The sequence below is a fragment of the Heterocephalus glaber genome, unplaced genomic scaffold (genome assembly GCF_053883595.1).
Source record: "Heterocephalus glaber isolate CG9 unplaced genomic scaffold, H.glaber_assembly_v1.0 deba00001613, whole genome shotgun sequence".
In the NCBI taxonomy this organism is placed as follows: Eukaryota; Metazoa; Chordata; class Mammalia; order Rodentia; family Bathyergidae; genus Heterocephalus; species Heterocephalus glaber.
Genome location: NW_028258384.1, coordinates 37,514,664 through 37,803,021, shown reverse-complemented (window position 1 = coordinate 37,803,021; position 288,358 = coordinate 37,514,664). Strand labels below are relative to the sequence as shown.

The 288,358-nt window shown below is 37.5% G+C and overlaps 1 protein-coding gene and 5 pseudogenes across 7 annotated transcripts; 3 read left to right on the top strand and 3 right to left on the bottom strand.

Annotated features, from left to right (window-relative positions):
• Positions 1 to 40,153: 40,153 nt before the first annotated feature.
• Positions 40,154 to 40,280, top strand: LOC147822558 (U2 spliceosomal RNA; annotated as a pseudogene).
• A 39,713-nt stretch (positions 40,281 to 79,993) lies between these two features.
• Chrdl1 (chordin like 1) lies at positions 79,994 to 214,120 on the top strand. 7 transcript variants are annotated; one of them, XM_087196760.1, is made up of 12 exons: positions 79,994 to 80,422; positions 83,873 to 84,021; positions 104,989 to 105,101; positions 110,965 to 111,058; positions 167,838 to 167,983; positions 169,450 to 169,543; positions 191,393 to 191,460; positions 197,929 to 198,097; positions 201,710 to 201,904; positions 207,081 to 207,248; positions 209,340 to 209,429; positions 211,740 to 214,120. In XM_087196760.1, the coding sequence occupies exons 2-12, from the start codon at positions 83,925 to 83,927 to the stop codon at positions 211,868 to 211,870; spliced, it is 1,365 nt and encodes a 454-aa protein (XP_087052886.1). In that variant the 5' UTR covers positions 79,994 to 80,422; positions 83,873 to 83,924; the 3' UTR covers positions 211,871 to 214,120. The 7 variants fall into 7 exon arrangements, with proteins under 7 accessions (XP_087052886.1, XP_004861491.1, XP_004861490.1 ...); XM_004861434.3 differs by having other exon boundaries at positions 80,247 to 80,422; positions 167,841 to 167,983; positions 201,710 to 201,919; XM_004861433.3 differs by having other exon boundaries at positions 80,247 to 80,422; positions 201,710 to 201,919.
• Positions 155,461 to 157,145, bottom strand: LOC106010757 (inositol-pentakisphosphate 2-kinase pseudogene; annotated as a pseudogene).
• Positions 169,637 to 174,929, bottom strand: LOC106010758 (protein SGT1 homolog pseudogene; annotated as a pseudogene).
• Positions 214,121 to 244,611: 30,491 nt separating the features above from the next.
• On the bottom strand, positions 244,612 to 246,671 carry LOC147822557 (protein SPT2 homolog pseudogene; annotated as a pseudogene).
• A 37,527-nt stretch (positions 246,672 to 284,198) lies between these two features.
• LOC101714808 (heterochromatin protein 1-binding protein 3 pseudogene) lies at positions 284,199 to 285,854 on the top strand (annotated as a pseudogene).
• Positions 285,855 to 288,358: the final 2,504 nt, after the last annotated feature.

Below are 288,358 nucleotides of genomic sequence, written 5' to 3'. Positions count from 1 at the left end.
ATAATTATGAACAAAACCTCAGTCATATGTGAACTAGCACTAAGAATGAACAACTGGAAACTCATCTTATTATCTGGTACTATTAGTTTTCTTTAATTTTCAATAGGATACTTTATCTCAATTTTCTCTCTTCCTTTTCATATCCTAATGACATTTTTCAAATTTTACTTATTTCATTCTCTAGTTCTGCACCCCCTCTATCTTTATTAGTATAAAGACTAAGCTTTACGAATTTTTAATTAATGAATTGTATGCTATTACTGTTGAATACTGTTCTATTATTGATGGAAGTATAGTTGTTGCATTTAATAGACATGTACTGTATGTAAATACTTGGTTTGTCTTAGTGTTTATACTATAATTACAAATTATTTTCTATGGTTAAGTATGGTACATTATTGGTTCTTATGGTTTGTCAATATCCAGTTTGTCTTTGATGCTATTATTGTTGTTGATTTTTTTGTTATTGCCAAGTGGGCATAGTCATTGGTATTAATTGGTTTTCTCTGTATGGATTTATCTGAATTCCTTTTTTTTTTTTTAACAATACTGGTGTCCATTCATGGGGAACTGGATAATGAGTCAATTACACTGAACCATCCTCTCTCAGATTAATAGAATAAGTTGAATTTTGGGATAGAGTGAAGCCCTTTACTTAGCCACATCAAGAGTGCATCACTGAAAGGCAGACACTAAATAAAGAGGTATCCATATTAGCAAAAACGTCTTCCACTATGATCAACCTGCAAATCTCAGACCAAACACTAAACAAAAATTAGACATATGAGAAGATAAGTCAACAAAATACATCCAAAAACTTCCAACTCCCTCAAAGCTGATCCATGGGGCATCAAGAACATGGAATGAAAAGCCACATAGCAGAATTATTTGAAAGGATAATAGAGGAAATTTTTAAAAATCAATAAAGTACTTGACTAGCTGAAATATATTACTTATCAGATAATGGACATAATAAACATAACAATGAGTGAGTTAATGGAAGATACTAATAAAAAGCTAGTTGAGCTAAACAAAAGATAGAAAACATGAATTAGCAGCTTAAAAAAGAATTAGACTCCATGACAAGGCAGCAGAAAAAAATCTTGGGAATAAAAAATTCTATTGAAAGCATAGGCAGCAGAAACAAGCAATATGAGGACAGCATGTCAGAACTAAAAGACATGGATGATTTTAGTGACAAATTATTTATTGATACCTGAAAAACAACAAGAGAGCATGAACAATGGATGAAACAGCTTCTAGATGACACAAAAGAGACTATTCTAAGATTAATGAGAATTAGTAAAAAATCAGAAGATATCACAAATGGCATAGAAAACCTGTTTACAGAAATAATTTTTCCAAATATGGGGAAATAATTTAATATACAGATAACTGAGGCATAAAGAAACCCAAAAAATCATGATCTCAAAAGAACCTCTCCACAAAATATCACATTCAAAATCCAAGTCCAACTGAAGGAGTGAAGGATAAAACCTGATAGAGAAAAACAATGAATCATTTATAAAGGTGAACCAATTGATGGATTTTTTTTGGTACTAGGGATCGAACTCAAGACCTTGCATTTGCAAGGTAGGCAACACCACTAAGCTAAATCCCCAGCCCTAAGGTGAACCAATTGAATTGCAGCAGACTTTTCAACACAAACCATGAAGGTCAAAAGAGTTTGGAGTGAAGGGTTTCAAACCCTTAAAGAAAACAACTTCCAACCCAGACTGATGTATCCTGCAAAATTTTCAAAATTGACAGAGAAATAAAATATTTTCATTAAAAAGAGCACCGTAAGACATTCGTAAACATCAAAAAAACAGCACTCCAAAAATTTTCCAAGGATATCCTCAAAAGACACTGTAGAGTTTGCAATGCCAAAAGGACTAATACATTGGACATTCCAGGCAGTGTGAGCAGTTAAATAAAAGGGGGAAAAAGGGAAATCACCAAGAGGAAAATAATACAATGGCAGAAATAAATCAATAATTTTCAGTAATGACTCTTAATGTGAATGGTCTCAATTCACAAATCAAAAACCACAGGCTGGCAGAATGGATCAAAAAACAAAATAAAACAATATGCTGTGTACAAGAAACATACTTAATCCAGAAATAAATGCACAGACTAAAAATCAAAGCATGAAAAACAATATTTCATGCAATGGAAGCCCCAAACAAGGAAGAGTAGCCGTTGCATTTTTGGAAAAAATGGACCTTAAGCCAAAACTGGTCAGAAGAGGCAAGGAAGGTCACTACAGATGTGTTAAATGAACAATTCAATGGAAAGTAAAACAATTATAAATATATATGCACCAAACAACAGCCCATGCAACTTCATGAAGCAAACAGAATTTGGCATAACATATGAGGTTAACAACAACACAATTATCATAAAGGACCTCAATATCATCTAGAAAAAAATCAACAAAGAAATACCAGCTTTGAATCACACCTTGGAACAAATGGACTTAATAGATATATACAGAACATTCCATCCAACACAGCAGAACACACATTCTTTTCAGCAGCACATTGAACCTTCTCCAAAATAGACCACATACTAGCCCTTAAAGCATTCTTAAGTGAATGCAAAAGAACTTAAATTATCCTAGGCATATTACCAGATCATAGTGCAATAAAACTAGAAGTCAATGGCAAAATGAACCACAGAACATATGGAAGCTCTTCAAAATTTAACAGTATTCTCTTGAATAATGAACAGGTCACAGAAGAAATTAAACAGTTTCTAGAATCAAATGATAATGTAAATACAACATACCACAACCTGTGGGTACAAAAAAAAGCGGTGGTAAAAGGAAAGTTTATATCTATGAATGCCCACATGAGAAAAAGAGAGTGAGCTGAAATAAATAACCTAATGATGCACCTGAAGGTCATAGAATAACAAGAAGCTTCCAAATCAAAAACTAGTTCAATGAAGGAAATTATGAAGAACAGAGCAGAAATTAGTGAAATTGAGACAAAAAATTCAATGAATCAAAGAGCTAGTTCATCAAAAGAATAAACAAAATAGACATACCCTTAAAAAGTGAAATCATAATGGACACTGCTTAAATGAAGAACATGATTAGTAATGATATTGAATACCTGTACTCCAATGAAATGGAGCACCCAGGAAAAATGAACAGATTCCTAGATACAAATTAATAACCAAAACTGGACCAAGAAGAAGTAAATACTATGAATAATCCAATGAAATTGAAGCAGTAATTTAAAAAATATCTACCCACCAAGAAAAGCCCAGTACTCACTTGATTCACAGTTGAATTGTACAAGAACTTCATGGAAGACCTAATCCAGTAATCCTCAGATTCTTTAATGAAATTCAAAATGGAAGAAATACTAGAAATGTCATTCCTGGAAGCTAAAATTATTCTGATTCAAAAACCAAACAAAGATCAAACCACAAAAGAGAACTACAGGTCAATCTCTTTCATAAACATAGATGCAAAAATTCTCAACAAGATATCCTTAAACAATGCAACAAATCATCAAAAAAATTATAAAATGATAAAAGCAATTTATGACAGAACAATGGCCAATGAAATGTTACATAAGGAAAGGTTGAATGATTTTTCTCTAAAATCAAGAGCAAGGCAAGAATGTCCACTCTCATCACTCTTGTACAATATAGTACCAGAAACGTTAACCAAAACAATCAGGCAAGAGAAAGAAATAAAAGGGATATATATAGGAAAAAAGAAATTCAAATTATCATTATTTGCAGATGACATGATACTTTACATGGAAGATTCAAAAATTTCAACAAAAGAGTCATAAAATTAGTAACAAAATTCAGCTATGTAGAAGGATACAAAATCAACACACAAAAATCAATAGCATTCCTGCATATGAATAATGAATTCAGTGGGAAAGAAATTAGGAAAACAATACCACTCATAATAGCATCAACAAAAATTACTTAGGAATTAACCTAACCAAGGAAGTTATAGACCTCTACAATGAAAACTATAATACTCGAAAAGAGGACATAGAAGAGTACATCAGAAAATGCCTATTCCTTGATAGGCAGAAAAAACATAGTCAAAATGGCCATACTTCCAAAACTGATATACAGATACAATGCAAATCTAAATCATAATACCAACAATAACAATACCAACCACAGCACTAGAGAAAGCAATCCAAAAATTAATATGGAACCTGAAGAAACTCAGAACAGCAAATGCAATTCTGGGTAACAAGACAGTATTAAGATGGTATCACAATCCTGAATTACAAGTTATGTTAGAAAGGTGTAGTAATAAAAACATGATGCTGTCAAAAAAAATACACATGAATATCAATGGAACAAAATAGATGAACAGGAACAACCACACTTATGCTCGGCTACCTGATCTTTGACAAATAGGCCAACAACATATACTGGAGGCAAGATAGCATTTTAAATAAATGATGCTGTGAAAACTGGCTATCCACATGCAGAGAATTGAATCTCAATTCATATTTCTTACCATGTACTAAACTAGAATCAAAATTGATAAATGTTAAAGCAGAAACTCATAATCTGCTGGAAGATAAAATAGGTAAATCTTTTGAAGACATGGGTGTAGGCAAGGATTTTCTTCTGAACAGAACCCCAATGACACACAAAATAACATCAAAAATCAACAAATAAGATTATATCAAATTTAAAATATTCTCAACAGTAAAGAAAACAACTAGCAGAGTGAAGAGACCACCTACAGAATGGAAGAAACATTTTTCCAGCTGCACCTCAGACAGAGGACTAATATTTAGAACACATAAAGAACTACAAAAAAAGAAAGAAAGCTAGACCTCCCAAGAATAAAAGACCTAATCAAAAAGTGGGCAACTTTTCTCTTCTCAAAAGAGAAAGTACAAATGGCCAATAAATACATGAAAAAATGTTTAACAGCACTGGTCTTTAGAGAAATTCAAATTAAAACATTGAGATTCCATCTTACTCCAGAAAGAATGGATGTAATCAATAAATCAAATAATAATGTATGTTGGCATGGTTGTGAGGGGAAAAGAAACCAGTCCACATTGTTGGTGGGAATACATAATAGTACAGCCACTATTGAAATCATTATAGAGATTTCTCAAAAAAAATCCCTAAAACTAAAAATTTCATTCAATCCAGTTATTTTCCTTCTAAGTGTCTTACTGAAAGATTGAAAGACATCACATTGCAGTGATACATGCATACATATGTTTATATGTAGCACAAATCATTATAGTTAAATCTTGGAAGAAGCCTATATGTCCATTAACAGAAGAATGGATAAAAAATATGGTATTTATACACCATGGAGTACTATTTTGCCTTAAAGAAGAATGAACTTGTCATTTGTAATGGATGCACCTTGAGATCATAACATTAAGTGAAATAATTCAGACACACAAGCTTAAATATCGCTTGATTTTGCTTATTATATGAAAAACCTAAAATATAAATAAAGAGCAAAAATAAGATACATACTAGGACATAGGCAGACAAATCTTTTGTAAATGAGAATGGGATCACAAGATGGATGGAGAGTGGAGGGATTGGAGAGGGAGGGGATGAAAAAAGGATTAAGATGTTATGTGCTCATATCTACTCCCAATGAGAAAGTAATCAGTAGGTACTTCAAAAGTGTACTAATAAAAATAAAAGTATTGAAAGATAACATTCCATTTAAAATGAATAAATAAAGTGAAGCCAAGTACTTTGGATCAGGACAATTGGGAAAAAAATCTTAACTGCATGTCATGAATCAGCAAGGCCCCTGCCTATGCAGGCTGAAGTTTGCAAATTTAAAGACTTTGCTTGGAGAAGAGAGACCCTGAGTACCCTGCTGGAGAAGGGTCACCTTGGCAATTAGTTCCTCATGATTTGTTTCACAGTGCTGAGTCATCCAGCCTCTCTTGAGGCTGGTGCAGCCACAATTCAAGGGAGCCTGGCTACTACTCAAGCTGGCAGCAGACCTTGGCATCGTCCACATTGTTCTTGTTTTATAGGCATGCAGAACGTAATACCAGTATTTGTGGTGTCAGGGAGGCTTCCATCCAATTTTCAGCAGAAGGCCTTAGAGGCCAGGCAGTGAAGCTGTAAGAGTGAAGCTGAAAGTACAGTAGTGACCCCAGAATGTAGGAGATGCCAGAATGTAGAAAGTCTGAGCAAAACCACGAGGCGTTAGCAAAGCCAACCCAAGACAGAAGCCATGAGAGCTACAACCACTGGCATTGCCTAGTGGCTTGACCATCCAAGCCATTTGGAGCTTACATCTTTCCACATCTTGCCCTGGGTACTGGATATGGAATTACGGGATTTAATTTTTGCCCTGCTGGGTTTAGATCTTGTTTTAGTTCCATTGGTTGCTATTCTCCCAATCCTTCCTTTTTAGAATGAGAAGGTTTATCCTGTGCCATTGTATGTTGGCAGTGTTTAACTTTCTTTTTGATTTTTATAGGGGCTCACAGCTAAAAGTTTGCCTTGAGTCTCAGAGGACACTTTGGAATTGGATTTCTCAGCCATGCTGAAACTATCAGGACTTTGACAACTCTTATAGATGGACTAAATGCATTTTGCATAAAGAGATCCACATGAGTCTTTTGGGAGCTGGAACAAAATGTTATGGTTTATACCTAGATGTCACCCAAAAGCCTCTTCTACTCATAGGTGGTCCTTTTGGAAAGTGATTGCAGAGCTTATAGCTGACTGATTGTTTGGGAGATGAGGTCTGATTTACAAGAGGCAGGTCACTGTGAGTGTGGCCTAGAAGAATCTATCTTCCTTGCTTCTCCTTGATATCCCCCCCACTTTCCTTTCTTCTATGCTACTAACAGCTTTTCTTCTGCCATGACACCCCATGCCCTGCCATCCTTCCTTGGAGGCAGTTGACTATAAACTAAAAATGAACCAAAATAAACCTCTAATTCTTTAATTTACCCATGTTAGATATTGTGTCCCTGCAACAAGGAAGGTGACTAAGGCATGAGTGAACTTCAGAATTGAGATGATTCCAGCTCCTAGCCATCAAGTCACCCCTAGGGTTCAAGTTTTCCCAACAGAGGTACCAGACATTATGTAGCAGAGACAGTTTTCCTCATCAAGCACCTTCAAAATTCCTAACCTGATGAATCATGAACATAATGAAATTATAGTTGCTATAAGCAGCTCAATTTATTTGGTTATTTGTAACAATATGTTGAATTTGTAACAATATGTTAAAATATTTTATTATTTAAAAGAAAGATTATTCAAAAGATCAGACCCTCCCCTACTATCACCTCCAACTGAGGTTTGGACCATTTAGGCAACATCTACAATGTGTCTCAAAATTAAAGAGCCACATCATTTGAAAGGCACTGAATCTCCAAATCACTTTATTCCCTTCTAAGGACTAAAATGCATCAAATCAAGATTTATTTGAAAGATTTCACTGCTGAGAGTCTGCTAATATGAAATAAATAATTTCCTATAAGACAAAAAATTTAGAGATGGAAGTTGGTCATTTGACCTGGAAAACATGTTCAGAAAAGACTTCAAATTTAGCCTTGTGAAGTTAATTACCAAATGAGTTTCTAGATATACAGTGTATAATGAAGCAACAGAAATAAGCTATTCATCATATAACTTTAAACTTCTGTCTCATCACCAGATCCACTACTACCTTCCTGCACTATGAATTATTTCTTTTGATAAATCTTCCAATTATCTTGTAATTAGCAGAATTATGTTGTTGAATATTGCCATCTGTAGTGGAATATTTAACTTGGAATTAGTTTATAGATTATGATTTATTTGTGTTCATCCCTTAATTAGCAAAATAGTTTCTGTAATATCAAAATCCTATGACATTATTTAGCTGCAACAATTCCAAACTTTTGCATCAGTTAAAAACATACTAATCATTAACTCTTTGTGGACAAATAGAAACAAATAAATGTATTGTCTTTTTAAAGTTAAAAATGTGTTTTTCCTTCACAAAAATTGAAAATATAGCATAATTAAAATAACATGTTGAGTAGTTTATATATGTACAGAGAGTTTTAATACCCAGAAGTGTTCCCTGGGCTTTCTGAGAAACCCCAGTTAACACTAAACGTTATTAATTTGGAATGGTATAAAGGATGGAGTTTAGTGATGGAATTTCATGCAAGAAATATCTTTGAAACCTTTTCTAATTTTGAGATCTAGTGAGTGTTTGGTAAACAAAAAGGCCTCTGGGAGAGAAATGTGGGGCCCAGGAATGGGAAGAACTAGAGATTGGGGAATCTCTTATGTCAACTATTCCCCATTCCAAGTTCTGCCTGGACTTCCAGAGGAGGGGAGCTAGGGCCAACCATATCAGCCTTTTTTGAATGTGGATGTTCTAACAAAACATTGAACTCCCTTCTGTGAATTCAAACAGGGTAGCAGCACACAGAGTTGCCATGGCCACTGCTTTATTGCACAAGCTCCTGAAAGGGTGTATGCCAGACTGTGGCTGACCTATTCCCTAGAACACTAACCCTGCCTCAAATGCTCCCTAATTGATTAGGTGGGCATTGCCAAAGAGCAGAGAGCAGTGAATAGCCTGCTATTGGGACCTTAGAGACTGCTCAGCAGCTGCTGCTGCTGCCACCTTGTGTCCTGTAAGGAGGAAAAGCAATTACATCCTGAGAAAAAAATTCTTTGAATGGGCAAGAGCTCTCCTGAGACATGAGTTTGCTTCTTCCTAGCCACCAACCTGGCCCAGGGCCCCCTAAGGATTCCCAAGTAGGGGCTAAACTCTTCTACATGCCATCCTTTTATAAACATTCATGCTCTTCTTTCTGTCACTTCTCTTCCCCACATCACTTTTATTTTCTTTTTTTCTTGCAGTACTGTGATTATGGGGCCTTTATATGGAGTTACACCCTCAGACCTTTTTGAAATTTAAAAAATTTAAGACAGGGTTTTGTAAGTTGCTGGGTGGCCCGAATTTGTGATCTTCTTGCCCCAACCTCCCATAATGATAGCATTATAGGCATGTTCCACCACCCAGATCACCACATCTTCTTCCCTTCTTCTCATCTTTCTTCTTATCACTGATGTCTTCTCTTCTTTTCTTCCAGCTTACTGCTTCCCCATTACCTCTTAAACTTTCCATAGACCTTTCCTCATTTTCCTCTTATAATTGCTCTTTAACTCTTCTCATTAAAAAATCTTTTTCTTGATTTGTTTTTCCCCTTTCTTGTCTCTGATAATGTACTTATTTCTTCTTTCTTTTGGATCTCCTAATTTAGCTGATCCACATTTTTTATCCAAAGGTTACAAACTGGTGAATTGTGAGGCAAATGTAGGAAATAGTTGGGTTTTGTTTGGCTCACAGTTTCAACCAAACTGACTGGGCCTGAATTCCAATGTTGTAGTGTCTGTTTATGTGTTTAGAATATTCCTGACACATAGTAAATGCTCTATAAGTGGAAGTATTTTGTTAGTAATAGTGAAGGGGACTTGATAGATAATGAAGGTGGAAGCCTTCTTACTATGGCTTCAACAAATAGAGATTTCAACTAGGGAATAGTAGCCTCAGGGACACCAAATGGAAAGACAAATTTCGGAGATCTGGGTGAAACAGACTCAGAATAAAAATAGTTGGAGGCCTACCAAGATATATCATGTAAAGGTACAAATTCCTAATGATGAATGTCATCATATTATATACCTAAAATGTACCAATAAACTTAGTTTAAAAAAAAGAATAGTTGGAGGCCTACTGTACTATACTGATTAATGCTTGACTCTTGTGACAGAAATTTCACAGACTCCTTCAATTTTGTTTTCAAGATCACATTTCTGATAAGAGCTTGGAGATTGTGCAGTAAAAAAGGATGCTATGATAGTGTCGTGCTGTGACCTTTAATTTCTAAGGTAGAGAGACTGAGAGACCAAGAGACACCAGCTATAATGAACAACAAAAAGAGCAAAAATGAAAACAATGGATTCATTCTAATTTTTTACTGTCAAATTTAGGGATTGATTCTGAGATCCTACAATTATGGTTTTGCCAATGATATAATAAAGTCAATGCAGGGAAGTATTTCAGAGTGGAAAAGACTAAGCTTAGACTCATTGAACTGAAAATAGTGGGGGATTATATAAATGGAAATGGTCTTTAAGAGCCACTATAAAGCAGGAAGGGAAATACTCCATTTGCTAATTGAGCAAATAAAGCAAATAAATAGCAAGGTTCGTCAATTTTAAATCTTTTTAATTGGCCTTTATATGGAGTAGAAATTTTTATTTTATAGTATTTCAAGTGAGTCAGCTATAGATGGTCTTTGTACAGAGACCACTTGGAAAATTTTGATCTATGCTGGCAGGAAGGGAGTTTCAAGTATAGAAGATAGTAGAGTAGCAGTCTTACTGTGTTTGGTAGTGCTAGAATATCCTTCTAGAAGTGGTTCCTAGGTTCTTTCTGTCCTGAGCAAAGAATTGGTTGAGACAAGCACAAACAGTAAAAAGATTTTACATTTATTAAAGGTAGGAAAAAACAGACTCTACAGAGCAAGTTTGGGCCAAATAAAAGTAGGAAAATAAGTGCACTCTACAGGATGAGGAGAGCAAGCTACTGTGAGAGAACATAGTAGCAAAAAGCTCAATGACCACTATCCTTTAATATTTTCCCCTCCTCAGACTGGCATCAGGTTTAGGCAGTCCTACAGAAAAACTGCTGGAGTTCTTTCTTGAAGTCCCTGTGCAGGGATTTGGGAACTGTTCTGTGCATGTGTCCTGGGATTTTGTAATTAACAGGTCACACCCACTTCCCCAGCCAATTTGCCACACCCTAGACTCCTGTCTCAGGAGGATGATGCAAAGGGAAGGAGATCAAAAAAGCAATTTGGCCTGCCCTTCACAAATCTTTTCTGAGCAATCCTGCCCAGCCAGGAATTTGGTTGATAAGTGAGAACAGTTCCTTCCTTCCATTTCAATGCTGTTCTCTCTTTCCTGACTGGGTAGCAAATAATATATTTCATCGAACTGTTATATTATCATCTCATATTTGGTTGTTGGCACCTGGCTTGGAGGACATGGAGGAGAATCAGTCCTGCAACACAGACATAGTCTAGTATTTTGAGAGAGGGCAAATAAATTGGAGATGGAAGTGAGGGATATGAGATTTGCATCAAAGTTTTACAGAAAAATTTGAGTTGATCATCCTACCTTAAGACGTCAATCTAGGACATGAGATGAGAGGCTAATGATACACAATTCAGAGTTATTAACATGTGATAAGTTATATCTGCACTATGAGAAATGAAATGATTTGACAACTGTTTTGTTTGTCAGTATAGACAAGTAATCTGGATGATTCAGTTTGTTCATTAATGATTGCATGGACTGCATAATTGTCAACTCCTCATTTCATTTCAGGCTATTGTAAACATGGGTCTAGTTATTACTTGAGAACATTGTCTTGGGAAAGATCAAGTGTGAAATGAAGTGATCCAGATAAAGCAATCTGTGCTTGAAGAGTCATGGAATTGAGGATTGCTGTGAGATTGTAAAATTTTAAAAAAAATCATTTGGCCAAGAAAGGCATGGAATGAAGGAAGACAGCCTGAAGCTGTTTACATTTCTAGAGGGATCAATAAAAAACAACGGACTCCTCCTCTTTTCTATAATCCACAAACAAGAGTTTATTGAATAAAACCAACGGCAAATAAACATGAAACAAAGCTAAGTGAGTAATAAAAGGGAGGAGGGATTGCAAGTTTGAGGCCAGCCTAGGCAACCTACTGAGACTCTGTCTCAAAAAAAACCAAAAAACTGAGGAGTAGCTCAACACTTCTTGGATCCAATCTGCAGTACTGAAACAGTGAAACAACAACAGAAAAGATGAAACAAATAAAATGAATTACATTTGTATGTCACCCCTCTACAGAAATCACTACTGTATGAAGCTGTAAACACAAACAATTGGAACATGCATTAAAAGTGGTTACGCTACATTCAACTATAACAGCATTTGTATCTTTGGTCCAAGTGAAGGACAATTCATCTTCGTGCTTTAAGTTCCAAGCCCATAACTTGACTTGGGGGAAGAAAGAGATTTGAGCAAGAATATTGGCTCCTAAGTAGAGCAAAATATGACTAACATACACAGAAGATTTTCTTTAGCTGTTTTGGGTCAGTCTGTGCACAGGAGATCTATTTTACACTCAATTCTTTTTTTTTTTTTTACTTAAATTCTTTTATTGGTACATTTTAGGTATACAACACATTTACATTTCTCATTGGGAACTTGTACCTTTACATGATGCATCTTGGTTCTTATTTTTTCCCCATTCCTAGTCCTCCCTTCACCCCATTCACCCTTCCCTATTTACAAAGATTTTATTTCCATTTTTTCCATTTCTCATCATTTTTCACTTCCCTTCTTTCCTTTCCCCTGCTCCTCTCACTATCCCTACCCGTTTGGACCTTTTCTTTCAATTTTGCATTATTGATTATACATTCTAATCATTGGTACATTTTAGGTATACAATATAATGACATTCATCATTGGAAATTTGCACCTTTACATAATCTCTCTTGGTTATTTTTCACCCACACCCAGCCCTCCCTTCGACCCCTCCATTCCTCCCTATTTACAAAGATATTATTTCCATTTTTCCACTTTCTCATATTAATTCCATTCCCTTCTTTCCTTCCCCTACCCTTCCCACTTCCCCTTCCCCTTTGCCTTTTTTCTTCCTATTTCACATTATCTATTATACATTTTAGTCCTTATTTACACTTTCAGTTTCTCACACCAGAGAAACTATTCAGTAATTATACATGTGTGCCCTATTTATTTCACTTAAGAGTATCACCTCAATTTGCATCCATTTAGCAATAAATGTCTCTAATTTGTCATTTTTTATGGCTGAGTAGTACTTCATTTTATGAAAAACCCCACACTTTCTTGATCCAGTCTCCAGTTGATGGGCATTTGGGCTGTTTCCAAGTTTTACCTATTACAAATTGTGATGCTATGAACAGGGTGCACATATATCACTGTGGTATGATTCTTTTAATTCTTTGGGGAAGATCCCCAGCAGAGGAATAGCAGGGTCAAATGGGACTTCCAGTCCTAGTTCTTTGAGGTATCTCCATACTGATTTCCACAGTGGTTGCATCAGTCTACAGTCCCACCAGCAGTGGAGCAGGGTTCCTCTTTCCCCACAGCCCCGCCAGCATTTGTAATTGGTTGATTTCATGATAGCAGCCATTCTTTCTGGAGTGAGGTGGAAACTCAGGATTGTTTTCATTTGCATCTCTCCAATCACCAGTGATATTGAACATTTTTTCATGTATTTATTTGCTATTTCTACTTCTTTGTCTGAGAAATGTCTGTTCATTTCAGATGACTATGTTTGGATTGGATCTTTAAATTCGGGAGGTCTGATCTTTTTAAGTTCTTTATAGATTCAAGATAGCAGACATTTGTCTGAGGAAAAGCAGGTGAAGATTTCATTCCTCCGGATTGTGGGTTGTCTCTCCACACTGCTGGTGGTTTCTCTTCCTGTGCAGAAGCTTTTTAATACGAACAGATCCCACTTGTTGATTATTTGTGCTAGTTCATGGGCAACTGAGATTTTGTTCATAAAATCTTTTCCTACACCAATGTCTTCAAGAGATCTACCTAACCTCTGTTGCAGCCAGTTCAGCATTTCTATTTTAATATTTAGATCTTTAATCCATTTTGATTTTAGTTTAATGCATGGCAAGAGACATAGCTCGTTTTAATCTTTGGCAAGCTGAAACCCAATGTTTCCAGCACCATTTATTAAAGAGGCTATCTTTCCTCCAGTGAGGGTGTTTGGCTCCTTTGTTGATGAGATAGATCAGTGTGTCTGGCATTGTTTCTGCATCTTTTAATCTGTTGTTCCACTGGTCCTCAGGTCTGTTCCTTTGCCAGTACCATGCTGTTTTGATCACAGTAGCTTTGTAGTATAGTTGCAGGTTGGGGATTGTGATACCCCCTGCCATGTCTCTGTTACCTAGAATTGCTTTTGCTATTCTGGGTCTCTTCTTGTTCCAAATGAATTTTTGGATTGTTTTCTCAAGGTCCATGAATTAGGCTCCTGGGATCTCAATTGGAATTCCATTGAATCTATATAACAGTTTTGGAAGTATGGCCATTTTCACTATATTAATCCTTCCTCCCCAGGAGCAGGCGATGTCTGTCCATTTTCTGATATCATCTTCAATCTCTCTTTTCAAAGTGCTATAGATTTCAGAGAAGAGGTCTTTGATAACTTTCGTTAGGTTGATTCCTAGGTATTTCAGTTTTTTTAATGCTATTGTGAAAGGAATTATTTGCCCTATTTCTGTCTCAATGAGTCTGTTGTTTGTGTAGAGGAAAGCTATTGATTTTTGTGTGTTGACTTTGACACTAGCTACTTGACTGCATTTGGTTATTAAGTCTAGAAGTCTTTTGGTGGAGTTCTTGGGGTCTTCTATATAGAGTATCACGTCATCTGCAAATAATGACAATTTGACTTCTTCATTTCCTATCTTTATTCCTTTTATTTCTTTCTCTTGTCTAATTGCTGTGGCTAATGTTTCCAAAACTATATTGAACAAGAGTGGTGATAGTGGACATCCTTGTCTTGTTCCTGACTTTAGTGTGAAGGATTTCAGTTTTTGACCATTTAGTATGATATTGGCTGTGGTCTTTCATAGATGGCTTTTAATAGTTTGAGGTAGAGACCATCTATTCCAATTTTTTGTAGGGTTGTAATCATAAATGCATGTTGGATTTTGTCAAATCCTTTTCCTGCGTCTATGGAGATAATCATATGGTTTTTGTCCTTGGCTCTATTGATATAGTGTATTACATTGATTGATTTGCATATATTGAACCATCCCTGCATCCCTGGGATGAATCCCACTTGGTCAGGGTGTATGATCTTCTTGATGATCTTCTGCATTCTATTTGCCAGTATCTTATTAAGGATTTTTGCAACTATGTTCATTAGTGAGATTGGCCTATAGTTCTCTTTTTCATTTGGGTCTTTCTCTGCTTTGGGGATTAAGGTGATGCTTGCATCCAGGAATGAATTTGGGAGTATTGCTTCCCTTTCAATTTCATTGAAGAGTTTAAACAGTAGTGGCAGTAGTTCCTCTCTAAATGTCTTGTAGAATTCAGCAGTGAAGCCATCAGGGCCCTGGCTTTTCTTAGTTGGTAAGTTTTTAATTCCATTTTCAATTTCATTGGTTGATATTGGGTTGTTTAGAACTTTTAGGTCTTCATTCAACTTTGGTAATTCATATGTATCTAGGAATCTGTCCATTTCTTCTGTGTTTTCCATCATATTGGAGTATAGGTTCTGGAAGTAGGTATTGATGATCCTCTGGATTTCTGCTGGGTCTATTGTAATTTCATCCTTTTCATGCCTAATTGCATGGATTTGGGCCTTTTCTTTCCTTTTTCTGATAAGATGGTCTAAGGGTTTTTCAATTTTGTTGATTCTTTCAAAGAACCAACTCTTAGCTTCATTGATTTTTTGTATTGTTCTCTTAGTCTCCATTGCATTGATTTTTGCTTTGATCTTTATAATTTCCTGCCTTCTTTGAGTTTTGCATTTCTCCTGCTCTTCTTTTTCTAGAAGCTTGAGGTTCAGCATCATGTTCTTTAATTATTCTTGTTCTGTTTTCCTAATATGCATATTCACTGCTATGAATTTCCCTCGTAAGACTGCTTTCTTTGTGTCCCATAGATTCCGATATGTTGTATTGTCATTGTCATTTAATTGAAGGAAGTGTCTGATTTCTTCTTTAATTTCCTCTGTGACCCATTGGTTATTCAGAAGTGTGTTGTTCAATTTCCATGTGTTTATGAAAATTTTTGTGTTTCTTTTGCTATGGATCTCCAATTTTATTGCACTATGGTCTGATAATATACAGGGGATAACTTCAATTCCTTTGCACTTACTTAAACATATTCTATGTGTGAGTATGTGGTCTATTTGGGAGAATGACCCATGTGCAGCTGAGAATAATGTGTATTCTGATTTTGTGGGGTGGAAGTCTTTGTAAGCCTCTGTGAAGTTCATTTGTTCCAGAGTTTGATTGAGTTCTAGTATTTCATTACTTATTTTTTGTCTATTTGATGTATCTATTTGTGACAGTGCGGTCTTGAGGTCCCCCTCTACAATTGTATTAGTGCATATATGACTTTTCATGTCCTTTGGTATTTGTTTTATATAGTTGGGTACAGTAGTGTTTGTTGCATAGATATTTATGATTGTCATCTCTTCCTGTTGGATTGTTCCCTTTACAAGTATGTAGTGTCCTTCTTTGTCTCTCTTAATTAGTGTTGGTTTGAAATCTACTTGATCTGCAAAGAGGATAGCTACTCCTGCTTTTTTTCGGGTTCTCATTGCATAGAGTACTGTTTTCCACCGTTTAACTTTCAGTCTATGAGTTTCCTTTTGAATGAAGTGTGTTTCTTGTATGCACCATATTGTTGGATTTTGCTTCTTGACCCATTCTGCCAGTCTATTTCTTTGGATTGATGAATTGAGACCATTAATGTTGATGGTTATAACTGAAACATATTGACTTATCATTGCCATGACTTTTTCTTTTTGTTGGGTTCTCCCCCTTTACATTTAATTTCTTGTCATTCCAGATGGGTTCATTCTGCTTTGCTTCCTGGGGTTGTGATTCTCAGTGTCTGTTCCTAGGATTTTGTGTAAAATTCTTTGGAGTGCTGGTTTGGTATTCATGAAGTTCCTAAGGTGCTCTTTTTCATGAAAGTATCTTATTTCTCCATCCATTTTGAAAGATAGTTTTGCAGGGTACATCAATCTGGGTTGGAGGCCATTTTCCTTTAGGGCTTGGAATATGTCACTCCTAGCTCTTCTTGCCTTGATGGTTTGTGTTGAGAAGTCTGCTGTGATTTTGATGGGCTTTCCTTTGCATGTGGTTTGTTTCTTTTCTCTGACTGCTTGTAGAACTTTGTTCTTCTGTTGTGTTTCTGGAATTTTAACAATTATATGTCTATATGTAGATTTTTTTTGATCAAGGCTTTTTGGAGTCCTATATCCCTCACTTATCTGTATGTTAAATTATTTTCCACTTCTTGGGAAGTTTTCTGCCATCACTTTGGTGAACAGTTTTTTTTACGTTGCCTGCACTCTCTCCTGTTTCTTCTCTGACTCCAGTCAGTCTTATGCTATTCTTCTTTGCATCATCTAGCAGCTGCTGGATTGATTTCTCATGTCCCCTTATAATTTTGAAGCAATTTTTCTTTTCCTGGTCACTAATTGCAATCTTATCTTCTATATCTGAAATTCTGTCCTCACATTGGCTCATTCTGCTGTGTAGACTTTCAATGGAGTTTTTCATGTCCTGGAAATCTATTTGCATCTGTTTTATGGATTCCATTTGTTTCCTATATTGGGATTCCATCATGTTCCTCAGCTCCTCTCTAGATTTATTAATCATGTCTTGCACTAGGAGCACAATCTCTCCTGTTATCTGAGAAATTATTTCTGATTTCCTTTTTTCCAGATCCCCTTTTGTTGCCAGTTCAGTGGGTCTCCGTGGTTGTGTATCATAGTGTTCTATCTCATTTCCCTTTGTAGTTGCTGTAGGTGATCTGGAAGTCTGGTTTTGAGACTTATTTACTTGTCTTCTCATTTCGACCTGGGGGTGGGGGTGGTGTGGTTGGCGCCTATGCGGCTCACCTCCTCTGAACTGGGAGAGGTGGGACAACACCTCAGAAGCCCCTTCCTCTGTGCCATTAGTGGAGGGAAAGAGGGTGGCAAAAGCCATCTGGGCTGGGAGTGGCTGGGCTGGTAGGTGGCCCAGAAGCCCCTTCCTCTGGGCCAGGAGCAGTGGAACAGTGGCTCAGAAGCCCCTACCTCTGGGCCGGGAGCAGCAGGATGGACGGTGGCTGAGAACCCCTTTCCTCTGGACCAGGAGTGGTAGGACAGCCTACACTCAATTTTTTGAAGCTTATTTTAGCTCTGTCAAGTTTATGATATACAGAAGCATTTTCCCACACAATTCAGATATGAAAGTATCCTTAAAAAGGGCCAAATTTAACTCTGTCATTTTTCAGATGGGGTTCAGAGCCCAGAGATAAGTTCCTTAAGGTTTGAAACCTAGTTATGTATGTGAACAAAGTTAGAAATATACAGATGCTTCTCCACTTACTTTAGAGTTATGTCCTGATAAGCCATTCATAAGTTGGTAGGTAATACTGTGAGGTGAAACTACACTGATACTCTTAACTTACCAAATCGTAGCTAAGCAACATAATACATTTCACAGTCTCACATTTTTCCCCTTATTGATTATGCTGCTAGCGGGGAGCTGTGGTTGCTGCTTATTGTTGGGCAAGTTGCTAGTCTGGGAAAAGACTGAAATTGACATTTTTGAGATATACTTTCTACTGAAGGCATATTCACACTATCATGAAGCTGAAAAATTACTAAAGCCATTATAAGTCACACATCATCTGTGGTCAGGCTGGTTATTAAGATACAACAGATAAAATGCTCAAATGCTAGCATGAATTGATTAGATCAGTGGTTGCCAACAGTAGTTGCAAGAGTGGTATTCAAAATATTTAATAATGGGTACACTACTGGGCACTGATTAATTAGAAAGGAATCTGGCTAAATGCTGAAGCAGCATCCTGGAGGATACTTGCTAGGCCAGGCGTTAACCCTTTAGTTACTGATTATGCAGAGGTCTGGGGGCTGTGAGCTGGAAAAGACAAGGAGTCCAGGACACTAGAGTCTCAGGGCATTTATCAGCTTCATCAAATGTATCTCTTGGGCTGGGGATTTAGCTCAGTGATTCCGGTGCCTGCCTCACAAGTGCAAGGTCCCGAGTTCAATCCCCGGTACCAAAAAAAAAATAAATAAATAACAATCTATCTCTCAATATTTTCATGCCTGATATGGTTATTCAAATACATCTTGCCTGAATGATCTACCATAATTAGCTTATAAAATAGAATCACTTAAAAAGTCTTTAAAAGAATTAGTGTCTTGTTAATCTTATTTTAAGGTAATTTTACTGGTACATTTTAAGTATGCAATATAATAACGTTCATCACTGGAAATTTGCACCTTTACATAATCTCTCTTGGTTCTTATTGTTTCCCCATTCCCCTGCCCTCCCTTCAACACCTCCCCTTCCCTATTTACAAAGACTTTGTTTTTATTTTTTCAATTTCTCTTATTAATTCCATTCCATTTTTTCCCTTCTCCTACCCCCCGACTTACTCTTCCCCTTTGCCCCCTTTCTTCGTATTTCACATTGTCTATTAAACCTTATAGTCCTGAGTTAAACTTTCATTTTCTCACACCAGAAAACTATTCAGTATCTACATATGTGTATACTATTTATTTCACATAACAGTATCACCTTAATGTGCATCCATTTAGCTATAAATGTCTCTAATTTCTCACTTTTTTTGACTGAGTAGTACTCCACTATATCATAAAAAAAATAATTTTCTTTATCCAGTCTCCAGTTGATGGACAATTTGGTTGTCTCCAAGATTTAGCTACTACAAATTGTGCTGCTATGAACATGGGTGCTCATATATCACTGTGGTATGATTCTTTTAATTCTTTGGGGAAGATCCCCAGCAGGGGAATAGCTGGGTCAAATGGGACTTCCAATCCTAGTTCTTTGAGGTATCTCCAAATTGATTTCCACAGTGGTTGTACCAGTCTACACTCCCACTAGCAGTGGAGCAGGGTTCCTCTTTGCCCACAAGCCCACCACCATTTGTTATTGGTTCATTTCATGATAACAGCCATTCTTTTTGGAGTGAGGTGGAATCTTAGTGTTGTTTTCATTTGCATCTCTCAAATGACCAGGGGTATTGAACATTTTTTCATATGTTTATTTGCTATTTCTACTTCTTTGTCTGAGAACTGTCTGTTCATTTCAGATACCCATTTTTGGATTGGGTCTTTAAATTTGGGAGATCTGATTTTTTTACAGTTCTTTATATGTTCTAGATAGTAGACATTTGGCTGAGGAACAGCTGGTTAAAATTTTTTCCCACATTGTGGGTTGTCTCTTCTCACTGTTGGTGGTTTCTCTTGTTGTGGAGAAGCTTTTTAGTAAGATGAGATCCCGCTTGTTTATTCTTTGTGCTAGTTCATGTGCAACTGAGGTTTTGTTCATGAAATATTTTCCTACACCAATGTCTTCAAGAGTTCTACCTCACCTCTCTTCTAGCCACTTTAGTGTTTCTGTTTTAATATTTAGATCTTTAATTCATTTCGATTTTAGCATAGTGCATGGTGAGAGATACAGATCTAGTTTTAGTCTTTGGAAAGTTGAAACCAAGTTTTTCCAGCACTATTTATTAAAGAGGTTATTTTTCCTCCACTGAGGGTGTTTGGCTCCTTTGTTGAAGATGTGGTGGCTGAGTGTGTCTGGAGTTGTTTCTGCATCTTCTAATCTGTTCCACTGGTCCTCGGGTCTGTTTCTTTGCCAATACTATGCTGTTTTTATTACAGTAGCTTTGTAGTATAGTTTCAAGTTGGGGATTTTGATACCCCTTACCTTGTCTTTATTGCCTAGAATTGCTTTTGCTACACTAGGTCTCTTCTTGTTCCAAATGAATTTTTACATTGTTTTCTCAAGTTCTGTGAAGTATGCTGCTGGAATTTCAATTGGAGTGGTATTGAATCTATATAGCAGTTTTGGAAGTATGGCCATTTTCACTATGTTGGTTCTTCCTAGCCAGGAACAAGGGATGTCTTTCCATTTTCTGATATCATCTTGAATCTCTTTTTTCAGAGTGCTATAGTTTTCAGAGTAGAGGTCTTTGATTTCTTTCATTAGGTTGATTCCTATGTATTTCAATTTTTTGGATGGTATTGTGAAAAGAATTTTTTTCCCCATTTCTCAATCAGTGAGTCTGTTGTTCATGTACAGGAAAGCTATTGATTTTTCTGTGTTGAGCTTGTATCCAGCTACATTACTGAATTTGGTTATTAAGTCTCGATGACTTTTCATGGATTTCTTGGGGTCTTCTATATAGAGTATCATGTCATCTGCAAATAATGACAATTTGACTCCGTTTCCAATCTTTATTCCTTTTTATTTCTTTCTCTTGTCTAATTGCTGTGGCTAATGTTTCCAAAACTATATTGAACAGGAGTTTTGATAGTGGACATCCTTGTCTTGTTCCTGATTTTAGTGTGAAGGATTTCAGTTTTTGACCATTTAGTATGATATTGACTGTTGGTTTTTCATAGATGGATTTATCAGATTGAGGTAAAGAATATCTATTCCGATTTTTTGTATGGTTTTTTATCATAAATGCATGTTGGATTTTGTCAAATGCTTTTTCTGCATCTATGGAGATAATCATGTGGTTTTTGTCCTTGGCTCTATTAATATAGTGTATTACATTTACTGATTTGTGTATGTCAAACCATCCCTGTATATCTGGGATGAATCCCACATGGTCAGGGTGTATGATCTTCTTGATCTTCTGCAATCTACTTGACAGTATCTTATTAAGAATTTTTACATCTATGTTTGTTAGTGAGATTGGCCTATAATTCTCTTTTTCAGTTGGGTCTTTCTCCGTTATGGGAATCAAGGTGTTGCTTGCTTCCAGGATTGAATTCAGGAGTATTGCTTCCCTTTCAATTTCCTTGAAGTGTTTAAGCAGTAGGGGCTTTAGTTCTTCTCTAAAAGTCTTATAGAATTCAGCAGTGAAAGAATCAGGACCCAGGCTTTTCATACTTGTTAAGTTTTTAAATACATTTTCAATTCACTGATTGATATTGGGTTGTTCAGAATTTTTAGAATTTTTAGGTCTTCTTCATTGAACTTTAGTAATTCCTATGTATCTAGGAATCTGTCCATTTTTTCTGTTTTCCATCTTATAAGAATGTAGGTTCTCAATGTAGGTATCTAGATTTCTGCTGGGTCTGTTATAATTTCACCCTTTTCATTCTTAATTGCTTGGATTTGGGGCTTTTCTTTCCTTTTTTTTTAGATAAGTTAGGTTAAGGATTTGTCAATTTTGTTTAGTCTTTGAAAGAACCAAGTCTTTGCTCCATTGATTTTTTTGCATCGTTCTCTTAGTCTCCATTGCATTGATTTCTGCTCTGATCTTTATAATTTGCTCCCTTATATGAGCTCTGGGTTTGCCCTGCTCTTCTTTTTCTAGAAAGTTGATGTTCAGCATCAGGTTGTTTAATTGAGCTCACTCTGCTTTCCTAATATGAGTATTCACTGCTATAAATTTCCCTCCTAATAGTACTTTAATTGTTTTCCCATAGATTGTCATATGTTGCATTGCCAGTGACATTTAATCGTGAAAACTGTATTATTTCTTCTTTAATTTCCTCTGTGACCCATTGGTTATTCAGAAGTGTGTTGTTGTTCAGTATCCATGTGTTCATGAAATTGTTGTGGTTTCTTTTGTTATTGATCTCCAATTTCATTGCACTATGGTCTGATAATATACAGGGGATATCTTCAATTCCTTTGCACTTACTTAAACTTGTTCCATGAGTGAGTATGTGGTCTATTTTGGAGAATGACCCATGTGCAGCTGACAAGAATATCTATTCTGATTTTGTGGAGTGGAACACTCTTCAAACATCTGTAAGTACATTTGTTCAAGAGTTTGATTTACTTCTAGTATATTGTTGTGGGTTTTTTTCTAGTTGATCTATCTATTTGTGACAATGGGGTATTGAAGCCTCCCCACTACTATTGTATTAGTGCTTATTTGATTTTTCATGTCCATTAGTATTTTTTTATATCATTAGGCATACTAATGTTTGGTCCACATCTATTTATGATTGTCATCTCTTCATCTTGGATTATTCATTTTACAAGTATGTAGTGTCTTTGTCTCTCTTAATCAGTGTTGGTTTGAAATCCATTTGACCTGCAAGGAGGATAGCTACTCCTGATTTTTGGGGGGGTTCCTGTCACATGGAGTATTGTTTTCCACCCTTTAATTTTCTGTCTATAAGTTTCTTTTTGAATTAAGTGTGTTTCTTGTATGCAGCATATTGTTGGATTTTGCTTCTTGACCCATTCTGCCAGTCTATTTCTTTTGATTGGTGAATTGAGACCATTAACATTGATAGTTATAACTGATATGCATTCACTTATCCTTGTCATGACTTTTTGTTTTTGTTGGATTCTCCCCTTTTGCATTTAATTTCTTGTCATGCCTGATGGATTCATTCTGCTGGGCTTTCTGCCATTGTGATGCTCATTGTCATTTCCTAGGATATTGTTTAAAATTTTTTGGAATGCTGGTTTGGTGTTCATGAATTTCCTCAGGTGCTCTTTGTCATGAAAGTATCTTATTTCTCCATCCATTCTGAAAGATAGTTTTGCAGGGTACATCAATCTGGGTTGGAGGTTGTTTTTCTTTAGGGCTTGAAAATTGTCACTCCCAGCTCTTCCGGCCTTGAGGATTTGTTCTGAGAAGTCTGCTGTGATTCTGACGGGCTTTCCTTTGTATGTCATTTGTTTCTATTCTCTAATTGCTTGTAGAATTTTGTTCTTCTGTTGGGTTTCTGAAATCTTAACTAATATATACCTATGTGTAGATTTTTGTTTTGATCATCGCTACTTTTAGTCCTGTATGCATCACTTATCTGTATGTCACGTTCTTTTCCCCTGCCTTGGAAGTTTTCTGCCATTATTTCTGTGAACAGATTTTTTTATGTCATCTGCACTCTCTCCTGTTTCTTCATTGACTCCAATCAGTCTTACGTTGTCCTTCTTTGCATCATCCAGCAGCTGCTGGATTGATTTCTCATGTTTCCTTATAATTTTGAAGCAATTTTTCTTTTCCTGGTCACTAATTGCAATCCTATCTTCTATACCTGAAATTCTGTCCTCACATTGGCTCATTCTGCTGTGTAAACTTTCAATGGAGTTTTTAATCTCCTGGAAATCTTTTTGCTTCTATTTTATGAATACCATTTGTTTCCTATGTTCGGATTCCATCATGTTCCTCAGCTCCTCTATTTTTTTTTATCTGTGTCTGCTCTAGATTTATTAATCATGTCTTGCACTATGAACACAATCTCTGTTGGTATCCAAAAAATTATTTCTGATTTAATTTTTTTTTTTGGTACTGGGTATCTAAATCAGGACCTTGTGCTTTCGAGGTAAGTGATGGCTGATTTCATTTTTTCCAGATCCTCTTTCCTTTCCAGTTGAGGGAGTCCAGGTTGTTAATTATCAGATTGTTCCATCTTTTTGCCCTTTGGCGTTGCCTTAGATGATATGGAAGTTTTATTTTGGGACTTGTTTAAGTGTCTTCTCATTTCAAAAGCTGCAGCCTGCTGTGCCTTTGTTGAGGCAAATTTTTGCTCACCCGGTGGTCTTCAATTTTCAGCAAGCCACTGAGCAGTCTTTTCTCTGCTGCTCACCAGTGCACCAATTCCTGTGTTCTGTGTGGTGACCTTCTGGATCCCTGAGCTGACCTGTTGTCTGGGTGGGCTTCTGGCTGGGGTCTGTGTATACTAGGGTTGGTATCTAGGCATGCCTATGGCTAGGGACTGCCCACCTATGTAGCTGTTGTGTGGGAGGGCCTTTGTCTGGGGGCTGTGCACCCCAGTCACTGGTGTCTGAGCAGGCTTCTGGTGAGGGTCTCCATGTACTTACTGTTAGTCTTGGGGCAAGCTACTGGCTTTTCAAGATGTAGAACATTACCATAACATCAGAGTTCCTCGTGCCCTTTTTCAGACTTTTTTCTAAAGCATTTATACCATTTTATACTCCCAGCAAAAGTGTGTGCAAATCTGTGTTCCTCAACATCTTCAATAACATTTTGTTTAATGGTAGCGTGTTTAGTGATTATGTAGCGTTATCTCACAAGGTTTTTAATTTGCAGTTTTCTGAAGTTTAATGATGTTAGGGAGTCATGTGCTTTTTGGTCATTCAAATATATATGTGTATGTATAGATGCACATATATGTACAGATAGATGATAGATAGATAGAGATATGCAGTTCTTGAGATCAAACTCAGTGCCTCACACATGTTAGGCAACTGATTTACCACTGAACCATACCCTAAGCTCCCATTCATTTTAAGACCCTGTTCAAATAGATTGTCTATTTTTATTAGGATATATATTTTATATATCCTGAATATCAATTATCAGATATAGTATATGTTTTACAGATACTTTCTTCTAGCGTATACATATATATATATTTTTTTGTTTGTTTGTTTGTTTTGTTTTGTTTTGTTTTTTGAGGCAGGTTCTCCCTTTGTAGTTCAGGCTGGCCCTGAACTCACTATGTACCCCAGGCTGGCCTTGAACTTTTGGTGATCCTCCTGCCTCAGCCTCCTGAGTGCTGGGATTACAGGCATGTGCCACCACACCCAGCTTTCTTCTTGTGTATTTTAATTTTATTAATTGCTTGTCTATTTTCTTAATGGGGCCTTTAGATAAAGAGAAATTTTAATGTTTATGAAGTTTAATATATCAATTTTTATTACATGTTATTGGTCTCTATGTCTTGTCTAAGAAAATTTTGTATACCTCTAGGCCATAGAGATTGGTTACTGCACTTTTCTAAAATTTTTATTGCTTATGTTTTACTATTAGATATGTGATCCTAAACAAAATTTTTTATGGTGCTATGATTTGAATATTTGTGTACACTCACAATTCACATCTTGAAATCCTAATTCCCAAGGGGATAGTATTAGGAGGTGGAGGCTTTTTACAGGTGATTAGGTCTTGAAATTGGAATTCTTTTGAATGGAATTATTGTTCATGTAAAAGAGTTCCAAAAATACTTGTTCATCTTTTCCAGCATGAGAGGACACAACCAAAAGATGCCTACTATAAAGCAAAGAAGCCTCATATAATTGCCTGGTGCTTTGATTTTGGACATTTTAGCCTCTAGAATTTTGAGAAATAAATTTCTGCTGTTAATAAACCATCTAGGTTATGATATTTTGTTATAACTGCCCAAATGAATTAAGACTTTGTTGTTTGTACTGGGCATCAAACTTGGATCCTTGCACTTGCAGGGCAGGTGGTGAAATCACTGACCTTAATCCCTGGCCCAGACATGTGGTTTTAAATAGGAATTGATGTGCATTTACCTGTTCTATTTGTACATCAAGTTTTTCAGCACCATTCATTAAAGAGTATTTACTTTCCCAATTGGATTGTATTAGCATATTTATAAAAACAACAAATGATTATATATGTATGTATATATTTCTGGTTTCTATATTTTGTTCTATCATTTTACTTGTCAGTATGATGTAGCCTTGAGCACTCCTTTTACAGTAAATATCAAATTCAAGTTAGGTAAGATTTCTGACTTTTCTTTTAAAGAGTGCTTTGAATATCTAGATCCTTTGTACTTTCAAATAAATTTTAGAATTAGTTTGTATTTTTCTACAAATTTACCAGATAGGATTATGCTTGCATGTTGTTGGACCCCTAGACCAATTTGGTGAAACAGACATCTTAACAAGACAAGCCTTTTAATATATGAACATAGCAACAGTATTCATTTATTTTGATCTTTAGTTTTACTTAACACAGCCTCGTGCTTTTTAGTTTAGAAGTCTTGGCAAATCTTTTGTTAAATTTATTTCTAAGTAGTTTGTTTTTTGTTATTCCAAATGGATTTGATTTTTAAGTATCTTCTAATTGCTAGTATAGGACTGAAATTGATTTTTATACTAACAATATAAAATGTGACTTTGTCAAATCCATTTATTACAGTAGTTATTTATATTCCTCATGTAAACAAACATATCATCTGTATATACAGGTTATTTTAATTCTTCTTTTCTGATATTTATGCCTTTAATTTCCTTTGCTTGTTTTATTGCATTGGTGAGGACCTCAAAACAATGTTGAATAAAGTGATCAAAACATACAATATTTTAACATTAAATATGGTTTAGATGTACATTTTTCTTAGGTAATTTTATCCAAATAAGGAAATTTCCTTCTATTACTGGTTTTCTCAGAATTTTAATCATGAGGGCCAGGGATTCAGCTCAGTGGTGCCGTGCCTCCCTCACAAGCACAAGGTCCTGAGTTTGATCCCCAGTTCAAAATAATAATAATTTTAATCATGAATGAGTACTAATTATGTCAAATGTTTCTTCTGCATATTTTAATGTGATTATATGATTTTTTCCTCTTTATCAGGAAAAGATCACATGATGAATTACATTTATTGACTTTCAACTATCATACAAACCTTATAGTCTTCAAATAAATTGTTCTTTGTCCTACTATATTATACTTTTTATGTGTTGCTAAGATTCTACTTGCTAATATTGTGTTAAAGATATTTGCACTTGTATTACTGAGAGACCTTGGTTTATAATATTCTTTATAAAAATATCTTTGTCAGATTTTGGTGTTGGAGTTATGCTGGCTTTATAAATGAACTGAAATTTGTTTTCCTTTTCTTTATTTTCCATCTTACTGAATTTCTTGATTTAAAGCTCATAATAGTTGCTTGTTAACATACTTGTAATTCTTGTAAATTGTTAGGTGGTGCAACTGATTTGTGGTTTAATATGAAGATTAAGAACATAGATTCAAATGTCAAACTATCTGAATTTAAATTCCCATTTTAGCACTTACCATGCCCTATGTAACTTTAAAGAGAATTTTCTTAAATGTTCTGTACCTCAGTTTTCTCATATTTAAAATGGGGATAATGATACTCTCAACCTCATAGCTAGGGTTATAGTGATGATAACAATAAATACAAAAGAAGGAACTGGGGTAATGTCTGGCACACATCAATTCCTCAATAAATGCTAGAAATTATTATTATTCTACAACTCACTTTTACTCCTTAGTAATCTATCTATATAAATTTTATCCTGCTTTTTAGTATTGCATACTATAGATGCATCAATTTTCCCTTAAACCACTGACACCTACATTGTTTTCACTTTTTTCCCTCTTTTATGAATAAGACCATAATGATGGTCCTATTTCTTTATGTGTACAGAGGAGCATTCCTCCAGTAATAAATACCTGAGAGTAGAATCTCTGGGACAAAATATATGTACATTTCAGTATTTATATGTAATGTGGAGTAAAATAAATGAAAAGTTGAATGATATTTTGATTTTACCAATACTTCTACCCTTAAGAACAAGGATTCTCAGGAAAATATAGATGTAAGGTAGAACAAAATTCTACGTTTATTGAGTATGAATTGGAATGATCTGTACAAACTACTGTGTCTAAAGACACAATAACTAATCCAATGGGCCGGGGATTTAGCTCAGTGGGTTCACCACCTGCTGCGCAAGAGCAAGGACCCGAGTTCGATCCCCGGTACCAAAAAAAAAATAACTAATCCAATAATAATCGTTTTTAGTTTCCAGATAGTGGTCTTGAGATAACATTTAATGTGAAATATTTGATCAAAGTCATCTTTTCAATGGCCTGCAATGTCCAGCATGACCTGCCTCATGCTATATTTATTCCTTGCTAATTTCTCAACACCTCACTCCACTCTTGTCAAACTGAAATCATTGACTTCAGCACTAGTAATCTCTTTTACATTTCTATTTTTCCCTATAGCACTTAGCATCTTCTAACGTATATATGCAACTGTGTATATATCTTATCTATTTATAAATCCTATACAACTATGTACCTACTAATCTATTTTATTGTTTAGGGCAAGTTTTCCACAATAGTTCTGTGTTAATATACCATTCCAATTCTCAGTGGCTAAAATAAGCATTTGTTAAGACTTGCATATCTTTAGTTTGACTGGTAGTTGCTGTAAGCTGTGATTTGAATCTAACCTGCCTCTACTTATTTCTCATTTTCTTTGGACCATCAACAGGAGAGGGAAATATACTTCTCAAGTTCATGGCAGAAGCACCAGAAAGCAAGCCCAACTACGTAAGCATAATTTATGTTTTGTTTCTATCACCTCAACCAATACTCCACTGGTTAAAGCAAGTCTAATGGCCAACACAAATATTAATAGGATAATGTACAATAATAATATACTCTTTCTCTAGTGAGGGAAACTATAGAGTCACACAGCAAAAAAATAGTGAATATTCTAAGACAAATATACTACTCTTATTGTTGATTTTCTGTCTTGCTTAACTAGAATATGATTTTACAAAGTCATATTTCATTCACTGACATAATTTCAAGTGCCCAGAACAGTAGAGACACCTAATAGAACCTTAGTAACTATTTCTTGAATTAATATGTGAATGAAGTAATCTTGCTGGAATTAATTGTTCCTTCATCCTTGCTTCCATAGCACCTGGTAATGATCTCACAGGTGACTGTCAGTGAGTTGAGCCTTGTATGTGGTTTTCTGTATAGGACTGTGTGCCTACTAGGATCCACATTCTCACCAGCAAGGGAGAATGAGCATAGAACTCAAGCTTCAACCTCCTGCTCTGTGTCCTAAGAAATCCTTGTAGTATGGAATGGCATGGCCTGCTGCTCTGCCATGTAAGCAATATTCTGCTTTCTGTGCCATGTGAAAAACAAAGCCCATGACAGGTGGGCTACTAGGCACTCCTGACTCAAAAGTAAAACCTCTTTGCATGACATGGACTCAAAGGAATGAGAAATGCAGAATTGTTCTTTCTACCCCCAAGCATCTCTCATCTCTGCCAAATCTTTATTAAGCTAGCAGTCACATTGGCAAGGGCCTACAACAATTTCTTCTAAGATGTAAATAATTGATAGTGGGATATTATTTTATCTCAAACTGGATTTCAACCTGCCAAAGATTAAAACTAGAACCTATCTTTCACTATGCACTAAACTAAAACCAAAATGGATTAAAAATTTAAATATTCAAAACAGAAACACTAAACTAGCTGGAAGATAAGTTAGGCAGAACTCTCAAAGACATTGGCATAGGAAAAGATTTTATGAACAAAAGCTCAGTAGCATGGGAACTAGCACAAAAAAAATCAACAAGTGGGATCTCATCTTACTAAAAAGCTTCTGCACTGCAAGAGAATCCACCAACAGTGTGAAGAGACAACCTACAATGTGAGAAAATTTTTTTAGCAGCTGTACCTTGGACAAAGGACTGCTATCTAGAATATATAAAGAACTGAAAAAAATCAGACCCCCCAAATTCAAAGACCCAATTCAAAAATGGGCATCTGAAATGAACAGACATTTCTCAGACAAAGAAGTAAAAACAGCAAATAAACATATGAAAAAATGGTCAACATCACTGGTCATTCGAGAGATGCAGATGAAAACAACACTGAGATTCCACCTCACCCCAGAAAGAATGGCTGCTATCAAGAAATTAACCAATAACAAATTCTGGCAGGGTTGTGGGGAGAAAGGAACCCTTCTCTATTGTTGGTGGGAGTGCAGACTGGTGCAACCACTGTGGAAAAAAATGTGGAGAGACCTCAAATAACTAGGATTAGAAGTCCTATTTGACCCAGCTATTCCCCTGCTGTGTATCTTGCCAAAGAATTTAAAGGATCATACCACAGTGATATATGTGCACCCATATTTATAGTGGCACAGTTTGTAACAGCTAAAACTTGGAAACAGCCCAATTGCCCATCAACTGGAGGCTGGATAAAGAAGATGTGGTTTTCCTTATAGAATGGAGTACTACTCATCCATAAAGAATGAGAATCTAGAGACATTTATAGCTAAATGGATGCACATTGAGGCCATACTCTTAAGTAAAATAAATAGGACACACATGTGTAAATACCGAATAGATTCTCAGGTGTGAAAAACTAAAGTGTAAAGAAGGACCAAAATGTATAATTGGTACTGTGTAATAGAAAGAAAAGGTCTATGGGAATAGGGGAAGTGGGAGGGGTAGAGGAATGGAAAGAAGGGAAAAGAAAAAAATATGAGGAAAGGAAAAAAATGGAAACAATGTCTTTGTAAATAGGGAGAGGTGGAGGGGATGAAGGGAGGTCAGGGGAAGGGACAAAAAATAAGAACCAAGATACATCATGCAAAGGGACAAGGTACCAATGATGAATGTAACTGTATTATATACCTAAAATGTACCAATAAACTTAATTTTCTTAAAAAATGAAAGAATGAACAAAAGTACAAGATATGTTATATATTGGTAGTAATTCTTCATTTCATTTAACTTTACTGAGCCTGCTCCTGATGGGACAGGACAAATCAGACAAGTGATCAGCTTATATGCAAAGTAGGTCAAAGCCTGTGTAGTAAAAATGAAGAAACAAAATAATCAAGATAATTCAATAACCATAGACCTTAGACCTTAACTTAGATGTCCAGGTTGAGTGAATTTCTACCCTAACTAGAAGTAGCTATGCCAACTGATTCATCAAAAGCCTTCTTTGAGTTCTTTGAGCTCATATGTGAAATGATTAACCATGAAAGAACTTTAGTTGAGACCTGGATTCAAAACTTATCTTCATCGTTATATGACTTTGAAATGAGTTATTGCTTAATCTCTTTGAGAACTACTTTCTTCCTCTGGAAAATTGGAATAAAAGAGGTCCCTAGTAAGAATGTTATGAGAAAAAAAAAAGAATGTTATGAGAAATAAATAAGATAAAACATACTTAGCTCAATGCTTGCCACATATCAATACTATTGTTATTTCAATAACCTTAATTCTAGCATATTATTTATTGGGGCTTCAGGAACACTAATTCTTAAAAAATCCTAGATGCTGCATAACTATTTGTTTAATGTATGAGGGACCGCAAGTTTGTGCAAGGTTGATCTGCTCATTAGCACATACCTGTGACTAACAGATTTTTTTCTTTTGCGCTTATGGACCTTAACATTGACATTCAATGTACTTTACAAGAGTATGAGGAAACAGGAAATTAGTGAGAATAATAGAGTCAACATTTTAATTTATGTTTCTGAAGCAGCTGAAAAACAGATTCAAACTAACTTTTCAGGAAGAGACATGATCAATAATGTAGTACAGAGAATCAAATGCTTTTCCATAATTAGGATATTTTCAATTAAACTGAAATCTTAAAAAAAATTCTTGAAATCTACCTGACATCAATATATGTTTAGAAGAGGGAGGTGGAGTTTGTTCTCAATGGGAATTTCTAGTGGCCTTCCTTGAAGTGTTAACATCTAACTGGTACACAAATACAGAACTTGAATTAAAGTTACTTCAGAGACATCCCTATGATGCCCAAACAAAGTGAAGATCTACTCAATACAAGGAAAAAATAGCTTTGAACTTTTCTTGGTTACACATATCAAAACATCTAGTTAATTTAATTTTTCAGTTCTCAGCCATTTCCTTGGGTGACAGGCAGACACAGCCCAAATTCCTTGGGTGTCAGGCAGCAGACATAAAAATCTGATGCCTTGCTTTTGGAAATGGAAATATCTAAGCCTCAAGTGGTCACAACCAACTTATTATTGAAGTACAAAGAACATTAAAAAGCTAGAAACAAACCAGATGTAGTGGCCTGTGCCTGTAGTCCAGCACTTGAGTAGCTGTGGCAGGAAGATCATCTAAGTCCAGAAGCTTGAGACCAATCTGAGAAACAGAAAGACCCCATATCTTAAAAAAAGACATTTTCAGTGAAATTGATAATGTCAATCTTAAGCTTTTTCTCATACACTAGTTTTGAGAGATAACTGAAAAATAAAAATTGTGTATATTTAAAATATACAATGTGATGTTTTCATATAACTATATATTGTGAAATGCTCACCACAAACTATCCATCACTTCATATACTGTAGTTACCATTTTTTGTTAAGAAGACTTAAAATCTCCATTCATAGGAAATTTCAAGTACACTGAAAATTTCAGCTGGGCATAGTGGCACATGCCTGTAATTGCAGTGCTCTGGTATGCTGAGGCAGGAGGGTGCAAGTTCAAACCCAACCTGGACAACTTAGTAATGCAGTGAAACATTGTCTCAAAAGACATAAAAAGGGCTGGGGATGTAGCCCAATGCAAAGGCCCTGGGTTCAGTACTCCCAGTACCACCCACACACACACAAACCCTGAAATCTTATCCCTTTGACCACAATCCTCCACCTGTCATTTGTGACAATGAAAATGAACCTAGCAAATAGTTCTTGAAGAAGAATCGCCCACTTTGTTTTGAACATAATCACATTCTTATTTTTGTAAGTATACCATGCATATGAGTACATTTTTCTGCCGTTCACCTTTTATTCATGCATTTCATATACATTATTTTATTTGCTCCCTAAGACATGTTTTTGTGATGAATAAAATAAGTAAAACTCTGCTTCAATTTTATAGATGAGGAAACTAGCAGAGAACTGTTTAGTGAATTCTAGAAGTTCATATAGATATCTAGTGTTGGAGTTTAGACTACAGCCAAAGTTTCCCAAATGCCAATGCAAAACTTTTTCTACTAAACCATGTTACCTCCTTTTGCTGTGACTGCTTTATACATATTCATGAACCTTTCTCTCATGGTGATCCTCATGAGGAGAAAATGTTTCTCAGATAAATTTATCCAATATTATTTTATTCTTTCAAAAACCTTTTTTTTTCTTTTTTTTAAAAATTAATTTTATTGGTACATTTTAGGTATACAATATAATGATATTCATCATTGGAAATTTGCACCTTTACATAATCTCTCTTGGTTCTTATTTTTTCCCCATTCCCCTTCCCTCCCTTCAGCGCCTCCATCCCTCCCTATTTACAAAGACTTTGTTTGCATTTTTTAAAAATTAAATTCTTTTATTGGTACATTGTAGGTATACAACACAATTACATTTCTCATTGGGAATTGTACCTTTACACAATGCATCTTGGTTCTTATTTTTTCCCCATTCCTAGCCCTCCCTTCACGCCCTCCACCCTTCCCTATTTACAAAGACTTTATTTCCATTTTTTCCATTTCTCATCATTTTTCCTTTCCCTTCTTTCCTTTCCCCTGCCCCTCCCACTACCCCTACCCCTTTGGACCTTTTCTTCTTATTTTACATTATCGATTATTCATTCTAATCATGGGTACATTTTTGGTATACAATATAATGACATTCATCATGGAAAAACCTTCTTAAATTAAAGTTTACTGTTCTTCTTAGCTTCCCACTACCTTTCTCTATACCAATACCTTCAGTCACTCACAAAGAAACGGCAAAATCTGAATTAATATTATTAAAAATGGCTGTTATCAAAAGTGATCCACATATTCAATGTAGTCCCCATAAAAATTCCAATGGTATTCTGCACAAAACTAGACAAATCAATCCTAAAGTTCATATAGAAACACAAGAGGCCCAGAAGAATGAAACAAATTTTAAACATTCTAAAAGAGAAAGGCTGAAGAAATCACAATACCTGATTTGAAATTATACTACATAGCCATAGTAACAAAAACAGCATGATACTGGCACAAAAATACACATAGTAATCGGTGGAACAGACTAGCAAATGCAGAAACAAACCCACACAACTACAGCCATCTGATTCTTGACAAAGGAGCCAAAAAAACATGTTGGAGAAAAGATAACCTCCTTTAAAAAAATGGTACTGGGAGCACCAACTACCCATATATATAAGACTTAAACTAGATCCCTATCTCTCACCCTGTAAAAAAAATCACTTCAAAATCAGTCAAGCCCTAGATATAAGACCTGAAATTTTGAAACTGCTAAAAGAAAACATGAGGCAAATACTTGAAATCATAAGCACAGGCAAAGATGTCCTGAATAAGTTTCCAATAGCGCAGAAATAATAGCAAGAATCAACAAAAGGGACTACATGAAATGAAAATGTTTCTGTACACCAAGGGAAACAAGCAAGTGAAGAGACAGGCTTCAGAATGGGAGAAAATCTTTGCCAGCCACTCTTTCAACAGAAGGTTAATATCTAAAAATATATAAAGAATGAAAAACTTAGCATCAAAAATCAAATCGCCCAATAAATGAATGGGCAAATGAATTAAACAGGCACTATTCAAAGAAAGAACTGCAAATGTCAAATAAATACAATGTTCAACATCTTTAGCCATTAATGAAATGTAAATAAAACATACATTGTTTCCATCTTTCCCAGTCAAAATGGCCATCATCAAGATCACAAATAAACAATAAATGTTGGCAAAAATGCAGGGGAAAAGGAATCCTTCTATATTGCTTGTGGGAAACTAATATAGCCACTATAGAAATCAATATGAAGGTTCCGCAAAAAACCAAGAATAGAGCTACAATTTGACCCAGAAATACCACTCCTTGGTATCTGAAGGAATTAAAGTCAGTACGCTATAGGAATACCTATGTTTATTGCAGCACAATTCACAATAGCCACGATATAGAACAAGCCTAGGTTGGGCCAGGGATTTAGCTCAGTGGTTCCGCTGCCTGCCTCGCAAGCACAAGGTCCAGAGTTCGATTCCCGGTACCAAAAACAAACAAACAAACAAGCCTAGGTGCTCATCAACACCATCAATATCTGATTTGCTCCACTTAATATTATTATCTCATAATACATCCATTTTCCTACAAATGACTCAGATTTATCCTTCTATATGGCCGAGTAATACTCTGTTGTATACATAGCACATTTTCTTTATCTATTCATCTCCTAAAGGGCATCTAGGCTGTTTCCATAATTTAACTACTATGAATTGGTCTGATAAAATCATAAGTATGCATGTATCACTGTATGATGAATTTAACTCTTTCAGGAAGAGACCCAGGAGAGGTATAGCTGAATCAAATGAAATTTCTATTTATTTTCAGTTTTTTGAGGAATTTCCACACTAGTTTTCATAGTATTTGCAAGTGTACATTCCCACCAATATAGAAGAGTTTCTTTTTCTCCAAATCCTGACCAGCATTTGCTGTTGAGTCATTGATGATAGCCATTCTTATTAAAGTGAGATGGAATTTCAGTGTTGTTTTGACTTGTATTTCTCTAATAGCTAGAGATGTTGAACATTTTTTCATGTATTTATTGGTCATTTGTACTTCTCTGGAGAGGTGTCTATTTATTCCAATGGTCCATTTATTGATTATTTGATTTTTGGTCTAATCAAAAATTAATTTTAAATTTTTTAGTTCATCGTATATTCTAGATATTAATCCTCTCTCAGAGGAGTAGCAGTCAAAATATTTTCAGCTCTGTAGGTTTTCTTTTCATTCTGTTGATTGTTTCCTTTGCTATGCAGAATCTTTTTTATTTGATATAATCTCATTTGTACATCCCTGATACTGTTTCTAGTGCAATTTAATTTCTATTCAGAAAGTCTTTACCAGTGGTTATGTTTTCAAGAGTTTTACCCATTCTATATTGTAGCAGATTTAGTGCTTCTACTTTTATATCTAGGTCTTTGATCCATTTTAATTTGATTTTAATACTGGGTGAGAGATATGGGTCTAGATTCATCCTTCTGCACCAATTTTTCTAGCACTGTTACTTAAAGAGGCTGTCTTTTCTCCAGCATTTGGTTTTAGACACTTTGAGAAGCACCATATGGCTAAAGGTACATGGGGCTGTTTCTGTGTCTTATATTCTATTCCATTGGTCTATGTGTCTATTTTTGTGCCAGTACCATGCTGTTTTTATTACTGTGGCTTCATAGTACACCTTGATATCTGGAATTGTAGTACTTCCAGCTTTGCTCTTTTTTTCTCAGGGTTGTTTTAGCTATTCTGGGTCTTTTCTGGTTCCATATACATTTGAGGATTGTTTTTTCTAGTTCTGTGAAGAATGCTGTTGGTATTGTGATTGAAATTGCATTAAATCTATCTATCTATCATCTATCAATAGATAGATGATAGCTAGCTAGCTAGCTAGCTAGATAGATAGATAGATAGATAGATTTTTTTTGTATTAGGGATCAAACTCAGGACCTTGAGCTTGCCAGGCAGGTGTGGCACCACTGAACCATATCCCCAGCCCCTCTATATCATTTTTGGTAATGTAGTCATTTTGACAATATTGACTCTGCCAATCCAGGAACAAGAGATTTCTTCCCACTTTCTAATGACCTCTTCAATTTCTTTCTTTAGAGTACTATTCTTTTCTTTAGAGAAGACCTTCACCTCCTAAGTTTGGTTGATTTATAGATATGTAATTTCTAGAGCGACTGTAAAAGGGATTGTTTTCCTAAGTTATTTCTTGGTAGGTTTATTTTTGTGTACAAGAATACTATAGATTTTTGTGCTTTGATATTGTATCCTACCACTTTGCTGACTTTTTAAAAATTCTAACAGTTTTCTTATAGAGTTCTTTTTGTTTTCTATGTCTAGGATAATATCATCTGCAAATTAGGATAGTTTGATCTCTTCCTTTCCTATTCATATCCCTTTTATTTCTTCCTTTTGTCTGATTGTTCTGGCTAAAGTTTCAGCTACTATATTGGGCAGGACTGGTGAAAGTGAACATCTTTGTCTTGTTCCTGATTTTAGAGGGAATGCTTTTAGTTTTTCACCACTTGGTGTAATTTGCCAATGGTTTTGTCATAAATGCATTTATCAGTATGAAGTGAGGTACTCCTATACTTATTTTTATTTTATCAGGGTCTTTATTAAGAATGGATATTAGATTATGCCAAAGGGTTTTTCTGCATCTATTGAGATGGTCATGTGATTTTTGTATTTTTTATGTAGTGTATTATGTTTGTTTATTTACATATATTATACCATCCTTACATCTCTGGAATAAAACCAACTTGGCTATGACTTATGATCTTCTTTTTTTTCCCATTAACTTTATGGGTACATTTTTGACATACAATACAGTTACATTCATCACTGGGATCTTGTACCTTTACATGATGTATCTTGGTTCTTATTTTTTCCCCATTCCCTTGCCCTCCCTTCACCCACTCCCCCCTTCTCTATTTACAAAGAGTTTGTTTCCATTTTTCTCTTTTCTTGTATTTTTTCTTTTCCCTTCTTTCCATTCCCCTACCCCTCCCGACTCCCCTACTCCTATAGACCTTTTCTTTCTATTACACAATATCAATTATACATTTTGTTCCTTATTTACACTTTTAGTTTTTCCCATCAGAGAAACTATTTGGTATTTACACATGTGTGCCCTATTTATTTTACTTAAGAGTATGGCCTCAATGTGCATCCATTTAGCTATAAATGTCTCTAGATTCTCATACTTTATGGCTGTCTAGTACTCCATCCTATAAGGAAAACCACATCTTCTTTATCCAGTCTCCAGTTGATGGACAATTTGGCTGTTTCCAGGTTTTAGCTATTACAAACTGTGCCACTATAAATATGGGTGAGCATATATCACTGTGGTATGATTTTTAAAATTCTTTTGGAAAGATACCCAGCAGGGGAATACCTGGATCAAATGAGACTTCTTTTTTTTTTTAATTTCAATTTGGGTTTTATTACATTTCTGAATATTTCAAATGAGACTTCTAATCCTAGTTATTTGAGGTCTCTCTATATTGATTTTCACAGTGATTGCACCAGTCTGCACTCCCACCAACAATAGAGAAGGGTTCCTTTCTCTGCACAACCCCACCAGCATTTGTTATTGGTTGATTTCTTGATAGCAGCCGTTCTTTCTGGGGTGAGGTGGAATCTCAGTGTTGTTTTCATCTGCATCTCTCGAATGACCAGTGATGTTGAACATTTTTTCATATGTTTATTTGCTGTTTTTACTTCTTTGTCTGAGAAATGTCTGTTCATTTCAGATGCCCACTTTTGAATTGGGTCTTTATATTTCAGGGGATCTCATTTTTTCAAGTTTTTTATATATTCTAGATAGTAGTCCTTTTTCTGAGGAACAGCTGGTAAAATTTTTTTCCCAAATTGTAGGTTGTGTCTTAGCTCTGTTGGTGGTTTCTCTTGCAGAGCAGAAGCGTTTTAATAAGATGAGATCTCACTTGTTGATTTTTGTGCTAGTTCCCATGCTACTGAGGTTTTGTTCATAAAGTCTTTTCCTATGCCAATGTCTTCCAGACTTCTACCCAATTTATCTTCCAGTGAGTTTAGTGATTCTGTTTTAATATTTATATCTTTAATCCACTTTGATTTTAGTTTAGTGCACGGTGAAAGATAGGTTCTAGTTTTAATCTTTTTCAAGTTGAAATCCAGTTTTTCCAACACTATTTATTAAAGAGACTATCTTTCCTCTAGTGAGGGTGAGTTGGCTCCTTTGTCAAAGATGAGGTAGCTGAGTATGTCTGGAGTTGTTTCTGCACCTTTTAATCTATTCCACTGATCCTCATATCTGCTTCTTTGCCAGTACCATACTGTTTTTATCACAGTGGCTTTGTAGTATAGTTTCAAGTTGGGGTTTGTGATACCCCCTGGCATGTCTCTGTTGCCTAGAATTGCTTTTGCTATTCTAGGTCGTTTCTGGTTCCAAATGAATTTTGGATTGTTTTCTTTACTTTTGTTAAATACACTGTTGGGATTTCAATCGGGATTGCATTGAATCTGTATAGCAGTTTCTGATGTATGGCTATTTTCACTATATTGGTTCTTCCTACCCAAGAGCAAGGGGTGTCTTTCCATATTCTTATATCCTCTTCGATCTCTTTTTTCAGAGTGTTGTAGTTTTCAGTGTAAAGGTCTTTTGCTTCCTTCATTAGCTTGATTCCTAGATATATCATTTTTTGGATGCTATTGTGAAAGAGATTGTTTCCCTAATTTCTCTCTCAGTGAGTCTGTTATTTGTATACAAGAAGGCTATTGATTTTTGCGTGTTGACCTTGTATCCAGCAACTCTACTGAATCTGTCAATTAATTAATGATCTTCTTAATGATTTGTTTAATTATTATTAAGTCCTCATGTGGTTTTTGTATCAGAGTAATGCTGACTTCAAGGGATTGTTTTGTCAGTGTCTCTTCCCTTTAAATTTCATGGAGGAATTTGAGAAAAACTGGGCTTTTTTTCTTCTCTGAAGCTCTGGAAATTTTTAGTGCTGAATCCTTTGTCTCCTGGCCTATTCTTGGCTGGTAAATTTTTTATTATTACTGTCTCAACTTCATTGTCTGTTATTGATCTATTCATGGTTTTTATGTCTTTCTGCTTCAATTTTAATATGTCATGTGCCTAGGAATGTATCCGTTTCATTAAGATTCCTAAAATTATTAGAATATAAGTTTACAAAATACCTTCTTATAATCCTTTGGATTTCAGCAGTGTTCATTGTGATTTCACCTTTTTATTTCTAATTGCAGTTATATATCGCTTCTTGGCCTTTTGGCTAAGATCAAGTGTAGTATCTAATTGCAGTTATATGGGTCTTGTCTTTCCTTTTGCTAAGTTTGCCTAAGGGTTTACTTGTTGTATTTATTCTTTCAAAGAACCAACTCTTTCCCACCTCAGCCAATGCCAAAACCCATGCAGGCCAACCCAGGAGCCAAGCCAGGACTCTGATACCATGCAACCCACCCACAGGTGATGCTGCCCTTCTTCTGGTATCTCTACAACACAAAACAACAGAGTGACAACCAACAGATTGACCTTATCAAAGAAGAGACCCAGGAAGTGAGTTTCACTTCAGGACTGAAGTGTTACCCTACTGCAGAATGCATTCAAGAGTCAGGCTTGAGGGGGCTGGGGATTTAGTTCAGTGGCACCGTGCCTGCCTTGCAAGTGCAAGGTCCTGAGTTCGATCCCCAGTACCAAAAAAAAAAGAGTCAGGCTTGAGAGATAGGCTTGGAGAGGCTGAGAGCTAAACAGGGATCTTCTGGAACCCCCCTTGGAGGCCCAGACTCAGACCAGGAAGATTCCAGGGCCTCTATTCTGTTGTGGGAGGCCAGGTTTGGAGGATGTAATCATCATAAGGGATGATCCTGAAGAAGAAGACATTTAGTCTAGTGGCATGTTGAGCTCTGGAACTATTGCCCACCTCCAGCAGAAATTAGTGGTTTGAAGTACTACAGGTCAATATATGGGTGGCCTAACTTTTTTCACTAAAACTGTAGTCCTCTTTGTTCTATTTTAGCATTATTCATGAGTGGTTCCAAAGGTCTGTCAATATCCAGTTGATTTTTGATACCATTGTTGCCACTGAATTTACTACTATAGCCAAGGTAGCATAGTAGTGGCTGACAATTGGTTTTCTCTCTATTCCAATATGTGGTTCACCTGGAGGTCTTAAACAATTAAAAAATGTATATCCATACACACAGGATCACAGAAACCAAGGCAAGAGAAGACCCCCCCCCCCAAAAAATCTTCCAACTCTCTCTTAAGGCAGAAATGGAGAGGAAAGCAAATACCAGACGTTGGAACTGTATCAAAAGGTTATAGAAAAAAATGAAGAAACTGGATGAGTTCAAACAGGAACTGATTCAAAAGTTCTTCAAATTGTCTTTCAAAATGCCCAATGTGGACTCATGGTTAAAAAGTAAAAATTGGAAGAGCTGGCCAAAATGGTTCAAAACATGAATGACAAATTCACCAAAGATATAGAATCCTGGAAAAGACATCAGACAGAAATACAGATGTCATTCATTTAAAAACAGAGTTCCATTCCTGTGATTAGGTCATTGAATGAATTGGTCACTAAATGAGGACTTGTATATAGTATGTACATTACAGTATTCAGTACAATGAAATGGTCAAAGGAAACTCCAACTTCATGACTTTATTTTTATTTGCATAACTCTTATATACCATACTGTAATATATAATAGAATATAAAGCTACAGTACTGCAATATACAGTACAATCAATAAAAATCACAGTACTGCATAAACAAGGTGTAATGCAGAAAAAAAGACTTGAGGCTCCATAAACAAGATGTATAGAATGATACAAGAAAAGATGGGTCATAAGTCCAAGTGGGGGGTTGTAAGTCCAAAGAGTCATTAAACATGTAGGTCATTAAATGAGGAATGTCTGTACCTGAAATTAAAAAAAGAAACTGAATAGAATTCATAAATTGGAGGAATGACCAATGTGAAGACAGAGTTCTGAAATTGAGAACACAATGGTAGATTATGAAGAAGCACTCAAAGCCACAAAAAAACTAAGAGAACAAGACTATCCAGTAGTTACTACAAGACACTAAAATGACCAAACTAAGCCTAATTGGAGTTAGAGAAAAACTAGAAAATAGAACAGATGAAATTCTTAATATGTTTACAGAAATCATAGCAGAAAAATTCTCAAATATTAGAAAAGAGTTCAACATACCAGTAAGTGGGCCTGCCAGGATTGCAACAAAGTATGATGAAAAATACCAAATAGTATGCTTATTAAATTGTCAGATATCTAGCAAACAGAATTTTAAAAGTGGCTAGGAAAATACAAAATAATACAAATAAAACTTATAAAGGTAAGCTCATTAGAATTATAGCAGACTTCTGAACACAAACCTTAAAGGCCAGAAGAGCTTGGCATGAAGTATTTCAAGCAGTGAGAGTAAACAAATTCCAACTTACATTAACATATCAAGCAAAGCATTCCTTCTAAGTGGATGAAGAAATACATTTAATGAAAAAGACCAATTCAAGAGATATATGAAACCAGCACTGCAGAAGATACTCAAGAATATTCTAGAGAAAAATGACAAAACCAATAAAGTTAAAACCCCAGATGAAAAGAAAACACCAAGCAAGTTCAGTGGATAAACAATGACAAAAAAGGACAGGAAAAGAAAAACAAAGGTGTCTCCAATAAAGATAGCAAATAATCAACAAGTCTCAGTAATATCTCTTGCATTAATGCTTCATCTTTCCAATTAAAAGACACAAATTGGCAGACTCTATCAAAAAACAGAATTCAAGAGTCTGTAGGATTCAAGAAACTCATCTAATCCAAAAAGATATTCCTAGACTAAAAATCAAAGGCTAGAAAACAATATTTTATGTAACAGAACCCTGAAAACAAGCACTGTTAGCAATTTTAATCTCATACATGGTAAATTTAAAGCTAAAGCTGATGAGAAGCAACAAAGAAGGCTACTACATACTAGTTAAGGGAACAATCCAACAGGAAGAGCTAATGTTAACATTTATCTACCAAATACTGGAGAAACTATCTTCATAAAACAAATACTGCTGAACATAAAAAATTAAATAAATGCTACCACAATCATAGTGGGTGATCTTAATACCCCACTTTTGCAAAGAGATAGGTCAAGTAAAAAAATCAATAAAAGAAATATCAGAGCTAAAACACACACTTGAATATATGTACTTAATAGATAACTGTAGAATATTCCTCCCCACTACAAAAGAGTATTTATTCTTTTCTGTAGCACACAGTACTTTTCATGAAATAGATCATGCCACAAAGCCTGCTAAAATAAATATAAAAGTTTAAATCACCCCATGTGCACTCTAAGACCACTGTGCAATGAAAATGGACATCAATGACGGAAGAAATCACAGAAAATGTAGCAGCACCTAGAAAAATAATAATGTACTCCTAAACAACAAGTGAGTCACAGAAGAAATCAAGGAAGAAATTTAAAAATTTCTGGAAAGTAACGAAAATGTCTGTACAATTCACTGGATACTATGAAAGCACTTCTAACAGGAAATTCATGGCAATTAATGCTCACATTAGGAAAACAGAGTGAGCTCAAATAAAAAAACCTTATGAGGAATCTTAAGACACTTGAGAAACAACAATCAAGGCATGATCTAAAATTAAGGAGGGAAATCATAAATATTAGATTGGAAGTCAACGAAATTGAGACTAGAGAAACAATACAAAGAATCAATGAAGAGCTGGTTCTTTGAAAGAATAAACAAAGTAGATAAACCTTTAGCCAAACTTGGCAAAAGAAAAAGAGAAAAAACATCAATGCAATTAGAAATGAAAAAGATGAAATCACAACAGACCCCACTGAAATACAGAATAGTAACTATTATGAAAAATTGTATTCCAAAAAATTGGAAAATTTTGAAGAAATGGACATATTTCTAGCCTCATACAAATTACAAAACCTCACCCAAATAAGACACAAAAATGTTGAACTACTCAATAAAAGGAAATGAAGTTGAGACTATACTACAAAGCAACAGTGATAAAAATAGCATGGTACTGAAACAAAAACAAACATGTGGTTCAGTGGAATAGAGGATACAGAAACCTCCTCAGACATATTCATCTCTTTGTTCTTTGACAAAAGTCTCAAAAGTATATGTTGGGGGAAAGATAGCTTGTTCAACAAATGGTAGTGGGAAAACTAGATATCTGTTTGCAGAAGATTGAAACTGGTCCCGCATCTCTCACCATGTGCTAAACTAAAGTCAAAGTGGATCAAAGATCTAAACATTAAAACAGAAACTTTGAACCTACTATAAGATAGATAGGTAAAGCATTTGAAGTAATAGATTTAAGAAATTATTTATTAAACAGAACCACAATGGCACAATAAAAACAGAAAAAAATGGGATTATTTCAAATTGAAAATATTCTGCACAGTAAAGGAATCAATCAGTAGAGTGAAGAGGCAATCTACAAAATGGGAAAATATTTTGCCAGCTATTCCTCAGACAGAGGACTAATATCTTAAATAAATATAGAACTAAAAAAATTAGACCACCTAAAATAAAAGTTCCAATCAAGAAATGGTCAATTGAAATGAACAGACACTTCTCAGAGGAAGAAGTACAAATGGCCAAAAAATATATGAAAAAATATTCAACATCTCTGGCCACTAGAAAAATGCAAATTATAACACTAAGATTCCACTTTATACCAGAAAGAATGGTAATCATAAAGAAGACAAAAAAATAACAAATGTTGATGGCTGTGGTGAAAAAAGCATCCTCCTACATGATAGTAGAAATGTCAACAACTAGTACAACCATTTTGGAAATCAGTGAGTCCTCAAAGAACCAAAATTAGAAATTCCATATGACCCAGCTATACCCCTTCTAGATATCTTCCCCAAAGAGCTAAAGACATCATACTAGAGTGATACATGCATACCAATGTTTATAACAGCACAATTCATAATCCTAAATCCTAGAAGCAGCCTGTTTATTCATCAGTAGACAATTAGATAAAGAAAATGTGGCATCTATACATAATGGAATACTACTCAACCATAAAGAAAGACAAATTCGAGATATCTGTAGGAAAATGGATGAACATGGAAAATATAATATTGAGTGAAATAAACCAGACCCAGAAGCTTAAATACCATATAGTATCTCTCATTTGAATAAGACAAAATAAAAAGAACACAATAAAAAGTAAATAGAAGGAGTCAAAGGAATAGAACTCTTGCAAATGGGATGGGGTCCTGGAGACTGAGGGTGAGAGGAGAGGGAGAGGGAAAGGGGAAATAAGTAGATTAAAGATATGCCATGTACAGGGACCTAATAACCTTAATGAAGGTAAACCTTGTGTGTCATAAGTATGAGATAAGATTAATAATAACAATAAGAAAGAAAATGTTGAAAGGGGATTTAGAAAAGGAGAAAGGGAGGTGTGAGGGAAGGGGAAGGGGAAGGGGATTATAAATAGAATCAAGCTGTATTACGTACTTGTACTCACTCTCCAAGATGATTGTAAATTGCATGTATTGGAAACATAGACTATAAAAAAAATTAAAAGTACCAACTCTTTGATTCATTGATCCTTTGTATTGTTCTTTAGTCTCAATTTCTTTGACTTTCCCTCGGATCTTTATAATTTCTTCCCTTCTACAAGTTTTGGGTTTCTAGTTTTTAGTAGGACTTTGAGATCCATCATTCAGTTATTTATTTAGCCTTCTTCTGTTTTTCTAATGTAGGCATTAATAGCTATAAACTTCCTTCTTAAAACTGCTTTTATCACACATGTCTCTGTATATTGTACTGCCATTACCATTCAAGTGTATGGACTTTTAAAATTTTCCCTGATTTCTTCTGGAATGTATTATTAATTTCCATGTGTTTTTATAGTTTCTGCGGTTTCTTTCCCCAATGATTTCTAGTTTCAATCCATTGTAATCTGATGGCATTAAAGGTATTATTTCAATTTTTTGTATTTATTTAAACATGTTTTGTGACCTAAGATATGGTCTATTTTTGACAAAGTTCTAAGGACTGCTGAGAAGAATGTGTTTTCTTCTGTCTTCTTCTGAAACACTCTGTAGATATCTGTTAGGTCCATGTGTTCAATGGTGTGGTTCAACTCTGATATTTCTTTGTTGAATTTTTACTTGATTGACATGACTATTTGTGAGAATAGGCTATTAAAGTCCCCGACTAAAATGACATTGGTATCTATCTGTGTCTTTATGTCCAGAAGCTTTTGTTTTATGAAACTGTGTATGTTGACATTGTATATATATTTCCAATTGTCATATCGTCCTGTTGAATTGTTCACTTTACCAATATGTCTTCACTTTCTTTATCTCTTCTGATCAGTTTTGGCTTGAAGTTCACTTTGTCTGATTTTAAGATAGCTACTCTTGCTTGCTTTTGGGCTCTGGCTGCATGGAGTATAGTTTTCCAGACTTTTACTTCCAGTGTATGTGTTTCTTTGTGGAATGAGATGTGCGTCTTGCAAGTGACATATGGTTGGGTTTTGGTTTTTTATCCAATCCGCCAGTTGGCAAAGAGAAAATTAATGTGAGTTGTTAACATGATGTATTATTTAAGTTAATTTTAATAGTTTGTTATAAAAGAGAGGAATAAATAGAAAAGAAAGAGAAGAAATAAAAATAAATTAAAATGTATAAGAGAGAGGTGCCAAGAGATAAGAGATGGTATGAGGAGAAATAAGTTAAAGAATGGATGAGATTTTAGATTGTAGATGGGAGATTAGAGACAAGGCGGAGAGATTGTTTCCAACTGTTGAACTAACAGTCAAGCGAGGTTAGATAAAAATCAAGAAACAACATTTAAAGTGGCCATATGTGATTTAACCACATGGAATGTTTTAGAAGCAAAAGTAGAAAATTTATACACTTACATACAACAATACACATATATAAAGGTTTTCCACTCAAAAAATCAAACAAGTAAAAGAAAACTAATAAAAGAAACACACACACACACACACACACACACACTAAAAATCATACCAAGGGCACAGGAGCCTCTTGTGTTCTCAGAAAGCTAGAGAATTGCTGATGCTCTTCCTATTGACAGGTAGCAACCTCAAGTTTTCTTTGAGTTTTTTCAACAGGCTGTGCTATTTGCTCCACCTAGTTCACCCCTCATAACCTCCTACACTCTCCTTTTGCAGTTATGTCCTAGTACAGCTCAGCCTTTCTCTGTCCGACATCTTCAGTGATCCACTGTGTTAAGGCACCACTGCATGCTACTCTGATATTCCCTTTCTGGCCCAACATTTACTCCTGGATCAAAGCAACACTACTACCTCCTGAGTCACAATCTGATCTTGGATTTCCATAGTTTCTGGGGGCTAGAAAGAAGTAGCCTCTACTGGCACTGATCTGTATGTTTTTCTCCACTTCCAGTGGTCCAGAATCCCAGTCGCTCAGCTTCACAAAGGGTGTCATTCCAGTCTACAAATTCTGCACTGGTTAGGGCTTAGTGGAAAAGAACCCTTCTACATAGAATTCAGCAATGTCTGGGAGAGTGCTCACCTGCTCCAGTGTCTTTTCTTCACCCCTAGGTCTCACTGGTCTCAGCCACTGAAATCTCCTCCAATTCTGTCTCACAGATCCCTCTGTGCCTAGTTCTGAGCCCTTAAGCAGGATTGTGCACTTTGATCTGCTCTGCCCCTAGGGTTTATGGGTCCTAACTCAGTCTCTTTCTTCTGAGTGATTCTCTGGCTTGTGCTTTCCTTAGTGTCCCAATCAAGGAGGCCCTCTCTTGTGAACCTCACTCACTGGGTTCCATCTCCCAGTAGCAGGGGAGTGAGGACAGGTGAGTACTGGGTTGTGGATGCTAGGCTGCTAACCCCGTATTTTGGGTAACTCTTACGCTAGAGGCAATAGGCTGGTATTGAATCAAGAAAAAAAACTTTATCAGAATAATTTTCAATCCTTTTTCTCCTTTGAAACAAATGCTTTAGCTGCCAGTAAATATTTCTTAGAGCTGTAAGCATGTAGAATCAATGGACATAATACACTTTGCATTGATCTTGAAATATAATAGTTTACTTTAAAAAGTAGGAAACAGCAGATTTGTGTGCACTGGCTGAAAAAGTTTTAACAGTGAGTATCACATACCTAACCCCTGACCTCAATACATTGCCTGATATTTTCTCTAAATCAATGTTAATAAGCCATAAAGTGAGGAATTATAAGAAGATCCTCAGAGGAAACTATTTTTTAAAAACTTTGTAAACCATAGAAACCACTTTTCTACCTCTTTTGAACATAGTTCATACCCAGAATCTCCAGTAAATTTTATCTGCAATAAAATGATATAAAAAAGAAAGCAAGACAGTGATACACATGGGATTTACAATAAAAGTTATATCAGATATTTCATGGTAGGAAAAGCAGGGATATGATCAAGAATGGAACACATGGTTAGGTGTAGGTTATTGTTAAAGTTCTAACTTTCTAGCTTTTGTCTTGAATGGAAAGTTTTAAGTATCTGTTACTATTATTAAAAATAAGTGATTAAACCAAAGAAGGGCACATATGTAACAATGATAGAGGTATATCTTCAAAAAAGGATTATTTTAACTAACTTGTGTATGTCTAAGGACCAATTTTAAAACACTGAATAACCACAGACAAGCTCATAGCAAGGATAACTACTTGAGTGCAATAGGTTTTGAGTTTCTTTTTCCTTTATTCTGGCCATAAGCAGTGGATGTGGAAGATGAGTCTTCCTTGCCCTCACAACAATATAAAGACCTTTCAAATGGAAGAAGTAGGTAGTGAGTAGACATAGTTATCTATGAGCAGGAATCCTTTGCTTGACTCTGCACTGAGAGGAGTCTTAGGGGCAGGAAAAGCTATGGATTTAGGAAGTTTAGGAAAGTGGTTTAGGAAATCCAAGAAGATACTGATCCTGTATGCTTGAAAAGGACACAGAAGTAGTTATCTATAGCCCAGAGTTATGTGGGATGCAAAAAATGACTGTAGATGGACCTGATATGGATGAACCTCATTCAGCCACACATAATTTTCTGCAAAATTCAGAGCCAAAGGGAAAGTCTGGTGTCCCATTTCTTGTGGGATATAGAATTGGCTGAGAGCGAATTTGACCTGCAGAAGACCTTTAATTGTGAACAAAGGACAATGCAACAGTGACCTGCTTGAATTATTTATAGCTAAGGACCAGACTAGATGTGGTACATCCAAGCAGATGTCAGCATCTCTCTCCCTTATCACCTCAACGCCATTATAGAAAAATTCTGAGAAATGTCCAGAATATGGATACAACTCTGGAGAAAAGGAGGGGACCAGAAATGACCAAACAATCTACTACTGGCCTGAAGGATGATATAACATAGGTCATAGAATCAATCAATCAATCTATCTATCTATCTATCTATCTATCTATCTATCTATCTATCATCTATCTTATATATATCGTAGGTTTAGATATGGAAGTTTTAAGTTATATTTCTTTTTCTTTTCTTTTCTTTTCTTTTCTTTTTGTACTGGGGATCGAACTTAGGACCTTACGAGGCAGGTGGTGGCACCACTGAGCTAAATCCCTGGCCCTAAGTTATATTTCTGACACAAGAGAGATATGAAACCCCCGCATGAATAAGCTGCCCAGTCAAGCCCTTTAGTTATTGGGAATATGGAAATAATGGAGGCAAAACAGTCAGATTAGCCTTGCCTTTTCCTCATAACTGGCTGTGTGAACAGCATATCTGTGAGCCTTGGTCTTATTTGTATAAAATAAGGGTGGTAACTAGAACCCAAGTGAAGTCCTGACCCTGACAGGAACTGACTATGTGACCTTGGGCACATTTCTTTGCTTCTTTGGGTCTCCATCTCCTCATCTGTAATGCCAGGGAATCAAATTCGCATGCACTGCAGTCCCTGATGACTTATGTCCTGCACATAGCCATCTAGAGGGGTCACCACAGGGTGCTGGTTCGTGTCTCTTCTCAACAGGGTATGAGCCTCCTTCCAAAGCCATCTAGGACTCTGTCTGCTCAGAGCTCTATCATCATAAGTCAAGCTTCAGGACATTCTGCTGCATGGAAAGATGATGGGACAGCAAAGGGCAGTGCAGGCCTATGGACACCACTTTGAACACTATTTCAACTACTTCATCTTCCCCTTGACCTGGATATGGAGCCTCTGAACCAAGGCCCCTCAGGATCTCACTATAGTTCAGAGTTGCCTTGAACTCACTATGAAGACCAGGCTGACCTCTATCTCACAGAAATCTCACTGCCTCAGCCTCTTAAGAGAAATTTATCTCTCTTTATGAGAAAAGATTCTAAACTACTTTTTTGGAACACCTGTGGGCATGTTTAATAGAGACACTATGATGGCAGTACTGAAAATCCAATGAAAGACTTTACCTGCCAGGGTGAAAACACCATCTCTTCCCCATTTATCAATGGTTGCATTTGAATTTGTTGAAGGAGCATCTTGTGGAAGGCATGGGCCACAGCATTATATATATTGTAACCCCCACCAGTCATGGTTATGTCAAAACGATTCAAAGGCAACCATGCTAAAAAAAGATGCATTGGGTGTATAGTTCTTCAATACAGTCAGAATCAGATAATAAGCAATGAAAATTTTTGTACCAATACAGAGCAATTAAAGTGTCTTCTGGGTATTTGGAAAGGTTAGTTATCTGGATAAAATTTTTGAAACCAGAAATCTCCTCATGGCGGTTTGAAAAAATGAGAGTCCTATGGAATGAGTCAAGTATAAAATTTCTCCCAGCCACATCAGCATGCCACTGTGAGTTTGTGATCCAGACTCTTCACTTCACTAATGATTGCCCCACATAATAGTTTACATAATTGACACTCTCAATATCATAGTAAATGATAACCACACTTACTAGTGATGTTTCTCTGATGAAGAAATCATGTTCCAGTGGATGTGAGAGATATGACATAATAATATTTGCGATCATTTTCACAAATGTTACACAAATTCTGTTCCTGTCAATTTCTTCTTTCACATCAGAGAGAAACTGAAGACCTTTCTGACCTTTTGTGTTGACCAGTTCCACCATGTCCATCTAAAGTAAAGCATTAAAGATACCATGCCAAGAGCCAAAGATATATCATTGTGAGCCATCTGATAGAAGGAAAGTGGCTATTATCATTCAGCATAGGCTCAAAAGAGCCAAAGGAAAGCTAAAAAGAGAAGAAAACTGAAGGCAATATAAGGAAGAGAGAGGACATAAAGCACAATTTCAGATTTGATTTGTAGTAAGCAACATCTGGAACTGACAGGAGAGATTTGTTCATTTCACCCTCGTAAACATCTCACTCAAAAATAGCTTTTGAGAAAATAACTGATGACTCAGACTTACAAAAACTGCTTTGTCTCCTTTTCATTTTCCCTCTCTCTGTTGCCCGCAAACAAAACATGGGTAAAAGGAAGCTCTCCACCTCTATCCCAGGCTCCTAGGGCAGAGAAGCCCAGCCGGTCCTAACACCTGGAAGGAAGCTCCCCACCTCCATCCCAGGCTCCTAGGGCAGAGAAGCTCAGCTGGTCCCAGCACCAGGAAGGAAGCTTCCCTGCTGCCATCCCAGGCTCCTAGGGCACAGAAGATGAACTGTGTGGGCCCCAGAAGAACACCCCCGCCCCCATGGAAATGAGAAAACACATAAACAAGCCTCAAAAACAGAGTTCTAGATCACCTAGAGCAACCCCAAAGGGATACGAGATGGAACAATCTGATACTCAACCACCTGGACTCTCTGAACTGGCAACAAAAGAGGATCTGGGAAGAATGAAATCAGAAATAATTACTCAGATAACAGCAAAGATTTTGCTCATGGTGCAAGACATGATTAATAAATCTAGAGAGGACACAGATAAAAAATAGAGGAGCTGAGGAATATGATGGAATCCCAACATAGGAAACAAATGGAATCCATAAAACACATACAAACAGATTTCCAAGAGATTAAAAACTCCATCAAAAGTCTGTGCAGCAGAATGAACCAATGTGAGGATAGAATTTCACATATAGAAGATAAGATTGCAATTAGTGACCAGGAAAAGAAAAATTGCTTTAAAATTTTAAGGGAACACGAGAAATCAATCCAGCAGCTGCTAGATGATGCAAAGAAGAATAACATAAGACTGATTGGAGTCAATGAAGATGCAGGAGAGAGTGCAGATGATATAAAAAACGCTTCACAGAAGTGATGGAAGAAAAATTCCCAAGCAGGGGAAAAGAACTTGACATACAGATAAGTGAGGCATATAGGACTCCAACTAGCTTTAATAAAAAAAAATCTACACATAGGCATATAATAGTTAGGATTCCAGAAATCCAACAGAAGAACAAAATTCTACAACAGTGAGAGAAAAGAAACAAATCACATACAAAGGAAAGTCCATCAGAATCACAGCAGACTTCTCAATGCAAACCCTCAAGGCAAGAAGAGCTTGGAGTGATGTATTTCAAGCCCTAAAGGAAAGCAGCCTCCAACCCAGATTGATGTACCCTGCAAAACTGTCTTTCAAAATTGATGGAGAAATAAGATACTTTCATGATAAAGAACACCTCAGGAACTTCATAAATACCAAACCAGCATTCCAAAAAATTTTAGACAATATCCTAGGAAAAGACAATGAGGATCACAACTCCAGTTAACCCACCAGAATGAATCCATTGGGCATGACAAATTAAACTCAAAGGGGGAGAATCCAACAAAACGAAAAAGTCATGAAAAGGCTTTTAAAACTTTGAACTTCATCTCCCTAATGAGTGTATAATTCAATCTTTTTATTGTACTGATTAGTATTTTTCTGATTCTAGAGTTGCACACCATTCCTTGTGCTATACTGGCTATTTATCATCTTCTTATGTCTACATTTTAATTGGGTTGTCTATTAATGAGCTGTAAGAGTTCTTTATATATTCTGCTCATAGGTTATATGCATTGGAAATATGGTCTGTTTAAGGACTACTTTTCATTTTAATGATGTCATTTAAAGTTCTAAATTTTGATGGAATCTCATTTATCAATTTTTTTCTTTTATACATCATGTTTTTTGTATCCTAGGTAGTTCTTGCCAACCCTGAATTCATAAATATTTTCCCTTACAATTTTTTCTTAAAGTTTCATACTTTTAGGCTTTCTTATTTAGGTTCATAGACCCCTGCAAGTTATTTTCATGTATGGAAAAAAAGGGTTGAGGTTAATTTTTTATATACAGATACCAGGTGTTCTAGTGCTGTTTGCTGAAAACACTATGTCTTCCTCAGCTCTTGAATTGAGTTTATATTCTATAAAATGCTAATGTTAAATAACCTTTCAAAGCTCAGTGGACCATATATGTGTGGTTCTATTTCTAGATTCTCTGTTTTCTTCCAATGATCTATATGTCTTTCCTTACATCAACACTGCCTTGATTACTGTAGCTTTAGAAGAAGTCTTTAAATTAGGTACTAAATGTTTTCCAACACTTTTTTTGTTTTTGTTTTTAACTTTTCTAGGTCCTTTGTACTCCTACATAACATTTAAATTTCAATATCCAATTCTTCATTTATAGCAAGTATACACAGACCTGAATTTTTATATATACCTTGTGTTTTCTAATCCTGATAAATTCAAGCATAAGTTCTAGGGGCTCCTAGAGATTTCTTAGTATTTTCTCTGCAGATGATCATTTCATCTACATATAAAGATTTTGCTTCTGCCGTGCTAATCCTATCCTAGTTATGTCATTTTATTGCCAGACTATTTTGGTGGGGCCTAGCTTTCAAGGTTTAATGGACAGGTAAAGTGTATGCATATCTGCCCTTGTTCCCCACCTTAAGGAGAAAGCATTGTATCTTCTCCATTCATATAAGGTGTTCCCGCTGGAAGTATGGAGTATATGTCTTTAATCTGTTGAGAAGTTTCTGTTCTTCTTCTAGTCTCCTGATAGCTTTTACCATGAACAGCTGTAGAATTTGGTCCAATACTTTTTCTCCAACTAGTGACAGGATCATATGGCTTTTTCCTTTCCTCTGTTAAAATGATGACTTTTTGGGGTGGATCTTCCAATGCTGAACCAACACTGCCATCCCTATTACAAAACCACTTTCTGCATACTGCCAGATCTGACTTCTAATAGTTTGTTTTGTTAAACAAATTTCTATCTATGTTCATACTTCTTTCTCCTATTATCTTTATCCAGTTTTAGGATTAGCACAATGTTGAGTTCCTAAAATGAGGGGAGAAATGTTCCTTCTTTTTTCTGCTTTAATTGTTTGATATAATTTATCAGTTAAAATGTTTATGAGCCTGCTGTTGTCATATAGGTAGGTTTTCTTTTTTCTTTTCTTTTCTTTTCTTTTTTTTTTTTTTTTTTTTTGGGTACCAGGGATCGAGTTTGGTACCTTGCACTTGCGAGGCAGGCTGTGGCACCACTGAGCTAAATCCCCAGCCAAATAGAAAATTCCTAAAAACATATTTTTCTTTTTCTTTCTTTCTTTCTTTCTTTCTTTTTTTTTTTTTTTTTTTTGGTACTGGGGATCGAACTTGGGACCTTGCGCTTGTGAGGCAGGCAGCGGAACCACTCAGCTAAATCTCCAGTCCAAGGTAGGTTTTCAAGCTAGGAATGTACTTTCTTTAATAGGTGCTATTCAAATTTTATATTTCCTCCAGAGTTAGTTTCATTAATTTGTCTTCCAAGGTACTTCTTAGCAGTTGTCAAATTTATTTCAAAAAAGATTTTTGTAACATGCTTTCTATATCCTTTTAAATTCTGTAAAATCTGTGGTAATGTCTCCTAGATCTTAATATTGTAATTTAAAACATGTATAACTGATATTGTGTAACAGGAAGAAGAGGTCTAAAGGAGCAGGGTAATTTGGAGGGGTAGGGGAAGGGAAAAAAGGGAAAGGAAAAAATAAGAGAAGAGAAAAAAATGGAAACAAGTTCTTTGCAAATAAGGAAGGGTGGAGGGGGTGAAGGGAGGGCAAGGGAAGGGGAAAAAAATAAGAACCAAGAGACTCATGTAATGGTACAAGATCCCAATGATGAATGTAACTGTATTTTATACCTAAAATGTACCGGTTTCTTTGGAGGAGCTCTAGTCTTCACCTTCACCTTTGGACATTGTCTCCTGTCTTTCAGCGCAGACCCTTCAGCTTCCATCACTGACCCTTCAGCCGTCTAGTGCAGACCCTTCGACCTGGCCCCTGATACAGACTGGCAGGGGCACCATAGTGAGTTCCAGGCCTTCAGCCTTTCACTGGCTCCTTTGGATCTCCAGTGCACTGACAGCACTTTGCTCTCTTCCACACCGGACTGTGTGGGCAGCCATTGTAAACCATTCTTGTAAATTCTTATATATTCATATATCTTGCATTAAATTTGTTTCTCCAGTGGGCACTGACTGATACAGCAAAAAATAAAAAATAAAAAATAAATAAAAAAAAATAAAATGTACCAGTAAAGTTAATGGGGGGAAAAAAACATGGGTAATCCACCAAGTTTATGTGTAAAAACCATTTTGGATTCTACATATTGGGAGATGTATAAACTTAGTCTCCTCCTTCTACCATATTTAGAGACCTCAGATTGCCACCAACAGAGTCATGATTTTATTTCTTCTGATCATATTTACTGTCACCTGTGGAAATTTGTAGAGTTCCAGCAATGTTTCAATTTGAGATGCAATTGCCCAAAATTTTCCTATTAGTACTGCTAAACACTTACTCTTTTCTGCAGTGGTAATTTGGAATCTCATCCTGCCTTGTGTACAATATGAAGAATCTCTCCAGTATCCTCCAATCACTGTGCATAAAATTAGGGAATTCATATCCCAGGGATACACTGAGTAAAAGATTAGGATTCCTGTTGATCTCTTCAATGGCAAAAATTAAAGCTGTAATATTTTGGTAGTTGTTGTGCAGAAGTTTGCATAGAGAGCATAGAGGTACTTTAGGGAAAAGACTCAATGCATGATTATGTTCCTATATAATATTTCCTACACACTATGAACTAAATGGTTTATCTCTCCTCTAACCTGAAAATAATGGCATTAGAAAGTTGTTTAGGGGGGATGGAATTAAGATTAAATAAAGTCATGCTGTTGCCTATCCCCAAAACAAGGAACCTCAGATCAATTTCTGAAGTACAAAACAAGTATCATGAAAAGCAAAGACATTCAAGAGAAAAATCAAGGGTTGGCAGGAGTAGAAACTGTTAGGAATCTAACAGAAACAGCATTGTAAAAATTTAAATTATCATTCATTTTCACCTTAAAATATAAAAACATCAAGGAGAAAGCTAACATTTGTAACAATGCTTATTCTAAATAGTCCCCATTTTCCTACCCTATTGCAATCTTCTGGCCAATGACATATTTGTATATTTCAGTTGCTTGATATCTGATTTTAGAAAGAACAAAGTAAAATCTCTTTGTATTATTTTTAGTTTTTCTATGGGTTGTTTTGATTAACACTGAAGTTCTTATTAACATTTTCTTAATTATCTAGGTATGGTTAAAAATAAGTTCATATTTTTTCTTTGCACTACTACAGGTAGAATATAGGGCCTTCCATATGCCAAACAGAAGCACTAACCCTCAACTGCATACATATCTTCAACTGTATCTTACACCTATCTACATCTGTGCAATAAATAAAGCTTGTTAACTTAGTTTTGTAATATTCTATTAATACATATGTTATTTTCTCATTGAGAAAAGCCTATTGAAATTTCTCAATACATTGACATGTATTTTTCTCCATGTATTTTTTGCATCCTTCCTTTTTATTTTTTTATTCATTAAGTTTATTTGTATATTTTAGGTATAGCTCCCTTTTAATCATCCTAGTCACTCTCATCTTTTTTTGTCTCTATTCCTCATCAACATCAAATTCATCCTTTTAGTTTCTTTTTTTCTATTTGAGTCTACTTTATCCTAAAATATCAAAATATGTAAAAATCACAGTTAATAGATCTTTGCGATAATTTGAATCTGTGTACCATTATGAATGGAATGTCCATTTTCCTCTTTATTTCTAATTGTATATTTTTCTTTATCTGATTTAACTGAAATTATTACAGCTTCATAGATTTACTCAGTGATATTTCTAACAATATATTAATAGGTGCTACCATATCTTGTCTTTGTATTTTCCATATGTATTTTAGTTTACATATGCCATTTTTATTCAGGAGACAAATTTGGGATTTTCTGATCCAGTTTTACAATCTATATTTTACTGAAGTATTACTTCCATTTACGTTTTTTGTATGGTTAACATATTTCCTTTGTTTGCTAAATTTACATTACATTTTCTGTCTTCAAATAACTTCAAAATTATTTTATTGTTTTATTATTAATTTGTAATTGCTTTCTAATGCTACTGTGTCCTTTTTATATGGGTGGAAATTATAATTTCCAATTTATTTTATCATGGAAGATAGAAGTATAAAACATGGTCTAAACAACATATAGTTTCGCATCACCTTTGCAATTCATGGACCATTCCACTTTCAGTAGTTTTCTTATAATTCATTTGTTTTTCTTTTGGAATATTTTATTTCTGTTTTGGTTATTTATTTCTTATTTTCTGTTTCACATCTAACTTCTTTTTAATGTTTTCTAGTTTCTGGTTTGGGGGCTATATTATGTTTTCTTCAGAATTAAAATAGAGTTTTTCATTGTTGATTCTCCCATATAACCAATTTCTGGAATATTTAATCTTTTTAAATTCTTCTTGTTCTTTGCCAAATGAGTCATTTTTAGTTTAATCATTGATTTATACTTCTATATGTGATTTTTTTCTTTCATTAAGTTTATTGGTACATTTTAGGTATACAATACGGTTACATTCATCATTGGGATCTTGTACCTTTACATGATGTATCTTAGTTCTTATTTTTCCCCCATTTCCCTGTCCTCCCTTCACCCCCTCCACCCTTCCCTATTTTATTTGTATGATTTTCTACAATTTAATTTATATTTTAGGTTAAATAAAAGTTTCCCACCACAGCTGGCATCATATACAAACTTCCTTTATGCTTCACTTATATAGAGGTAGTGGAATTTTGCACAACCCAAGTTTTTTTCCTGTAGTTTTCATATGATATAACCTTTCATACTCTATTCAAACTTGGCCCTAGAACACTGTATATTACATGTGACTTCTCAAGTCATGTTAAACTTTTATCTACACATGAAAAAGATTTAAAAACAGATACTACATATTGAGTGTTTTATATGTGATACTTTAACAATACTTAATGGATGGCTCTGATTTAATAGGTGTCTAGGCTATCTCCCTTGTCTCATCTTCCTATCTAGCTTCTTTTCCTCAAACCCCCAAAGCAATACTACTACCATATTTCTTTATTCCTTTTCTAAATACATAAACTTCTCCTTTCAAGTTTTTAATTTCTCATACTTAGCTCCCCAACAGTCACTCTTTTCTTCTCTATTATTAACCTACAGTCCTCCCCATCTTAAGCCTTTGGCTGTCTCATATCTTATCTAGCCTATCTACCTCTCTATCAGCAGGTTCTGATAACCTCATAGCTTCCTTCAATCACAAACTAAACCTCTCTCCTTCTATATCTTGCACTTGTTCCCATAAATATACTCTGAAAATTCTCAATACAAATTCTTCAACTTAACCAAAAATACTCCAATAGAATCAGATCCCACATCAAACTTTTCATTTCATTTATCACTATTTGGCCCCCCAAACTTCTCCCTTAATGTCTTACACTCCTCATCCAACCACCCTCCATTCTCCTCCTTCATATTCACCTTGCTCATTGCAGAACAATCACAAATAATAAATAGTCTGCCTAAAGGATAGACAAAGAGAAGTGTAACTTCAAGGACTAACATACAGAAGTATTGTATGACTGAATTTGTTGATGGTATTATAACCAAATTAATTATTTCAGCAAAACATAAGGACAGAGTCTAAACCACTTAAAGTAAATAACAGAATGAGTAAACACTTGCACTGGAGATACAAAGCTGAAAATTATGCATGAGGAAATAACATCCTACTAAAAATCTCCATATAAACCACAAACTCTCCTCACTTTTTAGGCCTCAACCTGCAGTATTCCCCCAAAAAAGGAGGGGAAAAGAGGAGGGCATACATATATATGTACATACACATGGGCCTACATACATAAACACAAGAAAACAAGGCAACAGAAGATCCCTGAGTTCATCCAACTCTCCCAAAGCAGAGTAAAGGGTCACAAAGGGAGAAGAAAGCAAATACCAGGTAATAGAAATGTGTGAAAAGTTCATGGAAGGGATAAAAAAAATAGATGATTTGAAAGAGGAAATGAACCAAAAGCTTACAGCAATGACATTCACTATGTCCATGGTGAATTTTGGGAAAATCGGTAAAAAACTGGATGAGATAACCAAAACAGTGCAAAATTTAAATAACAGATTCAACAAGGATATGGAATCCTCAAAATGATGTCAGACAGAAATACCTGAAATTTAAAAATATCTATAAAATTCACACATAGCAGAAATGACCAATGTGTATACAGAGGGTCCAATATTGAGGACAAAATAGTGATTTACAATAAAGAGCTCAAATAAGCCAAAAAATATATAAGAAAACAAGAGAAGACAATCCAGCAGCTACTAGATGATAACAAAAAGGCCAATCTAAAGCCAATCAGAGTTAGAGAAAATCTAGAAGATTGCACAGATAGATTCACCAACATGCTTACAAAAGTCATGGAAAAAAATTTCCCAACTATAAGAAAAGATTTTAAAATACAAATAAGCGATGCTTATAGAACTGTAAACAATTATCATGAATGGAGAAGTTCACCAAGACATAGCCTCATTAAGTTCACAGGCATCCATCAAAAAAACTAGAATTTTAAAGGCAGCCAGAGAGAAACAAAAAATCACATATAAAGTTAAACAAATTAAAATCACAGACTTCTCAGCACAAACTCTGAAGGCCAGAAGAGCTTGGAGTGAAGTATTTCAAGCCCTAAGAGCAAATAACTTCCAACCCAGATTAACTTACCCAGGAAAGCTATCCTTAAAATTAGATGGAGAAATAAGGTATTTCCATGAAAAAGACAAGCTCAGAAGATATATGAGTGCTAAATCAGCTCTAGCAAAAATATTTAAGAACATTCTCAATAGAAACAATGAATTTGACACACTTAGAAACACAGAGAAAACTAGTGAGGTTGGTGGATAAACAGCAACAACAACAACAAAAAAAAATGAGGAAAAGTAAAACTAACGATGTACCAACAGATAAAGAAGACACTTCTAGTAAATAACCAACACATCTCAGTAATATCTCTTGATGTTAGTGGCCTCAACTCTCCAATAAAAAGTCACAGACTTGTGGACTGGATAAAAAAAAAACAGAATCTAATAATCTCTTGCATTCAAGAAACTCATCTGATTCAAAAAGATATTCATAGACTAAAAATTAAAGGATGAAAAACAACATTTCATGTACCAGAACCCTAAAAACAAGAATGGGTAGCAATTCTAATATGAGATGTGGTAAACTTCAGGTTAAAACTGATTAGAAGAGACAAAGAAGATCACTACATACTAGTGAAAGGAATAATCCAACAAGAAAAGATAACACTGATATGCATATATGCACTGCATACTGCAGCACTTTGCTCATAAAACCAAAACTATTCAAATTAAAAGATCAAATAAACATTAATAAACCTTGGTAGGGGATTTTAACACCCCACTTTTACAAAAAGGTAGATCAACTCAACAAAAAAATAAAGAAATTTCAGAGCTGAAACACACCCTTGAACATATGGATTTAATAGGTATATACAGAATATTCCACCCCTCGAAAACAGAGTATACATTGTTTTCAGCAGCATATACTTTTTCCAAAATAGATTACATACTAGTCCACAAAGCCTGCTTAAGTAAATATAAAAGAAGTGAAATCACCCCATTCATACTATCTGACCAGTGTAAAATGAAAATAGAAATCAACAACAGAAGAAATTTTGGAAAAGACAAAAGCTCTTGGAAAATTAACAACATATTCCTAAACAACAAACAGGTCACAGAAGAAATCAAAGAAGAAATTTTAAAATTTCTGGAAGATAATGACTATGACTGTACAACTCAAGGAAACCTCTGGGACACTTTGAAAGCAGTGCTAAGGGAAAACTCATTACAATCAATGTTCACATTAGGAAAACAGAGTAAGCCCAAATAACCTTATGAAAAATCTTAAAATGCTTGAGGAACAACAACAAACCAGCCCTAGACCAAAATAAAGAGGTAAATTATAAAATGAGACCAGAAATCAATGAAATTTAATCTAAAAAAACCCCACAATGAATATAAATGAATTAAATGAATCAAATTTGGGAAATTTCTTATTTTTATTCTTCAAAAGAATAAATAAAATAGACAAGCCTTTAGCAAAACTCACCAAGAGAAAGAGCTAAAAGACATAAATAAAGTTAGAAATGACAACAGACATTGTCAAAATCCAGACGATAGTAACTACTTCAAAAATTATATTCCAACAAATTAGCAAATTCTGAAGAAATAGACAGATTTCCAGACACACAGAAACTACCAAAACTAATCCAAGAAGACATAAATATATGTAACAATCCAATCACAAGCAATGAAATTGACTCAGTAATAAAGAATCTGCCAACTCAAAAAGGCCCAGGACCTGATGGATTTACAGCTGAATTCTACAAAACTTTTAAGGATTTTATGTCACTAATATTCCTCAAGCTCTTCAAAGAAATTGAAAGGGATGGAGTGCTCCCAAATTCATTTATGAAAGCCCATGTCACCCTGATTCCAAAACCATATAAAGACTCAATAAAAAAGGGATAGGTCAATCTCTTAAATGAACATAAATGCAAAAATCCTCAACAAGATATTAGCAAATGAAATGCAGCACACTATCTAAAAGGTCATACATCATGATCAAGTAGGCTTTATCCCAGAAATGCAAGGATGGTTCAACATGTGTAAGTCTATAAATGTAATACACCACATAAACAGGAGCAAGGTCAAAAACCACATGATCATATCAATAGATGCAGAAAAGGCTTTCAACAAATCCAGCACCCTTTCATGATAAAAACCCTGAAGAAAATAGGTATCAAAACACCATAATTGAATATGATAAAGTGTATTTATGACAAACCAATAGCCAGGATCATACTAAATGGAGAAAACCTAAAAGCATTCCCTCTAAAATCAGGAAGAAAACAAGGATGTCCACAATCACCTCTGCTATTCAACACAGTACTTTTTTTTTTGGAACCAGGGATCAAACTCGGGTCCTTGAGCTTGCACAGCAGCCGACAAAACCGCTGAGCTAAATCCCCGGGCCTCAACACAGTACTTAAAACATTAGCCAGAGCAATTAAGCAAAAGAAAGACATAAAAGGGATATATATAGGAAAGGAAGAACTCAAATTATCATTATTTGCAGATGACATGATACTCCACATAGAAGACCCAAAGAACTGCACCAAAATAAACTCTTAAAATTGATAACAGATTTCAGCAAAGTAGTAGGATACAAGATCAACACACAACAAATCATTAGCATTTGTGTATACCAAGAATGGATGGGGTGAGAGGGAAATTATGAAAACAATACTATTCACAATCACATCAAGAAAAATGAAATATCTAGGAATTAACCTAACCAAGGAAGTGAAAGCGCTCTGCAAAGAAAACTACAGTACTCTGAAGAGGGAGATTCAAGAGGACACCAGAAAATGGAAAGATAGACCCTGCTCCTTGGTAGGCAGAACGTGGATTGTCAAAATGGCTGTACTTCCAAAACTGGTATACAGATTCAATGCAGTCCCAATAAAAGTACCAACAACATTCTTTATAGATCTGGAGAAAAACTTCCAAAATTCATATGGAACCAGTGGAGACCCAGAATAGTAAAAGTAATCTTGGGCAATGAGAGCAAAGCAGGTGGCAGAGCAATGCCAGACTTCGAGCTATAGTGCAAAGCAATAGTGATAAAAATGGCATGGTAATGGACAAAAACAGACACATGGATCACTGTAACAGAATTAAGGATACAGAAACTTCCCCAGACATATTCAACTATTTGATCTTTTACAAAGGGGAGAAAAGCATACGTTGGAGGAAAAATAGCCTATTCAATAAGTGGTGTTGGGAAAACTGGTTATCTGTTTGTAGAAGAATGAAATTGTACCCTTATCTCTCACCATATACTAAATTAAAATAAAAATAGATCTACAATATAAACATTAAACCTGAAACATTAAACCTTCTGGAAGATAAAGTAGGTAAAACACTTGGAGACATAGGTGTAGGAAAGGATTTTATAAACAAAGCCTCAATTGCACAAGAAATAGCAGCAAGAATCAACAAATGGGATTGTATTAAACTAAAAAGCTTCTGCACAGTGAAAGAATCAATCAGTAGAGTGAAGAGACAGCCTACAAAATGTGAAAAAAATTTTGCTAGCTACTCCTCAGACAGAGGACTAATATCTAAAATATATAAAGAACAAAAAAAAACCCACCTGGAAGTAAAGACCCAGTCAAGGAATGGGCTGGAAAAATGAACAGACACTTCACAGAAGAAGAACTACAAATGGTCAACAAATATATGAAGAAGTGTTCAACATCTCTGGCCATCAAAGAAATGCTAATTAAAACAACACTAAGATTCCATCTTACTCCAGAAAGAATGGTAATTATTAGGAAATGAAACAATAACAAATGCTGGCATGGCTGTGTTGAAAAAGGAACCCTCCTGCATTGTTGGTAAAAATGCGAACTAGTACAACCATTATGGGAATCGTTACTGAGATTTCTCAAACAATTAAAATTAGAAATTTTATATTATCCAGCTATCCCCCTGATAGGTATCTTCCCCAAAGAGCTTAAGTCATCATACTACAGCAATACATGCGTACCAATGTTTACAGCAGCACAATTCATAATAGCTAAATCCAGGAAGCAGGCTGTATACCCATCAACTGATGAGTGGATAAACAAAATGTGGTATCTATATACAATAAAATACTACTCAGCTCTAAAGAATGACAAATTTGAGGCCTTTACAGGAAAATGGATGCACCTGGAAGATATAATACTGAGTGAAATAAGTCAGACACAGAAACTTAATACCATATTGTATCCCTCATTTGAGTGAGGCAAGGTAGAAACAAAGGAAATGACAAAGGATGGATAGAAAGGGACAAGGGGACAAATCTTGTCCAATAGGGAAGTGGTCCAAGAGAATAAGGAGAGGGGTGAGGAAGAGGATATGGGGGAATGTGAGGAATAAAGATATGCTATTTGCAGGATCTTAATAACTCCAATCAATGTAAACACTATATGCCATAACAAGAGCTAAGACAAATAAAAACAACAAGTACAAAAAATATAATAGGGAAACCAGAGGAGAAGCAGGGAGGGGTAGGGAAGGGGAAGGGGGTTAGATAAAACAATCTGGCCGGGGACTTAGCTCAGTGGTTCTGGTGCCTGCCTTGCAAGCACAAGGTCCCAAGTTCGATCCCCAGTAACAAAAAAAAAAATCTGTAATATGTACATGTAACTACTCCCCAAGATGATTGTAAACTGCATGAATTGCAAATAGGTACTAATAAAATACAATAAAACATTTTAAAAGATTACTTAATGGAATAAAATATCCAAAGTAAATACATATATGAAGAATTTAATGTAATAATGTGTCACATTAAAATTTATTTAAATTTGTTAAATCTGCTAAATTAATAAGATTTTCTTTAATATTAAAAAAATAAGGGAAATAGATGAAATCTACATTTTCTTTTGAGATCCAATAATCTGTAACTCTAACTTTTATATAGGCCTCTTTGGATCTTAAATGCACTAGAAGTACATAATATCTTTCGGTCAATAGCTATTATTGTAAATGTAACTTTTATTTTTTACTAAAATGTTTACAGTCAAATTTGGTTTGTAGAGGTTCACTTAATCAAATCTATAGCCTGTCACTCAGATGGCCAGAAAGAGCTGAGACATTAACATTTGATCATGAATAACCAGCAGGATTCCTCTGTAGAGCTAAATAGAGTCAATTTTTGTTATTTTTCTAAATATTATTGGCTTGGCTGTCCCTGCTTGAGAACAGTTTCTAGGGTCATGAATATAATCAGACAGACCTCTTCTAATCTAACCTCAAAATAGAGAAGGTGGGTCTATTTATTTTCTCAGGAGCATGTGTATAATTTTTAGAACCCTGCCTATTCTATTTATTTGCTGTGAGACACCACGGAAATTGAGAGCTAGGGAGAATTAAACATGGTAAGAGCTAGGGAGAATGAAACATGGCAAAGTTTTTGGAACCATGCCTATTCTATTTATTTGCCTGTGAGACACCATGGAAATTGAGAGCTAGGGAGAATGAAATATGGTAAGCACAGGCCTGGTGAGCTCAGAATCTTGTGATAGAGGAACCAGGGCATTCACTAGCAGAGTAGTATGGAGAGAAGAAAAAAGGAGGTCATAGTGCACAGTAAGACAGTTATAGACCTGTGGCCTGCAGTCTTGAACACATGGAGTCACAGAGTGGATGGGATAGAAAGAGGATAAAGGCACAGATTATAGATTCAAACAAACATGGGCTTGAGTCCTGGTTGTATGCCTTCAAGTTGTGTGACCCTCCTTAATTGTAAAAGATGAGATGACAATAAGAGTACCCATCTCAAAGGAGTGTTATGAAGTCTCCATAAAAGAGTACATGCAAGCTTCTGAGCCACCATCCCACTGCTCCTGGTCCATAGGAAGGGGTTTCTGGGCCACCATCCAGCTGGCCAATCATGGCCCAGAGGAAGGGGCTTCTGGGCCACCATTCCCGGCCCCTGTCTCACCTCTCCCAGCTCAGAGGAGGTGAGTCACACAGGCACCAACAGCACCCTCCACCTCGGTCAAAATGAAAAGACAGGTAAATAAGTCTCAAAACCAGACTTCCAGATCACCTACAGCAACTCCAAAGGGAAATGAGATGGAACACTCTGATACTCAACCACCTGGGACCACTGAACTGGCAACAAAAGGGGATCTGGAAAAAATGAAATCAGAAATAATTTCTCAGATAACAGGAGAGATTGTGCTCCTAGTGCAAGACATGATTAATAAATCTAGAGAGGAGCTCAGGAACATGATGGAATCCCAACAAAAGAAACAAATGAAATCCATAAAACAGATGCAAACAGATTTCCAGGGGATTAAAAACTCCATTGAAAGTCTGCACAGCAGAATGAGCCAATGTGAGAACAGAATTTCAGATATAGAAGATAAGATTGCAATTAGTGACCAGGAAAAGAAAAATTGCTTCAAAATTATAAGGGAACACGAGAAATCAATCCAGCAGCTGCTACACGATTCAAAGAAGAATAACATAAGACGACTGGAGTCAAAGAAGAAACAGGAGAAAGTGCAGATGACAAAAAAACTCTTCACAGAAGTAATGGCAGAAAACTTCCCAAGAAGGGGAAAAGAACTTGACATACAGATAAGTGAGGCATATAGGACTCCAAATAGCCTTGATCAAAAAAAAACCTACACATAGGCATATAATTGTTAAGATTCCAGAAACTCAACAGAAGAACAAAGTTCTACAAGCAGTTAGAGAAAAGAAACAAATCACATACAAAGGAAAGCCCATCAGAATCACAGCAGACTTCTCAACACAAATCATCAAGGCAAGAAGAGCTTGGAGTGACATATTCCAAGCCCTAAAAGAAAACAGCCTCCAACCCAGATTGATGTACCCTGCAAAACTATCTTTCAAAATGGATGGAGAAATAAGATACTTTCATGACAAAGAGCGCCTTAGGAACTTCGTGAATACCAAAACAGCACTCCAAAACTTTTACACAATAGCCTAGGAACAGACATTGAGGATCACAACCCCAGGAAGCAAAGCAGAATGAACCCATCTGGCATGACAAGAAATTAAATGTAAAGGGGGAGAACCCAACAAAAAGAAAAAGTCATGGCAATGACAAGTCAATACGTTTCAGTTATAACCATCAACATTAATGGTCTCAATTCACCAATCCAAAGACATAGACTGGCAGAATGGCTCAAGAAGCAAAATCCAGCAATATGCTGCATACAAGAAACACACTTCATTCAAAAGGAAACTCAGAGACTGAAAGTTAAAGGCTGGAAAACAATACTCCATGTGACGGGAACCTGAAAAAAAGCAGGAGTAGCTATCCTCTTTGCAGATCAAGTAGGTTTCAAACCAACACTGATTAAGAGAGACAAAGAAGGACACTACATCCTTGCAAAGGGAAGAATCCAAGAGGAAGAGATGACAATCATAAATATCTATGCACCAAACACTAGTGCACCCAACTATAGAAAACAAATACTAATGGACGTGAAGTCATATATGCACTAAGACAATTGTAGTGGGGGACCTCAACACCCCACTGTCACAAATAGATCAACTAGACAAAAAATAAGGAATGAAATACTAGAACTCAATCGAACTCTTAAACAAATGAACTTAACAGATGTTTACAGAGTCTTCCACCCCACAAAATCAGAATACACATTCTTCTCAGCTGCACATGGGTCATTCTCCAAAATAGACCACATACTCACACATAGAACATATTTAAGTAAGTGCAAAGTAATTGAAGTTATCCCCTGTATGTTATCAGACCATAGTGCGATGAAATTGGAGATCCATAGCAAAAGAAACTGGAAAAATTTCATAAACATGTGGAAACTGAACAACACACTTCTGAATAACCAATGGGTCACAGAGGAAATTAAAGAAGAAATCAGACAGTTCCTTCAATTAAATGAAAATGATAATACAACATATCGGAATCTATGGGACACAATGAAAGCAGTCTTATGAGGGAAATTCACAGCAGTGAATATGCATATTAGGAAAACAGAATGAGCCCAATTAAACAACCTGATGCTGAAAAGAGTACATGCAAAAGTACATGACCTGACGCTGACACAGTGAGTACCTAATAAATAGTAGTCAGTATTCTAATTAATTAATAATATAGATAATTACATAGAATTCTGCAGCTAGAAAGAACTCCTAAGATCATTTAACTTAGTCACCCTTTGAATAGTTGAAAAGTCTAGGCTCTGAAAGTTGAAAAGATTTTCTAAAGGCACACAGCTAATGACAGCACCCACATTAGTGTCTGGATCTTCTGAATTCTATTCATAAGATCTTTCTATTCCATGTCACGTACTTATGGAGCAGAATTTTGAAAAGGATCACTTTGGGTTTTGTGTCCTTTTACCACTGTTTCTCCCATTCTGGGGACTACGACAAAGCCCAGGGTGATTCCTATGGGGGGGATCGGTTTGCATTTCTAGATGGCAGCCTATTCTTATGGAATAATACTGTAGAAAATAGCAGAAAAAGTGCTTCCTAAGGAGCTAGAGCTGCCTTCTGTGCACATCCACTGTTTGCTAAAACCTTGTACCAAATGCTTTGCTTTCCCACCCAGGGAGTCTACAGCAAGTGCTCATGTTTATGGCATCAGGGGTACTCTCAGGTTGCAAAAAAGATGGTTGTTTTCCTCATGATGATCACATGGCTCTTTTTTTCAGTAACTGTCTCCTCACCACCAACAATCATGAAGACATCTTGTGTTGTACTCAGAGTGATATCCAAAATAGTTCTGGTCCAGCATAGGCTATGACTAACTAGAAAAGATGCTCAAAGGTGCACTGGTTCATGGAACTTTGCTACCCCAGCCAGTAATATTTTCATTGTAGATTGTTGGGAGGAACCTAGGGGAGGGACAGAGCAATGGATGCTCCAGGCGATAGTTAGGGACGCTTGGGGCAGCAGTAATTTAAGCAGTAGTGGGAAAGTGTTTCATTGCTTTGTCAATGGTACAACTGCATAGGAGGAGCCTGTGAAGTGCTAGTCTTAAAGTAGTCAGAGAAGGTTTTAGAGCTTGGGTGACAAAGGGAACCAGCTGGAACTGCCCAGCACTCTAGAAACTCAACATGTCAGACAACTGTACCCATACCAGGATTCTAAGACAACTGGGCAGAAGCTTGAGGTCTCTGACTACTAACACGTGAACAATTTACAGCAACACATTGTTTCCAAGGTTGAGAACTCTCTTGCAGTTACTTCCTGTGCTTTGAGGGGCTGGGATAGGCAAAAAAAAAAAAAAAACAAAGCAAACAACCCAGGAGATGTGGGTATTATACTTAGTGCTTTGAGATGAGGTGTCTTATTCTTCTTTTTTTTTTTTTTTTTTTTTTTTGGTGCCAGGGATCGAACTCGGGTCCTTGTGCTTGCACAGCAGGCGGCGAAACCACTGAGCTAAATACCCTGCCAAGGTGTCTTATTTTGAAATAGATGAATCTAGTATTCCTCTGAATAGAAAGTGAAAGGAAAGGCTCTGATCTGTAGAAGAAACCATACCAATATTTTTAAAACAAATACCATCTTTTCTAACCCTGACATTTTGCTGTATAGTCACTCCTTTCCTTCTTGTCTCGTGTGATAAGGTGTTTCAAGAAACCACAGAAGTACTGGATCTCCACAAGGACTCTCCAAAGGCATATTTAGCCAAGGCTGTTTTGAAAAAAATGGATATTGTCAAATGGGCTGCATAAAGATGATAATTAAATTAAATGAAATTAATCCCAAGAACTACCATTATAGGATTGGCTGATTACATAGGTAGCTAAGACCCACTAACTACCATTTTCCCTGCTGGACTCAGAAACAGCATTTTTGTCCTGTATGAAAATAAGTGGTAAGAGCAACACAGTCCTGTCCACAGAAGGAACTCTTCTTCACATGCACAGAAAGTCAGAGGCAGAGCACAGGCTCTGGGGTGTGCACTCTGGTCTGATTGCTGCCCTTCTGAATGCTCCTTGCTGTGCTGTGCCACAATTAATCAAGCTTTCTAGGTTTTAGTTAATTTCGAGACCCCAATAAATTGGTTTATTCTGGCATTAGTCCAGCCCTGATAATTTCACAACCATGTGCTTGGAAACTGCTGCAAGTTTGCACAGGACTTAGCAAACAGGGAGGTGGGGGAGAGAGCATAAAAGGAACTCTTGTTTGGCTTAAGTTCCATTAATGTTGGAGAAAGCTGAACTTTAAGTGACAGAAAAACATGGTTTAGCACATGGACTTTGTATCTGGGAGTGGGTTTCTCTATGTTGTTTTAACTCCCTCCCCCTTCAACTCAGGGTGGATTTGAAAACAATAAAATTAAATAAACCCAAACCTTTAGCTTGACATTTCTCTTTGTCTGATTGTTCTCAAGTTTTTGTCTCTAATTTCACAAGAGTAGGTTTAGGAATAAGCACAGAGCCCATAATCTAGTAGAAGGTTCATTTGGGTTTAGGGTTTTTATTTTTAAAGATATGATTCTTTGAGTTTTTTTCTTTTTCTTTTCCAATTCCAGGCGGCTTTTATGACTTAAGAGGTTATCAAGAAAATTGAAGACAGAAGAAGATGGGACCCTAATAAGAATAGAATTTTGGGGCCAGGGATTTAGCTCAGTGGTTTCGTCGCCTGCTAAGCAAGCACAAGGACCCGAGAGTTCGATCCCTGGTTCAAAAAAAAAAAAAAAAAAGAATAGAAGTTTGGGTCTGCTGTGGAAAATAACCCTAACTACTATGTCTTGTAGGCTGTAAGATTCACAACTATGTCTCTGGCATTTGGGTTCCAGAATGTCCTGTGGCTAAAGAAACAGATTGGAAGGGGCCAGTAGGCTGAGTGATTGAACACCTGGAATATTATTTTACAATTGAAGACTGCCAGAACTTAAAGTAATCTGAGAGTTCAATTCTTATATTTTACAGATGAGAAAACTGAGCCCCATAGGGAGCAGGAGCTTGGGATATGACCTGTCCAAGGCAGAGACAGGACTAGAGCCAAGAGTTCTGATTCACAGTTCAAAGATCCTTTTAGTTTCTGATGTTGTTTGTCTTGTGGCAAGAACATTATATTTTCTCTAATATGAAAAGGGGGCAAAAAAGACTTAGACACTTGGTTATAAGGCCAATGTGAGAGTGACTGTTTAGATTTTTAGATTTTCTTGGCAAAATTCCCTGGACATGCAGATTCTCTGCTAAGTTTTTAAATCATCCAGAGAAAACTGGAGATGAGTGTTTGACTGTGTCTACATGATGCCTAAACAGACAGTTGATTCAGTCAAAAAATATTATTCATGTTGCTGGTTTGGCAACACAACTAGTTGGTTGACTGAATCTTTCACTTTTTAACTCCTTGAAAGGCAGAAGAAAAAGCTCCAGACCAGAAACATGGTTGTAAGAAAACCTCACTTCCAAGCCTAGTGGTACTGTTAATCCCATCCACCTCTGAGGGCCTCAATTTCTCCATCTATAATGTAATCAGTTTTGTACCTAAGAACTTTACAGTTTTTGCTTGCTCAGCTACTGTTGTATGCCTACTCAGACATTTTCCAGATTTGATGGAAGAGATGATGTCCATGTTAAAGTTTTTGCCATCTATACATGAGGTTAGCATTCTCACATTTTTAGTGTGAGAAGTCTCTGCATACGATGCACAGCCTATTTCCATTTCCCTCTGATCTTACCTTCTCATCAGGCAGTTCCATAATCACCTCAGTCTCCTCTTTTAGTCTCTTCCTTATAAAAGAGTCCAGTAGTCAGTTGATAGGAATAACTCAGCAGTACTGTCAGGGGTCCTGTACTTTGTATTCTGACCTCATCAAGTTACCAGCAACCTTTCCTTGGCCCACATCTTCTCCCCAGGTTAGCCATACGCAAAGACTGCATAATTAGCCTGTGGGATTCTAAAAAAGAAGCAGAGAACAAGAAAGCAGTGTTGATCGAATGATGAGTTCCATGTCAGGTGTTGAATCTGACTCTTACTGGTTGATTTCTGACTCTAAGCCTATGAATAACATTTTCTGGCTCATGTTCCTGGCCATTCCATTGACTTACTGAAGCTTTTTGAATGAATTCAAACCAGTAGGGTTCTTACAAGCTCTGATCAGCTTGTAAGGTAATTTGTACACAGCTTTTACTAATTACATTAAGTGACAGCCTATTGTTAATTTGAAGTTGGCCTTGATGGGGTTATTTACACAACAGAAATTGGAAACTGCTATAAATTAGGGTTTTTCCTTTCTTCTAGAGAGCCAGTTTAGTAACAATTTCCACTGTGCCCCATAGTTCAAACTAAAATGCTTCTAGGGCTAGAAAGGTAACATGAATGACTAAAATAGGCCCGAGGGTAACAAATGGGTCACAATAAGGAATGGCAGGGACTATGGCAATTGATGAGTACTTAGGCTGTCCAAAAGCAGGAACCATTACTTTGTCTCCATCTGTTATCATGCAGAGATGTCAGAACATTGTTTTCAGCACTTATACTTTTTCAAGGGGAGCTGGAATCAAGGTGTTTATGTCATTTCTCCCAATAACAAAGATTATACATTGTTTAGATCCAATTTAAATGTGACAGGGGAAAAATCCTGTTTAGTCCAGGCAAAACATGTAGGCAGATTCTTTCTTAGCTCTTGAGTCAGCATTTTTGTCATCTTTGCTTTCAGGAATTTTTGGTTCCTGCTTCTATTCCCTGGATTATAACTTCTATGCTGAGTTGTCAGCAATGTTTGGAATCATCAACAAGTTTTCTTTTCTTGAAAAGTGAAAGAACAGGCTACTAAAAACTGAGAATATCCTGGTGGCTTCTTATAATTTTATTTTGGCTTGTGTCTTACTTTCTAGTCCATGTACCATGAAGACAGAGAAGAAGATCCTACCCTCAGATCTTCATCTAACATTGCATTATATTCTCCAGGCACCAGGACAATACCTGGGTACCTCTATGTAAGGAAGGAATGATTTCCCTTCTGGCATCATTTTTGACACTATTCCATTTGAAGGCACATTGGTACCTTACTCTCCAACTCATTCCCTACATTGAAGAGCAGGGTGGGAAACTGGCTGGTTATCCTACTTTTTTCTCCATTCTTGACAAACTGGAGCTTGAGTAGCTAATAAAAGATTTTACTGAATGTAGCATAATATTGACATTGGACTAAATGGGTGGAGGTAGGAAGGGGAAAATTAGGTTGGAAATAACTATTGTGCAGTTACTGTATGCCAGGGATTCCACATACATTAGACAATTGAATCTCAACAGCAACACTATCATTATCCCTTTTTTCTTATAACAGGAGACAGGCGCATAATGGTCATCTGACCTTTTGAAATTCCATGTCAAGTAGGCTTGATTCCAGAGCCTTGGTTCTTGTGAGTACATCATGCTACTTCCCTGAGGAGAGATAAAACCTGTAGTTAAGACAACAATATAGTCACTCCTGTTGATTCAATCAAAAAATAATAATTGTTTCATGTGTTACCTACCTCCAGGATTAAAGTTGGATATCCTAGGAAGTTCATGGTAGTTTTAGGAAATTGTAAGTAATTTGAGGTCATACAGTATGCTATTAAAGCAATACAATTTGTAAAGAGATTAAACATTCTATAGCAGTAGCACTCCTAGGGAGGCAGTTTCTATTTTGCCATATTTTACTTCTCTATGAATCATATAACACTTGAACACATTCTGTTTCCAGTTTATTTTTATGACACCTTTGGTTATCAAGCTTTTGAAATACCTTGGTAAAATACTGAGAATATAGTTAAACTCTGAGAAACAAGTCTTCAATCAGAAATGATATATTTTATGCTTTGCTCATGTGTCTCATGCATGGTCATTGTAGGATACATTATAATTTTGGATCAAGGAAGTCATCCTTTTCACCTTTCAGATATTTACTATAATCCTGTACACTGATAATTTTATCTTGATTTAAAAAACAAATGCATGCCGACATTTCCTATAAACTAAATATTACTTTTAAAATTTCATGTAATTAATTTATTTTTGTGGTGCTGGAGATTGAACATATCCTATGCAAGTGCTCTACCACTGAGCTCCATCTTCACCTCCCCTCCCCCCTTTTTCAATTACTTGAAATAGAGTCTTACTAAGTGGCCCAGGCTGGCCTCAATCTTGCCATCCTCTTGCCTCAGCCTCCCATGCTTACAGGCATGCACCACTAAGACCAGTTGAAATTTGGCCTTGCCAATGGCTTTTACTATAAATCTGGGGATGCAATCCTTTGAGAAAATAATCATATAAAAAGTTTCCACAGACCTCTTAAAATCACTTGAAAGGAAACTGTTTCTATAAAAATTACTATTCAAATGTAACACAAAGTCCAAATAAAAACACTTTGGGTTATTTTGCCTTGCTATGAATAACTGAAAGGCATACATAGAAAATGACAGCTTAACTAAAATAATACATTGAGCTAAAAAGTACCTGCTTCTAGGACTATGAGTGTGTCTCAATGGTAGAACACATGCTTTGTATGTATAATGCTCTGGGTTCAATCCCCAGCACCAAAACAACAACAACAACAAACCCCAAAAAACAAAAAAAAATCCAAAGCTCTACTTCTGTTCATTCTGTTTCCAAGATCCTATAAGCTACTTTCTATATTTATTTCTCTGGTTTTCATAAACTTCTAGGAAAGAGAGTTGTTTGAAGGGGCAACAACAGTTAGGATTGGCTAGTTAAGGTACAAAAATAAACAACTTCTGTTATAGTTTGGGTCTAGATATCCCCCTAAAGCCTCATGGGGCCATAGGTGGCTTTTTTAGAGGTGGCTGAAATCTAGAGCGTGTGATACTGGAATTAAGGTGTGTGATTACTAAATCAGTCCACTGATTGGTTTGGCACTGCCCTAAACCCAATAGTCTGGATGAGATAAAAGGGTCAGAAAGATGCTGTTAATAAGGTCTCTTGTTGCTTGTGCTACCTTGCATGCCATATTGTTTCTCCTCTGTGATTCTTATCTGCCATCTACCCTGCCTTGGAGCCAGCTGATTATGGACTGAAATCTTTATGAACTGTGAGCTAAATAAACCCTTTCCTTTTTAACTTTGGGTGTCGGATATTTTGTCTCACCAACAGGAAAAAATAACTAAGACAACCTCCAAATTTCCAAAGCTTAATACATAAAGGTACCTTTGTCACTCACTCTAGATAACCAAAGTAAGTCTACTGGGGACTTTGTTCATCTTAGTCACCCAGAAAAGAAAGCTTCATTAAAATACATGCACCCATTATTCCTGTGGTAGGGAGAAAGGGAATGGGGAAAATTATGCACTCTTAAAAATTTCCCCTAGAAGTGACATATCACTTTCATTGACCAAACCAAATCAGATGGCTATATTCAACTCTAGAGAAAAGGATTAAAATCCTACTACCAAGAACCCAACAGGAAGAAAGCTAGAAATATTAGGTGAATCATGCTAATTACAAGCAATTTTGTTTTCCAGCCCTTTCTAGAAATGGCTAGCAGGAAGAAAATACAACAAAGAGACAAATTTTCAGTAATAAAAAAGAATACATACAAGTAACAAAAAGTCTCATTAAAACATATGTTACTGGTTCTAAAAGATCTGTAGAATAAATTATCAACTTCTACATATTGAATAAAGTATCTGATTAATACAAACTGAGTTGACCTTAATTTTTATATAAAGTACAGGTAAGTGGACTTTGTGGAGGTAATGGGGAAGGGAGGAGAATGGAAGATGGGTAGGAAAAAATTATTCAGATGCAATAAGTTTATGTGCCAACTCCCCAAGATGAATGTAATCATTATGTAACGCGAGCACATACTAATTTAAAAAAACACCTAAAAAAAGAAACAGAAAAAAGAAGTAAACCTATACAGCAATATCCTCTTTAATATTTATGAGTCCAGTCATTTTTTAAAAGTTAACTCAAGTACCTAACTTTGTCAAGTTCCAGTGAGATAACAGGGATTTAAAAAGTTAAAATTTTCTGGGCATAGTAGAGCATACCTGTAACCCTAACCCTAGCTACTCCAGAGGAGGCTGCCTGGGTGATTAAGTAGACCTTGTCTCAAAATAAATAAGAGCTGGGAATGTAGCTCAGTGATAGAGTACTGGTCTAGTATAAGCAAGGCTCTACATTGAATCCTCAGTACCAAAAAAAAAAGCTAAAATTTGTGTCATCAGAACATTGTTCAGTATTAACCATTCTGCAATACAACCTTTAGCATATTTTAAAAATAAATAGGAATTCTGTAATACATTTTATAGAAGATCATTATACAACAATCAATTGCATTAATATATATAGAAATGAACATGTGGAAACTGAATTTAAAACACAATGACATTTACAATTGCTCCAAAGAAAATGAAATATGTAAGCACAAGGGTAACAAAATGTGTACAAGTTTAATGTTGAAAACTATAAAACATCAATGAATGAAATATAAGAAAACCTAAATAAATGGAGAGACATACTGTGTTCATGATTCAGAACACTCAGCTATTAAAACTGTCAATTCTTCCCCAAATGACCTATAGATCGAATGCAATTCCTATCCAAATCCTAGCTAATACTTTATGGACACAGATAAAGTTTATCTGTGAAACTGTTTATCTTTAGAACTTTATTCTAAAGTTTATATGGAAAGGCGTGGGACCTAGGTTATCTAAAACTATCTTGGAAGGAAACATTATGCTTGCTAATAAGGCCAATTTATGTCTATCATAATGAAGACTGTAGTAACGGTGGTATGACAGACACATGGGTCAACAGGATAAATGCAGAAACCAGGAATAGAAGAATACAAAAACAATTCAATGGAGGAAAGATAGCTTTTGCCACAAATAATAGTAGAACACATAGACATCCATAGGCAAAAAGTGAACTTCAACCTAAACTATTCACTTTACCTAAGAATGAATTCTAAATACATCATATATTTAATGGAAAGCTTAAAACTATTACACCTTTAGAACAAAAATATAGGAGAAATGTTTTGAGACCTAGAGCTAGGCCAAAAGTTCTCAGGCTTAACACCAAACCATGATTCATAAAAGGAAATACTGATAAATTAGACTTCAGCAAAATAAGAAAAAGTGTGTTATAAAAACCCTGTAAGAAGATGAAAAGACAAGCTATAGAATTTGAGAAAACATTTGCAAAGATATACAGACTTCAAATACACACATAAAAGATAGTAAATATCATTAGGTATCAGGGAAATGCAAATTAAAACCACAGTGAGATATCATATATACCTAGTAGAGTGACTAATATAAAAAATAATAACAACAAATGCTGGCAAGAACACATAAAAACTGGATCTCTTATACATTGCTGATGGAATATAAGATAGTACAGCTACTCTACAAAGCTATAGCAGTCCTAATAAAACTAAATATGCATTTACTATACTACCGAAAAATTGAACTGTTGGGCATTTATGCCAGAGATATGAAAATTTATATTTATGCAAAAACCTGTAGACAAATACTCATAGCAGCTTCATTTGTAAGTCAAAATCTGGAATCAACCCTTCAATAGATGGATGGGTGCACAAACTGTGACACATCATACCAGGAAATACTACTCTTAGTAAAAAGCAAACTACAGATACTTGAAACAACTTGAATGGGGCTACAAAGGATTGGAAGAAAAAGCCACTCTCAAGAGGTTACACATTGTATGATTCCACGTAACATTCTTAAATGACAAAATTATTGAGAGAGAGAGAAGAATTTAGTGGTTGCCAAGGGGTGGGGGGGGGGAGAGAAGATAGGTGTGATACAATAGCACTGAGGATCCCTGTGGTTATTGGCACTGTTCTGCTTCTTGAATGTGGTGGGGTGGACACATGAAGTTACACATATAATAAAATTGCATACAACTGTAACACAGGGCATGTAAAACTGGTGAAGTCAGAATATGGTGAAAGGGTTGTATCAATGTCAACTTCCTAGCTATGATATTGTGCTATAGAAATGCATTCTGTTACCATAGGGCAAAACTGGACGGAGTGCATTCAGGATCCTTCCGAATTATGTCTCAAAACTGCATGAGAACTTACAATTATTTCAAAATAAAAACTTTAAAAAAATCAGTATGAACTTATGTTCACATTCTCATTTAATAAATATAGAAAAAAAGACATGGAGATAATCATTGGTTTAGTTTGCATAAAACCTGGTGGGATGCCTGAGTTAGAACTCATCCAAAGTGGAGTTCCAATTCATAAATCAAGACAGGAACGAATATAAAAACTACAACATTTACAATAATGAACAACTTTTCAGAGAATTCCGGTGGCCCTGTATATGGTTGCCTGAACCAATCCAGTAGTGCCAAAGGCCAAAAATAATTTGTTTTAATTTATTGGGACATCTTATTATGCAGTATTTTAATACTACATTAATCAATGAGAGTGAGTGGTTGTAGCCAAATACGTAAATTTTAAACCCCAGTGAGTCTATTTACTTTATTTTATTATTTTTTATTAGTACTACATGTTTGTGACACATAATAATTACTTTCATTTTGGAGAATACATATCAAATCTTGATCATTTTTACTTCCCCTCCTCCATCCTTGCCTTCCCCTCTTTCCATAGATCTATTGATTTTAAGTGCTAGGATTCATGTTTGTTCCAGGCTGTTTTTTGAAACCCATTTTTGCTGAATACTTTGTAGGCATTTTGGAAGTGATGACCTGGAGAGGAATGCATACACAAAACAAATTTAACAACCTGTCCTTGCACTTGGAGAATTCACAATTTAGTGAGACAAAACATCAGCATATTAAATGGAATAACAGCTATAGGGTAACCAATTAACAAGTCCAAACAAATATATACACTACAGCACAAATTAAATACATGTGGCAATATATGGCTACCCAAATGGCAGGATTAAGCTAGACATTTTGGGCCCTGAAGGCAACATTTCAGAAAGGGCCACTTTTCCTTTTTTAACAGTGAAATAAACATCTCCAGCAATACAAAGGCTAGCTGGATATTAGCACTTCAAAGGAAATAAAAAAGGACAATTATTTGTGTTTTAAATTTCCTTTGTTGTCTGCTCCTGATGTGAAAGTTGTTGACAAGTCATAATTTCCCCAAGTATCAATTTTTTCATCTACGGAATGGAAATAACAATCAGAGAATAGTGAGTTGAAAGTCAGAAAATTTGAATTGGAACCTCAAATTTGTCATTGGCTAGCTTTGCGACCTTTGGTATAGCAAACACTCTCTACATCAGTTTCCTGTTCTGTGAAATAAAAAGGTTAAAATTAAATGGTTCAGAAATTCTCCAGCAATTCATACTTGAAGTCACTCATAGTTCAGTTTGTTGTGAGGGTTTAAAAAATAATATTGGTATACAGCATATTAAAATGTGCTATAAACCATAAAGTGCTACACAGAATATTGATATTATCCAGTTTATGTAGAAAAATCCCAGCAGCTCTCCTCCAAATTTGGAGGCCTAAAATATAAATGGGTTTGGTCAAGGCAGTGTTTTCATGGGGCTTACAGGATTTTGATAAATTTCTTGTAACTATAGGTCATCCAATAAACACAAATTTGTAATAGTTTGTCTCAGGCTCACCAAGGCATCAGCAGTGCCACAGTGACTTTAAGGTTTGGCCTTGGGCCAATTTAGAATCTCCTAAAGCAGTGATTGGCTGTGGTAGGCCACTCCAAGTTTCCTTCAAGACACTTCTAGTTAGATCTCTCTTTATGGCAGAAAGTAGATATCTAACCCCTCCCCCATTTTCACAAACCCATCTTTAAGGACAACAAACCTTTCTCTTTGCCACAATGAGGATCATGGGAAATGCCCCAAGTGATAAGTGGCATGCTAGGGCATATTTTGTCTGGCCAGCTCAACTTGCATGCTACACACCAGCGCAGGACCCGAGCAGGCACACCAGGAAAGATCATTGTGCCTCCAGAGGGAAGGTGCAGGACTTCCAGGTACGGGTGTGGAACAGTAGCCAAGGCCTTCAGGGCGTGCTCAAGTACTGAGGAGCTCCTAGGTGCATCCAGTGCAGAGGGGAGGAGGGACTGGAAGAGATGTGCGGTCCCTTTAAGACCCCAACGCTCTCCCAGCCAAAGGAAGGGGGGTGCGGTGAGGGCGCTGCGTGATGGGAAAGTCGGCGGCTGTGCCTCACACTTTCTCCCAGTTCTTTAACTTTCCGGCGGGGGGAGCAGAAATAAAGCTGTGGTGCCCGGAGGGAGAAGGCGTGAGTGCTTGAACTGTTGCGTGCTTGTGGACTTCCCGCCAGCTCCGCGGCCTCTCGGGCCAAGTGGGAGGCGGGTGGGCAGGTGGCCCCGGGCCGCAGCGTCCGCGCCTTGGCTGTACCCCGCAGCCCAGCGAGCCGCCGCTCCCTCGTGGTGTGAGGGCGGTGGTGTTTTTTCCTCCCACCCACTTTTGAGCAGCTCCTCTCCGCGCGCGCACTCCAGCTCTCGCCACAACCTGCGAACCCCAGACCTCTGAGGAGCGCCCCGGGGAGCCCAGAGCGCAAGCACGCGTGACAGACGGAGAAGACCAGCACCCAGGTCAGTGAGCACTACCTGCGCCTGCCCCCTCCACCTTCATTTAGCGCCCTTGCACAGGTGGTGTGCTTTCTGTTGGCTGCAGCCACCCCTGGAATTCCCCTAGGGCACTTTGAACTCTCAGACCCGCCATCCCACTCAGTTCTGTGGTCTAGCTTCCAGCGGCTGAGATGCAGGTGGGGCCCAAGGCGCCCCACTGAGGCAGGTTGGGGATCTGTGGATTCGAACTCACAACTAGCCATTCCCTGCTTGGCCTACATATTCTTTGGTGCTTCCAGGGGTCACTCAGGTACTCCCTGCGGATACCTAGTGGGTTCTTCAGTCCCCTTAACTAACGCGAGTGTCCACGAGTCTGTTTTCTCATTTACTGAAGTGCCCTGGACCAGTGGCTGATTAATGGCCACTAAAGTTAAAGGAAGAGAGTGGATGGGCAAAAGGCTCCCATATCCTCTGGACTACTGCCTCATTTTCTGGCCCAGACCACTGGGTTCAGAGTTTGAGACACTAGACTGAGGAGTAAAGTAACATTGCCAGAACACACAGCCTAGAAAACCTGCCTCTCAGCCTTGCTACTAATTCAACTCATTTGAGTTCTCCCCACTGCCACCCAGGCCTATTTTGGAGGTGGAGATGTGTAGAATCAAATGAAATGATAGGAAAGTGTTTTGCAAGGCAAATTCAAGGCATTGTTTGTCAATCATAAGCAGCAATGAAGGCATTGCCTCCAACAAAGGATACCATGGGCTAAAAGTGCCATTTTTTTTTCAGTGGCAGCCCAACAAGAGTTAGATGAGATTTTCTTATTTTGTAGCAATGTGGGGAGAGGATTTCAATTGAGGGACAAGAGCCTGAGACTCCAGTGTCTTTCTTAAATGTTTGTCAGAAAGAAAATTGCTACCTAGAGGCTGCGCCACAGATGATAGTGAATGTGAGATTACAAGGTTGGTCAAGCCTCTCTGGAGGATTAAAGAGACACTGTGGGACGTGAAGAACTGGCTGACATGTGTTCATCCCTTCGTATTCCTTTGGAAACCTGTTCTGAGTGTGACCTTCTGTCACTTGATGGCCTGGATTGCCTTGCATTTGCAGCCAGAGCAAGAAGCAGTCCCTTAGCTAAATATACAGTGTGAATGTTTGTTTCCTGGAGGCACCTTAATCAGTATTGTACCTTTCTCTTGGTGTCTGACACATTTCTTGATCTCTTGTAACTCTCACACCCTCCCTTCCCACCCTTACCCCCAGTGTTAGTTGAAAAGTTTTGTTTTCTTTGTTCCTTTCTTATTGGTTCCTGAATCCCACCAAAACATGTCAATGGCTACATTTATAAGCAACCTGTGAAAGAGCCAGTGCAAGTTCCATGGCCCAACAGCCTGTGTGAAGCAGAGAGTTAATGCAGAAGTAACTACAGTTAACTGAGTCAAAGTATAATTTGAAAAATTAAGGACAGTTTGGTTCTTTGCAAGAATAAGAGTCGGATGTTTGCTGAGCAATGTTTGCTTGTTCTCTGCTGCAGTCCCAACAAATGTCTTGAGCTCCCCTTCTCCCAAATAAAAAGTTTAAAGGGATAAAGAGAAATTGAACAGTGGAGAGATCTGGGGAGGGAGTCCTTCTCATTTCACATTTCTGTACAGAATACAAAGGCAGGACTTCAAGATCTTGTAAATCAAAAGCAATTCATTTTCTGATATTCTCCATCCCTGCCTGAGAGGCCACTGGGATGACAGGAATGCCAAAAGAGATTAATTGCTCTCTAGTCACCAACCTTTCTATTTCCTCATAACATTAGTTGGGACCCAAGAAAAGCAAAAAATTCTAAGGACCATTTTCTTGCCAGCTTGAGTTATGAAGCAATGCTACTGTTCACTAAATCGCCCAACCATTGTACAAGAAAAACAACCCTGTTAGTTTTTGCATGGGTGGAGAACCAAAAGGCATGGTTTCAGAAACTCCCCCTGAGACCCATATATGATTGTGATAAGTTGGATTTCGATGGTTAAAAATCTGTCTCTTTTGTAGTCTTGGGAGATAAGCTTATTTCAGTAGGCTCAGAAAGAACCTCACCGAGGTGGGCAGCTATGTTAAATGATTAATGAAAATGCCTTGCTTCAAGGGAACCTGTAGCTCTCAGGGTATGGAGATGTTCTGAGTGACTGATAGTAGACCATAAACTCACAGAGGAGACCAAGACAACAGAACCAAGATCTTTGGAAGGCTAGGAACATGTCCTAGGAGAATGAGATCTTTTTATAAGGATCAGAAATGAGGTAGAGAAAAAAGACAGATAGGTGTTGTAAATCCTGCCTGATAGCACAAATTATTCTCTAGGATCAGTTTATCCTGGTTGCACATTCATAATTTGAAACAATGGATTTTGAATTTTCCCAGAAACTTCATAGCATTTACAGTCCACTTCAGAGCCAAAAGAATTAAATTCAACAAAATGAGCATTCTTTATGCTCTGTATTTAGGTTGGACTTCCTAAAAAGATCTTTGAGTTCAGTTACTATCCAAGGTTAACCCCAGGTTGAATTTTATGTTTCTAAACTATTTAATTTTTTCCAATCTCCTATTGAAAGAGTCTTGCAAGCTCTAAAGTCTATGGAAATGACTTATAATTAAATATGAGCAACAGCAAACTTGCTGATTTCTAAGGCGCAAAAGGCTTTAGATTTCTATACTTTAGAATGGAAATGCCAATCTCATGGTTTAATGAATTACAGTTGCTTTAATGGCCTTTTGGATGGTGGTGCAAGGTGAACAAATTCTATTTAAATTTGCCTAACTTCCTTAAAATGGGCCATTTAAGATTCTCCTTTCACGAGGGACTTTATGGGAGAAGAATATGTCTGAACCATTCTAAGCAATAAAACTTTTCAGGTATTGAATTGCATCCATTTGCTAATTGCATCTGGTTTTTTTCAAACATAAGTAGCTAAACTGAACATCCTTATAGATCTCACTGAGGACCAGAAAAAACATTAATCAATTTGCACTTAATTCCTGAAGGATTAATTATAACAGTAGCCTTAAAGCTAAGATTAGTTAACTTTCATTTCAGAAATTGCTTGAGCTCGTGCCTATTGCTTTTACCTTGTTTGCCAAAATAGCCCTTTCGCAAACTCTGGTCTCTTTTCTCTTCTCCCCAAATCTCTTGAGAAAATCAATTCCCTTTGAAAGGAGAATTTCAAAATTTATTTTTATTTTCTTCTGACTTGCTTATAAGAATTTAGCTTTGGTTTTAGACAGGAATGCATATTCATTCACTTGAATTTTCTCCCACAATATTTGCAAGACAAGAGACAAGTCTTTTTTCTTATGCAGACAAACAATTCTTGTACTTATGTAAATTGTCCAGCATTTTTTCCCTAGCAAGTTGGAAACCTAAGCATCAATGATCTCCACGAGTTCCAGAGGATTTGTTTTAAGTCTTTTTTTCTGTTCTCTTCCCAACAGTTTGAGTACACTACACCTTCGAGGTTCAGAGTTGCATTTTGCAGTGGTCCCAATGAGGAAAAAGTGGAAAACGGGAGGCATGAAATACATCTTTTCCTTGTTGTTTTTCTTTCTTTTCATAGAAGGAAGCAAAACAGAGCAAGTAAAACGTAAGTGTGTTGAGTTTAAAAAAATATACTTTTTTATAATTTCTTTGAAAATGTGGTTATAAACTACAGGGATTATGATTTAGACCAAATGTGGCTATGTCATTATTCTATGAGAAGAAAGTGAATGTTACTGGTTTATGCATGAGTTGTTAAAATAATGAGAGCTTTGAATGGGACCAATTAAATTTGGGACTGGTTTTCTGATTGTCATATAGTTTTTATCTCATAGAACACATGACACATTGGTCCATTTTTCTTGCTTTGCACTAAACTGTATAAATCTCATTCTAATTTACATAACTAGAAAATATCTGAGAAATGAGCTGGATTTTTTTCCAAATTTACTTTTCAACAAAGGTTTTTAGTTTATGAAAAAGAAAAGAAAAAGTAAAGCAGCCTCTGCTTATTTCTTTACGCCAAAAAAATGAAGAAGGGAGAAACCTTCACATGAACTGGTTTCACATGAAAAATCCTTTAAGGAAATTGAGATTCCAGGGACTGTCAACAAATTGAATGCCATTTCTTGAAAGGAATGTCCCTGAAAACCCAGGGAATATTTCTAGAAAGTCAGTAATCCCTGCCCCACTTGCAGCTACCCTCTGAGGTAGATGGCTTGCTTTAAATTTGAAGAAAAAACCACGGCTCCAGTTCCCCATTATGGCTGCATCAAAAGAAGCACAAAGTGGAATTGGTCCAAGAGGGCCATTCTCTGCTCCACTGAACTTATTCATGAAAAGGAGCTTGGTTGGAGCCACAGCAGGAGCATCTGAAGCCCATCACTTAAACATTTATCTCCTTTATCAGCATAAGTTAAATGTATTAGAAGAAAGCTTACTGACAAGGAGGATGGCACCAAGCCTATTCCATCTTTAAGTGCATTTCTTTCCCACTAGTTTTCATAGTGAAATGAAGTTTTCTTCTCGGGAAAACTAGTGCTTTTAATTAAGTTTTTAAGCATGAGTGATCTATAGTGATATTTAGTATCATTGGGACACAAAAGGAAATTTAGCGGGGCATGTTCTCAGGCATGTTCTCAGTAAGGAGTTGAGTTAGCCTCACTCCTTGTATTTCTCACACTACTTCCTTCTTCCACCTGTAGTGCATCTCAAAGCTCTCCTCTTCCACAAGTCTTCCTTTATGTAAGTGCATGTGAAATAAAATGGATGCATGTACATCCATTTTCAGCTTAGCTTACAGTCAGTGGGCTTGAAAATCCCTCTTCTCAGAAAGAAACTTGCCTTATGGCCTATTATTAATAGCTCATGAGGGAAGCTTGTAACTTTCATTAGACCATTTCTTCTTCTAGGAGGCCTGCCATATTTATGAAGAGGTGAGGAATACTGAACATGAAACCTAGAGGTTTTATTGACAAACCAAAGAAAGATGTGACTTAAAAATATTTATGGACCAAAACTAATATTTTGTACTGTTTCTTGGTGCTTATGAATTTGTTCCAAGACAGTTTAATATTCAGTTGATATCAAAGTGATTATATAACAGACAGCCTGAGGTACCAGTTCAGGTCTAATATTTCAGTATTATACTTAGATGATTGTTTTGGCTTGTGTCTGTATGTCCCCCCAAAGCCTCATACAGTCATAGGTGAGCCTTTTTCAGGGGTGGCTGGATCTAGAGTGTGTGACACTGGGATTGATTCATGGTGCAATGCTAGGATCAAGGGCACTAGGATTAATGGTATGAGTGCTACCCGGCCTAAGTAGTCTGGATAAGATATAAGGGATAGAAAGAGCTGTGGTCATCCCTTGCTTGCTTTGATACTTTCTGCCCACCATGAACTGTTTCTCCCCTGTGATGCCAGCCTGCCTTGGAGTCTATCAATTATAGACTGAAATCTCAACAAACTGTGAGCTAAATAAACCTTTCTCACTTTAACTTTGGGTTTTGGGTATTTTGTCTCAGCAATGGAAAAGTAAGACAATGATAAATCCAAGATCATGATCATTCCATGAATGTGTCACTGAGCATTATTCTGTGGCCTGACCTAAACTGTCTTGAAGATGTGCAAAGTTATTTCCACTAAAGGGGAAATATCAAAGCATATATCTTATGTATGTAACCTTCACACACACACACACAGCGTTTATCTTATGTAAGTAGCCTTCACACACACACACACACACACACACATACACACACACACAATATGCATCTATAGAGATATATATTTCAGCTCTAACAGTGAGAAGTTAGAAATAGTGGAAACGTCAACCCATAGGAGATTGGTTATATAAGTGACCGAAGTATTATATAATACCAAACTAACATTAAAAACAGTGTTTATTGAAATTTTGGTGGCCCTGAAAAATGCTTATATTAACTGATTTTTTAATCTTTGAAATTATAAATTTTATATATGCTCATCTTATAAAACAATATGAAAACATCTAAACTTTAAAAAGAACAGATAACCTTTAAGTCTGTTTTACTCTCGGAGAGTAACCATTATTAGTAGTTTGCTATATGTTTTTATAAACTTTTCTCTGTTAGAAAACAATACACACATTTCTGTTTCTTTATTTTATAAAAATTGAAAATCATACACATTATCTTGTACCTTCCTTTTGCTCAACAATGTCTCTAGGACAGTGATGGTGAACCTTTTAGAGCTTTCAGTGATAACAAATATCCCACTGTGGCACTCAGGCCATAGGTTCACTACTACTGGTCTAGGACATCCTTCCATGTCAGAATGTTGTAATGTGGGAATGCCATATTATTTCTAATACTTTAGTAGTTTCCAATTGCATATGTGTGGTATAGTCTATTTAATCTCTATTTGTAGACATTTAAATTGCATACAGTTTTTGCCATTAAAAGTAAGGCATTAGTGAACACCTTAAGACACTATTGCAAGTATTTATGAAGAATTGTTAGTCAAATTATATGATTGGTTTCAATCTTGACAAGTACTGCCAAATTACTCCCCAAAAAGTTGTATTAGTTTATACTCTCACCTTCTATGTATGAAGGTCCATATATAATTTCTTCCCCAAAAGTATTATTAATCATTGTATTTGGTATCTAGTTTAATAGAAACTATATTTAAGTTTTGCTTTAATATTTTTCTATTACTGTAGCATCTTTTCAACCCAATTTTAGATCAATTGGATTTCTCCAGCGAATGGCCTATTTTTATTTTTAGGCTGCTTGTCCAATCTGTATAAAAAAGATTATTTATTGACTTTTGTTTCTGGATTTGTTAGCTTTTTGTATTTCAAATACACTCTCAGTCTGCCATTTGATTTAAACTTTGTATATGTTGTATTTTTTACATTAAAGTTTGAAATTCTTATGTAGTCAGATCGTTCATTCACTTCTTGTATGAGTGCTAGATTTCTTATCATAGGAAGGACTTTTTCACTCTAGATTCTCATATTTTCTTCTGCTGCCGCCATAATTTGGGAGTTTATCTATAGTTCTCTATTCTGTCTGAAATTTGTATGCATATATGGTATACAATAGGAAACTGTTTAAAAATCTCTGTAGGTTTAGGAATGTTATTTTAATTCCTCTTTGTGCTTATTTTATCTATTCCAAAGTTTCCACCATTGACAAGTATTACTTTACAACAGGGGAAAAGTCCTTTAAAGTAAAAGCGCATCTTACTTCCTATATTTGTACTGTCAAGTTCTAGAGAAGGCAAAGTATGGAAGTAAATGAAAAAGAGGGTTATTTTAAAAATTAAATAAAAAACTGAGAAAACTTCAGGAAACGTGTAACTGCAGAAGTACTAAATCTTTCTGTATCTCTTTGCTGATTGACACCCTTTTACTCAAGAAACACCAGTTTTTTAGAAAAATCTTTCTAGGACTGATTAGAATAAAACCTTCTAGGTCAACAGAGTGTTCTGTAGCCCATTTGCTCTCCTATTTGGGGCATTAGGCTGGGATGTCATTATGGTGAAAGATGCTCTCTCAATTGGTGTATAAATCTGAAGATGTATGGGAAATGTACTTCACTTGCAGAAAGCTCTTTTCACAAAGACAGGTGAAAGTTTGTGCTACCACTTGCTACTAGCTAATTAGCCATAGTTATAGTTGCTCTTACAAGAGGGAAGACTGGCTCAGGAGACTAAACAATACTGATAGTTCACTGCACTGGATGAAAGTTTATTGTCTATGTAAAAGTTTGTTAATGTTGACCATTAGCAAAATTTGAGGACTTCAGCCAGGAAAAGATCTTTTTGTAACTTCATTATTTTTTTTTATTCACTAAGTTTATTGGTACATTTTAGGTGTACAATACAGTTACATTTACCATTGGATACTTGTATCTTTACATGATACATCTTCGTTCTTATTTTTTCCCCATTCCCCTGCCCTCCCTCCCACCCCTTCACCCTTCCCTATTTACAAAGATTTTGTTTCTGTTTTATCCTTTTCACATGTTTATTCCTTTCCTTTCCCCTACCTCTCCCACTTCCCCTTCCCCTTTGCACCTTTTCTTCCTATTTCACATTATCTATTATACATTTTGATCCTTCTTTACACTTTCAGTTTCTCACACTAGAGAAACTATTCAGTATTTACACATGTGTGTCCTATTTATTTCACTTAAGAGTATGACCTCAATGTGCATCCATTTAGCTATGTCTCCAGTTTCTCATTTTTTGTGGCTGAATAGTACTTTATTATATAAGGAAAACCACATCTTCTCTATCCAATCTCCAGTTGATGGGCAATTGGGCTGTTTCCAAGTTTTACCTGTTACAAACTGTGCTGCTATGAACATGGGTGCACATATATTGCTGTGGTATGATTCTTTTAATTCTTTTGGCAAGATACCCAGCAGGGGAATAGCTGGGTCAAATGGGACCTCTAATACTAGTTTTCTGATGTATCTCCATACTGATTTCCACAGTGGTTGCATCAGTCTACACTCCCACCAACAAGCGAGAAGGTCTCTTTCTCCCCACACCCTCACCAGCATTTGTTATTGGTTGATTTCTTGATAGAAATCATTCTTTCTGGAGTGAGGTGAAATCTCAGCATTGTTTTCTTCTGCCTCTCCAATGACCAAAGTCATTCTTTCTGGAGTGAGGTGGAATCTCAGCATTGTTTTCTTCTGCATCTCTCCAATGACCAGTGAACATTTTTTCATATTTTTATTTGCTACTTCTACTTCTTTGTCTGAGAAATGTCTGTTCATTTCAGATACCCATTTTTGGAGTGGGTCTTTAAATTTGGGAGGTCTGATTTTTTTTAAGTTCTTCATATATTCTAGATAGTCGTCCTTTGTCTGAAGAACAGCTTGTAAAAAATGTTTCCCACATTGTGGGTTGTCTCTTCACATTGTTGGTTGTTTCTCTTGCTGTGCAGAAGCTTTTTAATAAGAAGAGATCCCACTTGTTGACTCTTTGTGCTAGTTGGCGTGCAACTGATATTTTGTTCATGAAATCTTTTCCTATACCAATGTCTTTAAGAGTTCTACCTAACCTCTCTTCCAGCTGCTTTAGTGTTTCTGTTTTAATATTTAGATATTTGATCCATTTCAATTTTAGTTTAGTGCATAGTGAGAGATATAGGTCTAGTTTTAATCTTTGGCACATTGAAACCTAAATTTTCCAGCACCACTTATTAAAGAGGCTGTCTTTCTTCCAGTAAGGGTATTTGGCTCCTTTGTCAAAGATGAGGTGGTTGAGTATGTCTGGAGTTGTTTCTGCATCTTCTGATCTGTTCCACTGGTCCTCAGGTCTGTTTCTTTGCCAGTACAGTGCTGTTTTTATCACAGTAGCTTCGCAGTATAGTTTCACGTTGAGGATTGTGATACTCCCTACCTTGTCTTTGCTGCTTAGAATTGCTTTTGCTACTCTAGGTCTCTTCTTGTTCCAAATGAATTTTTGGATTGTTTTCTCAAGGTCTTTGAAGTATGCTGCTGGAATTTCAATTGGGCTTGCATTGAATCTATATAACAGTTTTGGAAACATGGTCATTTTTACTCTGTTGGTTCTTTCTACCCAGGAGCAAGAGATGTTTTTCCATTTTCTGATATCCTCTTTGATCTCTTTTTTCAGAGTGCTGTAGTTGCCAGAGTAGAGGTCTTTAATTTCTTTCATTAGGTTGATTCCTAGGTATTACATTTTTTTCAAATCTATTATGAAAGGAATTTGTTTCTCCAGTTCCTCTCTCAGTGAGTCTGTTGTTTGTGTACAGGAAGGCTATTGATTTTTGTTGCTGACCTTGTAACCAGCTACTTGACTGAATTTGGTTATTAAGTCTAGAAGACTTTTGGTGGAGTTCTTGGGGTCTTCTGTATAGAGAATCATGTTATCTGCAAATACTGACAGTTTAACTTCTTCGTTTCGTATTTTTATTCCTTTTCTTTCTCTTGTCTAATTGCTTTGGCTAATGTTTCCAGAACTATATTGAATAAGAGTGGTGACAGTGGACATCCTCATCTTGTTTCTGATTTTAGCATGAAAAATTTCAGTTTTTGACCATTTAGTATGATGTTGGCTGTTGGTTTTTTCATAGATGGCTTTTATCAGCTTGAGATAAAGACCATCTGTTCCAATATTCTGTAGGGTTTTATAATGAATGGGTGTTGGATTTTGTCAAATGATTTTTCTGCATCTATTTGAATGATCATATGGTTTCTGTCCTTGGCTCTGATAATATAGTGTATTACACTTATTGATTTGCATATGTTGAACCATCCCTGCATCCCTGGGATGAATCCCACTTGGTCAGGTTATATGACCTTCTCGATGATCTTCTGCATTCTTTTTGCCAGTATCTTATTGAGGATTTTTTCATCTATTTTCATTAGGGAAATTGGCCTACAGTTCTCATCTTTGCTTGGTTCTTTCTCTGCTTTTGGGATCAAGGTGATGCTTGCTTCCAGGAATGAATTTAGGAGTAGTGCTTCCTTTTCAATTTCATTTTAGAGTTTAGACAGTAGTGGCAGTAGTTCTTCTGTAAATATCTTATAGAATTCACCCATGAAGCCATCAGGGCCTGGGCTCTTCTTCGTTGGTAAGTTTTTAATTACATTTTCATTTTCATTGATTGATAATGGGTTATTTAGAATTTTTAGGTCTTTGTTCTACTTTGGTAACTTCATTATTCTTTATTATTAAACTTGTAGTCAACGAGGTCAGGAAGTTCTTTTGAAATTCACAGCATAAGATTCGTGCAAATTTGGGACAAATAGGTGGAAGATTTGCCCATAATTTAGCCAATGAACTATTGATCAAAGTGAGGTTGAAGAATTGAGTTGTTCAGATTATTCTGTAATGTGTTACTAATGGACCAGCCTATACCTGTCATATATTTGTAATGGACCAGCCTGTACCAAATCTGGCAAAGGATATGGAGAGAGAAATTGTTTGTGTATCTCAAGGAGTCCATTCTTGTCTTATAAAGTGAGTTAATTAGGTCTTCAAAGACCCAAATTTTCTCTCATTTTTTTCTTGAGAAGAAAAGCTTCCAATATTTATATTTGGCTTAATGTGGGCCCCTGAAATTCTCATGAAAGGCAAACCACCAAAAGGTTGAAGGGAAGTAAGAAGATTATTAAAATTTCAGATGTGAAAAGTACAACCACACAGCACCTGTCTATTGTGAAAGCTGGCCAAAAAAGGCATGAGTTTTCTAGGTTCTCCTTGAACATATGAAGAGATTATTTGACAATAAAAAGAATCAGGCCTTCTACCCACATATTAGATGTTTTAATTAAGTGGAAGTACAATAAAGAATAGCTTAAAATTAGAGCTTTTTTTCAAAGTATATTCTTTTTTTGGGGGGGGTACCAGGGATCGAACTCAGGAACTTGCGCTTTTGAGGCTGGCCATGGAACCACTGATCTGAATCCCCGGCCCCTCAAAGTATATTCTTAATAATTTTTTTAATTTGGGAGAGTGCAAAAGGTTTGACATCGGGGTCTGAAGTTAGCCTAGATTCCATCACCAGCTCCATGACTGCATTATGTATGTTTGGAATGTTACTCACCTGTTCCAGTGTTAGCTTTTGTATCAGCAGAGTGGAGGAAATAATAGCATAATGTTCATCACTGTGGTCATTTGAAGAATAAATGACATTCTGTACACCACGTGCTTTTGCACAGTGGCTGGCACATAGTTAACTTATAAATGGAACTTATTAGAACAACTTACTCCCAAGGCAAGTGATGTTATCGTCTTACTTTAAGATGTAAATTTGAAACCCAGTAATGTCAGATTATAAGACCAAATTGCAAGAACAGAGTGGAATACCCAGCCAGAGTCAGAACTAAGATGCAAGTCTCCAAATTCTGTTCACTATACCATTTTGCCTGTGGCAATTCATTGAAGAAGCCAATTCATTCATTGAAGAAGGTTAAAAATATGTACCCTGATGCCCATGCTTCTTACATTTCCATGACTTCTCAGCAGGATTGGAATGTCCTTTTCCAATGGAAAGAGGACTATGCTTAAAGTTAAGAGACCTGGCTTCTGGTCAGTCTTCTGTGGTCAGTCTTCTGTTGCTTGTTGTGCTTGAGTCACTCATGTTCTTTGAACTAAAGATTCTTTACTCAGGAACTGAGAATTCTTATTTTTATACAGAGAACTAAAGGACAAGATAGGGATGGGGAGGTGGGACAATGGGAACCAAAGCCGTGGTTTTGGTTACTTGGAGCAGGCCCCTGTGGTGTTACTGTTGTAACAGTCAATGAAATGAAAATTTTATTCATTTAAGATTTATAGCCGGGATCCTTTAAAAAAGATTAGATACAGAATAGAGATGAAAGAGTAGGTGTGAGATAACAGATTTAAAGATGAAATAAAATAGAGGCCATCTGAAAAAAGTACAAAGAGTAGATATATTTAAGATGTGGTTTGGTAGATTGTAGCACTTGCACTCTAAATTTGGCTTATGCCTCTTGAAGGAGAAACTTTGGGTTTATTTGGAAAACTACAGTTTCATCAACAGACTATTTCTACCTCCCATCTACCACTTATTAGAACTGATAATGAGATATTTAAACGAAGCAACTTCTAGGTAGTACAAGGAGGCCATCTATAACCTTGCTTTCATAGAAGAATTCATTTTCTATTTTCCATTTCATTATTGAATCTATGTAAAGAAAGAGAGCAAATATTAAATAATAACTCAACTAAGGTCTTCCTGTAAGTAGTCAAGGAATATGGGCCAAGACTTTAACTTGGAGTAACCTTAGTTAATTGGAAGACAAAACATAGATATGTTAAAGAAATGGAGGTTTAATATGTCTACTAGATTGTATTGTCGACTATCAGATACTCTAAGCAATTTTTAAGTTAACATGCTTTTTCTGGTTTTAAAAATAGATGTTCATTTTTACACGTGCAGAAAATACATAAAAGTATGAAGAAAATGAAAATCAACAGTAATCTCCGCATGGCTGATGTATCTATCTATCTATCTATCTATCTATCTATATATATATATCTGTATCTATATATAATATAAGATGATTTATTCTTAGATGAGGGAATAGGCAGTATATACAGAATGAAGAATTTGATTTCTTGCTGTTTTCCTTTTACACTGGTTTCCGGACTCTGGAAATGAAGTCTTAAAGTCCTTAGGGAATCTGATAGTCTTCAACTCTAGGAACCTCATGTCAGAGAAACAGGGAAAAAAACTTGTGCAACTACTATATGTTTCCCTTCCTACATTCTAATTTAAGTTTTATAAATGACAGGAGAGAAGTACTTGTGCTTTTATATTTTTCACTGTTCAAGTAGCTTTTCAAAGAAATAGATACTGATGTATAGATAAATAGTTGACGTGATGAGTTAAGCATAGAACTGAGATTCAAACCCGAGTAGTCTGCCTTTAGAACCAAGACCTATAATCATTGTATAATTTTTTCCCTTCTGCTATGTAATTGGTAAATATCTGATAAAATAGAAAATATTTCTAGCCAGTAATAACAGTCTTCGTTTAACTGAGACTTGTGAGGCTGAGGTGCTCATATGAACAATTTGTTTTTTAAATGTTTATTTCTTTAATTTTTATTGTATATTTTAATTAATTTTTATTTTTTATTGTTTGCAGTACATAATGATTACATTCCTTTTTTTAAATAAGAGCTTGGATTTTTGCTGAAAGTATTAGGCCACATGACATGGAAGAGATGGTTTTAGCCAGAAAAAGATATGGAGGCCGGATTTCACCATGCCAAGTAGCCTTTCTGTGAAACGATCTGCCCATGTTCTCATAGTAAACAAAGAATACTATCAATCCCCAGTTGTCTGAGCTAGTAGAAGGGCACAGTGAATTTCATGGAAAATATTCAATTCTCATCTCAACCAATGGTGGCACTTTGCTTAGCTCTTTGTACTATAAACATTTTTTTCTTATTGAGTCTGCCCAGCTGATATAAGAAAACGGAAATGGCCACAAAGCAAGTTATGAGAGGGCCATGTGGTGTGTAGAACACTCAATATATATTGTTGAATTAATTTGGAGCAAATGATCCAGCAAGTAGGAATAAGATGATTAATTCCTGGATGAGAGAATAGGCAGCATACACAGAATAAGGAATTTGATTTCTTAGTGTTTTTCCTTTTATACTGGTTTCCACAGCCTAGAAATGAATTTTTAAAGTCCTGATAGTCTTCAACTCTAGGAACCTCATGTCAGAGAAATAAAGAAAAAAAATTGTGCAACTACTTGATGTTTCCTTTCCTACATTCTGCTTTAAGTTTGATAAATGACAGAAGAGACATACTTATGCCTTTATTTTCATTGTTTTAGTAGCTTTTCAAAGAAATAACTAAAAAGAAATTTGTTTGCTTTGTATGCCCACTCATACAACAAACAGCACAGATTTAACTCGCCTTTTCCATTGACCATATAGGTTATAATAGAATAAATATTATAATACTGATGATGGTGCATCTACAGTAATGACTCATCAAAAACTGTCCATGAGAATGTTTTCTTGCTTTTGGACTGGAGATGGAGTCATTGGCCTTTTGACCTAATTTTGGAAGATAAGCAATAACAATTGGGCAAAATTCTGATAGCATAGTGGCACATCTCTGTTGCTGTTTCCTTTTTGTAATCATTGTTCCTATTAAAAGAGGCCACTAAAGTAGCAGAGATTTCCACTTTTAATTAAAGCCACCTGAATCATTGGAAAAATAGCTATGATGAGGCAGGTAGAAGGTCCATCTCACATGTTATTGCAATTATTTGAGACTAAATTCTACTCTCACATACTATTAGTTAGTAGTAAGTTCTCCAGCTGGCATCTTTCAGATTTTAGCAAGGAATCACCTTACTTTTCTTCCTCATATCTCCTAAAAGTTGATGAGATATTTTTTAATAGTAAAATCAACTAATTTGTGTTTCTTGTCCAAGATGATATATTGGGACTTTAAGTATGGTAGATTATGCTGTATAACTCATTAAATTCTCCCCAGGGTGGTGCCAAAAGCTTTTTAAAAGATTGAACTTACAAGCATGTGCTGAAATTTATCATAGATCTGAAAACTGATAACTGTCCAGTGTATTCACAGAGAAATCAGAATAATTGTGCTAACCACTCCGTTTTGTGCTAACCACTCCATAAAAATTATGGTGTTTACTTTTGTGATATCCTTGTAAAAATATCAGTATCAATAATTGCAGAAGCATTGTTTAATAGCACCAGTGATGTTACTGGTCAGCTTCTTGTCTGCCTCTAGTTCCTGAATTTTTCCCTGTCAAGGAGTTGGGGATTTCTGTCTGGGGTGTAATTGCTCAAATTCCAGACTACTGAGATAATAAGACTAATGTACCTGATACACAACCATTTATGTTTGCATTAGGGTCAGCTTTCTATGAGCAGTTATTGCTTGAGTAAAATATTTGCATCTTCAATAAGCAATTTGGAAGATATGTACAGCAATGTAGAGTAAGTGTCATGTGAACATCTGAGAAGAGTGGTATTCGGTTTAAAAAGAATGAAAAAGGACCTTTAGCTGGGGTAGTCTTGTTTTCCCAATGAGATTTCAAAGCCCTTGAGAACATGAACTCTACTTTATACTTTATGCTTGCTTAGTCACTGATGTAGATGCATAAAAGGCAAAATAAAGTTTCCATCCACACCATTTTATATGGTCTGCTTTGATTCTGATTAGACTTCACTATAAACAGCACTGGTTCTTTGAAAGGTGATCAAAGCTGTGCTTTAACGGTAGAGTGTAAGGGTAATTTGAGAAAAGATTAGGTTAAGAATGTGTGGATACTCTTTACTTTCAAAGTTCTGAAAGAAAGTGACCTGCACCTTAAGACCACATAGCAGGAGGAAAAAAATTATGTAATGATTATAGTTCTGGGATCCAAAGGCAGACTACTCAGGTTTAAATCCCAGTTCTATACTTGACTCATCATGTCAATTTGGGCAAGTTGCCAAACCTCTCTGTGCCTCAGATTCCTCATTTGTAAAATGGAGGTAGTCATGGGACCAATCTTGTAACATTCCTATAAAAATTTAGTGAATTCATAAATGTCAGACCCTTATAACAGAGACTGCAATTGTCAGTTCTTCTTTTGTTTTTATTATTACCATTATTTTCATTTGGCTCCATATTTTCCAGGGTCTGGTTCCCTAGCTGCTTTTTACACTTACTGTCTACCTCTGGCCTTTGAACCAAATTTGGAGCAAGAAAATTCATATAATTCAGTTTTCACTTTGTCTAACAGTATTCCTTGTATTCCTTATAAGCTGAATTTGGGGAAATGGAATCTATTGGCTGAAACCAGTTATTTGGGTTGGTTTTCTTTGTTTTTCATGAACAATGCTAAGCTCAGACATATTAAAGTGATTTATTTAATGGCATCAGTAAAATAATCTGTCTTAAAGATATTTCAGAGAAGAAAAAGTAACTTACTTAAAAGTGATAAAGAACACTGTCTTTTCAGAGACATACTTTCCCATAAGAGTATTTAACAAGTTGAATGAAAATTTTTAGAATGTGTAAATGTACTTAAAACCCACATTTTGATAGTTTATCTTATTTTAGTGATTGCTTAGTCTTTCAGAGATCTTTATCTTGTATCATCCCATTTCTTTTACATCAAATAAGAAAGGGGTAAGTCATCTCACCATGCAGATCACATAGCTGATTGCAAAATCTCATCCAATTTTGTATTTTATTTTATTATTATTATTTTTTGGTACCAGGGATAGAACTCGGGTCCTTAGCTTGCGAGGCAGGCGGTAGAACCACTGAGCTAAATCCCCGGCCCCTCTATTTTGTATTTTAAAAAGGTAAATCTGATGTCAACCTCCAACTATGCTAAACAAAGCAGTGAAAATAATCCAGAATCAAATGCATAATATGCAGATAATACTTTACCTTGTAATGTGAATGCTATTAACTGTACATAACTTCTAGCTTACCTCTATTTACATATTAATGGCCCCACACTCATATGACTATTTTTGCTAGCCTAATAATGTTGTTTGAAGGATCCCCCTTCATGGATTGGCTTCCACATGCATTCAGAATTTTTGTTAAATGTTGAAATAAGTTATACATGTGAAATGCAAATCACTTAAGTGTTTGTCAGTGAGAATATTTACTGACAGAAATAGTCACTCTCCTTTCATTGACATGTAGAAGATAGGGGAAAATGTCTTTTTAGATGTTAGTTTTGGGAAATTCAGTCATCTCTCATAAGTTAAAGATGTTGGGATTGTTAAAATATTTAAAATGCTTCTTACTCTATCCTTGAATATTGTGGAGCAGAAGTCTACTTTGTGTCTATGCAAGAAGGTTGTATTGCTCAGACTTGGCTAAAGAACATACAAGTTCTGCCTTAAAAGTTTTGTTTTGTTTTAGTTTTCTATGTTTGTTCCATTAAGAAATGGTTTTGATCACCTACTCTTAGTCTCGAAATATAGATTATTTAGTCTTGCTGATAAAAAAGAAGAAAAATTGATACTATTTTCCCCCATGAAATTGTCAAAGTTTTAAACAAAATATTCATTGTTGGACATTTTCATCCACGCCAATGGGAAGATAGATTAGTGCAGCTTTTCTGGAAGGGAGTTTGGCAATGTAGATCAAGACTTTGAAAGCACTCAAAATGACCCAAGAAATTCGCTTTTCAAAATTTATGTTAAGAAAACAACCAGTGTTGCACACAGAGGTTTATATACAAGGGTGTTTGTTTTGGAATTTTTAATAGTAAGAAGTGGAAAAAATGTAATACAATAGTTCAAACAGGGGATTGGTTCATAAGTTATGGTTCAATATGATAACGTTCTGGAAAAGGTACACTATGGCAACAGTGAAATAATTAGTGCTTGTCAGGGAGTGGGAGAGGGAGAAGTGCATAGGTAGCACACAATGGATTTTTAGGGTGGTGAAATTATATGATACTGTAATGATAGATGTGTCATTGTTCATTTATCCAAACACATAAGATGTATGACAAGAGTAAATCCTAATGTAAAATATAGTCTTGGAGTGATAATTATATGCCAATATAAATTCATCAATGAAACAAATGTACCACTCCAGTAAAGGATACTGATAATCAGGAACATTATTCATGTGTGGTAGGAGAGGGTATATGGGAAAATTATATACTATCTCTCAGGGTTTTTTTTAGTTATAACTTCTCTTACAGAGTAAAACTTTAGTTTTAAAAGGTGGAGAGATAGTTATATATTTATATAATTGTCCCTCCCTACAATTTATGACTGCATCAATAAGGCTTCTGTATTATAATAAATGATTATAGGTGAAAGGTCTATAGGCTTCAAACACTGCTTAAAAGGGAATCTCTAAGGTATCCTAAAGACAAAAGAAAGGAAAACCATGAAGCCAGAACACATTTTGGCCCCTACGTCATAGCTACTCCAAACAGTAAACAGACTTTAACTCCAAGCTGCATTAATAGAAAACTTCATGCTGAAGGTCTATTGCCTCAGGTTCTTTTACCCAATACATCATGTTTGACTTTCAACCAAAAATTTCAAAGTGTGCTAAAAATTAAGAAACATGCTAAAATTAAATCTGAAGAGACAAATCAAATATCAGTACCACAGTCAGATATTTGGGATTATTCAACCAGAAATATAAAATAGCTACGATAAATGTAAGGATTCTAGAGAAGAAGTATACAATATACAAGAATGTGAATGATATGAATAGAGAAATATGGAACCTCTAAGGAAGAATTTAAAAAAGAACTGTGAGAATTCAAATACACTCTAACAAAAATAAATAGTGCCTTCAATGGACTTGTTACAAGATTTGACAGTGGAAATAAAGTATGAGTGATTTAAAGATGTACATATAGAAACTTCCCAAGTTAAAAAAATGGATCAAAAGTAATAGAATATTCAAAAACTGTAGGAAAATAAGAAAAGGTTTACATACTTCAAAGGAAGGAAGAAAAAACAATAAAAATATTTGGAGTAATAATGGCTGAGTTTTCCAACTTCAGTGACAGACATAGGCTCAGCACAGGCTCAGGAAACTCAGAGAACACCAAGCAGGATATATATGAAAAAAAAATCTTACACCTAGGCATATGAAATGCAGAAAATAAAGGCAAAGAGAGTATCTTTAAAGAAACCAGAGAAAATAATATTCCCTATAGAGGAAAAGGGTAATAATTATATGAGATTTCATAAAAATGAAGTGAGAAGGGAAAGTTCTATATCTTGGGAAATTTTTCTCTTAAAAGTGAGTGAAGAATAAATTTTCTTAGAAAACCAAAAAGTGAGAAAATATGTCACCAGAACCTGCCTTGCAGAAATATTAACAGAAATTATTTAGAAAGAAGAAAATAGCATAGACTAGAAACTTGAACCTATATTAAAAAGGAAGAGCATTAGAGAAGTAATAAATGAAGGTAAAATAAAATCTTTTATTTTTTTAATTGATGTAATAGGGAATGATTTATTCAAAATAATAACAACGCTTTATTAAGTGAAGGTTATAGGAAAGTGAAATAAATGACAGCAATGTAATAGGGGATGGGAAGGTGGAACTGGGAATATTCTGTAAGGTTGGGTTTATTTTACATTATTTCTTTTATGTAGTATCCCAAAGGGTCATATCTATAGCTCTTTGCTTAACCCAAAATCACAAATATATTCTCCTATGAATTCTTCTGAAAGTTTTAATGTATTAGGTTTTGCATTAAAGTCTATGATCCATCCTGAGTTCATTTTTGTATGTGTTATAAAATACAAAATAAGGTTCATTTTGTTTTATGTTTTGCATATAGCTATCCAAATGTGCTAGCAACATTTATTGAAAATATTATCCTTTTTCAATTGAATTACCTTTGAACTTTTATTTAAAATCAATTGACTATATATATGTGAGTCCATTTTGGGGTACTATGTTGATCTATTTCTGTAACTTTTTACCAATACCACAGTGTCTTGAAAAATATAGTTGTATATTAATTCACTAACATCTTTCTTTTTCAAAATTGTTTTGACTATTCTACTTTGTTTGCTTTTCCATATAGATTTTTAACTAGATTACCAAGTTTCGCAAAATATCTTGGTAATATTTGGAGTTCTATTACATAAAAACTATAATTCACTTTGGGAAAAATTGATAATTCAATAATAATGTGTCTTCCAATCCACAAATGTGGTACAGTTCTCCACTATTTTAGTCCTTTCTTGAATTCTTTTATCTGGATTTTGTAATTTTCTGACTGCAGATCTTGTGTATATTGTATTAGATTTTTGTGTTTTGAGGGACCTATTGTAAATATTACATTATCAAAATTCAATTTCTCATTGTTATAAAATTTGTAAATGTGATTAGTTTTTGTATATTGGACTTGCAGCCTGAAATCTTGCTAAATTCTCTTACCATCCATAATAGCATAATTTTTTAATAAAGTCTTCGGGATTTTCTGCATAGAAATTTGCTATAAAGGAATATCTGTAAATAGTTCTTTTTCACATCTAGTATATAATCTGTCTCTTTTTCTGTTTCTGTCTCTCTGTGTCCCTGTCTGTTTATATCTCTCTGTTGCTCCCTCCCTCTCTTCGTTTCCCCCTCCCTTTTTCCCTCTTCTTCCTGATTTCACTAGCTGAAATCTTCAGGAGTGGAAGTGCAGACATTCTAGTGTAATTCCCAGTCTTAGGGAGAAATAATTCTGTCTGTTGCTATTATGTGTCAAGTTACCTATAGGGGTTTTGTAGATGGAGGAAATTCTCTTCCCAGTTTGTTGAGAGTTTCTGCCGTGGATGGGCATAAATTTTTTTCAAGTGTATTTTCTGTATCTATTGCAAAGATTACATGGTTTTTATTTTTTCTTTTCTCAATTTTTTCTTTTCTCTCCCTTTTCCCCCCTACCCTTTCACAGTTTTCCTTTCCTTTTGAACAGATTCTTCCTATTTCATATTATTTATTATACACTTTGGTGCCTATTTACCCTTTCAGTTTCTCACATCAGAGAAACAATGCAATATTTACACATTTGTGTTTGATTTATTTTACTTAAGAGTATAGTCTCAAGTTGCATCCATTTAGCTATAAATGTCTCGTTTATGTCTGAGTAATACTCCATTGTATAAAAAAACACGTTTTTTATCCATTCATTGGTTGATGGGCATTTGGGTTATTTCCAAGATTCAGCTATTACAAATTGTGCTGCTATAAACATGGGTACACGTATATTGCTGTGATATGATTCTTTTAATTCTTTTGGGATGATACCCAGTAGGGGAATAGCTAGGTCAAATGGGACCTCTAATCCTAATTTGTTGAAGTATCTCCACACTGATTTCTACGATGCTTGCACCAGTCTACACTCTAACCAACAGTGGAGAATGGTTCCTTTTTCCCCACAGCCTCACCAGCATTTGTTGTTGGTTGATTTCTTGATAATAGCCATTCTTTCTAGAGAGAGATATTATCTCAGCATTGTTTTAATTCATGTCTCTCAGATGATCAGTGGTGCTGAATATATTTTTCATATATTTATTTGCTAGTTCGACTTCTTCATTTGAGAGGTGTGTTTTCATTTCAGATGCCCATTTTTGGTTGGATCTTTAAATTTGAGGGGTCTGATTTATTTCAATTCTTTGTGTGTTCTGGATATTAGTCCTTTATCTGAGGGACTACTGACTAAAATTTTTTCCCACTCTGTGGGTTGTCTCTTCACTCTATGGTGATTTCTTTTACAGTGCAAAAGCTTTTTAATTGGAAGAGATCCCAGTTGTTGATTCTTTGCACTATTTCTCATGCGGTCTTGATTTTGTTCATGAAGTCGTTGCCTACTCCTATATCCTCAGGAGTTCTACCTATTATTCTCTCTTCCAGCAGATTCAGTGTTTCTGTTTTAATATTTAGACCTTTGATCCATTTTGATTTTATTTTTGTGTATGGTGAGAGACATGGGTCTAGTTTTAATCTTTGGCAAGTAGAAAGCCAGTTTTTCCAGCACCAGTAATCAGAGAGGCTATCTTTCCTCCAGTAAACATGTTTGGCCCCTTTGTCAAAGATAAGGTGGCTGAGTGTGTTTGGAGTTGTTTCTGCCTCTTCTGGTCTGTTCCATTGATCCTAAGGTCTGCCTTTTTTTTTTTTTTTACTAGTACCATGCTGTTTTTATAACAGTAGCTCTGTAGTATAAATTCAGGTCAGGAATTGTGGTGCCCCCTGCCTTGCCTTTGTTGCCCAGAATTGATTTTGCTATTTTAGGTTTCTTCTGGTTCTAAATGAATTTTAGGAATGATTTCTCTAGTTCTGTGAGGTATGCTAATAGTATTTTGATTGGAATTGCATTAAATCTGTGTAACACTTTTGGGGGTATGGCCATTTTAACTATGTTGGTTCTTCCTACTCAGGAGCAAGGGACTATCTTTCCATCTTCTGATATCCTCTTTGATCTCCCTTTTCAGAGTACTGTAATTTTCAATGTATAGCTCCTTTTTTCCTTTGTTAGAATGATCCCTAAGTATTTCATTTTTTCTGTGCTATTGTGAAATCTGTTGTTTCCCTAATTCCATTCTCAGTGAGTTTGTTATTTGTGTACAGGAATGCTATTGGTTTTTGAGTGTGGACTTTGTATCCAGTTACACTACTGAATTTGGCTATTAAATATAGAAGTTTTTTGGTGGAGTGTTTGGTGTCTTCTATGTAGAGAATCATTTCACCTGCAAATAATGATAACAACTTCTTCAATTCCCATCTTTATTCCTTTTATTTCTTTTTCTTCTCTAATTGCTCTGGCTAATATTTTCTGTGGACCATTTATATTTTATCACCATGTTAAAAGTGGTTGCTTTCTCATACTGCAATTATGTACACTATTTCTTTCCTATTTGTGCTCATATGATTTTGTTTTTTTTGTATTTGTGTAATTTTCCAATTTTCTACGTTAAGCATGCATCACCTTTCTAATTAGCAACTCATGTAGAGTAACACTTTACATTGTAGAGGACTTTATAGTTTTAAAAGAGTTCCACTTAGTCCTCCAACATTTGACTGAGAAATATAATCCATATTTCATAAATATTGCAAACTGAAATTGATAGTCTAAGTGAGTTGCTCAGTATTACACAACTATAGCTAATAAGGACTCAAATGCAGATTTTCTGTCTACCAATTTATTTTTCTGAAGAAGCTGGAAGCAAAGGCCTGAAAAATAAATTTGAATTCATCTTGTGGGTAGTGGGAAAGAATCATAGAAGATCTTTAAAGCAGTAAGTGACATAATATATTTATATTGGTGTAGTAGTTTTAATTTGATTACTAGTGAGGTTAAACATCTTCTCACATCCATTTATTGTTCTAATTTCTTCTGTGAATTACTTGTTCATATTCTTAGATAATTTTACTATTGGATTTGTTGGTCTTCTGCTCGTTGATTTGAATTATTAAAAATGTTTCAATACCAATGCCTTGTTTATTATTTATTGAATATATCTTCTCTCAGTTTCATGCTTATTTGTCTTTTCTTTTTTCTTTTTATTTAAATGATCAGAGAAATTTATACAGGAGTGAGGAAAATTAATGTATTTGGTATGAGAAGAATATGGTTTATTTTGACCTTGTATGAGGGCAAGCAGGAGTTAGAAGAATAGGGTAAGAAGATAAACTACTTGACTTGGAAATTCAATTTATCAATCAGTTATCATTTGCTTATATTTACTAGCTATAGTGTGCTAAGACATATTATGGATATACAGAAAAGAAAAAAAATGTTACCTATTTTTGAGGACCTTGACTGAAAAAACATGTAAATAAGACAAGTAACATGGTATGTACTCAACTGGTATGAAACAAGATGAGCTGTTGGTTCCTGAAATTTCTGTTTTAAGAAAGGGAAAGACGTGGTTTGAGTTAATTTGGAGTGTTTCATGGGACAGGAAGTCTGTAAGTTGAATGGGAGAAGGGACTGTGTGTAGAAATTTTTACCTTTATTTTTTATCTTTAGCAATTAGAATAGTGCTTGACCAACAGGAAGCACTCAAGTATTTGTTCAATGATTGAATGATGTTAATATGTGCAGACAGAGCCATTTATAGAGTCATAACAAATTCTATAGTCTGTTGCTTCTATACCACTGCTAAGTAGCTCTGAGAATGTTGTGATACATTCATATTTTAGGCATTAGTTTGTATTTCAAAAGAAAAAGAACACAGCCATTAAAGAAAAGATACATTATCTTACTATTGTAACAGAGCAGTAAAGATTTTGCCCTCAACTGTCAAACAAACCTGGATTTGATTCCCTTCTCAGCTAATTGTGGTTATATGACTCTTGATTTCCTTCCTCTATGAAATAAATCAATAGTAGTACCTATCTTATGTGTCTTTGTAAGGATTGAGTAAGCAGTATTTGTAAAACAAGAAGCCAGTAGTAAGGATTCTATAAATACTCTTTATCCCTTTTCTCTTGGTGTACGTATACTGAAACGGTGAAATCTGTGATTGCCTTTGGATTTTTGTGACTTGGTCTATGATTTCTAACAGACATATTCTCCATTTCCTTCCTCACAGATTCAGAGACATACTGTATGTTTCAAGATAAGAAGTACAGAGTGGGTGAGAGATGGCATCCTTACCTGGAACCTTATGGGTTGGTTTACTGTGTGAATTGCATCTGCTCAGAGGTATAGTTCCTCATAGCATCCAATATTCCAGTTTGTTCCTCAGCATGGAGAGACACTTGCAATGTCTAGGTATCCAGAGAACATGGGTGAAAAGGCATAAAAGAAATTAAGAAGCTGGTTGTAAGGAAAAAGAAACATCCCCTGTCTTTTTTCCTCTGTTGCTTTTGGCTCAATTTTCATGGTATCTCTGCGTATTTGCTATGTACTGATACCTACTGTGTTTTAGTCCAGTCATATAGGACACGGTGGGAGAAGGCAAAAGAGCTCAGTATTTGGAAGAAACTCAATATAATGCTTATATTGCAAGACACAGTAGTTTTTGGAAACCATTTCCAAGCCTGCCCATTGGCGAGATTAAGTCATATTATAAACGCATTCATTGGGAGAGTATATTTTAAGTTGTCTCAGCCAATAACTTTAATTAAGACTAGGGTCCAGAAACCTTGGACCATACCTTGTGAGGATTAGAGTTCTCTTACCTTTGCCTTGGCTCCTATCCAGTATCTCAAAGAGTAACTTAGATGTCATCTTTGCAGTAAAGCAGGTAGTTCCATTTTCTTTCCATAGCTTTGGCTCAAGACCACAGCTGTTGTCTTTCTTTTTGAATATGCTTCTAACATCATATTAGGCCATGGTTTCTAAACTTTGTACTATTGACCTTTGGGGGCAGATATTCTTTTTTCTGATAGGGGTTTTCCTGTGCATTGTAGGGTATTTAGCAGCATCTCTATCTTCTAGCCACTAGGTGACAGTGGCACCAACCACAGTTGGGGCAGCCAAAAATGTTCCCAGATGTGGTTAAATTTCTTCAGGGTCATAATCACCACTGCAAAATGCAACACCAAGAACCTCTGCATTAAGACAATTGGGAGGGAAATCCTTTTACTAATCCTTTAGAATTGAGAATTCTGAACACATAAAAAGAATGTCTTAGACCAACTCTTAACTGTATCCTTGTGTAAGGACTACAACCCCTTCTTCATGCCCAGTCAAAGCAGGACTAGTGACCTACAAGCTTGATCCTTTTGCCATTTGAGCAGAATTTTGGGCTTTCAGAATTTTGAGCATGTGGAAATGTAGCCTTCAGGTAATATCAGGAGGTATTAAGAGTCTACAGATTTCTAAAATTAAGACAGACCAAGTTTCTGACCTTGATTTTGTCACCTATGAGCCATGTTATATTGAACAGATTATCTAACCTCTCTTGGATCGCTTCAGCTTCCTTTCTTTAAAATGAAAAATGATATTACCTATTTGATAGGGTTGTGGTAAGGATTCATTTCACCAATAAATTTAAATTACTTAAAACAGTGTTTGGTCATGGTAAATTTTCGAGATATGTTAGCTACTATTATTATCGTAATTGTCATCAATATCATTATTATTATTAGTCTCTTTTTTTAATTGTTTTTCCCATTAAGTTTATTGGTACATTTTAGGTATAAAATACAGGTACATTCATCATTGGGATCTTGTACCATTACATGAGTATCTTGGTTCTTATTTTTTTTCCCCTTCCCTTGCCCTCCCTTCACCCCCTCCACCCTTCCTTATTTGCAAAGAATTTGTTTCCATTTTTTTCCTTTACTCATATTTTTGCTTTTCCCTTTTTTCCTTTCCCCTACCCTTTCCATTTCCCATGCTCATTTAGACCTTTTCTTCCTGTTACACAATATCAATTATACATTTTTTAAATTACAATATCAAGGATCTAGGAAACATTACCACAGATTTTACAGAATTTAAAAGGATATAGAAAGCATATTACAAAAATCTGTTTTGAAATAAGTTTGACAACTTCTAAGAAGTACCTTGGAAGACAAATTAATGAAACTAACTCTGGAGGAAATATAAAATATGAATAGCACCTATTAAAGAAAGTATATTCCTAGCTTGAAAACCTACCTATATGACAAGAGCAGGCTCATAAACATTTTAACTGATAAATTATATCAAACAATTAAAGCAGAAAAAAGAAGGAACACTTCTCCCCTCATTTTAGGAACTCAACATTGTGCTAATCCTAAAACTGGATAAAGATAATAGAAGAAAAAAGTATGAACACAGATAGAAATTTGTTTAACAAAACAAACTGTTAGAAGTCAGATCTGGCAGGATGTAGAAAGTGGTTTTGTAATAGGGATGGCAGTGTTGGTTCAGCATTGGAAGATCCACCCCCAAAAGTCATCATTTTAACAGAGGAAGGGAAAAAGCCATATGATCCTGTCAGTAGTTGCAGAAAAAGTATTGGACTAAATTCTACAGCTGTTCATGGTAAAAGCTATTAGGAGACTAGAAGTAGAACAGAAACTTCTCAACAGATTAAAGACATGTACTCCATACTTCCAGCGAGAATGCCTTATATGAATGGAGAAGATACAATGCTTTCTCCTTAAGGTGGGGAACAAGGGCAGATGAGCTAACTCTTTACCTGTCCATTAAACTTTGAAACCTAGTCCCCACCAAAATAGTCTGGCAATGAAATGACACAATTAGAGTAGGATTGGCAAAGTAGAAGCAAAATCTTTATATGTAGATGAAATGATCATCTACAGAGAAAATACGAAGAAATCTCTAGGAGTCCCTAGAACTTGTATTTGAATTTAGCAGGATTAGAAAACACAAGGTATGTATAAAATTCAGGTCTGTGTATACTTGCTATAAATGAAGAATTGGATAGTGAATTTTAAAAGTTATGTAGGAGTACTAAGGACCTAGAAAAGTTAAAAAAAAGTGTTGGAAGATGTTTAGTACCTAATTTTAAGACTTCTTCTAAAGCTACAGTAATCAAGGCAGTGTTGGTGTAAGGAAAGACATATAGATCATTTGAATAAAACAGAGAATCTAGAAATAGAACCACACATACATGGTCCACTGAGTTTTGAAAGATTATTTAACATTAGCATTTTATAGAATATAAACTCAATTCAAGAGCCAAGGAAGAGACAGCGTTTTCATCAAACAGCACTAGAACATCTGGTATCTGCATATAAAAAATTAACCTCAACCCTTTATTTCCACGCATGAAAATAACTTGAAGGGATCTATGAACCTAAATAAGAAAGTCTAAAAGTATGAAACTTTAAGAAGAAATTATAAGGGAAAATATTTATGAATTCAGGGTAGACAAGAACTACCTAGGATACAAAAAACATGATGTATAAAAGAAAAAAATTGATAAATGAGATTCCCTCAAAATTTAGAATTTTAAATGACATCATTAAAATGAAAAGTAGTCCTTAAACAGACCATATTTCCAATGCATATAACCTATGAGCAGAATATATAAAGAACTCTTACAGCTCATTAATAGACAACCCAATTAAAATGTAGACATAAGAAGATGATAAATAGCCAGTATAGCACAAGGAATGGTGTGCAACTCTAGAATCAGAAAAATACTAATCAGTACAATAATAAGATTAAATTATACACTCATTAGGGAGATGAAGTTCAAAGTTTTAAAAGCCTTTTCATGACTTTTTCTTTTTGTTGGATTCTCCCCCTTTAAGTTTAATTTGTCATGCCCAATGGATTCATTCTGGTGGGTTAACTGGAGTTGTGATCCTCATTGTCTTTTCCTAGGATATTGTCTAAAATTTTTTTGAGTGCTGGTTTGGTATTCATGAAGTTCCTGAGGTGCTCTTTATCATGAAAGTATCTTATTTCTCCATCAATTTTGAAAGATAGTTTTGCAGGGTACATCAATCTGGGTTGGACCCTGTTTTCCTTTAGGACTTGAAATACATCACTCCAAACTCTTGTTGCCTTGAGGGTTTGCATTGAGAAGTCTGCTGTGATTCTGATGGACTTTCCTTTTTGTGTGATTTGTTTCTTTTCTCTCACTGCTTGTAGAATTTTGTTCTTCTGTTTGATTTCTGGAATCCTAAGTATTATATGCCTATGTGTAGATTTTTTTTTGATCAAGGCTATTTGGAGTCCTATATGCCTCACTTACCTGTATGTCAAGTTCTTTTCCCCTCCTTGGGAAGTTTTCTGCCATCACTTCTGTGAAATTTTTTTTATGTCGTCTGCACTCTCTCCTCTTTCTTCATTGACTCCAATCAGTCTTATGTTATTCTTCTTTGCATCATCTAGCAGCTGCTGGATTGATTTCTCATGTTCCTTTACAATTTTAAAGCAATTTTTCTTTTCCTGGTCACTAATTGCAATCTTTTCTTCTATATCTGAAATTCTATCCTTACATTGTTTCATTCTACTGCATAGAATTTCAATGGAGTTTTTAATCTCCTGGAAATCCGCTTGCATGTGTTTTATGGATTCCATTTGTTTCCTGTGTTCGGATTCCATCATGTTCTTCAGACCCTCTATTTTTTATCTGTGTCCTCTCTAGATTTATTAATCATGTCTTGCACCATGACCAAAATCTTTGCTCTTATCTGAGTAATTATTTCTGATTTCATTTTTCCCAGATCTTCTTTTGTTGCCAGTTCAAAGAGTCCAGGTGGTTGAGTATCAGATTGTTCCATCTCATTTCCCTTTGGGGTTGCTGTAGGTGATCCAGAAGTCTGTTTTTTAGGCTTGTTTACGTGTCTTCTCATTTCCACGGAGGGGGGCGTACTTCTTGCACCCACGCGGCTCATCTTCTGTGCCCTAGGAGCTTGGGATGGCAGCCTATTATTAGTCTCTTAACTCTAGAATACAATTTATTATACAGCATTAGGGATTCAGTTTACAACTCAGCCTGGAGGTATGTTTTCTGATACACTTCAGTGATCTCTCCTCAAAATGATACCACTTGGTTCTGAGGAGTGTGACACATAAAGATCCTCTATGCAGCATTCCACAAATTTATTCTAGAAAGCACACAAGAAAAAAAAAGGTTGTGGTATGGTGACTCTGATTTGGGTAAAAGAAATCTGTCCCTTTAAGTGGTGAGGGCGTGTGTTTAACAGAGTATCTAGGGACTGATTAACTTCCTGGTATGGCATAATTTTCTCAGATTCTTGACCCAACACATTGGAGATGGACAGCTAACCCTTAGGGAGGAGGCTTTGATGTGTTCCAGGCAGTGAAAATCTTAATATGATGCTAATGACAACAGTTCATGCACTAAGGCATCTTTCCTTTCTCCATCCTCTTCACCACCCTCTCCTCCCACAATGGCCTGACAAGTACAAGTAGCCTTTGCCTCAAATGAATTATGAATGGGAACATGTAAATATAAAATGTATTTTAAAAGTCTTTTGTTGTTCTAACAGTGGCCAAGAGCTTTCAGAGCTAGGAATCTTGTCATTTTTAAATCAGGCAGGGACTCAGTTGCCTCATCCAGGCAAACCAGCTAATCAGCTCAATTCCCAACTCTAGCCTGTTCTCAGAAAATTTTTGGCTGAGAAGGGAAATGAGTAGAGGAGTCACTCAGTCTACTGGACCATGGTAGAGTTATATAGACTGTAGGATCTACGTGCTAGGAAAATACCTTTACCTGGTTTTGGGTAGAAGTTCAGGAGACCCATTGGTTATTATCCCTTTCCTTCCATGGCATTGGGCAAGTGATTATGAAATCAGAGTAGGCTCTTGGAAATGACATGCCACTGGAACTGGGGAAGGGTAGAAATGCCACAGAGCCAGGCCAGAAGAACCCTCCACAGTTAATGGGAGGCTTTAAAACTGGAGCAATAGTGATACTAGCCTTAAAAAATATGCCAGTAAGCTATCAATGAACTGAGCAGAGGTTGTAGTGATGAGAAAAGGAAAGAAAATGCTGATTGTATTCAACTTCTTGGGAATGTATTATTCACTGTCTGGGTGAGTGCTTGCATGACTGTTTCCCCAAATGGCATGATCCCAGTGACCTTTGAAAGACATTTATTTTTTTTTCTTGGTGCCCTCTCTCTTTTAGAATGGGAATGTGCTTTGCAGCCGAGTCAGATGTCCAAATCTTCATTGCCTCTCCCCTGTGCATGTTCCACATCTGTGCTGCCCTCGCTGCCCAGGTAAATCAGTTTGCCTCTTTCTTTCCCAGCTCTGTTTCTTGTGTTTCCCCCTTCACCCAACCCAACCCATCTCCCTCAATTCTGCAGAATGGAACCTTCCAGACAGAAGTAACAACAAGACACTTTTATGCAACTCAAACTGGCCTCTACCTACTGTTTATAGCCCAACTGGGACACATTCTAGGCTCTAACAACTTACTGGGTACCCAATGACAAATTTTCATTGGACTTCTAATCATTTGAAGGGGCATGTTAATTGAAGGACGGGAGGGCCAGGGATTTAGCTCAGTGATTCTGGCACCTGCCTCACAAGCACAAAGTCCTGAGTTTGATCCCTGGTGCCCCCCCAAAAATGTCTAACTGAAGAATGGGAATAGCCCAGATATTTTCTGCCATAAACAGCTTCTTCCTGCCATGGCCATGGGCACCAGGGGAATTGTAGCATTGCGGCACGTGTCCTGTGCAATTAGTGCCAGAATTCCTTCCAAGCATAGCTTCAGAATGATGAGGGATTGTTCATAAATCAAAGGAGCTGAACAAGTGAGGTTTATGACAGCCTGCTGAATAGTCCCCTCCTCCAGTCTGCACAGTTATTATGTACACATTGTTAAAGAGCAACTCTGGGGAGAGCCAAGCAGAGAGTTTTTCACAAGGCTGTTAGATCTACTTTCATGATTTGTGGTTAGGGTATTTTTCTGAGGCAGGGACTCACTCAATGACACTTTGTTCACATCTGACTATAGTCCGATTCCCTCAGCAAAGGCATAGAACATGGATTGATTCAGAAAATACCTGTGGGCTCAAAGGCAGTCCTAGGAAAAGCTATGTGACAGTCTCGGGATCTGCCAAGTAGAAGCCTTGTCATCTTGGAAGTCAATTCTGTTTTCCTCTGTGACTGAAATTCTTAAGTTAAGGTGTCTCGGTGGACTTTAGGGAGTCAAAGAACCCTTTGAAATTGATTTCAGTTTTTGGCGTAACTATGTATAGATGTAAATTCTTTCAGTGGATCTGTAGCTTTATTGCTATTCCTTAATTGATATTCCTGTTTGCATTCCTTTATAAAGTATACTTTCCTACATCAGTAAATACACACTAATGAACAGAGGCTATTCTTTCCCAGGTAGCAAGAGATGACACCATATCACAGATTTATCATTCTCAGTACTGATTATGATATAGTATATGTTTTAAGATGTAAAAAATTGCCTTAGTATATGACCAAGCTAAAATTGTTTCGGAATAAAGTCCTACATGAGGTTTATTATTATTGTATGTGTTTAATTGCTTTCACTTAAACTGAATTCCAAGGATTTGGTATAATGAGGGGCTGTGATGAATGGAAGCAGTATTTCTAAAAAAAAAAAAATGGCTTCTTTACAGCACTTTATTTTTTAACCTGCTAGGTAGCCTCTTGAACAGATTTATAAAAGCATTCTTTTGCAGAAGTCTTCAAAAGTTGTCTAATTTTGTAGGAACTTATCTAAAGCACTATGTAGAGATTGTTTTTCCCTGAGAAGAAGGTTGAGGCATGACCCTGATGTATAGCATAGGGCAAAAGAGCATAGAATGGAATAGGGCTGTCACCTAGAAAGCAACTGGTACGAAGCAGGTTTTGAGAAAAGGAGAAATTATAAGCTAGCAGCTATTTTAAGAGGAAAAGAAACTTTAAAATAATTGAGGTCATAAGATCCAGGGAGAAAAAATTGAAAGAAATAACATCATTTTTAATGGAGTATAGAAATAAGCTTTTCTTTTTTTCTTTGTACTCTTACAGTTTTCTTTGTGAGTTTTCTCTCTTAACCAGTCTCTCTCTTAACCAATTTTCTACTGATTAATTATGCAAGCTCTTTCTATAGATAGTGGTACAAAAGTTCTTATCCTTATATCCAAAAATGTCTTATTTTGCCTTCATTTTTGAAAGATAATATAGATGAGCATAAAATTACGAGTGCAAGTTCATTTTTCATCAGCACTTTGAAAATATTACTAAATGGTTTGTTATTTTTCTTTGTGGTTAAGAAGTCAGCTCTTAGATAATGCTTCTTTTGCAGGTCCTTTTATTTTCCCTTCTAGCTTTTAAAGTTTTTGCTTTTTCTTTGATGCGAACAAAGAAAGGTATAAATGTGTGATTTATGTTTCTTTAGCTTCCTTATGATTTTTTCAGCCAATGTACTTCAATTTCTCTTCAATTTTAGTCATTATTTTTGTGAAAACTAACTTTTCCTCTTCTTTCTTCTCATTTTCAAAATTGTCTTTGATGTAGCTTCCATTTCATGTATCCTTTATGTTTCTTAATATCTCTTTCATTTTTAACATCTTGATATACTCTGTATTCTCCAATTTGCAAATTCTTTTCACACACACTATTTAGGCCATCTGTTGGATTTGGTTTGTTTCTCTTATCTTACTTAACTATATATTCCTCCACATTCTCAAATCATTTTAAAAATGTTACTACATGTTACTATTTTGTAATTCCTTTTTATTATTTATTGGGATTTTGTATTTCTTTAAAGTATAGTATTTGAAATTCATTTAATGTACACTTTAGATTTTTCAACTATTATATTTTTAGAGGTAATTTCTGACCTTTTGGGGCTGCCTGACAGATTTTCTTAGTACTAATATATTCTTTTATTTCTAGTTTTTGCTTGAAACGTTCATTACCCATAGAGATTTTATCTTTCATAAGCCCTTTCTTCCTTATATAATGGTTGCTTCAGGCCTTATAGCTTGCTTAACTCTAAAGCAGGTCATGTGTTTGTGTCTCAGCTTGAGCACCTCATGCCTGGGTGGTCTGTTTCTACCTCTATTTTCTTGTGCAGTGTTGAGTCTCTGACTGGGACCTCAACTACAGCCGTCTACCTTGGACATTTTAGGGAACAGCTTTGGGTGAGCAGTACTATGTCAGCTCCTTCTTATATCTGATCCTGGTTCCAGATGTGTTAGTCAGCTTTCTCTTGCTATGACAAAATACCTGAGAAAATCAAATTTAAAAAGGAAAAGTTTACTTTGGCTTAGTGTTTCAGAGGTTCCTTTGAGGGCATCTCTCCATCGACTTAACTTTCCTCCACTAGGCCTCACTTCCTAAAATTTCCACCACCTCTCAGTAGAACCATAGGCTGGCAGCCAAACCTTCAATACATGAACACTTGGGAGACACTCAAGATCCAAAGTATCATAGCAGCAGCTTCACACAGGAAACTGATTATAGTCTGTAGTTCCTCCTTAGCTGTTTAGCACTTAATATTTGTATCTAGTTTCAGCTACCAATGGAACATATGTCTTTGGCCCATATATTCCTGTACTTTACTCCTATGTTTTCTTCTACATACAGTTTCATATTGCTTTTATGATTTTTTGATTTTCAAGTTTCATATATTTGTTTTTCTAGTTTCACATGTTAATTGCTTTGCTTTATTTTGAAAAGGACAGGGAGATTTTTCACATGCCCTGTTTGCCATATTGAACCAGAATGCAACCAGCTATTCTTTCTTTCTATTGAAGATAAAACAAAAGCAAATAGGTTTAAAACATTACACAGAGGAATGTAGTTTTATGCAAAGAAGAACCTTGGAAAACAGTTGCTGTTAAATCCTACAATAAATGACTAAGGAGTATTTTAGTTTCTTTACTGAATTTCTAGAAATAAAATTTACCTACCCATCTAAGATAGAGTTGGCACAGTCTCACTTTGAGACAGGGCAGTGATTGTGATGACTCCTCTGTATTCCTTCCATCCCAGTGATTAAGCATGAAGAAACTCATGCCTTTGGGGCCACAGGAATGTTTGGTCAAAGGAAGGGGCTTTGGTTTTATGTCTTAATCCAATAAAACACACTGTAATGAAAATGTCCTCTTTCAAAAATAGAATATTTAATGCCAAGGTGATGAACAAACTGTATATCAAAAAGAGAAAACAAATAAGCAGTATATTTCAAGTAATGATTTTACATACTCTTTTACAGCAGTATAACATAGGGGAGCATTCACCTAAATAGTGACAAACTTGCTGAGAGGGCCCTCCCCAACATACTTAGAGGTCTTTCTATTTTTCCCATGGATCTTACTTCCTAAACTGCTTGTCGTTGAATTTTGTAGTGATTGCACATGTAATTGATGTTGTCTCCTGCTAAACCGTGGAAATCAGAGTATGCTAATTACTTTTCTAGAATTACCAGAGAGAAATGTATACTGATTCCCATGAACAGCAAGTGAACTTTTCTTTTCAGCAGCATTGTACAAGTCTTCATGGCAAAGGCTGTCTTGGTCACAGATCACAGGGCTCTACTGGGCTTAAAGAAGCTGGTGCTCCATGGAATCTTGAACATTTTTAATAGCAGTGAAAACTGCACAATAGTTGTTACAGTCACTAAATTCCCTAATCACTAAGTCAGACTTTAATGTGGTCCCTATAAATGAGAAATATGTAGAAATAATTTCTCTATCTTACCTTTTAGGGGAATGAAATGGTAAAGGGAGGACAAGAGAATGAATGTGTATATATATTTTTTTTTTAATCACCAAAGGAAGGCTTTTATACTGACCATGGACCTAAAAGCCTAAATTGTGATATTACCTAAAAGGTTGTTTTTATTGTCATTCCACTGAGAATTTGCTTTTCAGAATTAATGGATTTGGGTTCCCTTGGAAGCATTTCAGCATTCCTGGGTTATTAAAGAGCTCTTATAAAATTGCCAAAATAACTGATTTGATTTGGTTACCAAAGACCTAATCCACAGTGTTTTCTTTCAGCTAGGTGTGAAACAGTTTGGCTCTATGTGTTTTTAAGAGGGAAAGTAACAATGATTTTGCCAAGAGAGGTTTCGCGAGTGGTTTTTCCAAAAGAGGAACCCCTCACACCAGTATTTTAAGTTCCACATAGTGTAAGGAAATGACTTTTTGAGTGATGCAGTGCACTCCTATAAGAAGAAGGCAAGAAGCCCCATGTCATTTCTTTGTTGACAATAGTTGGGTTGTGAGGGAGCTAGCAAATCCAGGCATTTTTGCCATAGTGTAATATGTACATTTCTGAAAACTCTCAGATTCTGCAAAATTGTACACTGAAAAATAACAAGGGTTAAGGAAAAAAAAACAAAATTGGAGAAAACCAGTCAAAACTTATGAAAATTTATAAGCAGAATGCTAACAAAACAGTTCTAAAACATACTCTGGTTTCTCTTCAGATTGTATCAATCTTTCCCCTTTTACTAATAAAAAACAAGTACAGTTGAAAAAGATATCTTACATTTGAAATAAATAAATAATATTATAGGATATACAAATTTCACATTTTGAAATCATTGGCTTGAAGGAAGAAGGTGTAAGAAAGGATTGATGCTCTAGAGACAAAGAATCAATTAAAGGATCTGTGCTCTAGAGACAAGAGAAAAATGCACAAATATGAGGAATAATAATGTAATAAGCACTTAAAAGTCAGACTATGTGGCCAGATTGATCCAGGAGAAAGAATGAAGGGTGATTGGGAATAGGACAGAGTACTGTATCTCTTCATGGCTTGCAAATTTCAGTAGCATTAGTGTACTTGGCAAATTTACCTATTGTCAGTTAGTCATGTAGAATATTAATTTGCTGGGAAAAATCATGAATGAATGAAGGCAATTTCTCTTTTATACCAATATCATTCCCTTATTTAACACACATATGCACAGCATTATATTTGTGTAAATACCTGCTGTAAAAAAGCATATGACCTGGCAGGTTGTTTGGTCTTGGATAATTTAGAGAGAGGATTAAAACTCACTTGGCTACTCTCAATATGATTTTTTGTCTTTCAGTACTGAACTTGTTCATTTTTTCCTATTTTCTTCCCATCCTATACATTTATATAAATCAGAATCTAGGTCTAATCATACACTAATCAAGAGAGAAGTCCTTTTTGTTCCTTCTGTTGTTTTTAAGGGCAGAAGTTCAAGCGTCAATTTATTTATTTTATTGTGGTAAAATACACACCTTACTTAAAATTATCATTTAAAAGTATACAATTCAAGGGCATTAAGAAAATTTATGACATGTGCAACCATTACCACTAATTTACTTCCTGAAATTTTTCACAGCCCCCAAAAGAAACTCTGTGCACAATATATAATCACTTCTCATTTTCCTGTCTCCCTAGCTTCTTGTGGCCACGAATCTACTTTACGTCTCTGTAGATTTACCTATTCTGGATTTCACCTATGGAATTGTACAGTGAATGGGCTTCTGCTTTTGGCTTCTTTAACTTAGCGTAATGTTTGTAAAGCTCTTATCCATTGTGTAGCATAAGCCAATACTTCATTTTTTTTTTTTGGTACCGGGGATCTAACTTGGGACCTTGCACTTGAGAGGCAGGTGGCAGCATCACTGAGCTAAATCCCCAGCCCATACTTCATTATTTTTTATAGCTAAGTCATATTCCATTATATGTCTATACTACTTCATTTATTGTTTCAACAGTTAATGGCATTTGGGTGGTTCTAACTTTTGATACTGCTGTGAAAATGTGGGTACAAGTTCTTAGGTGGCATTGTCCAACGGTGGGTATATAACTAGGAGTGGAATTTCTTGGTCATATGGTAATTCTATGTTTAACTTATTGAAGAATTCCTCCAAAATTTTAAGACTCCTCCATCTTCTGGTTCATTTGCTGCCTACTATCATTACGACTGCTGCTGATTTGCTACTGTTGCTATCATCCATGTCTAGTTTCTCCTCTCTTTTTTGCTTCTTTCTGAATTCTGTATTCACTTGCTTTTTGGAGTTTACTGAAAAGGTCAATTAGTTTTCACAATAACAGCTAATTAGCATTCCTTTTTCTGTATTAAGGAGATGACTGGAGCTATAATACGCAAGATGATCAGTTAGGACCCATGTCTTTCTTTACCTGCAAAAGACTGGTGTTCTTAAAGATAAAAAAAAAAGAAAAAAAAACCTCTTTACCCAGATATATGCCTGTAATCTCAGCTACATAGTAGGCTGAAGCAGGAGAATTGAAGGTTCAAGGCCAGTCTGGGCAATTTAATGGGACTGTCTCAAAATAAAATGAAAAGGGCTGGGGATATAGCTCAGTGGTACAATACTTGGCTAGTTATGCAAGGCCCTGTGTTCAATCCCCAGCACCTAAACAAACAAACGAACACACCCCAAAACATTTTTCTGGATCCAAAGCTATCCAAGGCCTAAGGATTCTGGAATATTGGTCTCTAGATAGCAGAGGTTTTACTTAATTACCATTACTATATTGTTATTTGTATTGTTATTCTTACACTATTACTAAGGTTTGTCTTAAGGAGAGATGTTCACCGTTGATCACCAAACCCTGCATAGCTCTACTGACTGTTGTCTTAGACCCCTTCACCTGTCTTCCATGCTTTGTTTCCATTGTTTTTCCTCAGACTCTGTCCTTGGACAATTTATAGAATATTAAGGGTTAAATCCTTCCCCAAGAAAGTGGCATGCAACGTCTACATGCCAGGTGACATGATTGTTGTCCCTGGTAAATCTTGTAACTTAAAAAAAAAATAATGTGATTTCTGGAACTATGCCAGACGTCTCAAGTTGTGTGTAAAAATAAGCCTTTTAGGGAAAAATGTAGGCTTCCATAATGATGAAGCAGAACTTCTAATTTCTCTATTCTTTTAGTGACCACTATGTGAAGCTGGCCCTTACCAAAGGTGAAGAAAGTAACACTTCATTGAGGCCCCCATTTGTCCTGAAAAAAATCTTCCATTTGTGTTCTATATTCAACAGCCTCCATCATTATAATCACTTTTCTGGGTTTAGATAGTGTTTCTCAAGGTTGGTTCCAAGGAATATAATTTTATGGGGTGGTAATAAAGTTTACTAGGGAAAACATTTATATAGCCAAATAAATTTGAGAGTTTTGGAATTAGAGAAACTTAAACAGTGTATTTTCGATGCAAGACTTCTCAGGGCCTTTCCTATATTAATATATAATTATTAAACTCGAAATCTACCAGACAAGTATAGGATGCAGTATTTTCCCAACTTGTTCAGCCTTAAGTCTAATTTTTATAGAGTACTTTGCAGGATTAGTGTTTGTTAGTATGTTTTAGGAATTGTTGAATTATATCACTCAATTCTCAGAAGTTATTTATGTTTTGGCAATAAGCTTTTGGTACATGTAATATCTTAGTTTGGAGAAGTTCATTAGGGTAGCAGGTAATTTTTGCATGAGATCCCAAACTAATGCTATTCAAACTTTAATGTGCTTAAGGGTAACCTTGGAGGATTTGATAAAATGCTTAGTCCCAGGCTTCCCCCTAAAAATTCTGATTCATAAGGGCTGCAGTGAGTGTCATACATTTAAAACAAGCACCACATTAATTATAATTGCTTAGCCTGGGGAATGCACTACTATAATAAGACCCAAGGGAAACAGAAAAGAGGTCAGGAGAACCCATAAAGCAGTCCTGAGTATGATCTTGTAATAGAGGGCCCTGTGAATCTGCCAAGGGCTGTGGGAAGCATGACAACTTTGTTTCTGATAATAGGGAGTATAGGCATCCTGGAAACATTTTGCCTGTGTGGCATTTCCCAGGACTAACCCTGCAGTAATGTGTCCATCTGGCCTGCCTCCCCTGCTTTCCTAGAGCTCCCACCTAAAGCCTTTATCTTCTGCTGTCTTGCACATTCAGAGCCCCTGGCTATTAGGTCTGCAAAGTAGGACCCTCCATGGGGAGCTTCCCTTTCTACCCCGCCCATTGTTCATGACTTGTTGGCAAGAAATGAATGGCATTTCTCAGAATTAGCCCAGGAATTTCTGCTGATAAACAAATGAAACTCTCAAAGGGGAAAGCAATCAACGTAGTTTGAAATAAAATCAGTTTATTCAGCTTAGTCTGTTTTCAACTTAGTTTGAAATAAGAGTCACATCTAGGATATTTTAAGGGAAGGATTAGGACAATGTCCTTTAGTGGGCTTTCACCCTAGGGGCAGGGTTAACCCTTGGACCAGGGCTGGATTTCTACTTGAGTAAGCAGAGGAGGTGATTATTACCTTGATTTCCTGTGACCTTTGATTCCAAAACCTTTGAGACATCAGGTCAGCTTTGTTTACCTGCAACCCCACTTCCCTGCCAAGTTGCAGATGCCTGAAATTGTCATTACTACAAATTCATCTTTTTCTTGTAGGCTTTGATTTCTGATACACTCATTCATCTATCTTTGAAAGTGATAATTCAACTTATAGTAATCATTTTTTAACTTAGTTTGAATACGGGATATAGAATGTACAGTTTAGTTGTATAGGAAAGAGGCAGATGTTTGGGGGAAAGATCCTAAAAATGTGAGTTAGGGTGGGTACCTCGAAGCATTATGTGGGGCCAGGGGCTGAAAGAGAAGCCTAGAGAGTCAGGCTGTCTCTTTTCTACAGTGCTGCAGAGCAGCAAGCATCTTCCCTAATATTAACGGTAAGTTATTTTTCATCACAGAAAACATAGTGGTTTATAGGACGAATTGCCAGCTCTCAAATTTTTTACTTTGGGATTATTAATTTAAAGCCAGTATGTTCCTGAAGTAACCAAATATCTCTGCTATCTGTTGCCTAGTCAAAGGGTTTCACTTTAGGGTTTGAATGCAAAATAACTACAACCCAAAAGGTATGCCAGATTATTTGTGGCCACTAAGGTAAATTTATTCGATTGATTTTTGTATTTAGATTTTTACACTATCAGCTATTTGTCAAAAGTGATTTTAGAAACTGGCAGACATAGGTTGACAGTTATTCAAATCTGTTCCAAAAATGTACCTCCTCACAGGACTTCATTTTTGGAGATCCAGATAATCTATTTTATAAATGTCTTATTGTGTTTGTTGTCTCTTGCCTTTGCCACATACGTGCTAAGACCCAGAAAGTGGGTAGTGGTTCAGCAATATATGTGTGGCTACTTGAAAAGTGTTTTCTAGATTTGTACTGTTAGAATGGGAGAGAAGCTGTGAAGTATAAGTACTGCATCTTTTCAGAAACGGCTCTAAATCCAAGTTGCTTTCTTAAGTGGGAGGGGGAAGGGTGGTGTATTTTATTTTAATTGAGGGAGAAAAAGAGTAGAGATTTTTTTTCCAAACATGGAGATAAGTGTCCTTGAAAATTCTATTTTCTTTCCTTTAGCAATTCATACAGCTTTGATTTCTCCACGTACATAATATCATGCCCTCAAAATATAAGGCCAAATCAAAGTCACATTCACCATTATATATTTATATGATGTATTTATTTATTATTTTAATAGGAGAGAAATGAGGGTTGAGAAGAGGAGGTAAGGGAAATGTGGTTCTCCTCTTTGCTTTCTTCATATCTGTGTTTTTCTTCTCCCTTTCTCCCTTGTTATTCTTAAAGTTTTATTATTTTATCATGGTAAAATATATATACAATAAAATTAGCCATTTAAGCCATTTTTAAATGTATGGTTTAGTGGTATCAAGTCTTCACATTGCTGTAAAACCATCACCACCATCTCTTCAGAACTTTTTTGTCTCCTCAAATACCCATTAAACACAAGCTCTTCACTCCTCTTTCCCCCAAGGTTTGACAACTGCCAATCAATTTTCTGTTTCTAGGAATATGAGTACTCTAGGTACTTCATATACATAGAAACATGGTCTGTATTTAACCTTCTGTGACTGACTTTTTTCACAAGGTTCATCCATGGTGATATGTTTTTTTAAATGGGGAAGAGAGATGAGAAGAAGTTTAAGAAGAGGTTAATGATAGAAGCGTGAAACTGACATCAGGAGAAAAATCAAGGGGTCTTAGAGGAATCTAGCAACTCTTGGTTTTCAAAGCACATGTTTCATAGAATGAGAAAGACTCTAGTACCCACATTGTCTCTCAAAATGACAGGCATGACAAGGAATAACTAGCATTAATGATTTTTGAAATGCTGGGTTTTGAACGACAGACACATTCTTTATAAATATTTCCCAAGGCACGTCAGAGAACATCATCTATTAGGAGCAGATTATCAACAGCTTTAGTTATTTGATTTTGGAGAAATCTATAGTGGTAGAAATGTATCATTGTTTCCTTTTATCAGCAGAAGTGCATTTCCAAAATGGCCTCCTCTGCGATTGCTTTGTGAGAAAAGTCATGTCTGGAGCCATTCAATGTGATTTTATTATAGAAAAATTATTAAAGGATTAGAGAATCAAACCTATGAGGCAATGTTGAAGGAAAACTGTAATTACTGAACCTGTTGAAAGAAAGACTGAAGAGACTTCAACAAGCTTCAGAAAGATAAATGACTTGTTTCTTCTGTCTCCAGAAGGGGAGAATGGGCAGAAATGAGCTTCAGCATAAGAAAATTAGTCACAAGGAGGTACTTTTATTTTTTTTGTTGTTGTTGTTGTTTTTGGTACGGGGATGGAACTCGGGACCTTGTACTTGCGAGACAGGCGGTGGAACCACTGAGCTAAATCCCCAGCCCAAGGAGGTACTTTTAGGCAGGCATAAGGGTAGTATTCTTCATTTAAAAGTCAGTATCTTACAGTTCAAGCTTAATGATAAGTAAAAAGTTGCAAAATGCTCAAACATATGCAACATAAGTTTCAAAACTGGCAAAATTAAATTATATTGTTTAGGGATCTGCCTAAAAGTGAAAAAACTGCACTGACAGGCAAGGAAATGTTTACTTACCACAGAAGTCAACATGTTGGTGGCCTTCAGTGGGGAGAGAGGATGCTAGCCACGCCCCTCTGCATCTACATGGTGGTCACATGTGTGTTTGTTTTATAATCAGTTCAATGGTATATTTATGTTTTCAGGATGTATATTTCCCAGTATATGCTTTTAATGACATTAAATTTTCATTTTTTTGGAGTGGTTATGATTGAAGGCAAAGGTTTTCAGAAGACCTTGAAAGATTGCAACCAAGCATAGGAGTCTGTATATGCATCTGGCTGTGTAAGCCTGTTGTATTTGTCTAATTATTTGTGTTGTTTTGGTCTTCCTGGTGTTCGAGTGAGTCTTTATTTGATTATTTATTTTTGTATCAAGCAGAGAAGAACCAAAGTCCACAGAAGGTTCTTCTCTCTGTCCTCTAGGTAGGTCCTTGGAATTAGTAAGAAGGCATTTGGAGAATTTGGGACTTTGATCTCCAACCTACAGTGTGCAATGTCTGTTGACATCAGGATGAAGTCATTTAGTTCCTGGCTTAGATCACACTGATCATAGGTCCTATTGGGCTACAAGCTATTCCAGTTGATCAGGGCCTCTTGTGGGAAGGTGGGAGAACTTTGGTCCTATGGGTTATGCATACCCTCTCCAAACTGGTATTGGATTGTGCTATCATAGGATGAAAAAGACACGGGGCCAGATGAAGTCTAGCCCTGCTCTCCCCCAAGTTTACTGCAGGGTATTCACAGAGTGGATTAGCCTCTTTGTGCCTGTTTTCTCAATTTGTAGAATGAGTGATATGCCTACCTTTTCCTAAAGTTTGCATTGACAGTGAACAGAAAGGTTGATGTGGAAAGTTGCTTTGAAAAGTAAATTACGTATATAAAAGTAAGACAGTGTTCAGTAGTGGAAAGAATAAATCTAAATCTGGGGTCCCCAGATTGCATCTAGGCATATCTGCACTGTGGGCAAAGCTGAAACCTTATCATTTTGGTACTTGTTCCCACAGATCCCAATGATAGCCACTATGTAACCAGACACCAACCATGTGTCTCCAGCTTCGGCAAAATAATGTAGAGGGACTAAAGGAAATAAGTGACAAGTTTAATGACTATTTGGCAAAAGGCACAAAATCAGTGGCATTGCCTTTGCCTTGCCTTTTCATTTTCTTCTGATTAGATTCCTGGGGGTGCATTTAGTGAGTATGCTGTACAAAATGCTGAGCTTCTCAAAGCCAAGCAAGCCCTTAGAAGAAGCATGGGATGATGCTGAGAATGCATTTACATACATACAAGGTAAAAATCTCTGCACTGCCTTGAAAACTGAAGGGAATTTTGTTTTGGTTCAGTCTGACCCCTCACCCCTCCTCAGTAATGAAAATAGTGAGTAGAAGTCTCTGTTGGGTACTGTAGTGTGCTGATTAGGCTGCCAAAATACCTGTTTGCTAGCCAGAACTGCTTTAGTCCCTCCTTTCTTGCAAATTCATGTTTTGGCTGGAGCTTGTCGTCATCACCTCTTGTAGGATCACAGTGTGATACTACTTCAGGGAGCTTCTCAGACCACAAAGATTAGAGAAAATAGCTATTGCTGTAATGTTACTTCCAAACCAAGGAGGATCAGCCCCTTCCCTTCTCCAGAGTTTTGGAACTGTTTTGGTTATCACACAATATGACAGGGAATGTCATTGGCATTTAGTGGGCAGAAATAAGGATGCTGAATATTCCACAATGAGTGGGAACACAATTCAGTGAAGAAGTGTCCCCCACAAAATTCCAGTGGCAACTCTGCTGAGAAAGACAAACATTTACAAAGTGCAGGCTTTGGAGAAGGTCCCAAGTATGTTCAGGGTCCCTGTCTCAAGGAGCTCACAGTCTAGTAGGGTCAACAGGCATATTAAGATCATTAAAGTAGAAGTGCATACTCCAGTAGAGCTGTGGACAAGATCTGTACAGGTAGAGGGAGGAGAAAAGAGAGGCAATCTGTAAGAGCCAAGAGTTAGACAAAGCCTGAGAGAGGAATCAACATGTGAACTCGGTTCTGACAGATGAATGGAACTTTGCCAGATGAAGGAGGAGAAGGAAGAGAGGGTACATGCAAAAGCATGTGTGTGACCTATGACTGAAGTTGAGTGTGGTCTGTGTAATAGAAAGCAGGCTGGAAAGGTCAAGGTGATGGAGGCCCAGTCTCAGGGGACCTTGCACATTCTATGGTTAGATATTATTTTGTAGAGCCAGCCCATTGTAAAAGTAGGAAGTGGGTGAAGTTTGTCTTTAATGTTCCCAGACATCTTCTTGCACTTACTTACCTGTCTTGCAGTCTTTTCCATCCTTACCTCTCTCTAGCCATGTAGTCACTAAAACCTAGTAGGAATGAGGCTGAGTCACTCCTTCCTAAAAATTATGGTGTTTATCAGCAGAAGGAGCAATGGTGAACTATAAGAATTCACTAAAGATAGAATTCCAGGTGTCAGTGGGAAAGACTGAGGGGATCTTGAAGAACTGAGCACTAAAATGGGGCAAATAGGCTTCATTCATTTCACATACACTTGATGAGGATATGAGTGGACATGAACATGTGTATGAAGGTGTGTATGTAAAATAGGATCATAATAGTTCCTACCCTAAAGGACTGTTGTGAGGGTCAACTGAATTAAGATATATAAAGGCTTAATACAACACCTGGCCCATTGTATGCCCTCCATGAATTTCAGCTATTGTAATTGTTTCAGGGTGCAGGGCCAGAGTCCATGTGGAATAGTGCAAATATGCTGGCCAGAATGGAAATGAAGATTTTATGCTAAGACTTAGTGGCTGGATCTGGCTAGTTTCAAATATGTGCTTAGGCCCACATCCTAACACTGGGACAATTTAATTTTTCAGCATGTTGGCTTATCAGAATGTAGACATTCCATTTGAAGCCATAACATTACTTTGTGTACATTTGGGTACTTTGCCTCCACTTTGGAACATGTGGTAGGTGGACAGCTGTTTAACAAAAAGGGTCTGCCTTGAGATACAGGTCAACAAATCTGCCTTCATATATGGGAACACAAAATAGAAAAACCACAGCACTCAGGCCAGAGCCAGGGAGATGCATTAGAAAGAAATTAACTTCAGAGGGGCTTGGTTAAGGAACAAAAGTCTTAACTGGAGAAGGAAGGAGCAAGAAGGGAGGAAAAAAAAACTGGAAAGGACAGGATACATAAGATCATCCAGCTGCCCCCAAACTGAACTTACAATATTTTCTGTGTTCTCTTTGGAAGAAGAGTTGGCTTGTCCAGCATTCAATGGAAACTTGTTGATTGACACTGAGTTGGGCACAAGTTCAGTGTGAGTGTGCCTTCAGCTATTTATTTGATTTTTAAAAATTGCATCCTTTGCAGTAAGACTGTTTAGCTTCTACTGGCGCCCTGGGGCAGTAAGTTTAGATTGTTAAAATAGCAGCCATTAACACTCTCTGTGTTATGACACCATCCTCCCTGCCCCCCTTTAGAGGAACTGGGCATGAAGTTGTTTGACAAAAATTACATTCTCCCCCCACCAGAAGCAAGAGAGACTCCTTTTCCAAGTCAGAGGCTCATTTGACCCCAAAAGCCTCCAGTTCTACTTATCCACCAGCCCCAGTCCCATACATGTGACTCTCGTGTACACTCTTGAATACATGTACTCTTACACTCTCACACACACCCATCTCACAAGCTAGAGGGACCCTAGGGAGTCCTTGTGCTTGTCTTGCTGTTCTTTTGCTTTGGTTTCCTTTATTTGCTTTGTTTTCATTTGAAATCAATCTCAGGATGACATTGGATATTTTTTTCCATGTTATTAATAGTGCTGCTGAGGGAGAGTATATAAGTACTTTCTCCTCATTCCTGGACATACTTGCTTCTCCGGACTAATAAGTATAAGGCTGACTTTCATTGATCAGTTCATTTGGTGTTTGTGGTACTTTGCCTGCAATATCTCTTGAGCAAATAGCCAAGGGAATTCTAAATGATGCGTGAATTCCTGGATTATCTAGATTATTCATAGATCTGCTTAAAAGGGAATTTTTCATGACGGGGTGGATAGCATGGGAAAGATCAGAGGAACAGAGACAAAGGGAAGTTGTGGAGCTTCTCAGCTGCCTGAACAGGGCAGGAATCATGACCAGAAACAGAGTCCACCACCATCTCAGAGGCCAGGCATTGGTCACAGCTCAATAGCCACCATGAGACCAGGTTTAGGAGGCTCATGGTGGGAAGTTCTGTGTTCTCTAGACATCTTTGGTACATGCTATCTTTACCATGCCGTCCAACAGGACTTGTGCAATGATGAAAACAGACTTTATGTGTACTCTATTACATTACCCTCTTGTGCTGTGACTGTTGCACACTTGAAGTGTGACTGCTGTGAGACAGGAGGAGTGCATTTTAAATTGTATTTCATATTAAATAGTTTAAGTGTAAATGGACATGTGAATAGTGGTGACTGGAATGTAAGGCACAGCTCTCCCATTTGTTGGATACTTTTGTGCTTCATTTTACTTAACGCTGAATTCAATTTTGTACCTTCTATCCACTTGTTCAGTGTCTTGCAAATTGATTGTAAACTCCTTGTGGGCAGGGATCATATATTCTACAGCAACAGAAAATTATACTTTAAAGAGAAATTTTGTCTGGCTCCTCATCCCCACATTTGAGAAATCACTTACCTGAAGCCACAGTGCTTAGTAACATTAGATGAGCCTGCACCCAGATCACTCTGCCTCTTGGGTTGTGCTTCTACTACATCTCCCTGGAAAACAAGATTTAAAAGAGTTAAATACCCTCCTCCTGTTCACTATCTTTACTCCTTATAACTAAGATTCACCCCTGACATTTGGAAACAATTTGGAGCCCGAGTCTATATTTATCTCATGTGCCAAGGCACAAAGTAGGCTCGGAACAAATGTTTATGGAGTGAATTAATTTTCTAAGGCTCTCCTGTTGCCTGTTATCTTTTATGTTGTATTTTTCAAGAAACTTGTTTCTGCCTCAGTTCCTTTGAGTTGATCATTACTCAGGCTGTCTCAGCCTAGGGAGATGTCGCCTCTGTGAATGTGACTATGGCCCATGTAAGTGGTAAAGCCTAAGTTGGAGAATTCTGGCTAGCTGCCCAACAGGCTAGTGAAAATGATGTAGCAATTTGGTTCTGGTTTTCTCTGTGTTGTGAATTCTCTAGACTTTATGGGAACCAGGGACAACACATAACTCCCTCCCTTTTCTACCTTTCCACAGTAATTTAAACATAACGATACTACAGGTAGGGCTTGGGGGGCATAGCCTCTTGGTCACCTTAGAAAATGAGAAAAAACACCTAGTCCAAATTAATCTCCTAATCAACTGCTAAAAAGAAAAATTATTCATTTCATAGGTCCAAGTAAAATGCTCTTTCATTTTCTTTCTCCTCTCTTTTTACCATTCCAGCCCCTTGCCCTCAACTCATGGCCAACCAACAATAACTCAGCAATAGCTGAATTGATGCAAAATCTGTTAACAGCCACCAAAGGTTGAATTTCAGCCAGGCAGCTGGCTCCTCGAGGCGGCTCTGCCAAGAGCCAGGCTGAGGCAAGGAGGCAAACAGCTTGTGTCTCATCCACAGTGGAATGCCCAGTTCATTTGCTGATACCACCTAATGAAGGAATGATCTGGTACAGAGATAGAAAGCTTCCAGGGACCCACCCAGCACCAAAAATCTCTAGCCTACGTATAATTATTGGATGGCAAGGACAGTGGAGAAAGTCTTTGGAGCATATAGAACACCAAGCCAATAGAGTGTCTGCTAAGCCAGTCCAGGAATCCTTGCATTCCAGCCACGCCATGTGCACCCCCACCCCTGGAGGGCAGCCAGTAGCCACAGCAGAGGCAACGTCCAGCAGGCCAAGACTTTCGTCAGACCCTCCAAGAGCCTGCTTCCTTACTTAGTGCCTGCCTGCTTGCCCTGTGCTAAGTTCAGGGAGGTAGACAAACCATACCAGTTCCTTAGCCTAAGAATCTGACTTGCCATGGACTTTGGGCAATGAATCATTTTGAGCAAGCAGTTAAGCAACTTTCCACTGAGTTATGCTGAGGACTGTCAGGTTCACTAATCCTGACATACATGGTGTATATCCTTTTTTCAGATCCTGTCCCCATCCTGATACCAGAGATTGCGGTATAAACAACAAGTTTAATGATGTGCTTGATAGAAGTCATTTGTATTAAGGCTTCTTTTGCTTCCCTATCTCCAAAAAAGCCTGCAAAAACAAATCACAGGTCAGATTTGGCTCACAAAACTCTGTTCTAGACATAACATAGCATAACATAACATAACATAACAAACATAACATAACACAGTAACTGCTGGAATGCCTGTAGTTATCACTTTGGGGAAGAGACTCCTGTTAGTCTCAGTTCTTTTTCAGAGGAGATATAGAAATTATAGGAGTATTTTCATCTTTTCCACTTTGAACATCAAACTCCACTCCTCATCAAGTATTTGATACCCTGTAATAATTAAAATTAACTGAATTATAATGCATTCACAACCTACAAAGCTTAGGATACAATAATGGTTTATTTCTTATTCATACTCTATGTCCCTCTCAGGTTGACACATCCTTCTTTTCAGGGACCTCGGGTGACAGAGCTTGGCCATCTGGAATTAGTTCCAGTGCTATGGAAAGGGAACACAACAGGCAGTACCTTGGCTCTTAAATCCTCTACCTAAAAGGACACAGATTACTTTTGCTCATGTCACTGGTGAGAACACATTACATAGTCATGACTTTACTTCTAGGGGACAGGAAGATACAGTGCTACCATGTCCCTCCCTGGACAGGGACAAGTAGAATATTGATGAACAGCCCTAATGACAAACACAATCAAAGAACCCTTCTGCAAGTTTCTTCTTCATGTCCTTCCTTTCCTAGCCTTTTGATTATCTGGTCAGATTGTGTCTTTTGCCTAATGCTGCCTGGCTTTTCTTAGCTGTGCTTGTCATTGACATTGACACATGGGAACATAGCTTAGGGACTAGACCTTTGGGACACTAATCATTCCTTAAAATGCTGTGTCGACCAGCCATAAACATGAAGTCAGGCCTCTGAGCCAGGTCCTACATGCCATTGGATCCAAGGATTGATTGCCATTGGGCAGCAAGCCTGAGAACAATTGGACCTCCCATGTTTCTGGTTTTGATTTCACTTTGATTTACTTTTAGTGGGAATTTGAATCAGAGAGTGAATTCTAGGCACATTGACTCTTGCCGTTACTGCTGTGCAGAGTAATTGTCAAGGTGGGAGAAGGATATTAAAAAGTGAAAGGTAGAAAGTATAGGAGCATTCAGGGAGCCAGGCCCCTTTCACTTCAGTGGCATTACTTTCCTATAGGGCCCCAGACTCTTTCACTGAATCTTCTGCATGTGGTCCTCAGTCTGGGGAAGACAAAGAGTTAATAGAGAGTTGTGCAGCAGTTTTTCCAGGTCAGGCTTTAAAGGCATGCACATCATTTCTCACTGCATGGAATTGACTGAACTCATTTACATGGCTCCATCTAATTGCGAGAGGCTGTGAAATGGAGCTGATTTTCAAAATGGGATTGATGATCACACAATACTATACTACTGTATAATATGTTAATAAGCAAGGGTGATTCTTTGTAGGAAGGGTTCAAACTAGCTGAGTCTTAGCTCAAAGTCCTCATACTCTCAATATTGAAATGTTGCCACTTATGGAGCATTGTAAGACTTGGTGAAGTAAGAGACTAGTACCAATAAAAATAAAACTGTAAAAAAAAGAGACTAGTCTTTTCTTTAGAGGCCTTGTTTTATAAGTAGAGATGTGGTAAGTGCAATGCCCTGAAATTTCATAGTTTGCTTTGTACTTCACTTGGCCTCTGAACCTAAGGCTACTTATGTTCTCACTGACAGAGGCTTGGGAGGGATGTGAGTCCTAGCATTCATTAAAATAATAATTAGTGATCCTGGGCAATTCATTCTGAATCTCAAACCATTTATGAACCACTCTTAGAAAGTTGAAGAAGCGATTAAAATGGGAACTGTATAACTAATCTCTCCTGCTTTGCCGTGGACAGCAAGGCAGTCAGAGTGCTTTGACACTTATATATAACAATTACATTAACCCTATTGATTGGTATTTCCCTTTTTTTTCCTTTGCTATTACTGGGGATTGCATTCAGAGCCTTCACACTGACCTATATTCTAATCCCCTTTTAAAATTTTTATTTTGATACAGGCTCTTGCTAAGTCACTGGGTTGGTTGCCCAGGCTGAGCTTGAATTTGTGGTCCTCCTGCCTCAGCCTCCCAGAGAGCTTGGATTACAGGCATGCAGCACCATGCCTGACTGGTATTTCTTTTAGGTACTTATTGGTTCAGATTATTTTCTATTTTTATTTTTAATCACTTCATGGTATGGTTGAAGAAATGAGAAAATGTATGTATTGTTTCTTTTTGTTTTATTTAATGCTAGGCTTGAAGATTGGCACTTGTGAAAATGATATTTGTGTGTGTAATGTAACTTTTTAACCAGTTAGTTTTACATGGTATAGCTTTGGAGAAGAATTTTGGGTGAAAGGACCGTTCACAGCTCAAAAGAGGACATCACTCCTTCAGGAGCAACTAGAGCTTTGGTGTCTAACCTAAGGCTGTTAGAATAGAGAAAGTCATTTCAGGTTCCCCTTCTCTTTAGCTGCAGTTTTAAAATTTAGAGATCAGATCATTGGTAACTATTATTTCCTTCTAGTACAGGGTTTCTAAGCTACCTTAGGACCAGATAATTGTTGTGAGGGGGCAGTACTATGTATCATAAGATATTTACCAGTTTCTCTTGCCTCTACCCATGAGATGCCAGTAAGTTCCCCTCCCCCACAAGTGATAACCAAAAGTGTCTTAAACACTGCCAGATGTCTCCTGTGGAAAAAATTGACCTTTGTTTAGAACTACTGCTATAGTCCTAAAGTGCTTTTATTATTATTTATTTATTTATTTATTTGATACCAAGGATCAACCTCAGGACCTTGCACTTACCAGGCAGGCACAGAGCCACTGAGCTACATCCCTGGCCCTATTATATTGAATATATACCTTTACTTTTCCACGACCCTATAAATAACTGTATTTGACTATTTCCCATAGACATGGGAATTAGAGGCAAAGGCTATGGGTGGTAGGAAGCTCAATCCTAATATTTCTTGCATTTAGACCTCAGTGGGGGCTTATATTGAAGCGGCGTGAAACAACACATGTTTTTATGAAGAACTGGGAGTGAAAGACTTCTCAGTACTTACTAATATTTGAGAAGCTTATTCTTTTTTTAGGGCATTGCTGAAGGTTTAGAATAAGATGAACACTAAAACCAGAAGCCCTAAACTAGCACTGTACTTCTTAAACTTGAGCATTCACGTGTATCACTGGGTAACTTATAGAAGTATGGATAATAATTCTGTAGGCCTGATGTAGAAATATGAGGTTCTGGATTTCTGTCTAGCTCTCAGGTGACACTAATGCTAATGATCCCTATAACACACTTATAAGTAGAGGGTTTGTGGTCTACAGACACCATTTTCAAGCTCCATAAAGAGAACTGTTCAGTTTCAAGATTATTCCATTGGCTTAGTAACTGGTAAGATCACCTGTAATTGTTTAACATTCCTTGCTTCGACAGCCCAAAGTGATAGCCTCTTTTTCCTCTCCTTCCTTATCCCCAAACATTTAAGAGTAAAATGAGGAGAGGTGGTCAAATTCTTCTTTTCAGTCAGCTCCCCTGTATTTTTTGGACCATCTATGTACCTGTGTTTGAGTGATTGTTTTCCTTTTCAGAGGAAACAATGGGAAGTATTTAGGAAGTGATAGAATAGATTTTTTTGTAGGTGACTATTTTATCCTAGCTATACTTTCAGATAATGCAACCTCTATCCCTAGAGCAATAGAATGTAACTCCACTTTTGGGATCAAAGACCTTGGTTCCAGTTCTGGCTTTAGTTTCTTCATCTATATTGGAAGATAACAGCAATACCTACCTCAGACGTTGGGTGTAGGGAGAAAAGAGCTAATGAACATGAACTTGAAGTCTTGAGCACAGCGTCTGCTCACCATAAGCATGAGACTATAAATATTAATTATTAATAATATTGGTGTAATTATTGGAATGTGACCCTGAAGCTCTTTTCTGCCTCTACATTATTTGCATATATTGCATTCCCATCAGTGACATCTCTCATTATGTGAAGTGATTCTCAATTAGGAATGAAGTGATGTGTGGAATTTGAAGTGGTTCTACTGGAGACCCTGGTCTACTTGCTGTCCTTTTAAAAATTAGTAGTCTAAAGTAATGATTGAAATTCATTTTGATTTTCAAGCCACAGTAAATCCAAAGATAGTGACATACCTTATATATACGCTTAATCTCTGACTCCTACAATCATGTTTCTCTCTAATAAGTTTACTCTTATATGGGCCATTGTAGGAGCATGTGGCTGGCAAAAGAAGAATCCTGATTTCAAACTGGAATTTTTCATTCATCTTTGACTTTTCTTTACCCTTGACACCTATATTTTCCAAGGAATAGTCACCGCCCCATGGCTAATCAATGATGAGTTTTTTTGATTCTCAGTTTCCTATTTCCTTTCCTTTCTTTTCCCTGTACAATATACTCTTAGCTAAATTATTCTCCATCCAGTAGGGACTTTGACTTTGTTTACTAAGAGGAGAAACATACTTTATCTTTTCTTCTAGTAGTTACAATGACATGGCAGATGAGCCTCACTCCCTTGATCGTGACAAAGAGGAAGACTGTTTTCCTAAAACAGTCTTACTCTGTGCTCCACCAGGCTAGAGACCTGGCTGCCACCACTTTCCCTCCAGCCTCTGCCAGTGGCCTCTAGGGACCACCTTCTGAAGCCTGTTGTAACAGTTTTTCAAATATAAGAAAATGCATGTTTGGGGGTATGTTTTCAAAATTAATTCTCAAGTACCAAATGCCTCTTTTTTTCCTTTCCACTTATCTTCACATTTTAATTTTTTGACTTTTATTAATACATGTTTGCAGTACATAATGATTATGTTGGCTGTAGGGAATTGGTACATGTACATAACACATTTCAATTCTTTTTTCCCCTTCCTTCCACTCCCTTTTATTTTGCCAGTTTTAGATTAATTTATTTATCTTATACACTTAGTATATAATGGGATAACAATAGGCTCTTTCAGTAACCTTTCGACATATCCTGCCTCTAACTTCATTATCTGTCCCCCAGTCATCCCCGAACACTCTTTCAAAAAGTAAAATCCTATCAAAACCCTTCATTGTTTAAATCACTGCACTGGCTTCTTATCATATACAGGAAAAGCACAACTCCTGGGCCTGACTTCTTTGTATCCCAGGTTCTTGATGTCCCTGGGCTATTGCTGTGAGTGCCAAACTGAGAAGTTCCAGTTATTAGCACTATATGCTATTTCATGGGGCTGGCAGGCTCTCTTGATTTGGCAAAGAAGGAAAGGAAGGGAAGGGGAGGGGAGGGGGGGAAGGGAATGGGGAATACCAGATACAAACCACTTAGGAGAAAGATATGAGAAATGTTAGGTTTTAGCTGAAAGTTGAATGACTGAGGGTGGAAGCAGAATCCTAAATTTGGTAGTTTGTAATGTCCTTGAGACAACAAATATCCGTATCTTCAAAATACCTAGATGTATGTTAGATGTACAGCACAGCACTTTCCAAGAGGTGATCCTGGGATGGTCATGGTTGTTACCAAAGTGAAAAAAAACCCCAATCATTCAATAAAGTCAGTCAGAGAATGTGTTCACTTGTAACTCAACAGGTTTCTTTACTCTGGAACTTCTGAGATCCTGTACCATGTTGAGAGAAACATTGTGAGCCTAGAATATGAACCTTTTCCCAACTTTATTTGAAGAACAGAATTTTGTTTTCACAGAACATGTTGTGGACTAGTAGTGCTTTGCAGAGCAGACTTGGGAAATGCTGGTGTAGGCAATACAAAGGAATGCTTGACTGAACTCCACACTGTCCCATCCAGATGCCTGTCATTGTTTCTGTAAATGCTGCTTGAGGGTAGTGACTAATTTGCCCATTTCAAAGGGTCATTGACCTTCAAAAAAAGTCTAGTTCTCAAAGGATTGGAACAAACCAACTAATTGTAGAACTCATTCTTAATTTAATATTTAGGGAGAAGAGGAAGGCAGTGAGTGACACATATTCCCGCAAAACCTGTCATTAACAATTAGCTACCATGCTGAATAGTAGATTTAACATTTTTCTTACAACTATGAGTTCATTTATTATACCCTTGGTAATAAGAAGTTTCAACACCCATAGTATAATAGCAAAGGAATACTACAAAACTGTCAGATCCACTGTGTAAGGGGTATTTAGATGAAGATTTGAAATTGAGGTATTAGACTCTGGAAATGGATTTGTATTATTTCTTCCTCCATTATTGGACTGCAATTTCATGTGTTTCTCTAGCTCCCATGTTTGGGGTTCTAAGTAAAATTAAGAGACCTAAATTTGAATCCTTGCTTTGGCATCAAATAACAGTGTCTTTTGCATCCTGGGGCCTCATTTCCACATGTCAAAAGAGATGGTCATTTCCAGTTTCCTTTCAGAGATATCCATGGGAAACCCTAGGAGGCTTATGTAATGAGATTGGAATGGTCCATGAGCTGAATAATGGAGTTGGTGGGAGAGCTGTTCAGTAAAGTGGAAGAAATTTGGGCAGGGAAGAACATAAATGTTCTCTCTGAAGATCAGATTATGAGAAGCATCCACTAATAAGTGCTCCCAGCACACAGAAAGCTGAAAACAAGCATGTGTAGCTCTAGAGCTTTAGAATCTGGACAAAGCTGACTGCAGAGATATGGTACTGCTGAAGTATCACAGGCTCCAGCTTCATATTGCAATAAGCGAAGGCACCTTTTATTCATCAGGAAACCCTTGGAAAATCTGGTAGAACCTATTGACCCTTTTCACAGAAGAATACATGCATCCTTACACACTCAATATCGTGTGATCACTCCAGAATGACTTTTGAGAGTCATGCTACTTACTTCTCTTCATCTATCTGAGTCTTAAAATTGAACCACTTTGTCCCTGGATGTGTATGTTTATATCTTAACAGAATCACAGTCTGTTAGTACCCAAGTATATGTATTTGTTCCTCAATGCAATGCTGTGCTCCAGTGCTAGAGCCAGCAGGATATAAAGAAGTAAAAGATACAGGTCCTGTCTCCTTTGCACTTTCTGATCACTTAGAAGTCAATTCACCTGATGTGAGATGATAGATGATAGGGTACAGATAAACCCTTTAGAGTTGCTGCAATAGATTAGAATTTGTTTGACAGATCCTGGGGGCTGAGTCAGATATGAGTAGGCAGAGTAGTTTGTGGACACAGTTGGATCTAGCATGAGTCAGAACAGAATTGGCAAGGAGAGTAGAGAGGCAGGGACTGGCCAGTAGGGCATTCTTTAGCCAAGTGACAAATTTTCAGGGGAGACATCTTTGAGATGTGCTGCCTGACCCTGGCTGGCCATACTATGATGCTTCTCCATCTGTGCAGCTTCAGCTCTTGGGTGCCTGCCTATAGGCAGATGATTTGCATTGGAAGGGTAGATGTGCTACCTGAAAGGCTCCAAATCCTAAACTGAGGTTCCTTTTTTGAGTTGGCAGAACCTGCATGAGATGTGTGGTAAGCTCTGGACCCTGGACTACCAGAGCAGACACAATCATAAATGCATTTTTGTATTCTAATGAAATACAATTAGTAAGCTAGAGATAAGCATAATCGATTGGCTGTGTTGTATATAGCTTCTTTACTCTCTAAACCTGGTTGAAGAAGAATTGTGTTTGTTCTTACTACATCCCTGTGAAGTAGAAGCAGGTGAAATGATTATTCTTTTTTTGGTACCAGGGATCGAGCTCAGGACCTTGTGCTTGCGAGGCAGGCAGCAGAACCACTGAGCTAAATCCCCAGCCCGAAATGATTATTCTTAATGAACATACACATACAAAAGCACAACATGCTGTCAAAACCAAGGCCCAGAGATGCAAAGTAACAGCAGGCCCATCACACAGCAAGCTAGTAACACACGCTAGCCAAGAACATGTGTTCTTCCCCCCAAAATAAACCAACATTTATGCTCAGTCTGCAAACACTCTTTGCTTCACAGAAATGTGGCCTTTTCTGGCACAAACTCTTCCCTCAAGCTATCCTTCCCAGCCATTTGCCTGAGAAGATGGCATATTCAGGCAGGGTGAGCTACTGACAGACAGCAGCTGAAACAGTAAGGGAAGTGGGATGAAAAATAGCACACAGATGGGGGCCGGATGTAGAGGGGGAGAACTGGGATTAGACCAGGGTGTGAGCTTTCAGCGCCCTCTTCCACTCTCCTCTCCAGCTGGAGCAGCAGATGACTGTTTCCTTTCACTCGGCACCTTCTTGGTTGGGACAGAGTGTTGTGTCTGTCTGTTTAGCTGCAGAATGATCTGCTGAATCTGCTACAAGAATTTCCTGGCCTGAGATCCTTCTGGGGGTCAGGCTGAGGGTGGGAGTATGGAGACCACTAATCTTGCTGAAAGTGTAGGCCCACATAGCCTCCTTGAAGATTTCAAGCAAGACAATCTTGCTCCCATTGGTTCTCTTCCTTTAGCTCAGCTATCTGGCAGATCCTCCCTATCTCCTAAGGTGGATCCCCCATCACTGGGGGGCCTGGGCAAAATTGACCCCTTCTATCTCTGTTATGATTCTCCATTTCTTTTTAATGTACATTTCCTTTCTTCACCTGCTTTCCTGTCACCACTCTGAAAAACACCTTTATTGTGTTTAAGCCTGTCCCATTCTGATACCCGATCATTATATCTGTATTGTACCATGTTTGTCAGCTTAGTATTTTGAGTAACAGCTTTATTGAGATATAATCCAAATACTGTAAAATTTGCTCTTTTAAAAATGTATAGTCCAGTTTGTTCAAGTATATATACAACTTATTGAAAGCAACACTATGGTCTTGTTCCAGAATATTTTCATCATTCCCCAAAAAAGTCCCATACCTACTAATAGTCCCTACTCTGCCCCCTACCTCCAGCTCTTTGTGTCCTGTAGCCAATCTACTTTCTGTCTCTATAGATCTACCTTTTTGGATACTTCATGTAAATTAAATTATATAATATGGGTTTTTTGTTTTGTTTTGTTTTGTTTTTTTGGTACCGGGGATCGAACTTGGGACCTTGTGCTTGCGAGGCAGGCAGCGGAATCACTGAGCTAAAGCCCCGGCTACAATATGGGATATTTTGTGACTGGCTTCTTAGTATAATGTTTTCAGGGTTCATTCATTATAACTAAGCGATATGGCTTTTTATGGATATGCCACATTTTGTTTATTGATTCATCCGTTGATGCACATTTGTGTTGTTTCCACCTTTTTACTCTTGTGAGTAATGCTGTTATAAATAGTCTTATGCAAGTATCTGTTTGTGTCCCTACTTTGAATTGCTTTTAGTATATACCTAAGAGTGGTATTTCTATGGTAACTCTGTTTAACTTTTTGAAGAATGGCCAGACTATTTTCAAATGCAGCTTCATCATTTCACATTCCCACCAACAGCGTATGAGAGATCCAATTTCTTCACATTTTTTCCAATACTTATTAACATCTTTTTTATCATAGTCATCCTGGTGGATATAAAGTGGCATCTCATTGTAGTTTTTTTGTCCTCCCCTAGGGCCTTGCTTTGTACTAGGGGATTGATCAAGTTTTCTATATTCATTATTGTAAACTTATTAAAACTATGAAAAAGATAAGGCCCTTCTGTAACTAGTGCTTGAGCCTGGAGTCATATCAGGCATTCTGACAGAGTAGAGAGAAAGAGAGTTTAGGCACATGGCAAACTTGCTACCTTTGGAAGGTCCACTATATCAAGTTTAATCTGCTCTACTACTGACTGCTTGTTTTCCTGACCCCTACATATAACAAATGAAGAAATTATGAAGGCTTTCTTGAAGAAGTAAGACTCAAAATGCGACATAAAGTTTGCAAGGCAGATAAATGGGTGGACAGGGAAATGGAGAGGAATCTTAAACTGGAAAATGTGAAATCCTCTCTAAAAAGCAGCTTGGTTACTGACCCAAAGCAAAGATGAAAGTCAAACCTATCAGCAGTCAGTTTTGTTTAGCAATTCCAGAAAACATGCAGCAAGAGGAGTTTGGAAATGATGGTTAAAATACTGTAGGAGAATTCGCTGAGGAGCTCAAGTTCTCCTTCTCCTTGCCTTTAGGATCACTAATAGTCACATACTCACAGATACATTCATTGCCTTTCCATAAATCCACCTGGTTGAGCCCCCAGAAAACCAGAATTTAGTAAATGACTCTGTCCAGAATACAAATACTGGATCAAAGAAATCACACCTTGCCCCTCCCCACCATCACTAAGCTGGAGGATGGGAAAGGTGGTATAAACTGAGAGCTGGGTGATCATATGATGTCCCAGCACACATTATGAATGCGATGGCTGAGAAGTGAATCTTTAGCCACCCCTCAGGATCTGGAAGTTTTTAAGAAATTGTACAGGGCAGTGATACAGTGTTTTACTATGGGAGTAAAAATAAGACCATGTCACTGTATTGGGGATTTCTAGCAGTTATAGTACATAAAACTGACTAAAAACTGACAGTGTCACTGCTCCTTTGGGGCTCAGTAGAGCCTTATGCACAGACAGGATCTGCCAATTGTGAGAAGATGATCACCACAAGGTCGAGGCAGCCCCACAACTCTGGCCTTACCAGCCAGCTTTCTGTCTTCCAGGAACCCCATCATTGGAGTTAGTAGCAATATATCTGTAATAGCATGTATTTGACATTAATATACATCCAGTATTATGCTGAACATATTACATCTTGTTTGCACTTCACAACTGTGAGACAGGCAGTTTTATAATCTCCATTTTATAGATGGGGTAGCTGAGGCTCAGAGATGTTAAGTGGTTCATTCAGCTCATAATCAATAATTGATTAGTACTGGAGCTGGAATTAGAGCCCAGGTGAGATACTTTGAAGTAAGGCCATTTCTTCCAGTAGAACAGATCTTGGCAATGCCATTTTCAGCAAGCTCCCTTACATGAATCCTAAATTCTGGAAAGTTTTATACTCTTTCCTCTGTGCTCCACAGCCTCATTATGGATAAAACATCAAAGGCCCACATCATAGTATAATTACCTAGGACAATGCATTTTCTCTCATTGGTAGCTAGTATGATTTAGTTAATGGGATTAGCAATAAAGCAAACTCCTAAGACTTCATTGTGATGTGCCACAGAAGAGTTAAGTTCTATGGAGGAAGAGAGTTTGAGAAAAATCTAGAAATCCTAGGACTTTGCCCAAGAAAAGCATATCTAGTTAAGTCATCATGTCAAGAGGCACCAGACAAAAAAAGAAAACATAGTGGTGTGAGTTCTGAAAGGAAGAAGCTGATTGGACCCATTTGAGGCAGTACATATGATCTCATTAAGCATCCTAAGAAAAAACTCTTTTGAACTTATATGCCCTCAGAGCATGAACATTGCCCTTATTTGGAGGGAAAATACAAACCCCACACTGTTTGAAATGCATTAATTCTGTTAGATGTGTTGCAGTCATGCTGCATGCTCTGACTTAGATTGACCAAAATGCTGTGCCTGGCTGCCCCTGTCCCCACCACATTATTATTCTGTTGGAAGTACAGCCAAAGGTGATTTCCTACCAGCACCTTGATTTGTCAGCTTTCTTTCTTTCTTGGGCCAAAGACTAAAAGCAAGTCCATATTGACACAGTAACTTTAAAAGTATTTAAGAAATTAATGTATCACCCCCTACTTTGCCCAGAGGTGCTGAATAATGTTAGTAGGAGAGAACTCCCTCACTGAGATAAGGCTGAGAACATAGAGTTACAACTAGGATTTGTCCCCCTTTATCAGAGCTGAGCTTCTGATAAACCTCTTTGAAGGACTGATTTTGTATGGTTGAAGGGACCCAAAATGGTCATCTAGTCTAGATCATGGCTTTCAAGTTCAATTTTTTCAAACATAGTCTTCAAATGTAATATTTGAATAAGAAATTTGTATCATGCAAGAATATTATTTCATATGTAATTGCATGTATATATGGTTGTATATCTATGTAAGTACATAAAAGTATGCAATAAAATATCTAATGCATTCTATCCCACATTTTCCCAATTCTTTTATTCCTTATGCAACACATAGTTTCCCCCATAATTTTTAGTAAATTCTTATTTACCTCCTTAAGTGAAAATGAAAAAGAGGTTACTTTCTGTCTAGGTTTTTCTTTTTAAAAATATGTGCAAATATGAATATATGCTCTTTTCAATAATTTTTTGTTTTTATTTTTGTTAGTACAAGTTTGCAGTATGTAATGGTCACATTCATTGTGAGGAGTTGGTACATGTACATAACATATCTTAATTCTTTTTGCATTCGCTTGTCCTCCCCTACCGCACCCTTCCCTCCCTGTCTTAGTTCTTTTACCATTTGCAAAATATCTATGCCCCTGTTTCTTATTATATAATTTTTAGTTTGCTCTTTAATTTATTTATAATTTTGGTTTCTTGTGCAGTATTTAAACTTGTATTTCTGATTTATTTCACTTAAGAGTATGAACTTAAGGTTCCTTCATTTGCCTAGAAATGTCTCAAGTTTATCTTTCTTTATGGCAGAGTAGTACTTCATTGTATAAAAGAACCACATCTTCATTATCTATTCATCCGTGGATGGGTATTTGGGCTGTTTTCAAAATTTAGCTATTATAAATTGAGCTACTATAAACATGGGTGTGAATATATTGCTGTGGTATGATGCTCTAAATTCTTTTGGGAAGATTCCAAGAAGGGGAATAGCTAGGTCAAATGGAACCTCTAGTTTTAGTTCTTTGAGGAATCTCCATACTTATTTCCACAGTGATTGCAGAAGTCTACACTCTGACCAACAATGGAGAAGGGTTCCTTTTTCCCCACAGCCCCACCAGCATTGGTTATTGCTTGATTGCTTGATAACAGCCATTCTTTCTGGAGTGAGATGGAATCTCAGCATTCTTTTAATTTGTACCTTTCGAATGACCAGTGATGTTGCACATTTTTAAATATATTTATTTGCTGTTTGTACTTCTTCATCTGAGAAGTGTGTATTCATTTCAGATACCCATTTTTGGATTGGGTCTTTAAATTAAATTTTAATTAATACATAAATTATTTATGTATTTATAATAATTATTCATTATAATTAATTTAAATAGAAATTTAAGTTAGACATTTTTTAGTTCTTTGTATATTCTTGATATTAGTCCTTTGTCTGAAGAACAGCTTGCAAAAATTTTTCCCACTCTGTGGATTGTCTCTTCACTCTGTTGGAGGTTTCTTTTGCTATACAAAAGCTTTTCAATATGATGAGATCCCAGTTGTTGATTCTTTGTAATATTTTCTGCACAATAAGGATTTGTTCATAAAGTCTTTGCCTACACATATGTCTTCAAGAGTTCTACCTATTCTGCCAGCAGATTTAATGTTTCTGTTTTAATATTGAGATCTTTGATCCATTTTGATTTTAGTTTAATGAATGTTGAGAGATACAGGTCTAGGTTTAAACTTTGCTATGTAGAAAGCCAGTCTTCCCATCACCATTTTATTAAACAGGCTATCTTTCTTCCATTTAAGGTGGCTGGCCCCTTTGTCAAAGATATAGGGGCTGAGTGTCTTCTAATCTTTTCCACTGATCCTCGGACCTGGCTTTTTTTTTTTTTTTTAACAATACCATGCTGTTTTTATCAAGGTAACTTTGTAGTATAATTTCAAGTCAGGATGATGATGTCCCCTGCCTTGCCTTTGTTGATCTGAATTGCTTTTGTTATTCTAGGTCTCTTCATGTTCCAAATGAATTTTAGGATAGCTTTGTCTAATTCTGTGAGGTACACTATTTGTATTTTGATTGGGATTGCATTAACTCTGTATAACAATTTCGGAAGTATGGCCACCTTCACTATATTAGTTCTTCTACCCAAGAATAAAGGATATCTTTTCATTTTCTGATAACATCTCTGATCTCCTTTTTCAGAGTACTGTAGTTTCAATATGAAGGTCTTTTACTTCCTTTGTTAGATTAATTCCTAAGTATTTTATGTTTTAGATGCTACTGTGAAAGTTGTGGTTTCCCCAATTTCTATCTCAGTGCATTTGTTACTTGTGTACAGGAATGTTATTGATTTTTGAGTGTTGAATTTGTATTCAGCTATGCTATTGAATTTGGTTATTAAATGTAGAAATTTTTGGTGCAGTTTTTGGGGTCTTCTATGTAGAGTATCATGTCATTCACAATCATAATTTAAATTCTTCCTTTCCCATCTATATTCCTTTTATTTCTTCTTTTGTCTAATTGCTCTGGCTAATGTTTTCAGAAGTATATTGAACAGGAGTGGTGATAAAGGACATCCTTGTCTTGTTCCTGATTTTAGAGTGAAAACTTTCAGTTTTTGACCATTTAATTAGATGTTGGCTGTTCTAGTTTGTCATAAATGGCTTTTATAAGAGTGAGTTAAAACCATCTACTCCAATTTTCTGTTTTTATCATGAGTGAGTGTTGGACTTTCTCTAATGCTTTTTCTGCATCTATTTTGAGATGATCATGTTTTCTTTTTTCCTTGGTTCTGTTAATATGGTTTATTACATTTATTGATTTGCATATGTTGAACCATTCTTGCATTTCTTGTATAAATCCTACTTGTTCATGCTGTATAATCTTCTTGATGATTTGCTACATTCTGTTTGCCAGTATCTTATTGAGGATTTTTGCATGTATGTTCATTGGGGAGATTGGCCGGTAGTTCTCTTTTGTGGTTGGATTCTTCTCTGGTTTTGGTGTCAGGGTAATCCTGGCTTTCAACAATGAGTTTGGGAATATTGCTTCCCTTTCAATTTCATTAAAGAGTTTGAGGAGTAGTAGCATGAAATCTTCTCATATTTCTTGTAGAGCTCAGCAGTGAATCTGCCTGGGCTTTTCTTTGTTGGTATGTTTGCTAAGGGCTTGTCTATTTTATTTAATTTTTCAAAGAACCAACTCTGTGATTCATTAATTCTTTGTATTGTATTTTTAGTCTTAATTGCATTAATTTCTGCTCTGATTTTTGTACTTTATTCCATTGTACATGCTTTGGGTATAACTTGCTCTTCTTTTTCTAATAGATTGAGGTTCAATATTAGGTTGGTTAATTTGAGCTCGCTTAGTTTTTCTCATGTGGGAATTCACTGCTATAAATTTCTCTAGTAGGACTGCTTTCATTGCGTCCCATAAGTTCTACTACATTGTATTGCCATTATTGTTTATTTGTAGAAACTGTCTAATTTCTTCTTTAATTTCATCTGTGACCCATTTGGTTGTTCAGGAGGGTGTTATTTCATTCCCATGTGTTTATTCAGATTTTGTGGTTTCTTTTGCCATTGATTTCCAATTTCATTGCACTGTGATCTGATAATATGCATGGGATAATTTCAGTTCCTCTGCATTTACTTAAGCACGCCCTATGAGCTAATATGTGGTCTATTTTGGAGAAAGTCTCATGTGTAGCTGAGAAGAATGTGTATTCTGATGCTGTGAGGTGGAACACTGTAGATATCTATTAAGTCCATTTGTTCAAAAGTTTGGTTCATTTCTGATATTTCTTTCTTGATTTTTTTGTCTAGTTGATCTGTCTATTTGTGACAGTGGGGTACTGAGGTCCCCCACTATTATTGTATTAGTGCTTATTTGATTTTTCATGTTTGTTAATATCTGTTTTATATAGTTGGGTGCACTGGTATTTGGTACACATGTATTTATGATTGTTGTTTCTTCCTTTTGGATTGTTCCCTTAACAAGTATGTAGTGACCTTCTTTGTCTATCTTGATCAGTCTTGGCTTGCAAATAGAGTAGCCACCCCTGATTTTTTCTGTGTTCCTGTTGCATGGAGTATCATTTTCTGTCCTTTAACTTATAGGCTGTGAGTCCCTTTTTAAGTTACATGTGTTTCTTGTATGCACCATATTGTTGAATCTTGTTTTTTGATCTAATCTGTCAATCTGTTGCTTTTGATTGCTGAATTGAGACCATTTATGTTAATGGTTATAACTGATATATATTGACTTATCCTTGTGATATTATTTCCTGCTGTTCTTTCCCCTTCTTTTCCCTCTATTTAAATGTTTGCTTTGGCTGGTGGATTCATTCTTTTGGGGTTCGTGGAATTGTAGACTAGAATATCCTTCAGAATGTTTTGGAGTACTGTTTTGGTGGTCATGAATTTCTTCAGGTGTTCTTTATCATGGAAGCATCTTATTTCACCATCAATTTTGAAAGATAGTTTTGTGGAGTATATCAACCTGGGTAGGAGATTGCTTTCTTTGGGGTCTTGAAATACTTCACTCCAAGCTCTCTGACTTAAGAGTTTGCATTGAGAAATCTGCTGTGATTCTGACTTTCTTTCCTTTAGAGGTGATTTGTTTCTTTTCTCTAACAGCTTTTAATATTCTATTTTTGTGTTGAATTTCTGGAATCTTGACTATTATATGCTTTGATGTAGATTTTTTTATCATGGTTAATTGGAGTTCTATATGCTTCACTTATCTGTATGTCAGATTCTTTTTCCGTGCTTGGGAGTTTCCAGCCATTACTTCTGTGGACAGGTTTTTTTATGTCCTTTCTGCTATATCCTGTCTTTCATTGATTCCAGTCAATCTTATATTGCGTCATCTAGCAGTTTTTCAATTGATTTTTGTGGTCCCTTCCTATTTTTAAGATGTCTTTCTTTTCGTGATTGCTAACCATAAACCTTTCTTCTAGATCTGATATTTTGACCTTACATTGGTTGATTCTTCTGCATGTGCTTTCAATAGAATTTTTAATCTCCTGAATATCTGTTTGAATCTTATGGATTTCATTTCTTTCCTATGTTGAGCATTCACGGATTCCATCATTTTCCTAAGCTGCTCTATTCTTTTTCTCTGCACCTACTCTAGATTTACTAATCGTGTCCTTCATTGTGGTCATCATCTCTTTATAGTTATCTGAGAAATTATTTCTGATTTGTTTTTTTTCTAGTATGTCTTTTATCTGCTTTGTTACTTCCACTGCTAACATTTCAGAGAGTTCAGGTGGGTAGCTTTTGATTAATTCCCCCCTACTGCCCCCTGGATTTGCCTTGGGCAAGCTGGAGGTCTGGGATCACATCTTCATTCCATGTCTTCTCATTTGCTGTTTTTAAAAATGTATTTCCTGCATTGATGCTTGTAAATTGCTCGTGGTGGGCAGCTTTATTACTAGTATCAAGAACACCTTAGAAAACGACTACTTTTTAGAGATGTCTTCTAGGTATAGCTGGTGTTTGGCTTATGAGTCTGTCATGAGATCCTATCTCTTTAACTTATTAGGCATGAGAAGTTGCTGTCTATTTGGCATAGCATAGCCCCTGGTTCTTTGTCACTGGATTATAGTATTGTTTATGACCCTGAGATAATCTTGGTCTTGGTATATAAGGAAGAACAACTAATTAAAATACCTGTGTCACCTTGGCTAAAGTAGTAGAGTCAATAATAAGAATAGCATTAAGCACAGCCTAGAAAATGACAAACTGTGGTAACTATTAATTTTCCACCTTTTACCATAAGAACAAGATTTATAGTTATACACCAAAATCTAAAACAAACCAGAAACTTATATACAGTAAATCTCCCCTCAACTGAGTGGTTTTACCTTTTGGGGGAAGATTTAAAAGGGTTAGGAGGGAAACAGAGAATTAGAAGTACATAAAGTGATAAGAAGCAAAATTGAAGGACAAAGGAAGATTACCTATGCTTTTGAAGCCTGGTGAAGAAGACATGAGGGAAACAAAGAAAGAAGAAACCAAAATAAGACTCAATACAAAACAAAACAACAAAAAAAAACACTACAAACAATGTTCACACTCATGAAAAAAACAAGAAGGTACAATCTCCCCCAAAATGAGAGATTTCTTTTTTATTTCAAACCTTGTTATCTTCTAGGGTCTACAGTTTTGTGGTAGTGTCCATTTCAGGGCATGTCTCTGCTGTCAGCGCTAGACAAAGGAGACAGACAGTGCCTGATCCATATTATGTGATTCCAACAAGCCTGCAGTAGGATTAGTGCAGGGTGATGTGTAATCCCAGCAAGCCTGAAGAAGGACTAGGGTGGGATACTGATTCAGTTCCACGGAAGTTCAAGCTGAACTTAGTCTCTGTTTGTGGGCCTGTGACCCAAGTTTTTCAGCCCACAGCACTATGGGTGTTTCTTGCTGTCTTGATCTCTGCCCTCCCTGATCCTGGGCATTTCCCAAGGCTGTGCTTCACTCTGACACTTGGAGTTCCAAGATTAAGCCAACTCATGGCTTCTCCTAGTCCTGAGTTCTGCCGTTCCCAACCCAAAATGGAATCACATCAATCACCCTTTTCTGGGACAGAAGGAAAACAAAGAAAGAAGAAACAAAAATAAGACCTAAACAAAACAAAATAAAATTAAAAACAATGTTCACGCTCATGAAAAAACAAGAATATACAATTGAAAAAAATGTGAGAGATTTCTTTGTGATTTCAAGCCTGTGGTTATCTTCTGGGGCTATAGTTTTGTGGTAGTGTCCATTTCAGGGTGTGTCTCTGGTGTCACCAGTAGACAAAGCAGGCAGACAGAGCCCAGATCCATTTTGTTTGATCCCAGAAAGCCTGCAGTAAGATTATGGTGAATCCAGTGGAGTGGATTCACTCACCAACCACTGCATCCACTGCTCTGCTCCACTGGTGTGTTTCTCCAGGGAGGCCTCCAGGGTCCCCTGCCATCACCACACCTCTGTAGGTTCAAGTGTCCTCTTTCACGTGGTGAGCCAGGAGTGAGGGAAAAGTGCAGTTTGCCACCTCCCCCTTCTACAATGAGTTCCATCACCTCACTGTCCCCATGGGTTCCAATTCTCCCTTCATTACTTTCCTGCATCTCAGGAATCCACCTCCCTCCTTTTTCTCTTCCCCAAGTTGCTATACTGCAGTATCTGATCTCCCAATCTTGGAGAGGCTGGTTTGCCACTTCTCGCTGCTCCACCATCTTCCCAGAAGTTATTATTGATTTCTTGATGATAGCCATTCTTTCTGGAGTAAGATAGAACTCAGTGTTTTTTTTATTTGCATTTCTGCAATGACCAGAGATACTTTACATTTTAAAAAGAATTTATTGGGCACTTATACTTCTTTTGAGAAGTATCTATACATTTTAGTTGCACATCTTTTGATTAGGTCTGTTAATTTTTGCAAATCTAATTTATTTTGACTTTTTTACATATTCTAGATATTAGTCCTCTGCTTGAGGAATAGCTGACAAAATGTTTTCCCATTCTGTAGGTTGTCCCTTCTCCCTGTTAGTTGTTGCCTTTACTGTGCAGGAAGGTTTTTTTTTTATTTGATATGATCCCACTTGTTGATTCTTCATGTTATTTCTTGTGCAATTGGAGTTCTGTTCAGAAAGGCCTTGCCTGTGTCAGTATATTCTAGAGTTTTACCTATTTTATCTTCCACCAGACTGTTTATGTTTTAACACTTATATCTTTGATCCATTTTGGCTTTAGTTTAGTACATGAAGAATATTATGGGTCTAGATTCAATCTTCTGCGTATATATAGTCAATTCTTGCAACACCATTTTATAAAGAGGCTATCTTCCCTCCAGCACATATTTTTTAGCCTTTGTCAAAGATCAGATGACTACATATTCTAAGGATTTTTCTTCATTTTCTATCTCTTCTTTTGATCCATGTGTCTATTTTTATGCCATTTCTATGCTGTTTTATTTTTTTAATTTTTTTGATTAAATCAAACAAGTATAATTTTCAAGTTATCACAAAATTTGCCACAAAAATTTACAATCAGCAAAATATTTTCCTCATTTTTCATGTAGCATTTTCATACAATTTCATGGTTTCATTAATATAATGTTACAATAAGCCTTCATTAGTCCCTCAAAATGATGATATAAATAGTCTGTACAACCTACCATAGAAAAAAAAATGAAGCCAAGATTCCCAATGATTTCATAGCAGCTGGGCACACTTTTGTTGACCCCAACAAGAACCCTCTCATGCAAGATGGGAGCCATGCATCTTCCAGGAGCATGGCCTCCTGCAGCCCCAGCAGAAACAGCAAGGCCCCAGGCCCACATGCCTGCTGCACCTCAAGGCAAGCCTGAGGGAGGAATGTGGCAGGGAGGTAGAGAACCCTCAATCCTTGACCACTAGGGAGACTAGAGTGCTAGGACACCTGGGCTGTCTCCACACCCACCCCAGCAACTCAGAGAGTTACAGCTCTGCTTCCAGCTTCTATAGCAGCAATATCATGTAGGAAAGAATTCTTCATCTCCCCCTAAAGTTAAAAATAAAATCATAAAGCAAAACTAAAAGTCAATGCTCATGTGAGTGGTGTCCATCCTGACCTGAGTTTCGTGCTCCCTACTGACCTTTCAGGAGCCATGGGCTTCGGCACCTCCACAGGGACCCTGAGGCTACACCACTCAGAATTGACATCCGACCTAACCCCTGGTCACTCAGCAGCAAGGACCCACCCAAAACCTGTGGTGATTTGTGACTTGCACTGAAAAGGTGACCAGTAACAGCTGAGAAAGTTCCAGTAGTATCCATGTTTTCTCAAAAGTCTAAACTATAAGATGCTCATGACAATTCAAGTTTTCTATATCAGGAGTCTGGTAGTAGGAGATCCAAACCTTGTGTCTTATAATAAGGCTTTTCGCATTAGAGAGTTAGACATGAGCCCTGGTTGGAAGGAAGAACTACCCAGGATGTCTTCCCAGGGCTTAATGGACACTTCATTTTAAGAACAGGAGTGGCTTCCTGGGACGTGGCACATCCTACATTCCTTGTCCTGGAAGATGTTTCAAGTGCTCTTCAATTTCATGTCTCCAGAGGCAATCTCTCCTCAACAAGGTTTAAAAGCAAAACATTCACAGCCAAAAGATATACAACAGAGTTGCACGGAAGATGGTGAATCACCCCACTGCAGACAGGCAGGTCTGCCCATGCCCTACCGAGGTCCTGAGTCACGCAGAAGACACCGAAGCACCCCGCTGCAGACAGGCAGCCACCTGGTTCCACACTACAAAGACGCAGAGGACACCAGACCACCAGACCAAGGTACTGAGTTCCACTGTTCCTGGCCCAGAGGTAGGGGCTTCTGAGCTGTCCTCCCACTGCTCCTGGTCCAGAGGAAGGAGGTTCCTGGGGTCACCATCCCTCCTGCTGCTCCCAGCCCAGAGGAAAGGGCTTTTGGGCCACATTCTGTCCCACTGCTCCTGGCCCAGAGGAAGGGGCTTCCAGGCCACCATCCCTCCCACCGCTCCTGGCCCAGAGGGAGGGGCTTCTGAGCTGCCATCCCACTGCTCCTGGTCCAGAGGAAGGGGCTTCCTGGCCACCATCCCTCCCACTGCTCCTAGCCCACAGGAAAGGGCTTTTGGGTCACCATCCCTACTGCTGCTCCCAGCCCCTGTCCCACCTCACCCAGCTCAGAGGAGGTAATCTGTGCAGGCGCTAACAGCCCCCCGCCCCAGTCGAAATGAGAAAACAAGTAAATAAGTCTCAAAACCAGACTTCCAGATCACCTACAGCAACCCCAAAGGGAAATGAGATGAAAGACTCTGATACTCAACCGCCTGGACCCACTGAACTGGCAACAAAAGGGGATCTGGAAAAAATGAAATCAGAAATAATTTCTCAGATAACAGGAGAAATTGTGCCCCTAGTGCAAGACATGATTAATAAATCTAGAGAGGAGCTCAGGAACATGATGGGACCCCAACATAAGAAACAAATGGAATCCATAAAACAGATGCAAATAGATTTCCAGGACATGAAAAACTCCATTGAAAGTCTACACAGCAGAATGAGCCAATGTGAGGACAGAATTTCAGATATAGAAGATAAGATTGCAATCAGTGACCAGGAAAAGAAAAATTGCTTCAAAATTATAAGGGAACATGAGAAATCAATCCAGCAGCAGCTAGATGATGCAAAGAAGAATAACATAAGACTGATTGGGCTCAATGAAGAACCAGGAGAGAGTGGAGATGACATAAAAAAATCTCTTCACAGAAATAATGGCAGGAAACTTCCCAAGCAGGGGAAAAGAACTTGACATACAGATAAGTGAGGCATATAGGACTCCAAATAGCCTTGATCAAAAAAAATCTACACATAGGCTTATAATTGTTAAGATTCCAGAAACAGAACAGAAGAACAAAGTTCTCCAAGCAGTCAGAGAAAAGAAACAAATCACATACAAAGGAAAGCCCATCAGAATCACAGCAAATTTCTCAACACAAACCATCAAGGCAAGAAGAGCTTGGAGTGACATATTCCAAGCCCTAAAAGAAAACAGCCTCCAGCCCAGATTGATGTACCCTGCAAAACTATCTTTCAAAATGGATGGAGAAATAAGATACTTTCATGACAAAGAGCACCTTAGGAACTTCGTGAATACCAAACCAGCACTCCAAAGAATTTGACACAATATCCTAGGAACAGACATTGAGGATCACAACCCCAGGAGACAAAGCAGAATGAACCCATCTGGCATGACAAGAAATTAAATGGAAAGGGGGAGAACCCAACTAAAAGAAAAAGTCATGGCAATGACAAGTCAATACGTTTCAGTTATAACCATCAACTTTAATGGTCTCAATTCACCAATCCAAAGAAATAGACTGGCAGAATGGGTCAAGAAGCAAAATCCAACAATATGCTGGATACAAGAAACACACTTAATTCAAAAAGAAACTCATAGACTGAAAGTTAAAGGGTGGAAATCAAAACTCTATGTGAAGGGAACCCCCCAAAAAGCAGGAGTAGCTATCCTCTTTGCAGATCAAGTAGGTTTCAAACCAACACTGACTAAGAAAGACGAAGAAGGCCACTACATCCTTGTAAAGGGAAGAATCCGAGAGGAAGAGATGACAATCATAAATATCTATGCACCAAACACTAGTGCGCCCTACTATATAAAACAAATACTAACGGACATGAAAAGTCATATATGCACTAATACAGTTGTATTGGGGGACCTCAACACCCCACTGTCACAAATAGATAGATCAACTAGACTAAAAATAAGTAATGAAATACTAGAACTCAATCGAACTTTTGAACTAATGAACTTAACAGATGTTTACAGAGTCTTCCACCCCACAAAATCAGAATACACATTCTTCTCAGCTGCACATGGGTCATTCTCCAAAATAGACCACATCCTCAACATAGAACATGTTTAAGTAAGTGCAAAGGAATTGAAGTTCTCCCCTGTATATTATCAGACCATAGTGCAATGAAATTGGAGATCCATAGCAAAAGAAACTCAAAAAATTTCATAAACATGTGGAAATTGAACAACACACTACTGAATAACCAATGGGTCACAGAGGAAATTAAAGAAGAAATTAGACAGTTCTTCAATTAAATGACAATGACAATACAACACATCGGAAACTATGGGACACAATGAAAGCAATCTTACGAGCGAAATTCATAGCAGTGAATACGCATATTAGGAAAACAGAATGAGCCCAATTAAACAACCTGATGCTGCACCTCAAGATTATAGAAAAAGAAGAGCAGGACAACCCCAAAGCTCATACAAGGGAGGAAATTAAAAAGATCAGAGGAGAAATCAATGCAATGGAGACTAAGAGAATGATACAAAAAATCAATGAAGCCAAGAGTTGGTTCTTCGAAAGAATCAACAAAATTGACAAACCCTTAGCCAACCTTGTCAGAAAAAGGAAAGAAAAGGCCCAAATCCATGCAATTAGGAATGAAAAGGGTGATGTTACAACAGACCCAGCAGAAATCCAGAGGATCATCAATACCTACTTCCAGAACCTATATGCCAATAAGATAGACAACACAGAAGAAATGGACAGATTCCTAGATACATATGAATTACCAAAGTTGAATGAAGAAGACCTAAAAATTCTGAACAACCCAATATCAACCAATGAAATTGAAAATGTAATTAAAAACTTGACAACTAAGAAAAGCCTGGGCCCTGATGGCTTTACTGCTGAATTCTACAAGACATTTAGAGAGGAATTGCTGCCACTACTTTTTAAACTCTTCAATGAAATTGAAAGGGAAGCAATACTCCGAAATTCATTCCTGGAAGCAAGCATCACCATGATCCCCAAAGCAGAGAAAGACACAACCGAAAAGTAGAACTATAGGCCAATCTCACTAATGAACATAGATGCAAAAATCCTTAATAAGATACTGGCAAACAGAATGAAGAAGATCATCAAGAAGATCATACACCCTGATCAAGTGGGATTCATCCCAGGGATACAGGGAAGGTTCAATATATGCAAATCAATCAATGTAATACACTATATCAATAGAGCCAAGGACAAAAATCATATGATTATCTCCATAGATGCAGAAAAAGCATTTGACAAAATCCAACATGCACTTATGATAAAAACCCTACAAAAAATTGGAATAGATAGTCTCTACCTCAAACTGATAGAAGCCATCTATGAAAAACCAACAGCCAATATCATACTAAATGTTCAAAAACCAAAATCCTTCACACTCAAATCAGGAACAAGACAAGGATGTCCACTCTCACCACTCTTGTTCAATATAGTTCTGGAAACATTAGCCATGGAAATTGGACAAGAGAAAGAAATAAAAGGAATAAAGATAGGTAATGAAGAAGTCAAATTGTCATTATTTGCAGATGACATGATACTCTATATAGAAGACCCCAAGAACTCCACCAAAAGTCTTCTAGACTTAATAACCAAATTCAGTCAAGTAGCTGGTTACAAGGTCAACACAAATCAATAGCTTTCCTCTACACCAATGACAGACTCACTGAGAGAGAAATAGGGCAAATAATTCCTTTACAATAACATCCAAAAAACTGAAATACCTAGGAATCATCCTAACAAAAGAAATCAAAGACCTCTTCTCTGAAAACTATGGCACTCTGAATAGAGAGATTGAAGATGATATCAGAAAATGGACAGACATCCCCTGCTCCTGGATAGGAAGGATTAATATAGTGAAAATGGCCATACTTCCAAAACTGCTATATAGATTTAATGCAATTCCAATTGAGATCCCAGCAGCATACTTCATAGACCTCGAGCAAACAATCCAAAAATTCATTTGGAGCAAGAGACCCAGAATAGCAAAAGCAATTCTAGGTAACAGAGACATGGCAGGGGGTATCACAATCCCCAACATGCAACTATACTACAAAGGTACTGTGATAAAACAGCATGGTACTGGCAAAGAAACAGACTTGAGGACCAGTGGAATAGATTAGAAGATGCGGAAACAAAGCCAGACACACTCAGCCATCTCATCTTTGACAAAGGAGTCAAACACCCTCATTGGAGGAAAAATAGCCTCTTTAATAAATGCTGCTGGAAAAATTGGGCTTCAACTTGCCAAAGATTAAAACTAGACCTGTATCTCTCACCATGCACTAAACTAAAGTCAAAATGGATTAAAGATCTAAATATTAAAACAGAAACTCTGAACCAGTTGGAACAGAGGTTAGGTAGAACCCTTGAAGACTTCGGTGTAGGAAAAGATTTTATGAACAAAACCTCAGTTGCCCGTGAACTAGCAAACAATCAACAAATGGGATCTCTTCTTATTAAAAGGCTTCTGCACAGCAAGAGAAACCACCAGCAGTGTGAAGAGACAACCCACAATGTGGGAAAAAATCTTCACCTGCTCTTCCTCAGACAAAGGTCTACTATCTTGAATCTATAAAGAACTTAAAAAGATCAGACCTCCCAAATTTAAAGACCCAATCGAAAAATGGGGATCTGAAATGAACAGACATTTCTCAGACAAAGAAGTAGAAATAGCAAATAAATACATGAAAAAATGCTCAACATCACTGGTCATTCGAGAGATGCAAATGAAAACAATGCTGAGATTCTAGCTCACTCCAGAAAGAATGACTGCTATCATGAAATCAACCAATAACAAATGCTGGAGGGGCTGTGGGGAAAGAGGAACCCTGCTCCACTGCTGGTGGGAGTGTAGACTGGTGCAAGCACTGTGGAAATCAGTATGGAGATACCTCCAAGAACTAGGACTGGAAGTCCCATTTGACCCTGCTATTCCACTACTGGGGATCTTCCCCAAAGAATTAAAAGAATCATACCACAGTGATATATGTGCGCTCATGTTCATAGCAGCACCGTTTGTAATAGGTCAAACTTGGAAACAGCCCAAATGCCCATCAACCGGAGACTGGATAAAGAAAATGTGGTTTTTTTATAAAATGTAGTACTACTCAGCCATAAAAAAATGAGAAATTAGAGACATTTATAGCTAAGTGGATGCACATTGAGGCAATACTCTTAAGTGAAATAAATAGGACACACATGTATAAATACAGAATAGTTTCTCTGGTGTGAGAAACTGAAAGTGTAAATAAGGACTAAATGTATAATAGGTAATGTGAAATAGGAAGAAAAGGGGCAAAGGGGAAGGAAGTGGGAGGGCTAGGGGAAAGGATAGAAGGGAATGGGATTAATATGAGAAAATGGAAAAATAGGAACAAAATCTTTGTAAATAGGGAGTACTGGAGGGGTTGAAGGGAGGGCTGAGCAAGGGTGAAAAATAAGAACCAAGAGAGACTATATAAAGGTGCAAATTTCCAATGATGAATGTCATTATATTGTATACCTAAAATGTACCAATGATTAGAATGAATTATCGATAATGCAAAATAAGAACAAAAGGTCCAAAGGGGTAGGGGTAGTGGGAGGGGCAAGGGAAAGGAAAGAAGGGAAAGGAAAAATGCTGAGAAATGGAAAAAATGGAAATAAAGTCTTTGTAAATAGGGAAGGGTGGAGGGCATGAAGGGAGGGCTAGGAATGGGGAAAAAATAAGAACCAAGATGCATTATGTAAAGGTACAATTCCCAAATGAGAAATGTAATTGTGTTGTATACCTACAATGTACCAATAAAAGAATTTAATACAAAAAAAAACAAAAACAAAAGTTATACAACACAACAGAAAATAGTTCTATCATTCAACTGTCACATTCAACTTTCAAAGACACCGCAGGAAGAAAGTTAGACTTTATGGAAAACTAATGTGCAATCTTCACTCTCCTTGAACCGAGTCGACATGATAGTGTCATCTTTGGCATGCGCAGTCTTTGAGTAATAGTTGACTATCCTGGCATCTAGTTTGTACTCATGAGGGATGCTCTCATATGGCTTGAGGTCCAGGTCCAGCACAGACACAGAGAAGGCCAGCTGGGACCTTGACAAGACGACGACGAGCCTCTGATCAGAGCTGGCATCAGAGCTGTAGACATGGGGAGAGTGTGATCATGATGGAGCAGTCCTTGGTAGTCATGGCCACGTGATACTGCTGCACCTTCATCAATGCGAAGGCCACTGTCCGGTCATCCTCCGTGGACAGATCAAGTAGCTTCTGGTGAAATGCTTCATCATAAGGCCTATCTATTTGTAACATTTTTCTCTCCTCGGGAAACTCCTCTAGGTACCGTTCAACCCAGTTGTACAGAGGGTAGAGGCCTTCAATGTCCAGTAGGCCCAACATCTGCATCTGGAGGGTTTTGTACAGCAGACAGCCCTTTGGTAACCCCGACCGCTCTGGGTTTTTTTTTCCATGGTTGTGGAGGCTCTAGCTGAAAAGGCTGGCTTTGCAGACGTGTGGGCCCCAGGGCCCTGGCCTAAAGGCCCCCACCTGGCCCTTGTCTGAGCTGCTCAGCAGCACCCGCATGATGGCATGCACCAGCTCCCGGATTACAGCCCACGTGTAGTGGGCCCCACCAGCCAGGCCATTGGAAGGGAAGAAGGGCTTCAGGTGGTGTGCAAGCTCCCTCCTCTCAGCCACCAGGCTCCGGCCATCACCACAGCCATAAATTAGCTCACCATTCTTAAATATCTTCAAGTTGTTCTGGGATTCCTGCAGCAAACTTTAAGGCACAGTGCATTCTCCGTTTGTTTGCTGAGAAGAGATCAAGGGGACAGTATTTACTTGTCTGCTTCCACTTCCCAGTTGCTACCTGGTTTTTTAGACTGTATCTTTAAACATAGTTGTTTCACAAACTCTAAAGGCAGCTGAACAACTTTCCCACAGTGCACACAGTTCTCCCCCAAAAACTCTTGCATGACATTTTTGCCAGAGTCCACTATGTCCTGCAGGAGCTGAAATATCTCCTCTGAGGTCTTCTTTCTATTTGGAGGAATCTTCAGAAAACGCAGCACAACACAGCGCTGCATGTGGGCCACCACCAGACTCTTGTTGCCCTCCCCGTGGTACCCCCATTCATTCGCGTCCATCTTCTCCTCTTCCATGCCTTGACGCGGCCCTGGAGGCTCCCGCACAGGGACACGAGGACTCGAGCTGGGGGCCCCTCGCCTCTTCAGGCTACACCCGAAGGGTGGGAGGAGCGCCTGTCAGCTGCTGCTGCTCATGGGCACGGGCCACAGGAAGCCTTCTATGCTGTTTTAATGACTATAGAGGTGTAATGTAACTTGCAGTCTGGGATTGAGATGCCTTTTTCTTTGCTCTTGTTGCCTAGTATTGCTTTTGCTATTCTGGGTCTCTTTTGGTTCTATATGAATTTTAGGATTATTTTCTCTAGTTCTGTAAGGAAAGCTATTGGTATTTTTATTGGGATTGCACTGAATCTGCACCTCAGTTTTGGAAGTATGGCCATTTTGACAATACTAGTTCTGCATATAGAGGAACAGGGATTATCTTTCCATTTTCTTATAACCTCTTTAATCTCCTTTTTAAAGTACTGTAGTTTTCATTGTAGAGGTCTTTAGTTTTATTGGTTAGGTTAATTCCTAAATGTTTAATGTTTTTGATGCTATCATGAATTGTATTGTTTTCCGAGTTTCTCAGTGAGTTCATTATTGGTACGCAAGAACACTTGATTTTTTGCTGTTGTTTTTGTTGCCTGATACATTGCTAAATTTGGTTATTAATTCTAGGAGTCTTTTGCTGGAATTTTTTTGGTCTTCTATGTAGAGGATCATGTCATCTGCAAGGAATAATTTGACTTTCATTAATTTCTGGTTGATCTTTATAATTTTCTTCCTTTTACTAACTTTGGGTTTGAATTATTCTTGTTTTTTTAAGATCTTGAGGTGCATCATTAGGTGATTTATTTGGTCTCACTCTGTTTTTCTGACGTAGGCATTCATGGCTATAAACTTCCTCAGAGGACTACTTTTGTTGTGTCCCATGGGTTCTGGTATATTGCATTGGCATCATCATTTCATTTTAGGGACTAATTTTTTTCCTTGATTTCTTTTGTGACCCTTGATTATTCAAGAATGTGTGGTTTAATTTCCACATGTTTGCATAAATTCTATGGTTTCTTTTGCCATTGACTTCTAGTTTTATCGCACTATGATCTGATAATATGCATAGGATAATTTCAGTTCTTTTGTATTTAATTAAGCACACTTTATTAACTAGTATATGGTCTATTTTTGAGAGAGAACCATGTGCTACTAAGAAGAATGTGTACACTGTTGGTAATGGGTGAAACACTGAAGATGTTTGTTAAGTCCATTTATTCAAGGTGTGGTTCAACTCTGATATTTCTTTGTTGTCTTTTTTGTGTAGTTGAATATTTGGAGGGTATTGGAGTCCTCCACTAAAATTTTGTTAGTATTATCTGATCTTTTATCTCCAGTTGTGTTTGATTTATGAAATTGGATGTACTGTTGTTTAGGCCATATGTATTTATAACTGTTATAACTTCCTGTTGAACTGTCACTTTATATTTATTTTTATTTTTATTTTTTTGGTACCGGGGATCGAACTTGGGTTCTTGAGCTTGCAAGGCAAGCAGCGGAACCACTGAGCTAAATCCCCGTCCCCTGACCTGTTACTTTAACCAATTAGTAGTGACCTTCTTTGTCTCTTCTGGCCAGTTTTTGCTTTAAGTCCACTTCCACTGCATGGGATATTGTTTTCTGTCCTTTTCTTTTTTTTCAGTCTGTGAATTTCTTTTGGGTTAAATGTGTTTCTTGTATATAGTATACTATTGGTTTTTTTTGTTGTTGTTGCTTAATTCATTCTGCCAATCTGTGCCTTTTGATTGGGGAAATATGACCATTCACATTGAAAGGTATTTCTGAAATGTGCTGATTTATTCCTGTAATTGCATTATTTTCCTCTTGCTGATTCCCTTTTTTAAAAAACCTTTTGCTTAGCTACTCACCCTGTCTGGTGTATTCACTCATTCTGTTAGACTTTTTTGGCATTGTTTGCTTCATTGTCTTTTTCTAGGATATCCTGGATACATTTTGGTAATGCTGGTTTGGTAGTCATGATTTTCCCAAGGTGATCTTATTATGGAAAGACCTTATTTCTCTATCAGTTTTGTGGGATACATCAGTATGGGTTGAAAGTTATTTTCTTTTAGGGCTCAAAACGCTTCACTCCAAGCTCTCTTGGCCTTCAAGGTTTATGTTGAGAAGTCTGTTGTTATTCTAATGATTTACCTTTATAAGTTATTGGGTCCTTTTCTCTAACAGATTTTAAGATTCTGTTCTTGTTTTGTATTTCTGGGATTTTGACTAAGATGTATTGTAAAAAAATTCTTTCTGACCATGGCTATTTAGGGTTCTATATGCCTTGCCTATCATGAGTGTTATTAAATTCTCTCCACGTACATGGAAAGTTTTGTGCTATTATTTATGTAAATGATTTTATGCCATTTGTGCTGTCTTCTGACTTTTTAATAATTCCAATTAATCCGAGATTAGTCTTCCTTGAGTCATGTAGCAGCTCTTGGATGCATTTTCCATGTTCCCTTGTTTTTAAGGTATCTATGAATATATAGTCTTTTACATCTCCCCTACCTATTAGTTCTAACACTCTGTTCTCACATTTGTCCCTTTTGCCGCCCATACTTTCAGTAGAATTTTTTATCTACTATATTTCTGTTTGGTACATTTTCATGCATTGTAATTCTTTACTGAAATGGTCATTCGCTTTTTTGTTTCATTTTCTGTATCACAGCTAGGATTTTATTATTGTCTTCTGTAAGCTCCCTGATCCTTTTATTAAGTCCATTATCTATTTATTTATATCAACTTTGACCTCACTGAGCACCTAATTGATCTCTTTTATTCCCTACCCTTTTATCATTTTTGTATAATTTAGCTGTTTGGCTTTTTATTTTCTCCCCATTAATGCTGCATGGTTTAACCTAATACTAGTTTGGAGGAATTTTGTTTCGCTGTATTCTCAGTTGTTTTTGGGGGTTTTTTTGTTTTGTTTTGTTTTTTGCCCATGTGTGTGCATGCATCCACCTGCTGAGGTTTGCATGTTGATTATAGTGGAAAGACTTTGCTGCTAGTGTGGAGATCTTTTCAGTTAGCATCTCCTTTTTAGTGATGCACTCTGGGCGTGACTATCTATAGGCTTTTGTCACTGTCCCAAGATCGGATAACCTCCATAAATTTGGGAGGTGAGAGTGTAGTGTAATTGAACAAGTTCCCAGTTCTCCAGAAATAAATTAGATTATTGTTGATTGCACAGAGATTTCAGATATTTGGTTTTCTCATACAGAAAAAAAACAATTAATAGTAAAAACTATACCACCTGGGCAAATGCAAAAAAATCAGCAATAATAATAGAGTCAATGACAAACTAGATGTTTATATACTATAAGAATCAACAAGAATTACCACTATACCATCCTTAATCATAGAAAAGAGATCTATAATTACAATATAAACACAAAGACAAACCAAATATTGACATATAGTATCTACTAAATGTCAGAACTATACCACCATTTACAATAGAAAATAATTCAACAATAATATCATGAAATAAATTAAATATCTAAAGATTAATAAGCTTAATATTAATAGTAGTAAATAAGTAGGGGATGTGAAACAGGTGAATAAAAGAAATAAAATTTGAAAAATAAAGAAGAGAATAGTGATGAAAAGTATCCTACTAAGGAGTCAATGAAAATTAATAGAACTTGATAAAACTAATAAAAAAGAACAAAGAAGAAAAAAGAAAAATACAAAATAAAGAAAAAATGTAAAAAGAAGAAAAAAAGTGGCAACCCACTTTCCTGTCCCCCTTCTGTGTCTCTTAGACAGAAGCTATCTTTCTCTCAATAAATTTTCCTACTCTTAACCTTCGTTGTTCCTAGAATTCATTCTTCACTTTTAGAGAACAAGAACTCACATTTCAGATATCTAGCAGGTTTGGGAGTTACATCTATTCCCCCTATATCAATTTTCCTCTTTTAGGCACCGGCCTCTGCTGATTTTCATAATGCTTTATGGGGATAAATAAATCTGGCTTTTTAGATTAAAAAAAGAAAAAGAAAAAAATTTAAAAACAAAAACAAAAAATCCCAAAAATGAAGAGAAAAAGGGAGCATATTTTTTAAATTTCCCCATATTTTTAAATTAGTGATTTCATTCCAGGTTCTGCATTATTGGAGTCCTCCAAATATGAAGGAGGGATAGTGAGTCACTGCTAAGATCTATTTTTTTCTCCACTTATGTTTTTGCCTATTAATGCTGAATCCTGCCCTTCCCCCTTGTTGCTCGATGTGGTTGGTCAATGGTGTCTACCCTAGGTCTTTAGTCACCTCTCCCAGTTTCCAAATCCTTCTGTCTTTCACTGCCTAGCTTTATGGCCTGTGGGTTTGTGAGGTGCCCTTCTTGCTCCAGAGGCCAATCAATCCATACACTTCAGGCTGTGGCAGTCATCTAGGCTGAGGCATATTCCTGATCACATTGGTAGATCAGGACTGCCAGTCAGCAGTCCACTAGACTTAATGCCAGCTCTTTCAGACCCAGTTCCCTTCAAAAGTCACATATGACTGGCCTGACTTCTCACCATAGAGGGTAGGATCCCCTTGTCCTTTCTGGCCTGAGCTTAAACTTCTCAGGAGTGTATGTCAGGCCCATGCTATCTCTGACTGTCTCTTGCGGCCATCTCCCAGCCAGTCACTGTTGTAGAGTGGCACCTGAAACCCTGAATTATAGCTGTTTTGCCATTGTTCTGTAGTTCAGTCTTAAGTAATTAACCTCTTCCCCATGTGACTCCTGGTTAAACCCTCTCAAATGTGGCAGGTGCTGTACTGGATTTTTTCTCCGACTCTAAATCACCATGCAGAAGTCACTTTCAGAGTAAAACTGCACACTGTTTTTGCTGTTTACAATAAATGTGGGCTTTTCTTCTGGGTTAGCACTACTGGTCTGGTCCATTGTTTCTCTCTCCAGCTGCTGACCTTCTCCAGGCTTACCTTTTGTCAGTTGAAACAGGTTCTCCCCAGGAGCCAAGGTTCCTTTCCTGACTTATTCATTTTTTTTTCTGCACTGTGCTCCATGTGTCAAGTTTCTCTATAGTTTCTAGTTTTCCTGCCAGCTCTTTCCTGATTCCTAGTGATCTACTTCTTTTTCATTTTTTTCTCTTCACTAAGTTGTTGTTATCCAATTGTCTCTATTCCAGGTTTAATAGAAGCTGCATTTTGCTACTGATCTCTATTATGCCATTTTTAAATCTTGAATATATATGCTCTCTTAAAAATATGTTCTCTTTAGCCGAGCATGGCAATGTAGGTCTGTAATCCTAGCATTTGGGAGGTTGAGGCAGGGAGAATCACCATGAGTTCAATGTCAGCCTGGGCTATATAGTGAGTTCAAGGCCAACCTGAACTACATAGCAAGACATTGTCTCAAAAAAACAACATGTTCTCTTTTACATAAAATATAGTATACTTGTGTACAATATTCTTACACCTTGTTATTTTCTTCAATTAATAATATATCTTTCTATAATAGTGCATAGAGAACTTACTCATTATTTTATATAACTACACTATACTATTGTATTAATGAGCCATCACATACAATCAGATCTCTAGTGATGGATATAGAAGTTGTTTCCATTTTTTGGCATTAAAAGCAATGCTGTGATGAATAACTGTGTGTTTCACACATGTGCAAGTATATCTATAGAATAAATTCTTATGAATTCTTGAATATAGGATTGCTGGGTCAAATATATATATATATACACATATACATATACACATATATACTTATATATAGTTATGTTGCCATCTGTAATGTTTTATCAATTACAACCTTGTGAAGAGAGTATATTAATCAAGTTTTTGGATTTTGGGGAATCCAATTAAGAAAAATCATTACATAGTGCAGTTTTAATTTATATTTCTCTTATGAATGAGGTTAATCATATTTTCTCATGTCTATATATAGTTCTATTTCTATCAGTTCCCTGTATTCTATATTCTTTTTTCATTGTTACTCTTTTTAGTCTTGTTTTATCAACTTCTAGGAGCTTTTTATGTAATAAGCACAAATAGAATTTTAATCCCAAACCAGAAAATCTCTAAAGAGGTTCTAAACCAGAGTATTACAGCATCTTCTAGCAACAGACCTTTTTAAAATGAAATCATAAAAAATAATAAAAACATATGAATAAAACTGAGCTGTTCTGTTAAAGTGGAAATGAGAAAAAGTTTACCTTTCTTACAATCTCTCAGATACTTCTGAAAAATCATAAAGCAGCACTGAATATAGCTTGGACCTACATGGTCCAACCTACATGGCTGGTTGTCCTGTGATTCCAGTTTCTAGTAACTCTTTCGGCTAGGAATATTTTCCAGTATCTAACCTGAATCTTTATTAATGGAAATCATACTTCTTTCCACTTGGTATTGTTTTTCAATTTGTATCATTTTACCTCTTCCAATATGAATCTTCATGCATTGTGTAAACACATTACCATCTAACATCTTCTTGTGCCTGCCCTTCCAATGACAGCAGAATTCTCCTTGAAGTCAGGAAGAGGTCTTATTTCCCTTTTTGACCTGGCATAGAACCAGGTATTGTCAATGTATAGCTAAGGACCTATTAATGCCAACTATAATAAAAGACCTCCATAAGTGCTTGTTGAATGAAAAATAAGAGAAAAATTGTTTTACCTCATGTCTTAAGTCACTTTCTCCTCACTGGGACACCATACCTGACACTCACAACTTAAAAGAAGAAATTCATTTTGACTCATGTTTTAGATGTTTTAGTCCATATGTGGTCAGCTGGGATCCAGCTAGAAGCAGAGAAACATTAGAATCTGGATTAACCATCAAAAGGAAAGTAGAAATGGGAGTAATGGTAGCAATGCCAAAAGAAGGGATCGCTTCACATTGAGCAGATGAGTGGCTGATGCTTGGATGCAATGGGAAGATATGCATGTATTTCACAACACTAGCAGCTGACTTGTTCCCTACAAGCTGCGTTTCTCCCAGAAAAGAACTGCTCCATTAAGAAAATGGAAACTTGAGGGTGGGGACTTTAAGGAAGAAAGCAATGATCTTGAAGACTGATCTAGAGAGTGGAAAGAAGAGTAATAGCAGGAAGAGAGAGAACAATGTACCAAAGGAAGTGGGATACAGTTGCAGACTTCTTGGTTAAAGTTGTGAGATGCTTTAATTCCTCTGAGAAAGTTATTCCTACCAAGATGTCAGTGACAATGCATATCCCCTCAGAAGTTTTGGGATCACAAAACCTGATTCCAAAAAAAGGCAACCATTTAATCCAAAGGAATGGCTCTCTAATCATGACATGTTAGACATAAGTGAGAGAAAAGTTAGTAAGAGATATATAGGTAACAGTGTTTTTTTCCGAGTGTCTCAGAAATGATAGTTCTACCTACATATAAGACCAGCCCTCCCTTGGGGAGAAGAAACTGCTTCTTCACCATCACATCTCTTGCAGTATGGCTTAGTGTTGGCTTGCTTGCTGCACAATGTCCTTTTTCTATTCCATTTCATTGTGCTTTGTGGGAATTTGACTTTAAACAGAGGAGATGGGGAGACTGGAAACCATGAAGCCTGGTCATTTTTATTGTAGTCTTCTCCTGAGGGTTTCTGGGGCCAGCTTGGCTTTAGACTGATTTTTTGCCAGTTTTTGTCCAGGAACACTGAATGTGTTCCAAAGATAGTTGGTTAAAAGCCCAGCCACCTCAGAAATTCTGGGAAGGGAGAGGGTAGAGACTGAGGTGGCTTTTCTTGCTTCTGTGGTTGGGAAGTATGCTATGTTGGCCCATGAAAGATGCAAAGAGAGATTTTAGGCTCATGTCCCATTCTTAGACAGAAAAATTGAGCCCCAAAGAAGTAAAATGGCTTGCATAAGGTTATGGGGAGTTGGTGCCTGAATTAGCACTGTGACTCAGTGACCTTATCTCAAAGTTTTAACAGCCATTCTGTGAGAACAGCACAAGTTTGAAGGCAGAAAACCTGTATTTCTGGGTTGACTGTCAGCAGCTGTGTGACATGGAGGAAGTCTTTTGGAGTATTAGTAGCCCTATAATCTATAATTAGTAGCTCTTCATAATCTTCCCCCTACAATATTAAGGATTTAGAATGAGGATATGTTAAGATGATTTTATTGCCTGAAACTGGTTGTAAGTTTGACCATACTTGCTTTCTATTTCTTTGATTCTCATTTCTTTGATTCTCAGGTCTTCTTGTCATCTATTGCTTTTTTCCCCTTTCCTGTTGAGTAGATTAGAGTTCATTGCCAGATTACTCAGAAGACTATTGCAAGGAAGACTCTCAAGGTCAGGCTTCCAGTGGAAAACCTCACCCTGAATTTGCCTTGTCATTGATCCCTTAGTGGAAGGCCTGGTCCAAAAATCAACCCACATTTTTTTGAGGCTAAATAATTCCACACATTTTTTGTATTCCAAAGATCTGCCAGCTCCTGTGAGAGCCATGACAAATATTATTTTGTAGGTCATTGTATTTTTCCTTTACCACAAAATGCTCAGATTTGGAATAATTGGAGCCTAGAAGGCAAATGACTCTGCTTCTGCCCATTCTCTGATGGGTTTTACTCAGTTCTGCCAGCTGCAACTCTCTAGTTGTATGTACTCATGGGCAGGAACAGGAACTATGAACCCAGACAAACTATCAGTTGGTGTAAGTTAAACTCTTCTTGGAGTGAAACTTTCCTCTTTTTAAGGCAAAGTTAAAGATTTATTTGGAAATTAAAGGTAGATCAACTTATTTAGTAAAGTATAAGATAAAATTGTTACTCAGATCATTGAAGCTAAAGAAAAAGTGCATTGTTTGTGTTCTGGATATTTTAGGTCACAATATTCCACGTACACAACACAATCTTCATGTTCCACTGGTTCCATTGGTTTGGGTTTTAAATTCAGTAGTCCTTTCCTTGTTACAGGTTTGAAGTGATTGGTATTTCTTGATTGTGGCTAGCAGGGAAGATTCTAGAATCAGTCATCAATTTATGTCCTGGTGTTGCCACTTACAAGTTACGTGACTTTGAACAAGTTGATTGATTTCTTATGCCTGAGTTTCCTTGTCTGAAAAATGGACATAATCATGTCTACATCTGAACATTATTAGTAAGAGCCAATGAAATAATGTATATAAAAGCATTTGCTATTGTTTATGGCACATAGAGATCAATAAATGTTAGTTATTATTATTATGTGTATCATCATTAACTTTTATCATTTTCACTACATGCTGAAAATAATTTCATTGTTTTTAAACACTTTTACTGAGATATAATTTAACCCACATAAAACAGGCTCATATTCATTATAGTTTTAACTGATAGAAAGGATGATCTAACTCGCTAAGCCTCTCCCCAATGAAACACACAACTCCTCTGACTTCTGTTCTTCCACTGTACTGTAGCAGGCACTTTCTACACTCTGCTTGCATCTATTGGTAATTCATGCATCAATAATTAGTTTAATCTTGTAAAATGTTCATTGCTATTTGGTGTGCATGTATATGTGTGCCTGCATACACCTGCAGCATGTACTTAAGGAAATCCAGTGAAAATATTTTAGACATCGATCAGGCAGAATCAACTCACTGAGTGCATTGACTTTTTGCTACATGGCAACCCTATACTCCAGGGAGTAAAGAGACATGTAAGATTCCCAGCTCTCAAAAAGTAATATATACACATGCATACACAAGTTAACAGGTGAAACATAGAGTCAGGAGACCAGATTTCAATTCCCTTTTTCACTATACACTGACTTTGTGACTTAGGATAAATAACTCAGTCTCAATGACTTGCTTCTCTCAAATGAAAAATCAAGGTAGGAATCTACCCTATTTGATTCATAGCATTGTTACCAGGCTCAATTGTAATAACATATATGAAGGCTATTTGGAAATGATTTGATAGGTTACTATAATTCACAAATATGAATTTCAGTTATATTTAAATGCCAAATTATGTGCTTCAGACATCAGATGCCTTAAGAGGTCCAGATGGATGGCTAAATTATTAGGGAACACTTTGTAGAGGAAAAGAGACATGAACTGAATCATCATTAGATAGGACTTGAGTAGATGAAAAGGAGTGAAAAGAAGAGCAATTTTGCAAAAAGCAAAAACTTCAGAGACTTAGGTGTGTTAGTTCATGTCTGTAATCTACAAGTTCAAGGCCAGCCTGGGCAGCATAATAATCCCTGTCTCAAAACAAAACAAAACCTACAGAGACTGAAACAATCATACAAGTATATAATAAGTGATACAAAACATTAGATAGCATAAAGTCCCTAGGGTAGTTATAATAGACAGTTCCTCTCCCCAAGGGAAGCTAAGAAACTTTAAATAGAAATAGCATGGAGTTCCTTCTAGTAAGAAAGTTAATACCTTGTTAATCTAGGATTATTAGCTCCTTCAAGGCACAGGCCTTGTCCTTGTTCTTTGATCCCTTCCTAATGCTTATTACAGTTCCTGGCACATAGTAGGTGCTCAATAAATATTCAACAAATGAAAGAATGCGTGCATGATGTCCACTCCTGTTTTTGTCTCGCTGCTTTAGTGTTATCTCAATTCTTTTGCCACTTGAGCAAGAATTGGCTTTTTACTCCCTCTGTGTAGTACAATCCCATCTGCTGCTGGGATTTATGAAGTTCTTTCCAATGGTGCTAGTACTGTGTGTGTTTTTTTCTCCATCCTGTTCCAGAAGACTCCTTACCCACAGTGAACAATAAAGTGACCAGCAAGTCTTGTGAGTACAATGGAACCACTTACCAACATGGAGAGCTATTCATGGCCGAGGGGCTCTTTCAGAACCGGCAACCCAATCAGTGCACCCAGTGCAGCTGCTCGGTAAGACCCTGCATCTTAATGTTTCTACTTTCCCCTACCTAAGAGAACTCCCTCTGTACTTGTGTTTTTCTTTAAGCTTACACCATAAGGTATTTGAGTGAAAGATGAATCATACTTAATTCCTAAGTATTCATGCCAATTGAAACTCCCTGATTGTCTTCAACCTTGACCAACTCTGTTGACCTACTCAGACCCAGTCACACACCAGCCTTAAACCTTGGGCAAAGCCTGCTTAAATGGGCAAAGATAAGCTGTTTCATGTGATTTGCACTCCTTTTCATCATAATTATAGCACCTATGCGTTCATCTGAAGGACTTATAATTATTTGAAGCCTTGGAAATGCTTTTTGTAGAAAATTCACTGTAAAATTCTAGGGCTAGTACATCCAATTCACAAGAAAATAGACAGTCTCTTGGTTACCATCTCTGAAGCATTCTACTAACCAGTTAATTCCTAGTATCCTGCAATGAGAAAATTTCATGTTTAATCACAATGATTGCTATGCTGTTACTTGTCAAAAGAACCCCATATACTTCACAAATAAAGCGTATCAATTATGTCTTTACCTAATTATACAGTCCAGAGAATATAATAGTTAGAACTAAAAAATGGAGTAAAGTCCATATTTAAAATAACATATGAAGGAATAAAGTTAGATGCTGAAACTTTTCTGCTATAAGGAACATTAAATATAGGATTGACAAGAAAAGTTGTAGAATGTCTTCCTTTGGGGAATTTGGTAAAAACTATCTCATTAATTTGTATCTCTCAGTATTTCAGTGATTTAGGAAAGTTTTTTGATGTCTTACTTTTCTTATAACTTTTCAGGAAACCTTCTAACCCTAGAAGGACATACTTCTAAGAACTGAGAGCAAGGCTTAAAGAATACAAAAGAATATAAAAGATAGACTTTTAGGAAGTGGGGATTATTACAAAAACAATTGTAACCAGCAAATTGGATCATCTCCCTTGCCTTGTGCTGGGTTGAGCTACTGGATTCAGATTATTTTGTATAATATTGTATCATCCCCAAAAGAGCCCATCTCTTTGATTTGGAAAGGAAACTAGTGAATATTACAAATGGTAGCTATGACAAACATCCTAATTTCCTAATACCTCCAACATTCAGCCGTGGTTTGTTGAGGACCAAGGGATGCAGTTAAACAGAGAAGAGAAGAGCCAAATTATTTGGTGGCTTGGAGGCCCATGGCAACCCCTAATAGAGTATTTTCTATCACCTTGGACCAGGATGCTTGACTAGGATTGATAACTCTCTGAGACTTAGTCTCTGCAGTGGGAAACAGTAAGTAGGAAAAATAATGCATAGTAAAATGTAAGAAGTACCTAGAACAAACTGTGGGAGAGCAGTGCCATGTTCCAAGCCCCTTCTCTGTCCTGGATATTGAGCTGAGCCTGGGACTTAACCTTGGATAATTTTTATCTCAATTCTGTTTCTCTTTGGCAGGAAGGGAATGTATATTGTGGTCTCAAGACTTGCCCCAAATTAACCTGTGCATTCCCAGTCTCTGTTCCAGATTCCTGCTGCCGGGTATGCAGAGGTAGGTTTTACATATCCCAAGACCCTGGATGCTGCCATCCTGAGTAGCAGAACTTAGAAAAGAGGAAACTATCTGTGCAATCTCTTAAGGAAAAGCAATTTTCTTTTTTTTATAGCAAATTAATTTATTTAGTATTTTTTCCATTCCATATCATCAGGAGGATTGATTTCAACTTTCCTTTTACCTACATCAGACGAGTTGGTACTCAAAACTGTACCACCAGACTTCATAAATGATTTGCTCATGGCACATTTGACTTCATCAGAGCCATCTGAATAGATCTGCTGAAATAACTTGTTTAAAGCTGCATCTCCCTCCGACTTCTCATTCCTTTCTTCTTCTTTGATCTCAGCAGCCAATTTATCCCAATTTCTTGTATAATGAGATGATGACGAATATAGGTTCTTTACATCTGCTATGAACTGTTTTGATATAGGCACATCTCCTTGTCCCTCTAGCTTTTCCCATCTCACAGCCTCTGGCTTATTCATTGTAATTTCAATCTTTGTTGAAAGTACTTTAAATGTGCTCTGTTCTGGTATTATAGGATGAAGCAGTCTCAGTTTCAAAGTGTAATCCTCTCCAGAAGGAAGTTTCACCAAAGCAGACAACTCTTTTTCTGAAAATTCCACATTTACATCATTCTTCTGAACATTCTTAATCATAAGTGTTATGATTACTTGAGATTCTGTTTGATACCAGTCATACTTGATTTTTGATTGAGTCCTCACCTCAAATTCTGATCCATTCTCTGCTTCTTGGCATCTTTTAATCCAGACAATAAAATTAGCATCTGCACTCTCTAATTTCTGTCCTTCTGTAAAAGTTTCTAGAGCAGCAGCATAGTTTTTTTCATGATATTCACATATCCCTTTTCTCAGCACAGCAGTGGAATTATTGGGGTTGAGTTTGAGAGAAGTTTTTGCATCAGCAACACCATCACAGTTATTCCCAAGGAGAATGTGACAGTAAGCTCTTTGACAATACTACTGTGCATCATCTGGTTTCTGTTCCAAAGCCTTAGTCAGTTCCTCTAACGCTGCCCGGGGGTCCTCCTCGTCGATCAGACTATCTGAGAAGCTCTGGAAAAACCGCTGGGCTGTTGCAGGTCCTTGCTGTAGCCGCCACCATCCCTAAGTTACTGTTGCAGCTGACTGAGACACTGCCACCGTGGTTACCAGCTCCGCCGCCCGGAAAGGCAATTTTCTATGACAGTCTTGGTTTCTAGAAGTGCTTTTATTCCCAGAAGGAAAAAAATAAAGCATTGATTTCTAAGGGCCACAACCTAAAAGAAACTGAGCTGGAGTGTGGTGGGGAAGGCCAGTGGGAGTTATTCAATGTGAAAGTGATTATCTGTCTTTCCTTAATCCTTTCTAGCTTGGCCCTTAAATTATTGGATTGTAAAACAGAAACCATTTCTTTTTATATGTGATCTTTAAAGGGAGAGTGGACCTTGCACAACATTAATGTGACAATTTTGAAGACTGAGCAAGGTAAATTTAGGTTTTTTAAGATATCACAAGAAAATGATGAAAACTCAGTAAGAACAACATGGGAAGCATCATTTTCTCAAATTATATCTTAAATGGAATCATGATATTCTCAATTTAATCTTCTTCTTTAGATTCTATTTTTGTATTTTTAAACAGGTCCTTTAATAGTGGCTTAATAGGCACTTGCATTACTTACGTTGTAGCTTATTTCACCACAGAGAGTCAACAATTGTTGTTTCTTTTTTTTCATTAAGTTTATTGATACTTTTTAGGTATACAATATGATGACATTCATCATTGAGAATTTGTACCTTTACATGACATATCTTGGTTCTTATTTTTCCCCCTTCCCCTGCCCTCCCTTCAACCTTTCTACCCCTCCCTATTTACAAAGACTTTGTTTCCATTTTTTCATTTTCTCATTTTAATTCCATTCCCTTCAATATCTTAATATTACCTTCTTTTTTTATACCCAGTCATTATATTTACTGAACATCTATTGTATCCTCAACACTGTGCTAGAAGCTTGTTTTACATTGGTAAATATAGTAATTATACAGGACACTGCTAAACCCCATGATATCTTTTATGTGGATCACAAACAGGAACCCTTTAAGAAATCTTACTGCCTTTGCCAGAAAATCTTTGTGAATGTACAGTAATACCTCAGTTCATGAAAGCTTCTGTTTGCAAACAATTCAGTTCACAAACAGAAGTGTTCAGCAAAATTTGGCTTCTGTTTCCAAACTCCACATCAGGTGACAAACAAACCAGGGCCATTTTGTCCACACAAATACAAACACAGCCGTCTTTCCCAAAATCATAAAACAAATTAGGTTCATAAACTGAGGTACAGCTGTACCTCTTTAGCTATGCTACGCTTATGCAGTGCACAACCTGCACAACCATATACTGCACACTTAACTGCAAAAATATATTTTTGTTCTTATGGAACTCACACTTGACTAGAGAAGACAATAATAAACAAATAGTCCAACATCTACATACATGATATAAGTAGCGTGAAGGAAAGAAACAAAGGACTGAGATAGAAAATAGGAGTTTTATTTTAGTTTGAGTGGTCAGGAAGGCATCTGAGGAGGTGACCTTTAAACTCATATCTGAGGGATAAAAAGGAGCCATCCATTCAAAGACTCTGGGTATGGTGGCACATGTCTGTAATCCCAGCACTCTGGAGGCTGAGGAAGGAGGATCTCCACGAGTTCAGGCCAGGCTCAGCTACACAGTGAGTTCAAGGCCAGGCTGGACTACATAGTGAGACCCTCAAAAAAAAACAATAACAAAACAAAACAAAAAAACAACAAAAGCCCAGAGAAGAGCATTCTGGGCAGAGAAAGAAAAGAAATGTCAAGGCCCTCAGGCAGGGAAAAGCTTGGAAGACCAATGTGGTTGGAATATGGCGATTAGGGTTGAAATTGGCAGGATATGAGATGAGGAAGGGGAGATGAACAGGCATTAAACAGTTCAGGGCTTTGAAAACCATGAGAAGTAGTTTTTTTTTTTCATTTTTAGTGCATTGGGTAACCAATGGCAATTTATGAGCAAGAGCATCATAGGAGGCCAGTTGCAACATGATGCACCCCTGTAATCCCAGCTGCTCTAGAGGCTAAGGCATGAGGACCATGAATTCAAGGTCATCCTGGGCAATTTAATAGGGCTATGTCACAAAATAAAATTTTAAAGGGGACTGGGAATATAGTTCAGTGGTAGAGCCCTTGCCTCACATGCATGAGCCCCTTGATTCAATCCCCAACACTGGAACAAAAAGCATGACACAATCTAATTGATGTACTAAAAGATCTCACAGGGTGTTGTGTCCACATTGGAATGGAGAGAGGCAGAATGTAAATGGAGAGACCAGGAAGAAGGTTAGCTTCTTTCTAGCTGGATGACCTTACTCAACCTTTCTAAGAGTCTTTAAAGTGAGAATGACATTAGCAACTACCTCCAAGATGATTGTGAGATTTAAGTGAGGTAATGCAAGAAAAGGGCATAGTGTCTTGCATATCATGAGAAGTCAGTAATAAAACCTTGAAAAATTTTAAGTATGTATATAGCATTGATGGTCAGCCACTGGTGCATAGTCTTCATAGATTTCTACCCAGGCCAAGAGGAAGTAATTCCATTGTTCAGCCAAACTAGAGAACATTTAGAAGATTCCTACATATACTGCCATCTGAACCTTCCAGAAAGATAGCTTTAACCTTGTTACATCCCTCTTCAAAAGTCTATGCTGACACATATCATACTTGCTAAATGCCAGTTCCCAACTCTGAGCACTTCACGTATATGAACTCATTTAACTTCATGACACTCTTGTGAGGTAAGTACTTTTAGTATCCCAATGCAGATGAGGAAACGAATGCAGACAGAGGTTAAGAACCTTGTCCACATTCAGGTAGCTAATATGTTCAGGCACTAAGATTTGAATCCTGGCAGTCTGACTCCAGGCTCTTAACCAAGTCATTCTGCCACTGAAAAGTATGCTTCTTGTTGCTACTGGAATACATGTCAAACCCCCAGCATTGACAGTGAAGACAAGTCATGGTCTGGCCTCAATTCACCTCTACAGGCTGATATTCTTCCATTCGTGCACTTTGGGTTTCTGTCACATTGTTCCTGTACTCTCTATCTTTGTACTGTCTCTCTCTCTCTCTCTCTCTCTCTCTCTCTCTCTCTCTCTCTCTCTGACTTTAACGTGCTTCAGTATGTCCTAGAGAGAGTGTTTACATTTTAGACTTTGGCCCACACCTGCAGATATCTGATTCAGTAGTCTTGGAACTGGACCCAAGAATCTGCATTTAAACAGACCATATCATTCATTTTGTGGCAGGATGGTGGAGTATGGACCACCACTTTGAGAAAACATTTCAAAGATCATGTAGCTCACTGAACATAGTCTGGAATGATGGTTTTATATCTGAGTTTTGCACACCAAAACTCATCCTATGAAATTCTGAAATCTGAATAAACTAATAGAAAAGTAATAAATTTCAATCTCTGACTGGTCAAGCCGTCTAATTCTAATCATATGTTGGCCAAATTTGGTGAATGAGTGGTAGCCATTTTATGACAAGAAACTGAGAGGAAAAGGAGACAAAATGGCTGCCTGCGTGACAGCTGTACATGTACAGTAAAAGTTGGGAGGGAGCAATAATGCCTCTTACTGGAAAATTCCTTCCATCTCTCCATCCTTGCCTGTGAAAATCTTGCTAATACTTCAGAACCTACTTCCAGCCCCCTTAGATTCTAATAGAAGTCATCTTCAGGTTGTATTTTGATAAAAGCTGGAATGCCTTTCTTCTCTGCCTTCTCATTTCCATTTTTAATTTCTGTACTGCTAATATTGTTTAGCCTTCAGAGGTAAGCCTGAAATGCCACTTACTCCATGAAACACCTTTTAATCTTGCAAGCTAGGAGCAAACTTACCTTTTCTCTGTGACCTCTCAACACTTAACCTGTGATTTTTCTAGTAGCATTATTATCTTTGTCTTTTATTATCTCTATTCATATCTTAACTCTTAACAGTGTATAAACTTAAGACAAAACCTTTTTCTGGTTCATCTTTATTTACCCCACTGTGCTAGGTATGGAGTAGTGCTCTATATGTTACAAAGATTACTAGAAAGCCATGGCTTGAAATCAATACTGCAATACTAAAATAAGATATGATTGTTTTGTTTTTTTCTCATGAGTTACTAACTGTTGTATGAATATTTTTTATCACTATAATAAAATATGTAAGGCCGGGTAATTTGTAAAGAAAAGATGTTTATTTAGCTCACATCTTCAGAGGCTGAAAGTCCTAACAGCATGGCATCGTTTCTGGTGAGGGCCCCTCTGGCTGCATCACCTTGAGCAGATTGCGTCATGTCAGGACCACACATGAGAAAAAGAGATTACCTCTTAGCTTGAAAAGAAGCCAGAGCGGGGAGGAATCAGGTTTGCCCTTTTATAACAGCTGTCTCATGAGAACCACCAGGGTCCTGTGAAAATTCCTTTAATCCTTCCAATGGCAGTATCCACATTGGCCTCCCACAAAGTGCTGCCTTTTTTAAAAATTAACTTTATTGGTACATTTTAGGTATACATTATGATCACATTCATCATTGGGAATTTGTACCTGCACATGATATATCTTAGTTCTTGTTTTTTCTCATTCCCCTTCCCTCCTTTCCACCCCTCCACCCCACCCTATTTACAAAAGCTTTGGGTCCATTTTTTCCTTCTCTCATATTTTTTTCTTTCCCTTTCCTTTCCTCCCCTCCCCCCACTTCCTCTTACCCTTTGAACCTTTGCTTCCTATTTCACATTATCTACTACACATTTTGGTCCTCATTTACACTTTCAGTTTCTTACACCGGAGAGACAATTTACAGATGTGTGTCCTGTTTATTTCACTTAAGAGTATGGCCTCGATATGCATCCATTTAGCTATAAATGTCTCTAGTTTGTCATTCTTTATGGCTGAGTTGTCCTCCATTTAAAAAAAAAATCTTATTCAGTCACCAGTTGACAGGCCTCAGTTGCACAGGAACTAACACAAAGAATCAACAAGTGGGATCTCATCTTATTAAAAAGCTTCTGCATGGCAAGAGAAACCACCAACAGAGTGAAGAGACAACCCACAATATGGGAAAAAACATTTACCAGCTGTTCCTCAGACAAAGGTCTGCTATCTAGAATACATAAAGAATTTAAAAAATCAGACCTCCCAAATTTAAAGATCCAATCCAAAAATGGGCATCTGAGTCAGGGATTTAGCTCAGTGGTTCCGCCCCCTCATCTGAAATGAACAGACATTTTGTAGATGAAGTAGAAACAGCAAATAAACATATGAAAAAATATTCAACATCACTGGTCATTCAAGAGATGCAAATGAAAACAATGCTGAGATTCCATGTCACTCCGGAAAGAATGATTGCTATCAAGAAATCAACCAATAGGGCTGGGGGTTTAGCTCAGTGGTGTTGCCACCTGCTCGCAAGCACAAAGTCCCGAGTTCGATCCCTGGTACCAAAAAAGAAAAAAAAAAGAAACCGACCAATAACAAATTCTGACAGGGCTGTGGGGCAAAAGGAACACTTTTCCACTGTTGGTGGGAGTGTAGACTGGTGCAACTACTGTGGAAATCAGTGTGGAGATTCCTCAAAGAACTAGGACTGGAAGTCCCATTTGACCCAGCTATTCCCCTGCTAGGTATCTTGCCAAAAGAATTTAAAGCATCATACCACAGCGATATATGTGCACCCATGTTTATAGCCACACAGTTTGTAATAGCTAAATCATGGAAACAACCCCAAAATGCTGCCTTTTAAAGATTCCACAGCACATCTTACTACTGTCATATTGAGGACTCAGCTTCTAACTCATAAACCTTTGGGGGAAAGACCTAAACTGAAGAATAATTAATATAAGAAAGGAAAGTAAACAATGCAAAGACATGTAAGAGGCAATATAGCAAGGCTGACATCTCTCAGTGTTGTTACATCAGACAACCTACTTCACCATTCAGAACCTGGGCTTTCTTACTAGAAAATGGAAATTATGATGTCTGCCACCCAAAATGGTTGTAACAGTGCTAGGAGAAGCCCCAATAGAGAGTTATTACTTAAGAACTGGTAATTATTACTGTGAAGTTAAGTAGAAATGAACCTTCTCTATCTCCAATAGCTTTGCATTTGTACTTATTCAATCCATGAATAAAACTTCATTTCTAGTCCTTTATGTGATAACAGACCATAAGACTATCTTCAGTACCCTTGTCACAATTTCAATTTCTCTTATTGTGTCATTAGAAGCAACAGATGAAAGCTACATCTTACTGATCACATATTGTCCCTTTGTACACTTAACAATTCGTTAAATTCTTTCTTTGCCATCTTTTCTCCAGCTTACATTTACCATTTTTAAGCTTTCTTCGTAAAGACTAAATCCTACACTTTTATAAAACTTTTTTTTCTGTGCCTCCAGTTTCTTTAAATCTTTTAGTTGTATATAAAGTGCTTGAAACTCCTTTGAAGTTGTAGTTTCTGAAGCACCTATTTTTTCTCTTGAAATGATGTTTTTACAAAGGTGTACCTTAGATAAGCATATTACTCAATAGCAGGGAACCCAAACACTTTTCCCCGGTGCTGGCCACCCTAACTACAGGCCAAGTACTAAAGAAGAAATAACCCTCTGAGGGCTGAACTTGCAAACTTTCATATAAAGGATCCCATTGAAAAGGACTCTCTGCACTTTTACCAAACACTTATTTGTGCCTTTTTTCCTAGGTCAGACAGAAATGCTAGCTCAGGTTTGAATCTCAGCCCCAGCTTTAGTTGATTAGACGTCTTTGAGGCTAGGACAATCAAGAGAGTGTTGGAAGGCTGTGTGTCACTGGTGCCACTTCAGCAAACCTCATCTGGACTGGAAGCACAGTGCAAACAACTACTTGAACCTTAAGGGAAACTTTATCAGAAGGAAACAATCTCCTTAAAGATTGTACTACTGCCACATTCTAAGCAGGAGCAGGCAGGCCTCAAATCCAAACCCACACCCTGCTTCCCTCCATGATTTATCATTTCTGCTTCCTGCCTCCTGCGTATCTTGTCAAAGCAAAGGAGAAAACTGCAGACAAAGAAGTATTTAGAGTAGACTATTGACTGTACTGAAATCCCATATGTATTTGATAGATGGAATGTGTATATATATATATATATATATATATATATATATATCACTTACGGTGTTCTAGGCAGTGTTCTCAGCACTGTAGTGTCCCCATTCTACAGATGAGGAAATAGAGGCAGAGAAGTTAAGTGAGTTGCCCAAGTGATTTAGTAAATGCCAGAATTGAATTGAACCTAGTATCTGTAGCTCTAGAGTTCTAAATTCTTTTTGTAATTTTTAATTTTTATTTGTACATGTTTGTACTATATAATGATTACATTCCCTGTGGGGAGTTGATACATGTAGGTAACACATCTTAATCCTTTTTTCATTTCTTCCCCCCACTCCCCCTTCCTCACCCCTCCCTCTATCTCTTGGTCCCCTTCCCTTTGGCAAAAGATTATCTTCCAATTTCCTATTATCTATCTTTTATTTTGCTCTTGATTTATATTTTGGATTTTTCATATAAGAGAAACCACACAATATTTAAGCTAGTATGTCTGATTTATTTCGCTTAATATTATGGGCTCAAGGTGTATCCATTTTCCTACAGATTATCCTAGTTTATCCTTCTTTATGGCAGAGTAGTTTCCCATAAACACCACATTTTTTTATCCTTCCTATATGTTGATGGACATATAGGCTGCTTCCCAGTGGCACAAGAAATAGCACCATGAATTAATAAATGGGATAAAGCACATTAAACAGCTTCTGCTTAGGAAAGGAAACAATCAAGAAAATGAAGATACAGCCTACAGAATGGGAAAAAATTTTACCAGCTATTTTCTTAGACAGAGGACTAATATCTAGAATATATAAAGAACTCAGAAAACTTTGATTACCAAAAATAAAAGACCCAGTCACAAAATGGGCAATTGAAATGAATAAACATTTCTCAGAAGAAGTAAAAATGGCCAATAAACACATGAAAAAATATTCAAAATTTCTGGCCATTAAAGAAATACAAATTAAAACAACACTGAGATTCCATCTTTTGCCAGAAGAATGCTCATAATCAGAAAATCAAATAATAACAAGTGCTGGCGATGCTGTGGAGATGGGGTAGGAAACTTTTGTGTTGTTAGTAAGAATGTAAAGTAGTACAAACACGGTGGAAATCGGTATAGAGATTTCTCAAAAGTCTAAAAATAAAAATTTCATTCAACCTTGCCACTCCACTTTGAGATATCCTCCTGAAAGAGTGAAAGACATCATATTACATTGATGCATACATACCCATGTTTATAGTGGAGATCCAAATTCTTAACTCCCACACTATCTGTTGGGATCTATTTACAGGAGTCTGACAAGAGAGAAAGAGAGAGCAGGGACATATATAGCACATCGGTATAGACAAGACACTGCTGAGAGAGTAACCACACTGCCCAATTTTCTCCATCAATGCCCCAGCCTACCCACTCCCACCACAGGGGACCACCTTCATTCCAGCTTTCTCTCTCTCCAGCCTTGAAGAATCTCTAGTATAAATATACTTTCTTTCATTTATCAGACATCTTTAGGTAACCACTAAGTCACCTAACCTGGCATTGTAGAGAGCTAAAGATATAATAGTGAACAAAAACAGACACAGTGTTTTAGTGGAGAAGACAGACTTTTCACTTATAATGATAACAAGTAAGTTAAAATTGCAATTGTGACACATGCCACAAAGGACAGTTGTTACACAAGCCAGTTTTTAAGGAGGGTGATCTTAGGCACGTAAAAGAAGACTTGAAAGACTTTCTGTGGCCTCAAATCACATTATATTCTCCTTACTCCACACTCCAGGGTGAGTGAAGATTGGCTCAAAAGTTAGGGAGACAACTGCTAGCAGTGCCATATGTCCTAAATCCCCAACTTCTGATCCCACCATGAAACCAGCAATCCCTCCACGCTTCCAGAGTGTCTCTCCTGTTTTTCCTATGCTGTATGTGCTGCACAATGCTCTAGCCTAGGAATTTTCTTCCTAAGGAACTATAGGATCATGTTGGTCAGAAGCTACCATTTCTTTTACAGCATGATCCAATTTAAATTATTCAGCTTGTCTTTAAAGACTTTCTATAAAACAGTCCAGTACTTCCTTAGTCTACTGCCCATCCTCATTTCCTTGATACCATTACATAACACCTTTCACTCCAGGCTGGCTGGTCTCTTTGGCCTATAATATGCCAGGCTCCTTCTCATTTGTACTTTTACTATGTGCTTCTCTTCAGTTCTCATTCTGCACAAACTTGAAATAACTCCTCTCCTTTCTTCTACCTATTAGGATCTCATTCATCTTTCAGAAGCCCAGCTGAAGTTGCAGCTCTTCTAATAGTTTACTCTAGTCCTCATTGATCTCTTTTTTTGACCATCTTCAAAGCTTAGTCTGGTTCATACATGTCTTTGTCCATTTTGTGTTACTATAACAAAATATCTGAGACTGAATAATTTATAAAAACCAAAGTTTGTTTAGATAAGCATTCTGGAGGCTTGAGATCCAAGATTGAGCTGCCACATGTGCTAGGCTTCTGAGGAGGACCACATACTGCACCATGTGTGGCAGAAAAAAAGGGGAAAGAGAACACATTAATCCCTCTCAAAAGCCCCATTTCCCAACACCGCTACATTGGCAACCAAATTTCCAGGTGAGTTTAGGCAGGCCCAAACTACATCCAAACTATAACAATAAAGATTTCAGCATTTAAAATAATTTCTTCTATTATTCATTGTTTTGTATGTCTTGGCTTCTCAACTGAGAACTTCTACAAGTAAAAGATCATCTTTTCTTCCCATCTCTCCCAGCATAATACTGCTGATGGATTTATTACAATCAAAGAAAGCCACAGTCGCAAAAAAAGCTCTTGACAGGGCTCCAATTTCAGGCTGGGTTAGAGAGGCAGGAGAAATGACTGAGCTCACAACTTCTTCGATCTTCATTTAACACATCTTGAATGAGCACAAGGACAAAGCTGACATCTCTTCAAAAAATTGAGATATTTTTGATACCTCCTTCAAGGTAACTGAAACTGAAAATAATTTTTCAGTTTTCAAGGAAACTGCCATTTTATTAAAATTCTTGATTTCTCCTTCCAAAAAGCACCAAAATTGCACTTCAGATGCTATCTTGGCTAGAATCCAGGGATCTTGGGAAAAGTATTGTGTGATCTGCTTCCTTTTTTCTAGATATAATAAAAATCCTTGAAAGTTTTCAAAGTTTTCAAAATTGAAAAAAACACTGGAGAAAATAATGACATCTCCAAACATAGATTCTTACTAATCAGTCTTGAGTTGTTCTTCCACTGGCTCACATTTTTTGCAAAAACACCACCATCTCTTGGTTCTGATGACAGGAAAAGACCATTACTAAAGAGAAACACCATGTAAAAAAATAAAATCCATCTTGCATTATTGGAATTTTTTCTGTGTTGACTAACAACTCCCTTCCAACCTGAGTAAGTTCTAGAGATCCACTCTACAATATTGTGCCTAGGGTTAATAATACTGTATTGTGCACTTAACAAACTTAAGAAATTATATCTCATTTTAAATGTTGTTACCATAGAAAAAAAAATTTGAACTATTTTGATCTTTTCAAAGCTACATAGTAGTCTGACAGCTATTAGTAATTTCTTTTCACAACTGAATCATTTATTTTCAGAAATATGGGGTCATCTTGGAGATTTTCCATCCTTACCTATTATCTTGTCTAAATCCCAACTAGAACCTTTCTCCTTCTATAGAAACTTTCCAAATTGTTTTTGTTTTCTTTCTATCCATTTTTCTTAGAATTCATCTTCACACACTTTCTGACTGTTCCAGGACCCCCGGCCCTCTGTGGTTATCATTCTTAGCATGTCTCTTATGTCTAGAATATTTTCCCCTATAGAGAAAATCCTGTAGACACTGGATGGGACCATCTCAACTTTCATATTGATCTTAACAAATTAATAGCCATAGTTCCTAATTTTCTGTCTGGGGTCTTTTATCAGGGTCAATATAGCCTCATCCTGTTTGTGGTATTGGAGGATTTTTTGAGTGTCTGTGAGTCTGGTGCTATGATAAAAATAAGAAACTCCCAGTGAAGCATTTTATAGCAATTATTTCTCCATTAGTAGTTAAAGTCACTCTTCCTTCTTCCTTACTCTTTCTGACTGCATAGGGGAATGCCATGTAGCTGCCCAGAAACACACCACTGGATATGCCCATTGCCCACATTGGTATAGTCTTCATGAGCTTTAGACTCCAACATTTATAGGAATCAGTCTGATTTTTTGACTGATAGTGTAAACAGATGGAAAAAAATGAAAAGGAAGAATAATGTCTATACTATAACTGTAAGAGCCTAGACAAAGTGGACAGTTGATGTAATTATCCAGCTATTTCAAGCAAATAATAGATATGACTGCATCTGCTTTGCTTTGCTTTGCTTTGGCTATTAAAAGCAGATCCACGTCCTTTAGTTACAACAAGTAGCTCAGTCTTTTTTGAGTAGGACAGAAAGTCAAAATAGTGTTCGTGGAAAGAAGAAGGACCTGAAAAATGCTGGCTTTTCATTTCTAGGTTAACCAGGAAGTAAACAAAGGTAGACAAATGAGTTTCCCTTTTCTGTCTTGCTTTTTATTTTCCATTCATGATGTGGTGGTACAGGACTCTTATTTTATTTGGGTACCTGGAATTTTTAAAGCTGTATTTTATAATTATGTGAATTAACTATCTCCCAATGAAGCAGATATCTCTTCTTTTAAGCTTCATTTTAGCCAAGCAATAAAAGGTGTTTTAATTGAGATTTGAGCTCCTTTTCTAAAAAGATGAAAATAAAGTCAGGACTAGCATAATTATGAAAAGTTCTCTGCCAGTTTAGAAAGTTTGAGCTTAAGAAATGTCCATAGTCATTTGTTGTTGTTGTTGTTTTTGCATATGTGTCTCCAGGACTCTGGTTCTTGATGATTCAGAACAAAATGATTTCTATTCTAGGATTGGGCATAATTTCTCTGGTAGGCCTTCTTTATTTGTTTGATCCAAAGCTTTTTGTCTACTAAATATCTAGCATACTTGCTAGAGTCTCTTAAGCTGGGTCTTCCCCATGTGTAAGCTATTCTTGAGGATGAAGAGGAAGACAATGCTAAATAAACATTTTCTGTTGATAGCAATCATGAAATCTACACTTTAAAAAAATATTTGTAGAAGAAAACTATTCATTTTTCTCTTTAAGCAATAAGAAAACTGAGACACATATGCCCAAAATCATATAGGCAGGAAGAAGCAAAGCCAGAATTTGGACCCCAACTGTCTGACTCCAGGCTATTCTAGCCATTACACTATACAGCCTCTCAATTAGGGAAGTGAAGCAACTTTGGGAACTGTGTTACCATTGACATTACTGGAAGAGATAGTCTTTGTGATGACTCTCTCCTCAGCGGCTAGATACAGTGACAAAAAAGTAGGTGCACTGGGACTACTCTAGGAAGCAAAAAATCCATTTCTAACAATGAACATGGATCTCTTTTGCCACATCTCCACTGAAAGAGCAGAATGCAAATCATATGCACCAGCCAGCTAATAGTAACTTTATCTCCTCTCTCTTAATTCACTCCTACAAACATACACTTTCACCATATATTTTTAATTTAATTTACTTTTCTTTAATTTTATTTTAGTATATTAGTATATGTGTACAGTACATAACACTTTCATTTCTTGTGTGGAGTTGGTACATGTATATAACATCTCAATTGCTGTTTTCCATCCTCTGTTGCTTCACTTCTCCCCTCCCTCCATCTCTTGATTTCCTTCCCCTTTGAGAAAGATCTATCTCCCTACTTCCTGTTATCTTTTATTTTGCTGTTTATTTTTACTCTAGGTTTCTCATATTAGAGAAACCATGTGATTTTTAAGCTTATGTGTCTGACTTGTTTCACTTAACAGTATATTCTCAAGTTGCATCAAATTGTCTACAAATGCCTCGAGTTTATCCTTCTTTATGACCGAGCACTACTCCATTGTATGTGAATACCATATTTTTTTTTACCCATTCATCTATTGATGGACATATAAGCCACTTTCAAGATTTAGCTATTATGAATTGTGTTGCTATACAAATGGGTATGCATGTACCACTGTAATATGTGTTCGCAACACTTTGGGGGAGATACCTAGAAGGGAAACAACTGGGTCAAACAGAATTTCTGTATTCAGTGTAGAAGCATTCCTTTACCACACAACCTCACCAGTGTTTATTCATTTGATTTCTTGATGATGGCCATTTCTTATGGGGTAAGGTGGAATATCAGTGTTGAATTTACATTTCTCTAATGGCTAGTGGTGTTGAGCATTTCTTCGTGCATTTATTGGCCATTTGTAGTTCTTCTGTGAAATGTCTATTCAGTTCACTTGACCATTTTTCATTGGGTCTTTTATTTTAGGGCTCTAATATTATTGAATTCTTTATGTATTCTGGATATTATTAGTCATTTGTCTGAGGAATAGCTGGCAAAAATTTTTCCCATCTAGGTTGTCTTTCTCTTAGTGGTTTCCTTTGCTGTGGAGAAGCTTTTTATTTTGATATGATCCCATTTGTTGATTATTGGTAGTATTTCCAGTGCAACTGGGATTCTGTTCAGAAAGTCCTTGCCTACACCTATGACTTCAAAAGTTTTACCTATTTTGCATCCCAACAGTTTAGGTTCTGGTTTAAAATTTAGTTTTTTGGCAAGTTGAAACCCAATTTTTCCAGCACCATTTATTAAAGAGGCTATCTTTCCTCCAGTGAGGGTGTTTGGCTCCTTTGTTGAAGATGAGGTGGCTGAGTGAGTCTGGGGTCGTTTCTGTATTTTCTAATCTGTTCCACTGGTCCTCAGGTCTGTTTCTCTGCCAGTACCATGCTGTTTTTATTACAGTAGCTTTGTAGTATAGTTTCACATTGGGGGTTGTGATACCCCCTGCCATGTCTCTGTTGCTTTTGCTATTCTGGGTCTCTTCTTGTTCCAAATGAATTTTTGGATTGTTTTCTCAAGGTCCATGAAGTATGCTGCTGAGATTTCAATTGGAATTGCATTGAATCTGTAGAGCAGTTTTGGAAGAATGGCCATTTTCACTATGTTGATTCTTCCTACCCAGGAGCAAGGAATGTCTTTCCATTTTCTGATATCATCTTCAATCTCATTTTTCAGAGTGCTGTAGTTTTCAGAGACGAGGTCTTTGATTTCTTTTGTTAGGTTGATTCCTAGGTATTTCAGTTTTTTGGATGCTATTGTGAAAGGAATTGTTTGCCTTATTTCTCTCTCAGTGAGTCTGTTGTTTGTGTAGAGGAAAGCTATTGATTTGTATCCAGCTACTTGACTGAATTTGGTTATTAAATCTAGAAGACTTTTGGTGGAATTCTTGGGGTCTTCTATATAGAGTATCATGTCATCTGCAAATAATGACAATTTGACTTCTTCGTTTCCTATGTTTGACAAATTGGGTTTCAACTTGCCAAAGATTAAAACTAGATCTATGTCTCTCACCATGCACTAAACTAAACTCGAAATGGATTAAAGATCTAAATATTAAAACAGAAACACTGAACCGGCTGGAAGAGAGGTCAGAATTTGCATTCTGTTTGCAAGTATCTTGTGGATTTTTGTATCTCTATTCATTAAAGGGATTAGTTTATAGTTTTCCTTTTTGGTTGGATCCTTGTCTGGTTTTGTAATTGGGGTGGTAATACCTTCCAGGAATGACTTTGGAAGCACTCCTCCCTTTTCAGTTTCACTCAAAACCTTGAGGAGATTTGGTCTTAGAAGTTCCCTGAAGTTTTTGTGGATTTCAGCAATGAATCTTGACCTGGACTTTTCTTAGCTAGTAGATTATTTATAACTACTTCACTTTCATATAGTGCTGGAATGACTTGGCTTTCTCGTAATGGGAGAAATAAAGAACAAGTATTTGAAAAATGGTCAAAAACTGGGCTGAAATTCAGACTGATTATAATTCCCATGGCTTCCACTAATCTCTGGATTAATGGAATTAATTAATGATTTGAGCAAGTAAATCTTTTTCCCTTAAAAGGACCAAGTATACAATGACATTCTGAGATACTCACCAAAAATAAACCCCAGACACCAAAACTATGCCAACATGTGGCCATTTCTGAACAACATAAGTCATCATAAATATGGCACAGGGTATCCCTCAAAATATAATTGAGGATGAATAAACAACACATGTGGCTTTTAAAGTTAAATGAATATTGTTTGACATACAGAACACTAGAGTTGTTTTTCGTTCAGATTAAAATTTGGTTAAAATTACATCTTGTTGCTTCTTGGAATTAACTAGAATCAATTTGTCTCCATTAGAATCACTGTTTTTTACAGAAACCCTTGGTTGAAAGGGAGTACGTCCCACTCAAGATAAATTGTCCAGTCAATCAGAATAAAAACAAACAAATTTATAGTTATACAAAGTGACAATGTTCAAGAAGATCATTTCATTTTAACTCTGGTTGAAATTAAGTAAGATAACTAAAATGTTGAAACCTTTAGCAGCTACTTAATAAAACATTCAAGCTTAGAGAATATCATTGTGATTACTTTGACAGTTCAAAGGTAAGAGAAATATTGGCATTTCCTTATGTATATGTGAATGTATTGTATGTAAGCATATAATGTGTATAGTATATATAAAACACACACACATGAGAGACAGAGAGGTGCGGGGGAATGGCTCCAGTAGTTTTTAACAAAGTAAAACTGTTCCAGTTTAGATATACATTCCTAACTACACGTGCTCAGGTTTTCAAATACAAGTTGTGACATATTCACCTGAGCTTGTGTTACAGGGTATTAATCTTCTGTTCCTATGCTTGATACTGACTTGTCTCATTGCTTTGTCATCTTACATTTCTGCTCATTTGGAATAGCAGCTTTATGCTTCTCTAATGCTCTGACATTCTCACTGGACTATAACTACTTAAAGACACTGTTTAAATAGAAGCCCTTTTAAAAATTCTAGTGTTTTAATACAATAGACAGAACTTCTGAGAAGACCATGCTAAATAAACACTTCCTATTGGTTACAGTCATGAAACATACACTTCAAAAAGACATTAGAAGACAGCTATTTATGACTTTTCTTTTGCAATGTTTCCCCCTTTTAGCTTACTCAGATTAGACTTGAAGGCACATCCTTATACCATTTGTATTTCGTTTTGCCAGTTGTTAGTGAATCCTTTTTGGTTTCTGATTGTCTTTCTGGTCTATTTTCATTTGGCTCAGAGCCACCACTGCCAGCTAAAACAGGACAAATAAACATTAAGTTCATCTCTACTCAGTTACTGTCAGTGGCATTATCCAGTTCTCCAGATTTGCAATCTGAGAGTCATTTTATAATGTTTTCTTCTCTGCTTTCTTCTTCCTTGATCAAATATACCACCAGAGACTTATTTTCTTTTTTATCTGCAGTAGTCTGATTCAGCCATTCTTTTCTATTATTGAGCAGATGCTCATGGCCTATCACCCGTTACCATAGCAGCTTCTGGATTGGCCTCTTGTGTTCCAGTTTCTCCCCAGTTAATCTACACTTTATTACCAGAAGAAGCTCCCACAAATACCATTCTAACCATAAGAACCCCTGTATAAAATTAGTAGAAAGATCAAAAGTGAATTTTCAGCCTGTTTTTGAAGTCTGTGTAGCAATTATGTACTCCTATTTTCCTCAACAGCTCACCCTATTTCCCCCTCTCTTCCTTTTCTCTATCTCCCAGTGAAGTTTCCAGCCCCATTTCTCATTTTCACATCTTAAGTTCCCACTTAAGCCATACTTTACTTTCTGCCTCCAGTGTGTGATTTGCTACTTCCAAAAGTATTTTTCACAAATGCCATTCCTTTAAATTGGGATACTCACTGCCCACATCACTGTCCATTTATACCCTATATCATCTACTTCTAAAGGTGTGACTGAGAACTTTTAGAATGCTTTTCACAATTACATCTGATTGCTTACTCCTCCCATTCAGTATCTTGTAAGCACGTATAGTTTATTTGTATTTTCAGTTGTTGATCCACATGTATCTTTAGGCTGTTTCCTGTTATGTCTTTTTTTTTTTGGTAATGGAGTTCAAACTGGGACCTTGCACTTGTGAGGCAGGCGGCGGCACCATTGAGCTAAATCCCTGGCCCAATTTCCTGTTACTTCTAACCATGGTATAAACATGCTGAGCTCAAGGGCTCCGCCTGATTTCTTTACTCTTCCTACTATACATAGCATTAGACTCTACATAGGAGATGTTCAATGCATGTTAGCTGACTTTTGGTTATTATTTCATAGTTATAACTAGTGATAAAATCATACTCACTTTTACAGTGGTCAGTCAGAATGTTCACATCGGACTTGATGCAGGCTTTGTCTACCATCTTTACTCAGACATGCAATAACCAGGAAGAGGAGATTGTAGTACTGGCCACAAACTTAATTTTGCATTTTTTCTGCTGTTTACTTCAGTACATATTATATTGAGCACCTCAAGTTTACCCAGCAATATGCTAAGTACTCCAGGCCAGTTATTCTCAAATTCCTGCATATAGCAGAATCCCCTAGAAGGCTCCTCAGATCATTGGCCCCCACTCCATAGTTTCTGACTTAGTAGATCTTAGATGGGGTCCAAAATTTTGCATATCTAACAAATTTCCAGGTGATGTTGCTACTTCTGGCCCAGAAACTATACTTTGAGTAGTGATCAAAGGGATATAAGTGGTCTGAGATGACATGGTCTCTCATTTCAAGGGGTGTTAAGTGGGTCTGGAGAGACAGTGCAGGCCCAGGAAACATTTAACAGCAGAAAATATAATGTTTTAGAATTCATTCATTCATTCATTCATTCAACAAATATTGAATGAGTACCATGTGCCCACTATCATAATAAGATTATATCAGTGAACACAATAGACTAAAATCCTTGTTCACATGGAGAAATTCTAGTGGTGGAAGGCAAAAATAAATATAGTACACAAAATGCAAGATAGTAACAAGTGCTATGGAGAAAAAGCACCAAGAAGGAATAGGAAATATTACAAAGATTGAATTAGAGAGGTCAGAGAAGGCTTCCCAGTTTCATCATTTGACAAATATTAGTTGAGTGATTACTGTGTATTAGACATGGTTAGAGATGATGGCGACATAGCCATGAGTAACACAAAGAATAAATCCTGCGCTCCTAGAATTTGGCAGCCAGGAAACCTAAAGTTTTGGTGTTAATTCTCATAAACTCATGCTTTCACTGTAAATATGTATTTCCCTGCTCTGACTCTTGATTTCTCCGTCTGCTAAATGGAGCAGTCAAACAAAAAACACCTGAAGTCTCTTACATTTATAAGTCCTACCAGATACTAAGTGCTTCAGCCAGTCAAAAACATATAAGTGGGTCTGAAGAATACTTTGTAGAGTAGGAGAAACTTAAATGGCTTTCATAGGCATAGAGGGGCTATGAGGCATATGAGATGGGAAGATAATTTCATCAGAATAGCATAAAGCCAGGCACATGCCTTTAGACCCAGCTATTGGAAAGCTGACACAGAGGAACCATTTGAGCCCAGGGGTTTGAAACTGTCTTGGGCAACATAGTAAGGCCCTATCTCAAAAATAAATCAATAAATACCAACTAAAGCATAGAAGCAAGAGTGAACATCACATGTTCAAAGAAGAACCCAAGAGATCAAAGTGTTCTCATTGGATTGTAGCTGAGAGAAAAATGATAAAAGGCAATTAGGTGTTCAGTGAAGGTGATGTGGGGGCTGATTTTACAGTCTTTAATGGGAACTCACTCAAGGTTTTGATCAAGTAATGATGTGATTACACAATCAAAGTGATGTTTTAAGTGTAACCGACCAATCACAATTAAATCTTCAAGGCTCATAACTTTTTCTGTAATATTGTATTTGAATCACTAAAGGTTAAAGTCTTTGTTATAAGTGACTGCTTGATTCCAACAATATCATCAAACTAATTTTCAGGTCTTTTTCAAGCAACTAAAAGCCAATGATATTACATAAATTTCCCTAACAGTACCACCACATGCTTGAATCATTAACATGTTAGAATTTAGTTTTAGATTTTTGAAATCCTATCAGAAAATTCTTTATAACTGTACATTTCTGTGTTTAAATGGCTGGTTGAATATTGCGTTTATCTTCAGCCACATATATAATTTAAATGACATTTTTTAGAGTGGTACATATATCTCTATGACCAACCTTTTTCCATTTGCTTGGGGTAACACAAATTTCTTGGAAATTATCCTATTGTTTATTATAGTTAAGTTAAAGAATATCTGTGTCTGTTGTATATTTGCTGCTCCCAAAGCTTAAAGTACAGTCCTTATAAAAGAAGTTACTCTAAAAGACAACAATAACAAAGATTTGCTGTCCAAAGAGTGGGTCTTATAGACCCAGAGAAAGGTGTGCCAGGCAAAAATAAAGGAGAGCATCTTGGATATTTGTTATATAAGTTTCACCTTAACTTTCAGTCAACTCATAACTTCTCAGAGACATAATGGTGAACTTAATAACTCACGACAGACCAAACCCTCAAAATTCATTGTTTAATGTTAGTTTAAACACAAGTTATATATGACCTGAAAAAATATTTAACTGTCACCAGAATAAAATAAGCAAACGTGATAATCATAGCCACACTAAGTTGGAAAATGACTATTTTTCTCTTATTTTCCAAATTCTGGATAATATTGCTAGGTGATTTGTTTAGAAAATGGCAACTGTATTCAGAGTCATTTTGAACCATAAGGCATACCTAGAGATATCTTTCAGCACTGTTTCTCCCCCCCCCATTAAGTTTATTGGTACATTTTCTGTATACAATGCAGTTATATTCATCATTGGGATCTTGTACCATTACATGAGTCTCTTGGTTCTTATTTTTTTCCCCTTCCCTTGCCCTCCCTTCACCCCCTCCACCCTTCCCTATTTGCAAAAACCTTGTTTCCATTTTTTTTCCTCTTCTCCTATTTTTTCCTCTTTTTTCCCTTCCCCTACCCCTCCCAATTACCCTGGTCTTTTAGACCTTTTCTTCCTGTTACACAATATCAGTTATACATTTTTTAAATTACAATATCAATATCTAGGAGACATTACCACAGATTTTACAGAATTTAAAAAGATATAGAAAGCATATTACAAAAATCTTTTTTGAGATAAATTTGACAACTTCTAAGAAGTATCTTGGAAGACAAATTAATGAAACTAACTCTGGAGGAAATATAAAATTTGAATAGCACCTATTAAAGAAAGTATATTCCTAGCTTGAAAACCTACCTATATGACAACAGCAGGCTCATAAACATTTTAACTGATAAATTATATCAAACAATTAAAGCAGAAAAAAGAAGGAACACTTCTCCCCTCATTTTAGGAACTCAACATTGTGCTAATCCTAAAACTGGATAAAGATAATAGAAGAAAAAAGTATGAACATAGATAGAAATTTGTTTAACAAAACAAACTATTGGAAGTCAGATCTGGCAGTATGTAGAAAGTGGTTTTGTTATAGCGATGGCAGTTAGCACTGTTTCTTGAAAAGTAGCTCTGAGAGCTAAAACATCTGGGAACTTTGGAATTATAGTACTAAAAATCTGGCTGGGCCACAAGGGTGATCATTTTCTCTTCTATATATGTATGATTTTTTTCTTTTTCTTTTTAATAAATAGGGGATGGAGAATTGTCGTGGGAACATTCTGATGGTGACATCTTCCGGCAACCTGCCAGTAGAGAAGCAGTAAGTGTCAATAGCTCAAGTACTGCAATTCAACACTCCATACCATCAGGCATAGCTTGCCTCTGCCCGTGACTAGTATCCCAGCAAATCCAAAAAAAGGCCCATTTCTAACACTACTTTTTTTCCTCTTCCTTGGAAATTTGAATGACATCATCACCAACCTATAAGCACTTCAGAGCACTTTATAATTGGTAATCAGGACCAGGCCATGAAAACAAGGAAACCGCAGCCCTTCATCTAGATCAGAATTTGATACTTTTTTGGAATGACTTTCCAAATCATATGTCACTACTCCTCTCCTCAACAGTAAGGATCAACTGTATAAGAGTCTTCTGTTAGGTTTGTAAACTAGTCCACTCCATGCTTTTGTGAGATTTGGTGGGTATTTTGGGCATAAACCTTCCCATAATCCTTAAGGTTTTTGGTCATAGAATTAAAAAGAAAAAGAAAGATAGCAGGACAGATACTCCTCCCTTCACTCTGTGATATCTCATTTATGTTATCAGTGCTAATCTCAGGATAAGCCTCACAAATAGGTGTCTCTGTACACTAGAAGTATCTTTTGTTCCTTTGTGTTTTGAAGTATACAGCAAAATAGAACCCCTCTCTTATAAAATGTGTGTCTAAGAAGAGTTACACTTCAAACTTCTAAAATTCTAAAAATGTTTCAATAGAAAGAATGAATCAGATTAAGGGACTTATAAAAGTGTACAAAATGTACAAAAGTGTTCACTGCACATAAATAGGTGTTCATTACACCCTTGTACAAAAAACATACTGGGACATTTATTATAGCACTTTTTATAAGAATAAGAAACAAATGAAGATAACCTAATTAATTATTAAAAGATGCTTGGCTAAATACTCCCAACCTATGGGACACTGTGTTTGTTATAACGAATATGGTATATCTAAATGTAGTAAAGTGGGAAGAATTCCAAGACATATTATGTAGCAAAACAAGATGCTTTCTTTCTGTAAAAATTGTGTGGATGTATATAAATGCATCTAAAAAGATCTGGAAGGTCACATATAGACATGCTAAGAGTGATAACATTAGCGGGATAGATGTGGGCAGAACGAAAAGTAGACTTTGACCTTTTATTTTGTCTTCTGTGCTATTTGATGTTTTTCATAAGCATGAATTAGTTTTGTAATAAATAAAATTTAAATGATTTTCTAAAACCTTCAAAATTTGTTCTCAGCTAGCATTGCTGAGAAGACAGGAACCTAAAAAGTAATACAGCAGGCCTGAGGATAGTGAAGGCTGCAGAAGTGGTTCATAGGTATGCAGTCGTGTGCTGATACAAATATGACCGTGTTCCTTTGGCCAGGCTTCCTGGTCATCACATGGGCCATTTCTCATTTACATGCCTCCAGCTTGGCAACACCCACCACGAAGTCTCAGCTCTGAGATGAAATACTTTCTATTTGCTTTATTCTCTAGCAGCATTGTTTTCAGGCCTGTTTCTGAATGAATGTAGAAGAATTGCAGGTGGGATGTGAAATAGTACTCTGGACATTTTGAAAAAGCAAAAAAAGCTTCTTCCAAGAGAGGGTAGGCTTCCTAGTTGCTAATTAATATAGCTCCTGAGGGAAGATTTTCTCCATCTAGATTCCTTACAGATCCTAACAAGAAATGGTATTAGTTTCAGTTTTCTGTGCTATGGAGTTTCCTCTTTATCTCAGCTCCAAGTTTTTGTTGTAGTTATAAGTTGAGAGTGGCTAAATATGACTGGCAATCAGATGTCATTCCAAAGAAAATTTAGGACTTAGTCATTTTAAGCTATTAAGCCCCCACAGTAAGCACTTCGGCCTCCTCAGCAGTTTTGCTGGTAATGCCACTAATTAGCCTTTCTTCTTTACTTCATTTCATTCTGCCAACAACACCATCTCTTGTTTTTTAGCTTCATTGTACTTCCTAAACTGCTAGTGATAGGAAAAGGCTTCATGCAGGACATTTTGTAGCAAAAGAGATAAGATACAGAGTACAGGGCTTTGAAATAGATTTTCAAAAAAGTTCAAGAACTATCTTTAGAAACAAAACATTAAAGATTGGTAGACCAAAATGAGCAGATGGTTCCTCTTTATTATAAGTAAATATTTTCCTTTATTTGGAAAGGGATAGATATTGTGACATATGATTCCAACAATATATACCATCTGTAGTGATGGAAAAGTAGGTACCCAGAATATAGTAGGCATCCGGTAAATATATGTTGAATGAATGGGTGTGGAAAGTAGAGTGAAAGATGTAACGGGGAATGAATAGAGGGGGTTTTCACATATTTTAATGCACAGGAGTTGTTTGTTTTTAGAGAGAAATTCTTCAAATTTACTTTTTGCCCTTGACCATGTTAAAAATAAGAAGATAGTAGAATTCCTTCTGAATATTCTTTGCAGGCCCAACTTCTTGCATGGGTGAAAAAAAATAGCATCACCAATAACACATTTCCTATCCAGGAGACTGTTTTATTTACAGGGAATTATCAAAACTTCAGTTCTATAAAAGCATAGCTGAGTGATTTATTTTGCCAAATGGGCAGAAAAACATTAGCTTACCAAATTTTATGAAGTTGAATAAAAAGGTGAACCAGTAATTTTAACATGTCTCCTTTGTAAAAACCTTCAACAGTTTTTGCTTTCCAGGTCATAATTACACATGAAATTGATCCTTGTACCATCGGAAGGAGCATGTACTATGGGAATATGTGTGGTATATAGGAAGGAAGTATAAGCACAGAGTGGAAAGCCAAAACATGAAAGCAAGCATAATTCATTTTGGACAACAGCCAGTCTCTGTGTTTTGCCCCCTAATAAATTACAATGGTGCCTCGGTTCACGAACTTAATTCTTTACACAATTCTGCTCGCAAACCGAATTGGAGGAGAACCAAATCAAATTTCCCCATAAGGTCAACATTGAACCTAACCATTGAATCTGATTTGGTTCTTGTCCAATTCAATTTGTGACCAGAATTGTGAAAAGAATTGTTGTGACCTGAAGTACCACTGTAAATTGAAATTTGCCATTTGAAAAGTGAAAGAATTGGGGATATAAAAAACATGAAATGAATAAAAATCCGTATCTCCTTCACATTGTCAGAACAATGGCTTGGAAAGGAAACTGGCCTAAGTGTCTTCTAGCCAGGTACTGTTCTAAGTTAGTAGTGACTAAGATAAAATGTTTTCATGAATGTGTGGATTAGAATACATTCTGAAGACCCTTTTAAAATTGAACTTTTTGGGTTTTTTTTTGTACTGGGCATCAAACTCAGGACCTTGTGCTTGCAAGGCAGGTGTGGTGCCAACTGTCTCCAGCCCTAAAATTGAACTTTTAAGTAAAAAAATGTGAGACTCCCCCAAATAAAAGACCCAGTCAAATGATGGACAACTGAAATAAACAGATACTTCACAGAAGAAAAAGTACAAATGGCCAATAAATACATGAAAAAATATTCAATATCACTGGCCATAAGAGAAATGCAAGTTGAAACTACATTGATACCATCTTAGCCCAGAAAGAATGGCTATCATCAAAAAATCAAATAATGACACACGTTGGCAAGGATGTGGGAAAAAAGGAACACTTCTATATTGTTGGTGGGAATATAAACTAGTACAACCACTATGGAAATCAGTGTGGAGATTCCTCAAAAAACTAAAAATAGAAATTACTTTTCACCCAACTATTCCCCTTCTAGGTATCTTTCAAAAAGTGTTAAAGTCATCACATTATAGGGATACATGCATACCAATATTTATAACTGGTGGATGTAGTTGTAAACAATGAGGCCAAAGAACTTTTAACCAAATGTTTATGGAACACTCTTTCTCTTCCTTCATTTTTAATCTTTTTTTTTTTTGAGACAGGGTCTCGTAGTTCAGGCAGGCCTTGAGCTCATTATGTAGCCCAAGGTGACCTTGAACTCATGGTGATCTTCCTGCCTCGGCCTCCCAAGTACTGGGACTACAGGCATATGCCACCACGTCTGGCCTCCTCTTCCTTCTTGAATCATCTTCCACCCTCCTTCTTCCCCCACTCCCATTCACTTATCCACCTCCACAAGCTCAACCTTCATGGTCATCTGGAATAGTTACTTTTCCTCCCTGGCTTCTCTTTCTCTGTCGAACAAAAGACTGCAGCAAGGTGAAGTTTTGGAGGCTAACTACTCTACATTAGGTCCTCTGATCAAAATTCCTGGGGCTTTTATTTTTTATCTTGAATCATTTTCCTACCATACTAGTCCCTGGTACTGAAGAATAGCTTTTAATTTTGTGCCCACCATCATAAATCAGAGAACTTCTTGTACTTGCAACTTATCGTAGGTCAGCGACCTTCCCTTTCTAATTCTATCCTTGACAAACTCCTTTCTTTTAGCATCAGTGGGACGCCCACCAGGCAAACCGTCTTCTTTGTGTTCCTTTGGCAAAACTTTGCCAAACTCCTCAAAGGTCATAACAATCTGTAATGGCCTTTGTGGAATGTGAGTAATTATGACAGAAAAAGACATATGAGCCATTGTGAGATGAGAAATATTTGCACTGAGGATCTTGTCTGTGAGCCTGATAACAAATTGGTGCAGGTCCTTATTTGTGTGAATTTTATAGCAGTGCACCAGGATAGGCTCTTCTTAGATATACAGAATAATGTGCTCTTTCAAAATGCTGGGTCCTCTTACTTTCCAGCTCCTGTTTGCGCTTCCTTCCTCCCACCCAGAGAGCAATATTAGTTCCAAAAGCTAAATTAGTAACATGTGTGTAACTTTAGTAAATGTTTATGGGTCAGTGAGGTCAGAGGACCCTATAACTATCTTCCCAAGGCTCCTTGCTACTTCTATCACTGACTATAAGGATCTTCCTTTCTAATTGCCTGTGAAAAATTTCTTAATGCTTTTCCTCTCCTTCAACCCTAACAATTGCCCCTAAAAGATAGTGTTCTTTGGCTTTAAGCCTTGAAGTTCCATTCTTCATTTATTCCATGTTCTTTTACCCACACCTTACTTCAGTGTCCAGGAGAGGGGAAGGTGGCAGAATACTGAGGCCATTGTGTGTCTTGGATCCTTGAAAGAAAAATTATTGGAGGCTGTAGTTTCATTCAACCAGTATCTGATGAGCACCTTCTAGATCAGTGATGGTGAACCTTTTAGAGATTTCAATAACACAGCCCACTGCAGCGTGCTTGCCATAGGTTCGCCACCATTGTTCTGAATGCTCAACACTGTTCCAGGCACTGGAGATATCGGAGTGAACACCACAAAGTCCTTGACTCTGTGGAGCTTACATTCCAATATCATGTACTGTTTATAAAATGTCCATCTATTAGTGTTTACTGCCCCTGTATAACTTATTGAGACTATACTTGACACCCATCTTTTCCTCTTCTCTAATACATTTTACACATTATCAGCGTTCATTGCTTTGAAACACAGTTCTGATTAAATAAATAGGACACACGTGTAAATACCGAATAGTTTCTCTAGTGTTAGAAACTGAAAGTGTAAATAAGGGTTAAAATGATTAAAATGAATAATTGATAATTTGAAATAGGAAAAAAGGTAGAAAGATGAAGGAGTGAAGGGAGGGGAAGGGGAAAGGAAAAGAGGGAAAGGAAAAACTATGAGAAAAGAAAAAAAATGGAAATGAAATCTATGTAAATAGGGAAGGACAGAGGGGGTGAAGGGTGCACAGGTAATGGGGAAAAAAATAAGAACCAAGATACATCATGTACAGGTACAAGCACCCAATCATAAATGTAAACTAATTATATACCTAAAATGTACCAATAAAAGAACTAAAAAATAAATAAATAAATAAATAAAAAATTACTTCTCTACTTAGAAAAATTCTCTCAAAGGCTTCCACACCCCCACCTCTGTCACTTACCAAATAAAGTTTTCATCCCTTAGCTTGTCATTTAAAGTCCTCCATGATCTGGCTCCAGCCTCCTTTGGAATGTTATCCTTCAACTGTTCCCTTTTATAGACACTATGTTCTTTGCTACACCTTCTGAACTTGGAAACCTCTGCCTAGAATATTTCCCACAAACTGACAGTGAAAAAAAAAAAGGCTATCCATTCTTCATGGACCAGGTCACAAATCCTCCCTGACTAGCAACTCTTTCTCCTCCTAATGTGCATAGCACTTCAGACTTCGCCTATGGCATTTGTCACCATTTGCCTTGTGTTGTAAAGTACTATTTTAACTCTACAAAACTGTGAATCTCAAGAGCAGGAAGGACACTTTAGCCCTTTTGGTTGTTTTCTCCCTCAGAAGTTTGTCTGTGGATCTAATCTGCTTTCACACAGTCACATCCATGCTTCTTTTGGTGTAGGTGGACATGCAGTTAAGGTCAGAGCTCAACACTACAAACCAAACTTATCAAATGATTTCTAATGTACGTAACTCAATCTCTGCAATCACATTAGTGGATTACTTTTGGACCGAATTTGTTCTCATCATTTTACAGAGACACTCTTACCACCGCTCCCACTATGATCCTCCAACAAGCCGACAGGCAGGAGGGTTCCCCCGCTTTCCTGGGGCCAGAAGTCACCGGGGAGCTCTTGTGGACTCACAGCAAGCATCAGGGACCATCGTGCAGATTGTCATCAATAATAAACACAAGCATGGACAAGGTAAGTGACATCCTCCTTTTGTACTGCGTCTGTATCAGAGTCCCGGCATCCCTGTTCTTCTGAGGGCTGGAGCTGAGAAAAAAACCTTTCTTCCATGAATAGCATAATATCACAATATTCACATGATCACTCACTAACAAGTCTACAAAGTGAGCATGAACAAATGACTCCTGAGGACTCTTAGGACTTTCCTAAATGCAGCCAAGGGAGCATAGTCAAAACCCGTTTATGCTTGCAGAGCAGTCTCTAGCACTTTCTCATCTGTCCCTAGGGATTGGAGATCATTTGGGAAAATGTCTTGGGTCTGTAGCAAGTAGATCGCCCAACATTTAAAGGTAATTGGTGCCAAGCACATCAAAAGTTCTTATCCAAGCCTTAGAAATAGCTTTTCTCACACCTCAGTGCACCCCAGATTCTCCTGGGGCTCCTTGTTAAATATTCCTGGCCCTGTACTCAGAGATTCTGGTTCACTGTTTAGCATATGAGGAGATTTTCCTTAAAAAATGAGTAATCGAGCAAGAATTACAGAAAACACCTGGCTGAGCACCAGGATGACTGATCAGGTTAGCTCAGACCTGCAGCCCACTCAGGCAACCAACTGACTGCAGCAAACATCCACAGATATCAATGGGCTCTGTTTTCTCCCACACACGACTCTCTGGCCTCCACCAACCCAACCCCAGTAGCAGAGCTGGGAGGAGAAGTTTAGTAAAACAATTGACTGGTTCTTACTTTTTTAGGGATCCTGTCAACCAGCTCTTTGGAGCAAGAGCTGAGCTAGATCCTTTTGTGAAACCACAAACATGTTTTGTTTCCTTTAAAGGAAAAACAAACTAAAGTCAGTTCTCTGAATGGGTTAAAAGTAATAAATTATTAAACCAAGTGATTAAATAACACAGGTGAAAACAATCCACTATAAAGAACTCCTACTATAAATCTCAAAGCTAGTCAAGCCAAAGCTAGTTGATCACATCTGTTGTTGGTTAGATGTAAATTTCAGATTTCAGATAAAAAATTAAATTGCTTTTGAAACCTACAGGTTTATAAGAAGAATCTAAATAAAATCATTAATAAATGGTGGTATATTAAAAGAATTTGAAATGTTTGCTTATTATTTTTAAGTCCCAGGGTGTTCTGATACAAGTTTATGAAATGAGGAGTTAGATAAGGATGCTGTTTGATTTTCAATCCTAAATTTTTCTGCATAGATTCCATTTGCTCTGAAAGTATTTCAAAACCTTTCTAAAAATGTGTGGAAATGGCCTTTTTATATGTAAATCACATAATCTCTATAAGGCCTCTTTATTTTCAAGGTAGAGGTTCATTCCTTGATTGTCTCCATCCTACAAAAGCCCCAGCTGTTTTACATTTATTCATCTGCCCCCATCAATTTGGATGCAGCAGTTCTTTTCTGACCTTTCTGTTATAGTTCACTAGAGAATCATTTATCTCCACTCCCAGCTCCCAACTCCCCAGCTGGAAGATTCAAACTCATCTGAGTATTTGTTGCTGGGGAGAAGGCAATATTTCCCTCTAGATAATTGACCTCACTGTATTCTGCTGTATTCTGCTCACCTCATCTGGACTGTTCCTTCAACCCAAATGTTTAGGAGTCTGGGTGCCTAGCTATTTTACACTGGGAGTCCTGTCTGTGCTACTACTCAGCATAGTTCACACTTCTCCCTAGCTCTTTTGCTACTGATGCTGTCTTTTCAGATACACCTCCTTGATTCCTTATTAAAGTCATAGAGAAGTGATAGTACTCTACCATTCTGTTTGATCTTATCCATGGCCTGCACCTCGCAGTTTAGGTATCAAGTCTCTATTTTGACTCAGTGGAAGGTTGGGTCCCTCTCTGGTTTAGGTTCTTGGAATCTTTACAGGAGCTGACCTGTTACAGCGCCCAGTACTTTTGCAGCTTTTGCAAAGGACAGTAAAAGGCCAACATCATTCATATTTCTTAATGTGACCCAGTGGACTTGATGAGAAAGAAATAGCCCAGTGATTCATCCTGACCCTGTTGTCTTGCAGCCAAATCAGTCAATTCCTAGAAACGCCCCAAGTGGGGCTTTTTCTACCCCTAGCCCCACCCAAAGTAATACAACCCACCCTAGAAATGTTGTTGATTAGGATGCCAACAGGTCTGCCTGGGTGTGATGAGGTGATGGGAATAATGAAAAACACACCCAGACTCAGTCATGGCTTGCACTCTCCAAAAGGATCAGAACTCCTTCTCAGACCTCCCCATTCACAGCCCTTTGAATTTCACATCCTGGAGTCTAGTGCCATGCCTTACTATAGCAGCCTAATAAATTTTGGGTTTGATGTACATGGAAGGATATACCTGTGGTCCCTCCCCTTCTTAGGCGACTTGGCCTGAAGCTCAGATGCTTGTCCTTTTCTTAGAAAACATTCAGCAAATGCCAATGTCAAAGATATCTGTGAAGCAGACAGTGATTCTCTGTAGGCAAATATCCACAGCCACTATAAGGTTGGAAACTGAGAAAATTGCCTGAAAAGTAGAGGCATAAAAGGCTACCCCTTCACAGTTACCCGAGAGGCATGTCCCTCTCAGTTTTGTCTTAGCACTACCCTTCCAACACCAAAGAGTACACCAGCAGAACTAAGGTCCATACCTGTCATTGTCACTTTCTCATTATCGAGACAAAATATTCAACACCCACCAAGGAGAGATGTATTTTGGTTCACAGTTTTGGAAGTTTCAGTCTGTGGTTGGCAGGCTCAGATGCAGAAATGGAATGATGGAAAGGCTTGCTGAGGAGAAAAGTTCCCCCACATAATGGTGGCCAGGAAGGTAGAAACCAGGGAGGGAAATAGACCTTTTTAGGTCACACCCCCAGTGACCCACCTCTTCTGGCAAGCCCCCACTGCCTAACACCACATTTAACTATGGATTCATCAGTGGACTAATCCATTGATGGATATAGTGTTCCTCTGATCCAATCACTTTCCCAAAGCCTCACCTCTGAACACATGAGTCTTGGAGGACATTCCAGATCCAAATCATAACAACACCAATCTATGTTGGTTAATCATTGCGTTAGTTATTTTTCTCATTGCTGAGACAAAATACCTGACCCCCAAAGTTAAAGGGGGAAAGTTTATTTGGCTTACAGTTCACAGAGGTTTCAGTCCTTAGTAGGCTGGCTCCAAGGTAGAGTGGCACAGGAGACAGGCATCAAAGAGGAGAAACAGTTCAAGCAGACACAAGGTAACAAAAACATCAAGGAAACCTTAACAGCATCTTTCTGCCAATTTTATCTTATCCGGACTACTGGGATTAGGGCATTGCCAAACCAATCAGTGTACTGGTTTAGTAATCACATGCCTTAATCCCAGCATCACACTCTCTACATTCAGCCACCTATGACCCAATGAGACTTTGGGGGGACATCTAGACCCAAACCATAACAATCATATTCTCATAGCACTTAACATTCTGAATGGATTTGCTTCAGGATGCTATAAATGTATCTCCATGTCCATGATACAAACAAAGGATATGTTAAGGAGTTCACGGCTTGGATTCTGAGCATTAAGACCCATTTCAGCTACTTTGCCTTTAATTTCTGGTTCTTTGTACTCTTCCAGTGTGTGTTTCCAATGGAAAGACCTATTCCCATGGCGAATCCTGGCACCCAAACCTCAGGGCATTTGGCATTGTGGAGTGTGTGCTGTGCACTTGTAATGTCACCAAGCAAGAGTGTAAGAAAATCCACTGCCCCAATCGATACCCCTGCAAGTATCCTCAAAAAATAGATGGAAAGTGCTGCAAGGTGTGTCCAGGTAAAAAAGCAAAAGGTGCGTTGGTTGGAGGCCCTGCCTTTGATTGACTGAGATCCTTCTCAACTTTGTTTGAGCATTAGAAATATAATCAACCTGTCATCTAATTGTAGTAGTAGTAGTAATTCTAGTAAGAATGAACTTCATTCTTTCCTCTCTTGAGCGACTGATAGATGGTTGCTTGGGAAAATTTACTATTGAGAAATATACTGGGAATTTCCTTCTGTCCATCACATCTCCCATTTAGTTTTAAGTGTTGACCTTATCCTTACTTCAGTAGAGAGTTTGGATTGTCACGATTATTAGAAAAACAGTAGCACCTTTCATTTTATCACTTTAACTCACCAAAGCACAGTCACATCCATTAGACAGGATGAGAGACAGGTGAAATACACTGGAAGACAAACAGGTTCTGATTCATATCTAAGTGGTTGCATGACCTTGAAGATGTGTCATATCCACTTTGGGCCTCGTTAGTCTTATATGAAAAGGTTACAATAATTGGTCTATAAGCAATCCTTTTCCTGTTGCATTTTCTTCCTTTATTTTTGAGACATAATATTTCAGTATATTCATTTCTAGAATGTGTAATGTGTAATGATCACATCAGGGTAATCATTTCCATTTCTTTGAACATTAATTTTTGTATTGGAAACCTTTGGAATTTTATAGTTATTTGAAATAAATCATAAATTATTAATGATTACAGTTACCGTACTGTGTTATAGAACACCAGAACTAATTCCTCCTATGTAACTCTGTTTTGGTATCTGTTATCAAACCTTTCTCTATCTCCCCTCCCGCTACCTTCCAACTCCAAAATCCTATAATTATGTTGCTCTGTATCTTTCAAAGATAAGAAAACTGAGAGTGGTGAAACTAATTGATAATAAAACCAAGGCATAGAACTCAGGTCACTTCTATCCCATTGTCTTTTCCAGTAAAAAATGTTCACTCTTTTTTTTAAAAAAAAAGGCAAACTATTTAAGTGGTGTTTTTTCAGATGTGAACTACATTAAAAAGATGGTCTGTAATAATGGAAATGCAAATAATGATATGAGTGATCAAGTATTCTAATCCTGGCTTGCCACTGATTTCCTGCATGATCTAGATGAAGTAACCTTACCTCTCTGTGGCCAAATTTCCTTTTCTGTAAAATGTGAGGGTTAGAGCAGGTGGTCGCCTAGGGCCTTTCCAGTTCCAGTGTTCTATAACCAGTAACTCCCAGGCACATGAATTTATCATTTTATGCTTTCTGCAAAAATTTTTATAAAGACAGATGAAATCCCAAACATTTTTAATGAGGGCAGAGAGCTAAATCATTTATTCCTTCAATTTAGGTAATTCCTCATGACTAGAAAGCAAATACACATTTACTGAGCATTTTCATGGGGACCAGTGGTTCCCAAACTTTTTTGCACATTGAAATTTTCAGAGAGCTTCTAAAAACACCTGTGTCTCATCCCCAGAGATTATGATGGTTAATTTATTTGAAATGTGTCCTGGGTTTTGGAATTTTTAAGATTCCCAGGCTATATTAATGTTTAGAAAAGTTTGAGAATCACTGCTGTAGGTCCACGATCGTTTATGGTCTGGCCACTCAAATTGAAGTTCTTGGATCAGCAGCCTCTGGGAGCTAGTTACAAATGCTAATCTTAGAGCCCCATTCTAGATCTACTGCATCAGTATCTTCATTTTTTTAAAAATCTCTAATGTATAGGGATTCTAATGTATAGTGCATACATTAAAGTTTGAGAAGCACTGATTAAGGCACAAACAAAATCTACCACAATATAATGAGCCCTTTCTTCTAGAGTAAATAAGACAGTGTATGGACAGGAAGGACAAGATCTAGCTGATATGGAGTAGACTTGAGGCATTAAAATTCACATGCGGGGCCGGGGATTTAGCTCAGTGGTTCTGCCGCCTGCCTTGCAAGTGCAAGGACCTGAGTTCGATCCCTGGTACAAAAAAAAAAAAATTCACATGCAAATGTACTTATTAGGGGTAGGGAACAAGTGAATTACAAGAATGATATTGGTAATGGGACTACCCAACCATGATGACCTATTATGACTTCTAACTCTGATCTTACTGGATCCCCAAATCCTTCAATAGAAGTTTTACCAACACAATTTTCTCTTCTGTCAACGGTCTAACATTTATAATTTAAAAACAGACAATTTTAGACAAAAATGAATTGTTACCTAAACCATACAAGATAAGATAAATTCTCTCACTATATAATATTCCAATTTGAATCTCAGTCCCTCAGACCAGATCACATTTCACTGGGTGCTTAGGATCTTATTGATGCAGAGGATTCAAATAAAATGTTGTGAAAATAAGAACATGCATTACCTATAATTTCTTTCTCAAATTGGTAATGTTTATTAAAAACCTTTGTATAAGCAATTTTACTCCCAGATATCCTAAGAAAATAATCAAAGACATACACAAAGATTTTCACACAAGGATTTTTGCTGCAGTACTGTTTATAGTAGTGAAAAATTGTAAAAGAAAAACTGGTTTGGTTAAAACAATTTTGTAAGCCCACCAATATGAGAATGTTTAAATTATGGTAAATAGTTGTACTGTGGAATATCATATAGCCATTAATAATACTTGTAGACTAAGATTTGGTGACACGGAAAGATATTTGCAATATATTAAGTACAAAAATCAAGCTGAAAAAACATGTATACTGTGATCACATTTTTTTGTGTTAAAAACAAAAGTATATATAGGCATGCATGCATAAAGCCTATGTATGCATATAAATATATATATGCATGCTTAGATTTTTAAAGAAAAAGACTGGAAGAGAATATGGCAGAATATGTTTACAGTGACTATCTTTGGATAACTGAACTCTGAATAATTCTTATTTTCTTCTCTTTTATTTGTATTTCCTAAATTTCATTAGTAAACATGTATTACTTTCATAATTAGACAAAATGATGTTATTGTTTTTAAAACTATCATTCAGAACCCCAATTGGCAATATATGAAAATCTGATGCCTATACGAGTTTCTCTAGAAGATCTGTTTTTCCTGTTTCCCACCTTCCTTGGATGTGTTTTTCCTGTTTCCCACCTTCCTCAGATAAAGTAGAAAATTTATTGGGTAACATAGAAGGTGTGAATTTCTATCCCGCTTTGTGTATCATCAGTCATTAATACTTCCCTCCTTGGGAATGGTTTCTCAGCTCCTGAGTTCTGGAGGGCTCAGGACAGAGCATTCTCATGGGAAGTAGGAATAGCCAGAAGTGACTTCAAGTGTGGCATGCTTCCGTGGAAGAGAATGAGAATAGGTAAGCATGGAGTGACCAGAAAGCACCTTGAGGTAGAGAGTGTGGAAAGTGGAAGATGTTGCTGAATAGGTCCTTCTAAAGACAAAATTTGCTTCTCTTGTTATTTTCAAGAATCATCCAGGGTTGAGTCTCAAATTGGTTTTGTTGTTTGTAGATCTCTTTGGTCTCCTAAGTTCAGCTCTTGGAGAGGAAGGGGTAGAGGTGCGGGATGACTCTTTAAGATACTGGGAGCATATTACAGGTACTTCCAGTGCCATCATGGATTTCATGTGTCAGTTATAGCCATATCCAATATTAAGCTGCTGGGAAAATTTTAACAAATGAACTCAGCTTGCCTTGTAAAGGTGATCATAGAATACACAGAAGTCACTGTACACTCCATAACCTCTTCCACCCATTTGAAAAGTGCTAGTACACATCCCTTAATTACTTAACATCACCAAGAAGACTGGACTGCCAAAGCAATTAAATAGCTGAAAAGAATGACAAAGAGAGAATGGAAATTTGGCCCTAAGATAATCCACAAATTGAGTAATCCAACCTGGAGTTGTCAAGAGAAGACGATGGTTTTGTCCTTATAGTGCCAAATGGTGGTGGGGGTGGAAAAGCTGATCAGGCCAGCAAGACACACAAAGTAGCAATTTGATTACAACTTCTAGTCCAAATGTGTCTGATTGGCTGACAGTGAGTCTCCTCAATTAATCACCCATCCAAACCATTGAACACTCAGTTTTTTCATCCTTAACAATTCAGATATTCTTACAGATGGCTTCTACACATATTTAATTTTCAGGGTGTCTAAAATTTCTCTTTGCTGATTTCAATGCACACTTCAAATATGCTGCTGAAGACAGTGCTGATTATAAGCTAGCAAGGAAGCTTAACTTACTGATAACCAACCAAGAAAAACTTCTTTTGATAGGGGGCTGAGGAAAGGCAAAGTAGAATGGGGAATATTAAGGGATTGGTACCTTTATGCCTGGGAGCTGAAATTTGGCAGTTTAGTTTACATATTAAGTGATCCGTAGTTGAGAGATTTGACCAATTTTTTGTTTCCCAACCATTCATTTGGCATAGCATACAAATGACTAATCTGACATCTAGGTTTTGGCACTGGTGCCGATCTGGTATTATCATTCCCCTTACAAACAAATCAAAGAGCATTTAGAAATGTCAAGTCAATTTGGATAGATCCATTGGACAAATATACGCACATAAATGAGTGTCCTGAATGTTTTCTAAGTATATGTAAAAGATGTCAGGGGAGTTAACCAAGGCCCTCTGTCGGCCCATTTCCTAGGCCTCTTGTCAACACTGGGCTGGGCAGAGCGTGATCCTGACCCTGTCTGGAAAATCCTGTTCTTTTAAGGGCTTCAGAGATTTGTACCTGGCTACCTTCTTCCTCCTCATATAAGTTCACTTATGAATGATGGCAGTAAGGAGATACAGTTTAATTTCTGGGCCAGTATTCTGTACAACTGTGGATTCTGTCATCAAATGGACTTCAAAATTTGTATGTTTCTTTGTGCTTTGGTGGCTGTTCACTGGGGCAGCCTATTGTGAGGTAATAAAATAAAGAATCTCCATCTCAGTAAAAATGTTCTTGTTGGCTGCCCACTTTCTGTAAGTGAGTGTAAGTTTGTATAAATAATGATATAGCTAGGGCCGGGGATTTAGCTCAGTGGCACCGTGCCTGCCTTGTAAGGACAAGGTCCTGAGTTTGATCCCCGGTGCCAAAATAATGATGATGATGATGATGATGATGATGATGATGATGATGATGATGATGATGATATAGCTAAATGTAGAAGTTCACATCTAGCTTTGGAAGACCATGACAAAATTCTACTTGCTTCCTGATTTCAGAAGAACTTCCAGGCCAAAGCTTTGATAGTAAAGGCTACTTTTGCGGAGAAGAAACAATGCCCGTGTATGAGTCTGTATTCATGGAGGATGGGGAGACTACCAGAAAAATAGCACTGGAGACTGAAAGACCACCTCAGGTAGAGGTCCATGTTTGGACCATTCGAAAAGGTAAACAACACAACATTAATTTCTTATCTTTTAAGGAGGGGCAGAGAAGGAAAGGAAGACTCTCTTGTACTTAGTTTCACCATGTTCCTGTATTTGGGTTGGAAGTTTTCTTGTTTGTTTAGAAACTGACATGTGTCTAACACAGCTGTTATTGTGGCCTTTCAGATTTAACTAGGAAGTGTGCTAAAGATTAAGTATTAACCTATTAACGCTTGCAGTTCCCAAGGTTGTATGTCTCATACAACCAAAAGATAGAAGAGTAGTTCTTAACGTAAGGAGATAGAGGAGTAGATGGAAGAATAGTTCTTGACATGATTCTGTATGTCAGAATGATCTGGGCAAATTTTTTGTTTTGTTTTTAGTACCAAATACCTGGGCCCCACCTCCAGAGTCTGATTAATTGATCTGGGTACAGCCCGGGCATCAAAGCTCTACACAAGATTCTGATGTGTGGCCCGAGTTGCAAACTACCAAACTCAAGTCTATCTTTCCTATATGAAGCTCTACAAATAGAATAACCTATTTATTTAATGTGTAGCTAAGTCCCTCAAATCACACTGTGTACTCTGGAGTAAGACAAATTGAAAACATCATCCCTACCTTCAAGAAGATGATAATTTCACTGGAGAAATAATCCCAGTCATGATGAACAATTCCTTTTCAGATTACTCACAATGACTATAACAAACTGCATTTTCTTCACTGTGATCCTATAGCTTTTTACACTGTTCCATAGGCATAAGACTAGTCCTCACAGAGTCTGGTCAAGTTTTCTAGTAATTTATGTGTAGAAGTGAGATTTTAATTGGAAAATAATACTCATCCTTTTGTTACTGGCTCCTACATAAGGCTTTAAAATGTTCAAGCTTTAGTGGATTTCAGTATTATGCACAGAGCTGTTGTAAAATGCAGCTACCTGTCTCTATCCCAGAGATGCAAATTCAGCAGGATTTAGGTAGTGTCTAAATATCTGCATGTTTAAAACATAGCCTGGTAATTCTGAATGCAGATGGCACTCAGACCATACTTTTAGTATTTATGGAGTTTTTTCTGTCCCTTTTCACAGTAACTTTTTTTCCCTAAAGAATGTGTCCTTCCCCATGTCTTAGACAATATGCTGTAATGTACCTGTGATTTTCATTCATGCTTATTTTGGTTTTATATGTAGGGAAAATTGGGCATGCCAGTTTTCCACCTTAAACTCTGTAGCACATCTGTAACTGACTATCTAGGACAAGGCAGCAACCTGTTGGCTTTCCCAGCATTGGACCTGGTATTTGTTACCCCACATCTCTCACCCCACTGTGGTGTCAGCTTGCTACTGTAGCATCTAAATAGCCATAGCCTCCTATTCACAGTGCCAGGTTATCAAGATGTGTGCATAGTGGGCAGATTAAAACCCAGGCTTCATCTCCTTTGCCTCCTATAGGCCTCTTTAGGATTATTTAAGTTGGATTGTGACATGTTACTCCTTAACTATTAGGCAGTTTTCGGTTGTTTACCTGTTATTCTGATTAAAGCTATTTAGACAAGGTTCAGACTGTACAGGCCACTCTGCTTTACCTCTCCCAATTCTTTTTAAATGGGAAGGCTAACAGAACTGTGAATATTCCCCAAAGGAAAATATGCTCTTCAGTAAGTTCAGGAACAAGGGTAGCTTCTTTACACAAATAACCTGTCTGTGATCCTACTGCTGGATTTCATTATTTAGCCAGGAGGGCAGCCTATTGGTTTGACAAGAACATAGTCTACCCAGATTTGGAGCAAAGGCAGACTTTCTAATACTGCCTTTGGCTGAGGAAGCTCTGACCAGTATCCATGCTTGAATCCATGTGGCTTTCACTAGGAGGGGATCCCACAGTCAGCAGCATTATCCTCCTTATCTCTATTCCCTAGACAAGCCAAGAAAACAAATAGAGACAATTATAATGCTTGAGCCATCCAAGTTCTTGGTTAAACACGTTACACGGCCCAGCTCAATAACTCTGAAGCCCCAGTAATGAAACAATATGTTCAGCCCAGGGAGCAAAAGGAATTGGTAATTCCAGAAAGAGTGCCTGACCATCTGCCCCACTTTTTGCTTGTCCCCAGGCATCCTCCAGCGCTTCCACATTGAAAAGATCTCGAAAAGAATGTTTGAAGAACTCCATCTCTTCAAACTGGTGACCAGGACAACCCTGAGTAAGTGGTACCTTTCTTTACTCATCACTGAAACATACCCAGTTTTTTTAATGCACAATTGTCACAACTATAGTTCCTCTATTTTCTTAGTAAACCTTAGGAGTACTCAGTATCAACATTAGAGGATATTCTGTTTTTCCTCTGGGGGACTTAGAAACAAATAGGATGTCTGAATGTGAACTAAAAATCTTGGGCATGATTAATACAGACCCAGATGTAGGTTAAGCATAAGCTACCTCAGGCTCAGGATTCCTGAATGTCTTTAATGAAATTGCTACACCTAGAGTCTCAAGAGGGTTGCAAAAGGCTTCACACAAAATTTCAGGTCTAGTATAGTATTGGAGACTTCACATCTAGAAGGCTATGTTCTCTGGTGGTGAGGATGGGAGACAAAAAGAAAAGGAATACATATCAATTCCTGTGTCATTTCTAAGTCCTTTGACGCTTTTAAATTGCCCCTGAGTGGTCATGTTTCTTTAAAAGCACTCAGGCATTCAAACATACTTGCAACTCTCCCACTTTCTACACTAGATGGAGCCTAGGGACTAGGTACTGCTAGGCACTGGGAGTGAAAGAGAGAACGTCTAATGGAATAAAAGGTACACAGTTTCTATCCACAGGGAATTCTAAGAGGCAAGGTAGAACATGAAAACGCCTTGACTATGAATTAATATAGTTCTGAGGAGTTAAATACCTTAAGTGCTCAGGGGAATCTGCAAAGAACAATGAGATGAGAGGCAGGTGGGCTTAGTCGGGGAAGGCTTTGGGGAGGAGGTGTGTTTTGAAACAGAGGGGTGTGACTGGGCAATGGATCAAGAAATCAGTCCAGGAAGAGGGTGCAGCGTAAGTGAAGATTCAGACAGGAGCAAACAAGAAATGTGGGTGGGGATGAGGAATGATCCCAAAAGCCACAATAAGGTGCACTGAAAGATGAGAAGAGTTGGTAGGAAGTAGTCAGAGGGTCCAGAAGAAGCCAGTGAAAAGTTCACATGTAAAGCAAGTAACATTGGGAGTTGCTGCAAAATTACAAACAGCCTAGTACAATCGAAACAGTGCTTTAGGAAGACATCCCTGGGCTTTCAGATAGATTTGTTAAGCACCTACTTTGATGAAGCCAGATTTAAAGAGCCAAATTTGCTATGCCAAGAAGTTGGATTTGATCTCCAGGTCATAGAACACCAGCTGAGGTTTTTTGAGCAAATGAATGGTACATTTAGACCTGTTTTTAGAAAGAAATCCTTGCTGTGTGGAGAGGTGGACTGTTGGTGAGAGAGCTGACAAGAGTCTGAATTAGGAAGCTATTATACTATATTAAGTCAGTGAGATGGTGAGGTCACTGAGAGACATTTCTCAGGTAAAATCAACAAAATTTTGTCAATTAGAGAAAGGAGTTTGGGATGGCTCCAATATTAACAACTTTATAGAATGAGTGAATAGTAATGCTATTCACCAATGAGAAACTCTGAAGAAATATTAGTGAAGAAAGAGTTTCACTTGCAATACTTGGATTAAGATACTAATAGGCCATCTAAGAAGACTTATCCAATAGGCAACTGGAAATAGAGTTGATGAGGTCAATTGTTTTTCTTGCAGGACCAATAGAAAATAAAATGAACAGTGTGAGTATTCAAATGAAGGTGTTGGAAGTAAGAATAAAGGAGCCAAAGTCCAGGATCCCAGGATCAAAGATGTGACTTCTGAAATTACCATTTAATTTCAAAGAACATATTTTAGTTCATACTGTGAGCAAGGCACTGCTATGATCTAGAAGACTTGAGAGATGATTTAAGCATACTCTATGCCCATTAGCTGTTAGGATTTGGGGTGTACAATGGAAGCAGATGGTGTGTGCCTCAGACTGTGTACATCTGGAAGAAGTAAGATCTGTGAGATCTACAGGCATGAAAAACAAGCCAAATTCCTTTGTGTAATGTGCCTAGAGAGCCTGGTACATCACAGGGCTTCAGTGAAAGCTAGTTCCTTGATCAGCCCTTCTTTTCCTTTTTCCTTCTGCCTTCCCATTGCATCAGAGAGAATAGGAAAAAGTGAGGAATCCAAGGGAGAAAGGAGCAGAGATCAAGTCTCAAGGGGAAGGAATCATGTTCTCTTGTGGCTAGGGAAAGAAAAGCGGTTCAAAACACATTTGGAGTTTAAAGGGGTTTACTGACCTTGGATCAGGAGTTCTCCAGTTATATTTGAAATCCTCCGGTGGTTCCATGAGTAAGTATGTAGGCGGGATGTGATAGGGGAGTGTTCTGTTGACTCTGCTGTACTCTTACACTTTCCTGCCCTCTTGTGTTTGGCTTTTAGGCCAGTGGAAGATATTCACTGAAGGAGAAGCTCAGATCAGCCAGATGTGTTCAAGTCGTGTTTGCAGAACAGAGCTTGAAGATTTGGTCAAAGTTTTGTACCTGGAGAGATCTGAAAAGGGCCACTGTTAGGCAAGTCAGACAGTTAGATAGGGTCAAGCAAGAAAACTCAAGCTGCAGCTGGACTGCCACCTTATTTTGCTTAAATCAATAGTACCTTACAACCCCAAACTCAAATGCAGTCAGTTATTCACGCCATGCATAGCATAACTTGCTGCTTTATGTGGAGTGGTGTGTCAGCCCTTAACCATCTCCTCTAAAGAGACTAAGAGAGTCTTAAATGATTTGTGGGAGGAAGAAGGATAGAACACCACAACACATCTCTAGTTTCTTGGAGAATCACATTTCTTTACATGTTAAAGAGCAAACAAAACCCCAAGGTTTTATTGAGAAAGTTATTCAAATGAAAGAAAGAGAAGGGAATTGCTTAGTAGCTGTTCTGGAGAATAGAGCAATTATTTGTATGAAATGATATTCTTTGAATGTTAGAATGTCTTTTGTTCTTTAAAAGAAAATTAACTACCCATCCTTGAGTGCATGTGCACACACACACACACACACACACACACACATATACACACACACATACAAAACTGCGGCCTCTGCACTGAGGCAAAGCCAGCCTAGATTCTGCCCTTCTCTGCCTGAAAGACCTTGGAGGTTGTTGGTGCCCAGGAGAATAAATAAAGACTTCTAAACAAAAGCCTCTGTTCTTAGGCCTTTGACGTGGCTGTTGCACTCAGCAACTATAGTGGCAGGGTGAAGAATAAAAGCAGCATTTCTGGCCTCATTCACGTTAAAGTGGTGAATAACTTTTCCCTAGTGATACCCTTTCTTTTTTCTTCCTCAACCTATGAAACCTCCACAAATAACTCTGAATTGGGTAATATTATCAGAAACTGAATCGATAGTAATTATTGAAGAAAGGACTTGATAAAAGTCAAAGAGGCCATCTTATTGTTTTCATGGCAATAAAATTCACCAATTAGTAGATCAGTATTCACTAATTTTCTTGAGGTCATACTTGTCTAGCCAGAAAATTTAGGCTGAATTATTAAATTCTAGGAGCCCCCTTAAAAGGGTGGTTTTCCTTCTTCAAGAGTTGATTTTTACTGTGCAAAGAGGCTCTATCTTCACGAGCTTCTGAATTTTGGCTCTTCAGTTAAGAGAGTTGCTGTTCATTTCAGGAGCTGAAACTTCTGATAAACATCTTTATCCTAAACCTTTCTCTCAGTTTTGCCTTATTCAGCCAGCATGGATTTGAATCAGGGATTCTAGAAAACACTGTTCATAAAATGTTTATCTGCAGTCCAATACTAGAGTATAAATGGTCAATTTTCAGGTCTGGCTTTAGACATCATCTTTGTGGGAAAACTAAATTTTCCTCAAAAAAGATCTGGATTTGTCCTCTCTGAGAGTCATGAATGAACTCTAGTGAGTACTAAGAAGCATTGAGGACTCAGAAGTTCCATATTTGCCACTCTGAGATGATATGTGAGAGAACATGTTTTTCCTTAATGTATTTGACAATGATGGGGGAAAATGTAAAAGGTCCAGTGTCAACAGCAATCTGCCATAAAAGAGTCTGTTTCCATAAAAGAGACACAAGGGCCTCATAGCCAGGAATTCATAGGACAATCCTTTCACCAGCCCACCACACACATTCTCCTCAAGAGAAGGAGGAAGGAAACCCTGGGCTGAAAAGTCACAGAGCATAATGAAAAGTAGGGGGGTCATGGTGGTTAAGCAGCTGCTGGCTCCCTTTCAAAAGTGGCAGTCATTTCCAGAGTATAGAGACCAGTAACTGGATCCTGAAGCAAAGTGGTGATTCCACTTCTAGATGCTTCACCCCAAAGCCTTCCCACCCAGGTGTTCTCTGAATGCTCAGGCTTAGAGGAACACCCAGAAGCTTCCCTAGATAGATGCCTTCTCCTGGTCCTGGGGCACACCTTTCCAAAGTATTGGGGGAAGCAGGAGCTGGTGAGCTGTGTCAGTGAACATAGAAACCCTCCAGTGTTTGTTGTTTTGTAGAGAGTAGGTCTTAGGAAAAATGCCAAGCCACCCGTAGTTAGTAGAGAAGAATGGATGTGGTTCTTTTTGTGTATTTATTTGTATCATAAACACTTGGAACAACAAAGACCATAAGCACCATTTCACAATAATAGCCATTTTCTAGTTAACTCATGTAAACAAGTAAGAGTAACATAACAATATTACCTTCTCATTCTGCTCATAGGACATGTACCTAAACATGGTACTTATTTATGTAGTCACTGTATTTCTGGATTTTAAATTAATAAAAATTTTAATTTTGAAAAGTCATCTTCAAGCAAGCCGCATGTGTGAGTGACTCTCCATTATTACTGACTCTGAACTAGATAGCAGGTGATGGGTGGGCCTGGTGCTTTCTCACAGCTTGACACCCTTCTCGTGCTGTAGTGTAATAGTTACAGTGTGATCTGAGTCAGACTACAGGGATGTCTTTAAAAATTTCTGTTAGTACATGTTTTCAGTACATAATGATTACATTCATCTTGGGGAGTTGGTACATATACGTAACACATCGTAGGTCTTTTTTCATCACCTTCTCCTGCCCCTCCCTCCTCCTTCCATATCTTGATTACTTTCCCTTTTGCAAAAGATCTATCTCACTATTTCCTATTATCTGTCTTTATTTTGCTCTTTATTTTGTGTATATTTTGGGTTACTCATATAGAGAAACCATTTAAGCTTGTGCATCTGATTTATTTCACTTAACTTTATGGTCTCAAGGTACATCCATTTTCCTACAAATGACTCAACTTTATCCCTCTTTATGGCAGAGTAGTACCCCATTGTTTCTAGTGGCACATTTTCTTTATCCATTCATCTCTGATGGACTTAAAGGCTGCTTCTAAGTTTTAGCTATTATGAGTTGTGCTAGTATAAACATGGGTATGCATATATCCTGGATTTCTAAGCCAGCTTGCACTTACCAGCTATGTTTGTCAACTTTATAAAATGGGATAATAATAGTACTCATACTCTTTGCCTGCAGTCTTGCAATGAGGTCTAATTTAGTTAATGCATATAAAGTGATTAGAATGCTGTCTAGTACATAGTAAGCATTCATTAATGTTCATGGATATTCAAGGCTGACATGCACTGAAACTGAGCATTGGATTCTGACCTCCCTTTAGGCCATTGATTCAGGCTTCAAGGGGACCTGCTATTCACAATGTTTTTATATAAAAAATTTACAGGGAGCAGGGTAAGAGTTTTGCCATACATTTTGTTCCAAACTAAATTCCCTCCAACCTCCAATAGCAGCTGAATGTATGTTATCACAGAAGTCAAAATGTGAGAGTGCTTCAAGACTCACGTGTCAAGATGGTTGAGATGTCAGATAATCTTAGGACAGAAAAGCATGCGTTGGGGTTGGCCACATGGAAGAAGAGAAATATTGCTGGAGTGACTGAACAGAAGCCTATTGGAGTGGTTGTAAGAAATTGAGTGGGGAGATGAGGAATTGTAAATTGCTATAATCTCAGGACAACTCTAGAGAAACTGCACCGCAGGAGGTAGGGAGTCACAGTGAAGGAAGTATCTGGGAAAGAAGGACAAAGGAAGTCATTTTGTTTTAAATATGAGAGCTATTTCCCCTGGGGGACAGATACTGTAGAAAGGAAAAGATTGAAGATCATCCTGGGAAGTGAAGACAAGCTAACCTGTTGTGTGAGGTGGGTAAGAAGTCATCCCCCACCATGCTGCATCCCAGAACTCACATTTTTAACACATAATCTGGATGGAATTTGGATCTTTAGATGCCAACCTCTTATTTTAAGCTGCACATCATCCTGCTGATTTCTGTTGGCTTGGTCTTCCTTTATACCCTGCTTGATTTCTTCTGGAATGATGGGCTATAGATCCCAATATTGTTCCACCTCCACTGAAGGAACTAACATAACTCAGACTAGACATCTTGGCTCCATTTTTACTCTTCCCTTTCCCTAATCAGCCACATCCAGATTTCACCCAGTCCTGTCAGTTTTATCTCAATGTAGGCGATGCTTATAGGTTTTGCTCTTAGTTCTTCTCATCGAATTTTCTCCCATATAGTCTATACCCACTTGCCCACACCATCATTCTCATGAAGCACGAAAGAACATCGCTTTTGGATTCAAAGAGAAGTCCTGCTTATTCCTACATGTTTTCCACCTTTTTATTCCTTTCTTGCTTTGACTGTTTAAGGGGGTTCAGAATATGCAACTTAAAAATGTGCCCTTTGGCATAGGGTTACTTCGAGGTAAAGGCAATGGAAACTCAGTAGCTGCAGCAAGAGTTCTCTGCACTTCTCTTATCTCCCTAACTGCAGGGCAAAAATTTTTCTTTGAGGAACCTGGCCCCTCCCTCATACCAAGGAGAGAAGAGAGACTGGTCACTGAATATAGGAAGTCAACAGCAAGATAAGTTTGTATACACACAACTAAAACAGCCTCTGTTGTCCATTAGTTGCCCCCATATGAATATTTGCTGTTCACTTCCCCACAGTTTATCATCTCCTGAAACCCAAACACTCTGTTAAAAAGGTATACACTGTAAGCCCCTAAAACAATATGCCTTTTCTTCTGCTAATCTGTCTTTTTGTTACTTTATTTAATGGGCCCACAGTCACTAAACTAAAGTAGTTTTTCCTTCCCACCTACCTCTAAGACAGACTGCTAGCAAAAAATCCTCCATCTCTACACACTTCCTGACAGTCACCACTGCTGCCAGCTGGGCGGTTGATGAAGCCTCTTTGCCTGGCCTACAGGTACCACCACAGTGACAGTGCTCAGAATCCTCTGCTCCTTTTTGTTTCCCAGCAGCACTGTGTCTTGTTCACAAGGTGAGACAATGTTCCCCTCCCTCCCTACCTGTGAAGTTATTTTGTCACCTTACATAAAAGCAGCCAACAAATTTGTTTTTTGTTTTTTCTTTACTTTTTGTTTTTGCAGTACTGGGGATAGAACCTAGGACCTTCACACTGCCCCATACCCCCAGACTGTTTTGAGACAGGGTCTTGCCTAGTTGTTAAGTTGTCCAGGCTGAGTTTAAACATTTGTTCCCCCTGCTGCAGCCTCCCAGACATGCACCACCATGCCCAGCAAACATATAATTCTTGAGTGTGCATTACATGCACCAGTGGAGGGTCTTCTTATGCCTTGGTATCTCATAAATGCTTCATGGAATGAAGCCCTTCAGGTTCTACTTTCAGCCCCTTTCTCAGGGCTCAGTTGTCAGTGTGTAGTCTGTGCTGAGTACAAGCCTCCAAGATGCATATATGACCTATGAGTCCCTTTCCCCTTTGGAGCATATGTACTACTTCCATTTCCCACAGAAACTCTTACACAAATTGACTTCAAGGATACCACCCATTCAAACCATGAAATGCATTTCAAACCTCCAAGTAGAAGAACTGGAACCTGGAATTCAGGAACCCAGCTGCAGCATGTAGTCCCCTGAATATTTCATACACACATACAACTTCATGTCATTGTAAATGTTCTTCCTACCACTAGCATGTTCTTCCCTCTTCTTTGACTAGTGAACTCCTACTCATCCTTCAAGACACAGGCCAAACATCACCACCTCTATGCAGCATCACCTGTTCCCCTCCTAGTTTTCCACTATTTTCCCTTCTCCGTATATATGGTGTCCTCTAACCACGACACGATACTCCATGTTCCTGAAACATACCATGTTGTCGTGCTTCAATGCTTTCACACACAGCTCACTTTGCTTGAAAAGTTCAAGCCTTGATGTCTCTACTTAGTGAACACCTACTCATCTTTTTTTTTCCTCCTTCTTTTGTTGGTACATTTTAGGTATAAAATACATTTACATTTTGCATTGGGAACTTGTACATTTACATGATGTATCTTGGTTCTTATTTTTTCCCCATTTCCTGCCCTCCCTTCACCCCCTCACCCTTCCCCATTTACAAAGACTTTGTTTCCATTTTTTCCATTTCTCATAATTTTTCCTTTCCCTTCTTTCCTTTCCCCTTCCCCTCCAATTTCCCCTACCACGTTGGACCTTTTCTTCCTATTTTGCATTATCAATTATTCATTTTAATCATTGATACATTATAGGTGTACAATATAATGACATTCATCATTGGAAATTTGCACCTTTACAAAATCTCACTTAGTTCTTATTTTTCCCCCTTCCCCTGCCCTCCCTGTAACCCCTCCATCCCTCGCGATTTACAAAGACTTTGTTTCCATTTTTCCATTTTCTCATATTAATTCTATTCCCTTCTTTCCTTTCCCCTATCCCTATTTCCCCTTCCCCTTTGCCCCTTTTCTTCCTATTTCACATTATCTATTATACCTTTTCATCCTTATTTACACTTTGTTTCTCACACTAGAGAAACTATTCGGTATTTACACAGGTGTGTCCTCTTTATTTCACTTAAGAGTATTGCCTCAATGTGCATCCATTTAGCTTTAAATGTCTCTAATTTCTCATTCTTTATGGCTGAGTAGTACTCCATCTTATAAAAGAAACCACATTTTCTTTATCCAGTCTCCAGTGGATGGGCATCTGGGCTGCTTCCAACTTTAAGCTATTGCAAATTGTGCTGCTATGAACATGGACGCACATATATCACTGTGGTATGATTCTTTTAATTCTTTGGAGAAGATACCCAGCAGGTAAAGAGCTGGGTAAAATGGGACTTCCAGTCTTAGTTTTTTGAGGTATCTCCATACTGATTTCCACAGTGGTTGCACTAGTCAACACTCCCACCAGCAGTGGAGCAGGGTTCCTCTTTCCCCACAGCCCAGCCAGCATTTGTTATTGGTTGATTTCATGATAGCAGCGATTCTTTCTGGAAGGAGGTGGAATCTCAGCATTGTTTTCATTTACATCTCTCGAATGACCAGTGATGTTGAACATTTTTTCATATGTTTATTTGCTATTTCTACTTCCTTGTCTGAGAAATGTCTGTTCATTTCAGACGCCCATTTTCAGATTGGGTCTTTAAATTTGGGAGGTCTGATCTTTTTAAGTTCTTTTTAGATTCGAGATAGTAGGTCTTTGTCTGACGAACAGCAGGTGAAGATTTTTTCCCATATTGTGGGTTGTCTTTTCACACTGCTGGTGGATTCACTTGCCGTGCAGAAGATTTTTAATAAGAAGAGATCCCACTTGTTGATTGTTTGTGCTAGTTCACGGGCAACTGAGGTTTTCTTCATAAAATCTTTTCCTACATCAACATCTTCAAGAGTTCTATGTAATTTCTGTTCCAGCTGGTTCAATGTTTCTCTTTTTAATATTTAGACCTTTAATCCATTTCAATTTTAGTTTAGTGCATGGCGAGAGATATAGGTCTAGTTTTAATTTTTGGCAAGTTGAAACCCAATTTTTCCAGCACCATTTTTTAAAGAGGCTATCTTTCCTCCAGTGAGGATGTTTGGCTCCTTCATCGAAGATGAGATGGCTGAGTGTGTCTAGTGTTGTTTTTGCATCCTCTAATCTGTTCCACTGGTCCTCAGGTCTGCTTCTTTGCCAGAACCATGCTGTTTTTATCACAGTAGCTTTGTAGTATAGGTTCAAGTTGAGGATTGTGATACCCGCTGCCATGTCTTTGTTACCTAGAATTGCTTTTGCTATTCTGGGTCTCTTCTTGTTCCAAATACATTTTTGGATTGTTTTCTCAAGGTCCATGAAGTATAGTGCTGGGATTTCAATTGAGATTGCATTGAATCTATATCACAGTTTTCGAAGTATGGCCATTTTCACTATATTGATCCTTCCTACCCAGGAGCAGGGGATGTCTGTCCATTTTCTGATATCATCTTCAATCTCTCTTTTCAGAGTGCTACAGTTTTCAGAGAAGAGTTCTTTGATTTCTTTCGTTAGGTTGATTCCTAGGTATTTCAGTTTTTTGGATGCTATTGTGAAAGGAATTGTTTGCTGTATTTCTGTCTCAATGAGTCTGTCATTCTTGTAGAAGAAAGCTATTGATTTTTGTGTGTTGACCTTGTATCCAGCTATCTACTGAATTTGGTTATTAAGTCTAGAAGACTTTTGGTGGCATTCTTGGGGTTCTCTATATAGAGTATCATGTCATCTGCAAATAATGACAATTTGACTTCTTCATTTCCTATCTTTATTCTTTTTATTTCTTTCTCTTGTCTAATTGCTGTGGCTAATGTTTCCAGAACTATATTGAACAAGAGTGGTGAAAGTAGACATCATTGTCTTGTTCCTGATTTTAGTGTGAAGGATTTCAGTTTTTGACCATTTAGTGTGATACTGGTTGTTGATTTTTCATAAATGCCTTTTATCAGATTGAGGTAGAGACCATCTAGTACAATTTTTTGGAGGGTTTTTATCATAAATGCATGTTGGATTTTGTCATATGCTTTTTCTGCATCTATGGAGATAATCATATGGTTTTTGTCCTTTGTCCCGGCCCGCGGGTAAGTCAACGGAGACCCTAGAGGGGGAGCGAGGATGAGAGGGGACAGGGGACACGAGAGATGGAGACAAGACAGGTTTCTGATCAAGTCTCATTTATTGCAGAAGCTGTTACAACATATATACCGTAGGGCTAGAGGGGAGGAGCAAGAGGAGGGTACTGGGGCTACTTCCTTGTTGCCGGGTAGATTTGCAGCAGGCCCGGATATGTCCGTAAAAGGCACTCAAGAGTTCTAGCGGGGGGGCAAGGCCCCCCACAGGTCCTCCCTTTAAAATTATAATTTTAGAAAGGCGTCAGGAGAGCCAAGCCTGCGGGGGCTGAGCCTGTCTTGGGTCAGAGCAACACACGTGTCTGCACCGTGCACCTTACCCGTCATCGGTTAACCAGAGAATCAAGGCTCTGGCACCTGTCTTAGGCGGCACACGAGGGCTCTCTCATTGCATGGCACGCTTGCTCAGTTGCCCGTCATTGGCTTGCCAGCCCACTCACCAGGTGGGGCGAGAACACTTCGCCACGGCAAGGACCTAATCGGTGGTCCGACATTCGTCCTGGTCAGCCATTGCCAATCTATTATAGTAGACCTGTATGGGCGCTGTTTTTATTGCCTCTATCTGGGCTCTAAGAAAGGCCATGATTTTGTTATAAAGTACGGGCCCTAAAGAAATGAGCAAGAGTAGACCCAATAAGGGTCCCAGCAAAGGGAGGAGATAAGGGAGGAAACCATTGAGGCCAGTCCAGAGGGGATTTTGAGTGAATTTTTGTCGTCATCTGTTTAAATCTTCCTGAAGTTCGCGAATTTTTCCCCTGACGATCCCAGATTTGTTGGCATAAAAACAGCAATGTTCATTTAAGGCTAGACTGTGAATAAGAGAGTTAAGCTACCCTGATTAAGCTTTTGAAGATAACCAATGTGGACATGCTACAATAACATATTCAGAACTTAACCAATATGAACGTTTTGTAACAACATATTTAGTGCTTAAATATCAAGGACAACCAATACAATCAATTTATAACATATTTAGATAATATTCATTGTGATATGTCTCCCATAAGATTATATAATATAAAATTTACTAGGGGGTCCCTTTAATGAATTAAGACCAGAATAATCATTTTCTGGGTGGCCACTTCTATATTCATCAAAGGGAGTTCCCATCTATAATCGTTTTGACAAACAATTAAGAATATATATCTTTTTATTTTATAACTGTTAATTGTAATTTGATTGTTGCATGTGGGTAACAATGCACGTCACTTTCATAAAATAAATTTCAGTGGTACTTTGATCAATTAACAACCTGGGAAGAAAAGCATGTCTTTAGTTTAATAATATTATCTATAAGTCAATTTAACAATAGGCGAATATCCTTTGAAGAGGAAGGAACATATTGAGCTCAACTGTACAAACACAAACAACAGACAATAGACAAACATATAAGACAGTGTATAAAATTAGGGTGCACCCAAATATAACTAACCAAATTGAATTATACTATTCTCTTTATGATTATTAGATTGTAATTGTAGGCGCCATTGTTAACTGGTTAAGATTGGACAACGTCAGGTCATCGGCATCATCAGCACACCTATCAACTTGTTTTACTAGGCGTTCTGGGAGCCACCTGGCTGACTTCATTTCCTTGGAGTAAATACACACCGATCCTCGGCCCCAGATAAGTACAGGATCCGGCCCGTGCCATGAGTGGTCCAGGGGGTCTTTCCACATCACCGAGGCAAATTGTCGTTGCGTCTCTGGTTGCCAGAAACGATTGGCTGCAGATAAACCTTTGGCATCCAAATTTAAGAAGTTAAGAATAAATAGTGCATGTGATATCAGATTTCTAGGAGACCCCTTAGTAGGATACCATTCCCCCTTTTTTATTTTGTCTAAAGTAATTTTAAGTGTGAGATTAGCCCTTTCTATAATGCCTTGTCCCTGTGGATTATATGGGATTCCCGTTATATGTGTTATTGTAAATTGTTTGTAAAATTTGGAGAAGCCAGAGCTGATATAGCCAGGACCATTATCTGTTTTAATTTGTTGTGGGCAGCCAAGCACTGAGAAGGCAGTGAGGAGATGAGCAATGACGTGTTTAGTAGCTTCCCCAGACTGCAGGGTGGCAAATATGAATCCACTATATGTATTAATGTTGACATGTATATATTTAAGATTTCCAAATTTAGGGTAATGTGTGATGTCCATTTGCCATAGGGCATTTGGAATCAAGCCACGAGGATTAACTCCCAGATGAGGTGTAGGAAGGTGCAGAGTGCACGTAGGGCAGGCCTTAACAATTTGTCTAGCTTGTTCTCTAGTAAGCTTATACATAAGGCGAAGCGTGTGAGCATTAAGATGATGGAATTGGTGTGCCTTCTGTGCTTGGTCAATCGGACTGGGGGCATCAGTATTTATTGAATAGGCAAAAGCCTGAGGTCTTGTGGCTAGGTCTGCTAAGCGGTTGCCCTCTGCAAGTGGGCTGGGTAGGTTAGAGTGGGCGTGAAGGTGCCCAATGAAAAAGGATTTGGATCGTTTTCTGATTAGATCTTGTAATTGGAGGAAAAGACCACCAGTCTGAGAGGCAAGTTTGATCAGTCCACATGTTTCTAATAAGGGAACAGATTGGGCAATGTAAGCACTGTCAGTAAAGAGATTAAAAGCTCGGGCAGGAAATGCGGTAAAGACCGCTATGACTGCCTGGAGCTCGGTTAACTGGGCCGAAGAGTGGGCGGTTCGGAACTGGACAATGTTATCATCCCACACATAGGCAGCCATTCCAGTGGAAGAACCGTCTGTAAAAACGGGTAGAGCCTCTGGCAGAGGAAAGCAAGAAGTGATCTTCGGGAAAATGAAGTCATGTCTGTTGGCAAAGTCAATAAGTTTGCTGGGAGGATAGTGGTTGTCCAATAACCCTGAATAAGAAGCAAGAGCAATTGGCCAGGAATCGGTGGTTTGTATAAGCCAATCGACCTGGTCCTTAGGGTAGGGTTGGATAATGACATCAGGTTCTTTTCCAAAGTACATCTTTCCATGGTCTCTGCCCAAGATAACTAGGTCTGCAACTGCAACATAATAGGGGTAAAAGACCCGCTTAGGGGAAACTGGGAGATGAACCCACAAAAGGGGAGCGGTTTGCCAAAAGACAGCAGTGGGAGAGAGGGAGGTTTTGCAGATGATATACTGTAAAGGAGAGTTATAATCCATAAAAGTAATTGTTTGATTTTGAATGGCTTGTTCCACTGTACTGATGGCTTTGCGCCCCTCGGCAGTGAGCTGTCGAGGTGAAGTAGGGTGGTTATCACCTTGTAGGGTATCATAGAGAGGCTTCAGGTCATGTTTAGTGAGCTTTAAATAGGGCATAAGCCAATTAATGTCTCCTAGCAATTTTTGGAAGTCATTTAAAGTCTTAAGACCGTCCAGCCGCAAGGTAAGCTTTTGGGAGGAAATGTGACGTCCCTTCATCTGAAATCCGAGGTAGTTATAAGGGTCTTTTAGTTGAACCTTATCAGGGGCAATCTGGAGGCCATGAGATTCAAGTGCCCGTCGAAGGTCAGCATAACAAGCTAAAACCTCACTTCCTAATTGCCCCGCTACAAGGATATCATCCATGTAATGGATAATATACATTTGAGGCCAATTGTCTCGGGTGGATTGGAGTGTCGCGGCTACAAATGACTGGCACAGGGTGGGACTATTGGCCATGCCTTGGGGCAGAACCAGCCACTGAAAGCGCTGCATTGGGGTACAGAAATTGGTCGCTGGAAGGCTAAATGCGAAGCGTTTTTGATCAGCAGGATGTAAGGGAATGGTGAAAAAGCAATCCTTTAAATCAATAATAATCTTGTAATACCCAAGGAGAATGGCTACCGGCGAAGGGAGACCAGGTTGTAAAGCTCCCATGAGTACCATGGTTTTATTAACTGTTCTAAGATCTTGTAAGAGTCTCCATTTTTCCGACCGTTTTTTAATGACAAAAATGGGAGTATTCCAAGGGGAGTGGCTAGGAATAATATGGCCAGCATGAAGCTGTTCCTGCACCAACTGTTGAGCTGCTGACAATTTCTCCTTAGAGAGGGGCCACTGATCGACCCACACTGGATCATCTGAGAGCCAGGTAATCTTTTCAGCATGGGCCGCAGGAGTGTCAATGGCCCCTATGGAAAATGGCCTAGCCCTGCCCGAGGGGGCCGAGGGACAGGCTCAATGGGGTGAGTAAGGTTTGTAGGGTGTTTCCCCAGTCCCGTTCCTGGAATGTACCCATTTTTAAACATCTGCATAGTGACAATTTCATTGGGGCTGGAAATAATTATCCCCATTTGTGATAGTAAGTCTCTTCCCCATAGATTAATAGGTAACCCTGAAATGATATAAGGTTGAATGGTGCCCTGATTACCATCTTGGTCTCTCCAGGTCAGATCTTTGGCACTTTGTTTAGGATTTTCACTCTGACCTATACCCCCGAGATGGGTGAGGGTGTCTTTTAATGGCCATGCCTGAGGCCAATCCTCTCCCTTTATGATAGTTACATCGGCACCAGTGTCAACCAGCCCAGAAAATTGTCTCCCATCTAACCACAAGGTCACGAGAGGCTTTTGTGCTGAAAGTATCTCTGACCAGTAAACATCAGATGAGCCGAATCCCTGGCTGCCTCGGGCGTTGTTTAGAGCCTTATTAGAGGTAGAGAGAAGGGGAAGGAGTAGCAATTGAGCAAATCTTTGGCCTGATTGAATGGTAGTAATAACTTTGGGAGAAGAAACCATAACTTTAATTTCCCCAGAGTAGTCATTATCTATCACTCCTGGGTAAACCAACAGCCCATTTATGGTACTACTGCTTCGGCCTATTACGAGGCCAAAAGTCTCTCTAGGTAAGGGTCCAAAGACTCCTGTGGCGAGGGCCTGGACTCCCATTTCTGGGGTCAATACTGTGTGGGTGGTGGCACTGAGGTCCAATCCGGCACTTCCTTTTGTGGCTCTGATGAGGTCTGAAATGGATTGCTGTTTATTGGAGCAAAATTGAGCGCCCCGTAAATTTGTTTGGAGTTGGGGGCCTGGGGCTGGCCCCCTTTCCCGTTTCCCGAATTCGAATCCTTAAGAGGGGGAAGGGGTCGGCCCTGGGCATCAGTTTTGGATCGGCACTCACTCGCCCAATGCCTCCCCTGATTACATCGGGGGCAGGGCCCGGGGGGCGGAGCATTGGGGCCCTGCATTTTAGTGGTCGGGCATTCTCTAGCAAAATGGCCGGTGGCCCCACACCGGAAACACTTATTGCCGACGTGGCGTTGCAAAAATTGTTTGACTGTGAAGCCTTGCATGGCGGCCGCCATGGCAAGGCCCTGTTGGTAGGCGGCCCCAATCTCAGAACAAAGGCGAATGTAGCCGGAAAGGTCAGTTTTCTTTTTATAGGGGCGGATAGCGGCCTGACAGGCGGCATTGGCGTTCTCAAAAGCAAGCTGTTTAACAAAATCTGTCCCTGTCTCCGCGCTCCCAAAAATCCGGCCTGCCGCCGTGAGAAGGCGGTGGACAAAGTCCGCAAATGGCTCGTCTGGGCCCTGCCGAATGTTAGTGAGGGAGGCACTCACGTCTCCTTTGGAGGGGAGCTTTTTTCCAGGCCCTAGTGGCGGCGGTCTGAATCTGGGCATATAACCCCGCATCAAATTGTATTTGTTGGTCGTTGGCGGCGTAGGCCCCCTCCCCAAGGAGCATGTCAAGCACCCATCCATTCCCCGCCTGAGCATTGCGCCTAGCAGTTTCTCGGCAATTTTTAACATATTTAGATTTCCATAATAAATAATCACCTCCTGTAAGGGTGGCGCGGGCCAGAGTCTGCCAATCAATTGGGGTGAGCCAATTTTCTGCCACCGATTCTAAAATAGCCATGGTGTAAGGTGCACTGGCCCCATATTGAGCTGCAGCCGTTTTAAATTTTTTAATGACCTTAAAATCAAAACCACTGTGGTGTCTTCACACCTGTCTCTGTGCGTCAGTAGTTTTAGTTACGGGAAAGGCTTCCGCATTTTTAAGTTTCAGGGATACTCCCGACCCGGATGGCACCCTAGGGGCCGCCCCTCTAACGGGGGGTCGTGGCTTAAGTTTGTCTTCTCTACGGACATTTTTATGGGCTTTGCCTGTTCTTAAGCCTTCAAGCTGGGTAATAAGTTCTTGGTGTTCCTTTTCTAACCTTACCTGTTCTTTTAGAAATTCTATTTTGTCCCGGAGTTCCTTTTGGGGATCAACAACAGGACATGCCAGAGTGGGAGTGTCGGGGCCTGAAGAGATATAAGGAGGGGGATATCCGGAGTCGCCCCACAATGCTCCCCCCGCGGACTCCTCCGACCCGGAGCCCTCTTGGGGCGGATCTGGGGGCGGAGGCGGGCCACGATAGGCTTGAAGGGAGGGATATAGGGGCGGAACCTTCCGCGAGGGTGGGGCTGTCCTAGAGGCGGTGGCGGAAAGCAAGGAAGCAGGGGTTCGGCGAGGCCCTGCCCTACAGGGCTTGGCAGGGTTCGTGGCCGTTTGGGGTTGGTCCGAAGGGACGTCATGTCCATCGGGGGCGGGATCATCGTCACTGTCAAAGGACATCAAGTCCTCTTCTTTGTCTGACAAAGAAGTCATGGTCTCAACGGGCCTGGGCCCCGGCGCCATATTGGCCCGGGAGACTGCGTCAGAATCACTGGCGGGTGTCAGCCCCTTACCATCTCGGAGAGCTACCTCCCCAGCCTGTATAGCCTGCGCCACCAGTGGATCCCTCGCTTTATGAGAAATAATATCATTAATCAAATTCCAATATGAGAACGCCGCAATAGGGACCTTCCCGGGTCCGCAAGTGGCATAATAATCCTGGAGAGCTTCCCCCACCTTTTTCCATCTCTGTTCGTCAATGGTTCCCTCAGCAGGGAACCAGGGACAGAGATCTTTAATATAATCAAAAAATCTTAACAACTGTTTGACTGTAACCTTTACCCCTCGTGCCTGTAATGTCTTCTTGAGACCTTGCACAAACAATTCGTGCTGACTAATGCCCTGTCCCATAATCGCTGCTCAACTTACCGAGGTGCAAAAAGACGGCAGGTCCACGTCAATTGCAAGCCTCTCCCGTGTCGAGTGTGCTCTTTGTTCCTCAATCTTAATCTTAGGGCCCCTGAGCAGCGTCCTTCACTGGATCCCCCGTTCTCTGGCCGCACGTTGGGCGCCACTTGTCCCGGCCCGCGGGTAAGTCAACGGAGACCCTAGAGGGGGAGCGAGGATGAGAGGGGACAGGGGACACGAGAGATGGAGACAAGACAGGTTTCTGATCAAGTCTCATTTATTGCAGAAGCTGTTACAACATATATACCGTAGGGCTAGAGGGGAGGAGCAAGAGGAGGGTACTGGGGCTACTTCCTTGTTGCCGGGTAGATTTGCAGCAGGCCCGGATATGTCCGTAAAAGGCACTCAAGAGTTCTAGCGGGGGGGCAAGGCCCCCCACAGTCCTTGGTTCTATTGATATCGTGTATTACATTGACTTGCATATATTGAAACATCCCTACATCCCTGGGATGAATCCCACTTGGTCAGGGTGGATGATCTTCTTGATGATCTTCTGCATTCTATTTCCCAGTATCTTATTAAGGATTTTTGCATCTATGTTCATTAGTGAGATTGGCCTATACTTCTCTTTTTCGGTTGTGTCTTTCTCTGCTTTGGGGATCAAGGTGATGCTTGCTTCTAGGAATGAATTTGGGAGTATTGCTTCCCTTTCAATTTCATTGAAGAGTTTAAAGAGTAATGGCAGTAGTTCCTCTCTAAATGTCTTGTAGAATTCAGCAGTGAAGACATCAGGACCTTGGCTTTTCTTAGTTGTCAAGTTTTTAATTACATTTTCAATTTCATTCGTTGATATTGGGTTGTTTAGAATGTTTACATCTTCTTCATTCAACTTTGGTAATTCATATGTATCTAGGAACCTGTCCATTTCTTCTGTGTTTTCCATCTTATTGGCATATAGTTTCGTGAAGTAGGTATTGATGATCCTCTGGATTTCTGCTGGGTCTGTTGTAATTTCACCCTTTTCATTCCTAATTGCATGGATTTGGGCCTTTTCTTTCCTTTTTCTGATAATTTTTGCTAAGGGTTTGTCAATGTTGTTGATTCTTTCGAAGAATCAACTCTTGCCTTCATTGATTTTGTGTATCGTTCTCTTAGTCTCCATTGAATTGATTTCTCCTCTGATCTTTATAATTTCCTCCCTTGTATGAGCTTTGGGTTTGTCCTGCTCTCCTTTTTCTGGAAGCTTTAGGTTCAGCATCAGGTTGTTTAATTGGGCTCGTTCTGTTTTCCTAATATGCGTATTCATTGCTATGAATTTCCCTCGTAAGACTGCTTTCATTGTGTCCCATAGATTCTCGTATGTTGTATTGTCATTGTCATTTGATTGAAGGAACTGTCTGATTTCTTCTTTAATTTCCTCTGTGACCCATTGGTTATTCAGAAGTGTGTTGTTCAATTTCCACGTGTTTATGCAATTTTTCCTGTTTCTTTTGCTATGGGTTTCCAGTTTCATTGCACTATGGTCTGATAATATACAGGGGATAACGTCAGGTCCTTTGCACTTACTAAAACCTGTTCTGTAAGTATGTGGTCTATTTTGGTGAACGACCTGTGTGCAGCTGATAAGAACATGTATTCTGATTTTGTGGGGTGGAAGACTCTGTAAACATCTGTTAAGTTCATTTGTTCAAGAGTTCGATTGAGTTCTAGTATTTCATTTTTTATTTTTTGTCTAGTTGATCTATTTGTGACAGTGGGGTATTGAGGTCCCCCACTACTACTGTATTAGTGCCTATGTGACTTTTCATGTCCTTTATTATTTGTTTTATATAGTTGGGTGCACTAGTTTTTGGTGCATAGATATTTATGATTGTCATCTCTTCCTGTTGGATTGTTCCCTTTACAAGGCTGTAGTGTCCTTCTTTGTTTCTCTTAATCAGTGTTGGTTTGAAATCCACTATATCTGCAAAGAGGATAGCTACTCCTGCTTTTCTTCATGTTCCCATCACATGGAGTACTGTTTTCCACCCTTTAACTTTCAGTCTATGAGTTTCATTTTGAATTAAGTGTGTTTCTTGTATGCAGCATATTGTTGGATTTTGCTTCTTGACCCATTCTTCCAATATATTTCCTTTGATTGGTGAATTGAGATCATTAACATTGATGGTTATAACTGATACATATTAACTTATCATTGTCATGAATTTTTCTTTTTGTTGGACTCTCCTCCTTTACATTTAATTTCTGTTGCACCCGATGAGTTCATTCTCCTGGGCTTCCTGGGGTTGTGATCCTCATTGTCTGTTCCTAGGATGTTGTCTAAAATTTTTTGGAGTGCTGGTTTGCTATTCATGAAGTTCCTAAGGTGCTCTTTGTCATGAAAACATCTTATTTCTCCATCAATTTTGAAAGATAGTTTTGCAGGGTACATCAATCTGGATTGGAGGCTGTTTTCCTTTAGGGCTTGGAATACATCACTCCAAGCTCTTCTTGTCTTGATGGTTTGTGTTGAGAAGTCTGCTGTGATTCTGATGGGCTTTCCTTTGTATGTGTATGTGTATGTGTATGTGTATGTGTATTTGTTTCTTTTCTCTAACTGCTTGTAGAACTTTATTCTTCTGTTGCGTTTCTGGAATCTTAACAATTATATGCCTATGTGTAGATTTTTTTTGATCAAGGCTATTTGGAGTCCTATATGCCTCATTTATCTGTATGTCAAGTTCTTTTCCCCTGCTTGGGAAGCTTTCTCCCATTACTTCTGTGAGCAGTTATTTATGTCATCTGCACTCTCTCCTGTTTCTTTGTTGACTCCAATCCGTCTTATGTTGTTCTTCTCTGCATCTTCTAGCAGCTGCTGGATTGAATTCTCGTGTTCCCTTACAATTTTAAAGCAATTTTTCTTTTCCTGGTCACTAATTGCCATCTTATCTTCTATATCTGAAATTCTGTCCTCACATTGGCTCATTCTTGTGCTTAGACTTTCAATGGAATTTTTAATCTTTTGCAAATCTGTCTGCATCTCTTTTATGGATTCCATTTGTTTCCTATGTTGGGATTCCATCATGTTCCTCAGCTCCTCTCTAGATTTATTAATCATGTCTTGAACTTTGAGCACAATCTCTGTTGTTATCTGAGAAATTATTTCTGATTTCATTTTTTCCAGATCCTCTTTTGTTGCCCGTTCAGGGAGTCCAGGTGGTTGAGTATCAGAGTGTTCCATCTCATTTCCCTTTGGGGTTGCAGTAGGTGATCTGTAAGTTTGGTTTTGAGACTTGTTTATGTGTCTTCTCATTTCGACAGGCTGGCAGGGTGGGGGGCGGTTGCTGTTGGCTTCCTAGTGGCTCACCTCTTCTGAGCTCGGAGCAGTGGAACAGCATCCTGGAAGCCTCTATCTCTGGGCTGAGAGCACTGGAACAGCAGCCCAGAAGCCCCCTCCTCTGGTCTGGTGGCACTGGAACCACCTGCTCATCTTTTAAGGCTCACATTGCTCATCTCTGAGAGCTTGTCCACCTCTGTCTCTTCTGCTCCCAGGAAATAACCAAAGTACCTGCACCAGCCACTGTAGTAATCGGTTTTCTCATTTAATACTCCCCACAGCTCTATGTGGTAGGTACCATTATTAACACTTTTAGCTATGAAGACTTTGAAATCATTTATCTTTCACATGCCACTACAGTCCTGTGCAGCATAACAGTGTTTTGGTCAACAATGAACTACATATATAAGACTGGTCTCAATAGACTGTAATGGAGTCCAGCAGACTGAAAAATTCCTATCACCCAGTACAGTAATTTCATAGATGTTATTATATGGTAGCACAATGCATTACTCCTATGTTTGTGGTGATGCTGCTATAAACAAACCTATTGCAAGTTACTTCTGCAAAAGTGTCGCACATAAAATTATATACAGTATATAACCCTTGATTACAGGTAATTATGGGCTAATGTGTTTACTGTATTATATTTTAAATCATTATTTTATAGATTATTCCTTCTACTTATACAAAAATAATTAGAATTATAGCTTAGTGGTAGAGTACATGCTTAGCATGCCCGAGGACCTGGCTCCAAGCCTCAGCATAAAAAAATATTCACTGCAAAACAGCCTCTGGCAGGTACTTCTGTAGGTATTCCAGAAGAAGGCATTGTTGTCATAGGAAATGACAGGTCCATGTATGTTACTGCCCCTGAAGACCTTCTAGGAGGCCAAGATATGGAAGATGAAGACAATGATATTAATGATCCTGACCCTGTGTAAGATTAGGCTAATGTGTGTGTTCTTTATTTTTAACAAAAAAGTTTTAGAAGTAAATAAAATTTTTGAACATGAAATCAAGCTTATAGAATAAAGATATAAAGTAAAAACTAATTTTTGTACAGATTCACAATGTGTTTATGTTAAAAGGGTCACATGTTTTTCAAAAAGGAAAGGGATCAAGAGATGAAGGGAGGGGGAAGAAAGGAGGGAAAAGGAATGAAAAAAAGAATTAAGATGTGTTATGTACATGTACCAACTCCACACAAGAATTGTAAACATTATATACTACACATGTATAAAAAAATCAAAAAGGAAAAAAATTAAGTTTATAAAGTAAAACTAAAAGTAAATAAAGCAGGTTTATTTATTATTGAAGAAATAATTTTTATGATTTAATGTGGTCTACATGTGTGGTGTTATTAATTTTACAGTCATGTGCAGGACTGTCTCGTGAACAAGTCCTGCTTCACATTCACTGCACCCTCACTAACTGACTCACCCAGAGCAACTTCCAGTTTGGCAAGCTCCATTCATAGTAAGGGCCTTATACTAGTGTACCAGTTTTTATGTTATGTTGTATTTTTACTGTACTTTTTTTATGTTTAGATATGCTTAGATACACAAACACCATTGTGTTACAGCTGCCTACAAAACTGAGTATGGTCACACTCTATACAGATTTCCAGCAAAGAAACAACAGGCTATACTATATAACCTAGGGTTAGAAGGCTCTACCATCTAGGTGTGTGTTAAGTATACCCTACAATGTCCCTACAATGGTGGAATCACCTAACAACACATTGCTCAGAGTGTATTTAGGTCATTAATTGACACATTACTATATATGTAAAAAATGCAAAATATTTGCCCAGCTTGTCTCCCTAATTAGATTAAAGAGCTCTGAGAAGGCAAGGACCCAGTGCTCAGCACATCCAAACATTCAAATATTTGCCAAGAGTCCATCTGATGTGATTCTTTCTCCAGTTGAAAAATAAAAGCAGCTCAGGGAATGCTTAAATACGCAAAAGCTAAGCAGTCTTCAGGAGATTTTCTCTATAACCTACTCTAAGCAAAATTAATAAAATTTGGGTTAACAAATACAAATGAAGTACTTGTTTGCCTTGCAAAATGGTTTTCCATAAATGTTATTTGAAACAACAGATAAATGTTCAATTTACACATAGTTTTAAAATTCTAAATCAGATGTTTCTGTATTCATGGAATAGGTCTCACAGTGATACTCAGCTGTGAAGTATTCTTACTATAACTTCCATATTGTGGGTCAGAATGTCTCCATTTATATATGCTTTTCATATTATAATATTTAAAATACCTTATATAGATTTGTGTGTGAATAATTAAGCTCCAACCTAGGGTAGATGGAGAGTTTATTAAATGGCCCATAAAAGAGACCTGACCCAAGGCCAGGTTTCAAGGTAATGTAGAGAATTTTGAATTATCCCCAAAAGTTAGCATCCCCCCATCTAGAAATACCATTTTATTTGATGCTCAGATTCTCAGGCCAGTTGACACAAGCCTCTTGAACCTCAAATGAAGCCAGGTTATAGTACTAATTAGTAGCTGCTTAAATCCGGTCCTGGAAGCACGGGCCGGTAAGGAGAAATGTGAGCAGGGAGTTTCCACTCACTTTTCTGGGTCAAATGGGTTGGAGGAGGTTGAGGAGTAGGTTCTAGGCAAAATCTCAAATAACACAAAGTTTGTACTTGGCAGCCTCCTCTCTCAGTGCATCTCATCATGCACTCTCCAGTGGCATTGCCAAGCCTTTTGTATCCAGCTCCTCCACCTCCTTGCCCTCCAAAGAACCTCAGGCATCACCTGGCTCACAAAGCAAACTCTCAATCTCTTCAGTGCAGCTGTCTGACTTTAGGAAAGAAGCAAGTTTAATGAAGTGAATGATAGTTGCTTAACTCTCAGATACCTTCTCACATTTACAAACTTTATTATTCTTTGTTACCCTCAAAATGAATTCCCTAAATTAAAAGACACATGCAGAAGGTTGAAGTGAATGAAATTATGTGGGCAGTAGAACCAATAGAAGGGAATTTGTGTGGGTATGGGATGAGACTTGAGGGGATGAGAGGAGGCAACACTAAGCAGGCCATGTGCATTGTGCGTAAGTAAACACAGTCCCCACTGCCACCCTTTGTAATAAACACTGAAATTTTTCCTGCTTTTCTGGCTTCCTCTTTCTTTCACCTCTGAACTTGACACTTCCCTAAAATGCACAGCTTAGGGTCTTTTTATGTGGGAAGTAGCAACTTCCATGGCAGTAGAGGCCTGATGAAGGGAAAGAGGTACTTGTCTCCACAGATTGCTGAAAGCAGTTTATGCCCCCTTCCTTTGGCACTTACTGGGCTAGCCCTGGTGTTTGCCCCAGTGGGGAGCAATGTGCCAGTGGAAAAGGAATTTTAAGGCTTGGGAATGTATCCCTGTGGGGAGCCTTTTTCATCAGGAGGTGTCTTAGTTACTTTTCTTGTGGCTGAGACCAAATACCCATCAACCAAAGTTAAAGGAGGAGAGGTTTATTTTGGCTCACAGTTTGTAGAGCTTTCAGTCCTTAGTCAGCTGGCTCCAAGGAGGGGTGGCATGACAGAGGGGCATCATAGAGGAGAAATAGTCCATGGCAAAGCAGCAAAGTAGCAATCAGCAAGTGACAAGCAAATGATCACAGCAGCCCTCTTTCTGTCCCTTTTGTTCTATCCAGGCTACACGGCCTTAGTGTGGGTAGGTTGGGCCTTCTCATTATCCACATGCAAAACTATGCCAAACCAATCAGTGGACTAATTTAGTAGCCACACATTCTGGCTCCCAGCATCACACACTTCATCCCAACATCACACACTTCATCCCAGTATCACACACTCTAGATCCAGCCACCTCTGAAAAAAGCCCCACCTATGACCAATGAGGCTTTAGAGGGACATCTAGACACAAGTCATAACAGGATGTAAGCAGGGGAAAAGGAAATGCTGTAGAAAGACTTTAGCCACTTTCAGTTCTGTAATTTAGGTGTTCACTTACAGGAAACAGGGAAAGGGGATGTTACCAGAACCCCTGCAGAGGGTTCTGGTCTCCTGTGAGCCACAAGAGCACAAGACAAATTAATGAATAAAGACAGGAATTGAAACAGAGAAGTTGAGCTTTGGGCCTGATCAATGCTGCTCTGGGCAGCAAAAGACAAAGGCACCCCAAGCTTCCTGCACCTTTATTCAGTACATCAGGAGTAACGGAGGTGATAATCCTAGGACAATGAGGAATTTAGGCAGATGAAGATCCTAGGATGATGAGGAGCTTATGTTGATTAGGATTTGTCCCTCCCTAGGTGAAACCTTTCTCTTACTACTTGGTTCTCAAGGAACCATGATGTCTTCAGCTGATGTAATCCTGCCCTGGAGTGTCATGGCATTACAGGTCCATTGAGGTCTTAGCTGTGACCAGAGACAAAAATGGAGTTATATCTCAACATCCCATAGCCTGCCTATAGGCAGGAAAACTAGGCCTAATCATAATTTAATTATGAAATGATTTTTCCCCAAAATTATGTAGAATTGCCCCCAACATTCTCTTTGGTTCCAGGAGGCACCAAAATCAATAATAAAATAAGAAGTTTGGGTCCAAGTCAGTCATGAGTCACTCTGATTAGGAGACCAGGAGAAGACAGAGTTAATACATGCAAACAATTGATATCTGTTTTCTTCATTTCCTACATCTTTTCTTCGCAGTTCCTTTATCTGTTAAATGGGGATAAGAATATTCTCTACCTCATAGAATTATTGCTTAATTCTCATAGAGTAAAGCTTAAATGAGATCATGTAAAGTACTCATGATAGTGACTGGCATGTGGCAAATGCCCTTTTTAAAAATTAAATAAACCATTTGTTCTGGAATTTTAGTAGTGCAAAGAATGGTGAGAGAAGTTTCAGCTTCAGTTAATTTCAGGCAGAAAGAGGAACCTGAGCATGGCTTTGAAGAAAGTGCCAACCCATTATAACCAATAATGACAAGATTTTTGGGAGCTCTGATGAAAAATGGGACAGGTGATTGTCCCCATAGAACTTTAAACAGGACTTATTAAGAACATGAACCTGTCCTCAGTGCCAGGAAGAGAAAAAAAATCTACCTACAAGAAACCAGGAATTGTGGCTGTGGAATTTAGTTTTAAAATGTAATCTTATAAATACAAGGTGGGGAAAGCTGGTTAAGCATTCTTTTTTCTAAAATAATATTCTGGGGATTATCATTAACCATAATTTCAAGGTAAGCCCTGTAGCACATGTGTCATGGGTACCAGTATTTCTGGTGTTCATTTACTTTTTGCTTGTGGTAATAGGGGGGCTTTCATTTATTCTTTGGCTAATTATGTAACACTTCCAGTGAGCCAGGCACTGTGCTTGGCTCTGAGATTCCAGTGATAAACAAGATAGATGCAGTATCTGCTTGCACAGAGATGAGTTTACCAGGTAATACTGAACACTACTAGGGAACACTGAATAAATAATTACAATGTAACAGGCAGTATAAAAGGGCAAGCCAAAGGTGCTATTGACAATGAAGGTCATGAGTCCTTGGCCTCATCATGGAGAGGCAAGGAAGATTTTTTCCCAGAAGAAATAACACTGCAGGTAAGACTTTAAGAATTATAATTTGGATTTCTAAGACATATTTTGTTTCAAAATAGGATGTCATTGCTTCAAAAGAGTTTGCACAACTGTTGGACTAAAGCATTGGTTCCTTGGTTGATTCCTGTTACTAGGTGCCTCTAGTAGGGAAAGCTGGGTACCCAGGATAACCTCGTGCTACACACACACACACACACACACACACACACACACACACACACACATCAAGGAATTCCACCAAGGAAAACTTAGATCCTTAAGGAAATGTAAAACAAGAAGGGAAATTTTAAAGGGGAAGGGATGTAAATCTAAAAATATTATCTAAAAAGTCAGGCTTAAATAAAGCTCTCCAGAGGGAATGAAGGAACCACCTGGATGAGGGGCAAGGGGCAGTGGGATATCAAAGCGAGATGTATTTTATCACTGATATTGTTTAGAATTTCTGGTACACAGCAATAATAAAAGTCTGACCAACTTTTAGTTGGTTTTAATATTGTTTTTAAATTTATAGATAATGCACCCACTTACCGACTGCACCTTGCGAAAGCACTCCCACCCCCACCCCACTGTGCCACTAGGTGGCAGTCAGACAGAGGTTAGAGAAAGGTAAAATTTCCAGCCCAGTTCTCAGGAACTTTCTGCTCTAAAATTCTAAGAAAATCAGGTCTCAGGAGTACCTCTTGGGATATGCCTCTTCTCAAGCATCCGAAGTCATCACTTTATACTTGCTGCATTAGTATTGAGGAAAGTAGCCATTTACGGCCCTGAGGTCACTCAGACAGAGAGAAGAATTGAAGCAATCAGCCGGTTGTCAGGCAACCAAAAACCCCTTTCTGCAAGGAATGGCTTATTGTTTCCTCAAATGTCGCTTTTTCTTTGGCTAGTGAAGACCTAGTCTGAGTATGATTACTCTCCTGGATCTGAAACAAAGGCACAATCACATGGAGTAGGACTGGAAAGAATCAGATATTAACCCCAAGCGCAGTCAGGGGGATGCCTGGAGCAAGACAACAGCCTTGAGAGATGGCTCTGATGCAATGCAGTAGGGAAAGAGGAGAGAGTTTGGTTGAAAGGAAAAGGTCAGTGTGCATTTTGAGTCAAACTGTGGCCTATGGGGTGCCCTGAAGTTTCAGGAACTGAGAACAAACTCCAAGAATATTGAGACATTCTGACAACTTTGGAGAAGGACTCCTTTAGAAAAACACCAACATTGAATGGCCTTGGGTAGAAAAATGGGACGCTGATAAGATAGGGAAGGAAGGTTTGCAAGCAAGTACAGAGGAAGAAGTTTCCAAGAAAGAGCAAAGGAAAGGGAGAATCTCAAAAGAAAATGAAATCTAATCATCATATGTGGACTGCAGTTTGCTAAAGTTTGAAGGTATATTCTGTATTACCTCCCTCTTATGAACTAAGAAGTGGACACGTGTTGGTCACATATTTGGCAGCCCCCTCCTGCCTTTTAGCCCCTATCCCTGGTGTTCAGCACACTCTTGTTTCCCCTAGAATTTTTCCAACACTGTAGAAACTAAAGAACATTTGGAATTTGGCTCTTTGGATTGGTACCAACCAAAAATAATCCATCTATTGAAGTTTGACCATCATAAATGCAAAAAGAGCCAATTTCCTCAAGCATACATGGCACTCCAAAGGTTGACTTGGAGTGACAGTAGACCTGATGGAGCCATTTCTTATTCCACTCTATTTTTAAGATAAAAAACAAGCCGACTAATTCAAATTAATGCGTTAATAAAGACTGCTAAAAAAGTTGATGCCCTACCAGGTGAGAAGTTTATATCCTATGAACACAGGTTTTTATTTACTTCAATTTTTAAAAAACTTTTTGTATCCACATGACTTGTTTGTCAATCAAAACTTTCTCTGGGAAAAGCCAGGGATGTAGCTCAGCGGTGCTGCACCTGCCCGGCAAGTTCAAGGACCTGAGTTTGATCCTGGTACTAAAAGAAAAAAAGGAAAAACTTTTCTCTGGTTATCTCATGAAGTAGTTGTATGTGTAGTATCTGATAACTGAGAAAATATATAGTAAAAAAGGAATTCAGCCACATGTTTAGAAGATTTTGTGCTTTATCATAACAACACCCATGTATGTTTGAGAAATATTAATACATATAAGAATGTATTTATTCATTTATTTATTCAAAGTAAAAACAACATCTCTTCACAGGCAGATTTTCAGGCTCCTTACAGTAACTCTCTGGCTCCTCATGTAGTTGTGGCCCCAGATTAAGAACCACTGTCCAAACCAGAAGAAATGATTGAAGCAAGTTTAATCTCTTTGAAAGTTTTATATTGAGAATACTTTTGTGTCAGCAAGGTATGGTGAAGCCTCTCCCATATACTGCACAGATGTATTTTCTGCACTAGGTACAAGTAGGAACAGTTATAGCTAACAAAAGAAAAATGCAGAAATGCTCATGTTCCAGGAAGCACCCTAAATGCTTATGTGAATGACTATCATGGAGACAAACGCTTCAGCAAGTTTGTCGGACATTCAGTGTTTCACTTTTAGTTGCAGAACTTACCAAACAATAGGCCATTCATCAAAATTTGTCTTCTGTCACACATACAACAGAATTGATTTCCTCGAATAAGATTGAGGGAGGACTATGCAACCTGTGATGATACTAAAATCAACTTAATTGTATATTTTAAAATGGTGAATTGATAGCATGTGAATTATAACTCCATAAAATGTTATTTTTAAAAATTGAATGAGTATCATCAGGTATATTGAGTTAAACACAGTTGTCATTTTAAGTCCCTGATATATGAGCCCCTTGAACCTCCAGTATTCAGGGCCTGTGAATTTAGACAGTTCTTAGCTCCACCGAAGACTGACTCTTAATGATACAGTCCCCTGACTATTTGTTCTGAGAGGAGACAATGTTCTGGGAGGAGTTAAGACATGAACACTGAAATCAAATGACTCAGGTCCCTATCCATTCTATACAATTTTGGGTATGTCATTTCATCTCTCTGAGCCTTATTACTGTTTATCATATTGATTGTTCCTGCCTCCTAACATTTCTTTAAGGAATAGTGAGTTAATGGATGTAAAATACTTCTCATAATACCTGTTTCAAACTTTCCCAAAGCCGTTTGACAATATGAAACTGTTGGTTAGTAAATAAATGACAACTTACAAAGAACTTTGAGGTGGTGAAATCTAGCTACTGTACTATACTCTCCCTACCACATTTTAATAAAAATGAGAGGTTAAATAAAATTCTGCCTCATACAGGTATTTATTAATTAGCAGGGTAGGTACAAAATACCGTAAAACCTGTTCCATAACCTTTATGATGTCTTACAGCTCTCTCTTTTTCAGTATTCTGAACATGCATTACGGAAAACACAAAATATATCCTCTAGTTGGTTCTATGCAGTGAGGAATCTTCCTAAAATAATGGCTGAACACAAGACCCATTCAAGATCAAGTCATTCATATCCTATGGAATATGGGGTAAAGGCTTTGGTAGATTCTTATACCTTGTTCGTGCATAGATAGGAAGTATCTTCAGCCTGTTTTAGATAATGCACATGTATGGAGTACCTTTGATTTTTACAAACAAGAGCCAATCTCTAACTTTTAACATAAAATATGCCATTATTTTCACCAATAAAAAAAAAGATTTGACATGTGATCTACTACTTAGCATAATGTCAGTTCCTGATTGAGATATCGGAGGGACTGTTGTGTATTCCTTTCTAATAAATTCTTTCTAAGACCCATACATTCCTAACAATACATTTGCACTCTTTAATATACATAGGTCTATTCAAAGTCCCCTCTGTCTAAGTTGTCAAGTCATGGGCATTGATTGAGTTGTTTGTGATATTTCCTTATTCTCTTTTCCATATCTGTATGTTTTGTAATTATGTCTCCCTCTGATTACTGATATTGGTAATTTGTGTTTTCCCACTTTTTGTGTTGGTCAATTTAACTAGAAATTAGTCAATTTTATTGATTTTTTCAGAGAATCAGGTTTTCCTGATATATATTTACTTCATATGTAGTATTTTCCTGATGTATATTTACTTCATATGTAGTATTTTTCAATTTCCATTTTGTTTTTTACAAAATAACTACTATTTCTCTGCTGGTATTTTCTATCTTTTTTAATGCAAGCACATTTTTCTTTACTTTATATTCTTTGTTCACTGTTTTAATCCATTTGAACCACTGTTTAAAAATACTGTAAACTGTGTATCTTATAAACAACAGAAATTTATTTCTCAGTTCTGGAGAATGAGAAGTCCAGGATCAAAGTGTTGGCAGATTCACTGTCTGCAGAGGATCTGCTTTCTGGTTCATAAACAGCATCTCACATGCTAGAATGAATGAATTAGCACTCAGAGTACTGATCATATTTATGAGACCACCACTCTCATTACCTTATCACCTCTTAATGGCCTCACTTTCAGTTACCAACACAATTTCTTTGTATGAATCTGAGGAAGACACAGACATGCTGACTGCAGTATCCACCAAGTCCAACATCATAGTCATTTTTTGGCTAGTTTCCATTGTTGTTGTTTTTTTTCCTGAGATTGATCTCTATTGTTTTGATCTTTCGTATGTACATCAAAAAAGTTTGCATCATAATGTACACTTTCTGAATGCTTGGCTATAGAGGCTCTGAAATTTTCATGTATTCCTGTGAAAGGTATTGATATTTTAGTTTTAACAGTAAATTAACATGGTCAGACTGAACTGCCAGCTCTAATTGTTGAGCTGGGATCCTTTGCATCTGTCTCACACATGTTTGGTTCAATAGCATATTATAGATGTGCCAGAATTTGATGGTCTTCATCTCTGAGTCTGTTTTTTCTGAAATTCTCCTCTCATTTCAGTCTCAGTGGTTGCCCAGAATTCTGTCCTCTGGCACTTCAGGTCATAAAGACTGCTAGCTTTCTATCAGAGAGTTAGAGGTCTCATACAATGCAAACTTTGCCCTACCCTCAGCTGAAAAGGAGTTAAAAATGGGAACCATGCCTTTTGCTCACTCACCAGTGCATTTGTGTCATTATTTGTTATATTTTTTCTAGCACAGGTAATGGCAAACTTTTTTCCAGTAAAGGGGAAGATAATACATATTTTAAGCTTCAGGGGCCATACAGTCTGTAACAACTACTCAATTTTGCCATTTATTACATAAACAATATATAAAGAATGACTATGGCTGTGTTCCGATAAAACCTTATTTATTATTTTTTAAATATCAATAAAATATTTTTAATGTCTCAATTTCTTGTATACATAAATTGCAAAACATTCACCTGTATATGCAAAAGTATATTCTCTTGCAGGTCAACAGCACCAGAAAACAAGCTAAGCTATGTAAAGTTTTCTTAAACTTAATTTGTCCATTATATAAAAGACGTGATGGATTTAATAACTCCAAAGAAATCTATATTCCATTCTTAATTATACACTAAACACCTGAATATTTATTTCATCACATCCACTCACAAAATAAATAGTAGTCTATATATTCAGCATGCTGAAAATAAAACAACCAATCTCTCTTCATATATTTATTCTCTTTCCAAAAATGTTTTGGTCTCCTGCTATCATCTCAGAAATGTACTAACAGCTACTTTTAAGTTATAAAATACAAAATAACAATTTATTTCTTGGAGAAAACCTTGGGGATTACCATTAAAAAATGAAATTTTGACTTCCCACCCTTTCATTTTTGTGAAGTCTTTGTACTTTCTCACGGCACACATGTAAGGCCACCTGTGACATGTGGTACCCTGGCCTCCAAATGGACATGCTTGCATTTATAGCTTTGAGAAAATACAAAGACAAGTTCTGAAAGTAGCTTTAAAAGAAAGTGCCCTTTGCTTTGATATAGCAACATCAGAAGCAAGTGGGACTGTGCAATCAGAGCTATGAGTTTTATGAAAACTACTTTCCTTTCACATCATTGTGTTAGAGAATGCCACACCCATGATCATCACAATGTGAAATCACATTACATTCGTGAATTAACATTACCCAATAAAAGGCACATCTTCAAATATTAAGAAAATCTGAAAATCAAAACATGGTGAATACATTAAAAATCAAGCACTTAATTTGTAAACTTTGATAAAATAACAGCCTATTCCATTTTCTTCAAAGGCTTGTGAGTTTTTCTTAAGAGTGGTCAAGAAGTGTAGAACAACAAAATGGAAGACAGGATTTGGAAACAAGGCCAAGAATAAAATTTATAGCTTTTCTTTTTTCATAAGCCACAAGATGTTCTTTTATAATGTTAATGTAATCACTGTTATATAAGAAATGTACTCAGAAGTGACAGACATTATTACAACCTGACTCCTCCTACCAAGTTCCGGGACTTCTGGAAATTGAGTACAATGGTTCCTTTCTGTACAAATCACTGCACCATATCCTTAAGAGCTAGTAAACTTTTAAGCCACCAGAAACTTTTCAGCTATCATAAACATTTGACTGTAGTAAGATTTCAGAGTCTGAATACTGAAAATAATATACCCAAGAAAAACTTTTGTGGGGGCACACGAGTGATGGCAAAGAAAATAATGTTCCGAACTTATTTTATTAAATCACACTATCATTGAATCATTTTCACTGATGCTATGTGAGATGGGTAAGTTGATGGGGTTTTCTGTTACTAGGGAAACAGATCTATGTGGTGAGTTAGGGTGTTATTCCTAGTGAATGAAGACATCTTTCATGGGTTTCACTTTAAATTCGAAGTTTGAAGCTCAGTTCAAAATGAATGAGTCTTAAAGGACTGGGTCACACGGTCCCATTAAGGAAGCCTAGCAAGGGCTGGAGATTTAGCTCAGTGGCACCACACCTGCCTTGCAAGCACAAGGTCCTGAGTTCGATGGGGGAGGGGTAGATGAAGCCTAACAGTGGTAATCTATGATTCCCAAAATAAAGACCTTATGGGTAAAAAATATACAAAAATGCCAGGACCTGTTGAACAGTAAGGATTCTTTGTAGGACAACCCCTCCTACTTCCTATTCCCCCATCCAATGGCTTGAGATAACCAGAATACTTGTTGCAGAATTGCTCTCACAAGCTTAATTCAGACTGCTTCCAAGCCCTCCACATTTAGAATCAAGGACAAATGTTCTCTAGCATCAACACAGCATCACAATTCTGGTGCTGATGGTCCTTGAGACTTGGCTTCCTCTGAGCCAGATCCTTGGTCACCTTGACCAGAATGTTTAGAGTGGAGGCTTAAGTGATATAAAGTCTGCAGGGGTGACTTAAAGAGGGGTGAAAATGAAGAAAGTTCCACAGCTCAGAAAAACACCTACAGGGAACACCCGTTCTACCATGGGGGAGGGAGAATCTCTTCACAGTGCATAGTTTGAAATCAAAGTGCAATATGGGCAAAAGAGAAGGTGGGGCTCTTGATACACACAAATTTAGTTTTTGGTTTTTTGCTATTAATATTTGCTAAAGAATTTAAGCTAAAAATGCAAAGCCATTAACATCAAGAGGTACAGGGGCAGCTTGGAATTCCAAAATGTCTTTGTGATTGGGAAGAATAATAAGGTGAAAAAAAAATCTGCCTATCTAAAAAACATAATGACAAGGTGGAGAGGAGGCTCACATGTCACTTCCTTATTTTTAAACTATTATTCCTTTAAATATAATATTTGAATAAAATATTTTTCTTTAAATATAAAAATGAATTTTTTAAGATCAGCACAGTGACCTTGTCTGTTTTACACTAAAGCCAACATTAACAGTAAGTTGGAAAACTTAGAATATTCTTATACTGGCGTGATTTGTATTTTGACTTGGAAAATTTTTTTAAATTGCCTAATCACCTAAATTAACAAGAATGCTCAGCATCCAATCCATGAGTAATGTAGAATACAATAACTCACTGTATTTTGTACTTCAAAGTCACAAGGATGACATCCATGTGATAATTTAAAGCATACTCTACATTTTTAATCTCTTAATCCAAACACAGATTAAGACAGGTCACTTTGTTGCTGGCAACATTCAAGGAAGGGCCAGTTTTTTCATAAGTTAAATTTGGGAGCCAAGAGGTGTCCTACTCACACATCAGCAGAATTATGAGTCAAGAGCCAATGTTTTTTTTTCCTTTTAAAGTGTAAAAGAACAACAAAGACTGGCTGACTGGTGAGTGGCACCACATTAGGGTGCATAGCTCATCAGGATCAAGGATGGCATCTGTGGACAGTTCACAAGAGCACACAGCGGGCATTTCATCATCTGCACTACAGATTTCATCTTGGAGTATTCAAAAACACTTCCTGCTCAAATGACAACCTGCAAACAACAGTATGCATTCCTTCTCCTTGAGTACTCAAGTATAAATCTAAAACGATAAGGGGACTTAATTCAGTCTGAAGGCGGGAAATCCTTGCAGCAGTGATCCCAGAATTTCACAAAAATAAATCAAAGCAACAGCTAATGTCTCTTCCGCTTCTTGGTCTTTTGATGTTTCATTTCTTCTTCGCTTCCCATTTCCTCTAAGTCCTCTTGCATGCCTAGTCTTAAACTTTTTGCTTCTTCTTTCTGCTGCTCTTTCCAACTACTCTCCATGTAACGTAAGGCATAATCACTTTCATCCTTGTACTTTTTCCGATCATAGCCAAAAATTTCTCGAATATGTTTTGATATTTCTTCCTGAGGTTCTCCTTCATCTTCAATAAAATTGTCCATTTCAGAGTCATATTCATCCTCATCAGCATCATCTTCTTCCTCTTTGTAATCTTGCTGCCTTTTGTAGTTGGCAGGGAAGGGAAGCCTTTGAGGACCTTGGGCAGATCTGTAGCCCGACAGAGGAGGCTTCATTCCATTCATCTGTCCATTGTCTGACCGGCTGATAATATTCTTGGAAGAAATTGTTTCTGAGACAACAGTGCACTTGGGCCTTATGGGGGGGCCTGGGCTGCTAACCGTTCTCCCAGGCCCTGAGCTGCTCACTGGTCTCCCAGGGCCTGAACTGTTAACAGTCCGTGCAGCGGGTACTGAGCCACTTATGAATCGTCCAGCACCACTGACTAGCCTCCCAGTGGGCCTGGAGCCACTCACAGGTCGTCGATCATGTGAACTGCTAATAGGCTGCTCAGAGCCTCCAGAGCTGCCCACAGATCTCCTGGAATTACCTGAGCCACTGATCGGTCGCCCAGGACCACTTGTACCACTGACTGTCCACCCAGAGGGATTTGAGTCACTGGACTGCTTCTTAGTTCCACTGACTGATCGCTTGGGTCCTGAGCTGGAGCTGCCATTCTGGCCCCTGGGAACAGAGCCAGAGCTAAGTGTGGGCCGAGCGGTCCCCAGACTGGGCCACCTGGGGACTGAGATGGAGGTGCTGCCTGGCTGTCTGACACCTGGACTCTTAGCCTTACTCTGGGAAGTGACAGTAGGCCCAGGTTTGGAATGGCTAGGACGGGAAGAAGGAAGTTTTTTGGCTTTGTACTCAGCAGCAGATTTCTGAGTCCTGCTAGCAGAAGTCTTTGGGACACTTGGGGGATAGGTGCAGGAGTAGGGCTTCACAGCCCCATTGAAAACAGGTCTGTCGTGACCCTCACAAAGTGAGGGCTGGGAGCTGTTGCCAGATCCTGGCTTGGTTCTCTTTCCTGGCACGGATTTAGACGAAGACAAAGCTAAATGTTTCTCACTGGGTGTGCTGGGTCTGGATTTCTTCTCAGTATGAGGAAAGGACATTCCTTTGGAAGAAGGGTGCCGTCCCCAGGAACTTTGTTAAGTTTTGTGCCCACACTTTCCTTCTGAGAGGATGCCTTTTTAGATACAGTTGGAGGTAGTTTTGCATCTGTCTCCAGTTTCCTTTTCCTATGCTTTCGTTCAAGAAATTCTTGCTCCTTAAATTCTTGTGCAGTCATAGGTCGCTCTTCTGTTTTCTTCACTACCTTGATCTCCACTGGTTCAAACTGCTTTTTCTCAGCCAGCCTCAGTAAATCGGTGAAGTTCATGGGTGGTGGGGCACTTTTAAGGGAGACCTTTGGTTTGCTTTCAACTTTAGGAGGTTCTCGTTCTTCCTCATACTCCTGCTCCAACTCTGCCTGATTGTATTCTAAGAATTCATCCTCTTCTTCCATCTCGTACTCTTGGTCTGTTCCCCAGCTGGTGTGGCTTTCCATTGCCTGCCTCCTCTTTGACTTCTCCTCAATAGGAATCCCATGGTAACCATGAAAATTATCCTTTGTCCTCTTGGCCATAGCTCTTGCTTTCTTGTCATGTTTGAGCTCAATTCGTTTTTTCACTAGTTCTTCTTTTCTCCTTTTCTCTTCTAAGGCCTTTCGTCTGAGCTCCTCTTCTTTTCTTCTAAGAAAAGCTTGTACAGCTGCTGATTGGACACCTTTAAGTTTTGGGTCTTTCTTAGGAGGTCCCACTGCCAAACTATACCTTTTGGGGACAGTGTTGACACCTTGTCCTTTGGAAGCTAACAGGAGAATTTCCCTGAAGTCCATGTTCGGCTGAGGGGGAGAGACGGGGCCAAGCACTCAGAAAGGAGTGCAAGTGCGCCTTGCTGAGGCACCCAGCGACGCCAAGGGAACTGCCTCAGCAGCCCTCTCCCACCCTTCTTCACCACAACCACTTCTGTCACCTTCCAATGCCATCTAATAAAACCTTATTTAAAGGGCAGGTACCAGGATGGATTTGATCTATGAGCTGTATTTCTCCAAATTCTAGTCTGCTATTTGTAAGAGAGTTGAGTCTGATAGGAGCTAATTTGATCATATAAGTATCTGAAACTTCCCTAAAACATTTTATTTTAGCTAATTCATTTTAAAACACTTCCACATTAATTGGTTAAATAGAAATTTTAATTAATCAAATTTGCAGTAGGAGAAATTGGAAAAATATGTAAGAATGTCACATAGGGGATATAGCTATCTTATCACATAGGAGTATAAACTTGATGAATATGATTTATAAGTCAAAATGAGATTATGAGCCTATATTTAAGTTGTTTGACTTAGAGCTTAGATCAGATTCAATAATTCAATGAATTCCCACTGAATATATAATATGTGTCAGACATTGGGCTAGGAACTGTGCATATAATGGTGAGCAAAACAGCATAGCATATTGGTTTGGGGCATGGACTGTGGAACCAGGCTACTTGAGTTTAAATCGTGGCTCTATCACTTACTAATGTGGGTTTGGTCAAGTTAATGTCTTATGGAATCTGTGATAAATAGATGAGGAAATATTTGTAAACCACTGAGAAATTGCATACCACATACTAAAACTTGCATACCTGTTTATTAAATGATAAGTAGTTAGATCACCTCTACCGCTAAAGAACTTAGAGTCTACTTGGAAAAACTGACTTAAATAAACACACACACACACACACACACACACACACACACACAAATGGAAAATCTAAATGTGGTGCATACTACGAAAGAGATTTATAAGGGGCTATGAGAGTTTGTATTACAGGGATTTGGCTAGAGAAGGCATCTCTAAGGAAGTGATATTTGAGCTGAGAATAAATAGAAGTGTATTGGGCAAAAACTATTTTCTGTATTGCTAATTGCACTACTTAATAGGGATATGCTCCAAATCTCAAACTTCTATATTCTCCATTATGTCTGGTAAATGTGGAGATGACTCATGGTAAGTGTCCCACACTAGTCTGATGATGTTTGAAGCAAGAAGGAGCTACCATTCTGGAGGCATATTCTCCTACTGCCTGGCTACCCCAAATCTGGGAAACTCTTCACAGACCAACTGTATAAAGAATACTTGAGGGTGTTAAAATATTCTGTCTAGAAGGCAAAGCCACTGAAAGGAAGCAGCAGTTTGGGTGATGAATGTAACTCTCTTTGTTAGCATTTTGGCGGCTATATCGTTTCAAAAGCATTTGCACCACAGACTTGGCCCTGGGAATGGAAGGAGTTGTGCTCACAAAAGGGAGGACACTGCAGGCTGAGGCTCCTCATGCTTCCTTATGGTTTCAATTCTGAAACCCACGATCCTCTGGAGGGGCATTCTTTACAAACCAATGTCTCCATTTCATCACATGTAGCTAATGGACAGAAATCATCAGCCACCTGCAACAATTTTATTTCCAGGGTTCTTTCTCTTAACTACAGATCAGGAAACAAATGCATGAAAGTGGATACCTTTTTTCCTCTTTCAAAATATGAGCAGCTGACATCATTTGCAGTATGGATCTGCTGAAAACCTTGAACATCATTTCAGGGCACTTTTGGGGGAATGTTTCTATCCAGTGTAGAGATGTGTACCAATGTCGGAATCCACCAAATTTGGCTAGTGCTTTGCTATATTTTGAAAGATTTCTTGCTCCTATGTAAGAAACCAGGCAAACAAAGACAATGCATTTAGTTAGGGTAAGAATCTTTGTTTGTAATCCACTGAAAACCTGCCTTAAATTATTTAACCAAAATAAAGAAGGAACTTATTACCCAATGTAACTGTCTAGTTCAGGAGAAAATATTGTTTTGGATGAGTTTGGTTTCTTGCTCAACCAGATTCTTGCTCTCTTTCACAATTTCTAGGCCTCACTTCCTTGATGAGCAGTCCATTCTTGGGTAGATTTTCCCTTCTTGGTCTGAAGACAGATTTGACTATTACCTCCAAGGGTACCCCATTCATGTCAAACAAAGGATAGCACTTTCCCTCAATATTCCTAGCCAAAGCCTTGAGATTCCATCTGATTGAACAGTTTGAGTTATATGCTCACCCAAAACCAAACACTCCATCCAGGGGATTCAATGAGTGCCCGGCTTATTTTCCTTCAAATGTCCCACAAGTACATGAGTCAGGTACCTCAAAACTACACACACTTCTCAAATGGAATCAGCATTCTTGGGAAGGGAAAATGTGGAAATGTCTGGTGGGAAGGTAAACAAGAAATATTCATCTACTCTTTGCAACAATAATTGTTGTTTATATTAAATAAGTATTTTAACATTAAATGCAACTAAGCCCTTTCATATCTGTTAGCATACTAGAGCCTTGCAACAACCCCAACATGAAGCCAAGACTTGAAGTATTATTTCAGTTTTATAGGTAAGAAAACTGAAGCCCAGGTGAGTCAAATGAATTGGGTAAATCTGCATTGTTGCATGGTGTTAGAGACACTTCATTCTAAGATTGTAGAAATCTGGATTCTCTGAACACCAAACCATATATTGGGTTTCACTGATCTTACCTCATTTTTAACTCTGTACCCAACTCCCACTCTTTCACTTCTTCCCATCCCCACAGCTTTTCTAATGTATTTAGCAAGTAGTTTTTGTTGAAATGTGTTCTTTCAAAATGTGTATTGTTGTTTTGAGAGCATGTAAGTATATTTATTAGTAAATGTTTGCTATACATAATGATTTCCTTCATTGTGGGGAGTTGGTACACATACATAACACATCTTAATTCTTTTAAATCCCCCTTGTCCTCCCTTCCCTCCCTACTACCTCCATCTCTAATTCCTGCTCCCATATGCAGAGGATATATCTCTCTATTTTGTATTATCTATGTTTTGCTCTTTCAATTATTTATACTTCCGGGTTCTTGTATAAAAGAAACCATGCAATATTTATCCTTATGTGTCTGACTTATTTTAGTCAACAGTATGGTCTCAATATTTTCATCTATATAAGTAACACATATTATGAGTCTCATGTTTCTTAGTTTGTTCATTTGGCATTATATTTTTAGATTAATCCATGATGCTGTGCACATATTTAATATGCTAATTCCATCAGTTGCATAACACTCTGTGACATGCAACTACTACATATTTACCTACATTTTTATCTACTATTTCAGCCAAAGTTTCCACTAAGATTCTTCTACTTTCCACCACCATACATAGCACTTCCATATTCCTCTTCATATATGCTGCCTCATGATCTTGTGGGATCATATAGCATATGCAAGAATAAAACTCTTGAGTCATTTAATGGAACTAAGATAGTTATGTTAGCTTCAAGCCAGTGAGGCCTTCCCTGACCACTCTTTTTTCAATTATAACTCCCATGTAACCCTTTAAATCCTGTCCTGCTATAATTTCTCTGCTTAAGACTTTTAACTAATACATTATTTTAAATTATTATATTCTCATTTATATTGATTGTCTCCCCCAGTACAGTGTACACTGTATCAGCAGGGACTTTTTATCTGGTTTGTTCACTACTTATACTCTAAGCACCTAAAACAGTGCTTGGTACATAAAGACTGGTTGAAAAATTGAGTAGTAACAATGATTTTTCCAGCATAGCTGAACCAGCCTACATTATGTGGAACATAATGGTGCTATTGTCTCCATATTTTCACTAACACTTAAAATTACCAGGTTTTTAATTTTTGTCTGTCATGAACCTGCTTAAACTTATATTTCTCTAATTACTAATGTTTAAGCACATCATCATAGATTTCATTTTTTTCAAATGCTGCCTCTCGAAATAAACCCTGTTCCTGAAAAAAAAAATCAAATACTAGCAAAGATGCCCAAGCAAATGCCTTGAGCTGCATATCCACATCCTTAGCTAAAAGCAATCACAATCAGGATCATCTAATGTACAATTTGCAAAAAAATTCTGAAACCCAAGATAACAAGAGTTCAGAACATTAATTTCAACTTTGCAAGCCAAACCATGTTATGCTTTAACTGTTAGAAAGTCTTGGCCAGGGGATTTAGCTCAGTGGTTCCGCCGCCTGCCTCGAAAGCGCAAGGTCCTGAGTTCGATCCCCAGTACAAAAAAAGCCTTTAAATGACCTTGTTGAAGAGGAAGTCTAAATTCCATGGCATTCTTTTTGAACATAAAATTATCTGAACAGCCATTCTTCCTCACTAGAACCAGGTAACATACCCAAAGGAGTACATGACCCCAGGATTAGTTCATAAGTGAGATTTATATTTCAAAGGCCAAAGGATGCCTTTCTAGATCTATTCCTAGACCTTGGAACAGGTTTTAGTTCCATCTCCTTCTCTGGTCTAGGCACTTTGGTGTTCCAAACAGGAAAAGGCCAAGAAAGATATGAAGCTCCGAACATTCATTTCACCTTGATTGAGAAACTGACAGTGTACCAAAAACATTCTAGAGACTGGCAGCACAGTCACTTATATCAGATAATGCACAATCTTGGGAGTAAAGAGACCACTGTATAAACAATTATATTTAGAAACTGTGACAAGCTTTATACTAGAAGGAAGCACCATAGAAGGGCACCTGACCTGGTCTGGGAAAGGAGAAACCACAAGAGGTAAGACAAGAGGAAAAGTCTTCACAGGCATTGCTTCAGTTGAAACTAGAAGATCAAATAGAATCTTGCCAAAAGTGTGGGGGAGTGGGGCATTAAAAAAACATGAATGCACATTAAAAAAAAAAACTAAGCACCTCACTGTGATTTTAAAATTAGGATAAGTAGGTGTGGTAGCCATTAGTGCTTTTTACCAAATATTCCTTTCTCTCCTAACCTATTATTCCCACCACTAATGAGATTGCATTTCCTGGCTCCTCCTATGTCCAGTAATAGCCAATGAATTGTGAGCAAAAATGATGCTTGTCAATTCAAGTCTCAGCAATTAATTGCCAGGGTGAGTGCCAGGAGGCTACATTTCCTCTGCCACAGTGACAGGGTCCTCTAATAGTAGAGGAACCACAAGTCTTTGTCTCAGAAGGAAAATTAGGTGGAGTAGAGTCCTTGCTGCCTGCCAATAGGCAAGTGGCAAGAGTGAGAAATAAACTTCTGTTATTTTATATCATGAAGATGTGGGATTTGTTCATTTGTTACTGTAGCCTATCCTAGTTTATCCTAACTAAAGTGGTATTGAAGAACAGTAGGAGTAAGGAATGGAGTTGCAGGCAATCAAGGGCTTAACCATAATTAACTTCCTATGCCATGTTAAGAAGATTGATCCTGTAAGATTCTTCGTTTTTAACCTCTACTCTGCAGAACCCTTGGTACCCCAGAAAAGATGAGAGACAAAAATATTCAAGGAAGGGTTGGGGATGTAGCTCAGTGGAGTTGCACCTGCCTGGCAAGTGCAAGGTCCTGAGTTAAACCCCTGGTACCACCAAAAAAAAAAAACAAAACAAAAAAATATTCAAGTATCTACGCCTTTGATTATCACTTCAATAAGAACATTTCTGCTCTGATATACACTCACATGTACAGATGTGTGTATAGGTACTTGTGTGTGCGCATGGGTGTATCAGATGTACACATATATAGGCTCATTTAAATATTGGTATTTATTTAAAATTCTTCACTGTCAACAACACACATGAACAGAAATCCCAGATGAAACATGATCAGGCTTGATTATAGAGAGCTTTCTCTGGATATTCTATGAAAATGGATTGTAAAGAGGGAAGACTAAACTCAAGGAGCTCATTTAGGAAGTAAGTACAGGAGTCAAGACAAGAGAAGATGATGCAGTAGACTTAGAGAGGTGGCAGTGGGAGTGAAAAGAAGTTAATACATTTAAAAAAATTATTCAGGAAATATAGTCCAGACATGGTAACAATCGGCTGTGGGGGATGAGGGAGGGGAAGACATCAATGATGATTCCAAAGGTTTCGGCTTCAGACAGAATATTGGTGTGTTGTTCACAAAGATGGTAGCATAAGAGGAGAGGTGAATCAAAGGAGTTGATGAGCTACCTTTTGAATATGTTGACTGCTACATGCCCATGAGACAGCTAAAAGGGGAGAAAATCTCAAGATTCAGGTCTGGGTTCTTAAAATTCCAGTTCTACCACTCAGTAGCTATGAGAACTGGGTCAAATCATTTGAGTACTTTAACCTTAGTTCCTTCATCTGTAAAATGGAGTAACAAAATATTCAGCTTTTTCAGTGTTGCTACTTTCATCAAATGCAAATGTCTATGTGAAAAGGAATTTTGTAAAATCTAAAATGCCACACAAATGACAAAAGGTAATAATAAGTATTTGGGAGAGTAATGAAATGAATGTGAGGAGGAGGGGAGATTTGCCAGGGAACATTTGGAATTTTTTGGCCTGCAGACAGACTGTAGAGCTCTGATTCGTGGTGGCATCTCTACAGGCATTCCAATCTCTGGGAAACTTGTCCCTACAAAGACATTCTTTCTAGTGGCTTGGTGTCATGGCGATTTAGCTGACTTGGGCCAGGCCTGAGAGAAATGGAGGGAGGCTGCTTAATCCTGGGAGGTGGGAAATTGGGATGAGGCCAATGCAAATGTGGCAAGCTGGAAACATTTGACAGAGAGAAAACATTGTTAAAAGGTATTTTGTGGCAAAATATACATAATATAAAATGTACCATCTTAACTACTTTAAACCTGAAGTTCAGTGATACTGTGTACCTTTATACTGGCCAACCATCACCACAATCCATCTCCAGAAAAATTTCATCATCTCAAACTGAATCCCTATATCCATCAAACAATAACTCCCTATTTTCCCCTGTCCAGCCCCTGACAGTCATTATTCTACTTTCTGACTCTATGAATTTGACTACTCTAGGTACCTTACACATAAATGGAATTATTCAATATTTCTTCTTTTTTGTGTCTTATTTCACTTATTGTTTTTAAGCATAATGTTTTCAAGGTTCATGCACATTGTAGCATGTGTCAGAATCTCCTTTAAGTCATCCTTTAAGTCTGAATAATAAACCATTGTATGTTCCGACCACAATTTATTGCTGGACATTTAGATTGATTTTGCCTTTTGAATATTATAAATGATGCTGCTATGAACGATGGTGTGCAAGTAACCTATCCAAATCTCACCTTTCAGATCTTTTGAGCATATATCTAAAAATGAAATTGCTTAATCATTTGATAATTATATTTTTTGAGGGACCACTACAATGTTTTCCATAGCAGTTGCAACATTTTACATTTCTACCAATAGTACACAAGGATTCCAATTTCTCCACCTCCTCTAACACTAGTTCTTTCCTTAGGTTTTGGGGGATTTTTTATTTTGTTTTTTAATAATAATAATAATAGTTACAATAGATATGAAGTTATACCTCATTGTAGTTTTTGCTTACCTTACGCTAATGATTGGTGAAGTTGAGTATCATTTCATGTGCTTATTATAGGCCATTTGCCTATCATTTTGGAGAAATGTCTATTCAAATCTTTTATTCATTTTTAATTGGGTTGCTTTTTTTCTGGATGTTAAATTATACAAGTTCTTTATATATTCTGGGTATTAAGCTCTTATAGATACATGATTTGCAAATATTTTCTCTTGCATTCAGTGGTTTATATTCTGGTGATGGTGTCATTTGATAGGCAAAACTTAATTTTTATGAAGTCTATGTGTCTGCACTTTACTTTTTACCTGTGTTTCTTGTTACAATATCCCAAAAAATCATTGTCAAATCCAGTGTCAGGAGATTTTCCTCTATGCTTTCTTCTAAGAGTTGCATAGCTCTAGCTTTTATGTTTAGGTGTTTAATCCACTCTAAGTTAATTTTTGTATATGGTGAAAAAAAAGGTACCATCTTTATTTTTTGCATATGGATATCCAATTTTCCCTGTACCACTTGTTAAAGAGACTGTCTTTTCCCCATTGAATGGTCTTGGTACATTAATGAAAACTAGTTTGACCATAATGTGCAAGTATTCATTTCTGGGCTCTCTCATATTCCATTTGTCTGTATGTTTATCTGCATGGTAGTACTATAGTGTTTGATTACAGTAGCTTTATATTAAGTTTTGAAATAAGGAAGTATGAGTCCTCCAGCCCTTTTCTACTCTTTCAAAATTGTTTTGGATAAACCAGGGAAAGGCCCAGCCCAAAAAGAGAACTACAGGCCAATCTCCCTAATGAACATAGATGCAAAAATCCTCAACAACATACTGGCAAACAGAATACAGAAGGTCATCAAGAAGATCACACACCCTGACCGACTAAGATTTATCCCAGGGATGCAAGGATGGTTCAACATTCCTCAATCAATAAATGTAATACACTATATTAACAGAATCAAGGACAAAAACCATATGATCATCTCAATAGATGCAGAAAAGGCATTTGACAAAATCCAAAACCCATTCATGACAAAAACTATAGAAAATTGGAATAGAAGGTCTTTATCTCAACCTGATTAAGGCTATCTATGAAAAACCAACAGCCAACATCATACTAAATGGTCAAAAACTGAAACCTTTCACGCTAAAATCAGGAACAAGACAAGGATGCCCACTATCACCACTCCTGTTCAATATAGTTCTGGAAACATTAGCCACAGCAATTAGAAAAGAGAAAGAAATAAAAGGAATAAAGATATGAAAGGAAGAAGTGAAATTGTCATTATTTGCTGATGGTATGATACTTTACATGGAAGACCCAAAAAACTCAGCCAAAAGACTTCTAGACTTAATGGACAGATTCAGTAGATTAGCTGGATATAAGGTCAACACTCAAAAAACAATAACCTTCTAATACACAAATAGCAGACTCACTGAGAGAGAAATTAGGGAAACACTTTCTTTTACAGTAGCATCCAAAAAAATGAAATATCTAGGAATCAATCTAACAAAGGAACCAAAAGACCTCTACACTGAAAACTACAGCAGTCTGAAAAAGGAGATCAAGGAGGATATAAGAAAATGGAAAGACATCCCTTGTTCCTGGGTAGGAAGAACCAATATAGTGGAAATGGCCATACTTCCAAAACTACTATATCAATTTAATGCAATGCCAATTGAAATTCCAACAATATACTTCACAGAACTAGAGAAAACAATCCAAAAATTCATTTGGAACCAGAAGAGACCTAGAATAGCAAAAGCAATTCTAGGCAACAGAGACATGGCTGGGGGTATCACATCCCCAACTTGAAACTATACTACAAAGCTAGTGTGATAAAAAAAAAAAAACAGCATGGTACTGGCAAAGAAACAGACCAGAGGAACAGTGGAAAAGATTAGAAGATGCAGAAACAACTTCAGACATACTCAATTACCTCATCTTTGACAAAGGAGCCAACCACCCTCATTGGAGGAAAGAGAGCCTCTTTAATAAATGTTGTTGGAAAAACTGGATTTCAACTTGCGAAAGATTAAAACTAGACCCATACCTATCACCGTGCACTAAACTAAGATCAAAGTGGATTAAAGGTCTAATTATTAAGACAGAAACACTAAACTTTCTGGAAGATAAGTTAGGTAGAACTCTTGAAGACATTGTCATAGGAAAAGTCTTTATGAGCAAAACCTTAGAATCAAGGGCACTAGCACAAAGAATCAACCACTGGGATCTCATCTTATTAAAAAGCTTCTGCTCTGTTGGTGAGAAACCACCAACAGAGCTAAGAGATGTCCTACAATGTGGGAAAAAACTTTTAGCAGCTGTCCCTCAGACAAAGGGTTACTATGTAGAATATATAAAGAACTGAAAAAAATCAGACCCCCCAAATTCAAAGACCCAATTCAAACATGGACATCTGAAATGAACAGACATTTCTCAGACAAAGAAGTAAAAGCAGCAAATAAATATATGAAAAAAATGTTCAACATCACTGGTCATTCGAGAGATGCAGATGAAAACAACACCTCACCCCAGAAAGAATTGTTGCTATCAAGAAATCAACCAATAACAAATGCTGGTGGGGTGTGGGGAGAAAGGAACCCCTCTCCATTGTTGGTGGGAGTGCAGACTTGTGCAACCACTGTGGAAATCAGTATGGAGATTCCTCAAAGAACTAGGAATAGAGGTCCCATTTTACCCAGCTATTCCCCTGCTGGGTATCTTCCCAAAAGAATTTAAAAAATCATACCACAGTGATATATGTGCACCCATGTTTATAGTGGCACTGTTCGTAATAGCTAAAGCTTGGAAACAGCCCAAGTGCCCATCCGCTGGAAACGGGATAAAGAAGATGTGTTTTTTTTATAAAATGGAGTGCTACTCAGCCATAAAGAATGAGAAACTAGAGACATATATAACTAAATGAGTGCATATTGAGGCCCTACTCTTAAGTGAAATAAATAGGACACACACGTGTAAATACTGAAAGTTTCTCTAGTGTGAGAAACTGAACGTGAAAATAAGTATTAAAAGGATTAATAGTGAATAATTGATAATTTGAAATAGGAAAAGGTCCAAAAGTGTAGGAGTGGTGGGAGGGGAAGGGGAAAGGAAAGAAGGGAAAGGAAAAATTATGAGAAAAGAAAAAAATATGGAAACCAAGTCTATGTAAATAGGGAAAGGTTTAGGGGGTGAAGGGCCCACAGGTAATGGGGAAAAAAAATAAAAACCAAGATACATCATGTTCAGGTACAAGCACCCAATGATAAATGTAAATGTATTGTATACCTAAAATGTACCAATAAAAGAATTTAAGGAAAATAGAAAATAAAATTTGTTTTGGTTATTCAAGGTCTGTTGAGATTCCATATGAATTTTAAAATTTTTCCATTTCTACAAAGCATGTTTTAGGAATGGCATTGAATTTATACACTGCTTTGGTAGAAAGCACTTTTTAAATCATTTTCAAAGGTGATTTTGCATTGTTAAATTAACTTTTATATCTTATTTTTTGCTTGTAAAATGCTCATTTATGAGAAAAGAATTTGGAAAAAGCAAAACAATGGTAAATGTCTTAGTTACTTTCCATGCCGCTGAGACAGAAGATCCAACACCCTCATTAAAGTAGGAAAGGTTTATTTGATTTATTTTGGCTCACCATTGTAGAGGTTTTAGCCCACGGTCAGCTGGCTCCAAAGCAAGATGGCATGGCAGATGCGCACCACAGAGGAGATCTGCTTGTGGTGTGGTGGTGAGGAGACAGAAAATGAAAGGATGATCCAGGAAGGGAAATACCATAAATATCTGGAGAACAAAGTTCTAGATAGGGAGTCAGAGATCTTGGACTGTGAAATATATTATGACATAGCTGGTGTCCTTTCCAAATCATTTCCATGTACTGTGGCATGTTTCTGTCTGCTCTGAGACCCAAAAGGCCTTTGACATACCTCAAAGTGGCCTAAAAATAGTAAAAAAAAAATACATAGAACTATAGAGCCATACAAAATGACTTCACAGAAAAGCTTTATTAATGGCTCATGGCCATTGTTAAATCAATTACCACCTTAATTAAACCCAAATGAAAAAATATAACCATGATGGATATGTTTGCCCTATCTAATGAAATCATCTACAAATCTTGAGCACTATTATGTAAGGTTAGAAATGCTGAAAGGAACTGTGGAACAATATGAGGACTCCCCCTTACCAAGTCTAATTTAACCACTCCACAATGTCATCTCCCCTTGATCACATTTCTGTCTATTAACACCATGATCATTTATGACACCGACTTCAAGTCAAGTGAATCCTGAAGGCAGATGATATCCTCCTACACAAAGTTTGGACCTTCCCTATTCTGGGACAAGAGACAAAACCTACAACTTCACCTGTACAGTTTTTTCTTATTATGACCTACAAGAAAATACCTGTTCAAATCCTGTTAGTTATCTACTCCTCATAACAAACTACCCCAAAATGTAGTGATAAAAGCAACAAACAATGACCACCTCACAATTTCTGGGGATCAGAATTCCAGCAACAACTTAATTGTGTGGGTCTTGCTCAGCAATTGTCATGAGGCTACAATTAAAGTGTCATTAGTGATTGTAGTCATTGGAAGGCTCAGCTAGGGGAAGAGATGCTATGAAGCTCATTCGCATGGCTGCTAAAAGGCCTTAGAAGACCTACTGCCAAGCTCATTCTTGCCAATCCATAGGGCTGCTCCATAAATGACAGGGGCTAATCCCAGACCAAGTGATCTAAAAGAGAATATGAGAGTATTCCCCCAAATGGAAAATACAGTTTTTTTAAAACTGATTTTCAGAAGTGACATACCATCACTTCTGCCACATTCTATTTGTTAGAAGTGAATCACAAAATCTGGGCTACAGGGAAGGTTTACATAAAGGTTGAAATCCTGAGAAGAGAGGATCACTGAGGGCCATCAGAGGCTACCATGGCCCCTTATTCTGTCTGTCCTATGTCCCTGCAGCCTCGTCTTGAGCACCATTAATTCCATGGTTCTATGGATTTCAGATATATGGATTTCTTCCAATTTCTCATACTTTTCATGCTCCATCCCACCACAAAACCTCTATTCAACATAATAAACCTAGAATAGCAAAAACAATTCTGAGCAAAGGCAAGTCAGGAGGTTTCACAATCTCTGACTTGAAATTATACTACAGAGCCATTGTGATAAAAACAGCATGATACTGGCAAAAAAAAAAAAAAAAGATCTAAGGATCAGTGGGACTAGAAGAAGCAAAAACAACACCAAAGACACTCAACCATCTTATCATTGACAAAGGAGCCAAAGATGTTCACTGGAAAAAAGATAGCCTCTTTAATAAGTGGTGCTGAAAAAACTACCTTTCCACATGCCAAAGACTAAAACTAGACCCATACCTCTCACCGTTCCACTGAAATAAAGTCAAAATGGATCAAGAATCTAAATACTAAAACAGAAACACTAAATATGGAGGAAGAAAAAATAGGTATAACTCTTGAGGATATGGGGTAGGAAATGACTTCATGAACAAAACACAAACTGCATGGGAAATAGGGCAAAGAATCAACAACTGGAACCTCATCTTTTTTTTTTTTTTTTTTGGTACCGGGGATCAAACTCAGGACCCTGCACTTGCAAGGCAGATGGCAGAACCACTGAGTTAAATCCCCGGCCTGGGACCTCATCTTATTGAAACATTTTTGCACAGCAAAATAAATCACCAACAGAGTGAAGAAACAACCCACAGAGTGGAAAAATAATTTAGCCAGTAGCCCCTCAGATAAAACTCTAATGTCTAGAACATACAAAGAATCAAAAAAAATCAGATCCACCCAAATTTAAAGACCCAATCCAAAAATGGGCATCTGAAATGAATACACACTTCTCAGATGAAGAAGTAGAAATGGCAAATAAATATATGAAAAAATGTTCAACATCACTGTTCATCCAAGAGATGCAAATTAAAACAAGGCTAGGATTCCATCTCATTCCAGAAGGAATGGTTGTTGTCAAGAAATCTACCAACAACAAATGCTGGTGAGGCTGTGGTAAAAAAGGAACCCTTCTCCACTGTTGGTGGGAGTGCATACTGATGCAAATACTGTGGAAATCAGTGTGGAGATTCCTCAACAAATTAGGATTAGAGGTCCCATTTGACCAAGCTATTACCCTGCTGGATATCTTCCCAAAAGAATTAAAATCATCATACCACAATGATATATGTGCACCCATGTTTATAGTGAAACAGTTTGTAATAGCTAAATCTTGGAAGCAATTTAAATGCCAAATGAATGGTTAAAAAACGTGCAGTTATTTTTTACACAACGGAGTACTACTCAACCATAAAGAAAGACAAACTTGAGACCTTTATACCTAAATGGATGTAACCTGAGACTATATTCTTAAATGAAATAAATCGGACACGTGTTAATATCGCATTGTCTCTCGGTGTGAGAAACTGAAAGAATGATTCAGGATCAAAATGTATAATAAATAATACAAAAGGGGAAGAAACTGTTCAAAAGGAAAGGAAAACAGTGAAGGGGAAGGAGGAAAAGAAAAGGAAAGGAAAAAATTAAGAAAAGAAGGGAAAAATGAAACAAGGCTTTTGTAAATAAGTGGGGAGGCGTCCTTGAAAGGAGGAAAGGGGAATGGGAGAAAAATAGGAATCAACAATTATCACGTACAAGTACAAACTCCCTTTTATGAATTTGATCATTATGTTTATTTAAATTGTACCAATAGAATTTAAGAAAAATCTCTGTCTATATTATTTTCTCTATCTGAAATCTTCTTCTTTTTTAAAATTAATTTATTGGTACATTTAAGGTATACAATATAATGACATTCATCATTGAAAATTTGCACCTTTACATAATCTCGCTTGGTTCTTATTTTTTCCCCATTCCCCTGCCCTCCCTTCAACCTCTCCACCCCTCCCTATCTACAAAGACTTTGTTTCCATTTTTTCATTTTCTCATATTAATTCCATTCCCTTCTTTCTTTTCCCCTACTCCTTTCACTTCCCATTCCTCTTTGCACCTTTTCTTCCCATTTCACATTATCTATTATAACTTTTAGTCCTTATTTACATTTTCAGTTTCTCACACTAGAGAAACTATTCAGTATTTACACATGCGTGTCCTATTTATTTTACATAAGACTATCACCTCAATGTGCATCCATTTAGCTATAAATGTCTCTAATTTCTCATTTTTATGCCTGAGTAGTACTCCATTTTATTTTTTAAAAAAACACATTTTCTTTATCTACTCTCCAGCTGATGGGCAATTGGGTAGTTTGCAAGTTTTAGCTATCACGAATTGTGCTGAACATGAGTGCACATATATCACTGTGGTGTGATTCTTTTAATTCCATGGGGAAGATACCCAGCAGGAGAATACCTGGGTCAAATGGGACTTCCAATCCTAGTTCTTTGGAGTATCTCCATACTGATTTCCATAGTGGTTGCACCAGTCTACACTCCCACCAGCAGTGGAGTAGGGTTCCTCTTTCCCCACAGCCCCACCGGCATTTGTTGTTGGTTGATTTCATGATAGCAGCCATTCTTTCTTGGGTGAGGTGGAATCTTAGTGTTCTTTTCATTTGCATATCTCGAATGACTATTGATGTTGAACATTTTTTCATCTCTTTATTTACTATTTCTTCTTCTTTGAGAGATGTCTGTTCATTTCAGATGCCCATTTTTTGGATGGAGTCTTTAAATTTGGGAGGTCTGCTTTTTTAAAGTTCTTTATATATTCTAGATAGTAGACCTTTGTCTGAGGGACAGCTGGTGAAAATTTTTTCCCAAATTGTTGGTTGTCTCTTCACACTATTGGTGGTTTCTCTTGCTGTGCAGAAGCTTTTTAGTAAGAAGAGATCCCTCTTGTTGATTGTGCTAGTTCACGGGCAATGGAGGTTCTGTTAATAAAATCTTTTCCTACACCAATGTCTTCAAGAGTTCTACCTAGCCTCTCTTCCAACCAGTTTAATATTTCTACTTTAATATTTACATCTTTAATCCATTTCGATTTTAGTGTAGTGCATGGTGAAAGATATAGGTATAGTTTTAATCTTTGACAAGATGAAACCCAGTTTTTCCAGCACAATTTATTAAAGAGGCTATCTTTCCTCTACTGAGGGTGTTTGGCTCCCTTGTTGAAGATGTGGTGGCTGAATGTGTCTGGAGTTGTTTCTGCATCTTCTAATCTATTCCACTGCTCCTCAGGTCTATTTCTTTGCCAGTACCATGCTGTTTTTATCAAAGTAGCTTTGTAGTATAGCTTCAAGTTAAGGATTGTGATACCCCCTACCTTGTCTTTAATACCTAGTATTGCTTTTGCCACTCTAGGCCTCTTCTTGTTCCAAATGAATTTTTGGATTATTTTCTCTAGGTCTGTGAAGTATGTTGCTAGGTTTTCAATTGGGATTCCATTGAATCTATAGAGCAGTTTTGGAAGTATGGCCATTTTCACCATGTTGATTCTTCCTACCCAGGAGCAAGGGATGTCTTTCCATCTTCTGATGTCCTCTTCAATGTCTTTTTTCAGAGTGCTATAGTTTTCAGAGTAGAGGTCTTTGATTTCTTTTGTTAGGCTGATTCCAAAGTATTTCAATTTTTTCAATGTTGTTGTGAAAGTAATTGATCACCCCATTTCTCTCTCAGTAAATCTGTTTTTCATTTACGGAAAAGCTATTGATTTTCTTGTGTTGAACTCATATCCAGCTACTTGACTGAATTTGGTTATTAACCCTAGAAGACTTTTGGTGGAGTTCTTGCGGTCTTCTATATAGAGTATCATGTCATCTGCAAATAGTGACAATTTGACTTCTTTGTTTCCTATCTTTATTCCTTTTATTTCTTTCTTTTTTCTAAATTGCTGTGGCAATTTGCTGCCTCCAAATCTATATTGAACAGGAGTGGTGATAGTGGACATCCTTGTCTTGTTCCTGATTTTAGTGTGAAGGATTTCAGTTTTTGACCATTTAGTATGATATTGGCTGTTGGTTTTTCATACATGGCTTTTATCAGATTGAGGTAGAGACTGTCTATTTCAATTTTTTGTATGGTTTTTATGATGAATGGGTGATGGATTTTGTCAAATGATTTTTCTGCATCTATTGAGATGATCATGTGGTTTTTTGTCTTTGGCTCTATTGATATAGAGTATTACATTGATTGATTTGTGAATGTTGAACCAACCCTGCATCCCCAGGATGAATCCCACTTGGTCAAGATGTATGATCTTCTTGATGATCTTCTGCATTCAATTTGCCAGTATCTTGTTGAGGATTTTTGCATCTATGTTCACTAATGTGATTGGCCAGTAGTTCTCTTTTTCAGTTGGGTCTTTCTCTGCTTTGGGGATCAAGGTGATGCTTGCTTCCAGGAAGGAATTTGGGAGTAGTGCTTCCCGTTCAATTTCATTGAAGTGTTTAAACAGGAGTGGCAGGAGTTCCTCTCTACATGTCTTATAGAATTCAGCAGTGAAGCCATCAGGACCTCACCTTTTTTCAGTTGGTAAGCTTATATTTTTAACTTAATTGGTAAGTTTTTAAATTATGTTTTCAATTTCATTGATTGATTTTGGGTCATTTAGAATTTTTAGGTCATCTTCATTCAACTTTGATAATTCATATGTATCTAGGAATCTGTCTCTTTCTTCTGTGTTTTCCATCTTATTGGCGTATAGGTTCTCAAAGTAGATATTGATGATTCTCTGGATTTCTGCTGGGTCTGTTGTAATTTCACCCTTTTCATTCCTAATTGCATGGATTTGGGCCTTTTCTTTCCTTTTTCTGATAAGTTTGGCTAAGGGTTTGTTAATTTTGTTTATTCTTTCAAAGAACCAACTCTTGGCTTCATTGATATTTTGTATTGTTCTCTTAGTCTCCATTGCATTGATTTCTGCCCTGATCTTTATAATTTGCTCTCTTTTATGAGCTTGGGGTTTGTTCTGCCCTTCTTTTTCTAGAAGCTTGAGGTTCAGCATCAGGTTGTGTAACTGAGATTGCTACATTTTCCTAATGTGAGTATTCATTGCTCTGAATTTCCCTTGTAAGACTAATTTAATTGTGTCCCATAGATTCTGACATGTTATATTGGCATTATCATTTAGTTTTAGAAACTGTCTGATTTTTTTCTTTATTTTCCTCTGCAATCCACTTGTTATTCAGAAGTGTGTTTTGCGGTTTCCATGTGTTTATGAAATTGTTGCTGTTTGTTTTGCTATTGATCTTCGATTTCATCACACTATGGTCTGACCATATACAGGGGATAACTTCAATTCCTTTGGACTTACTTAAACATGTTCTATGAGTGTGTATGCGGTCTATTTTAGAGAACGACCCATGTGCAGCCAAAAAGAATTTGTATTCTCATTTGGGGTGGGGTGGGGGGTGGAACACTCTGTAAACACCTGTTAAGTTCATTTGTTCAAGAGTTTGATTGTGTTCTAGTATTTTGTTGCTTAGTTTTTGTCTAGTTGATCTATCTATTTGTGATAGTGGGGTATTGAGTTCCCCCACTACTATTGTATTAGTGCATATATGACTTTTCATGTCCATTAATATTTCTTTTATATAGTTGGGCGCACTAGTCTTTGGTGCATAGATATTTATGATTGTCACCTCTTCTGCTTGGATTGTTCCCTTCACAATGATGTAGTGTCCTTCTTTGTCTCTTAATCAGTGTTGGTTTGAAATCCACTTGATCTGCAAAGAGGATAGCTACTCCTGCTTTTTTTTTGCATTCCTGTTGCATGGAGTATTGTTTTCCACTCTTTAACTTTCAGTCTATGAGTTTTCTTTTGAATTAAGTGTGTTTCTTGTATGCAACATATTGTTGGATTTTTCTTCTTGGTCCATTCTGCTAGTCTATTTCTTTTGATTGGTGAATTGAGACCATTAACATTGATGGTTATGGCTCTCTAACCTGAGACCCAGCAGGACAGACAAGCACTTTGAAGCTCCGAGGCCTTCCTGGGCCACACCTATGGCACGGTGAGGTCCAGAGGCGTCTTGCAGCCCACCCCCATATGACGCTCACTAAGATGCTACGGGCCAGGAGAAACAAGCACCTTGAAGCTCCAGGGCTGTCCCGGGCCATGTGTACAGCACAGTGAGGTCCAGAAGGATCTTGCAGCCCACCCCCATCCGACGCTCTCTAAGCTGAGACCAGCCAGGAGAGACAAGCAATGTGAAGTTCCGAGGCTGTCCCGGGCCAAGCCCATGGCAAGGTGAGGTCCCCTTAGCCTCTCAGGGGCCTCCAATGCTCAGTGCCGCCACCCCCCCCCGCCCCCGAGTGCAGCCTACCTTCTGGCTTTTCTGCTACCTGGTCCCACACTACATAGGCACAGGAGATTTGTAAAGACCCTTGTCCTGAGCACCACAAGAGAGAGTAGAAGTTAGTGACAGAAAGAGGACCTCTCAGACTCCTCCATGAAAATTAAAGCTCAGCAGAAAAGTAAAGAGAATCTCTACAATAAAGGCACATCAGACCACTGTACTTGGTCTGCTGCTGGCTTGCTGAGACTCATTGACTTCTATATGCACAGGGATTCCTACGTTGCCTACTGTAACAGCAGAGACATACCCTGAAGGAGGCCCAGAATTTCTAGTGCTATTTGCAAAAAAGAAAAAAAAATCTTTTTCTCTTATTTTTAATTCTTAATTTTCACTTTTCTACCCTTCAAAGTTTAGCTTTTCTTTATTTTCTTTCTTTGATCTTTTCTTTCTCTCTCACTCATTCTCTCACTGTCCCACATTGCTCCTCATCTCCCCATTTGTTCCTTTCTGCACTGAATTCGGATTTCTCCCTTATTGTTTTTTTCTTCTCTTTTTCCTTCTCTAAATTATCATTAGGTTTAAAGGAAAGTAAATTCGGTATCTAGCCTCCCTGTTGCTATTAGATGATTCTATTCACATCTTTGTTCTTTCATTCTGCTTTTTTCTCTTGCCTTTAACAACTTTTTAGAGTTTGTGTGAACTTTCTGTGTCTTCAGGCCTCACTGATAATCTTACCTGACCTTTCTACCTGTCCCTCCCTACCCAAATCCTTTTAACTCCCCACCCCGAAGGGGAAAGATGCTATATTGAAGAGTTTATTCATTATAAACTTATGTTGGGTTGGTCCTCGGTTTTAATTTAACTCACATAGTTAAAAGTGATAGATTAATAACTACCACAAATTGTCATTTTCTAAGCTGTGCTTGATGCTCTGATATTGCTGACTATGTCATTTGGGATAACATGTTGTGATTGATCTAATTACTTTTCCTTCCTGGTATAAGAAAATTAAAATAGCTTCAGAGTCATTAGAGTCTCAAAACCCAAATACAAGCTATATCTGGAAGACACCTCTGAAAAGCAATCATTCCACAAGGGTTTCAAACAAAAGCAACAAAGATACCTACATTAAGCAATTTTGAAATATCAACCCATGAATTAAACCAAGGACAGTACCAAAAACAAAAATGAGAAGACACTTAAGCAAGGCACAAACACAAGCTTCCATGTCACAAAAAGGAAATTCTGGGGGAAATGAGGTGGAAAAGTCTGATAAGCAAACACTTGGACACCTTGAACTGATAGCACAGGAAGTAACAAAGCAGATGCATGAGGCTCTAGAAAAATTCAAAACAGAAATAATCTCCCAGATAAATACAGACATGGTGAGCAGACTGAAAGACATGATTAGAAGCTCTACAGCAGAAGCAGATAAGAAAATAGATGAGATCAGAAACATGCTGGAAGCCATGAATGCCCAGCCTAAGAAAGAAATGGAAACCATGATCACCCAACATAAGAAAGAAATGGAATCCATGAAACAGATTCAAACAGATATCCAGGAGATTAAAAGCTCCATTGAAAGCATGCAGAGCACACTAAGAGAATCTGAAGACAGAATATCAGATATACAAGACAGGATAGTGGTTAAGAACCATGAAAACAGAGATTTCTTAGAAATAGTAAGGGACCATGAGAAATCAATCCAGCAGCTGCTAGATGATGCAAAGAAGAATAACATAAGACTCATAGGAGTCCATGAAAAAACAGGGGAAAGTACAACTGACATAAAAAACTGTTCACAGAAGTAATAGAAGAAAACTTCCCTGACAGAGGTAGAGAATTGGACATACAGATAAGTGAGGCATATAAAACTCCAACCAGCCATGACCAAAAAAAACTACACCTAGACATATAATAGTCAGGATCCCAGAAACCCAACAGAAGGACAAAATCCTACAGGCAGTTAGAGAAAAGAAACAAATCACCTACAAAGGAAAGCCCTTCAGAATCACAGCAGATTTCTCAACACAAACCCTCAAATCAAGGAGAGCCTGCAGTGAAGTATTTCAAGCCCTAAAAGAAAATAACTTCCAACCTAGACTGTTGTATCCGGCAAAATTATCTTTCAAAATTGATGGGGAAATTAAATACTTTCATGACAAAGAACACCTGAGAAACTTCATGAGCACCAAACCAGCACTCCAAACAATTTTAAGCAATATCCTAGAAAAAGACAATGAAGGTCACAACTCCATGAGGCCCAGCAGAGAAAAGGCACCATGCAAGGTAAGACACTAAAGTGAAAGGGGGGAAAATAAGAAATAAAAGAGCCAACAACAGTAAAACATCATGACAAGGATGAGTCAATATCTCTCAATGATAACTATCAATGTTAATGGCCTCAATTCACCAATCAAAAGAAACAGACTGACAGAATGGATTAAGAAGGAAAACCCAGCAATATGCTGTATACAAGAAACACACCGAACTCAAAAGGAAATCCATAGACTGAAAGTGAAAGGATGGAAAACAGTTCTCCATGCAATAGGAACCCAGAAAAAAGCAGGCATGGCAAACTTATTTGCAGACAAAATAGATTTCAAACCAAAACTAATTAAGAGAGACAAAGATGGTCACTACACACTTTTGAAAGGAACAATTCAAGAGGAAGAGATGACAATCCTAAATATATATGCACCAAATACGAATGCCCCCAACTATACAAAACAAATATTAATGGACATGAAAAACCAAATAAGCACTAATACAATTGTAGTGGGGGACCTCAACACCCCTCTATCACAAATAGACAGATCAACTAGAAAAAAAATTAACAATAAAACTCTAGAACTGAACCAAGCTATTGAACAAATGGACTTAATAGATGTTTACAGAGTGTTCCACCCCACAAAATCAGAACATACATTCTTTTCTGCTGCACATGGGTCATTCCCCAAAATAGATCACATGCTAGCTCATAGGTCATATCTAAGTAAATGTAAAAGAATCGAAGTTATCCCCTGTATATTATCAGACCATAGTGCAATACAATTGGAGATCAATAACATAAGAAACCACAAAACTCCCACAAATACATGGAAATTGAACAACACCCTCCTGAACAACCAATGAGTGACAAAGGAAATTAAAGATGAAACTAGGCAGTTTCTACAAGTAAATGATAATGCCAGTACAACATACAGGAATCTGTGGGACACAATGAAAGCAGTTCTATGTGGGAAATTCATAGCAGTGAATGCCCATATTAGGACCACAGAGAGAACTCAGTTAAATAACCTAATGCAGAACCTCAAGCTCCTAGAAAAAGAAGAGCATAACAAAGCCAAAGCTTGTACAAGAAAGGAAATTATGAAGATCTGAGCAGAAATCAATGCAATGGAGTCTAAGAGAATAATACAAAGAATCAATGAATCAAAGAGTTGGTTTTAGGAAAGAATAAATAAAGTTGATAAAACTTTAGCCAACCTTATCAAAAAAAGGGAAGAAAAGTCTCAAATCCATGCAATTAAGAATGGAAAAGGTGAAGCCACAACAAATCTGGCAGAAATTCAGAGAATCATCAATACCTACTTTGAGAATCTGTACTCTAATAAAATGGAAAACACAGAAGAAATGGACAGATTCCTAGATACATACGAATTGCCAAAATTAAATGAAGAAGATATAGAAATTCTAAACACCCCAGTAACAATGAGTAAAATTGAAAATGTATTAAAAAACTTATCAACAAAAAAAAGCCCAGATCCTGATGGCTTCACTGCTGAATTCTATAAGACATTTAAAGAAGAACTATCACCATTACTCTTTAACCTCATCAAGGAAATTGAAAGGGAAGCAAGGCTTCCAAATTCATTCCTGGAAGCAAGTGTTACTTTGGTTCCAAAATCAGGGAAAGACCCAACCCCAAAAGAGAACTACAGACCAATCTCCCTAATGAACATAGATGCAAAAATCCTCAACAACATACTGGCAAACAGAATACAGAAGGTCATCAAGAAGATCACACACCCTGACCAAGTTGGATTTATCCCAGGGATGCAAGGATGGTTCAACATTCTTCAATCAACAAATGTAATACACTATATTAATAGAGTCAAGGACAAAAACCACATGATCTTCTCAATGATGCAGAAAAAGTATTTGACAAAAGCCAACACCCATTCATGATAAAAATGCTACAGAAAATTGGAGTACAAGGTCTTTATCTCAACCTGATTAAGGCTATCTATGAAAAACCAACAGCCAACATCATACTAAATGGTCAAAAACTGAAAACTTTCACACTAAAATCAGGAACAAGACAAGGATGCCCACTATCACCAATCCTGTTCATTATTGTTCTGGAAACATTAGCCATAGCAATTAGAAAAGAGAAAGAAATAAAAGGAATAAAGATAGGAAAGGAAGAAGTTAAACTCATTATTTGATGATATGATACTTTACATAGAAGATCCAAAAAACTCAGTCAAAAATCTCCTAGACCTAATTGACAGATTCAGTAGAGTAGCTGGATACAAGGTCAACACTCAAAAAATAATATCCTTCTTATACACAAATAGCAGACCCATTGAGAGAGAAATTAGAGAAATAACTCCTTTTAAAATAGCATCTAAAAAAATGAAATATCTAGGAAAACCTAACAAAAGAAGCAAAAGACCTCTACACTGAAAACTACAGCACTCTGAAGAAGGAGATTGAAGAGGATATAAGAAAATGGAAAGACATCCCTTGTTCCTGGGTAGGAAGAACCAATATAGTGAAAATGGCCATATTTCCAAAACTACTACATAGATTCAATGCAATGCCTATTGAAATTCCAACAATATACTTCATAGAACTAGAGAAAACATTCCAAAAATTCATTTGGAAGCAGAAGAAACCTAGAGTAGCAAAAGCAATTCTAGGCAACAGAGACATGGCTGGGGGTATCATAATCCCCAACTTGAAACTATACTACAAAGCTACTGTGATAAAATCAGCATGGTACTGGCAAAGAAACAGACCCGAAGATCAGTGGAATAGATTAAAAGATGCAGAAACAACTCCAGACCTACTCAGCTACCTCATCGTTCAGAAAGGAGCCAACCACCTTCATTGGAGGAAAGATAGCCTAGTTAATAAATGGTGTTGGAAAAACTGTATTTCAACCTGTCAGAAATTAAAACTAGACCCATACCTTTTGCCGCGCACTAAACTAGGATAAAAGTGGATTAAAGATCTAAATATTAAGACAGAAACACTAAACTTGCTGGAAGATAAGTCAGGTAGAACTCTTGATGACATTGGCATAGGAAAAGACTTTATGAACAAATCTTCAGTAGCATGGGAGCTAGCACAAAGAATCAACAACTGGAACATCATTGTATTGAAAAGCTTCTGCACTGCAAGAGAAAGTACCAACAGAGCTAAGAGACAACCTACAATGTAGGAAGCAATATTTAGCAGCTGTACCTCAGACAAAGGTCTACTATCAAGAATATATAAAGAACTGAAAAAAATCAGACCCCCCAAATTCAAAGACCCAATTCAAAAATGGGCATCTGAAATGAACAGACATTTCTCAGACAAAGAAGTAAAAACAGCAATTAAATATTTGAAAAAAATGTTCAACATCACTGGTCCTTCAAGAGATGCAGATGAAAACAACACTGAGATTCCACCTCACCCCACAAAGAATGGCTGCTATCAAGAAATCAACCAATAACAAATGCTGGCAGGGATGTGGAGAGAAAGGAACCCTTCTCCACTGTTGGTGGGAATGTAGATTGGTGCAACCACTGTGGAAATCAGTATGGAGATACCTCAAAGAACTAGGACTACAGGTCCCATTTGACCCAGCTATTCCTCTACTTCGAATCTTCCCCAAAGAATTAAAAGAATCACACCAGAGCGATATATGTGCACCTATGTTTATAGTGGCACAGTTTGTAATATCTAAAGCTTGGAAACAGCCCAAGTGCCCATAAACTGAAAACTGGATAAAGAAGATGTGGTTCTTTTATAAAATGGAGTACTATTCAGCCATAAAGAATGAGAAACTAGAGACATTTATAGCTAAATGGATGCATATTGAGGCCGTACTCTTAAGTGAAATAAGTAGGACACACATGTGTAAATACCAAATAGTTTCTCTAGTGTGAGAAATTGAAAGTGTAAATAAGGATGAAAATTATTAAAATGAATAATTGATAATTTGAAACAAAAAAAGGTGCAAAGGTTTGGAGATGGTGGGAGGAGAAGGGGAAAGGGAAGAAGGGAAAGGAAAAACTATGAGAAAAAAATGGAACCAAACTCTGTGTAAATAGGGAAGAGTGGAGGGGGTGAAGGGTGCACAGGTAATGGGAGGAAAAATAAGAACTAAGATACATCATGTTCTGGTACAAACACCCAATGATAATGTAAATGTATTTTATACCTAAAATGTACATATTTTATATATATATATATATATATAAATTTAAAAAAACATTGATGGTTATACTTGATACATATTGACTTATCATTGTCATGAATTTTTCTTTTTGTTGGATTCTCCCCCTTTGCATTTAATTTGTCATGCCCAATGGATTCATTCTGCTGGGCTTCCTGGGGTTGTGATCCTTGTTGTCTTTTCCTAGAATATTTTCTAAAATTTTTGGAGTGCTCATTTGCTATTCATGAAGTTCCTAACGTGCTCTTTGTCATGAAAGTATCTTATTTCACCATCAATTTTGCAGGATAGTTTTTCAGGGTACATCAATCTGGGTTGGAGGCTGTTTTCTGTTAGGGTTTGAAATATTTTACTCCAAGCTCTTCTTGCCTTGAGGGTTTGCATTGATAAGTCTGCTGTGATTCTGATGGGCTTTCCGTTGTGTGTAATTTGTTTCTTTTCTCTCACTGCTTGTAGAATTTTGTTCTTTTTCTGTTGGGTTTCTGGAATCTTAACTATTATATACCTATGTGTCAATTTCTTTTGATCAAGGCTAGTTGTAGTCCTATATGCCCCACTTATCTCTATGTCAAATTCTTTTCCCCTATTTGGGAAGTATTCTGCCATTACTTCTGCAAACAGTTTTTTTTATATTGTCTGCCCTCTCTCTTGTTTCTTCATTGACTCCAATCAGTCTGATGTCATTCTTCTTTGCATTGTCTAGTAGCTGCTGAATTGATTTCTCATGGTTTCTTACTATTTAAATTTTTTTTTTCTTTTCTTGGTCACTAATTGCAATCCTATCTTCTATACCTGAAATTCTATCCTCGCATTGGCCCATTCTGCAGTGTAAACCTTCAATGGAGTTTTTAGTCTCCTGGAAATGTTTTATGGATTCCATTTGTTTCCTATCATGGGATTCCATCATGTTCCTCAGCTCCCCTATTTTTCATCTGTGTCCTCTCTTGATGTATTAATATTGTCTTGTACTATGGGCACAATTTATGCTGTTATCTGAGAAATTATAACTGTTTTCATTTTTTCCAGGTCCTCTTTTCTTGCCAGTTCAGGGAGTCCAGGTGGTTGACTATCAAATTACTCCATCTCTTTGCCCTTTGGGGTTTCCTTAGGTGATCTGGAAGTCTGGTTTTGAAACTTATTTATGTGTCTTCTCATTTCAACAGATGCAGCCTGCTGTGTCTTTGTTGAGGCAACTTTTTGCTCATGCAGTGGTCTTGAGTTCTCTGCAAGCCACCAAGCAGCCTTTACTCTGCTGCTCACCAGTGCACCAATTCCTGGGTTCAGAGTGTTGGCCTTCTGGATCCCTGAGCTGACCTGCTGTCTGGGCACACTTATTGCTGGGGCCTGTGCACACTTGGGATGGTATCTAGGCATGCCTCTTACTGGAGCCCCTATGTAGCTATTGTCTGGGAGGGCCTTTTGTTGGGGTTTGGGCACCCCAGTTTCTTTGGTCTGCACAGGCTTTGGCTAGGGTCTCCATGCATTTATCAGTGGTATCAGGGTGAGCCTCTGGGTATTGCTCGTGTGCCTATACAACTCTTTTCCAGTTTGGTTCCTGGCTGTGGCTGATAGTATGGCGGGCCTGTGGCTGAAGCCTGTGTACTCATGCAGCCCCTTTCCGGGTGGGCCTTTGGCTTGGGCAGGTGTGCCTGAGGCTCTGGAGTCCGTGGGAAGCCAGGGCTGGGATCTGCCCACAGCCACACTGGTTTGGGCCACACAGCTGCTCCGCAGGATGTGCACACACACATGGATGGAATGGTGGGATTCTGGCTGAAGCCCGCATGCCTGTGCAGCTCTTCTCTGAGTGGGCCCCTTGCCTGGGTGAGTGCGCAGGTTCCTCTGGGTTCAGGGCAGAACCCTGACTGGGATCCACCTGCAGCCATGGTGGTCTGAGCCACACAGCTTCTCCCTGGAATCTGTATGCACTCACCAATGGAATGGCAGGCCTCTGGCCGAAGACTGCATGCTCATGCAACTCTTCTCTGGAAGGGCTCCTGGCCTGGGAGGGTGTGCAGGAGCCTCTGGTGTCAGTGCAGACCCCAGGCTGGGATCCACCTGCAGCCGCACTGGTCTGGGCCACACCTCTTCTTCTTTTCACTTACTTAATACCTGCTCATTTTTTTGGACTCAGCTTAAGGATTATGTTCCTAGTACCTCTCTTTCATTTATCACTGTGAAAAATTTGTAATTTGGTTATCAGTAATAAATAACTGTCTTTCTCAACAACATGAGGATTGAACTCTGTGTCTAATAATATTCCCTACACCTAGTAGGTGTTAAAAAATATTTGTTGAGTGAATTAATGAGCAAGTAAATACCATCCTTTGATTGACATGACAAGAGTTCCAGATCTCTTCTGGAGTAAGAATATAAAGTAAATACCGAAGCCATTTTGACTTTGTGATATGATGTAATTCAGCACGATTCAGAGTTCAGGTCTTTAGTTGAGATGTCCACATGCTTGGGGGTGACCTTACATGGACTTTGAGCCAAAGGAACAATGGACATGCCAGACTTATTTCTAAGGACTTGAAATTCTTATTCTTGGATTAAAACAGTACCTTAATTCTCAACACAGAAATAGAGCAGGTTATAAAATCACTATTGCCAAACATATTTTTAATATTGAATATTAACAATTTTTCTCATCTAATAAGCAGAAAAATGATCAGCATGGCATTTTGATGTCTTTTATTGTTCCCAGGGATCTAAGACATGAGTATCCTTTACCAAACTTCTCAGCAACCGGTGATGATGATCTTGTCACTAGATATCTTTAGTAAGAGAATCAGTGCCTCCAGAGCATCTCTTGAGCAGATTTCAAATCAATCTGCTGAAAGGCAAGGCCATCTCTGAGGTAGAAAAAGGCAAGCAGACCTTTTGTGTCCATCTGGCCTGCTCTTTCTCCTAGGGCCCTTTTAAAGAAGTAAATAGTGAAAGGGTGCACTTACCACAGCATAATTATTCAGGCTGATCTGAGGGAAAAAGAGACCACTGTCTCCATGGAGTTGACAACTAAAGTGGGGATTTTGAGATGGATTTTCTCCAACATCTCAGGGCTGCTGAAAGATTGAGATATTAAGAGTTTCTGCCCACAAACTGCTGCTTAGGGTGAACAAAAGACAGACTGCTTCTTTGGACAGAGAGAAGTCTCAGGCTGAAGGATGGGATTGTGCAGGAAAGTGTTTTTGTACCTAATGAGCTGTCTGGCCATACTGCTGCCACGGCCATTGCCAACACAGCACCAGAATTATTTTCAGGCAGCTCACCAGCTGGGACATACATGGAATCAAGAAAAGAAGAGAAAAAAAGACAACATAAGAAAAGAAAAGAGAAAGGAAAGGAAAAGAAAAGAAAGCAACTTCTTTATATTCTAAATAAGGAAGATTATATCACATAAGAAAACTGAGTTCCAGCCTCTCTGCTTGGAGAGAAGGAGAGTGGAAAGAAATGAAGATAGGGCCCTTCCAGTAGCGAATTGGTCATTTCAGAATCAAATAAAAGTGTTAAATTTGACCTTAGGTATTTAATGCCAGAAGACCACCATTCCTTAGGCCCAGCAACCTTAAATTCTGGACTTTTAATCTTGTATATTCCCTTTTAGAGGTGTATATAAAGTCTATCTTGAAAAAATCATAGTAATTATACTTGTGAGTGCTTCCAGAGATTGTCAAAGCCCATAACATTTCTACTACAGACTGGTTTGGAAAAACTCATTCAACAAATATTTGTAAATGCCTACTATATACCAGGAACTATCTTTGGCCAGTTCAGTAAACAAAGCAAACATCTCTACCCTCTTTGAGTTTGCATAGTAATAGGGGTTAACAGGACATAAATGAAATGATTTACTAAATAAGTACTATGTGAAAGGATGATGGATACTATAAAGCAAACTAAAGCAGAGATCAGAAGAATAGGAAGTCCTTAGGCTTGGTGGAGGTAGTTTATAATTTTTATATGTCAAGGAAGATGTCATAGAGAAGGTAATATTTAAACAGACTTGAAGGGAGTGGGGAAAGGAGTCATGTGAATAGCTATGGAAAGATTTTTCTGGCAGAAGAGAAATCACATCGTAAGGCATGGCATGGTGGAAGAATATCAAGGAGGTTATTATAGTCAAAATTATATAAGGAATGGAGAGTTGTAGGAGTTGATGTTGAAGAGAACTAGATAGTGTAATGTTCTATAAGCTAAAATTGAATTTTATTATAAACTATAAGGAAGGGATTGGAAGGTTTTTGGTAAATGAGTTGCACAATGATAATTATGTTTTAAAAGGATCATTCTGGATCCTACTTGGAGGTTAAAATGTAAGAAAGTGAGAAGACAATTAGAAAGGAATTACAATAATCCAGGCAAGAAAGCATGATAATTTGGACCAGGGAGGTCATAGTAGAAAGATGAGATGTAGCCAAGTACTGATACACATAGAAAGTAGAGCTGGCTGAATTTGGTTGTATGATGTAAAGAAAGAAAGTTAGAAGTTAACAGATCACAAAAACTTATTCCTCTAGTCTAACTAAAACTGTGTCCCCTGTGGTTCATGTCTTTCCTTTCTCTGCCCCTCTGCCAACCCCTCAACCCTTGATAACTTGTTTTTCTATTTGTGTTTCTATGAGATTGCCTTTTTAAAATCCCATATAAGTGATATCATGCAGAATTAGTATTTCTGTGCCTGGCTTATTTCGCCTAGTGTAATAATCTCTGATTCCAACTATGTTGTGACAAATGACAAGCTTTCATTATTTTATGGCTGTGTAGTATTCAATATATACACCACATTTTTAATGCATTCATCCATTGATGGGACACTTAGATTGATTCTATATATTGGCTGCTGGTGATAGTCAAAGGGTACAAAGCATGAATTAGACAGGAATAATAAGGTTTTTTCTTTAAGACATTTATATAGCATGGCGAATGCAGTAAATAATGATGTATTGTACATTTCAAAATTGCTGACTGTAACTTTCAAATATTCTTACTATGAGAATAAATATTTGAGGTGATATACATGTTAATTAACTTGATTCAATTATCTCACGTTGTTTTCATAAATCATGTCACCCCATAAATATATACAACTATAAGTTGTCAATTTACAGTTACAAATTAAAAATTAAATTTGAAAAGAAAGAAGTAAAAAAAATGACTACAAGACTTCTGGACTAAACAATTGGGAGAATCAATTGCCAGCTTCTGAGATGATGAAAATAAGTGGAGGACAGACTTGAGAGGTAGGGGGGCATCACAGTTTGATAATTAATACGTTGGGTTTTACCTGGTCTGGAGGCACTAGAAAAAAGGTAGCAGCTGCTGGCTGCATTGGATTGGGACAACCTTAGTAAAGCTGCAGATGGAGCCAATTCATGGCAGATTGGAGAAATGGACTGACTTGGACCTGAGCTACCATTCCTCTGATTCTTCTTTGTCCTACCTAGAACCCAGTGCTTTCCACTGCCACACACAGCTTTTCCTTGCTGGTCAACCCCTCAAATTCTAGTTTAGGTGTTGAAAAGGTTTTGTTAAGAGTCATATAGTAAATAGTTTAGGTTTTGCGAGCCGGTTGTTCTCTTCCACAGCTGCTCAATTCTGGCACTGTAGTGCAAAAGCAATTAGAGACATATAAAAAATGAGCATGGCTGTGTTCCAATGAAACTTTATTTTGAAAAACAGACTATGATCTGATTTGGACCATGAGCTCTAGTTTGCTATCTCTTGCTCTAAATCTCTGACAAGCTGCCTACCAAACAAGCTTCACATGCCCAACCTTGTGACACACAATCTGATTTTAATATGAAATATTAGAAAGTCATCTCTAGGTCACTATCCCTTAAATGTGGCTTGACATTAACACTTTAGTGACAGAACCAATGGTCTCATTGACATTCTTTTACACTATAAAGTAAATAATCAAAGTTAGAAAACAATAAAGATCTTGTTTCAAATAAGGGGGAAAGGTGTCAAGTAAACATTTTAACTTTTTTTTCTGAATTTCCCTCACTTTTAAAAAGTTACTGGCCACTGCTCTAGAAGTATCTCTGTCCTCCTCAAACCAACCAACATGTCCTTGGTCCTATCATCCAGCCCCTGTGACTGTCTAATTCAGTGATAAGGTTTCAATGCCTTTCACATCCTAAGAAATTTACAATCCATAGCCCATTTTTGAGAGTGTGATATTACATGGCCTGCCCCTTCTCAGGTAAGCACAACTTTGATGGTGTGTATACCCCTCAGCTCCAAGTGTATGGAATAGGTCACTAGACATGAACAACCACTGGAACTTCTTGGATCTCTGTCAGATGGGCTGGCCCAATGAGGAAATTTGATTAATGCTTTTAATCTATGAAAAATTTAAATATATTGAAATGAATAAGAGAAAAATGTAATGAACACCTATATGACCACCACCTAGGCTAACAAATAAAATGCTATACAGTCAAAGTCCATTATATACCCCTCCCTGATTTTATTTTCATCTCTGTTTTCCCAAAGATAAGCTCTGTCTTCAAGATGATTGTGTCTTTTCTTTGTACTTTTACTGCATATGAATGTATACATATGAATGTGTTCTGGAAACAATATATACTATTGCTTGACTTCTTGTTGACATTTATATCAATAATATAAAATTGTCAATATATTTTTCAGTTGAATCCATAACTGACACGTGTACATACAAGTTAATTCATTTGTATTATGATTATAATCTTCTTGGGCCAGGGATTTAGCTCAGTGGTGCTGCCACCTGCCTCAAAAGCACAAGGTCCTGAGTTTGATCCCCAGGAACAACAAAAAAAAGTAATCTTCCATTGTAAGAATGTACTTTACTTTATCCATTCACTTATTGATAATTTCTTAGGCTGATTAAAACAACCCTGTAACACACATCTGGTGTCACAGCTGAAAGGTTATGTGCTTCTTTTTTGCTGAGCATCTTGACTAATATTTATGAAAATTCTGCTCTATGTAAAAGTGACACATGGTAAAATTAAGACCTCCCCTTGAGCACCTAGTGACTAAAACAATAAAAGTTCTGAGCAAGCAGTGGTGTGGACCAGAGCAGCACAGCTTCAAGCAGATCCAGCCAGGGCCCCACACCAACAACATCCACCTGGGCACACAGGCCCAAGGCAAAGCCCTGACTGGAAAAGAGCTGCACAGGTGCACAATCATCAGCTAGAGGTCTCCCCTGATACCATCAGTAAGTTGGCAGAGACCCTAGTCAGAAGCCTGCTCAGATGCCAGGGACTGGGGTGTATAGTCCCCAGCCAAAGGCCCTCCCAGAAAACAGTTATGTAGGGGGGCAGGCCCTAGCCAGAGGCATGCCTAGATGCCATCCCAAGTGTGCACAGGCCCCAGCAAGAGGCCCACCCAGACAACAGGTCAGCTGTGGGATCCAGAAAACAACCATTCTGATCCCAGGAATAGGTACACTGGTGAGCAGCAGAAAAAAGGCCACTCAGTGGCTGGCTGAGAATTCAAGACCACTGGGTGAGGAAAAATTTACCTCAACAAAGACACAGAAGGCCACATCTGTTGAAATGAGAAGACATGTAAACAAGTATCAAAATCATACGTCCAGATCACATAAGGCAACCCCAAAGGGAAAAGAGATGGAACAATCTGATACTCAACCACCTAGGCTCCCTGAACTGGCAACAAAAGAGGCTCTGGAAAAAATGAAATCAGAAATAATATCTCAGGTAACAACAGAGATTGTGCTCATAGTGCAAGATATGATTAACAAATCTAGAGCAGACACAGATAAAATAAATAGAGGAGCTGAGGAACATGATGGAATCCCAACATAGGAAACAAATGGAATCCAAAGAACAAATGCAAACAGATTTCTAGGAGATTAAAAACTCCATTGTAAGTTTATGCAGCAGAATGAGTGAGTGTGAGGATAGAATTTCAGATATAGAAGATAGGATTGCAATTAGTGATCAGGAAAAAAATTCTTAAAAATAGTAAGGAACCATGAGAAATCAATCCAGCAGCTGCTAGATGATGCAAAGAAGAATAACATAAGACTGATTGGAGCCAATGAAGAAAGAGGAGAGAGTGCAGATGACATAAAAAAAACTGTTCACAGAAATGATGGCAGAAAACTTCCCAAGGAGGGGAAAAGAACTTGACATACAGATAAGTGAAGCATATAGGACTCCAAATAGCCTTGATCAAAAAAAAAAAAACTACACACAGGCATATAATAGTTAGGATTCCAAAAATCCAACAGAAGAATAAAATTCTACAAGCAGTGAGAGAAAAGAAACAAGTCACATACAAAGAAAAGCCCATCAAAATTACAAAAAACTTCTCAACACAAACCCTCAAGGCAAGAAGAGCTTGGAGTGACATATTTCAATCCCTAAATGAAAACAACCTTTAACCCAGACTGATGTAAACTGCAAGACTATCTTTCAAAATTGATGGAGAAATAAGACACTTTCATGACAAAGAGCACCTTAGGAACTTCATGAATACCAAACCAGCACTCCAAAAAATTTTAGACAATTTCCTAGAAAAAGACAATGAGGATCACAACCCCAGGAAGCCCAGCAGAATGAATCCATCAGATATGACAAGAAATTAAATGCAAAGGGAGGGAATCCAACCAAAAGAAAAAGTCATGACAAGGATAACAATACATATCAGTTATAACCATCAATGTTAATAGTCTCAATTCGCCAGTCAAAAGAAATAGACTGGCAGAATGGGTCAAGAAGCAAGATCAAACAATATGCTGCATACAAGAACACACTTAATTCAAAAAGAAACCCATAAACTGAAAGTTAAAGAATGGAAAACAGTTCTCCATGCAACAGGAACCAAAGAAAAGCAGGACTAGCTATCTCCTCTGCAGATCAAATGGATGTCAAACCAACACTGATTAAGAGAGACAAAGAAAGACACTAGATTCTAGTAAACAATCTAAGAGGAAGAGATGACAATCATAAATATATATGCACCACACATTAGTGTGCTCAACTATATAAAACAATTAGTAATGGACATGAAAAATCAAATAAGCAGTAATACAATAGCAGCAGGGAACCTCAATACCCCATTGTCACAAAGAGATGGATCAACTAGACAAAAACTAAGCAACAAAATACTAGAACTCAATCAAACTCTTGAGCAAATGAACTTAATAGATGTTTACAGTGTTCCACCCCACAAAATCAGAATACACATTCTTTTCAGCTGCACATGGGTCATTCTCCAGTATAGACCACATACTGTATCATAGAACATGTTTAAGTAAGTGCAAAGGAATTCAAGTTATTCCCTGTATATTATCAGACCATAGTGTGATGAAATTGGAGATCAATGTCAAAAGAAACCGCAAGAATTTCCTAAACACATAGAAATTGAACAACACACTTCTGATTAACCAATGAGTCACAGAGGAAGTTGAAGAAGAAATCAGCTTCTACTATTAAATGAAAATGTCAATACAACATATCAGAATCTATGGGACACAATGAAAGCAGTCTTATGAGGCAAATAAATAGCAATGAATAATCATATTTAGAAAACATAGCAAGCTTAATTACACAACCTGATGCTGAACCTCAAGCTTCTAGAAAAAGAACAGCAGGACAAACCCAAAGCTCATACAAGGGAGCAAATTGTAAAGACCAGAGCAGAAATCAATGCAATGGATACTAAAAACAATACAAAAAAAATCAATGAGTCAAAGAGTTGGTTCTTCGAAAGAATAAACAAAATTGAAAAGCCCCTAGCCAAACTTATCAGAGAAAGGAAAGAAAAGGCCCAAATCCATGCAATTAGGAATGAAAAGGGTGAAATTACAACAGACCCAGCAGAAATCCAGAGGATCATCAATACCTACTGTGAGAACCTATATGCCAATAAGATGGAAAATACAGAAGAAAGAGACAGATTCCTAGATACATAGGCATTACCAAAGTTGAATGAAGAACATGGAAAAATTCTAAACAATTGAATATCAATCAATGAAATTGAAAATGTAATTAAAAACTTACAACTAAGAAAAGCCTGGGCCCTGATGACTTCACAGCTGAATTCTACAAGACATTTAGAGAGGAATTATTGCCACTACTGTTTAAACTCTTTAATGAAATTGAAAGAGAAGTAAAACTCCCAAATTCATTCCTGGAAGCAAGCATCACCTTGATCCCCAAAGCAGGGAAAGATCCAACTGAAAAGGAGAACTATAAGCCAATCTCACTAATGAACATAGATGCAAAAATCTTTAATAAGATACTGTCAAATACAATGTAGAAGATCATCAAGATGATCATACACCCTGACCAAATGAGATTCATCCCAAGTATGCAGGGATGGTTCAACATAAACAAATCAATAAATGCAATACACTATACTAATAGAGCCAAGGACAAAAACCATATGATGATCTCAATAGAGGCAGAAAAAGCATTTGACAAAATCCATCATGCATTCATCATAAAAACCTTACAAAAAATTGGAATAGACGGTCTCTACCTCAATCTGATAAAAGCCATGTATGAAAAACCAACAGCCAATATCATACTAAATGGTCAAAAATGGAAATCCTTCACACTATAATCAGGAACAAGACAAGGATGTCCATTATCACCACTCCTGTTCAATATAGTTCTGGAAACATTAGCCACAGTAATTAGACAAGAGAAAGAAATAAAAGGAATAAAGACAGGAAACAAAGAAGTTAAATTGTCACTATTTGCAGATGACATATACTCTATATAGAAGACCCCAAGAACTCCACCAAAAGTCTTCTAGACTTAATAACCAAATTCAGTAAAGCAGCTGGGTATAAGATCAACACAAGAAAATCAATAGCTTTTCTGTAAATGAAAAACAGACTCACTGAGAGAGAAATGGGGTGATCAATTCCTTTCACAACAGCATCCTAAAAATTGAAATACTTAGGAATCAACCTAACAAAAGAAATCAAAGACCTCTACTCTGAAAACTATAGCACTTGAAAAAAGACATTGAAGAGATCATCAGAAGATGGAAAGACATCACTTGCTCCTCGGTAGGAAGAACCAACATAGTGAAAATGGCCATACTTCCAAAACTGCTATATAGATTCAGTGCAATCCCAATTGAAATTCCAGCAGCATATTTCACGGACCTTGAGAAATCTATCCAAAAATTCATTTGGAACAAGATGAGACCCGGAATAGCAAAAGCAATACTAGATAACAAAGACAAGCTAAGGGTTATCACAATCCCCAACTTGAAACTATACCACAAAGCTACTGTGGTAAAAACAGCATGGTACTGGCAAAGAAATAGACCTGAGGGGCAGTGGAACAGATTAGAAGGTGCAGAAACAACCCAGAAACACTCAGCCACCTCATCTTTGACAAAGGAGCCAAACACCCTCACTGGAGGAAAGATAGCCTCTTTAATAAATGGTGCTGGAAAAATTGGGCTTCAACTTGTCAAAGATTAAAACTATACATATATCTCTCACCATGCACTATGTTAAAATCAAAATGGATTAAAGATATAAATATTAAAATAGAAATATTAAACCAGCTGAAAGAGAGGTTAAGTAGAACTCTTGAAGACATTAGCTTAGGAAAACATTTTATGAAGAAAACTTCAGTTGCCCATGAACTAGCACAAACTATCCACAAGTGGGATCTCTTCTTATTAAAAAGCTTCTGCACAGCAAGAGAAACCACCAGCAGTGTGAAGAGACAATCCACAATGTGGGAAAAAATCTTCACCTGCTTTTCCTCAGACAAAGGTCTACTATCTCGAATCTATAAAGAACTTAAAAAGATCAGACCTCCCAAATTTAAAGACCCAATCCAAAAATGGGCATCTGAAATGAACAGACATTTCTCAGACAAAGAAGTAGAAATAGCAAATAAAGAGCTGAAAAATGTTCAACATCACTGGTCATTCGAGAGATGAAAATGAAAACTACACTGAGATTCCACCTCACTCCAGAAAGAATGGCTGCTATCATGAAATCAACCAATAATAAATGCTGGGGGTAGGGAGACTGGGGCAGCAGTGCTTGGCAGCTAGGCTTGGAAAACAGTGGCGATGGAGACAACAGGCGAGCAGTGGGAGAGTTGCCAAGAGGCCCTGCGTGGCGCGAGTATCAGGAAGGGGGAGTTTAGAGGTTGATTCTTCATCACACTGAAACCATTAGGAAAAATTCTTGTGGTTAACGGTAGATGCTTCAGATTGTAACCTGTACTTGGGCCTAGAAATTATTTTAAATGGTGACTGATATGTCTCAAGTTGAACTCATCCATTGTAAGGCACTCCCACTTACAGCAGGTATTTAGCTGACCCAGGTGGACAAGTTAGAAGTTAGAAGATATCACCATGCCAATGCGTGGAGCTGTGAATTCTACCTGGGAAACTCTACCCAAAGCAAACTTGCTGAAGGGGAGGAAGAAAAGCCAGAACCAGATGTAAGTTCAGAGGAATCTAGCTCCACTCTAGAAGAGCAAGAGAATGAAATCCCACCTGCTATATCTAGTGAGGCAGAACAGCCCAAGGGAGAACCTGAAACTGAAGAGAAGGAAGAAAAATCTTCTGAGGAAACTAAAAAGGAAGAGAAAGATCAGTCTAAGGAAAAGGAGAAGAAAGTGAAAAAAAAAATGATACCTTCCTGGGCTACTCTTTCTGCTAGCTAGCTAGCCAGGGCCCAGAAACAAACACCAATGGCTTCTACACCACTTCCCAAGATGGATGCAATCCTAACTGAGGCCATTAAGGCATGCTTCCAGAAGAGTGGTGCATCAGTGGTTGCTATTCAAAAATACATCATCCATAAGTATCTTCTTTGGAGTTGGAGAGAAGGGGTTATCTCCTTAAACAAGCACTGAAAAGAGAATTAAATAGAGGAGTCATCAAACAAGGAAAAGGTGCATCTGGAAGTTTTGCTGTGGTCCAGAAATCAAGAAAAACATCTCAGAAATCCAGAAACAGAAAGAAGAGGAGCTCTGCAGTAGATCCAGAACCACAAGTAAAATTGGAGGATATCCTCCCACTGGCCTTTACTTGTCTTTTTGAACCTAAAGAAACTTCCTACAGTCTTATCAGGAAATATGCATCTCAGTATTACTCTAAGCTTAGAATGGACATCAGGCCTCAGCTGTTGAAGAATGCTCTGCATAGAGCAGTAGAGAGAAGCCAGTTAGAACAAATAATTGGCAAAGCTGCTTCAGGGGCATTTCAGCTGAAGAAATCAGGGGAAATGGTGGAAACCCAATGGAATGTGCAATATTGTCTGCCATTGCTGCCATGAATGAGCTGAAGACCTGCTCCACCACTGCTCTGAAGAAGTATGTCCTGGAGAACCACCCAGGGACCAATTCTAATTATCAAATGAATTTGCTGAAGAAAACTCTGCAGAAATGTGAAAAGCAAGGGGCAATGGAGCAGATCTCTGATGAAGGTGCCACTGAATCCAACTGATGAAGGTGCCAACTCTGTTTTCCCTATTACCCAAGCCCAGGAGTTTTATTTCCAAAGAAAGAGCCAGATGATTCTAAAGATGAGGATAAAGATGAAGATGAAAATGTGTCATCAGAAGAAGACTCTGAGGATGAATAGCCACCACCTAAGCGAAGGTTGCAAAAGAAAACTCCAGCCAAGTCCCAAAGGAAAGTGGCATCCATGAAGCAGAGAGGGTCTAGGCCTGCACCTAAATTCCCAGCTGCTCAGTGGGGGAAATCTAGGCCCATGCCCAAGAAAGCCCTTCCTGAGGCCAAACTCCTGCCAAGAAAGCCAGACCCTCACCTTCACTTGTCAAGAAACCTAGTGGTAGTTCTTCAAAGAAGCCTGCAGCCAGTGTGAGAAAGGAAGTGAAATTACCTGGCAAGGGTAAATCCACCATGAAGAAGTCTTTCAAAACAAAAAAGTAAATGTTATAGCAAGAAAGGGTATCATCATAAAGTTTAAAATCTTATTTTATAAGGTCAGTGTACATTTTGTTTTTAGTTTTGATGCTTACAAAATTTCTTCTTTTCTCCCATATGAACATTGTGGGGAGGGAATATAATAAATAAGCCAATTTAAGCATTTGTTAGCTTTAGGTGCTGTTTTTTGGTACCTACTCCTTCCCTAATCATTTTAATTTCTGCAATAATCTGGGAGTCTCCTAAACTATATAATCTATACTTGTCTTTTTTGCCCCTCTTACCTAACCTTTATTTTTATGGTAAGCTTTGGTGTCTGTCGTTCCGTGCATCCCCCAACACTGGTCTTTTCTCTTTCCCCCTTCTCCCTCTCCTGGTTTTACCTAAACAGTTGTAAAGATTTTTATATTTTTAGAATGCATCAAGAACAGGATGCTGATCAGGTGCTGGAAGTAAAAAGGAAGCAGTGTAGCACTGACTGAATGGTAAAGCCTCCTGCCTGGAGACTTCAGTGACAGCTGTAATAATCTTATTTATAAAAGTTACTTCACTAACCCTCTCTCTCCAACTATGAATAGACAACTTGGAAATAAGCTTAAAACAGTATAATCACATTTGTTTCTGAAGATGCATGATTTCTTTGAGCCACTTTCCACGTTGACCAACCTGAAGGTATTGTCCACTGGCCCAGAGCATTGCATTTCCTTCACAGCAAGCACAAGTTCTTTACACCACTTGGTTCTGACTGCAGGGGAAATATAGGAATATATTGAATCCAGTTTCCAGTGTCACCTGTGTTACTGAAAATGAAAACACAAAAAATCTTGATCGAATGTTTAAATATATTTTTAAATATTTGAAACATGAGTTAGCACTTACTATTTGCCTTTTTTATGAGGAAATGTTGGAGAGTTACAAATGTAGAAATGTTAAGTGGAAAAACATACAATATGCTTAAATAAAATGGATTCTGTATTGCAAATAGGTAAGTTAATTAGATATCTTGTAGGCAGTTAGACAGGGCCAGCCCACGTGGAGCCAACATGGAGGACAGTCAAGACACATTCACTGAAGGCCAAAATTGTAAAAGAAGAGAAACTACCACACCCATGTAGGATGAATAGCAGTGATTGATATCCTAAACAGGTATCAACCACCTGGGTGGGGGGCCAAGGTCTTAACCCAGCCTTTCTAGGAAATAACCCTGACCCCCCACCCTTACTGAAAATCCTTGTATGCTTGCCACGTGACTTGCTCCCCCATTTGACCCCCATTTAATCAATATTACCTGGGTAACTGTACTTGTAGTCTTATTGGTTGGTCATGGTTTTGTCCCACCTCATGCCCACCTTGTAAATTTCCATTGGGTCTTATAGTTTCGCCCCACTTTGTACCCGCCTCACCACATGGCTTTGCTGTCTTAGGATGAAAGTTCCAGTCATCTTCAAACATAAAAATCAAAAACATTAAAAATAGTAGTAGTTCATTGCAGCTCAGTTTTTTGTTACCCAATCTATGTATAGTTATAAAGATTATGGCCAGCCTTAGAATTAAATACAACATATTATCTAGTCTTCTTCTTTTGTAGGGTAAATATAAGCCACCAAAGGCATAAACTCCCCTAAGACAGCTTGCAGGGTGTTCCCCTAACTTATACTGAAGAAAAAGAGACGCTGAAGCAAAGAGGTTTGTTGATCTGACTGTAACTGAGGGAGGGCCCTGGAGACTTACAGATGAGACATTCCTTATCCTAGGGAAATACCACTAATATCCTCGCTTCTGAGAGGAGCTAAGATACAAGGCAACTGGAGTTGTAAAACTGAGCACCCCTAATAAACCAGAGCAGCAAATCCTTGGGCACACCCTTACTAAATGCACACTGTAAAGGCAAAATCCTTTGGATAATTTCTTGGCCATAGTAGCAATCTCTGGGCCTCTCCTGCCTTATTTCCTAATATACATATTTTAGCTGAAACATTTATAAGAGTTTAAGTATGTAACTACTGCAAGTCTGTTTTTAATGTAAAATTTGCAAAATATTTCAATTGGGCATACCTGTGATTTAACTACTCATATTAACCCAATGTTAGCAATAAAAAAAAACTAAAACTAAACAAAGTAATGGTAACTTGTTCATTCTCCAAGATGGCTGAAACTGTGCCTGTGTCCCCATATTTCCAGCATGTCACACACTGTCTAACACATAGTTTATGTTCAGAAAGTAGTTGAAGGAAGGAATAATAAATGAATGAGAAAGAAAATCAATTCCCTTCATGCTATTCACAAGTCACAGAAACTTTGACCCAGTTATGTTCCCACCTACCTTAGCCCTCCCTATTGAGACTGGGCCACCATCACTGGCTGAACATTGCCAATGCTTGGAGTGGGGTAGCAATGCAAGGAAAGTGGTTGATTAGCCAATAAAATTCAAATTCTTTGTTCCCATATTTCCCTTTAAGAGCAAACAAAGTAATGAAATCCTGGAGAAGGCAGCTCTGGAGGAAAAATAT

What these genes read in the sequence shown, in the direction of transcription:
- Chrdl1 (XM_004861433.3), top strand. Translation starts at nt 83,925, where the DNA reads ATGAGGAAAAAGTGGAAAACGGGAGGCATGAAATACATCTTTTCCTTG. An exon ending in GCACCCAGTGCAGCTGCTCG is followed by an intron (nt 167,984 to 169,449) that starts GTAAGACCCTGC and finishes TCTCTTTGGCAG; the next exon opens with GAAGGGAATGTATATTGTGG. An exon ending in GGTGACCAGGACAACCCTGA is followed by an intron (nt 209,430 to 211,739) that starts GTAAGTGGTACC and finishes TTTGGCTTTTAG; the next exon opens with GCCAGTGGAAGATATTCACT.